Source organism: Cupressus sempervirens, chromosome 6 (assembly GCF_028749045.1).
Source record: "Cupressus sempervirens isolate cs-2001-9-10 chromosome 6, ASM2874904v1, whole genome shotgun sequence".
NCBI lineage: Eukaryota > Viridiplantae > Streptophyta > Pinopsida > Cupressales > Cupressaceae > Cupressus > Cupressus sempervirens.
In genome coordinates, this window is record NC_143123.1 from 352,409,233 (window position 1) to 352,697,590 (window position 288,358).

At 34.5% G+C, this 288,358-nt stretch overlaps 1 protein-coding gene and 1 pseudogene across 1 annotated transcript; one reads left to right on the top strand and one right to left on the bottom strand.

Annotated features, from left to right (window-relative positions):
• Positions 1 to 3,401: 3,401 nt before the first annotated feature.
• On the bottom strand, positions 3,402 to 202,071 carry LOC149552574 (DNA (cytosine-5)-methyltransferase DRM2-like; annotated as a pseudogene).
• A 79,376-nt stretch (positions 202,072 to 281,447) lies between these two features.
• Positions 281,448 to 285,766, top strand: LOC149552575 (uncharacterized). The gene is made up of 3 exons (XM_089788173.1): positions 281,448 to 283,402; positions 283,979 to 284,955; positions 285,119 to 285,766. Exons 1-3 carry the CDS (start codon positions 281,599 to 281,601, stop codon positions 285,131 to 285,133), a joined length of 2,796 nt encoding a protein of 931 aa, XP_089644299.1. The 5' UTR covers positions 281,448 to 281,598; the 3' UTR covers positions 285,134 to 285,766.
• The last annotated feature ends 2,592 nt before the right edge of the window (positions 285,767 to 288,358 follow it).

The window sequence follows — 288,358 nt, forward strand, 5'->3', positions numbered from 1 at the left end:
AGAAGATGATACTGCTAATAGAAAATTTTTAAGAACCTTTCTCCCTATCTATGCTATTAGAGTTTTAGCCATACAAGAATTAAGATGTGTACCAAGAAACATACTAACTTTTGAAGGTATAGTAGGAAGACTCACTACATTTGAGTTGTCCAACTTTGACAAATACAAACCTAAAAATCTTGAATCTACTTTCAAGGCCAAGATATAATTGAAAGTCACAAAATAGGTGAAATCAAAGAAGAAGAAGAAAAAGCTAAAATATGCATCCAGTGATAGCAACACAGATGAAGAAGATGTGGAACAATTAGAAGCATTGTTGGCCAGAAGATTTCATAGAGGGAAAGGTAAATTCAAAGGTAAGCTTCCTATCATTTGTTTTAATTACAATGAAGTAGGAAATATTGCAACAAGATGCACATAGAAGAAGAATTATAGAGAAGGCAACAAGAACAAGAACAGAAGAGAAGATGATAGCAGAGATTACAAAGACAAAGGCAAAAAGTAATATATTGTTGAAGAAGAAAATTCTAATGAAAATTATGATGAGATAGTCTATGTGGCCATGAAGGATGAGTCAGATGAAGATTAGGCAATAGCACTGGTAATCTGTGTGAACAAAATTGATAAATGGATCATAGACATTGGATGCCCACATCACATAACAAGAGACAAAAGTAAGTTTGTTACCTTTACTCAATACAATGGAAATAGTGTTAGATTTGGAAATGATGCTCCATTTCAAATCAAAGAAAAAGGTTCTATTAAACTTATAGAGAAAATTTAATTTGATAATGCATACTATGTTGAAGGATTGAAATACAATCTACTGAGTGTGTCACAATTAGGCAATGTAGGATGCAAAGTAGAATTTGGAAACAAAAGTGCCAAAATCTATGACTGGTGGAAATCTAATAAGAAAAGGAGAACAAACTAGGAGTAATTTGTTTTACCTAGATATGAAAGATGCAACCTGTCTTATTGTTAAACTTGATGATGTAAGGTTATGGCATAAAAGACTATGTCATTTCAACCTTGATAATTTGATTAGCATTAGCAAAACGAAGAAAGCCAAAGGTTTTCCTAAGCTAAAGAAGCCTAAAAATATAATGTGCAAACAATGTCTACTAGGAAAGATGACTAAATCAAGTTTCAAAAGAAAAACCTACACTTCCAAAGAAGTACTAGAGTTAGTGCATACTAATTTATGTGGACCAATAGAAGTGCAAAGCTATTAAGGAGACATATACATAATGTTTTTTGTGGATGGATACTCTAGGATGATGACTACCATGTTCTTAAAACAAAAATTTGATGCATTTCAAATGTTTAAGTTGTATTTGGCCAGGGTTGAGAAATAAATAGGAAAGAGTTTGAAGTGCCTAAGATTAGACAGAGGAGGAGAGTTTACATCGAAAGACTTTGAGACATTTTGCAATGACAAAGGAATTAAAAGACAAACATCAGCACCAAGAACTCCACCTCAGAATGGCATTACAGAGAGGAGGAATAGATCAGTGATAGACTGTGCTAGCTTATTAATGATGGAAAAGAATGTTGCACTAAAATATTGGAGACAAGCTATAAGTATAGCTTTCTACACCTTGAATTGAGTACAAGTCAATAATGGTATGAATGTAACACCTTTTGAATTATGGTATGGTCACTCACCCAATGTAAAACATTTCAAAGTGTTTGGTTGTAAATGCTATATTCTTAAAGATACTAGAAATGGAAAGTTTGATTCAAAGAGTGATGAAGGCATATTCTTTGGATACTCCACTAGAAGTAAAGCATGTGAGTGTATGAATACTAACACTAACAAGATTTTGGAGAGTGCAAATATAAATTTTGATAAGCATTCAAAAGCATAGGTTGATGCAACTAAGAAGCTAGAAGAATAAAAATTCTTTGTATACTTCTATGAAGCAATACATACCAAAGATGAATCTACAAATCAAGTTAGAAATCAACAACAAATTTCAGTATTAGTCGAGTTGCATTTAGAAGCCGAGTTGCAAAATGAAGATAATGCACATTCTAATTTAGGAATTAGCACACATGAAAGAGATGATGAAATATCAGATAGAAATATGCACAGTGACTCTGAAACTGAAAGATCAAACATGGAAAGAAGGATAGAACCAAGACTATCCAAGTATGTGAGAAGACATCACCATACTAAGAAAAGTATTAGAGACAAGGAAGCTAGAACAATGACAAGGAATAGACTAAGAAATGAATCATGTCTACTAAGGAAGACTGAGCCTAAAATAATGAAAGATGCACAACAAGATGATAATTGGTATAAAGCTATGGACCTTAGTTCCAAGACCAGCCAATAAAAATGTGATTGGTACCAAATGGATATTTAGAAACAAGCTAGATAAGGATGGTGAGATTACAAGAAATAAGGCCAAACTAGTCTACAAAGGTTATGCACAAGAAGAAGGACTGGATTGTGGGGAAACATTTACCCTTGTTGCAAGGATGGAAGGAGTGAGAACACTACTTGTATATGCTACCTACAAAGGTTTCAAAGTCTACCAAATGGATGTAAAATCTACCTTTTTGAATGGTATACTAGAAGAGGAAGTCTACATAGAACAACCAGAGGGATTTGTTGATGACAATAACAAGAATATGGTTTACAAATTGCATAAAGTATTCTTTGATTTGAAGCAAGCACCTAGAGCATGGTTTATCAATAGTACAGTTGACCCCATTTTTAGACCAAATTTTTTGACCATTTAATAAAATGGGGTTGAATTGGTCAAAATATGCAAGGCAACATATTTTTTAAAAAAAATACAAGCCCATGTTGGTCAAAATTTTGACCAACATAGGCTTATACACTATGTCAAAATAAAATAAAGCTTTGTTCTCCCCCCTAATTTCATTTTTATGCAACTGCAGGAAGATATCTTGTGCACTTAATCATTTCCTACACTGCATTTTGTGGCTAAGAGTACATGTCAAAAGGGTTTTATAGCTTTAGCGCCAACAGGGTTTAAATGCTTGGGTTCTTCAGTGCTTGATTGTAGCAAAGGAGAGGTCGTGAATGCTTCAAAGTTGACATTAAAAGAAATTTCAAAAGTGAAGGCTCTTGTAGCATCAAAGAGTCATAATGAAGCTGAAAGAAGGTGGTGTAAAAGGATTAATTCACACCTGGCAACGTTGAAGAGCCTCCTTCCCAGTGTTAGAAAGGTGAGTTGAAGTTTTGATTTATAGATTGACATTTGATTAAAAAATCTTATTCTTGCACTGTATTCCACATTCATTGCCATTTATTTAAACATTTTTCTTGGTTTATAAATCTTGTTAATTTTTAGCTATGCATTTTTTTTGGTTTCAAAAGCCAATTTGTTGGGCATGTTAGCTAAACCATAGTAACACAAGCTACGTCATTTAGGGTAAGCTTTGGTAAATTCTTGCACATCTTCCTTCTAAATCAATGTGCCTATTTGTTGTGTTTTCTGCCACCAAGAACTAAGTGTAAGCCTTTTTTTTGGGCATAGTTTGATAGATACAACACATTTTAAGTTTATCCCTAATCGATGGAGAGCAACCTCTGCTCCACCTATACCAGAGAAAAAAGAGAGGACTTTGATTTCACTAAGATAATATGCTTTTAGTGGAGAGAAATGGTATTCTACTATGTCAATTTGGAATGCATTTCCCACACACTGAAGGCATTCTATCATAGATGACACTCCCTGGGTGTGATCTTTTTCAAATCCCAGTATGAGCTCTATCTTGTGAGGCTCTAAAGGGGCCATCTAATTTGGCCCCACCCATATCAAGTTGTTCTTCTTGCACATGTGAAGTATGTATGCTTGCTCATCAAAGATGGTTTATCATGAGATCTTTTAACTATTGACTTGAGTTCTTGGCATTGTACATCACTAGCTTGTGAGCCACATATGCAATTCAATTTTTCCCTATGATCCTAGGAAGACCAATACTTCTTTGTTTGAGGAAATGCTTCATGAATAGTCATAGGAGGCAGAGGCAATAGATGAAATCTACCTTCTATTGGAAGGTTGTGTATATAGCCTCTTGGTCTCTTTGAAGCTGAAAAGTATTTGGAGTCGACAAACTCTACCTCTATACCATCAAAATGCCAAGATATAGTCTTCCAAACATCCTTTGGTGCAATAGCAACATTTTCAAAATAGAAGAATGGAGGCCTTTGCATAAACTCCTTCAATTTCTTGGAATGGCCTTTTGTAGGATAGCCAAGAACCCCAAAGCCCATTAACCTCTTATGGAGTAAAGGGGATTCAGTTTCCAAGCTACTTATGATAATATCTTCCTTCTTTCTTTTACAAAATTTTCTCCTGCATGCCTCTCCATCTTGTTTCTTCTTTCCCTGTGGATGAAAGCATTATTATATGCTTATAATTAAATTAACCACAATGAAAAATAGATGTAATACTATTGAAGAACATGTATGATCTTAGAGGATGGAGGATAAGTGAGGTTACTTGATTGCATTAGGGAACATGGATTCTAGCAAAACTAACAAAATTAATAGCATGGATAATTGTACAAACATTTAAAAGCAGTTGTAAGCATGCATATGTTTACATTGCAATAATAACATTGTAAAATGTCATTTGTTCCACTTGTTGTGTGTATAGAAAAGAATAAAATTTGGTAGCAATTGTATGTAGCAACGTGAGAGAACTAGAGCATTCACAGAATGAAGAAGGGAAGCTTTGGATAACATAAGATGGGGAATCCACTTTTAGCAAAGAAAAGGGCTTCATAGTGATTTTTCAAGTAGTTGTCATTGTTGTTTTTGCTCAAATATTCTATGATTTCAATGGTTGTTTGGTGTGGATGGACATAGTTTTGGCCTTGTAGATGCAATTGTCTTGTAGGACCAAACTTAGTGCTTTGATGGCACTCAAATTTGAATACTTCTACTTATTCCTATTCTTTTCAAAATGTTATGCAATTCCAAAAAAGAGCACTTCATTTAAGTCTATATCTAAAAGTTTGGTTTATGGAAGATGGAGGAAATTACTAAAAGGATAATTTGTAAATATCAAGTGGTACTTTGAAATTGTCAGATCCTGTCAGGGTAGGCTATAATGGCCAAGGCAGTTTTGAAACCATCCAAATGATAATGAAGCTGTAGGTTTTCATGAAGGGGTATTTTGTTGATGACAAATGAAATTTGATGTCAACTGTTAGATGTTTTCTCTTCCAAATGTAGTTATAAATTCTTATGCATTGAGAGAATCTTCCAACATCTATTTAAGGACATGAGCAAGTTGAATTGGATAATGTGAGGAATCAAAGGCATCCCATAGTGAATTGGATCATGAGTAGATTGTATTACAGGATTCAAGATAGCTACATAAGAAATTATGAAGCATAGTATAGAGAAAGTGAGAGAACAACATAAACACCATGCTAGGCAGACTATGATGACTACCTAACTTGTGTGGAAAAAGTATTCAAAACTTGAGAATACTTGAAAGATAGAAAACACATTGTTTAAATTTCTTAGATGTGTAATTGTTTTAAGTAATCTAAAGAAGCTTGAAAAAATGTGTGATTACCTTTTCCAATTAGTTGTCCCAATCTTGAGGTTTATATAGTAAAATTTCTACCTCTTTATAGCCTGATTGTTTCTTTTATCTTCCTATTTTGATTTCTAAATATAAAACTCCACATTCATTTGACTGAAAATTCAAATAGTATGATTTGGATTAAAAATAGTTTGAGAGCTAATTAGCACAAGCATAGCTTGTAGATGATAACAGATATTGATTTGAAAAATGTTTTGCATTTGAGTTGATTATTGAGGATGGCGACCTTATATTTATGGAGGATAACCATAGATGAGTTGACTCAAGTTGTTCATTAAGTAGTGATGGAGTGATTCGGGGAGGAGTGAGCTTGTACAACTAGAGACGAACAAGTTATTGAAGATGATCTTGTTGCTACCTCTTTTATGAATAGGATGGTTGCAGCTACTTTTCTGACATATGTAAAAAATTGCAGGATCCAACATCTTTGAACCAATTTTTGGAGGATTGGTTCTTCTCAATTTTGTACCTTTCTTGTTGATTTTGGGGCAATAGATTTCTAATTCCAATTTTGTATACAAGAAAACAATTTGATGCATAACAAACTTTTCTTTTATATCAACTTTCAATATCTTATTTTAATTTTATCCCTTCTTGTATGCATTTTTGTATGGTGGATGTAATTGATTAAATTTTATGTTTATTTGAAATTGATTTAATATGGAATACATTATGCAAAGTACCTTTTTAGTTTTTTTTGCCCTAAGTTTCTCTATTTTTGAATGAATTAAAATTATGTTTTGTTTTGACTAGGATATTATACAAAGCCTACCCTACGTCAATCACAATTTTGTTCAAGTCTCAAAACTATGGACTTTTTAACAATTTTACAAAAGTTACCCAATTTATTTTAGAAAATGATTGATGATTTTCGTATTTCAGAAAAAGGTTTTTCTAAGATATTCAGATATAATAATGTACCTAAATTTTTTTATACTTGATAAAACACAATAATGATGTCAATTTTTTGGATTATCTACAAATAGAATTAGGGATCAATTTGAAATATAGATCTCCTCATCACCTTGAGACCAATGGTCATATAGATAGAATTTACCAAGCTTTGGCATATTTAGGATGTATTGCATGGATAAATATACAAGAGAGAAGAATACTTTCTCTTAGTAGAATAACTTTCATTATCCTACCCTTGGGATGGTACTTTTTGAGGAATTCTATGTTATAAAATATAATATTTTTTAATTCTATGACATGACAAGAGATAATTGGGTAAATGTGATTAAAGTAATCAAGGGACTCAAATTATTAGGAAGAGTTTAGCAAAGCAAATATACAAGAGAAGAACTTTTAGATGTTTTGCAATTAGTTAACAACATTTCATCATGTATCTTCAAAAGTTCTATCATTTGTACCATTGTAGAACAGATGCCTACAGAAATGTTGTCTAGTTTCTGGGAAAAATGGTCCAAAAAATTACTCAGCAAGTCTACAAAACAAGAAAAAGCATCTTCTTTTGCATGGACCTATGCAGTAGCCAAAATTATTGTAATTAGGATACAATGAATTAAAATTGAGATCTACATATCAAGTGATTTAAAGTTTTGAATGAAAGTTTGGTGCACATGCTTTGACTAAAATATGCATTATAAGCAAGCAACATTGATGTAAACTAGTTTATAGCCTTAAATTGAAAAATCAATTTTTTTGTGGTTAAAAGTTCTATAGCCTAAGAAGTTAGAAAATATTCAATTGTGCACGAAATCAACAAGAGGAAAAATAGTTAGTTGTGTATAAATAATGCTTTGAAGTAAATGGTCTAAATTGGCCTCCTAAAGTAGACATGTACATTCTCTTTTCAATAGATAAGGCAACATGTACACATTCTTTCAATGCATTCTATTATCATCTAAAAATAGCCATCTAAACACTACATGTTTTTCATCAACGATTTGAGGCATCTTTGTCCTGTCGGGAAGAGGAAATAGAAAACATCTCCTGCCTAAACCAGACTACTTATCTAATTCCATTAGTTGAATCTGCTTCTTTCAGTTAGTTCTTCCAAATTTTAATGTTTCATGCATGTTTCATCGACATTTATGTGTTTTTATATATTGAAAAGAAATTTCCACCTGTTGACACAAAATAATGTCAAATCTAGAGGAATTGTGAATGTGTCTAGGCAAGTGTTTGAGTAGTTTACATCATATAGTATGACCAAACTGTCGATATATATAACTCTCACATAGTAAAACAATTGAGGGAAGATTATGTCTAAAAATTCAAAGGTCTTTTCTTAAATACAAGCGATGGGAGTTTCTATATTTTTTTACCCTTGTAATTTATTGATATGCAATAATTTGTATTTCATATTTTTCATATCTCACAAAAATTGGATGAGCATTTTACTTCTTATATAATGTCAACTATGCACAGGAATTTATGATAAACCAGTAATTTGCAGATGAATTCCCACTATTATGGTTGGATCATCTTCCTTCAAAAACTAACATTAATCACACAACAACTACAATGTAATTTCTTAGTAGGAAAGGCCACTGATGTGGGACCAATTATGTGGTGGTGTCTCAGTGACCTACGACTACTTGTTGTCAATGCAAGATACATGCTAGAAGCAACAACTTCTCATTTCCAGAAACTTTCTTTTGATGGTAGATAAATGTAAAATGGAAATAAAATCTAGCAATGCATTTTTGTCAAAGCCATCATTTCACTAACATAGGCTTGATGACAGAAAAAGGAGTGGCTTATTCTATGTGTCATCATATACAAGAGTTTGACAATTGTACAATGGTTGTGTCATTCAATTACATTTTAATATTCTGGATTTTGAAATTATATGTGGTAAACCAAGATCAATGAGGTTGTTACCAATGGATCAAAGGTTGACTTGTGGGTCTAAATATTTGTTTAGAATAAATCCATCTTACTTAACTACCAATCATGGAAAGCCATGCAAATGCATGATAGGTTTGTGAGTTAATATCCATGATTACAAGGCTAGTTCTTCACCTATTCCAGCATAAGCCTTATTGTAAACAAAAGGAGGAAAAAAGCAATAGAGGAAATAAAAGTAATGAAGAGTCTCATGCTCAACATATATCCTCTTATAACTAAAATAGAGCTTTATGAATCATGGATCACTAATCCACAAAAGTAACAATGATAAAACACATACACATTAGACATTCATAGACACAATTAAGAGTTAGACTTTTGAGAAAAATCATCTACAATGCAAGACACATACACTTAGGTTCCTTTTTTGATTAATAAGGAGTCAAAAAGTGTTATATATATGAGACTCAATAGCTCATTTACATGAAATGGATTCTCCACACTACTACATTTAACCTCATTTTTCTACCAAAATTTTTGACCGTTAACTAAATAAGTTTAGGTTGGTCAGAATGTCAAGAAAAAAATTCTTTTTTTATGTATAAGCCCTGTGTTGGTCAAAATTTTGACCAACATGAGGCTTATACATAATTTTAAAAAAACATTCCTTACTTTCACTTTGTGTTTCACGCACATCGGTTTTCAATGTTTTCACAAGGGTTTCACATGCAGGGGTTTTCGATGTGATCAAGAAATGACATTTTTTATAGCAACAATATTCGGCACTCTACTAGAATGACTGATAGTTAGATTGATGTTTGCTATTTACAATCCTATATTTTTTTTGCAGAGGATATACTAGATGGAATAGCCACAACCCCGCCATGTATCCAATAAATGACAGTGGTAAAAATTTATGAGGAAACATCACAAGTATTAGTAAAATGGAAATTAAGTCTTTGAACTACAAGAATATTGATATCTTGGTTCATATTGATAAATTGATATCTTCAATTCAAAATTTCATGGAATGGATTACTGTCAGATGTTCTACCCTCATGGTTTTTGGATTCACCTGACAAGAGCCTCCTTGTACCACCCAATTTAAAAACATGAAGGACTTTAGAAAACAAAGAATGAATGGTTAAAGTGCCTAAAACAAGTTTGTGACTTAATCTTCCAACCTTTGACTTTTTTTGTTATAGGTTTGTGGTTTGGATGTTTGGCATTGGTAGGTTAGTGCTATATTTACATATAGTTAAGTATTTGAATGTCTTTGTTCAAGTTGTTAAAAAAAAAATTCCTAAAGAATAGGTTAGTTCATAATTACTTGTGAAATCATTGAATATGATAGATCAAATATATATTCACTTCAAATATTATAACAATATTTAGGAGATAAGCTTTATTTCTTTAAGTTTTGTAAGGGGAGCAAGAAATCAGTTTTGAATGAATGCAACATGTTGAAGATTTAATGGGGCTAAATTTTTGATGGAAATATTTGTAAGGATGTATTATTGATTCAATTTGACACCCAGTTTCTTTCTTTTAATTATGGTCATACATGTATTATATATTGTTTGTATGGCAAGGGCTATGCAAATTCTATACTATTTTGGACAAAGTTTAAGCTGTACAATTTTCACAAGGGTGCTGCCAGATTTTGTTTCATGTGATCATCAAATCTACTACTTCCTCTGATGTTACCTTTTCTTTCATGGAAGATGTTGATTGTGGGTTGGATCTTAACCCACATGTACTTTTACCACCTTAGCTAATGGGTCATGGAAGAATTGGGATCCACGATCAATAGTTGATTTGGTAATATTATTAAATGTTGTGATTTGTTTTTATAGTATCCTCTACCCTAACTTTAATTTTCTTTGAGCATTTATGCTTTTCTTATGAAAAAGGGATAGCAAATCTAGTTGACCTCACCCCCTTCCTCTACCTGCTGCTAACATATCAAAAGGATTTGAAGCCCAAGCAACATTGATAGCCTTAAAAGATTACTGATGTGTCATGTCTTCAACATTTGATTATATTTCCATGTTATATATTAATAAATTCACCAATAATCTAGGCTAGAAGCTTTTCTTGGTCAATTTCTTTCATGGGTAGAGCTTGCAATCTGCTTCAATATGTTTTAAGAATTGGGTTAAAAAGTAGATTCACTGTGAATACTCCTAAGCCTACATTCATTTTAAATCTACAAGAACCAAGTAAATATATCCATACAATCAAAATTTCCTTGAATGTTTCTAAAGTCTTTTCAATAAATCCATTTTGTTCATAATCTGGAAACACTGTAGTCGACAAGAATGCATCTAGCATTCTATCAAATAGCTCACGTGCCTTTTCTATGCTTCCAAATTTTATATATATGTCTACACGAGTAGTTATAAGTACAATATTTGACAACATCTTTGTATTCTTCATGCTTTGATGGATTTTCGTACCCAATTTCAAATCTTTGAATTTGCTTAGGCATGAAAGATTTTGGCAAAAGTCACCAAGTCTATCTTTACACCTTCTTATTGCATTTCATTGTTTAAAGCTTTCTCATGAAACCTATTCTGTGCATAGCTTAAAATCATAACATTTCATAGAACCACATTTTGGGTAGGCATTCTATTAAATAGTTCAAATGCCTTATCCACTCTTCCCCATATGAGGGCAGTTGCAAGTACAACATCTCACAAGATGTCTTTGCTTTAATGGATATCCATAGCCTATTTTAGAGTTCCAAATTTGTGTATAGGCTATAAGTACACTGACAGATGTAAATCGATCAAGCTAGAGGCCTTCTTTTTACATATGCTAAAACAAAGTGAATTCCTTGTGAGGACACCTCTGCATTCTCTATGCTACTATAATCCAATAAAAACCATTTATTTGGACTTATTTTCAATAATGTGTTGGTTAGATATCAACACCAAGATGTTATGTATGAATTGGAGATAGTTAAAGTTGATTTACATGTAAATAAGCTTATTACTGATATTCTTGTAGAAAATATAAATATTCTATTGATTTAATGTTTGATTTTTTGCACATGCCACTTGAGGAAATATCTCACTGCAATTTATCTATGTTACCGATTTCATTATGTGTGCTTTTTTTAATCACACCTTTTGAGGATATATTGCCCCTTTTTCCTGTTGTAAATAACTTTTGCAATTTTTTTCTTTTAAATGGGAGAATTTTTTTGTCTTTAATTAGGATTTTTGTTTGGAGATTGCATTGTGGAAAAGTGTGCTCGTTACTTGGAGATAATCAAAACATATGAGAACAAGCTAGTTGGCAGTATTCTAGAGCATACTAACAATGACTATCTATTACAAGTATTCTTCATACCTCTGTTGAATAAAAGTTGTGCACTGTTCATGTAGATTCAAAACTTAGAAATATTTATTTCTTTTAGCTAAGAATAAATGACTGAAATAAGAAATAGATTTAGAAGAACCTTTTTAAATGAATATAAGACATCTATGTTAAATTGTTTTGTGTTTCATCTAATTTGTGTTGTATTTTTGAATGATCAATGGAAAAGCTTTCTTATATATGCATCCTTGAGTGAGGAGTGCCATTATATAGGACATGTCTCATGTCCCTTCATTTCCTTTGCTAATCACCCCTTTCTGTTACAAGTCTTCTAACAATAAGATCAGTTAGTATAACATTTTTTAATAATGAAGACTGTATCCCTTCATGATCATTTCTAGATGCACCTTTTCCTTGTTAGATTTGCATCCATTCAATAATCAATCAGCCTTTAGTTATTGATTATAATATTCTCCTTATTGGTCAAAATATGGAAAGCAAAAATATGGTTACCACATACCACATATGGGCTTTGATAAGAGCCAAGATACTACATACTAAGGCAAGGGCTCATAAAACAATGTAAATTGTACAAGGTTAGAATTGATATTGTCTAGTAAGAATTGATAGATAATTTTAGTGATGGTAGACCTTAATGGGCCCCCTTCCACCCACTTACTAAAATACTATGAGGTCATGATGATAAAAATATGGCCTTTAAATAGTGACAGAGATATTTTTCCAATTATATCTAAACCCCATGTCTAGAAGGGCCATGGAGAGTTTTGAGCTTAGTGAGCCTATCTAAGAGCTTAAATCAAATTTCTACATTGTTGGCATTGTGAGTACTCTTGATAAATGAAAAGGAATATTTCTCCATCATTTTCTAATAGTATTGCACATGAATTACCTTTTGAACTAGGGCCTTACCACCTATATGTCCTCTAGTGGGGCTTGAATGAGCCTCTCAAAAAATGAGTGGTATCTCACCCTTAGTTAAGTATCATTGGAGGAGACCATTATAGGATCTCTAATACAAGACATTTGACAAGACAAAATAGAAACCAAAGAGTTCGCTTATCCTAATATAAGCATTTTCATCAACTCTATCAGGGAATTTTTTCTCTTCAAATACCCATAGATGCCAAAAAATCATTCTTTTGAGTCTACATATACACAAATGAGATCACCAAGGCTTGGAAATTCTGATACTACATGAGATCTCCACACTTGTAGCACAAATTGATATGCATTGGTGATGATTTCGGGTCAGACCAAAGAGGCTACACTAGCCTTTACATCTGCATACCAATTTTCTCTCTTTGAAATACTATCTATGGTGTAGTAATATAATTGATTGAAATCAATGGTAATTCTATATATTGAGACAACCTAGATTGATTCCCCTTAAGTTGTTATTGGATTCACTATCAACATACAGTTTCTATGTATATGAAGACTTTTAATCTCTATAGGAATCATGACATGTACCCACATGATTAGGGCTTTGTACTCAATGATATAATTTTTCTAGTGGAATTCTAGGTAAAAAGAACTAGGAATTAATTTTTCTTCAAGGGATATCAAAATATCAAAATAACCAGAGCTTGCACCACTTTGACACTTATATATGTCATGTACTTTCATCCCAAAGATATCACTATAATGATGACATTGTGGTAATTATTGTCCTGCATTTTGGTGTCATATGTTTCAAACACTTGATGGAATTAATAAAGAAGCATTTGTGAGTTCTCTGACATTGCTATCTATTACATTTCCTATGTATTCTCGTATACATTAAACTACACCCTACGGAGCAAACATATGACTAGTCAGAAATGAAGAATATAGATTTGTACAAGACCTAGTCTATGGTGATCTAGGACAATTATGGATAGTCTCTAGAAATAGAATTTAAAGAACAAATACAATGAAAACAACAAAAAAATGCAATGTGGATCAAAATAAGAATCATTTTCCTATGACAAAACATTATTGTGTTGTAATGGTAAAAATCAAGTAGAAGATCTTCTCCTTCATGTTCAAAGTTTATGCTCATCTATATTTTAGTCTTGATTGACCCTTAACTAGTGAATCTTGGATAATCTTTATTCAATTGTAGGAACATGTATTCATTTCCTTATATGTTTCAGCTTAACTTACTTAATGTTCTTATGATTATTTTGTGTTAAATCTTATTGATACACAATCATTTGGATTGGAATGCTTAGGACTCTGGCTACAATTCGAAAGAGGAATTATTGGAGCTTGTTTTCTTGCCTTGAAATTATTCCAACTTTAGCTCTTGACATCTTTAAACTGCAAGACAACACCACTTGTCAAACATTTAGGTTTCATATTTCATCTAAAATCAAAATTCTAAGAAGCAAAATCCAATGAAGACATCCTACTTAGATGATTTCTATGAGTATAATATCTATTCTTTAAATACAATTTGCATTCTGTTGTTTCTAGACAAAATGAGAATTTCAATTAGAACACTTAATCACAAAATTTATCCAATCTATTTTCTCCTTAAATAAGATATCTAACAGCTCCTTTCTCATTTATGGAATCCCACAAAATATTTATCAACACTTACCTTGTTGCTTGTAACAAAATTTTGCATTTCTAAACTCAGATATACAAGCATTTGAACCCTCCAAATATAATATTCCTTTATAAACTCTAAGTTTAACACTAAATCCATTTGAGTTTAGATATCTTGATCTCTAATTTCTTTTCCAAAATCATCCTCCAGGGTGAAACTCACGAATCTACTCTTCTTATATGCTTATGGAATTGTTTTGGATGTTCCAAAGAATTTCAACATCCAACCTTTATAGACATTTGAGTCCTAAATTCATGTCCCTTGATGGTAGGCCCAAATGGTCTAAGGATTAAGTTTTTTAAAATTTTACAACCACCATGAGGCCAAACTTACATAAGCTAATTGATTTGTAATTAGGTGAAATCTGAATTCTTCTTTTGACCCTTAGACCAACCCACTTAGGCTTATTTTTCAAAAAATTTCAATTGCAATTATTTCATGGCTGAAATTATAATGATCTTAGGCTCACAAGTTTTTGAAATTTACCCATCTTTTGAGCTCACATGTTCTTGATTGGAGATTGCATTAATATGTTTCGATCTTTTAGTCATCTTCATTAGTTCATGCATTAATCACATTAGTCATTGCTATTAGGATTAGTCATGGCATGCTGATGTTAGCACCTAAGTAACTTTCACCTTGTGACATCTCTTTGAGGCATTTTGCAAATAACTAAGATACATTATCTATAAATCTACATTTTTCAAACATCTAGGCCTTCTAGAAATTATAGGATCATTTTAGTTACATTTGAAAACATTAATCAACAATTTCCATAGGTGCAGATATAAACATTAACTACAACATGTCCAATTTATTTGCAGGTATATTTTCCTATGAAGAAAGACCATGCCTAACAATATGAACCCAGAACAAAATAATGAGACAATGGCTGCATTGTGGGCTCAATTCTAAAGAAAACTTGATAAATGTTATTATCCTTGCAAAAAGTGCAAGGGCTTAAAGAATCAAAGAATTCTAATCACAATAGCCTAGAGTCATTGTAGGCAACATGGTCATGTTGAAGGGGGCCACAATTTTCATCCATAGGTGAATGTGGATTTCCTACTGGAGGAACATGGAGGTGTGAATATCCAAGCTAAGGATAACACTCCCATGGAAGAAGATGATAATGTGCCAGAGGACGTGATTGAAGAAGATGGTATTGGGGTAGGTGATGAAGAGGCTAACAATGATGGTACTAGAAAATCTGATAATGATGATGAAGATGGTCTTGATATACCTTTACTTGAGAAGGCACATGAGCCCTTATAGGAAGGCTCCCAAACAACTCTACTCTTGGCTATAGTGTTGTTGGTGAACTTAAAGGTTATGAATGGTATATCCAATGTAGCAATGTCACATATGCTAAGGTATGTCATTTTTTTCATCTTCAATGTTAGCATACAATTACTAGTCATTATATTAACAATGCATATTTGTTGTTGTAGGTTGATTAGTGAGTTTTTCTTACCACCATCAAATATTTTTCCTCATTCTTATCGAGAATTATCTAACATTATGGATCATATTGGAATGAAGTATCAGACAATACATGCATGTCCCAATGATCACATTCTATATCATAAACAACATGAATTTGTAACAGAATGCCCTAATTGTCATGTTAGTATATATTGGTCAAATCAAATAACAAAAAAAGTTCCTCACAAGGTTCTTTGGTACATTCTCATTATTCCACATCTTCAATGGTTATTCAGGTGCACTAGCTTGGTACAATTTATGGATTACCATGCATGCAATAGAAGTCAGGATGACATTATGCAAATGCCTACTGATGCTTCTGCATTTAAAGAGATAGAAGAAACATGGTCACACTTTAAAGAAGAACCTCATAATCTGAAGCTTTCATTGGTGACAGACGGTGTCAATCCATATGGAGATATGAGACTTTTTTACTCAGTGTGGCCTATTTTTGTTATTAACAATAACATTCCTCCTTGGATGTCCATAAAAAAGGAGCACGTAATGTTGTCAATGATTGTGCTAGGCATTTTTTCATTTTATAGTTATCTAAATTAATTTATAAGTAGTGCATCAAAATGGTCATAATAATTGTGTAATGTTTATGTCATTCAATTTCTAGGTAAATACCAAGTTAAAGATATGAACGTGTATAGTGAGCCCCTAATTGATGAGTTGTTGAAGTTATGGAACGAAATCACTATGTATGACATCTCTAGGCTGATAAGACATCAACAATTTCAATTCCATGCAATGCTTGTATAGACAATACATGATGCCCCTGGGCTAACTCATTTTTGTGATATGTTATATTGTGAAGATCACATATTTTTGGTCTGTTATAGTGCTTACATATTACTATCAAATGCTTAACTTGCGCATGATAATTTTACATGATCTTTTAGGTCTTCATACAAAGGAAAAATTTGCATGTCCAGTTTGTGGTCCAAAGATGAAATCTCGTTATTCAAGAAGTTTAGGAAAGCAAGTGTTTGATGAGTTTAGACACTTTCTCCACAATAATCATAGGTATCAAATTGTTGAAAAACATATTTTCAATGGAAAAGAAGAGACATCATCAAGGCCACAAAGAATGACACCTTATTTATGGAAGTTGGAATACGATCGACTAAATCATCGAGGTAATGTCCAATTTGTTGTCTGAAATTTAAAAATTATATTTTGATATTGTCTTATATTTACTAATGCTATAATTGATGCTCGTGAAGGCCGTCAAGGCATCAATGATGAACTTCCTAGAGGAATGAAAAGTTATCTTACTCAATTTAGTAGGTTACCATACTACAAGGATCTCTCAATCACACATTTGTTTGATGCTATGTATATTGAAAAGAATGTAATAGAGACACTATAAAAAATGTTAGATGGAAGGGTTGATAGAGAAAAAATTGCCAAAATTTGTACTGACATTTATGAATCCAATCATGCACTAAAAGCTTTTATTGAATCAAATACCAATGGAGACTGCATAAATACAAGTGCCCTTCCTTGGTTATTAATGGAGCAACAAAGTGATACATTAAAAGAATTCATAAAAAGTGAAAAATTTCCAATAGGATTTGCTACAAATATAAGCACTCTTCTATCAAAGAAAGGTGATTTTGGGCCAAGGTTTAGAGCACATGATTGGAATACCTTCATCAAGGTAAGTCATGTTCTCTATTTATAGTATATTTGTAAGATTGAATGTACTACTAATTGCATTATTTAATAATATATTAAAATGATAGCAGTTTGTCCTACCTCTATCCCTTCTACAATTATTTGACAATAGTATTAAACAAGTTATATATGATCTTGGAAAATACATGAGGTTAGAACTATTTTTTCTTAGATTTGTAACTTTTTATTTTAAATCTATTGTATAATTTTATTTGAAATCTCGTTCATCTGTGTTTGCATGTTGAATCTTTTTTAGGTGGTTATCATCTAAAGAAATTGATAAAAAAAGATATAAAATATTGGAAAAGAAAAATTTCACATCTTATGTGTGAAATGCAAAAGTGTTTACCTCCAATATTTTTCAATGCTGAAGAACACTACCTCATACATCAAGTTGAGGACATTGAATTGTGTGGACCTGTACAAGCTAGATCAATGTGAATGGTTAAAAAGCACTTAAAATTTATGAAGGGCTTGGTTCAACAAAGAGCACATCCTAAGGGTTCTATGATAGAGGGATATATGATATACCAGACCATGGTGTACATTAGTGAATATCTTCCAAAGTTTGCAGTAGATATCCATGTAGATCACATTTGGGATCTCAACTCTAATGACAAATTCAAAGGGAAGTACCTAATCAGGAAAGTTAGATTGAGGAGGGTGAGAGGTAATTATAAGTTTTTTTTTTGTAATTTAATAATTCTTATCCATCATCAATATATATATATATATATATATATAGTTTCTAACTAGTGTAATTGTCTTCTTTATAGTTGGTCATGAGTGGGATGCACTATACTTGTATATTGCAAACAATCTTGATTGGATGATAGTATGGATTGAACAGTCTCAAAAAAATGGTCGCTCATTAACATGGGATGGTGTTGCATCATTGGTTAAAGAAGCTCATCATAATGGAGATCCCAACGTTACACCAATGGTACTTGATCTAATATATGGCTTAAGAGTTACAAAGGTATGCATAAGATTACTAATCATGAGACATAAGTTTAATATCAACTCATAGATCAATCAGAAGATTATTGACATGTTGGAATAATTGCAAATCAAACACTACAAAGCTATGTACTACCATGGCTATAAATTTTGCACAAAAAAGTTAGACAAAATGAAGAAAATGTGTGATTTTGGGATTAGTGTTGTCTTCACGGTCACCAATATTTCATGTAGAACTAACATACATCCTCAACAATCTAAAAATAAATACTATGGCATTTTGGATGATATACTTGAGTGCAACTTTAATTCATTCAAAATGGTTTAGGTTATGACTGAATCAAAATGATCTTGATAGGACTATTATTGAACATGATAGTGGATTTACTATGATTAATACAAGGTCATTTGAGCTAGTCGAAGATGAGCCCTATGTTCTTCCAAGCCAAAGCGAGAAAGTGTTTTACTTTGGTGTTCCACACAAACCAGGTTGGTCATTTGTTGTTAGACATGACCCAAGAGGAAGGTTGATAAAGTATACTATGATTGAAGAAAAAGATATTGAAGAAGCATAAGAGAAAGTAAATGATTATTAGGAACGACAGTTACCCAGTGATGAAGAAGAAGAAGATGGTGATGATTTTGCTCATGCTGACGATAATGGTGATAATGATGATGATGATGCTGATGATGATCATGATCATGGTGATGAAGATGGTGATGATCATGGCAATGATGGTCATGATGATGATGGTGATGAAGATGGTGGTGGTGATGACAATGATCAAAATGACAAGTATGATGATGGTGATGATGATTATGACATGGATGAAGATCATGATGATCAATGAAATGTCTAGGTAGGATCAATGTCAACTATGATGGGGTCTTGTATGACAAAAGTTTTCTTTCCAAACCATATGTGCACATATAAACATTAAGTAGAACATGTTAAATAGTTTTTTAGATATAAACATTAGTTACACAAAAATTTTAACTTAAGAAAAATGAATTACATATAAAATCTACTTTATTATTAATCTATTTTTTGGTAAGTCTATTACTTTAATTTTGTTGTTGATTTTTAAGACTTACTAATTTTTTTCACAAGGTGATATGGATGCACCATCTCAGACACCTTCAATAGATGTAAACATCAATTATTGTAAATTTTAATGTTAATATAGAAACAAATTTTGTATTATTATGTTCTTTTCTTTATGTCTTTGGAGTCATTTTGATGAAATTATACTAATATTTGATGTCACAAATGATAGGAAAAAGTTAGAATGATCTTGATCATATGCGATCTGAAATATGGGCATCGTATCTACATGACATCACCCTTAGTACTGAAATTGTGTTCATCGCCCAACAAATTAAGCAAAGATACACTAATGAACTTGTTAGCATTATCATCAAGGGTGAAAAAAGTGAGGAGAAAGAGGCACTAAGAATAGAATTGGACCATACAATCCAATCTTTGAAGGTAAGCAGTAATTTGATTAAAGTAGTAATAGAAGTTCAATAGATATTAATATTTTATAGTATCTTATGGATCATGATCTCAAATTTTATGTGTTCTTGTATAGACATATGTGCTAGTTGCAATATCACATGGTGAACATGGTGAGGGTTGTTGCGCACAACCTTCGTGTAAGTAACACTTTGTTTGTTTTGATCAACATTATAAAACTTACCTTTTTTTTTTGTAGACATTTCTAGCTACTATCCCATTTGATCTTTATCCATTGCAAATTTCTTTGCTAACAATATTCTATTCTTTAGCTCATGATGAAGTGTGGACTCCTCCTTCAGTTGGCAGTCCAGTATTGCCTGGTGCATTTTCGACAACAAGGACCATGTAAACATCCTCATCTATGCCCACTATAACTTGTAAAACCTTGTTTTGCTAGATTTTGTAATGTATTTCTACAAGTTGATGAACAACAAAGTAGCATATCAGTGCTTAAATGATGTCTACAGAAGCTTGTATACACACACCATATATATGTATGTATGTATGTATGTATGTATGTATGTATGTATGTATGTATATATATATATATATGTATATATATATATGTATATATATATATATATGTATATATATACATATATATATATGTATATATATACATATATATATATGTATATATATGTGTATATACATATATATATGTGTATATACATATATATATGTATATATATATGTATATATATATGTATATATATATGTATATATATATATGTATATATATATGTATATATATATATATACATATATATATATACATATGTATATACATATACATATATACATATATATATGTATATACACATATATATACATATATATATGTATATATATACATATATATGTATATATATATGTATATGTATATACATATGTATATATATACACATATATATACATATGTATATATATGTGTATATATATATATGTATATATATATGTATATATATATATGTATATATATACATATATACATATATATATGTATATATATGTGTATATATATATATATATATATATATATATATGCCCACACATAGAGAGACATGGAGATAGGTAGGGAGGTAGACTTTTAGTTTTGTCTTGTATACCTTTTCCTCATGACTTCTCATTTGCACTTCCAACATTTTTGGGCTCATGACCCTTGATTATTTCTCCCTGTACTATTTTTTCCATTGTGTTGTAGATGATTATGTCATTAAAGCTTTCAAGTAAAATACACTCTCAATTCTATAAGATTACAATTGCCAATTTGAACTACTTTACTAATATTCTAGATTTTGTAGCCCATTAGTTATGCTTCTCTTTCATGCTAGGCTAGAAGTTATGGGTAAAAGCACAAACCTTTGTCACCTTTTATAAAGAAACATGATATTAGAATGTGACGGTTCAACATTAATGACAAAAAAAATGGTATTTGTGTTTAAAATATGAAGATGATGTAAATTGATGAAATGTGTAGAATTGGATGAATTTTATGACTATAATTTTTGTTATTTTTGTGAATAAGAATTTATTCATTTTATTTTATTTTGAAGTCCATTTTTTAATTATAAAAAATATAAGGTGTACTTCCCGTCAAACAAGTATATGTAAATCATCTTTTTTTGTTCTGATTTGAAAATATCTTATAGATGACATGTATAGCTAGTGAACAAAAAAAGAAATAATTATTTTTTATGTATATTTTCTTTGTTATAAGTACTCAAGTTTGACCATATCAGACTCCAACAATTTTTTCCTCTTGTCAAAACATCCCTATCGAATCTATACCTTGTTGAAAAAATTTTACATATTCATGGAGAAGATTCTCTCCTCTAGAGATAAATATAGATTTTTAATTTTTTTGATATGATTTACTATTATTTTTCCTTTTTTGAGGGAGCATCTTCTAAAATGTTGAAATATAAACTTATAATATTTTGAGATTATAACATATTATAACTAATCAAAAAACTCAAAAATTTATATAATGGTGATATTGAATCTGAGATCTACAAAAAGGTATTTTTAGTTTTTGAAAAAATTAAGTTTTGATAGAGAAATGAGATTTGACAAAAATAGGTTTTCGTATCATAAACGATGACACAGATCTGCGCTTTTACCCTTATCTCCATTCATGATAATGAATATGCATTTTAGCAACTTTTAGTTCCTTTGTATTGTGAAGCTCTTGAAACTCTGAAAATATTTTTTCTCATTTTAGCTGTTATTACTGTGAATTCAATTTGATTGGTGGTGTCTCTCTATCATTCAATTCATTTGGTGTCTGCTTTAATTGTCATGATGTTTCAGTTGATAGACCAATAGAGAGTAGTACTATTGATGCTGATCCATTTCCTGGAGTAGTTCGTGTGATTAGTACTAGTTCATATGAAGGGACATTGTTGCTGAATAAGAAAACTATGTTTTTGTTAAAAGAACAAAAGCTTCCAGGTGCTTTAAAATTGTTATTATTTAAAGTGTAAATTTAGTTTACTTTTACATTACTCATTTTAGATTGATAAATCCTTTATAACATCTTTTTCATATGACATTGAGACTATTTGGACCCACCATATGTAAAAGGTACGTAGTTTCATATTATTGCTACATAAATTTTCTTTTCTTCCATTTATTGTAATATATTAAAGTTATTGATCTAACAATCTATTTGTTTTTTAAAAGGTGGAATGTACAAGCTGTGGAATTAAAAAATCAGCTAATTGCATCTTTTGAGGAGAAATTTGAAAAAAACATTTTTGACACTAACCTACTTCTCAAAAGAGCAGCAAAGCATATAAAGACTATGAGGGATCAATATAGAAGGGATCTTAAGGATAATCCAAAGTATGACCATCCTCCTATGATTCCATTGATGGAGTGGAATGAAATAATAGAAGATGCAAAGGAGAAAAGGCTATGTGAAGATAGAGATAATGAAGCTGGACAGGGTAAAAAGAGGTATGTCATGATAGTATTAAGTACATTGTAATCATGGACTAATTATTGACATTTGTAAATATATAATCTAAGATGTTTGAAATTGTTCATAGATTGTAGGACACATCCATGGCTACAAAAGTGAGAGTAGAAACACTTGGCCAACACAAACTTGGCTCTGGTGGCTATATGAATCTCCAGTCTCAACTTGTAAGTAGGAACAATGAAATTTCAATTTTTTTTTAATATAATGTTGCAAATAGTTTTTTCTAATGAAACCATACATGGAAAATTGATGATATTAAGCAAAAAATACAAGGCACAGAATTCAAAGTGGAGGTCATAGATGAAGATAGAAAAATTTCCTTGAAGGAAGGCTATAAAGTTGTGGTTGCACGCCTACGTGAAGAATCTGTAAGCTTTGCCCAAGAATCTAGTCCACCAAATGATATCTCACAGGTAAATTGGTTAGATGAAAAGTAAATAAAATTGAATAGTTGGGAAGATTCTTTTTTGGTATTAGTTTTGAACATAAATTGACTGCATAACAATGTCCATAACATTTTACTGCAGCCTTCATATCCTATCATAGAACCTACTTGTGACGAAGGCCATGATGTGCATTATAGTGGTGGAGGTATTAATTTTCTATTGAAAATTAATTATGCATGTATGAATACAATTTAGCATCTTCAATTGCAATTTGACATGTATCCCTTTTTTGAATATTTCAAAGCATGTCGAACATCATGTTGAAGGAGTGAACCATGTTCCAAGTATTCAACATGTTGACATGGTGATGGATCAAAATGTTAATGTACATGTTGTGGCATTTCCAGGTAAGAAAAATGCATGTTATGTTGTACTTGTACTTAATTACAGACTTGTAACAGTTAGAAAAAGAAAAAGGGTATGCCAATTTATCCCATTCACTTGTTCTTGCAATAGAGCCCCCTTTAGTGTAGCAACCTCCTGCTCCTCCAAAGAGAAGGAGCCATCATAATTTGACATTACATGTGCCAAAAGAGGAGGAGAATGATGCAGATATGGATGCTATTATGAGTACTTTTCTTAAGAAAGCTTAGAAAAACAAAAAAAAAGAAATGATGTTTTAAAAATCTTCTTTGATAAACCTTGTTGGATAATGAAAGAAATTTGTTTTCAGTAATTATGTATGAATGATGTATATGAATACATATTTTTATTTTATGTTATTGAATATTGTTATGTGTTAATGAAGTCTTGATTAGTATTGTGTATTAATGAATTTTATATCATATTAATGAATGTTATGTGATTGTATTGATTGAATGTTATAGTTCATAAATGGATGAATGAATGAATGAAGTATGTAATCATATGATAATGGGTATTTTAGATTTTTTATGTTAGGGGGAGGGGGGTGAGGCTAGATGAGCTTCCACCTTCATGTGGTTGGCCTTGTTAAGCAGAGAATATTATAGTATTCTTGAAACCAAGTGAAGCTCAAACTAACATAAAGTGGACACTTTGCATGTGGTAGGTCTAAAATAATCCACGAATATTGCTACCCATAACATAGAATGCAAATGTGATATGGGATTTATGTGTGGCTACCTACAATGTTTGATATTTGATCATTTTGTTTCCTTTATATATTTACATTCTCAAGGTAGATTTGGCAAAGTCATTGTGGTCTAGCAATTTTAACTTTTGAGTCCTACTAAACTTGTTATTGTTGAATATGACTAATAGGTGATAGCTGCCCTGAGAGAATTTGGGCTTGAGTCATCAAACTTGATTCTTGGAATTGACTTTACCAAGAGTAATGAGTGGACTGGTACCAAATTCCTCTCACATAGAAAGTTTTAGATTTGTTTAGTTTAACTAAACTCGGCATAGAAAGTTTCAGATTTGGTATCAAAATCCTCTCACATAGAAAGTTTTAGATTTGTTTGGTTTAATAGAGCTTCTATTGAAAACTTACATGACCATGAGACTCTTTAATTGCTAATTTTTGGATTTTTTGTCCATTCATCTTTTGTTGAGAACTATTGGTTTTGACTTCAATGAAAAACACATCATGTGTTAAACACATTGTGTTTTCAACACCATTGACAACCATCTATTGATCTTATCTTTCCATCATGATGTCACCATATTTCCATTGAAACACACTTTCACATTGTCTCCATAGTGTCATGAACAAATTTGAAATGCACAAACACTGCCCAAGAGATGTCATCCTCATAAGGTGGTATAGCTAGTGAAGGCATTCTGAAAATCTCACAAACAACACTCTAAGATAGCACCTTTTGGCATCAATGAAAAACATGCCTAATCTAACAACATCAACATTATATCCTACATTGTTATTTATTTTGATAAATTGAAACCATTGATGCTGCCAAGTATAGCCATATTGTGCCAAATGCCTTTTTATCAAGGACCCTTCATCTATCATATTTGTTATCTTTTTTTATTGTCCACCAAATGATAAGAAAATATCATTCTAATATAGATACTCTTCAGGGTACACATTAGCATGGCTTTCTATTCTTCACTCTGACCTGTGGTAGGTCATGCCTCATCTTCAAGGCATCTTCTGTTGACAGATTACCAGGGGTTGGAAGCATAGAAGTATGTTGTGAAATTCCATACTCTTCCAATTTCTTGACCTGGCACAATTAAGGTCTCATTCTTTGTTCCTTGCCTCATAGCCAGCTTCTTTACCACCTTTGCAATATTGAGTTTTAAATCTACTGATTTGATCATAGTCATGTCTGATGATCTCCTTATTCACAATTTTCCATAGAATTATTCCTGCTCCTGAATCATGGGTGGCTTTTACTCAATCAATTAATACTCAGTGGAAACTAAGGCATCCTAAAACATTAAGTATAATGATATCATATAGTGATTAAACCCAAATCTAAAAAAATTATTGAATGAAAAATGGGGCTTCATCAAACTATATTCAATAGAAACTAGGATATCCTAAAATATTAGAAATAGGAGAATTCATAAAAGGCGATCAAGGAACATGAGGACTTCTCTAATAACATCTATATCATCTAACTATTTAAAACATAGCATATGCTATACTTAGAATGTTCTATTTAAACTAAACCATTTTATAACTATTCTATTTTTCCCTCCATCTATAATGAAAGGATAAAGAAACTAGTCTTATTATTCCATTGGTAAATGTTGTAACAAAAAAAGGCAACGAATGATGATAATGGAAATTTAAGTGCATCCATCAAGGACATGCTCATTTAACCATCTAGTAATTTTATTTATAGCATTTGTTTTAGATCTAAAAATGTGGAATTTTGTGGTTATATAATCTACATTTAGAGACTTAGGAAATGCAACCAATGCTTGGGAGTTGGTAAGAATGTAAACCCTCTCTTATTGTAAATGCCAATGAATTCATTATTGTTTTCTATGCATAATTTTAGAGTTGAACAAAATGAAAGGTCTTCTTTCCTTTCAATCTATTCACAATAGAATAATTTTAGCTCAAGTACATTGTTATTTTGTATCTTTGAGTACATAAAATCTAGGGCAAGACAAATTTTTTTTTAGCTATGATTGTTGAAAGATTCAATATGTATGAAGAGTTTTTTACTTAAAAACACAAAATTTATTCTATTTCAATGATTTTCTATATATTATAACATGAAATGTTTTTGCATTTGACTGTGAGCTTGTTTCATAAATAGTCAGGGTTAACTCCATTAACTACCATAATGAAATTATAAAAAAGAAGAGAATTTCTCTTAATATCTTTAAAATGGATTATAAAAAATGATTCAACATTAATTCTCCAACATGATGTTATAGAATGATGCACTAGCAAAGCACACGAATGCAAAAAAATCTTCAGTAATGTTTTATGTTTCTATCATTTCCTTTGACACTTGACAAATTATATATCTACAGTGCTTCTAACAATAGCAAGCAACAAATGATGATAATAATAGCAGGCAACTTTTGATGATAATGGAAATTTAAGTGCATCCATCAAGGACATGCTCATTTAACATGCCCATTTAACCATCTTAGTAAAAATTTAAGTGCATCCATGGGTATTAATTTTTTTTGTTAGAACTATTTAAGGAAAAATATCATTTAAGAATACTATGGGGGTTGACACATCCTATGGTTTTATATGATAGGTTGCAATTCATCATATTTTTGACACCAAAAATTTATATCAAAGTACTTGCAACTTGGTAGATGAAAAGGCTCTAGATGTAAAGACACTTAACCAGTGAGTATTGACCATACCTTCTTAATTATATGTTTTAGTGCACTACATTTTTTGGGTATGATTTATTTATTATTGGATCTTGATAGAGTTTCATGGGTTCAAAAGGGAGCAATCATAAATATCAATGGGTGGTACAAGTGAGTGTTGAAATTTTTCAAAGGAATCACAAGGATGAATTACTAGATGTTATGGAGATTGATGTAGATCTTGTATATAAAGACTTATTTTATCTAGTTTTCATGAAAAAGTAAAAGAAGCAAGGACACTCAGAGTTATTTTAGAGTACTACCTAAATATTTAGGAGCTTATAGTGTCTTGAATGTCTACTTTGTTGGACCTTTTTTGAATGTTATGTAGATAGTAGATTGAAGAAAAGTAAGAACTTCTTCTAGGGCATACACCCAAGATAGTAGTAAAGACATCATTGCACAAGGAGAATGTAAGCATACAGTAACAATTTCTTGTAGTCCATAGCATTTAACTAGACCTTGGTGAATCTGTGGGAGCTCAAAAAGCACCACTTAGCCTTCTTTAAAAATGATTATGCCTAATGAAGAATGGAATTCATCAAGAAAAAGAAAGAACTCTTTGAATGCATGGTCACCAACTTTAAGCCAATGCATTCTAGCTTTAACATGAGCACCTCTTGCAACAAAATTGTCCATCACAACTCAAAACTTGGAGCCTAAGTTGCAAATCATATATTTGAAATTGATCTAGAAGACCATGTATCACATGTGATACTAGCTAATATCTATGTTGCAGTAGGGAAATGGGATGAAGTAGCAAAAGTGAGGAAACTGATGAGAGATAATGGGGTCAAAAAGGAAGCAAGATGCAACTGGATTGAAGTGAAAAAGAAGGTTCATTTATTCATGGTTGGTGAACCCTTGAACCCATAGATGGATGAAATATATGCTGAGTTGGAAAAATTGATAGAAGAAATGAAGAAGGCAGGGTAATTGCCTAATACAAACTATGTACTTCATAAAGTTAAGATGGATGAAAAGGAACAATATCTTGCCTACCATAATGAAAACCCAACAATTGCTTTTGGGCTCATAAACACCCTAGCTAGTACACCCCTTAAAATAATGAAAACCTTCACATGTTTGGTGATTACCATACTTCTATCAAGTTTATGTGCAAGATTGTTAAGCGAGAAATTGTATTGAGGGACAGTAACCAATTCATCACTTCAAGGATGGGATCTATTCTTGTGGTGATTATTGGTGATGCTAGTGGAGAAGCAACTATAGGCAGGCTCTTCATGTTTTGGTAGGTAGCGAGCTATTTTAGTACATATTATGTGATCATACCATGAAGACATTAACTATGAACATACATGCTAGCAGCCAATACTATGAACATTGTTAGAGTTCAAGGGCTAAATTGGGGCTGATAACAAATTTTAATTTGATTGTGAGTCTACTGAAGAGTGTGAATTTTTTGAACTGCCAATGACAAATGTATATGAGTTATGACCATTGGAACTAGTTCACATATCAAAGTCCACATATAACTTCTTGTGCTGCCATAGGCTCTACATCTTAGAAATCATCCCCAAGTCCCTCAAATGGATTCACCCAAGCAATCTTTTCCAACAACTATCAAATGCCTACAATGCCTCAATAGGCTCCAGACTTGTCTTCTCTTTAACTAGGTGTTTCCTCCACCTTTGCACACTTCAAAAAACTTCAACTAACATGTTCCCAAGGTTCCCAAACCATCAACTTATCATCTAATACAAAAACTCAATTCTAGTCCTTCACTAGGCCTATTTCCCAATTAGCCCTGTCTATTCAATTTTCCAAGGTTTTCTTCCATTTTTTCCCAAAAAAATCAAAAATCTAAGACCGTATTTGAATACCCTTTCCCTAGTTACACAACATACTTTAAAGTTTCATACTATTCCTTTGGACCAAATGCCCAAACCATTACTGCTACTCCACAATTAGTCCTCTATTAGCCCTCCTATTACAAAGAAACCACTAATAGATCTCATCCCACAAACCTTCTAACCTCAAAAAAATTTGTAATACCATCCTAAACAAATGATTTTCCCATTCATAGGAGATTCCATCAAGTTTTTCTTGCCCAATCATCAAACCCTCCTTCCTAGGTGCCTAAGCCTAGGGTTTTGGGAAACTCACCTCTCCAATCACTTCCAGATCCTCCCAATGGATCTAACACCATCTAATGTCCATATCCTAACCTTCTATACAATAAAATTTATCCCTTATGTGGATGGAATCTCCTGACCTTGACTAGTCCAATCACCATGTAACCTCGAGATAGCACTTTGTCTCAATTAGAGACCTCCTTATTCAATATCTTGCATATCCTACATACAACCTCATTATATAAGTGCATTATACATTATAACACCCTCTCCCATGAGTTACATATCCATCATAGTAGTGGGAGAGGTGAAAATCTTAAATAATTTTAGACAATTAACTTCTCTATCCCATGACAGTGACAGTCACTTATTTGTTGTACAAAATCCTTTAACAAATGACCTATTTCAAATGTAAGGAATATTTAAAATCTTCTAAATCATTTTCAGATTCAAGATAAAGCTTTGAAACAAAATAAACTTTTCTCCAATCCAAAAAATAATGAAAGGAATAGTCATTGTTTTACATCAGTCTGAACATAACAGTGAAATAGAGGTTGCTTTTATTGATTCTTTCAATCCTTTACATGAGATCTTCAAACATAATATCTCTTAAACACAAAATACATTGTATTTATTGACTTCTTTTCCTCTTTTTAACTACCCAAATCTCAAAGAATCAACCAAAAACTCCCTAATTGTCTCATAACAGTCACTTGACAATTTATCACCTTTTATTAACAACATTTTACTAATTTTCTCTTGTTTTAACATTTGATAATATGAAACTTTTTAAAACTTCCCTAAATGACTAACTATTATTAAAAGGACCTAAGGACTTCACTTATCCTCTTGATCCCACTTGGATTGCCATATGTGGCATATTGTTACCATTTTGACAATTTGACATATTTTGCAATTACATTAAATTGACTGCATTTTATATGCACATTATAACTCTTTGACCGTATGTATGCTTTCTAGTACATTCTAGGACTCCCATCCCCTTAACATATTATAAATGACCCCTAGGTACATTCTAACCCTCACAATGCCATTAAGGCTTACATAATTGATCTTAATACAAAATGATCATAAAACATATTTAAAGGATCATTTCATGGTCTTATTACAACCAATGACCCATCATGGTCATGTTGACATCTTGTTCCCTCTAGGGTCTTCTTATGACTTCATCCTTGGCCTTGATGTTGCTACATCACCTTCCTTTGGGAGGATTCAGTTGAACAATTCATCTAAGATTCCACATTTTGCATGCATGTCTAGTAGGGTAGTTGCAACTTAAACAAATATATTATCTCAATATATCTATTTTGTACATATCTAGCAACCATGACTTTTGATGACCACATTACATTCAGGCATCCTGTCAAATAGTTCACATGACTTATCTATGCTTCCATTTTGCAAGCATGTCTCCCAAGGAAAATGCAACTACTTCATCTACACCATCTAAAAAAATCCTTTATGTTTTGATAGATGCCTATAGCTTATCCCAAAGCTCTCATTCAATAGTTATCAGATGATCAATCAAGAGGAAACAATTAAGAGCTTAGAGTGACACATTTTTAGATGATCATATGAAATGAAATGGGCATTTGAGTAGAAAGAAACTAGAAAGACATTATGTATAGATGAAGGCATCATAGGTTTTTATTTGTAGCATCTGGACCTAGAACACAAGTTCTAGCCAGATCATTTGGGCTGACGTAGCCCTCAAAATTGTGTCGGTTGCAATTGAGATGTTCAATTCATTAAATGCATTATTAGAAGATGGAATCCTTCTTTCCATGTTGATGTACTATAATTTTTTAATAGGTGAGACATGTGATTCTACAGTCACATATTCATCGCAAGCATGTAATGAGGAAGTCACACAAGCTCCTAGTGATAGAGGTACAACATCTTCCTCAACATCTTAATATGGCAGCTTGCTTTAGCTCTAACTAGTCTGTTACATAGCTTCCACCTGATCGAAGATAGATATGAAAAAAATTGAGGTAAATTTTCTAATCAGTTTAGATTGGAATAATATAAAATCCTTGACATTTATTTATATGGAACCTATTGGTAGAATAGAAGCTATTCTCCAGATTACATTTTTTCCACATAGAATAGTTAAAATAAAACTTGATGGTGCAAAGAGCAATGGGAAAAATAGTAAAGAGTTTTTCTTGCTAAACAAATGATTTTAGCTAGAAGATGGCCAATTTTAACATTAATCTTATGAAATTTTAATGTGATTGATATCCTTCTATAAGATGATTGTTGCTCTGATCACTAGCTTTGAGTGAATGTGTTGCACCATATAACAAACTTTTGCTCAATGTTGCATATAAACTTCACCAATAGGTAAATGTGTTCAAAATTTTTTAAGACCTTGGCACTTGAGCTACAGCATCCAGTCTAAGTGTTTCAAGTGCTTATACCATAAATTTTTATCCATTCAATTACATGTCATGTGATTCTACAGGGATCCAAACTAGTTTAAGCCTTCATTAGGAGAAAATGTTCATTTCAAAGGATCAAATGCCTACAATATTCATGTTTTAGGTATCAGTTATGATTTATTTCTACTCTCTTTTACATTGATTAATGATATAAATCATTTTTAGGATTGATATCATTTACATTTTTGTTTTCTAATTGATATGGTTTACATTTTTGTTTTAGGAAGACTTTTGTATCAACATTTTAGATGATATTTCATAATCTATCTTCTACATTAACTAAGATCACATGTCAATTGAGCCTCTATAGTTTCTTTTCATCTAGAGACAATTCTAACACTTTGTGAACATTATGTTATGGTAGAAGAAAATAGCAAGGACACTCTTGGCATCATCTGCAGGGAGCCATGGGGATAATTCAAAGCAATATGCTTCTCCAAGTAAAAATAAAGAAGCTGATAAAAGAGATGAAGCTTCCTTCCAAGGGGCCAAAACACCTTCCACTCCACATGAATCACACAACTTCTCAACATCAAGGTCTTCCGCATACCAATCAAATGAAATTGATCTCTCTGACCTTGTTGATACGGACTATGGTAAAGTGTATGATATGTAAGTGTATGATGGAATAGAGCAAATCTAGAGCACCACTATAACTTATAATATAGAGGAATGGTGATAGTAGTTAGTTGGAGGTTAGTTCCAACATTCCATCCATCCCTTTTTGGGTACATAATGATAATTTTATTTGGTGGTTGTTGTTGAGCAACATAATAGTTCTAGTCACATTATACATCAAGTAAATAAATGGCTTGACATTTATTAAACTTTTCATGCTATCCATTTCTTTATATAATCAAAAGCCCTGAAATGTGGCAAAATGTTTACCATTAAATGGGGACAATCCCTATGGAAATTAACTAAACTTAGTTGAATTGTGAAATAATAAGTCATGTTATGTGTACCCCATATGTTCAAAACATGAAAATAAGTCTTTTTATCATATGTTTTATCTTTTGGTGGGCCTTGTCAGCCATGGAATACCTTCATACAACATACATGGTTTGTCTCAATCATATAAATAATTATATATTCTTCATATTAGTTATTGTCAGTGTTTTTCAAGCATTCTATAAAACAGTTCACATGCCTTGCATATGATATGACATTTTGCATGCATCCTACACTCTCTCTCATCCGATTGATGATGGATTATGCAGAGTGATCTAAAACCATGATGTTAAAAAACACAAAATCAAATCCAAAATGAACTTGCACTACAAATGGATTGGGGAAATCCGATATTGGTAATTTTGCATGCATTTCTACTAGGACAATCACAACTTAAACATATATTTGTCCTGGTAGACATGCATTCAAAATTAACAATATCAGATTTCCACAATCCATTTGTAGTGCAAGTTCATTTTGGATTTGATTATGTGTGTTTTTTAGAATCATGGTTTTAGTTCACTCTGTGCAATCCATCATCAACTGGATGAGAGAGTGCAAGATGCATGCAAAATGTCATATCATACGCAAGGCATGTGAACTATTTTCTAGAATGCCTAAAAAAAAATTACACCTAGCTATTGCTCGAAATTTCCACCTTCATTGATCAAAATTTCCACCAATGCCTAGATTTTTTTCCACCTTTGTTGGTCAAAATTTCTACCTTCATTGGTCGAAATTTCCACCAATGGCTAGATTTTGTTTACCTTTGTTGGTGGAAATTTCTACCTTTATTGGTCAAAACTTTTCAACTTCATTAGTCAAAATTTCCACCAATGCCTAAATTTTTTCCCTACCTTTGTTGGTCAAAATTTCTACATTCATTGGTTGAAACTTTCTACCTTCATTGGTCAAAACTTCCACCAACACCTAAATTTTTTCCTACCTTTGTTTGTCAAAATTTCTACCATCATTGGTTGAAACTTTCTACCTTCATTGGTTGAAATTTCCACCAACACTTGAATTTTGTACTACCTTTGTTGGTCAAAATTTCTACCTTCATTGGTCAAAATTTTGACCAATTCTTGATTGAACTTGGACAATGGTTGTGGAAGGTTTTTGACCAATGGATTAGTCAAAATTTTGACCAACCAGTATGTTGGTTGAAATTTCAATGAGAAAAATTTTGACCAATGGGTTGGTCGAATTTGGTCGAAAAATGGGTCAAAATTTTGACCAATAAAGGTCAAAAAATGAACCCAAATGTACTAGTGTATGAGAGACTATGCAAATATCTTATGAAGATTGGATTTGAGAGAAAAAATGACAACAACAAGCCATTTATCAAGGCAGGAAAAGGTAAAGATATTCTGATATCTAAAATTCTTGTTGATGATATAATATTTGGAGGAAAATATGGCTTATTCAAAGACTTTTCTAATCAAATGAAACATGAGTTTGAGATCTCAATTTTTGGAGAAATCAAATTCTTTGTCAGATTGCAAGTACATCAACTGAAGCATGGCATATTAGTGACCCAATCAAAATATATCAAGGAGATATGCAAAACATTTGGCTTAGAAGATTGAAAACCAGTCAATGCACTAATGGTAATAGAACATAAGTTATCCAAGAATGATGAGTCAACTAAAGTAAATTAGACAATGTATAGATTAATGATTGGAAAGTTATAGTATATTGTGCATAGTAGACCAAACATTTCATTAGCTATTGGAATAGTGGAAAGATTTTCTAGAGAAAATCATCTGATGGCATTAAAAAGAATATTGAGGTAGCTAAAAGGAACAGATGATTTTGGATTGTATTAAAAGAGGAGTAAAAATTTTGAGTTGAAAGACTACACTGGTGCAAATTGGGGAGGTAATATTGATGACAGAAAAACACTAGTGGAGGAGCACTTTTCTTAGGTAAAAGATTGGTTACTTGGACCAGAAAAAAGAAAACTTGTACCTTATAGTCCATAGCAAAAGTCAAATATGTTACTGCTACTATCAACTATACCAATATTGTATGGATCAAACATCTGCTACAAGGTATGAAGGAATAAATAACTAAACTTGTGATACTCTATTGTGATAACACAAGTGCTATCAATATATCAACGAATCTTGTGATGCATGCCAAAGAAAAACATATTGCAATTAAGTATCACTATGTAAGAGAATTGGTGGAAGACAAGTAAGTGAGGATGGAATATGTCAGCTCAAAGGAACAAATTGCTAACATCTTCACAAATGCACTACCTAAAGATGAATTTGAGTATCTTAGAGGTAAGTTAGGGGTGATACCCCTATCCAAGGTTGTTTGAGCAATATAAAAATTGCCTTGCATCAAGGGAGTTGAATATTGAAATGTTAGAAATTGATGTAGAGGATACTTTAGATTTTTTCCTAAAGTAACTAAAGTGCTAAAGTTCCAAATCAGTCACAAGCAAGGTGATAGAGGGAGAAATTGGAGTACCTACAAATGCTACACTTACATGTTAAGATGCTAAAATAATATGTCTTTGGAATTATTGTCAAAGAGGGAGAAATTGTAGAAATTGATCAAATCTATAGAATCAAATGGACAAAGGGAGAAGTAGTTGATACTAGAATAGCAAAAAATGATCAATGCATACAGAGGAAGAAATAATGTGTAGAGGGAGAAATGGCATGGCACATTTAAAGAAATAAAATGTAACAGGGAGAAATAGTAGTTAAGAAGAGAAAAGCTGATCAAAGTGGTAAACTACAAAAAAGAGGTAGTCATAAAGGAATTGATTAGACATGTAGAAGAAGAAGAAAGAGTAAAAAGGAAAAAGTAGCTAAGAGGGAGAAGAAGAAGAAAAGAAATCAGGATAGTAGATCAAAGAGGGAGATGTGAAAGCTAATGAAAATAGAAATGGTAAGAAAACTTCATTTTGGCATTTGATTTACTATTTTAACCTAGTTAGCATTTTGATAACTTGGTTGATCAGTTTGGTTTGTCATCAATTCCAAAGAGGGAGATAGTTGGAAATTTGATTGAAAAGATCACTATTGAAGAAGGTAGATTGTATGTAAAGAAGGAGATTGTTGATAAAGAATATTTTCAATCATTGTTTTGTCACTAATCTCAAACCTACTATTTGTTGGAATGACAATTGCTTATAAGATCCAAGTACTATCACTTAGTTTATTAATGAAGAGGATTTAATCAACAAGATATAACAAAAGTACCTAAGGGAAAGGTTGAGTTATCATTTTGTAATGAAGTGCAAGGATCAATTAAGACAATAGTAAAATGATGTATTGATAATACACTTGAAGATATAGAGGTTGGCCACACCTAGAAACCTTGGAAGAATAATTTGTAACAAGGTTGTCTGCAAAGCTTGACTAAGTTCATTAGTGAGTTCCAAGCAAGCTAGTTCATGCTATGCAAATTTTTAGTTAGTGCCAAGAAAAAGAAAAATCTAGTGTGTGCCAAGTGATACAAAAGGAGTTGAGCAAGTTCAGGTGTCAAGCAAGTAATAGGTGTCGAGCATCAAAAAAACTTAGTGGATGTTGAGTGAATCCATAGTAGGTGTCAAGCATCAGTAAAACATAGTTGGTGCCAAGTAATATAGTATGTGTCGAGCATCAAAATTTCAACAGTGGTAAGCTACTACATTATTTGAAAAGTCAAAGATTCACCAAATCTAAGCTAACAAGTTTGTTACCTTGAATTTTATGAACTAAATGGAAGATAAGGATGATGAGTTAGTGGCACAAAATTTTAGGTAAACTATTTTTGAGCAAATTCAAGAGGATTCTTCATGATGTTTGTAGAAGAAATAAGATATGGGGTAGATTCATTGAATCCTACCTAATCCATTCAAGCTAAAATTAAAAGCTAAAGATTCAAGCTGGAAAAGTATTTCCATACTTATATTTAAGGAGTCATAGGCCAAGAAGCAAGAGTGGCTAGGGTGCCAAGTTATGAAGTTGTTGAAGTGTGTCAAGTAGAAGGCATTGTGAAGGAAGAACATAGTATAGAGACTCTGTTTTGATAAGTTTCCATATAGGAGATTCCACTGGTACATTGAGCATGGAGACTTAAGGAGAAAAATCTTGAAAGGAGGACAAGCTATTAGAGCTGAAGAGACTGAAAGCCAGGCAATGTTGTGAGCCAAACAAAGATCTAAAATTTGCAAGTTAAGTTGTGAGTTTTATCAGGTCAAAAGCTCTTTTTGTTACTTTCTAATAATTGTATTAGTTAAGGTAAAATCCTATGGACTTAGGTTGGTTTAACAGTCATTTGTAAATTCTTTAATAGGGTTGCATTCCAAGTGAATGTTCTAAAGTCCTCTAACCAAGCTCACTTCTAATAAGGTGGTTAAATCCTTTCAAGAAGTCATATTTAATAGTGTGTTGTAGCCTTTAACGGGGTAGGCCTTTCATAGGGAATCACTTCAAAAGAGTAAGAATTGAGTAGCATGTTACTGGTGGGTTTTCCCAAATTGGGTTTCCATGTAAATCATTATGTTATGTGTTGATCTTTCATGTCTTATTCTTGCATATTGATTTTACAGTAACTTGCTAAGTAGGCAAGTTTAAGCTTGGATGCATGAATCATTTAATGGGCTCACTTTACTTGGTGAAAATTTTTTTTTAGGACATTTGGACCTTGAATAATTGATTTAGGCTTAGTTATTCTTAAGCATTTCTAACAAAAGGAGTATCAAATTGTTGCATAAGTCTCCATCTACTATAAATGTAACTTTATGGGGACCATCCACTCATAAAGAGGGGACACAACACCAAGAAATGTACCATTTACATGATGTCATTATTATTGTAGTTAAATCTAGAAAAACCACCAAATATAATGGAAAGGTCATAAGCACTTTGACTAATACTCAACTCTTTATAAAACTTTACATAGAGGAGGTGATAAAACTAACATCATGGTTTGATCAGAATGGAAAGGATATTTTATCATTTTCAAAATAAGCTATAGATGTACCCCTATAAATCCAAATGAAAAAAATTGTTGAAATTGAGGAACAAACTATGAATGTCTCTCAACCTTTTCGCTATATTGTAAAGGAAACAATTATGTTCATAAAAACAAATTTAGATTACTATCCATCTTTCCCCCTTTGCTTGAATGGTAAACAATGGAAAAAAAAGGTTGTTCAAAATGTCGATGAAACATGGACTTGTACAAAGTGAAAAGGCACATTTGCAAATTGTATTTATAGGTACATCATTTAGCTAAAGCTAGCAAATCATACAGGCACACTCTTGGTTGTTTCTTTTGATGAACCTTCCACCTACCTTTTGGGTATGTCTACACATGAAGTATATATGATCCAATTCAATCAAGAAGAAAATATTGATTGAGATATGTTAATCAAGCAAGAATGTTTCAAATAGTTCCTCTTCACTATCTCAATTGTATATGATTCAAGTATTGCTCAAGGATACTTGAAATCAACAATCACCAAAGTTGACACACTAAATCTTGATCGAGGAAATGCTTCCTTGCTTGAGAAAATTGATGATATGGAAAACAAGAGTTCTTAAATATACCTTTGTTGCTTCTTCCTTAATAATACAAGTACATAATTGTACTTCCAATGTTGATGCTATTTATAAGTATATTAAGAATACTATATCTTCACTGAATTTAAATGTTTATGCTCGTATTTAGAGAAAATGCTTCATTGCTCAAGTAGATTCATGATATCAAAAACATGAGTGCTTAAACATACCTCTATTGCTTCTTCTTTAATAATACAAGTACATAATTGTACTTCATTTGTCACTACTATGTACACACATATTCAAAAGTATTATATATTTGGTAAATGTAAATGTTTTTGATTGTATTTAGTTAATTCCAATGAGGATCTTTAGTAACAACTTAGTCCTTTGTGATATATCTTTAGCAAAAAATAATAATTGGTGATTTAATCTAACTATTTATGATTGCATTAAGTTATATGCATATTAAAAATACTATATATTTGGTCAATGTAAATGTTATAATTGTATTTAGTTACACTACATTTTTTAATAAGTTATTACTTTTTTGTTTTAACATTGATATTATTCTCATATTATTGCACAAATTATTCTCAATATAAGTTTGTGTTGATCTCATTTTAATTTTGACATATGAGTAAAAATACATTTAAGTCATTACTTAATAGTACTTATTGCATGTCAAGAAAGTAGTGTATGTTGAGCATAAGATGTCAGATAATGCATGTTGAGTGTAATATACAGTATGTGCCAAGCACTAGTATGTGTCTAGCAAATAGTTAGTGTCGGGTCACTGCAGTGACAAGCAAGTTAATACATGTCAAGTTATTCAAATGTTGAGTGAATAGTGGATGCAAAGTCATTCAGAGGACAAGTTAAAATATTGAAGATGTAGTGGGTGTTGAGTATCAAAGGCTTTAAGTGCCAAGTAACCAATTTTGGACATAGTTATTTGTAATGGCACAAACTCCTATGTAAACCATTTTTGGACCAACTTGAGGATTTTTTATGATTCCAAAAGATATATATGAAGGTATATTACAAATACTTATGTAGTATATGCAACCAATTATATTAAGGGATGTTCTAAGTTCAAAAATGGGTGAATCACAATTGTTTATTCCTACCTAACTATAGGTCACTTAAGTCTTCTTAAGGAGAGAAAACCAATAGAGTTTTTTGTGCACAAATGAGAAGAGAAGGGTAAATGCTAAGTTCCTAAAGAGCATTCATAATGACTAAAGATTTCTTGATTATGTTATGAATTTCATAATCAATTAGAGAGAACAAAGGAAAGAAGAGAGAGGACAAAAGTGATACATCTGATCAAGAGGATCAAGTACACATCAGAAAAGAGGAGATATGATATCTAGTAGATATGTGCTTACCAAAGGATCAAGGCTAAAACATTATAACAGGTGAATTAGTAGAAATATCTTAACCGAGTAGTCCTAGCATACCTTTGTAAAGTGTTTAATAGGGTGCTTACTTTATATTAAGTTGAAGTCCTTTAACCAAACACAATTTTAGTAGGGTGTTGAAATAATTTAATAGGGTAAGATTTAACAATCTTTGTAAGCCTTTAACAAGAAAGACCTTCTACAAGGTAGATCATAGTTTATGATCAAACAATTGTAACCTTCATTGGATACACTTTACAACTGCAATATGGAAGATTTGTGTGTAACATCCCCACTCTAGTTTTACCTTCTCATTAGAGGATTTCTAGATAACAAATTTACTATGTTGTGGATGAATATTTTTAGTTTAGTATTTTAGTTTTATGCAAATTATGAGATTTTTGTGTCAGGAATGTTTTTATGATTAAAGTTTAGAAGGAATAATTCACCCCCCCAACCCCATCCCCCCCACCCCCCCTCAGAGTTTACTTTCCCATTGTTAATTCCAACAATTGGTATCAGAGCATTGGTTCTCTGGAAAGAAAAGATTTGCAACTTTGAGGAAAGATCTTGAAGATGGAAGTATACAAGTTGGAAAAGGCTATTGAGAACCAAAAGATTGAAATCCAACTTGCCCTACATTAGCTGAATGAAAAAAGAGATGAGTTGAAGCACTCATTAAAGAGAAGGAAAGTGATAGTTGTTGAGAAAAATGACACACATTATCAAGAGGAAGACATTATGAACTATTTTCAAATAGAAACTAAAGTGAATTTGTTGTAGTAGTTGTAGATTTGATGGAAAAGAATGGTGCCCTAACTAAAGAGGTTAGAAATCTTAAGATAGAACAAGAAGTCCAATCCTTATTGTTATGTAAGGTTACCAAGAAGAAAAAGAAAGTTGAGGAAGACAAGGTCATGATTGAAGATGACAAAAGAACACTAACCAACAAATTGGAAGAGAAGACATTAGAGGTAGAAAGAATTGCTAGCATGCAACTAGATATAATGAATCAGCTAATGATTGTCAATCATGAACTAAATGGTAAGGACATTGAGATCACAACCCTAAAATTACAAAATGAACAGCTAAAATTTGGTAAACTTTCAACATACCAAATGAAGCCATCAAATACTTAAAAAAATTAATGATATCTCTTTGATCTAACAATGATACTACTAGATTGGGATACATCAATACTAAGGAAGAAGAATCATCTAAATATGGTGAACAAACAAAACAAAAAAGGTAAGAACAACAAATCCACTTGTCATAATTGTGGAAAGTTAGGTCATACAACAAATGTTTGCAAGAGCAAAAATGTGAATCAGAACCCTAAGAAGAAATGCATGGGTTACTATCATAAATGCAACAAGCAAGGACATCAAGTACATGAATGTAAGACTAAGACCTTAAGCACACAAATATTTGAAGGATATTGCCACAATTGTCAGAAGTATGGACATAAAGTATATGAATGGAGATCTAATGCCAAGTAGACATCAAACAAGAAGACAAAGATACAACCCAATGGAAAATTCCATAATTTGGATTACAATACAAGGTACAATTGTCACTGTTGTTAAGAGTATGGAAATTTTGTTGAGAATTTTATTAGAAAATTTTTTAGAAGTGATTACAGTAGATGGTTGAGTCAAACTACATGCTTCAGTTGTTTGAAGGCTGGTCACATCTATAGGAATTGTTTAACAAGGTCAAACGCACCAAGCATTAAATTCAATAAAGGAAAAGAGAAGGTTGATGTCAAGAAAATCAAAGTGTAGATGAACAAGACATTGAAGAAAAAGAAGATTGCAACACATAAAGTTTAGATGAGGTCACCTCATCTAATGGATCAAGTGATCACATCACCCCCAACTAGGAAATCAAAAGGTATGTGGGTATAACATCTTAATGATATATTTTGCATCAGTTCCAAGAATCTAAGTTTTGAAAAGATTATGTATGAATGAATTAAGATGCAATGTATTGGTTAGAACCTAGAAGAAATTCATAAGTTTTGCAATTTTTCATGTTGTTGTCAAGCATAAAAAGTTTTGTACTTATTTCCAAGTGAAAATGAAATTTTAGTTGATATTGAGCTATTAAGGGTGATAGTATTGGCCAAAATTATTGTGGTTGCTAAGTGTAGTAGAAATTATGTGTAAGTTGAGTGACTTGAAATTGCTATAATAGTCGAGCTTACAGTTGTGTAAGCACTAAGAATTTATTATCAAATTTTAAGGGTTATATAGTTAATTTTTGACTCATTTGTATTCATTCAAGATGAAATAAAGCATGAAGAACATAAGGTGTACTTAGGAGAAAGATTCATGTTGGAAATTTGATTGAAGAAGCTCATTGTTGAAGATCAAAGAGGGAGATTGTTACAAAGAAGGAAGATTGTTGTCAAAAAATGATTTCAATCATTGTTTTGTCATTAATGCCAAACCTACTATTTGCAAGGATGATATTTTCTTATAAGATCCAAGTACTATCACTTAGTTGATTGATGAAGAGGATTTGATCAACAAGATGTAACAAGAGCACCTAAGGGAAAGGTTGAGTTATGATGTTGTAATGAAGTGCAAGGATCAGTTAAGATAATGGTTAAGTAATGTATTGATGACATACTCAAAGATAAAGAGGTTGGTCATACTTAGAATTATTGGAGGAAGAGGTTGTAACAAGGTTGACTGCAAAGCTTAAACTAAGATCATTAGTGGGTGCAAAGCAAGTTAGTTGAAGCCAAACAAATTCTCAATCAAAGTTGAGTAAAACAAATTTCTAGTGTGTGCCGAGTGATCTTCATGTGCCAAGTGAAGATCAAGTGTCAAGCATCAAAAAAAATTCAGTTGGTGCCGAGTGATCTTCAGGTGCTGAGCATTAGGAAAAATACAGTTGATGTCGAGTAACACAGTATGTGTCGAGCACCAATATTTCAATAGTGTTGAGCTGCTACATTATTTCAAAAGATGAAGATTCACCAAATCTAAGCTGACATAGTGGTTACATTGAATTTTGTGAATGAGTTGGAAGATAACGATGATGAGTTTGTGGCATAGAATCCTATGTAAACCATTTTTGGGTGAATTCTAAAGGATTATTCAAGAAGTTTCTAGAGTAAATAGAATATGGCTTAGATGCAATGGATCCTACCTAGTCCATGCAAATTAAAATTGAAAAATGGAAGAATTGAGCGAGAAAAGGTACTCCAAGACTTCTATTTAAGAATTCATCAACCAAGAAGCAAAGAGCTACTAATATTGTTGATGCTAAAGAGCCAAATCTATGAAGTGGTTAGAAGGATGTCAAGGAGGAAACATCTAGGAGAAGGAAGAGCGCAGAGGCTCTACTTCTACAAGTGGTCATGAAGAGATGATTGCACTAGTACATTGAGTGTGGAGACTCAAGGAGACAAAGCTTGAAAGAAGGGCAAGCTATCAAGAGTTGTAGAGATTGAAGGCCAGGTAAGGGTATGAGCTGAGAAGTGATCTAAGATCTACAAGATAAGTTGTAGGTTGTAGTTAGGTCAAGATTTTCTAATACTCTCTGGCAATTGTATTAGATCTAAAAATCCTATGGACTTAGGTTGGCCTAATAGCCATTTGTAATTTGTTTAACAAGGTGGCATTCCAAGTGAATGTTCTAAAGTCCTCTAACCAAGCCCACTTCTAATAGGGTGGTTAAATCCTCTAACAAGGTCACATTTAATAGTGTATTGTAAACCTTTAACAGTGCAAGTATTTCACAGGGAATCACTTTAGAAGAGTGAGAATTGAGTAGCATGTTACTGGTGGTTTTTTCCAAATTGGGTTTCCACATAAATCACTATGTCATGTGTTGATTTCTTATGTGTCATGCTTACATGTTGATTTACAGTAACTTGTTGATTAGATAAGTTAAAGCTTGGACGGATGAATGGTTGAATGGATCCACTATACCTAGTGAAAAGTTTTAATAGGACATCTAGACCTTGAATAACTAATTCATGCCCCTCCTCCCCTCTCACTTACTCTAAAGCATTGTTAACAATTGGTATCAAAGCCATCTACTAATGATCTAATTAGGATCTAGGACTATTACAAAGGAATGCTTAACATTATTTCATAAGTAAAATTTGAAAGCGTTAATTAGCAAATTAACACAACTTAAATGCTTAAATGAACAAAGCATAAAAAAGGTAATGACTGAAAGAAAGAGAGTAGAGACATAAGACAAAACACAATTGATAATGGAGTTCATCTAAGAAGGACTACACCTCTAGGTCCAGCTCCAATAGGGGGACCGATCCGATTTGCTCCAAAATCAATTACAACTTTTCAAGATCTTCCCTTCAAGCACAATTGCAGCATTACTCTCCAATATGCAGGAATAATCATCAAGTCTCCAAGATCATAATCTCCTTCTCATCACCTAGATGCCTTTCCAAAGCCTACTACCCCCATTTTATACATCAAATTTAGCTAAAAATGGGCTAAAACAATTAACAAACATAATCCCCTATTTTGATTACATATTTTCGAATTTTCCCCTTTTACCATTATTTTGTTACGATCTCCCACCAAAATTAAGGGTTTTTTTTCAACAAATACCCTTAATTAAATAAGCTTGGGCAGATTTGTTATGAATAGATAACACCTCTTCCCTTAATATTACATATGCCATAAATAGCCCATTGGTTGGCCTTACTTTTAGGAGGCCAATGGTTAGGAGTTCAACTCCCATTATCTCAGTCCTTTAATTCGAATTTGAATGTTTTCCCTCTCTTTATGATTTTGTGATGTCATGTTGACATCATCAAAATCCATACTTTTGCTTGAATTTGAAACCATCATAACTTTTATATCTGATCTCCGTTCTTGATGAAACAAACGCCATTGGAAAGCTTTTGACGAGCTCTTTCATTTGAAATCCATTATCAGATACTTTTGTGATGATTTTTTTCACCCTTTTATGGCCTCTAGTCCCTATTTGACCAAACTTTGACCAGTCATACTTTTTGCACTTGAACTCCAATTTTTCTCATTCGAGTTATGTTGGAGTCAAAATTATGAACACTTTGTAATGATGTTGATTCTTGGAGCATTGGGGACATTTTACTTTTCAGTAATTTTTATCCCCTGGATCAAGCCTCCCCATTGAAGAGCTTTCAGACCTCCAAAAGTTTGGATTACTCAGAAAGAAAGTAAGGGTATTTTTCCCTCACTTTACTAATCTCCATCCATTTTTCCTTGCTTGGATGCATTCCCTTCAATCGCACTCGGAGGTATTCAACTGGTCCTCTTCGTGAAGTTCTAACATTCTTGTCTAGGATAACATCTTCTGGCAATTCTGACATATACTCTGGGAAAGATCATCAACTGATGGAACTTGAACACTGATGTCTTCATCCAAGATCATTGGAGGCTCATACAACTTTAGATTCTCAACATTGACAACTGAGTAATTTTGCATGTATGGAGGAAGATTAAGGCAGAAAGCATTGGTACCGATCTTTTCCAAGATCTCAAAAGGACCATACCTGATAGGCTTGAGCTTCCTTCCTTCACCTTGCATTCTTTCCTTGTTGATATGTAACCAAACTCTATCACCAACTTGGAATTGGTGATCAATGCGATGCTTATCATGGCGAGCCTTGTATTTTGCTTGGCTTTGCCCCAACTTTGCTTCTACTACCTGATGGATTGCTTGGACCTTCTGGATGAACTTTAAAGCCTTTTTTGCATCATGGCATCCATCTACAACATCATCCTTCCCAAAAGCAAAATCCATTGGTGTCTTAGGCAAGTAACTGAAGCAAGTCTCAAAAGGAGACCACTTTGTAGAAGAGTGTGCCGCATGGTTGTAAGCATGTTGCACATAATGAAGACTTTCATCCCACAACTTAGGATTTTTGTTACAGTAACCTCTAAGTAGATGCACACCTGTCCTGTTCACTACCTCTGTCTGTCTGTAGGTCTGTGGATGGAAGGTTGTACTCTTCTTCAGCTTGGTGTCCATGAGTCCCCACAAAGATGACCAAAATCCCCCTAAGAATCGAGAATCTCAATCTGATACAATAGAAGTAGGTAACCCAAAATGAACCCATACATTTTGAAAGTTCAAATGAGTTGTTAGTTCAGCAGTGACCTACTTTGTACAAGGCATTAAAATACACATTTTGCTGAATTGATCAACTACTACATACAAATAATCATGACCCTTCCTAGACATAGGTAAACCTCCCACAAAGTCCATAGACACACTTTCCCATGGACAAGATGGTATAGGTAATGGTGTGTACAAACTCAATTTCCTATTACTTGGTTTGATGGTTGCACACATTATACATCCTTTTATATACTTGGTGATAGTTTCCTGCATACGAGGCCAATAACAATATTTCTACAACTGAGCTAATGTCTTACTTGCCCTGAAATGCCCTAGAATCAAAGAAGTGTGTGCTTCACAGATTACATGTGCATATTCATCTTTAGGAATGCATAGTTCTCCCAAGTGGTACAACAAATTTTCCTGTACATAGTAATCTTTCTCTTCCACATGTTTACCCTGGATTAAAGTTGCGTAGATAACCTTAAAGTTCTCATCATTAGCATATTTTTCTTGAAAACTTCCATGAACCATAGAACTATTTTGAAGGATTATCAAAGAATTCTGAACAGGAGGTCTAGATAGCATATCTGCTACTTTGTTATGGGAACCCTTCTTATACTTAATTACCAAATGAAACTATTGTAGAAAACCCATCCACCTAAAGTGCTTACTTTGTTGCAACTTAGATTGTGAGTGCAAATATTGTAGTGGCTGGTGATCAGTGTAGATTATAGTTTCTTTTCCCATTAAGTAATGTTTCAATTTTTTAACACTCTGAACTAAAGCATAAAGTTCTTTATCATACGTAGGATAGTTACTTATTGCTCCTGAAAAAGTTTCAGAGTGGTAGCATACTTGCATGAGTACAGCTCCCATGGAAAACTTGCTTGCATTTGTCTCAATCTCAAATGGTTGATGTAAATCAGGTAGAGATAGAACTGGTGTGGCGCTCAACTTTTCCTTCAAAGTATTGAAAGCCTTCTACTATGGACTTCCCCACTAAAAATTTGTCTTGGTACTAGTTAATGCATGCAATGGTGATGCAATGAAACAGAAGTTTGCAATGAACTTCCTCCAGTACTGAACTGCACCTAAGAAACTCCTGACTTCTATAACTATACTTGGCTTAGGCCATTTTACAATACATTCAACCTTCGTAGGGTCTACTTTCAATTGACCATTCCCTATGACATAGCCTAAGTACACTAAGGATGTCTTTGCAAATTTGCATTTTGACATCTTTACATAGAGTTTTTCTTTTCTCAGTACATCAAGTACTTTCTTTACATGAATTACATGATCATGCCAAGACTTACTAAATACAAGAATATCATCTAAATAGACTATGAAAAAATCATCAATAAAGGGATGGAAGACATCATTCATGACTCTCATAAATGTAGTTGGTGCATTACGAAGCCCAAATGGCATGACCAACCACTCAAAAAGTCCCTGTTTTGTCTTAAAAGCAATTTTCCAAATATCACTTTCTGCAATTCTTATTTGATGATATCCACTACGTAAGTCTAGCTTAGTGAAATAAATTTCATGTTTTAATTGATCAAGTAAATCATCAATTCTAGGAAGAGGGTACCTATTCTTTACCATTATCTTGTTAAGAGCCCTGTAGTCAATGCACATTCTCCAAGTCCCATCTTTCTTTGGATCCAACACAATAGGAGAACCACACAGAGAAGTACTAGGATGGATAACTCCTTTCTTGACTAGCTCTTGAACTTGTTTCTTGATTTCTTCATTCTGCAACACTGATAAGTGGTACATGTCGATATTAGGAAGTGGTGCATCTTGCTGCAATTGAATCTCATGTTGTATCTCTCTCTTAGGAGGCAATCCTTTTGGTTCTTGAAACAAGTCATCATAGGCGGAAACAACTTTGACCATTTCAAATTTATGTTTTGGATCACATCACTTAAATGCCTCAGATGTTTCATCTTCTTTGGCTTTTACAAGCATTAACACAAAATTCTTACTAGAGTTGACTAACCTTTTCATTTGACCAGCATTGACTAATGCCAAATTAGTCTTAACCTTATGTGCTTGTAAAATGTATTCAATCTTGTCTTTAAACAAATGATATTTATTTTCCCCCCTATAGAAGATAGCCTGGTGATCATAAAAATAGGGACTCCCAAGTACAAGACCACAAATATCTAAAGGGACTACATTAGCTTCTACCTCATCCACAAAGTTTGATGTGATAGCAAATCTTAATTTGCATTGTTTAGTTACCTGTAACTGTGCATCATCGCAAACCCATCCAAGAGGATATGGTTTTGGATGAGATGTTGTAGTCAAATTAAGCTTTTTAACAACTTCTTCATATATCAAATTAACTTGAGAACCTGTATCAAATAATGTATCGACCTTATTATGCTTGATAACAACTTGGATGTGAAATAATTCATTCCTTTGCTTATCATTCTTAGGAGTAGATTCTTTACTTGTACTTGCACTTATGCTAGAAGAATTTGTAGTTGATGAGAGAGATATACCTTTTCCTTTACCTTGAATCCCGGTAGCAACAATCCTTGTCTCATCTCCAGAGTCAGATCTAAGATCTTGTTGAGTTATAGTAGTAGTCTTTTGTTTGCCTTTGTTTCCACCAAACTGCTTCGGCCTCTTTTCAAGATGCAGTTTCTAGCACTTAGAATCATCATGCCCTTCTTTCTTGCAATGTGAGCATGTGGGTTTCTCACCCTCTTTCTAAACTGTTGTTGTCTTTTTACCCTTTCCTTTACCTTTGGACTTTTCCTCAGACTTAGATGGATTTTTATCAAATTTATCAATGAAAGTACCCTTACCCCTTGATTCTAAATGTGTTGCTTGGACACATACTTCATCCAAATTACAAGGATTCGGGATGAGAATAGAATGCCTTAGGTAAGAATGAAGACCACCTATATACTTGAGTAAAGTGTCCTGGGTATATAATGGGACATTTAATTAAATAACCTTTTTACGAAATTCATGGGTGTAATCCTGGATAGACTAACCTTTCCCTTGCCTAAAATATTGCTAGTTCATCATTAACTACTGCATATGGCCTAGGGGGTATAATTGCTTCTTTAAAGCAGTAAAAAATTCTGACCAAGACAAATTAAACTTACCATGTTGTGAAGTTTCATCCTGAGACCTACTCTCCCACCAAGTTAAGGCTACACCACCTAATCGAAGAGTGGCTAACTAAATTCTGTCAACATCATCTACAAGGTTTTGAACTCTATAGTAAACTTCTACTTGTTGAATCCAGTCATCTAATTTCTCAGCATTTAACTCCCCACGATATTTTGGCAAGTCAAATTTTACATCCAACTTCATTCGAGGTTTATGTCCACCCTTAACAATATTAGAAGACTCAGAATGGGTAGAAGAAGGAGAAGAGGGGGAAGAAGGAGAAGAGGGAGAAGAAGGAGAAGATGGATGTGTCTTTGGTGGATCACGATCATCGCCTTTCTTTTTCCCTTTGTCCTTTCAAGCTGCATTTCTTTGCATCTTCTCTTCTCTTTCTTGTACCAAAACTTCTACCATTGTTCGCAAATTCTGAAGAGGCTTATGAATACTATTATCTTGAAAAGCTTGTCCACCACCTTCATCTGCCATTTGTGATGATGGTTTATTCCTTTGTTTTCCAATCTCAGGATTGTATTCCTTGAGCTTTCCTTCGCCTTTCTCAATCCTGGATCTTGTTAGCATTCAAATCTGCAATACTAGTCCAACAAAAGCTCTGATACCAAATTTGATCTAATTAAGATCTAGGACTATTACAGAGGAATGCTTAACATTATTTCATAAAGTAAAATTTCAAAGAGTTAATTGGAAAATTAACACAACTTAAATGCTTAAATGAACAAAGCATAAAAAAGGTAATGACTGAAAGAAAGAGAGTAGAGACATAAGACAAAACATAATTGATAATGGAGTTCGTCCGAGAAGGACTACATCTTCGGGTCCAACTCCAATAGGGGGACTGATCCGATTTGCTCCAAAATCAATTACGAGTGTTCAAGATATTCCCTTCAAGGACAATTGCAGCATTACTCTCCAATGTGTAGGAATAATCATCAAGTCTCCAAGATCATAATCTCCTTCTCATCACTTGGATGCCTTTCCAAAGCCTACTACCCCCATTTTGTACATCAAAGTTAGCCAAAAATGGGCTAAAACAATTAACAAATATAATCCCCTATTTTGATTACATATTTTCAAATTTTCCCCTTTTACCATTATTTTGTTATGATCTCCCACCAAAATTAAGGGTTTGTTTTCAAAAAATACCCTTAATTAAATAAGCTTGGGTGGATTTGTTATGAATAGATAACACCTCTTCCCTTAATATTACATATGCCATAAATAGCACATTGGTTGGCCTTAATTTTAGGAGGCCAATGGTTAGGAGTTCAACTCCCATTATCTCATTCCTTTAATTCAAATTAAATAGCTATTTTAATTCAAATTTGAATGTTTTCCCTCTCTTTATGATTTTGTGATGTCATGCTGACATCATCAAAATTCATACTTTTGCTTGAATTTGAAACCATCATAACTTTTATATCCGATCTTCATTCTTGATGAAACGAATGCCATTGGAAAGCTTTTGATGAGCTCTTTCATTTGAAATCTATTGTCAAATACTTTTGAGATGATTATTTTTTTACCCTTTTATGGCCTCTAGTCCCAATTTGACCAAACTTTGACCAGTCATACTTTTTGCACTTGAACTCCAATTTTTCTTGTTCGAGTTATGTTGGAGTCAAAATTGTGAACACTTTGTAATGATGTTGATTCTTGGAGCATTGGGGACATTTTACTTTTTAGTAATTTTTATCGCCTGGATCAACTGATTTAGTTTCAAGGTACTAGAAGTAGAAAGATCAAAATGCCTAAGAGAGAAGTTCCCCAACTCAACAAAGACAACTTTGCTACATGGAAAAGTTTGATGAAATTGCACCTTGGATCAATAGGTGCCTATGCACAAACCGCAATTGGAACAGAACATGTAACTCTAGTAGGACCTCTCATTGCATATGATTTGAACAAAAAGAAGGAACATAACTAAGCAATGTTGGAGATTGCCTCTGCACTTAACTATGTAGAATATGATGACATCAAAGACCATGAAACTACATTAAAAATGTGGAAAACCTTGTCAAATATCTATGGAGGAGATCAGAATGTCTAGAGAGAAAAGAGAGAAGGCTTAAGAGGAAAGTTTGATGACATGAAGATGGAGGAAGGTGAAAATGCTGCTTAGTACACTACAAGAATGAAAGAAGTGGTGAGTACAATAATAAGTCTATGTGGAAAATTGGAAGAAGAAATAGCTATCAGAAAATACTTAAGAACTTTTCTTCCTATCTATGCTATTAGAGTTTCAGCCATCCAAGAGTTGAGTCGTGTACAAGGGAACACACTAACCTTTGAAGGAATAGTTGGAAGACTTACTGCATTTGAGCTATCCAATTTTGACAACTACAAACCTAAGAACCTTAAATATACTTTCAATGCCAAGATGAAAATAAAAGATACTAAGGAGGACACATCAAGCAAGATAAGAGGAAAAGGAAAACATGCATCCAGTGATAGCAGCACAGATGAGGAAGATGTGGAATAGTTAGAAGCACTACTGGCTAGGATATTCTATAGAGGTAAAAAAAAATTCAAAGGTAAGCTCCCTATCATATGTTTCATTTACAATGAAGTGGGTCATATAGCTATAAAATGTCCATAGAAGAAGAACTACAAACAAGGAAACAAGTTTAGGAACAAAAGAGAAGATGATAGTAAAGAGAAAGGCAAGAGATGCTACATTGTTGAAGAAGACTCTGATGGAAATGATGAGGAAGTAGTATATGTAGCCATGAAGGATGAATCAACCAAAGATGAAGATGAAGCAACAACATTGGTGACCTATGTGAACAAGAATGACAAGTGAATCATAAATAGTAGATAGTCACATCACATGATAGGAGACAAAATTAAGTTCACTAACTTGACCTAGTATGATGGTAATAGTTTTAGATTTGGTAATAATGCCCCATATCAAATCAAAGGAAAAGGCTCTATTAAACTTATAGAGAAAATTTCATGTGATAATTCATACTATGTTGAAGGATTAAACTACAACTTGTTGAGTGTATCACAATTAGGCAATGTAGGTTGCAAAGTTGAATTTTTAAATAAAACTACCAAGATCTATGACACTGATGGAAATCTGATAGGAAAAGGTGAACAAACTAGGAGTAATCTATTTTACCTAGATATGGAAGATGCAACATGTCTTGTTGTTAGACTTGATGATGTGTGGTTATGGCATAAAAGGCTACGTCATGCTAACTTTGATAATTTGATTAGCATCAACAAGAAAAAGAAAGTTAGAGGATTGCCCAAGTTGAAGAAACTTGAAAACACAATGTGTGAACCATGTCAACTAGGGAAGATGACTAAGTCTAGTTTCAAAAGAAAAATATACACTTCCAATGAAGTACTAGAGTTAGTGCATATAGACTTATGTGGTCCAATAGAAGTGCAAAGCTATCTAAGAGACAGATACATAATGCTACTTGTAGATGATTATTAGAGGATGAAATAGGAAAGAACCTGAAATGCCTAAGGTCAAACAGAGGAGGTGAGTTCACATCAAGAGAGTTTGATATATTATGCAATGACAAGGGTATCAAAAGGCAAACATCACCCCAAGAACTCCACCACAAAATGGTATTTTTGAAAGGAGGAATAGGTTAGTAATTGACCATGCTAGAACCTCAATGATGGAGAAAAATGTTGCACTAAAGTACTAGAGAGAAGTTGTAAGTATTGTAGTCTACACATTGAATAGAGTTCAAGTCAAGAAAGGTAAAAATGCAACACCTTTTGAATTATGGTATGGTCATTCACCTAATGTTAAACATTTCAAATTATGGTATGGTCCTTTGATACTCCACTAGAAGTAAGGCATATAAGTTTTTGAATACTAACACTAAAAAAGTTGTGAAGAGTGCAAATGTAAATTTTGATGAGCATGTAGAAGTTTAGGTTGATGAGTCAAAGAAAATAGAGGATTATAGATCCTTGGTATACTTCTATGAAGAAATGATAGTTGAAGACAATGTTGCAAATCAAGTTTGAAATCTCAGCCTATGAATGTCGAGCTACATGCAAAAGCTAAGTTGCAAAATGTAGAAAATGCACATTCTAATTCTAAAAATAGTATGCAAGAAAGGAACGATGAAATTCTAGGTAAAGAAGAATGAAATGACTCTAAATTTGAAGGATCAAACATGGAAAGAAGGACTAAACCTAGATAAGCCAAGTATATAAGAAGACATCACCTTGCAGATCAAATCATTTGTGACAAGGATGCAAGACCAATGACAAGGAATAGGCTCAGGAATGAATCATGTCTACTAAGCAAGGTTGAACTTAAAATAGTAAAAGATGTACTACAAGATGATGACTGGTATAAAGCCATGGAAGAAGAGATAGATCAGATTGAGAAGAAAAAAACATGGTCTCTAATTCCTAGACTAGTTGATAAGAATGTGATTGGTACCAAATGGGTGTTTAGAAAAAAACTTGATAAGAATGGTGAGATAACAAGAAAAAAAGTCAGATTAGTTTGCAAAGGCTATGCACAAGAAGAAGAACTAGATTATGGAGAGACATTTGCCCCTATTACAAGAATGGAAGGGGTAAGAACAATACTTGCATATGCTACATATAAAGGTTTCAAAGTCTACCCGATGTATGTGAAGTCTACTTTTTTGAATGATATACTAGAAGAGGAAGTTTACATAGAACAACCAAAGGGATCTATTGATGAGAAGAACAAGGAAATGGTCTGCAAGCTACACAAAGAATGTTATGGATTGAAGCAAGCACATAGAGCATGGTATGAGAGGTTGCACAAATATCTTGTGAAGATAGGATTTGAGAGAATAGATGACAAAAACAACTTATACATCAAAGCTAAAGAAGGTAAAGACATTTTGATATTATAAATATTTGTTGGTGATATAATATTTGGAGGACAAGATGTTTTATGCAAAGATTTTGCTGATCAAATGGAGCATGAATTTGAGATGTCAATGATTGGAGAAATCAAATTCTTTGTTGGATTATAAGTACATCAATTGAAGCATGGAATATTTGTAACCCAATCCAAATACATCAAGGAAGTACTCAAAATATTTGGTTTAGAAGACTCAAAACTAGTCAGCACACCAATGGCAATAGGCCATAAGCTATCTAAGAATGATGAGTCTGTTGAAGTAAATCAGACATTGTATAGGTCAATAATTGGAAAGCGCAATATGTTGTACATAGTAGACCAGACATTGCATTAGTTGTTGGAATAGTAGCAACATTTTCTACAAATCCAAGAGAAATTCACTTAATGGCAGTGAAGAGAATACTAAGATACCTAAAAGGAACTGATGACTTTGGTTTATACTACAAGAGAAATGAGAAGTTTGAATTGAAAGCTTACACTGATGCAAATTGGGGAGGTAACATTGATGATAGAAAAATAACCAGTGGAGGAGCACTTTTCTTAGGAAAAAGGTTAATTACTTGGACCAGCAAAAAGAAAAGCTACACCTCACAGTCTATTGTTGAAGCTGAATATGTGGCAGATACTATAAACTACACTAATATTGTATGGATCAAACATTTGTTGTAAGCTATGAAGGAAGAGGTAATTGAGCCTGTGATACTTTATTGTAATAATACAAGTGCTATCAATATATCAAAGAATCCAATAATGCATGTTAAAACTAAGTATATTGCAATCAAGTATCACTATGTAAGAGAGTTGGTGAAAGAAAAACAAGTGAAGATGGAATATGTTAGCTCAAAGGAACAAATTGCTGATATCTTCACAAAAGCACTACCAAAATATGCTTTTGATTATCTTAGAAGGCTACCTAAAACAAAAGCAAGTATGCCTTGCATTAAATAAGCTAAATGTTGAAGATTTTATACAATGATGCAAAGGATGTTTACTTTGGGATCCATGCCTAAAGTAGTAGAAGTGTTAAAATTTCAAATCAGTCATAAGAAAGGTGACAGAGGGAGACATTGAATAAAGCAATAAAAGCTGCACTTTCATATTAAATATGCTAATATGTCTTTGGCATTGTTGTCAAAGAGGAAGAAGTAGACAACTAATCAACAATAGTTGAAGATAAAGAATTAGAAAAGAGGGAAAAGATGTTTGAAACTGATCAACAGATGAATCAAGAGAAGGGTCAAGAAGGAGAGATAGTAGAAAAATAATCAAATAAAGATAGAGGGAGATTTTAGAGGTTGATCAAAACAATAGAAGATGAGAAATACAGAGGGAGAAAGACAAAGAACAAAGATACAACAACAAAGAGGGAGAAGCTGAAATGAAGCAATCAGAATAGTAGAAGGAGATGTGATGTTACAATTTACTTTTTGGAATTTGACTTACTATTCTAACCTACTAAGCTTGTGGTTGAATAGTTTAGTCTGATGGTTGATCAATTTGGTTTTCCATCAATGCCAAAGAGGGAGATTGTTGGAAATCTGATTGAAAAAGCTCATTGTTGAAGATCAAAGAGGGAGATTGTTGCAAAGAAGGAAGAATTTTGTAAAAGAATGTTTTCAATCATTGTTTTTTCATTAATGTCAAACCTCCTCTTTGTAGGGATGATATTTTCTTATAAGATCCAAGTACTATCACTTAGTTTATTGATGAAGAGGATTTGATCAACAAGATGTAAAAAGAGCACCTAAGGGAAAGGTTGAGTCATGATGTTGTAATGAAGTGCAAGGATCAATTAAGAAAATAGTTAAGTAATGTATTGATGACATACTTAAAGATACAAAGGTTTCTCACACTTAGAATTATTGGAGGAAGAAGTTGTAACAAGGTTGACTACAAAGCTTAAACTAAGATCATTAGTGGGTGTTGAGCAAGTTAGTTGAAGCTGAGAAAATTCTTAGTAGAAGCCAAGTAAAAAAAATTCTTGTGTGTGTCGAGTGATCTTCATCTGCTAAGTGAAGATTAGGTGCCAAGCATCAAAAAAAATTTAGTTGGTGCCAAGTGATCTTTAAGTGCTGAGCATCAAGAAAAGCACAGTTGATGCTGAGTAACATAGTATGTGCTAAGCACTAGTATTTCAATAGTGTTGAGCTACTACATTATTTCAAAAGATGAAGATTCACCAAATCTAAGCTAACATAGTGGTTACATTGAATTTTGTGAATGAGTTGGAAGATAAGGATGACAAGTTGGTGGCATAAAATCCTATGTAAATCATTTTTGGGCAAATTCTAAAGGGTTATTCAAGAAGTTTCTATAGGAAATAGAATATGGGTCAGATGCAATGATCCTACCTAATCTATACAAATTGAAATTGAAAAATGGAAGAATCAAGTGACAAAAGGTACTCCAAGACTTCTATTTAAGAAGTCATAGATGAAGAAGAAAAGAGCTATTGATATTATTGCTACTAAAGAGCCAAATCTATGAAGTGGTTAGAAGGGTTTCAAGGAGGAGACATCTAGGAGAAGGAAGAGCATAGAGGCTCTACTTCTGTGAGTGGTCATGAATATATGATTGTACTAGTACATTGAGTGTGGAGAGTCAAAGAGACAAAGCTTGAAAGAAGGGCAAGCTGTCAAGAGTTGCAGAGATTGAAGGCCACACAAGGGTATGAATTGAGAAGTGATCTGAGATATGTAAGATAAGTTTTATGTTGTAGTTAGGTAAATATTTTCTAATACCCTCTAGCAATTGTATTAGATCCAAAAATCTTATGGACTTAGGTTGGCCTAACAACCATTTGTAAATCCTTTAACAGGGTGGCATTCCAAGTGAATGTTCTAAAATTCTCTAACTAGGCCCACTTCTAACAAGGTGGTTAAATCCTCTAACAAGCTTGCATTTAATAGTGTGTTTTTAAGCTTTTAACAAGGTAGGAATTTCATAAGGCATCACTTTAGAAGAGTGAGAATTGAGTAGCATGTTACTAGTGGTTTTTTCAAAATTGGGTTTCCATGTAAATCACTTTGTCATGTATTGATTTCTTATGTGTCATGCTTGTATGTTGATTTACAGTAACTTGTTGATTAGATAAGTTAAAGCTTGGATGAATGAATGGTTGAATGGATCCACTATAGCTAGTGAAAAGTTTGAATAGGACATCTAGACCTTGAATAATTAATTCACCCCCCCCCCACCCCCCAACCCAAAATTATTCTAAAGCATTTCTAACAATTCAAGCATTTGTGAACTGAATTTAGTTTCTACTCATCACCAATCATTAGAATCGTAAGGTATTTATTGTGTGTCGAGATACGTTGTCTAAATTAGCATAAATCCTAGTTATTTAATATGGCATCAAGCTCTTCTAATATTGTTAATAAGGAAGGAAAAGAGATTTTAAATGTTCAATTAGTAATTAATGATGTTAGATAACCATCCTTCTGGAGCTATTCCTAAGATAGCATACAATGGAAACCTGTCTAGTGCTTTATCAATAATACCACCATAAGTTTTGATGATATAAGATGTTAGATGTTGTTACACTTGTAAGGTTGGTAGTATTGGAGACATGGAAATAAGATATTTCTATGGAAAATTGTGTGTAGATGGAGTATTGAAGGAGGAAATCAAATCATAGAGAGAAAAGGGTTAACCCATGCCCTAGATTTTACAAATGTATTCAAAATAGAATAGATTAAGATAATATTTAGCAGAATACATGATCACTCTATATGGTTGGAAAATGGCCCTACTAGGATCACAAAAATAATCACCTATTGAGTAACAGGGTATCCTACCCTAGACAAACCCAAGACGATGTGTAGTGATGAAAAGGAGATAATTGAGAAGATTAGATGGATAGTATGGAATAAAAGAGGAATGACTATAGAAATAATTGTTGATCCCCTAATTGCATTTTTAGTGAGAATAATTGCTCACAAGTTCTTTCAATCTAGCAAATTAAATAGAGTATCTTGTATGGCAGTGGATTTAGGCTACAAGATAGTGAAGAAGGACCACACTTATGACCTTTCCAAGTTACAATTCTAACAATTATTAGAAAACTTGGGAGCCATAAGGAAAATAAAGAGTGCACAATGAAAATTTGGTTCATTTCTAGTTTGCATATTTTTCTATGTAAAAAACACATTTCCCACATTTGGTGAGGTGGTATGGAAAGAAAATAGGCTAATAATGGTGCAGATTCCAGAGTATGACTAGCTAATTTGAATATTTTAAGAAGTCTATGAAAGAAAGACTAAGGGTTCCAATGTCACTAGTTGAGAAACATCATAATGATGTTTGCTTCATAGTTGATGTTGATCATACATATGTTCAAGTAGTTATTCCAAGGGTCAATAGATCAGGCCATTGCCCTATGAAATCAATGTGGGTGAGGCATCAACAACCATCACAATAATATTGGAAGGGGACATAGACAAAAGTGCAAACTTATTTGGAAATTATGAGGAAGCCAAGCCAAGAATCACAATAGACTTAAAGACAACTTTTTTGGTGAGAAAGAAAAATAAGCTTGTGAAGAAGCTTAATGAAAATTTGGTGAAGGGAAAGAAGAAGAAGATGAGGATGAGGATAATGAAGATGATCAACCAACCCATGCCCCACTTACACTTACACAAGGTCAAGGAGACGATCAAGAAGAAGAACAACAACAAGATAAAGGTGTTGAGGAAGAAGAAGCTAAGGAAGCACTTAAACCTACAAAAAAGAAGAAGAGGAAAGATAAGGAGCTAGTAGTGAGTAAACCAAAGAAGGTTGTGAAGCCTACACAATAGAAGCTAGTAGTACCTATTACTAGGGCTAGAACAAGGGCAACTATAAAGAAGACACAAGTAGCTGACAAAAAAATAATTAAATAAACTATTGCTACTATAGAGTAGGGTCAGAAAGATAAACTAAATAGGAGAAAGTATGTAGCTCTAACCAAGTTAGATGAGGAGAAGACTGAATTAGATGAAAATAGTCAATTCCAAGTGGTAAGACACAGTCCCTCTTCTGATTTAGACAACTTGTGTGACAATATAAAGAATAATGTTGATTTATCAAGGTTCACACATGTTGAGATTGATAAACTTTGAAAGTTAGACATGAATAAGGTGGAAGATTCTATATATAAGATGATGACCACATTTAGGAACACTCCTATTGAGCTTTCCAACTCATTACCCAAAATTCTATATGATAGAGTTAAATAGAGGTGGCAATACAGTTTAACTAAAAAAAATATAAAGGAGACTACTCTAGCCAGAGTAATGCCAAACTTGGATAAGTCAACAATGACTAAGGCCATAAACAAATATAATAGGAGATTTTCTCCAAAACACAGAGTCTTCAATATTTTATAAAATAATATTGAGGAGATTGAAAAATAGAGCACCCAGATATGGAAAGTTATTTATGGGTTGACAATAAAAAAGGCAAGTGAACAAGCACCAAAGGAGGTAGGTGAAGAAAAAAATGATCAATATATAGTAGAGACTACTAAGGATGAATCTATCAAGGATGGATACGAGGGAGGCACAGAGGATTAAGAAGATGAAGAGGCTACAACTGAAAAAGAGTAGCAACAAGATTAGAATGTACCTAAGGTACATATGTCAAGTTATAGTCCCCCTCATGTGGACCATCAAGTCAACAAGGTAAAATTAAGATAAATCATGTTTCTGATAACATAGTTCAGAACATCAATCCTTTGATAGAGGATGACTTGAAGAAGATATTACAAGATTCTACTTTAGCTACAAAATTATGCATTAATCCTATATTAGTAAGCATAGCTGAGATTGACAAAGCATCAGTAGGGGAAAAGAAAAGTGACACATCTAGTGTGTCCCCTATATCTATAGAGACAAAAGGTATAGAAGGACTATAGGGTTTCATCACTAATACACATGTTTCAACTCTCATTGTGGTATATCAAGCAAAGGACATAATGATATCAGATGTTATCTCATTAGTGCCAAATGCTTCAATGCAAGTAGTTTTAATAGTTGAATAGGATGGAACACAAGTACATATAGGTCAGGAAGTTAGTCATGTACCTATCTCATAGGAACAAGGTGAAGTTTTAATAGAAGTAAAGGAAGATAATAGGATTGAAGAGTCAATTTTGTTGGTTTAAAGAATAATTTTGATAGTTGAGTGTCAATACACTTAACCATTTTTCACTATACATGCCAAGCAAAGAGTAAGTGCCAAGTGATATCAAGTGCCGAGTGATATAAAGTACCAAGTGATATCAAGTGTCGAGTGATATTAAGTGTTGAGTTATTCAAGTGTCAATTGGTATCAAGTATCGAGTTATTCAAGTGCCGAGTGATATCAAGTGCTGAGTTATTCAAGTGCTAAGTAATATCAAGTGCCAAATTATTCAAGCGCTAAGTGATATAAAGTGCTGACTGATATCAAGTACTAAGTAACATAAGGTACCGAGTGATACAATTTTGTTTAGGTGCTGAGCTATCCAAGAAACAACATGTGTCGAGCATCAGTAATGCTTCAGGACCTGAGTAACTCAAGATATCCGCATAAGAGTTTGTAATTGCACAAACTATGATGTAAACCATTTTTGTAGCCAACATAAGGTAAATCTTGAATGATCTAGAGATAAGAATGAATCTTTTACATTTCCTATGCAATCTGCATGCCGCCAATTGGAAAATTGGAAAGGCATGCAACCAATCAGCAAAAAGGGAAGTATTGAGCAAGAAATTGAGATTCAATGTGGATTGTAGATCCATATCTAACCCTCAATCCTCAAATGTCTTTATAAGGAAGATGAAATTTCATTGTAAAATATATGAGCAAATATACAAGGGTGTATAAGTAAATCTACTTTCAGAACAAGGGTTATCAGATCACAAAGGATCAAGATCATAGAAAGCAAAACAAGTGCCTGCATTCAGCAATCAAGGATTGCAAACTATTAGGTTTATAACACCTAATACTCTCTTACCATTGTATTAGAAAGGAAATCCTATGTAGATAGGTTGGATTAATAGCTATTTGTAGATCCTTATCAAAAGGTGATTAAATCCTTTAATAGGGTGACACTTCATGTTAAGTGTTTGTAAATCCTTTAACCAGGTCACTATTGACAGAGTGTAAAGCCTTTAACAGGGTAGGTCTTTAACAGGAAAAACCATCAGAAGTGGTTGATCCATATTACTGTAGTAAATTTTTGTGGGTATGATCCCCACCCCAGTTTTACCTTCTTATTTTTGGAGGGTTTCTGGGTTACCAAATTCTAGTGTTATGTGTTGTTGATGCATGTTTTAGTTTCATATTTTCATGATGTATTTACATGCATGTAATTTACTTTCAGATAAAAGTTTTATTGGATAAAGTATAATACTTTTGATTCACCACCCCCCCCCCCCCCCTCTCATCAGTATTCTTTCCATATTTGAATATTCCAACAATTGGTATCAGAGCGGATTAGGTTCTCACAAGAAAAATCCTAACAGCTTGGAGGAAAAGATCTAAAGATGGAAGTTTTAAAACTTGGAAAGATCATTGAAAATCAGGTGATAGATGTGCAACTTGCTCTGCATAGCTTGGAGGAATCTAGAGATAAGTTGAGAAACTCATTGAAAAGAAGGAAGGATTTGGCCATAGCCAAAAATGAGATAAACTACAAGGAGATTGATACTACAAATATATTTTTTAATAGAAATACTAAAGAGTTTGATGCAGCAATTGCAGAACTGATGGAAAAAAACAAAGACCAAATAGATGAGATAAGATCTCTCAAGATGGAACATGAATCATAGGCCATAATGTTATGTGAAATCACTGAACAAAAGAAAAGAGTAGTTGAAGATAAAGCTATGATGGAAAATGACAAAAGGAATCTTGCAAATAGACTTGAAGAAAAATGTACTGAATTAACAAGGATCTCAAACATGCAGATGGATACACTTGCCCAAATGATGAACCTTCATCATGAACTTAATGTGAAAGACATTGAGATCTGTACACTAAAGATGTAGAATGAACAATTGTAGAATGACTTAAAAAGAGAAAAAGAAATTTTAAAAAGCTTCAACAAACCCAACGAAGCCATCAAGTATTTTGAGCAATTACTGAAATCCCCAAGATCAATCCATGATACATCAGGACTTGGATACAACAGCACTGAAGTTTGAGAATCATCAAAGAGTGCTAAACAAAGAAGTGACAAAGGTAAAAATGTCAAACGTACATGTCATTTTTGTCAAAAGAAAGGACATACATCTAATGTATGTAGAAGCAAGAATGCCCATCAACATGATAAGCCTAAGAATGTAAACTATTTTCATAAGTGCAAGAAGCAAGGTCATCAAGCATATGAATGTAGAACCAAGACTATTAAGACATCAAGATTTGAGGGTCACTGTCATAATTGCAAGAAATATGGACATAGAGCCTTTGAATGGAGATCAAAGCCTATGTGGACATCAAATCAATCAGCAAAGGCATCAAACCATGAATTTTGGGATTACAACACCAGATATAGTGGTCACTATTGTCAAGAATATGGACATATACCCCAAAATTGAATAAGAATGCATTTTAGGGGAAACTATAAAAGATGGTTGAGTCAAACCACATGTTTTAGTTGCTTAAAAATTGGTCATATCAGCAGGAATTGCCCAACAAGGTCAAAGGCACCTAGTTCTAAGTTTAACAATGGAAAGGAAAAGATAGATGTTGAACACATCAAAAGTGAGATGAATAAGACATGGAAGAAGAAAGATGAGTATAGCACATCAAGTGCAGAGATCACTTCACCTAACAGGTCAACTAATCACACTCCATCAAATTAAGCAAGAATGGGTGTGTGGGATTGATAAACTAAGTTACATCATACATCAGTCCCAAAACATAGAAGAACTGCAAAGAAGAAATCAGCATAAGCAAAGATGCAAAATTAAGAGTCTTGCAAAATCTACTAAAATTGTCTTCAGGTGCTGAGTTGCTAACAGCGACTGAGTTGATAGATGATGCCAAGCTGTGAAATATCAAAAGGAGCTGAGCGAAGTCAAAATCCTTCAAGTGCCGAGTAGACAATTGTCAACGCACTAAGCATTAATTACTCTATTTTAAAAGAGTACATAGTCTAATTTTTGATCATTTCTTACCATTCAAACACAAAGTAAAGACGAGAAGAGCGTAGAAGATCAAGGCTAGCTTAGAAGCCATTTGTGAAGATTTCCACAGCAATTCAGCATGAGTCTCATTGATTTGAGGTATTTTTACTTAAGTGCCAAGCTACGTAGTGTTTATAAACTTGTTTAAACTGTAAACCCTAGTTTGGCAAACAATGGCATTTGGGTCTGGAACCACTAAGAGCAAAGAGAGTCATGAGATACAGTTGGTTAGTAATGAAGTTAAGCAACCATAATTCAAGCCCATCCTAGAAGTCACATATAAGAAGGATCCCGCAGGTGCATTATCAGTTATTCTTGATAAAGTTGTTATGGTCCAAGATGTTCGTAGATGCTATAACTACAAAATTGGAGCCATAGGAGATTTAGAAATTCACAATGCATATGACAAGTTATGTGAGAACAGCATACTGAAAGATGAGTTCTCAATAGTCAAGAGAAAAGGATTAACCAAAACCCTAGAATTTTTGACTATTTTCAAAGTTGAATTGGTATGTATAGTTTTGAGCAGAATACATGATGGAGCCTTTTGGTTAGAAATAGGGCCAGTGAAATTCACCAAGAGAACTATTCATAGGGTTACTAGTATTCCAACCCTAGATCAGCCAAAGACCCTGCATAGTGATAAAAGAGAAATAATAGAAAGAAACACGGGTGCTAAATAGAATAATAGGGGAATGACTATTGATACAATCATAGAACCCCTATTGGATTTTGCTGTGAGAATCATCTCAAACAAATTCTATCAGTCAAGTAGGTTAAATAGTATGCCTTGTATAGCAGTTGATGTTGCATAAAAATTGATTAAAAAGGATCATACTTATGATCTAGCAGAGCTCATGTTTCAAGAGATTAATGAGAATTTGGGAGCTATAAGGAAGAGTAAGGGAGCTCAGTGCAAATTTGGATCCATTTTGGTGTGCATGTTTTTCTATCTGATGAAAGAATTCCCTTCTATAGGTAAGGTGAGATGGAGTCCAGACAAAACAATTGTTGAACAAATCAATGGATATATTGAACAGATGGGTGATAATTTTGATGCCCAAATGACTAGTTACTTTGAGGACTACAAATAGTCCATGAAACAAAGAATGAAAATTCTAGTTTCATTAATTGACAAATATGAAAAAGACATTTGTTTTCTTGTAGATATTGATTATAACTATATACAAGTAGTCATACCTAGAGTAAGATGGCTTAGGCCACTAGGCTATGAACTTGACATTGATTAAGCCTCTGCAGCAATAATAGCCCTCCTTGCAGAAGAAGTTGATAAGAATGCAAAAGCCTTTGGAACCTATGATGTTGTAAAATCAAGGGTGATAAAAAATTTGAAAACTGCCTCAGCAGTAAAGAAGAAAGAAAAATTGGTAAGGAAAATTAAATGAAAATTTGGTGTTGGAGAAGAAGGAACAACAGAAGAGAAAGAAGAAGACATTGAAGATGAGGGAGATGAACCACAAGGTCTGACTCAAGGGTTAGGAGAAGATGAAGAGGAAAGTTCCAAGGAAGAAGAAGTTGAGGAAGCACAAGTTAAAACCAAGGTCACAAAAAGAAAGGCCACAACTCCTCCTGCTCCTCAACCCAAGGGAAAGAAAGTAGCTGCTCCGGCACCAAAGAGAGCTACTACGAGGGCTGTAGCACAAAAAGCCCAAGAGGAGGCAAGAGAGAAGAAGAAAAATTCAAAGAAGACTACTTCCAAGCCAAAGAAGAAAATAAAATTTGTTGCACAGCCTAAAATAGATGAGGAAAAGACTGAGTTAGAGGACAATAGCCAATTTCAAGTGGTAAGGCACAAACCTTAGACTACTATTGATAAATTATGTTCAAAGATCAAGAATGATGATTTGAAAGGTTTAAAGAACCTAACTTTTTCTAAGCTCACCAAAGAAGAACAAAATAAATTAGAGGAATCAGTGTATGCTATGATGGCTGAGTATAAGCACACACCTCTAGAATTAGATGAATCAATGCCTAAAGATTTGTACAAAATTGTAGAGGATAAATGACATTTTTTTTTACAAATGGAAAGGGAGATAAGGGAATCAACATTAGCTAGATTGTTTCCTGATTTGACTAAGGATCAAGTAAAAAATTTAGTCAAGAGGCATAACAATAGATTCTCTCCCAAACATAGAGCTTTTAGCATTTTACATAACAAAATTGAGGAGGTAGTTACCAAATCCACAAGATTGTGGAAGATAGTTTATAAGAAAATAGAAGATGTGTATAATGAAGAATATAAGGTAGAAGCAAGTGTCAAGATAAAGGAGAAGAAGGCATCAGGAATTAAAGAAAAAGAAAAGGAACAAGTGGAGAAGAAGGTTGAAAAAGAAAAGGAAGATGAAAAGGCACATACAGAAGAAAAAGAGGAAGAGAAAGATACAATAGTGCAACAAGATCAAAGTGTGCAAGACACACAGGTATACCCTCCTAGTCATCCTCATGCCACTATCACACCTGCAGAGATTATCAAAATCAAGGATGTTACAGACACTTCAAGTCCAAACATCAATCCATTAGCTATAGAGGATTTAGAAATCCTTTACCAATCAACACTAGTAGCAAAATTATGTTCAAATGTTATATTGGTCAGTGTTGATGAATTGCAGAATCCAGTAGTCAAAACAAAGGCAGTCAAGGTGAAAACACAAGAACCACCTTCGATCATACAACCTACTAGTATTCTATTCCTTCCTCCACCACCTCCACCAAGTGTAGTCAATGACACACTTCAAATGTCAAGTACAGCAGCAGGGGAAACTAAAGAAACAATTGAACAGCTAGCAAGTTCAACCCCACCTAGTGTTCATCAAAAGGATATACAAGCTGAAGAAAAAGATAAGACAAGCAAGAAAGAGGAGTCTGCAATACAAACATTGGTTGCATTACCCAAATCTGGTATTCCAACACAGACTCTTCAGCAGTCAAGCACTGATAGGTTACAATTACAAATCAAGACACCAAGCTCAAGCTCATCAAAGGTAGCCAGGAAACTTCACTATGGAATTCCTGAGCTTGATGAAGAAATAAAAATTCCATATTATGAAACTAGCACTCTCACTAAAGAGAAGATCAATGAAATTCAGAGTGCATTGGATAGAAGAACGAGACAAGAAGCACTAAGAAGAGAACACAAGCACAAGCTTACCTTGAATGAAATCAAAGACATATTCACCAAAGCTTTCTGCTTACAGTCTCTAGATGAGTCAAAACCAATTGTAGAACAACTATTTGACATAGTTGACCAGGTGACTAGTGAAGACCAGGAAATAAATGCCAAACTACTGGAATGGTCAAAAAGAAAATTCCAAGGCAAGGTAAACAAGAAAATATCCAGTGATATAGAACTATCACAAGTAGAGCTGGCTAATAAAATAGAAACAGTCAAAACTATACTTGGAAACATATTTTCCTTGTACAACAAGTTGTGTGACTTTTCCACATTCACACAGGATACTAGCCAGAAGATACTAAGCCTAGAGAAAAATCTAAAGATTTCTAGCATGCAACTCCCCATAAATGTAGCTTAGAGTGAGAAGCATTTTGATCAATCGCTTCACACAAAAAGAGAGTTAGCTATCTTAGTAGCAGAGGAGGCAACCACAAAAGCTAAATTGATGCAAATTCAATCCTCTATCACTCCTCATTTGGAATTACTTCACAAGGAGTAGATGAATGCAAAGACAGTCCTCAAGAAATACCCCAATCTTTCTACAACTGATGGACTTGTACACCTAGCAGCAAAGATTGCCATCCAACATAAGTCATTGGATGTTGCACTAGCAAATTGGGATGCAGCTTTGAAGGTACTCCTTGAAGTGAATAGTACATTTTTGGCCAAGTATGGCATTTCCTTATAAGACCTTTGACATAAGTGTCAAAAAGGGGGAGAATAAGTATGAAGTGAGTGTTAAGTAGAAATTAAGTATGGGGGAGTTAAGTACAGAATGAAATGGTAAGTATGATGAAAGGGGGAGATAGAGAATTTTTGACAAATCTTGTATAACATATTAGTAAGAATGCAAAAATAGGACAGAAGTCATAGAGTGTACAAGGCATAATCAACTCACAGGGAGTCATAAGGTATATTTTTATTTGTTTCTATTTTTTTTAAAAAAAATTTTTGAAGTGAATAAGAGGATGCATGAAATAATGCCAAGATCACAGGATCTTAGTTAAGTGTTTTTGCCACTCATGTCAAAGGGGGAGATTGTTGGTTTAAAGAATAATTTTGCAGCTGAGTGTCAATGCACTTAACCATTTTTCACTATACATGCCAAGAAAAGAGTAAGTGTCGAGTGATATCAAGTGCCGAGTTATTCAAGTGTTGAGTGATATCAAGTGCCGAGTTATTCAAGTGCTGAGTGATATCAACTACCGAGTTATTCAAGTGCTGAGTAATATCAAGTGTCGAGTTATTTAAGTGCTGAGTGATATCAAGTTCCAAGTGATATCAAGGGTCAAGTAACATAAGGTGTCGAGTGATACAGTTTTGTTTAGGTGCCGAGCTATCCAGGAAACAGCATGTGCCGAGCATCAGTAATGCTTCAGGACCTGAGTAACTCAGGATATCAGCATAAGAGTTTATAATTGCACAAACTATGATGTAAACCTTTTTTGTAGCTGACATAAGGTAAATCTTGAATGATCTAGAGATAAGAATGAATCTTTTACATTTCCTATGCAATCTGAATGCAACCAATTTGAAAATAGAAAAGGCATGCAACCAATCAGCAAAAAAGGAAGTATTGAGCGGGAAATTGAGATTAAATGTGGATCATAGATCCATATCTAACCCTAAATCTTCAAATGTCTTTATAAGGAAGAAAAAATTTCATTGTAAAATATACGAGAGGATAAAAAAGGGTGTAGAAGGAAATCTACTTTCAGAACAAGGGTTATCAGATCACAAAGGATCAAGATTAGAGAAAGCAGAACAAGTGCTTGCATTCAGCAATCAAGGATTGGAAACTATAAAGTTTATAATACCTAATACTCTCTTACCATTGTATTAGAAAGGAAATCCTATGTAGATAGGTTTTCTTAATAGCTATTTATAGATCCTTATCAAAAGGTGATTAAATCCTTTAATAGGGTGACACTTCATGTTAAGTGTCTGTAAATCCTTTAACCAAGTCACTATTGACACAGTGTAAAGCCTTTAACAGGGTAGTCCTTTAACAAGGAATACCATCAGAAGTGGTTGAACCATATTACTGCAGTGAATTTTTGTGGGTATCATCCCCACCCCAGTTTTACCTTCTTATTTCTAGAGGGTTTCTGGGTTACCAAATTCCAGTGTTATGTGTTGTTGATGCATGTTTTAGTTTCATATTTTCATGATGTATTTACATGCATGCAATTTACTTTCAAATAAAAGTTCTATTGGATAAATTATAATTCTTTTGATTCACCACCCCACCCCCTCTCATCAGTATTCTTTCCATATTTGAATATTCCAACAAATTTTGACTATAAAACTAGAGGAATAGATAGTAATTTAGACATTGGTTTCCCTACCAATATCTACATCCCCTATCCTTGTCAACCTCTTCATAAGTCAAGTGTAGATGCTACACCATTGCAATCATCAAGGCCTAGTCTTGATACATCTAAGGTTGGAGAAGGCACATCTTATGGGGATGTCAACTTAGATGAGGTGATTGAACTTCCAAAGTTTGGTCTTACAACAATCACCATAGAAGAAATGAGCATATATCAAGAAGCTCTAGCAAGGAAGAAGCACCAAGAAGTTTCTTAGAAGGGATCATAAGCAAAGAAAATTCTACATGACATCCAAGAAATATTTCTTGAAGCATTTAGCCTCCCAGAACATAATGAGGAAAAACCTATTATTGAGCAACTAGTGAATATAGTTGATAAGATTAGTGATGCAAACCTAGATACAAATACTAAACTTCTATAATGGTCTAAGAAAAAGTTTCAAAAAAAGGTGAAAATATTTCTAGTGTCATTTCACTAAGTATTAGAAATAGGGATCATTAACAAGGCGGGTGAATCAATAATCTACAAACTTTAGTCACCAACTGGATATTAATACTTACTTTAAACCATGCATAACTAAGTAGTAAAGTAATTTTGAACAATAAAAGTAACAATGCAAAAATTTAACTCATGACACCATATTTTGTTAACTAAGGAAACCCTAGCTAAGGGAAAACCCTGGTGGGGATGATACCCACTAGATAATATATAAGTTCCTTGTTAGAGGATGGACCCTATTAGGAGTCAATGATAAAATTTAGTAAGTAGTCCTTGTTAGGATACTTTGAATCCTTATTAGGAGTTTTTCAAACCTTGTTAGGAGTTGTGCAAACCCTGTTAGGAGTTGTAGTATAATGTATGCAAGATGATCCCACTGCCCAAACATGCAATTTCAAATACAAGAAGAGCTCATTTCTCAAAAAAAAAAAATTACTATTATTTTCCTTCCTTTTTATTTATTATCTTTAGCTTGATCATTGATCACTAGAAAAATCATATAAAACTTTGCATATATCACTTCCCTAAAAGTTTGCTCACTTCGCAATCTTACAAGATAGCACTTGTAAACTCACTTACACACTTGTTATCAGAAGAAGTCCTTTTCATAAATACCATGGTTTACATAAATTAATATTGGGTTGGTTAAGACCACAATTCACTTTTCCAAGTTAAAGTAAACATTTAGGATATTGGCAATAATTGGACAAGTAACTATTTTGTAAACAAAACAATTCTTTCCTTCAATTTTGTTGTCCTGCTTCATCAAAACATGATTATCTCTATTCTGTATAGTCTTTACAAACTTATGAGGTTATACACATCATCACCAACATGTATACAATCTCCATGTAACTTTTATTGTCATAATATGATGACTGCAACATGTTATAAACAAAAAAATACACTGTTGTAAACCAAATTCTATACTCAATTTTCTAATTACCAAATGCTAAGTATCTTTATTTTTGAGGTTTCCTATCAACATGTACATCATTTTTTGTCATTAATAACAATAGATACATATCACTATTAGCCAATTGTCAATATTCTCCCCCTTTGTCATTGATGGCAAAAAACTAGGGAAAATTGGCTAAGTGAAAAAAATTTAACTATCAAAATAAACATTACATCTATTACAACTTGTTCAACTTTACATATATGCTCCCCCTTACAATATACTTTACATTTTTACAATTTTCACATGTATTTATCCCCTTTGTATCTCTCCCAATAATGACATGTATACAATTTTCACATGTATCTCTCCCCCTTTGACATCAATGAAAAAGGTCAAAATGTCAAGATCCTATCCAAAAATTGTCAAAACTACTATCCTTCCTTTATGCTGAAATAATCTTCATACAATAATTAAAAATATTCTTCAAACTATTCATACCTTTGGTCCATGTCTCTTTTATAGACTCTACTAATGTGATAATTACACATAAAGCATATGATGCAATCTCAACTGCATCGATATGTGAATATAGAAAGTTTGTATATGTGTCCTTGGCCTTAACACATTCCTCTAGTTGTTTCTCAACAAAAAATAACTTCAGAGGAATGGATTCTCTAAAATCAGATGTTCTCTTCAATATCTACTCTTTCTAAAGTTCTAGTTTCCTAATCTGATTATAAACATTGGCAACTTGACTCTCAAAATCATCAATTATGCTAGATGGATGTTGGATTTGACTAGATAAAGCCTCTAGCTCACTCATCTTAGTCTCTATCTAACTATCCAAATCTTTAGTCAATTTGTATGATAAGGTACACTTAACATACAAATATTTCCCTTCTTGTTGGCATTTCAAAAGTTCTTTTATGGTCTTGATATTCTAATAGATGGTGCTAAACAAGTTAGCATCATGGGATATTTGAGCGCTTGCCTTTGTAAGATTCAAAAAATTAGTAAACTCTTTATCAAAATACTTTAGCACTACTTGTGATTTCTTTTCAGGATTTGACTTAGTATGTTGTACTATCAATGTGTTGTGCAATATGTCACTCACGTCCATTAATGATCTCTATAAACTTTTCACCATTTTATTCTTTTGTAAAAGTTTATATGAGAATGAAATTAGATTAGTTTGATCATCATCATCAGTGGCTAAACTAGCAAGAAATAGTGGAGTAGATGAACTAGATGGTTCAGTCTCATCCTCCCTATGTTTCTTTGCTGCTTCTTGTGCTCTTTTCTCTTTCTCTTCTTTCTTTTCCTTTTCCTCTCTTTCTCTCTTCTCTTCTAATATTTTCCTCTCTTTTTCCTTAGTTTTATTTTTCTTGTCTCCTTCAATATTTCTCTTATCTTCATCTTCCTTTCTTTTTCTTTCTTCCTCAAGCAATTGTTTCTTGGCTTCTTCTATCTTCTTCATTTCTTCCTCAATTTTCCTTAACTTATCTTCAATATCTTCAGTGATAGGTACATTTGGTTTTGAACCACCAAATGGATTAGTATCATCAATGCTAAGAGTAACATTGGTTTGATCAATCATCATGGCATCACCACTTGCTAACACTTCTTAGGTTCTACAAGTTGGAGGAGATGTTGCCTATGATTCTAACAACATCTCACTAATAGCCATTGTAGTCTCCTTTCTCAATTTATCCTTCTCACCAACCATAAATAAGAATGGCCTCAACTTATTCCTCAAGTATGGTGCAAGGTTATTCAACAATCTATTAATTTCATCTTCATCATTAGTCTTGCAAATGGTTCTTAGCATAGACTTTCAAAGTTCAAGGTCTTCTTCTCTTGCTCAAATCTTCTTATCTATAAGTCTCTCGTAGACTTTCTAGTTCACTACTCCTTTGATATCCTTCATACTTAGATCATTTGAAATGATATGTCCCATAGTAGATATATCAATCTAATCTTTCTCAAAATTATTATATAGATCATAAAACTTGTTCATCTGAACAATGAAGAGGAAGTAATGGGACCAGAAGAGGAAGTTGACAGGGAAGTTTTGAATCCTATAGAGGAAAGGCTTTTTAGGGCCATTACTAAGTTTGGGAAAAGACCTACAATTGAAGTGGGTATATTTTCAGGAAATCTGAAACTAGATGAGTTGATCGATTGGATCAATGAACTGGAAGAATACTTTGAGTATGAGGATATAAGGGACCCAGATAGGGTTAAGTTTGCAAAGGCCAAACTGAAAGGCCATGCCAAAATCTGGTGGCAAGAGGTTCAACTGGAAAGACTTAGAAGAGGAAAGGAGAAGATCACAAGATGGGATCGCATGGTGGACAAATTGAAGAAGCAGTTCATTCCTATGGACTACAAGCTTGATTTGTTTAAGAATATGCATGGGTTAAAGCAAGTAGGAAGATTAGTCCATGAATATACAGAGGAGTTTTACCAACTCTTGATTACAGTGGGGCATGCAGAAGCAAATAAGGAGAAGGTTGCTCGTTATATCAGTGGGTTGCGACCTAGCATCCAGGAGGAATTAAGTCTGGTAAGAATGACTAGTGTTGAAGATGCATACCAGTTTGCCCTGCAAGTTGAAAAGAAGTTGAATATAAGGTTTGAAGGAAGAAAAAGAGGGTGCAGTCAAGGAGGAAGGGGAAGCGGTAGATCATCTGGAGGCCGCAATGAAACCCAAAAGAAAAATGAAGATGTGGGTACTAGCAGAAACTAGAGGAATGAGGGTTTCAACTGCTCCCATGATCAAGACTTTGGAAATCAAAGAGGAAGAGGTAGAGGATGTGGACAAGGAAGAGGAGGCTTCTGTGGTACCTATTTCCATTGCAATGAAGAAGGTCACCGTGCCTTTGAATGCCCTCAATGACAAGGAAGGATGGATAGGAGAACTGAGGGCCAAGCTAGGGTTGCTCATGTGGATGAGGATGCACAATCATCACATTCAGAGGATGCAAAAAGAGGAGAGACCTTGGTAAATGAAAGAGTCGTACTAAGCGATGAAAATGAACCAGGATAGTGGAGGAGTTTGTTCCGTACCAGATGCAAGTGTGAGGATAAATGTTGTGATGTGATCATTGATGGTGGTAGCACTGATAACCTGGTATCAGAAGAGATGGTCTCCAAGCTAAAGCTCAAGAGGGAGAAACATCCCCAACCCTATCAGATTTCTTGGGTAAAAGATGATCATAAGGCCTTGGTAAGTGAACAATGTTTAGTAAAATTCAAAATTGGGAATTACCATGATGAAGTTCTCTGTGATGTTATTTCGATGGATGTTTGCCATCTATTGTTGGGTAGACCATGGTAGTTTGATAGACATGCAATACATGATGGACATGTAAACACATACTCTCTGACAAAGGATGGAGTTTGCCACAAATTGAAGCCCATGAAAAAGGAAGGTGAAAAGGTATGTAGCAGTGCTAGGATTTGTCTTTTTGATGGAAGGAAGTTTTTAGATGGAATGAAACATCAGCATATGTGCTATGCTTTGATTCCTAGGAAAGACAAAGAAGGTAGTAGTGAAATACCATTTGAAGTTTCAGATTTACTAGGGAATTTGGAGATATTATCTCTGATAATGTTCCAGATGGATTGCCACCAGTAAGGCAAATCAGTCATCAGATAGATTTGATTCCAGGAGCTAGTTTTCCTAACAAGGCTGCTCACAGGATGACTCCTACTAAAATAGAGGAGCTAAATAGATAGGTTCAGGAGCTATTGAGGAAGGGCTTGATTCGAGAGAGCTTGATTCCATGTCCAGTACCTACATTACTCGCACCAAAGAAGGATGGAGAGTGGAGGATGTGTATAGATTCTCGAGCTATAAATAGGATAACCATCAAGTACCAGTTTCCTTTGCCAAGGGTGGATGATCTTATGGACTGCTTTAGTGGAGCTCAGTACTTTACAAAGATAGATCTAAAGAGTGGCTATCATCAGATATGGATTTGAGAAGGAGATGAGTGGAAAATAGCCTTCAAGACCAAGGAGGGTCTTTATGAGTGGTTAGTCATGCCCTTTGGATTGACGAACGCCCCAAGCACCTTCATGCGGCTCATGAATGAGGTACTCAAGAAGTTCTTGGGAAAATTTGTTATTGTTTATTTGGATGATATTTTAATTTTCAGCAAGACTTTGGAAGAACATTTACTGCATATTCGTAGTGTCCTTGAAAGGCTAAGGGAAGAGAAACTGTTAATTAATCTAAAGAAGTGTGTCTTTGCCAAAAGGGAGTTAGTCTATTTGGGGTTTGTTATATCACCTGAAGGTCTCAAAATGGATCCAGAGAAAGTAAAAGCCATCTTGGAATGGCCTACTCCAAGGATTGCTACTGAGGTAAGATCATTTCATGGTCAGGTTAGTTTTTATAGGAAGTTTATTAAGAATTTTAGTGGCATATGTGCACCCCTAACTGATACAATAAGAGGGGATAGAAAAGAGTTCAAATGGACTATAGCAGCTACGAGAAGTTTTGAATTGCTGAAGAAGAAGGTGACAGAACAGCCCGTGTTGGCACTTCCAGATTTTAGAAAAGTGTTCCAAGTGGATTGTGATGCTAGTGGCAGCGCTATTGGGGCTGTATTAAGCCAAGAAGGTAAGCCTATTGCATATTTTAGTGAGAAATTGAATAATGCAAAGAAGAAGTATTCTATTTATGATCAAGAGTTCTATGCAATAGTTCAGGCCTTAAAGAAATGGAGGCATTATTTATTGCCAAAGGAATTTTTTTTGTATACTAATCATCAAGCATTATAGTACCTAAATAGCCAAGGTAAATTGAATCAGAGGCATATGAAGTGGGTAGAATTCTTGCAGAGTTATACATTTGTGTTGAAGCATAGAAGTGAAAAATCTAACAGGGTTGCAGATGCACTAAGTAGGAGACAGTTGTTGCTTACAACAATGCAGGTTGAAGTAGTTAGGTTTGATGAACTCAAGAATTTGTACCCCGAGGATCCTGATTTTGCTGAAGCATGGAAAGCTTGTAAAGAGCTTGTTGCTGTAGATAGAACAAAGTGGTTAGATTATTTGATTCAGGATGGCATGTTGTTCAAAGGTAGTCAATTGTGCATTCCAAGGAGTTCCATGAGGGAAAATCTGATTAAGGAGAAACACAGTGGAGGGATGGCAGGACATTTTGGTCAGGATAAGACCATTGCCATTCTTAGAGAACATTATTTTTGGCCTCAAATTTCACAAGATGTGAAGAAGTTTGTACATAGTTGCTAGGTTTGTCAGGTTGCTAAGGGGTTTAGTCACAATACTGGTCTATATCGGCCATTTCCTGTTCCATCAAGGCCATGGGAGGACATAAGTATGGATTTTGTTCTTGGATTGCCAAGAACACAAAGGGGTAATGACTCAGTATTCGTGGTGGTTGATAGGTTCTCCAAAATGGCACATTTTATTCCATGCCACAAAACTCATGATGTTGTCCATTTTGCAGACTTGTTTTTGAAAGAGGTGGTAAGACTACATGGTCTTCCAAGGAGTATAGTTTTTGACAGAGATACTAAATTTGTGGGGTATTTCTAGAGGACATTGTGGAAGAAGTTGAGAACAGACCTAAAATTCAGTTCCGTGCATCACCCACAGACTGATGGTCAAACAGAAGTGGTAAATAGAAGTTTTGGCAATTTACTGAGATGTTTAGTTGGGGATAAGCCCAAGGGATGGGATTTGATTCTACCACAGGCAAAATTTTCTTATAATAACTCTATAAATAGGAGTACTGGAAAATCACCATTCCAAATTGTATATGGGAATAGCCCAAGGACTACACCAGAGCTAAGGAAGATAGAACAAGGGGAGAGGACAAGTGCTGAAGCTGAGGAATTTGCTGAACATATCAAGCATCTACATGAGGAGGTTTAGGCACACATAACCAAGATGAATCAAGAGTATAAAGCTAGGGCTGATCAAAGGAGAAGACATAAGGAATTCCAAGTAGGAGATTTAGTCATGGTAAACTTACAAAAAGAAAGATTTCTAGCCGGTACTTACAATAAGCTGAAAATGAAGAAATTTGGCCCCTGCAAAATTTTGAAGAAACATGACTCAGGAAATGCATATGAAGTAGAGCTGCCAGATAGTATTCAGATTTCTCCCATTTTCAACATTGCAGATTTAACAGAGTACCATGATGATGGTGCAGATGAGGAGCTGGTGTTAGAGCCATGTCTGATTCCTGCTTCTAAGAAGGAGGAGATAGAAGATATTCTAGATCATCATGTGGGTAGGAGTACCAGAAACAGGCAGTATGAAGAGTATTTGGTCAAATGGAAAGGATGGCCAATCGAGGACTCAACTTGGATTTCAGTAGCTGAGGTTTCCCATTTGGGATTTCCTCTACCATCCATAAAGTGACAGGGTCACTTTTCAATCTACCCTGGGTGTCTGATGCAGGAGCATCCAGAGGTATAAGGGCAATCCTGTGTCACCCAAAAAATGTACTTAGACTTAGTTTATGTTTCATGTCTTTACATTTTTGGATACCCATTTGGCTCAAATAAAGATTCCAACTCTCATATTTCAACTATCAGTGCATTTAAAAATCCTAAAAAAATAGGAGCATGTATTTGGGCCATCATTTCAATAAACTAGAAGGTGTGAATTGGCCAGATGAATGTAATCATGATTTAGAGAATTCCAAAAAAAGAATCAGGTCAATAGGCCCCATGGTTTGAAATTTATTGCAGTTTTTTGAGTTTTGGAGACCTCCTAAGAATGCTTCAAAGTCAGGTTTGGGGCATTAAATGACCTTGAAAAGGGTTGAAAAATGGGGGACAAGCAAAGCTGGTCCATAGGGCTATAGAGCGCTTCGAGAGCTTTTCAAAAATGTAAACGATTCGTCAATCGAAGCTACAGTTCAAAAGTTATGCCTCCCAGAAGTTTGGTTACCGTTTTTGGATTCTTCTAGATCTGCACCGACTTCTAACACAGCTTTCAGAACCTTCTATTTCATCAGTGGATGCCTACTAGCACTTTCTAGAATGTAATCCTAGTCCTTAACCCTCCGAGGTCTATTTAAGGAGATTTTTGGCATTGTAAAAGGCAGTTCGGAGTGGAGTTTGAGAGGAGGTGCTAAAAGGAGAAATATTCTCTAGATTTATGCTATTGTAAGCCCTTAGGGCATGTTCTGAAGTTTATTTTCTCTGTACTACTTGTACTAGCTTATTTTCTCAGTTAATACAATTTCTCTTTTTTGTTGTGTCCATTCTGTTCTTGGGTTGTGTCCCCATCAATTCACCTTTTTTGTTTATTTAGTTTCCTATTCCTCCTCTTCTTCATTACTTGAATCAATTGTCAACAATGTTTTCTACCTCTTACCAGGTCTAGTAGCCATCTGTTTGACTCTATTTGCCTTTGTAGTCACTACATCAACTAATCTCTCTAACTTTGTCTTCTGTTCACTGGGTTGAACATTAGACATTGTTGCATATGGTATGCTCTATCCTGAAGATGTCTTAGCAACTAAAACTAACAAGGGTTTTATGTTTAATACACGTTGTTTTATTTTTTATCTCACATGCTCAAATTCATTATGTCATTCTAGCCTCAAATAATGCCTTCCTCATGATTGACTCAACCTTCTTGCGAGATGCCTTCTCCAAGGTTTCTTAATGAGCATGTTGTGTAATCTCATCATACATGCCAAATCTGTATTCTACTTTGTCTTTCTCTAAATTCAACAACAACTTAATGTAGCCAACAATAATCATTCAATTCATAGCTCAAAGGATCCAAAAATGTCTCCCAAGGTTCCACTACTTGAATGTATGTATGATCTGTATCAACGAATATAAAAATGTCTTCTTTGAATCTATCCACAATTGCTAGTGAAATCCTAAATCTTTACTTCATATAATTCTAAAAAATCCTCATAATTAGGTTTCTAATGTCTAATACATTGTCTATAGCGTGCCTTCTACATAGATCTGATATCTTCTCCATAGTGCATCTGTCACTACTCATTATATATGTTACTAATAAGTAGGGAAATCTCTTCAGTAAGGATATCAATTTGTTCAAGAGCCTCTTGAGGTTCTTCATCAAATATTCTATATCCATATGGATCTTACTTAATTTTTTAAGCCTCTTCAAAGTAACGGTGCTCTAATACCAATTGTTAAAAATAGGGATTACTAAGAGGGGGGTGAATCAGTAATCTACAAACTTTATTCAATAACTAGATATTATTACTTACTTTAAACCATGCATAACCAAGAAGTAAATAGGATGAGGAGAAGATGGGTGGCCTAGCACCAAATTGGAAGAGTAAACAGGACCTCTCCAATTTTATTAATGATTTGGCTTTTTTGGATTTGGATCTTATGGGGGGTGTCTTTACTTGGTCTAACAAAAGAATTGGTCAGGAGTGTATTTAGGTCAGATTGGATAGAGCCTTAATTTATCCCAATTGGTTGCAAACTTTCTCTTGTAAGTTATCTCTACTTCCTAGACTTAGCTCTGATCACTCTCCTATTTCCCTTTTGGTTGTTCCTATTGAACTGAGAAGGAACTTTCCTTTTAGTTTGAAAAAATGTAGACTTCTCACCTAGATCTTCTAGAAAAAGTGAAATTCTAGTGGGGGATTGATGTGGAAGGAACTGCAATGTTTAAAGTTACTAAGAAACTGAGCAATGTGAAGAGGATGATTAAAGTATGGAACAAAATGGACTTTGTTCATATCTTTCATGATAAGGAGGATCTGTTTGATAAATTCAATTCAATTCAAGACAATATTCAGCAAGAAGGCTATAATGAGATAAATAGGGAGGTTGAGCTGACTATTCTTTTAGACTTGTACAATATTATCAATAAAGAGGAAAAGTTCTAGAGACAAAGATCTAGGATAAATTGGCTCAAGGATAGAGATTAGAACATGAAGTTTTTTCACCTATCCACTCTTAAGAATAGAGCTAATAACATAATCTTTGGAATCAAGAGGGGGCAAGTTTTGCTAACAAAAGATATTGATATCTCTACTAAGATGGTGTCATTCTTCACATCTCTTTAGTCTTGGGACCCCTTGTTATCAAGGGTGGATCAGGATGACATTGTTTCTTGTATCCCTTAGATAATCTGACCTCACCACAACAAAATGCTATGAGCTATTCCTAATGTGTTGGAAGTTAGAGAAGTTCTTTTTTCCTTGCCTACTGATAAATCTCTATATCTAGATGGGTTTCCTACCTTCTTTTTTCAAATGTATTGGTAGGTGGTTATGTAAGATGTGGTGAAGGCTATTCAGGAGTTCTTTGGATCTAGAAGTATTCTCAAGGAGATAAATTCCACATTCTTGGTCCTCATTCCTAAATCTTCGAGGGAAAACTCTTTGGACAAGTTCAGACCTATTAGTTTATGTAACTCTTTTTATAAGATCATCTCGAAGGTGCTTACTTCTAGGATGCTCAAAATTCTCCCTCTGATTATATCACAGCAACAAACTAGCTTTGTCCCTAGAAGACAAATTTTAGATTCAATAATGATGGTTCATGAAATTATTCATTCTTTGGAGGCTAGTAAATGTGAATGTATGTTGCTTAAACTAGATCTCTCTAAAGCCTATGATTGGGTTGAATAGTCTTTTCTCGATTTAGTCCTTCAGGATTTTGGATTTGATCAAAAAGTCTATAAGATTATTGTAATCACCTAAAAATGGTCATCTAGACTATTAGCCCCCTTTTCAACATTTTTGCTAAATTAATTTAATCATTTACCTAGACCAAATTGCTAATAATCAATTTATTTGATTATAACCTATAGTTTGACTATGCTATCCTAAGTTCATTATTTGATTAAAAGAACATGTCCCCTTTTAATTAAATAAAAGACCCCATTCTTCTAACCCACTTGAAGTGCACACATAAAGTCCTTTTTCTATTTTTCAATTAAAAGAAAATGCTTTGTGACTTTTGTCTTATATGACAAGTCAACTTATATTCTATTGGTTGACTTGTGTGTGCACATGGATCACTCCTCTTTTCAAATTTCACCGTTGATCATCCACCATCTTCATCTTGATCTCTACCATTCATATGAATTTAAAAGGGAGAGAATTTTCCCCCTCAAAGGATCAAATCTATCTTTTGAATATTGTTATGCTACAGGTTTTCTAATAGGTTTCTTGGGAGCTTTGTGGAGAACTTCTCTTTCTTGTCTACATTCTCTCATCCATGGCATTCTAGCTTAGCTTAGCTTTTATTTTTACATGTAGCTTAAATCATATAGTCTAATAGTTGGATTTTAACACTCTCATCCATGCTTAGAATAGCTGCATTTTTCATATTCATTCTAGTTTAATCTTTAGTTGCATTGCATTCTTGAGGAGCTCCTTGGGACATTTGCATTCTTGCATCTTGTCTTTGGAACCTTCCATTGCATGGTTTACTAGTAAGAAGAGTATTCTTAACGCTCAGTTGAGAGCCCTTGAACTTGAAATACACTCTCTTGCACTCCATGGATAGGGAGCTCTAAGCCAACATCCAAGTATTCCAAACTCAAGGAATCATTTGGATAGAAGGGTTTAGAGTGGGACACTTTTGAGTGTACATTTTTGGCACCCACCGTGGGGCTTGAATTAATTTTCTAGCTCTATTTGCTTTCATTTCTTATTTCTAATTTTTTTATCGCAGCATATTGGATCTAATCAAGTGCTTTTGTAGAATTATCACTTTGGTTTTAAGGCCAACCCATAAGTAGATTGGTTTGAAGGCCAAAAATCTAGTTGGTTTAAAGATTTGATCATATCTTTTAAACCGCTTGGAGTTTGGTTCTAAATTTATTTTTTCAAGTTTAGTATGTGTTCAAAATGTCTCAATCTAATTTTCAGAGCATTTTGACATAATTTGCGAGAATTATGATTTTTTCTTCTTTTTTCATAAAAAGCCAATTTTGATCACAAATCACCATATTTTTTGAAAAAACTTACATTTTTAGAAAGTTTTTGAATTCTAAGGGGGGTGCTTTCTTTGTGTTTTGAATTTTGAGGTCATATTAAGGACCAAAAACCTGCTTTGATAAATCTAGCCTATTTTAACAAAATGGGTCTCTAGGGCACAAATGAAGAGATTTTTAAAAATTTCTTGCATTTTTGGAAAGCTCTCAGATTTTTAGTATGGGTCTCTTCTTTTCATTTCTATTTTTTTATCCTAAAACATAGCAAAAAAGTCTAATCTTGTTGACTAGATCAAAAGCAAAGAGTAAAAATGAGAGCATTTGTGATTAGTTTGCCCTTTCTTTGCATACACTTGATTGGAAGATAACTTGGATATTTGAGGTAACTAACCACTTTTTATTGTATTTTTTTATGTTATTTCACACCAACTTGTGGTGCTAACAAATTGTGATTGCAGGTTGCCATCCTTGTGAAATAAATTGAAACATTGCATAAAAAGAACGCATGTCAAAGCTTCAAATGCACAAGGGCTACTAATGATTGTTTGCAGGGTTGCCCAATGCATAAAAACTCAATTTTTCTTGTTCTTTACTTTTAAATGTGAGGCATATACTAGTTATTTATTTTTAGGCACATTAAAACTTACAATTGGGATCTTTTGGTGATAGGAGAGTATGCTTTTCACCCTTGTGGTGAATCAGAAATTTTGACTTACCATTTGGTTTCAAGAGTAAGAGGCAACTAAATCTTCTTGGCATGTTTGGGAGAAAATGATTGGAATAGGAGAGTATGCTCTTCACCCTTGTGGTGAATCAAAAATCTTGACTTCCAAAAGTTGATCCACTCTTTGTGTAGTTTAGAATCCTTTAGAGGGCCTGCTCTCGGACAACTTGAGAGGAACGACCCAAGTGGGGACAAGTAGATTACCTAGCTCTTCCAATCCACTATAAACTCAAGGCTATCAAGGACACAAAACCTTGGTAGACATAGTGTTTATCTTTTCCTAGTGTGATCACTTATGGGATTTCGGCCATAAGGAAATCACTAGGCAAGAATGTTTAAGGTACTCTTGTGGTCGCGAGATCGGTTATTCATTGCAAGGTGAGGTGTCTCATAATTGGGAGAAAAAGGAACACTATGAATGAAAGCCCTATCTAAACACCCTAAGTTAGTAACTACCATTTTTATCCGCTCAACTTCTTGGTGCAAGGATCGATCCTAGTGGACTACCAGATCACCCCAAGATTTTACACTCACCATATGTGTTCCCTTAGTTGTGCTTAAGGCACTTCTATGAAAAAGCCAATATCTCTTATGGGAAACCACTTGGTGTGAGGCAAAGTAGCATCAAGTGTGGGCCAAGTTGTTGAGTAATGAACCATGACATTTAGGTAGTTATTGCTTGATGTGTTCTTGAATGTGCTATACCTGTGAAAATTTATTGAACATACACATGACAATAGCTCTAGGGATTTCTTTTAAGACCTCACATATGCTTGTATCATGCAAAGTTTCTTTGTCCCTTGCTTGATTATTTGAAGACTACTCCATGTGTCACTATCTTGCTTGGAAATAAATTACTTTCGAACATCACATTTTCTATGCTATCAATTATTGACAAACTTTGTCAACCAAGTCAAAACATCAAGTGCAAACATTTTCTTGTGTTTCTTGCTAAGAGGAGTCTCATCATTTGACTTTTCTTTTATAAGTCTCTAGTTCTTGAACATGCTTAAAGTGACTCTTTGGTCTTGGTGCTCTTGGTCTTTCTATCTTCATGGTCTATGTCCACTTGCTAGTTATCTTTTTGCTGAAATTGTTCCCTTGATTTCTTGACTACACTCTTGGGTTGGAGATTTGTTCACTTGTCACCCTATTTGATCTATCTATTTGGCTATTTGGGCATCTTGCCTAGCTATTGACTTGAGTCATTCATGTCATAAGTTTCTTGGATATATTTTTTGACAAGTCACTTTAATCTTTCTCTACTATCTTGTCAAGTGAACACTCTATCTCCTATAGTTTCAACATCAAGTTATCTTCTAGGATCTTTTATGCTTGGCTTTGCATCTAAAACTATGGGATCTAAAGCTTGTATTATCAAACCTTGGCCAAATCTAGATGATCATGATATCCTCCATGCCGCTAAAGAGTTTCAAGATCTATATGTCCAATACAAAAAACTAGAAGAGACAAATGATCTTTCTTACCTTCATCTCTCTAAGTGCAAGATAGAAATGAATTCTAAACTTGAGAAAAGGTTAGAGGAGAAGATTGCATCATTAAATGAATCTTCCTTAAGGTCTTTACATGCATGTGAGTCACCTTTTCTGAGGTTATCCTCTTCTTCTAGGTCTACATGCTCTACTTCAAGACATCAAATGTCTTCATCTTCTAGATCTAAAGACCGATTTAGAGAACAAGCAAGTGATACCTCCTTTGAGCCTATGCTAAAATTTCATGATGGACCTATCTTTGACCAAGACAATGATGAAGACATGGATGCATACCATTAGCTTGAGAAACAAAAAAAGGACTCTAGACATAATTTTGATAGAACTTTTGCTCCCTTGGAAGATTCTTATGATGACGCTTTGCAAAAACTTCTTGGCAATAAGATCATCATGTTACCTAAGTCTAGCTCATATGGAAACCCATTCTTGGATATCTATTGTGCTTATCACCAACATAATGAGCATAGTACTTCAGATTGCATTGAGCTAAAACATAAAATCCAAGATCTTATGGATAATGGAATTATTGGAACCTCTAGTGACTCATGTGTTGAGGATACTTCTCTTGAGCAAGATTACGTTGATGAACCTATGTCTAGTAGTGGCTCCATTACATCTTCCACTTCTTCCAAAACTCATGCATCTCCCAACACTTCCAAGCTTTCCAACATGCCTCTATCAAATAAAGAACCTAATACTTTTCACATACACTATTCCTATCCTCAAGGGCTACCTCTAAAAGAAACTCAAGCTAACCTTCACTTGGCTGCAAACTTTTTCCATCCTACTAATCCTAAAAATCCTCAACCTTCATGCACTAATATGCCTAATCCAAGCACTAATCCATTCACTCTTCATTCTCCCTTTTCCTTAGAAGTGGCTCCATGTCAAGAGGACTCTCAAAAAGAAAAAGCTATAAATGTCAAGAAAGATCAAGATCAAGCACCCTTTTATCTCTTTCAAGATTTTTCCCCTCCATATCCTATATCTTTTCCATCCTCCAAGTATGATGAAGATACCACTTCCAATATCTCCCTTGAGCTTACTAAAAATTATGAGAAAAATTATCTTCATATGCTATCTAAAGCTACTTGTCAAGATCAAAGTATCCCCTCATGTTCTACTTCTCCATATCCACTTCAAAATTGTGCTCAAGCTTCAAGTGCTTCTATTAAAAATGTTGTTCCTATGAAAGGTACTCATGAGTCTATTGATGGCTTTGAACATGTTGCTCACTCTAAAGATGTTGATATCCCTTCCCACTATCCATTTGCATCTCCTAAGTCTATCCTTGGTCCTTATCCATCAAATCTAAAGCCTTCAAACCTTCCATCCATATTGGGACATTATATTCCTTCATCTCCTACATTTTCAACTCCTAGCTCATTCCCTAGCTCTTCCATCATACCTCAAGATCAACAAAGACACTCATCCTTGATGAATTTTCACCCATCTATCCATCTAAACTAGTCATATCAGCCTTATTTATCCAAAAATCCCATGTCCTTTGGAAGTGAGAATAAACATAAGAATCTATTGAAAAAGAAAGATCACCATGTCTCATCTAATCGACATGTGGATGCTAAGAAGGAGAATGCACAAAAGAGACTACAAAGGTCCACTATTAAAAAAGCTAAATAAAAGAAAATACGGGTTCCTAAACCCATTATTGAAGAAATGTGTTTTGAAGTATCCAAAGAAAAATCTAAAGCTATATGGATTCCCAAGTCTCTTTTAAAAGACTTGAATATTTAAAATACTTCAAAGTTGACATTCAAGCTTCCAAAGGCTTCCATTCCATCTTCTTCCAAAAATCTTCCTAAAAATATTCCAAAGCCTTCCGCTCCACTTTTGTCCAAATCTCTTCTACCACCTCATACATCTAAATATCAAGCTATTTCATCCATGATTCATCCATTGTTCCAATACCCTTTAAGGTGTGTGTTAATGTTGATCTTGTCCAATATTTTAGCTACCCTCAAGAAATCCTCTAAAGCTTACACTTACTTTCTATACATGAACTCTTATCCTCAATATATTATTCCTACTACCATTTCTCCTACATCACCCTATCAACATCTTTGAGCATACCTTTCTATGGTCTTGTCTTATCATGACTTATCTTTCCTATAGGAGCACTATCTACATCAAAAAGCTTGAGCTCTTTCTAAAAATTCAAAATTCAAAAAATTCAAAAAAAAAAATAGTAAAAAAAAAAAATCAAAAAAGAGAATAGAAAAAATTAAAAAAAAGAAAAAAAATGTGCCTTGGTGAAAACCACTTCTTGTGGCACCTTGGTAGCAAAAGTAAAGAGAAATAAATGTGTCCTATGGTGAAAACTACATCTTGTGATACCTTGGATAAGTACCATGATGAAAACCTGGTAAATAGGCATCATGCATAATTCTTCCATCATCCATCTATCCCTTCTTTTCTCTTTGATCTTGACAATGTTGAGCTATCTTTGCATATTTACTATCTTATCCACAATATTCTCTGTTGTGCTTTCTCATTCACTCATAGCCTCCATCTTGAGTTTTATTCTTATTTCTCTATCCCATCACTATTCTATCTAGTTGACCGCATGAGTCTTGATCACAATAAATAAAACATGCTTCTCATAGGCCTCTTGACATGTCTACTCTCTTGGATTGCGCACTTTCATGCTATCTTACTCATTGGCTTCCATCGCTTATCTTATATGCTATCGCACTTGTTGGCTTCATTGCTTATCCTACATGCTATCTTTCTCATTATTTCCATTGCTTATCCAAAACATGTTTCATATGACTATTTCACCTCTTTCCCTAGCTTGGGTACTCTTGAGGAGTCTGTACTTGAGGATCACTTTTACTTGCTTCATACTCCTTTCTTATCCATCTCTGCTTATCCACTAGCTTGTTTCTCCATCATGTCCTATACCTTGCTAGACATTAGGAGAAAATGATTTGATCTTACTTGAGAACTAGTAATCTCTAAAAACCTTCTAAAAAATCCAAAAAATCAAAAAATGTCTTAAAAAAATTATCATCTTAGTGAAAACCTAGCAATAGATCATCCACTTCGCTACACATTTCCTAGCTTGGAATTGTTTCTTGTCCTCATCTCGAGGGCATAGCTACTTAGCCTATTGAGGTATTCTTGTGAATTAGGGTTTCTTTGACAACTCACAAAATAGTGTTTCTCAACACTTCACCCACCTTGACATCTAGTTTTTTCAACATTTTTTAGATAGTTTACCTACAGTCTCCGATGTTGCGATATTTCTCACTATCATAATCAAGTCTTGAAGAAATGGCCAAGTGACTTACACAAACACACTTTAACACTTAAACGACTGAGCTATGCAGATCTTTATCTACTTTGTGTACTGTCTATGATGATTTCTTTACTATATATTTTATCCCTAATAGTCTTTCAAGGATGTCATTGACTAGAAGACTGGGGGCATGGGGCATGTTTTCTTGATTTTTTCTTGTGGGTATGCTTTGTTTGTCTATAGTGTTGTAAGTATTTATGCTTGACCTATTCAACATTTTGACTTACAAATGTATCATCCTTGACTGTTTTGCAAGACCACACTTGGAGTTTATCCTGGTGCTTATGCCTTGATACAGGTGTAATCTTGCTAAATTAAACTTAGGGAATCTAATCACGTAGTTATCTTGAGTTACATGTCTTTGATTCTTAGATTGGATTTCCACATACCTATCTAATATCGATCATATTCATATCCCCATAGTTATACTAGTGATGGTTGTATGATCTCATGATGTCGCTAATAAATGTTCAATGATGAAATTAAGAGTCTAAATGCTATACACTTCTTGTTGGTAAACCACTTTTCATATTAGCTTGCATTTTAGATTCATTTTCTAGCTTATTCTTGCATTCTTTCATATGGGGAGAGCTCTCTCTTCATCTTTTTGTGGACATATCAGCTAACTCCTTTCATATATTTCTTTACTTTCTTCTTGTTCATGTCTTTTCACCTTCTTAATATTTCACTTCATCTCTTTTCTATCTTATCATCAAATTATATAAAGTTTTGACCTCTTAAATAATTTCAACATCCTAGATTCATTTTCGAGATCAAAATCCAAATTCAAGTTCATCTTGATGGTCAAAATTGTCTTTTAAAATTCTACTTTCTTCTAAGCAGTTAGCTGACCTTTTGAGGTCTAATCTTTGAATCATCACTAGGGTATCTTCATTTCTTCATGTCTTCATCATTTCCATACTTCATATATACTTTAATTAGCTATTTCATGTCTAAAATTACCTTTCTACTTGTTTTGACCTAATTTTTATGCTATATCCTTCAAGGTCAACTCTAGTCAAACTGGGGCATTTTATCAGTTTTTTTATAGTCATTCTTGGGTTCTAATCATCTATCTGTCATCTTGGACATTGCTATATTCTAATTTTCTCATGTCTAGCCAATTTTTGCATCCCCTTACCTCATTTCAATTTTGATCTCGAGGGGGCAGAAATACTCTATCACTGATTACTACAACTATCTATTTCTTAGGAGCATTTGTTTGATCTTCTCACTTGTTCTTGATCTATCTACTTTTCTAAGTGTTAGCATTCTTCTTGAATTATAACATCATCTTTTCCTAGTGTTCATTACTACCACTATTAGGTTGTACATTTAGGACTTGCTATCTTTTTCTACATTTCATTCTTCAAAATCAGATATCTATATCTATCACCGCCTACTTGGCTTTCTATTTTCTTTGACATAATGTGTTCCCAAATCGATCATGCATTATTCAAAGAGGGGAAAATGTAATCACCTAAAAATGGTCATCTAGACTATTAGCCCCCTTTTCAAAATTTTGGCTAAATTAATTTAATTATTTACCTAGACCAAATTGCTAATAATCAATTTATTTCATTATAACCTATAGTTTGACTATACTATCCTAATTTCATTATTTGATTAAAAGAACATTTCCCCTTTTAATTAAATAAAAGACCCCATTCTTCTAACCCACTTAAAGTGCACACATAAAGTCCTTTTTCTATTTTTCAATTAAAAGAAAAGGCTTTGTGACTTTTGTCTTATATGACAAGTCAACTTATATTCTATCGGTTGACTTGTGTGTGCACATGGATCACTCCTCTTTTCAAATTCCACCGTTGATCATCCACCATCTTCATCTTGATCTCTACCATTCGTACAAATTTAAAAGGAAGAGAGCTTTCCCCCTCAAAGGATCAAATCCATCTTTTGAATATTGTTATGCTACAGATTTTCTAATAGGTTTCTTGGGAGCTTTGTGGAGAACTTTTCACTCCTTTTCTACATTCTCTCATTCCATCATATTAGCATAAGATCAAATGGCATTCTTAGCATAGTTGCATGTTAGTTTAGCTTTCATTATTTTAATAATCTCACATAGTTTAAATAATGGTATTATAACACTCTCATTCATATTCTAGCATAGCTGCATCTTGCATTTCCATTCTAGTTTAGTCTTCCATCTTGCATTGCATACTTGAGGGATTCCTTGAAGATATTTTCACTCTTTCTCTTATCTCAAAGAACCTCCCATTGCATGGTTTACTAGCAAGAAGCACATTTCTAAGGCTTGGCTGAGAGCCTTCATGCTTGAATACTAGCTTCTTGCACTCTACAGATAGGGAGCTCTAAGTCGGCATCCAAGCATTCCAACTCATGGAATTGTTTGGATAGAAGGTTTTAGAGTGTGACACAATTCAAGTGTAAAATTATCTCTTAGCTTGTTTCTACCTCTTCTCTCATTGTTTTGGTCAATGGAGCTCCTTTAGACTTCTTTAAACCTTCTAGAGGTCTTAGACAGGGAGATCCCCTCTCGCCTATTCTTTTCATTATTTTGGTTGAATGTATTGGTAGGCTTATTGAGTGCAAAAAGAAAGATGGAAGTCTTAAGGGGATGAAGCCTTCATCAAAATGTGATCCTTTCTCCCACAAGAAATTTGTGGATGATACAATAATGGGGGGGAGGCTTCCATTAAGGAGGCTAAGGTTATGAGGGAGATCCTTGATATTTACACTAGAGGGTTAGGTTAGCTAATTAATTGGAAAAAGAGCTCAATTTTCTTTGTTAATACCCCAAAAGCCAGACAGAGAAAAATTGCTAGGGTCCTTAGCTATGAAGTAGGAAAGCTTCCCTCTACCTATCTAGGGCTCCTTTTGGGCTCTTCTCCCCCAAACTCCTTTTGGAATGAGATATTGGATAGATTCAATAGAAAATTGGTTGGATGGAAAGGTTCTTCACTCAGCCAGGTAGGAAAATGTCAGTTGGTCATATCTACTCTACAGAGCCTGCCAATGTATGCTTTGAGCTTTTTTGGGATTCCAGTGAGATTTGCTGAGAAAATGGAAAAATTTTAGAGAGACATTCTATGGAAAAGCCTTGAAGGGAGAAATAGGTATCCTCTTGTTGCTTGGGAGAATGTTTTTCTTCCAAAGATGTATGGCAGTCTTAGCATAAGAAAGTTAAGCCATCTCAATAAGGCTCTTCTAGCCAAGAAAATATGGCATATATTCAACAACATTGGTGAATGGAGGGATATCCTAGTAAATAAATGTATCAGAAGGCCTTCTCTTCATTTTATTTTAAACAATGAGGACATTCCTAAAGGGTCAATCATTTGGAATGGTATCTTGAAGGCCAGGGACTTAGCAAGGGCCAAAGTTTCTTGGAAGTTGGGTAATGGGGAGGATATTTAGTTCTAGTCTGATAGTTGGCTATTTCAAGGTCCTCTTATTAACAATATTTCTTATGAAGTTTGGGTGAATGAATGTACAATTATAGGATTGGCTAGGGATGGAGAGATCTTTCCCTCATATTTGAGGATCTGAAATTGATTATGATAGTGTTAAACTCTATGGTCCTAAGTAATAAGAGAGATGAAATGATTTGGGGGGATAATCCCAATGGTAGTTATTCTGTTGCTTTAGGTTATAACTCTCTTTGGCATTTGAGGGAGAAACCCCCTTGGGTGAATGCTTGGCTTCCTAGTCTTATTCCCAAGATCAACATATTTTATTGCCTGGCCCTTTAAAATAAAATCCTCACTCAAGATAATCTTATAAAGAGAGGACATGTTATGCCTAATAGATGTTCTCTTTGCAAAAACTAGCTGGAGTCAGGAAACCATCTTTTTATTCATTGCGTTTACTCTAGGGAGGTTTGGGAGTTCCTAACCTAGGATTTTGAGATTTTTTGGTGCATGTTGAAAAATCTTTAGGATTTTTTTAGTGAATGGAAAAGTCTATTTAAATATTCTATTTTGCAAGAATTAAGCACCTGGATTTTGCCTCACTTTTGTTGAAGTATCTGGAAGCAAAGGAACAATAGAATTTTTAGGGATAGAGAGGAGATAGCTCTTGTTCTTGGGAGGAATATTTATAAAAACATAAAGGAAAACTATCAAGTCAAGAAGGGGGGAGAGTTTGAAGTTGGTGGCAAAAAGATGGAAAAGGAAAAAGATAGGAAGCTAAAAAGGCAAGAAGCTAGATGGCTTCTTCCCCCACAGGGATGGCACAAAGCCAACTTTGATGGTGCCTCTAAATGAAATCTAGGTCCCTTGGGAAGTGGTGGAATAATAAGAACTAATTTTGGTGAGGGAGTTGCAGCTTTTTCTCTTCCATTGGGATTCTAAACTAATCATTTTGTAGAAGCCAGAGCTATGTGCCATGTGGTTAAACTAACTTTTGAAGTTGTAATAACTAAACTTTGGTTAGAAAGGTACTCCAATAACATAATTAATCATATAAATGGAAAATATCTTCCTTCTTGGTTGATTGTCAATCTAATTGAAGAGACACATGACACTCTTGCAAAATTTCAGACTGTCCACATCACACATGCATTTAGAGAAGCAAATCCAGTTGTGGATTGTTTTGGCAACAAAGTTGTGGGATCTAACAAGTTGATTACATGGCAATGAGGAAAAGATATTTGCATGGAAGCCAAAACCCTTATCGACCTGCAAAAAATCTAGGGCTGTACGGTGGAGATCTAATGGCAATTATAAATATTAAAGAAATTTGGGATATGAGTATGAGTCATAAAGGTTTTTTTGGTTTGTGAAAGTAGCGGAGGTTATCATTGTCTTTTCAACACATTTTGTGGGTCAAAATCATCATTTACTACTTTTATTTTTGTAAAGTGAATTATTTTGGCACTTATTAGAGAAATAGTGCCAAAATTTTGTCTACAAAGGAGTTGCAGAGCCTAAAGTATATGAGAATTGTAGGAGCTAAAGCTGAAGAGAAGGTGGGAGAATGTTACAAAAAGGAGCTGGTGGGGGATTTGGAGAAATGGAGAAACAAGGGAAAAGTTTGGAAAAGGTTGAAAAAGGGAGGGGTTGCTAGTTACATTGCAAAACTTCATGGTTTTGATCCTGAGGTCATTAATAGCATGGTAAATTCATGGAAAGATGGCACGGTGAAGGTGAATGGTGTCTCATTTTTTATCACTAAGTAGGTTCTTGCTATGGTTATCGAGATTCCAATGGAGGGTTTGAAGTTTTATAGGGATAAAAAACTCTCTACCAATGCAGTGAAGGATTTTGTGAAGAGTACTGAAGATATGAATGAACTGATTAAAAGTGATACATTTTATGTGACGAACTCCATCAAGAAACTCTAGAGGTATGTTTTGTGTGCTATCATTGAATATATTACTTTGGACCCTAGGTTTGATTGAGTAAGAACCCATCATTTCATTCTTCTTAATCATTTTCACCATGATAGTAAAATTTCTTTCCCTTACTATTTACTTAACTCCACGAGTAAGGCTATCACTAGCTTTAAGGAGAAACCTATTGTCAACCCTACTCTACATGAGGGATTTTTGTTGCTTATTCATGAGTACTTCAAAGCTTAGACAGTAAGCAAAAATCCCTCACTAGATGTAGAAGATGAAAATGGTAGCTCCAACTACTCTTCTAACTCTGATGATATTCAAAGCATAAGCTTGGAGGAGGAGCGAAACGTTTCTTACAAAAAGAAAATTAAGGGTCATGTTTTTGAAATTAAAAGTGACCAAAAGCAAGGGGGTTGGCCCAAATACAATCAAAAAGATGGTAACTAGCACATTACTAGCCAAAAACACCAGTATTCAAAAAATTAACTAAGCAAAGATCCAAAAGCCTACAACTAAGCTAAAACCAAAAAGGAGACAAACTAACTACTAGATTTCCACACTATCCAAAAAGGTACCCAAGCCAACCCAAGTCTTAATTACAACTGATAACTAGCAAAACCAATACTGCCAGTAAAGTATTAAAAGTCTTTGGATCCAAAGATCCTAGTAAATGATAAGAACATTAAAAAACTTAGTTTTCCTTTTTCCCCTTCCCCTTTTCATGTAGTAGGATCTAGGCCCATTCATCAGCAAGAAACTTGAAGAGAAACTTATGGTCCTCCATGTCCAAGCCCGCGTCCTCCTTTTCCTATGCTAGCAATTGAAGGGTTGTTGTCATAGCATGAGTAACTTTAATACCAAATTTGGTGAAGGTGAATAACCCCTCCTCCAAAGCTTTTACCCTTCTTTCTAGATGCATGTATCGCTCATCCATCATCTCAGTCCTATCTTTAGGCCCCGTGTCTCCCTCTATAGCAACCTCCATTTTCTGTACCTGTGATTTATCTTGCAAAACCCGTGGGTTAGAGGAAACCTTTGAATTCTCTTTAATAGGGGATGAAATGGTTATGGGGGAATTATCCTTCTTGCTATTCTCTTCACAAAAGGTAATAGGTTTGAGGGAGAAGGTAGCAAACACATGGGTGGTCTTAGTTTTCCCCACTTTTCCATCAAACGCCTAGGTTTGAGTATCATCCACCAAATTGTTCCCAGAGCTAAAAATTTTCTCCCCCTCCTCATTACCATATTCCTTCTTGGAGTTGGGTATATCTTCCTCCTCCCTTCTATCATTCTTGTTGTCAGAGTTATCTTCTTCAACCTCCTCCACTAGGTATCTAAGGGATTTTTTTTTGCATCTAGCCTAGGATTGGGCAAGCTTACCAAAACTCCTTCTAGGTTTACCCCCATTATCCTCCCTTGAATCCTCTCCAACAACCTCCACTAATTTTTCAATTTTAATCTTCTTGTTTCCCTTTTCTTCTAAGTCTATTTCAGATTTTTTCTTTCTCTTAGTTTCCTTACTAGGGGATGGCTTGGGGGTGTGCATTTTTGTCCTTGTACTTGAGCTTGGGGGGGAGTTCTAACCATCACATGGGTTTTCCACAACCACCTCTCTAGTGGGAAACAAGGTGAGGTGAAACTGATAAAGGGAAAAAATTAAGCCTTGATGAATTATGGTAAAATTTAAACCTTTACTCTTTTTTTCCCTAACATCACCAACCGTGTCTTCAAGAGAGTGCAGAAGAAAAAAAGGAATATAAATGAATTCCCTATTTATAAAATGATTCAACAAAGGAAAATGGTAGTAATAGCATACACCAAACCTACCCTCCAGTGTTAGATACCTCATAAGGACTAGGCACACATCATCCCAGGGAGTGGGTAACTTATCCCTTTTAAACCCACCTTTGTAATGAATCAGCTGAGCACCCTCTACGAAAAAGCTATTCATGCTAGCCTCGTCAAAAATTTTGGTAACTTTCCTCCATTTTTTTCCCTTCATGGAGAGGCCAGTCACCATGGCTATTACTTGCTTAGTGACTTGGAAGGTGATATCATTGATGGTAACCTTCCTATCATTCCAGCTATTGACAAACTGCTGCGTAAAATTCTCATCATATCCAACCATCAACATCATGTAGGGTGAAAAACCCCCTTCCTTTAGTAAAAAATAGGTAGCCATTCTATCCTTTAAAGTTCTCAATTTTCGTTGGCTCCAACTGATTCAGGTCCCCCCCCCCCCATTTCAATTTCTCCAATTTCTAACTCCCCTTCTTCAGAAATAAGCATTTGAACTTTTTCGACTTCAATCTTTCTGTGACTACTCTCCTTCTTAACACTTTTGAAAAGATGAAAATAAAAAGTGCAGACCTATGTTTGATGAGCTCCAAAATCCCATACCGAGTTATTATGGGATTCGTGGATGTGAAAAATCATAGTTTTCTGACCCCAATGATTTATGACACCCTGATTAATAATATCTTTCATACTTCCTTTTGGAGAGCAACTTGAAACTTGCAACGGGTTTCCATAATTACAAAAAGACATTTTTCTTAATTTGTAATCACTCCACTTGCTATTTGTATGGCCATGCCTGCCCTTAACTTCCAAAATGCAATAATTTAATTTAGCGACTAAAATTGCCATTTTACCAAATTTGGCCTTAGTTTTAAAGTTTATAGACTTCATCTTGAATTTATCCTACCTTTTTCCTTGGATATCAACACCCTTAAATCTTTATTGAGATTGGCTAAATTCTCCCAACACATGATTGCCATTATATTAAACCCCATGGTAGCTTCCATGTCTACCACCTGATTTCCCTCCCTATAGATGTGCTGTAGGTGGGCCTTTTTCATTTCATTCAAGATTTTCTTAATATCCAAGATGATATTACTAATCTTCCATCCCGATCTAGCCTCCCCCTTAACCAAATCAATCACTAATTTGGAGTCCCCTTCTATTGTGAACTCCATAATTTGTCTTTCCCTAGAGAGTTGAAGATCCCATAATAATGCCATAGCCTTTGCCAAATTATTGCTAGCATTCCCCATCTTACCCACATAAACCAATAGCACATCACCATTCCTGTCCTGCAGCACACCTCCACCCACTCCCAATCCTCCTTTTGTAGCACCATCAAAGTTCAATTTATACTATGTTATGGTGGGAGGTCTCCATTTTGTCTGTTGTCTCCTCCTCCTAGCTAAGTTATCAAAAAGGAAGAAATCCTCTTGACAAACCCAGTTTTCAGCCACCAGGCCTTCAAGTCTACCTAGCTCCTCCTTTGGCATTTTACATTTAGCCACTCTTAAATTTTCCTTTAACAATTTATTCATTATTCCAAAAACCACTTCCCCTATCTTACTTTCCTCCCTAAATATCATGTTATTTCTTTCTTTCCATATGTGCAAGAAAATATATGGTGGAATAATATTCCATAAAAAAACTAATCTTGGGTGGTAAAAGGGGCAATCCTAGCACTCCACAAACTAGCCCAAGTTATCCTTCATAACCCAAGCCACACCAAATCTTTCCCAAACCTTAGTCCAAATCCCTAAATCAAACTGACATTCTATGAAAAGGTGGAAAATACTTTCTTCCTTTTCCTTACATAGATAGCAATGGTTTGTTATATAGAACCCCCTTTTTTTCAAATTGTCAAGTGTTAAAAATTTTCCATGTTATGCCGTCCACCAAAAGAAATTGATTTTAGGAATAAGGTTAGTAATCCATAGCTTATGCCACAAAATTGGGCTAGGGTCCTTATAGAACATGAAAGTATATGCAGATTTTATAGTGAAGTTCCTATTTGGGGTTAAGTCCCAAGCCGTTATATCCTCCTGAGGCAGTAAGGGGAGTCTCTATTCTTTTATCAATTCTTCCAATTCCTTTAAGAGAAGAACATCCTCATGTGAGTAGCCATCCTTATGAAGCTTCTTCCACCTCCTCCCTTGATCAATATAGTCCCCAAATTTTCCCCCTATATCCTCTTTGAGAAGTTCCATTAAACCACTATATTTACTCAAGGCCAACGGTTTCCCATCCATCCACCTATCTTCCCAAAATCTAATATTGAAGCCATTCTCGAAAATCCACCTCAATCCTTCTCTCAAAAAACCTCTATTCCTAACAATAATCTACCAAATCTTTGAGCCTCTAGGGAGGTCATTATTAAATAGGTTCCACCTAAAGGAGCTATTAGACAAATATTTAGCCTTCATGATATTTTCCCATCCCGTGTTTCCTTCTACCAGTCTCCAACCAATTTTTATGAGGAGAGCTTTATTAAGATCCTTTAGCCTTCTAACCCCTAACCCCCCCTTAAATTTTGGTTTACACACCTCCTCCCAGTTGACTAGACTCAATTTTTTTTTCTCTTCTGTCCCTGACCACAGGAAATTCCTTTGAATTCTCTCAATTTTCTCTGCCATGTTTTGGTTGATTTTGAGAATAGATAAGAAGTCATGTTAAGAGTCATGTTAAGAAGTCATCCTCTAATATAACCCTAAGAAGAAAGAGCCCAAGGGACCATGACCAAACCTTTGGTAAAGATGATATGGATTATAATGAGGATGAGAAGGACATGGCTTTTGATAATGAGGGCAAGGAGATGGAAGAGGAGATTAAAGAGGAACATGCTAGGAAAAAATGGAAGAGGGATGATGTGGATGATGAGATGGTTTTGAATCAGGGGCCAAATGTTATGATTCTTCCTCTTTCCCCTATTCATCCTCACCCTCATTCTCATCCTGAGGAGAAGGAAAAGGATAATAATTGTGGCAAAGAGGGAGAAGTGCTTGTCAAAAATAGGAGAAAATCTTGGAGGAATTTCAATGTTAGGACTGCGATGATGAGAATTTTTAGAGAAGTAATGAATCCTCAAATTATGGTGGAAAACTAGGACCAACCCCATCTTGAAGAGCTCATAAACCTTGCTATTTTGGGCATCACTAATAATGCTATGCAGATGGGTTTGAACCTTTTGAAAAATTCTCATAACATCATGATTGATAATTTTAGATCAATCCAGTGGCTATACCATGAGCTGGAAGAGGTTAGAGAGAAGGTTTTTTAGTTGGAGGACAACAAGATGAAGACAAAAAATGAGAATCAAGAGGATCAAGATGATAGATTCATTATGGTTGAGAGGAGAATTAAGAATCTCAAAAACTACAATCATAATTTGGCTAGTCAAATGATCTATCTCCTCAATTTTATCAATGACAATATTCTCTCCTTAACTATTGTGTTCAAAGACAGAGATCTGCTGGTAGGTGAGGATAGAAAGGATAGAGGTAGAGCCAGGTCTGATGATGATATGGCCACTGATATCACCTTTACTAGTTTGGACTAGGAAATGGAGAAAGTCTAGGAGCAGATGGCCGAGGAGCACTAGAAGATTTATGAGGCTACCCAAATCATGCAGGATCTCAAGAAGAAGAATGAAGAGTAGCCCTCTTCTTCTATCTTTTTGTGTTTTTATTGTTTCACTTTTGGATTTTTGTTCTGGCTTTTGCTAAGTTTTGTTAAAGATAGTTTGTTCTAGCCTTTTTGTTGACCTTTTTTGTTGGCTGGGCCTTGTGCTTATTATCAGCTATTAGACTTGTTTTATGCTAACTAGGCTTCTTTTGCTTATTATCATCCATGTTTATGTAGCTACTTTTGGATTTCAGGGTCCCATTAAAACTTTTTTATCTTATCAAAAACTAAGAAGTTAAGTAATGTTGAATAGTAACAATAAAAATAAACAAAGATAACTCATGACACCAAATTTGGTTAACTAGGGAAATCCTAGCCAAGGGAAAAGCCTTGTGGTGATGATACCCACTAGATAGTATATAAGTTCCTTGTTAGAGGATGGACCTTGTTAGGAGTCAATGAGAAAATTTAGTACAAGCAACCTCTATTAGGAGACTTTAAATCCTTGTTAGGAGATTCCAACCCTATTAGGAGTTGTGCCAACCCTGTTAGGAGTTGTAGTATAATGTATACAAGATGAGCCTATTGCCAAAATATGCAATTTCAATTACAAGAAGAGCTCACTACTCAAACAAGTAATTTACTATTATTTCCTTCCTTGTTTGATCTCTAATCTTCAGCTCAATCTTGGATCACCAGAAAATTGATATAAAACTTCACATATATCACTTTCCCAGAAGTTTTCTCACTTCACAATCTTACAAGATAGCACTTGTAAACTCACTTAAACACTTCTTATCACAAGAAGTCCTTTGCATAAATACCATGCTTTACATAAATTACTATTGGTTCAGCAAAGACCAAAATTCACATTTCCAAGTTAGAGTAAACATATAGGATGTCGACCCTGATTACACAGGTAACTATTTTGCAAAAGAAAAAAATTCTTTCCTTCAATTTTGTTATCCTACTTCATCAAAACATGATTATCTATGTTTTGTATAGTCCATAAAAACTTCTGAGATTATACACATCTTCACAACCATGTATAAAATCTCCATGTAACTTTTCTTGTCATAATCTGACATTTGCAACATATTATAAACAAAACAATACACTGCTATAAAACAAATTCTATACTTAGACAATTTTCTAATTACCAAATGCTAAGTATCTTTATTTTCAAGGTTTCCTATCAACATGTACATCATGTGTTGCCATTAATGACAATAGATACATATCACTAATAGCCAATTGTCAATACTAAGATAGGTTGAGTTAGCAACCAAGATGGAAGATGTGAAAAAGGTGTTAGAGAATATATTTTCTCTATACACAAAGCTTTGTCATGTGAATTTAATCACACAAGAAGCACATAGGGCTATTGATTGGCCATAGGAAGATCTAAGGACTATAGGTAATATCTTCCAACTATCTCCAGGTCAAGGCTAGACTCATTTTCAAAGATTGTTATCTACTCAAGGTTAGCTAGCTATATTACATGTACAAGATGTAAATATTTGGGCTACCTTGATAAGTATTCAAGCCATGTTGACCCAATACATGGAGTTGTTGCAAAAGGAACTACCATTCCTGAAACATTGATGAAGAAATATTCTCATCTTTCCACTCATGATGGCCTAGTAGACCTTGCTATTGAGCTAGATGTTCAATTTCAATCTCTAGAGGTAGCATGCAATAATTGGGATGCAACACTCAAGATTATAATGGAGGTCCATTAAACATTTTTGGATAAACACACTATTTTTGTACCACTCATGACATAAGTGTCAAAAAAGGGGGATATTAATATAGAAATAGAGAGAATACCTAAAGGGGCATAAAATGAAAAAATAGAGGAAGCTAGTAGTTCAGCATATTTACTCACCAATAGTATTAGATTCAGCTACAGAAAAGAATAATCAACTTAAGGGGAGTTATGAAGGTTTGATGTATGACTGATAATCAGTTTTTGTAAAATTTTGAAACTTTGAAATTTTGTATGCGAGCTACATAAAGAATATAGATTATCTAAGTTATGTTCATAAGTTAAGGTTATATATGCATGACAAAGTATTTTTGCCACTCATGTCAAAGGGGAGATTGTTGATCTCATTTTGGTTTTGACATATGAATGAAAATACACTTAATTCATTACTTAATAGTACTTGGTACATGCTGAGCAAGTAGTGTATGTCGAGCATAAGATGTTAGATAATTCATGATGAGCATAATATACAATATGTCTCAAGCACCAATATGTGCTGAGAAGATAATTAGTGCCAAGTCACTCTAGTGACAAGCAAGTTAATACATGTCGAGTGATTCAAATATTGAGTGAATGGTGAATATCAAGTCAAAGGACAAGTTACAACATTGAAGATGTAATGGATGTTGAGAATTGGAGGCTTCAGGTGCTAAGTAAATAGTTTTGGACATAGTTGTTTATAATGGCACAAAATCTTCTGTAAACCATTTTTAGGCCAACTTGAGGGTTATTTTATGATTCTAGAAGATATATATGAAGGTATATTATGAATCCCTATGTAGTGCATGCAACCATTCAGATTAAGGGATTTTCTAAGTGGAAAAATGGGTGAATCAAAATCATTGATTCCTACCTAACCTTGAGTCACCTAAGTCTTCATAAGGAGAGAAAACCCTAAAAAGTTTGTATTGCACAAATGAGAAGAGAAGGGTGAATGCTAAGTTCATAGAGAGCATTCATGGTGACTAAGGAGTTTGTGATCATGTTATGAATTGTAGAATCAGTTAGAGAGAACAAAGAAAAGTAGAGAGAGGATAGAAGTCATACATCTAATTAGGAGGATCAAGTACATATCAGGAAAGAGAAGATCTGATACCTAGTAGAGAGGTGCTAACCGAAGGATCAAGACTAAAACATTCTAATAGGTGAATCAATAGAAATCTCTTAACCAAGTAGTCATAGTAGGATTTTGTAAATCCTTTAATAGGGTGCTTACTTTATTGTAAGTTTAAGTCCTTTAACCAAGCACACTTTTAGCAAGGTGCTGAAATCCTTTAATAAGGCAGACCTTTGTAACCTTCATTGGATACACTTTACAACTGCAATAGTGAAGATTTATGGGTGTCATCCCTGCTCTAGTTTTACCTTCCCATTTAGGGGTTTCTATGTTATGTGTTATATGTTTTCATGCTATGGATGAATATATTTAGTTTCCTATTTCAATTTCATGCAAATTATGAGATGGTTGTGTGGCGAATGTTTTTATGGTTAAAGTTTAGAAGGACTAATTTATCCTCGTTCCTCTTCCCCCCCCCCCCCCCCCCCCCCAAGAGTTTACTTTTCCATTGTTAATTCCAATAGGTTGACCATCAAGTGTATGATATTATTTTCAAATAATGAGTTCCTCCCCTCAGAATTGTTAGACATCATTCTCAGTAACTGAAAAATAAAAGAAATCAACATCGTAAAAGACATCATGAGTATTGTTCTCACCACAAAGAACAAATTAATGTTGAAAATCTTGTGAAATGCAACCAAAAAAAGAAAAAAATGTTCCATATATATATAAATGAATATTGAGATACCAACTATTCACTCAAGCCATCTCATACCCCATAGAGATATAGACTTTGCAATAGCTTCTAAGCAATTTTGCACTAGGATAAATGCATTTTCAAACATGAGAACATGCAAGGTATGCAATGAATATTACCCTAGTATCCACATCTCTTCAAAAAATTGTGTTCCAATTTGAACTAGATGTTCTCATGAAAAAGGGATAAATCAATTCACAATGTTCAATAATATGGACCCAGGAAAACAACTAGGTGAATTAAAAAATATAACCCAAGTTGAAGAGATGCTCATAGCACAAGTAAATCTCATAGTACAATTAACTCATGCTCATTGTGGACAATACAAATATTATCGTCACACAATTAGCTTTTCCAAAAGACACTAAATCAATAGAAAATTACCTCCCACACAAAATTATAGATTTGGATGTCTTAATAGTTAGACTCCACACCCATGGAACTTACTATAATTTTTATGTAAGTAGGGGTTGTGTTTGAGCTGCATTACAATATAAGACCAAATATGACCCATACTATAAGGATGTTCTAATTGACTTTGATTTGTACAAAAACTACCATATACAAGTATGGACATTTTGAGAATGCTTCATACAATTGGCATAGACCTTGGACATGACATTGCAATTGAATTTGAATGTACATTTGGTGGAAATGAAAATAAAAATGACATAACATGCTCAACATCATTTATGGCTAACTTACCAAATAGAAAATGTGAAATAGATATCATCAAAGAAATATTACATATTTGGGAGCCACCCAAGGTTCTCCTATTTTGTACTAAATCTAATTATGAGACATCAAATTCAAGGACTCTTTTATTTTTTTCAAGAAAAATCTCGATGATTGCATCCCAACCACTACTAAAAACCTTCACTTGCACATACAACAATTGTCCAACACTCAATTGGCTGAAGAATTGATGCACTTTGACTCTTCCTTAAGGGGAACACATGCATATTGGAGTAAGCATCATAGTGAACTTTCAGATATGATCAAGCAAATAGCTACCCCTACTATTTTCTTCATGTTTAGTGTTGCAGATACTAAATGGCCTAAATTACAATGACTATTTCCAAATGGCCTTCAATTTACCCTTCGAACCAACAAAGAATGCACTAATAAAATTATTAATAATCCACAAACCACTTCCCTATTCTTGGATAAAAGGTTCACCATATTCCGAGAAGAAGTAATAGAAAAACTCTTTTAGGTGATAGATTACATGACATATATATGAACTCATTTGGATTCTTGGTGCTCCTAACAGGGAAAACCTTGACTAGTGGAATCATGAGGAAGTAGGGAAAGTGAGATCATTCTTTGAAAAATATGTGAATGCATGGAATCTCCACACTCCATCTTGTAGAAACAACACCTAACATCAATCTTTGGAAGATCCTTTCTTTTTGGAAACAACTGCTATATTCTTTAGAGATATCCATACTGACTATGAGGAACTAATCAATCATGTCCAAAAAAACACAATGCATTAAAAGAAAATGCTTATGCAAACAAGGTATCATTTTAGAATGTCACTACAAAGCCACTTGGTCTAAAATGCTAGCTCATCCTTGTTTTGTGATGATTCTAGAAAAAAAACATATGTTCCAACCTAGAATGATGACAGGCTAAATATATACAACTTAAATATGATTTCAATATGGAGAGCCAATATGTATTTCCTACCAATTGTATTGAAAATGCTTGTTCTTAAATATATAGGAAAATATGCATCAAAGGTAGAAAGAAAATTAGAGAGTTGTATTAATATGCTAACACACATAGGCAAATAAAAAGCATGTGAAGATTACACACTATTGTAGATCGTGATATTGGTGCACATGAGACATCCATATGCTAAAAAAATTACAACTCATTATTTGTAGTCACTCTTTTATAACACTAAATCTTGGACGTAAATTTTTTCGATAGATTAACAAAAATCTAGGTGATAATACATTACTAGTGAGTTATCTCCACTCCTACATACAATGGCACACTAAGATGGAACTAATGCCATTAATTGCAATTACTAAATCATTTTCATTCTTGCGTAGCCACAAAGGGTGCAAATGGAAATCTAGGAAACTTAGGGCCCGTTTGTTTGCTAGAATTTACCTGGAATAGGGAAACAGGAATAGGAATTTTGGAATAAATCTATTCCAATTTTGGCCCAAAATGAGAATAAATCAAATTCTAGTTTTTTTAAGGAATTAGATTTATTCTTACATTGGACCAAAATTGGAATAGATTTATTCCAATTTTCCTATTCCCGTTTCTCTATTCTAGGTTAATTCCAGCAAACAAATGGGCCCTTATGGAAATTATCAGTGTTTTCCCTCATTTCTGTTATATTCCTAATGAGGAATCTGAACAATTTCAGATGTTTCACAATCTTCTATTATACAAGCATTACCATAGAATCTCTATAGATATTGGTCTCACTAAAGATAACATTGTTGCAAACTAGAAATAATTAAAATTAAATGACTACAATGTTTGGCATGTGGAAAGCTTAATAGATGTACAATTTGACCATGAAGAGGATTTGGATGATACAAGTGAATTGTATGTGAGAAATATAAATAAAATGAGAGAATGGGAGTTACTATTGCAAATGGAGCTTGTTGGTGGTTAGTGTAGATGCTCAAAAATGGTTTGCATCTATGATTTCATCAAAATGACTCTCCTTTTGAAAGAAAAAGTCCTTACCTCATTCTAGTTGATCCTCATCTCACCTCTTAGGTTTTCTTTCATTCATATCTTCATTCACCACCATAATTAAATGTTCCAGTACACCAAATCATCTTTATCTTGCATTCCTACACTCTTGCATCATCCTACACAGTCTGTCAACCTTCTAGGACTTTCCACCCAGTCTAGCCTTAGTCTAACCTTTATTTGACAAAGTTTGATAAAATGTGACCATTTTTTATTGATTTCACTCATATTCTAACCTCCTCCCACCATTTTGGGCACTCACACAAAGTTTCAGGTCATTTCAAGTCTAGTTGAGTGTTTTTTGGCCCCTAAAGCCTTCTAGGGCACATTCTGCACTTTTTGAGCACACTTGGGCTTCCCAAGTGTGCCATGTGCACACTTGGTACTGTCATAGTGCACTTGGTATTACCAAGTGCATACTAGGAACACTTGGGTGTGTTCTAGGTGCACGTGGGGTAGTAAGATGCCCAAGATTGCTCTCGGAGACCCTATGTTGCACTCCGGGGGCCATAACTTTTGCGTTTCAACTACGATTTATAAACTATCAGTTGTGTTGGATTTGTATCTTCATTGTGAAAAAATTGAGCTATAATTTTCTTTATTTGGTCACTATCTTGAGTAGTAACCCTTGAAAATTCTCTTGGGCCCCTAAATCGACATCACTTCTTCATACTAATTCATCCCATTTTCTCATAACACTAACTTTGATATTTTGTCCAACCATATCATATTTGAACAATGTCTATCATCATCATATCCTCTTTCACATCAATTTCATATCATTTTGGAACCATTTCAACATCATCAGAATTCATATCAAATCAACTCAAAACCATTTCATATCAACTCAAAATCACTCCAAATCAACTCAGAATCACCTGAAATTAGTCTAAATCATCATGAATCATAGAAAATATCTCAAATAAATCATTATTTGTCTAATCCTAGGCATTTTTGTGGCTTTTAGTGCCTTGGAAACCTATGAACCTTATCAATCTGACCTTAGTATTGTCATGGCTCTCAATGCTAGGTCAAACTATCATTCATGTCATTTGATCTTTGACATTGTTGAGGCTTTTAATGTTAGATCATGATATCATCAAACCATTTTAATAATATTTATTGCATCCATATATATTATTATGATCAACCCTAATCAACCAATCTTGATCCTATAGAATCTACAATGTCAGTTAAATGTTACATATCTTGAGTTCATGTCATGTGTCCTTGGCATGTTATCAATTTTAATCAATTAATCAATTTGACCATGGTTTTGGTCTACCTATCATCATCCTATTCAATTTGTATCATGGTCACATTTCATCAAAGGATTTTGTTGCATTTATTTAATCAATTTGGCCAATCATCTACTAATTTTCTCTATAGGATTGAATAACCTATAATTTAATCCTATGTCATTTCACTAATTATTCTTCTTAACTAACCTTCTCAATTAATTGATATTTTATTAATTAATTGGTTCATCATCCAAAAACTATATAAATTCTTAATTTCCTAAGTCATATTTTCCTCCATTAATTGTGTTTTCACTAAATTCTAATTGTGTGGAATAATGAATTTTTAATTCAAATATTCTACAAAATTTTCACATCACCATGACACATGGGTGTGACACCTCATGGATTCTCCTTTGACATTTGGCTAAGATATGTCATAATCCAAGATTCTTATTCTCTTACTCATTTCTATATTTGGCCTCATTCGTCATAGATTTTTGGCTTTAAGTGGGCTTGAGGTGTCATATGACGCGTCATAGATTCTCAACCATATTTAGCCATGTTTGACTTCCAAGCATCATAGAATCCTACACTTGGCATCTTTTTTCATATGCATCATAGATTCTCAAACGAATCTTGTGCCAAGTCACATATCTAAGGGTGACAAATCTAATTCTCTCAACTTGTGTGTTGATTATAAAATGAGCATTCTTTCTCTCATTTTCGGTCCCTAATTCTTAAGTCTTTTTAGGTCCCTATTTTTCCCACATTTTCACTCCATCTCTCACACTAAAATCAGAACTTAAATTATTCTCATAGCACCATCATTATCATAGGCTTTTGATTCAATATTGTGTGCACTATAGGCAATTTTGGAGCTACATCACATAGAGAAGAAAGAAGGACATGGGAGCTACAAATGAAAGAGGGAGTTTTATATTTTCTTTCTTGTTTTGATTCATTTGGCTTTCATGGTAGACTAGAGGGTGTTAACATATTTTTATTGGGATTGTGACTTTCTCATAGTATGGTAGACATTAGCCCATTTTCTAGGTCCTACATTTGGTGAACCCGACGTGAACATGCTTATCTAACTTGGGTTTTCTTGTTTTGTGCTTGTAGGTGCAAGGAAGAAGCTCACTTGGAAGGGTATAACCACAATCTACACTTCCCTATCACACCTAGATTAATTAGGGTGTCCAATAATATTGTTATATGCTTTCATTCTATGTATTTTGTTAGCTTTCTACCCTAGGTTGCACTCTACTCTGTTAGGGCACACTTGGGACCCCTAGGAGAAGTTTTAGGGGCCTAGGATACACCATAACCCCTATTTTCTATTCCTAACTAACCAACTATGCCAAGAAACTACCATCTATGCACTTTGGAGCCCCAACTAAACCATGCACATAGTTTGCACTATCTAGGTGCACTTGGTAGTATAGGTGTCAAAATTTGTAGTTTCTAGGTCTTATTTAAGTACCATTTCCCTACAATTTGTCACTAACCTCCAAACTATGCCCAAAAACTACCAACTATGCCCTACTAAGCCCCAAGTACACCATGGGCATAGTTAGCACTATATGAGCACACTTGGGGGCATTCTAGGCCATTTTGGGCTTCTAGGATGCAGTCTGCTCTATTAGAGTGTACTTGGTTCATAGAGAACACACATATCACTTAGAATCTACATTTAGGACTTTTATTTGCTTCTAGGACATAAGTTAGAGGTTTTTGTGTTACCGATGGCTTGTTTGTAGCATGTGGTGATCATTGGATAAAGACCAATCATTGAAAACTACTAATGTTTGTTTATAGGATGTCGTTGAAGACCATTGTGTGTTTGTCAAAACCATGTGTGTGGATTTCCTAGATTAGATAACACTTTTTTTGGTGCTTAAAATAATATTTTTATTTTTTTCTTGTCATGTCTACAGTGTTTAAATCCCTAGGAGTTGCATGGACATATCCTCTCCCCTCACCATTTGTGGATCTTGGGTGTAAGAGAAATGCATGTAACTTCTATAGTGAAGCCTGCCTTGGACCAAGATATTTGATATTGGGTATGCTAGGGGACAACTTTAGAGCAGTAATAGGCCAAAGCTAGGTCAACATTCCAGCCACTATATAGAATTTTATTATGGTGAAAGCCATGTTGGTGGTATTTTTGCATGATAGCTCTCCTCCAGTATCGTTGTGGTGTGTCAAACCCTAGTTCTTGAGGTTGAGAGACCTTCTAAGGAAGTTTATCATTCACTTGATGAATAGAATGCCCTTACTAAAAACCATGTTTTAGTGTCCAAAATCCTTTCTATCCACTCGCTCAAGGGGTCACACATGCCCGTGAAGACATCCTACATTCTCAGAGTCCTTAGTAGAGGCAATAGTCTCATGGGAAGTCATGCCCCTTGGGAAGCATATCTTGGTAGCCCTAAGAAGTGAGTGGGCTATAAGGAAAAACCTATGGTGCCAAGATCCTAGGTTGTCCACTCTAGATAAGCATGGCTGAACTTTGGCTCAAGTAGGAATTTAGTGGATACAATCCTAAAAGCCTAGGTTGTGGTGTGTTTGTTCACTTTTAGCAATAGCTATTCTTGTCTTAATGTGTCTTATGTGTGTGTAAAAAATTAATCAAGATAAAAACCAACTCTCAAATTTACACCTTGAACCTTGTCAAAACATTACACATTGTCAAAATTTTGCAACCTTTGTCAAAACTTTACAAACTTTGGTCCAATACATTCAAGACTTGAAAAACATGGCCATTTGTGATCTTAGATGTGCTTGGCATAGCATAGTTTTAATCCTTTCATAGACTCACTTGAATTCACCATAGTTTAAACCTCATACTTGCATCATACAAGCTTTGTCTTACATCTTTTATCCCTCACTTAGTATCCCTCATCCTTCACATTGCATTCATTAGGATTTAGCCTTTAGTCTTTGCATTTCAACCCCAAAACTTGCATTTTGCATTGTCCATCTTGCATCTTTGCATACCCAAACTTCTCCTTGCACACTTTTACCATCATTATAGGTGTCCTAAGCATAATTTTAAACCTTCATTCTGGTCCTAGCACTATCCCCTATTACCTAGCTCACCATGACATCAATCTGGAAACCCCAACACCTAAAATTGCCTTAGTTTTAGCCCAGCTTCCCAATTGCACTATTAAACTACCAACCATGCTCAAACTAGACCCAAATACACCATAGGAATAGTTGGTACTTTATGGGTGCACTTGGTATCTAAGAACCTAGTTTGGGCTTCTAGATAACATTTTGAGGCTACAATAGTGTCCTTAGGTACCTAAATAGGCCCCCCTATCTCAGTGTTCCCTGATTTGCATCTTGCACTTCCTATCCTTCATTATCTTCACTTAGTACATAATTCATTAGGTCATAAGCTCCATTCTTCATCTCTTAACCCATCCTAACATCAACCCCAACATCCTAGCTTCCTGGCATAGCAATTTGGCAACCACCTCTCTCAGATTCAGTAGACATTCAACCCAGCTTCCTAATTGTGCCATGAAACTACCAACCACTCCCAAACTATCCCCAACTACACTATAGGCACATTTGGTACTATTAGAGTGCACTTGGTCCTTTTAGAGTGTAGTTGGGCACTTGTATGACCATTTTAGGCCCTAAAACTGCATTTAGAAGCCTATGAAGGTCCTCATTCTGCATTTGACCCAAAATCCCATCTTGCACCCAAAACCTCATTTTTCATCTTAGGACATGTCCATATTTCATATCTAATCAGAATCAAAACCATTTTGAGTCACTTAAATGTAATTTTAAACCCCAAAACCTTTAAATTTAGCCAAAAGTCTGAACAAAGTATGAGTCCTAGAGTATCTCCTAGTGTTGATGGATGATGGATCTTGACAAGTCCTTTTGTCATTTCTTATCATTTTCCTTTGTCAAAATATATCTATGTCTTGATAGATTTGATCTTTTCATCTTTTATTAATTTGATCTTTTTTGTCTTTTACCACTTTTTGGTCAAGATCCAAAGTCCATTATCACAAGGTTAAACTAGAAAAAATACTTTCTAAAGATTTCACCTAATTCCATAACCTTACATATACCTTTTTCATTAGCATAATCATATTCCTAGTATCCCTACACATAATTTTGACTTACCCTAGTGGTATATCCCCCTCATCTTGCATTTTTCAAAACCTTAGCATCATTTCCACTATCAAAACCTATCAACTTGTCCATCAACCAAATTGTCTTCTTGGACACTTATCCTCATTTTGCATATCCCAAACATCATTATCAATCATATAATACCATCTCTTTCATGGTCCACCTTTCATATATCAACCCCTAGCATCATTACCAAGTCCAAAATCCAACCCTAACCTTTATTTTTCATACTATAGGGTCATTTTCATCTCCTTTAGTCAATCTCCAAAACGTCACTTTGCATTTGCATTTGCATAGTTTCCCTAGAACATTTTCATCTTGCATGTCAAAACCCCACTTCATTTGGAATTTTCCTAGGTTTCATAACATCCTTAGACATCTAAAAATCCAAAAAATACTCATATCTTGCATACCCACATCCTAAATATCAATTTTTCCCCTATTTTACCAACTGCACACTTCAGATGCATAGTTGGTGGTTTTAGAGTGCACTTGGTAATTAGGTTCTTCATTCTAGGTTCCAAAACCCTAATCTACATTTCCATAGGCTTCATTGCATCCCAAAACCTTAAAAAACACTCTAAATCACTCAACTTATTCATATTTTACATTTTTGGCACCCTAACACCTTTGTTTACCCATTGCATACCTCCTTCTTACCAACTGGTTACCTTTAGGGCCCCAAGTGCACCAAGGGCACACTTGGTACTATCTAAGCATAGTTGATAGTTTAGGTGCACACTTGCGAGGGAGAAATTCCATTTACGCTTTCCTCCACTTCATCAGCATCCTTAGGTATCATGCAAGCACTTACTAGGACACAATCAGCTCAGAGGCCTGAAGAACTTTAGCAACCCTTATTTTTTGAGGTACCAACACAACCAAAACCTCATCCAAGATAAAAATAATAGCAAGAAAACCCAACAAAACTTTGACGAAGACCAAATTCAAGTATCACAACATTTACTTGTAGACCCACACTAAACAATGCACCTACCATGAGGTTTCCTTCAAACAGTTCCCCTACACATGGGATGGTTCAATGGAGTTTTGAATTTGAACCTATATTTTTCCTGACACTACCTAGAGGTGGGTGTGTACCAACCACACCTAAGGATGAACACATGCATACCTTTGAATTTAGCAAACCCAATGCAAGTACCTTCAACTATAACACATCAAACATACAACAAGGTACTGTACACCTAAGGGATGACTCAGACACTAACTATGGCATCACTTATGAAGAAATGGATAGGGCATGTCAAGAGAAAAAAAATTTGCAAGAACTTCAAACTTTTGATAGCGCAAAAATTGTCATATTCAACCTAAATGTGGAAGGACCTAAGTCCAAACATCAAACCAACACAACCATTGAAAACATACAACCCATGATCAATTTGGACTTAGATAAAGGGAAACAACCTTTGGAATTTTCAAACACAATAATGGCACCTATAAGGTCCCATCAAGAATCAACCATCAAAATTATCCAAAGTACATTTGAACACATCAACATTAATCCCTTGTTTGATGAACTATAACCAATGAAGAGAAATAATACTCTCCCTAAATATCCCAAGAGGACATTAAGACTTGACTTTAGTCACATGATGCAACAACAAGATGCACCTAAAGGTACTTGTGCTCTAGGGATGCTAGAAATACCTCCTTTGGAGAAAAATCAACAAAGTACACCTTTACTCCTAACTCTAACAAGTGTTATGACATCATATGTTATGGAGCCTCCCATGAGTATGCTATGTGAAACATCAACTACAACAATCCCTATTGATGCACAAAGGAAAATTCTTATTGACATTACACCTATTCCCAAAAGGAATGCACCTCATGGTCAAATCAACATGATTTTCCAAGGGGAAACCTCTGAAACACAAAGGTACCAGAACAACAATACCAATATGGTGTTCAATTCACAAGGACATAGCCAACTAACCTGACAACATCAACCTACAATAGTCTCAGGACCTAATGTTTCCAACACACATTCAACATATCAACAGAAACATCAACCACAATAGCAACAACCTCAAGTGGTAAAATCATCCAACGTCCCTAACACAATACCCATTGTAAACCCACTTGACTTCTATGCAATATATCATCAATAAATCCAACAACAACAAGCTATGTTTGCTAAACAATAAGAGCAACTCAAGTAATAGCTGGAATACCAAAGACACCTTGAGCAACAAATTGCATACTAACAACAATTGTTACAATAGTAGCACATGCCACAACAATCTCAACTGATACCTTTACAACAATAATCACACACATGATCCTACATACAACCAACAAAGGTATCCCAACAACAACCACAAAAAATGACACAACAACAACACATGGTACATCAATTGCATTCGATACCACAACAAGTGCCACATCAAATACCACAACAAATACCCCAACATGTGTCACAATAGGGACCCTTTTGTCTTGGAGGTACCAACATACCTCCACCACCTAGTGACACATCATTAGACTCATCAGACATAGAAATGTCAGAACTTAGTAGACATAGCTCTCGCCACAAAAAATGGTCAACTCATAGACATAAAAGACTTGAAGGGAAAGATATCATGAAAAACCCTAACAAAAGAACTATTACAACAATTCAAATAACTTTCCAAACAAGTTGAGGCATTTGGAGTCCAAAAGAAACAAGCTCTATATACAAAAAGGGACCTATGTCATTATCCATTTGACAAAAGTCTATATATGCCTCCATTCCCAAAACACTTTGAGGCTCCAAGGTTTGAAAAATACTAAGGTAAAGGAAACCCTATTGATCACATGTGATAATTTTGTGCCTATTGTACTGAACTCAGTGATGAGCCCACTTACCTCATGAGGTTGTTTCCCCATTCTCTAGGTGGGTCTACACTTGAATGGTACTCCAAACTTCCTAGTACTATCAAATCTTGGTCAGAATTCATAGACAAGTTCATCTCCCACTTTGTCTTCAACATTACAAATGAGGTGACACTCTCTAATTTGTGCTCAACAAAAAAAAAGATGGGAGAACCATTTATCACATTCTTACTATGTTGGAGAAGCTTAGTTAGTCAATGCTCACTAGACATTCCTGAAGAACAATAAGTAAACTTGTGCATTGAAAACTTAGTCCCAGACTTAATGTATGAACTCAAAATCAAAAATCCAAGCACCATTTCTAAGCTGATGAAAAAAGGGGCTAGTATTGAAGATGCTCTTATCCGTAAGGGAATCCTCAAGATAAATAAGGAAAACACAAACACCAACTCATCTAATGACAAGGAAAAAAATTTCTCCAAAAACAAGAATGTGACCAATGATGGCATTGTGGATGCCTACATGATTAGCACAACACAACCTCAACTAGCTTTGAAAGGTGCAAACCCTATAAATTCACAAACTCCCAATCAAACACTACCTCCACAATAGAAAACTAAGACTTCCACGTAGGAAAAACCCCAAAGACACCCTAGAACCAAGGGTAGGAAATTCACACCATTAGGGATACCTCTTGAGACTGCACTACAATAGTTACTCAATAATAACTTCCTAGAGTTACCCCTAATCAAAGATGAACTGTTAACTAAAGCAGATTGGTGGGATGACAAAAAATTATGTGATTACCACTGGACCAAAGGACATAAAACCTTATCATGTTTCCAACTAAAGTATGCAATACAAGACCTCATTGATGATGGTGTAATCACAATCAATCCATCACTACTAGCATCCAACTCTGATTGCACTATCTTCCAAGATCTTTTGGGGAATCACAAAAAAGAGAAACCCTCTAGTTCAAACTCAAACTCACAAGGTAATGTGAATTACACATGCATTGAATATGACTACACTATCAACTATTTCAATGAGTTAGATTCTTGCATATCCACCTTCACCTTGAAAGTTGAAGACCCTCATTGTCCTATCACTACATGTCATATCAAGATCACTTTTCTTGTAGCTCCATCTTGACCTACTCCCTCTACTAGACTTGCACCCCCTAGTAGACCTATGGTTCCTACTTCATCTAATTATAGCCTTGTTGGACAGCTTGGCAAGACCCTTGCACAAATATCCATCTTGGACCTACTACATGCATCTCCCCAACATCAAAAGATCTTGGATCAAACCCTTAAGGATTCAATAGTCTGAGATAACATTGATGTTGCCTAGTTCCAAGCCATGGTGGGGAACTTATCTACATCATAACATATCACCTTTTCTCCTTGAGATATTCCTAAAGACAAGGCCAACCAAAATGATCCACTTCACCTTGAAGTCTTTGTCCATAATGTTAAAGCTAGACATGTCCTAATAGATGGAGGAGTAGGGCTAAATATCTATACACTGAAGGCAGTCAAAGGTTTGGGTTATTTTGAAAATAATGTGGATCCATCTCGAAGGATCACAGTCAAAGCCTATGATGATGGTGAACACTTCTCTACGGGGGTCATCATCTTACCTATCAGAGTTAGTATAGCTACTAAGAACACTTTATTCTAGGTCCCAGATATAGAAATGAACTGCAACATGATACTAGGCCACCCATGGATCTATGCTATGAAAGCAGTGCCTTCTACATAACACCAATGCTTGAAATTCTCCTATAATAATGTAGAGGTTACCTTTCCTAGTGATCCATACCCTTTCCAATTCTATGCTAATTTTAGAGGAAGCACTGCATATCAAGTCCTGAAAAACCATGCAGCAAATCCACTTGAGTCCTCCAAGTATGTCAATCCATCCACACTCACACCTGCATTCAAAGGAAAGCTCAAAATCCAAGACCAAGGTTGCAGTGAGTACTCCATGTCACATGCCTTTCACATTGGGAAACTTCCTTTATCCCTAAGTCATGGTAGACCTTAGCTTATATAGAACAAGCCTAAATTCACATTGTAAAAGAAACATTCTATGGCTTTCACTAGTGGAGGAGGACTACATGAAGAACATGTCTATGAAAATACCTCTACATGGATTGAAAAATCTAAAGCAAAACATGAACTTACTCCCATATCCCTTGACAAGTATAGACTTGGATTCACCATCATGCAAAAAAAGGGATATGACAGATGTTGTGGCCTGGGACCTCAAAATCAAGGCATTGTTCAACCTATCACTGAATAAGGACGACCTCAAAGCTTGAGAGTTGTATTCAAACCATTTGTTTTGGGCCTTCCTAATACTAAGTCATCCTCATCTAAGGATGTGAATGCTTCAAACAATGACAAGGCATCTGAGAACACCCAACCTAAACCCACCCAATCTATATCCAACATTGATGATCTTGATACCTCCTTCAGTCTTGATCATATGTTTTCTGACCCAAATAGTGTACCTATGAAAGATAAACATGTAAATCCACCTACCCCTCAAACCAATTCTTCCCCTTGGATCAAAACATTTTGGGATCCAAGCCCTCTTGCTTTTGAACATGATCCTGATGATATCATTGAAGTAGATAGATATCCATATATATATGCCTTTGACCAAAGCTTATTCAACACCAATGATGACATTTCCCTAGTTTTCCCTAAACTTATCGATTGGGACCAATAAGGACCACCAATGTTTGACTAGTTTAAAAATGATGATGCCATCACAAAATTCTTTGAGCTTCATGAAGATGTACCACAAGGTGATCACAAGTCTAGATTTTCCATTGATCTAAACATCATGGCATATTTTGGGGAGTCAACTCCATCTTCCAATTGCAAAATTGAGAAAATAACAAAAAAAGACACAAGTAGGTCTCGTGCTAAAAATTGAAAGGTGTCTTTAGACCATGAAAAAGTAAAAATAAAGGATGTATCCAAGGGTGAAAACCTCTCTGAGGTGCCCGAGGATGGAAGATTGGACAGACCCCCATTGAAGGAAAGATTAGCATTACTTGTGGAAATGATAGAAGAGATTAATCTTGGGACTCCTAACAACCCCAAGGTCATACATTTTGCAGCCTCATTATCACTAGAAGAAAAAAATGAACTTGTTAGATTCTTTCTAGAGAAGTAGATCAACATTGTCTAGTCTTATGTAGACATGCCTAGAATAGATCTTGAACTAGTCCTTCATCACTTGCCACTACAACCAAGTATGAAACCAGTAAAGAAAAAGTTGCAAAAAATGCATCCTCAAGTTGCCCTCCTTGTTAAAGCTGAATTGAAGAAATTATTGGATGCAAGCTTCATAAGACCCACTAATTATGTAGAGTGGATATCCAATCTAGTACTAGTAAGTAAATACTCTGGGGGCATCCAGATATGCACTAACTTCCATGATCTTAACAAGGCATGTCCTAAGATTGATTTCCCTTTACCAAATATAGATATCATTGTGGACATGATAGCTGGGTATGAGATGTTTTCACTAATAGATAGCTTTTTCGGCTATAATTAGATAAGAATATCCCCTGAAGATCAACACAAGATAGCTTTTACATGCCCTTGGGGAACATACTACTAGAATGTTATGCCATTTGGTCTTAAAAATGTTGGGGCAACATATCAAAGATCAATGATCCATGATTTCATGCACATCCTCATGGAAGACTATGTTGATGACTTACTTTGCAAATCCTATAAAAGAAAAGATCATTTGGGCATCCTAGATTAGATATTCAATAGAATGGAAAGTTATAAGCTTCATCTAAATCCAAAAAAGTGTATATTCGAGGTTGTTTCTAGAAAGCTCCTAGGATAAATTATTTCTCAATGAGGCATTGAGGTGGATCTCAAGAAAGTAAAAGAAATACTTGGCATGCCTCCTCCAACAAATCTAAAAACCTTAAGAGAACTACAAGGAAGATCACATTCTATTCATAGATTCATTACACAACTAGCAAATAAGTGTCACTCCTTTCAACACCTCTTACATAAGGGAGTATCCTTTGAATAGAACAAGCAATGCCAAGAATCTTTCCAATAGCTCAAGGATTGTCTTCTACATCCACCAGTTTTAGTGGCTCCTATTCCAATCAAATTATTCATTCTATACATATCTACTATAGATATAGTTTTAGGAGCTCTCTTAACACAAAACGATGAACAAGGACGAGAGCAAGCCATATATTATATCAGCAGAATGCTTTTCGACTATGAACTAAATTATTCGCTCATTGAACGAGCTTGTCTTGCTATTGTCTTTGTAGCCCAAAAGTTGAGACATTACATGCTACATTAGAAACCAATGCTCATCTTTAAGATTGACCTACTGAAATATCTCCTAAGAAGGGCTTCTCTTGTAGGATGCTTAGCCAAATGGGTCATGATCCTTAGTGAATTTGACATAGAATATGTAGACAAAAAGGTAATCAAAGGGCAAGTGATAGTAGATGAGTTAGAAGAAGCACCTACGACAAATGATCATCCTATGTTGATAGAATTTTTAGAGAAAGCCATATTTAGCATGGATGCAACTAATAAATGGAAGCTTTAATTTGATGGATCGCATACATGAAATGGTTCAGGAGCTGGCATTATGTTTATCACTCCCCAAGGAGACATTATCCCCAAGTCATATAGGATAGCATTCCATTGTACAAATAACATAGCAGAATATGAGGTGTTGATCACAAGACTCAAGATAGCTATCCAATGGAACATTCAACATTTACAAGTCTTTGGTGATTCCTAATTGGTCATCCACCAAGTCAATGATGACTATGAAACCAAAGATGATAAGTTAATGCCTTACAAGTAGATGGTAGACTTCCTTAAGTCTAAATTTGTCACTATATCCTTTCATGAACTACCAAGAATACACAACAAGCAAGTTGATGCTATGGCTACCATCACTTCTATGATTGATATGCCTCAAAATGTAGAATGTTGTAAATTCTTTGTTGAGTGACTTTTGATTCCAGCATTTGAGCTCCCTCATCTGAGTTTTTGTGTGAACTTGTTGGTCCCAATTCTCCTTAATATCAAGACATTTAAAATTACCTACATGTTCAAATCCTACCACCCAACTTATCTAAAAATGACCATCGAGCCTTTATCCATCAAGCCACTAGATATGTCATCATCGGTGACACCCTTTACAAGAGATCTTTTGACCAAACCCTTCTTAGATGTCTTGAATTGCAAGAAGCTAAAACTACCTTACACAAGGTTCATGAAGGTATATGTGGAGGTCATTTCAATGGTCTGAGTCTAGCCAAGAAACTTCTTAGAGCTAGATATTATTGGCCAACCATTGAACAAGATGCCCATGATTCTTCCAAAACATGTCATAAATGTCAAATACATAGCAATTTGATCCATGCACTAGCACAAGAATTGTACCCAGTCATATCTCCATAGCCCTTTTCACAATGCGCATTTGATCTTATTGGAGCTATTTCTCCTCCATCCTCTAATGGTCATAAGTTCATATCATAGAAATAGAATATTTTACCAAGTGGGTTGAAGTTGTCCCTCTGACCTTCACTACTGGAAAGTAGATTTCAAGGTTTATCCTAAACTACATCATATTTTAGTATGGAGTACCCTTGGCTATTATTACTAACCATGGCAGTTCATTTCAAAACAAAGATGTAGACAAGCTCTATGAGAAGTACAACATATACCATGGATATTCTAGTATTTACCATCCATTGGGAAATGGCCAAGCAGAAGCATCTAATAAGACCATTGTTAAGATTCTTCAAAAGACTGTTAGTGATTCTAGTGATTCTAGTCAAGACTAGCACCTACAACTAAATCCAACTCTTTGGGCCTACCAAACAAGTGTGCATGCCCCTACTAGCGTAACACCATACTCTCTTGTCTATGGCACTGAGGTCATACTTTCCATTGAAGTTTAAATTCCATCATTAAGAGTGTCCTTCCAAGATGTTGTTGATGATGAAAACTACCAAATATCTAGACTCCATGAGCTTGAAATGCTTGATGAATGGAGACGAGTTTCCTTGACACATTTGCAAGCTTACCAAAACTAACTCAAATGGAGCTATAACAAGAAAGTTTGAGGTCATCATTTTGAGGTCAGTGATCTGGTCCTGAAGATGAACTACAAGACTCAGTAGCATAGAGAAAAACAAGGCAAATTTGAGCTGAATTGCGAAGGACCTTATGTAGTTACTACATCATTTGGGTCCAGAGTATATCAGTTGGCAACTCCAAAGGTTGAACCATTGCCCATGTCCATCAATAGCATGCATCTTCACAAGTATTACACTTGATCTATCTTAAAGTCCTAAAAAAATCAAAAAATGGCAAAAAGTCCTGAAAAAATATCAAAAAAATAGTAAAAAGTCCTAAAAAAGAAAAAAAATTGGAAAAAAGTTATGTAAAAGTGGATGCCTTGATGAACACCTAGCAAACAAGCATCTTGGCACAAAAATTTGAGTCAAGAGAAAAATTTCATCCACAAGTGAAAACCTAGCAAATAGGCGCTTTGGGCAAGTACCATGGTGAAAACCTAGCAAACAGGCACCATGTGTAATCAGTTGTTGCTCCTCCATCTATTAGGATTCCATCTGATTTCTTCCCCTTTTGTTATTCCCTGATCATATCCATCATATTGCAAGACATCCCTAGTCCCTTACCATGGCTCATGAATTAGTTAATATCCATTGTTATCTTACCTAATGCATCACCAGTCTATACATACTCTGTCATTGACCTTTGTACATAGCTCATGTCTTGTCTTGGGGCATATTACCTACAAAGTGCATGAGTTTGAATTTGAACTAGGAGCATAGCCCTAAACACTTTTTATCCATTGGACTTATCACATAACAGATTGGAGCTAACACTTGTAAATGCTTTTATGATCCTAAAAAAATCCTAACAACTCAAATACGATCTTGAAAAAATCCTTAAAATTCAAACATGATCCTAAAAAAATTCTAAAAATCATAAAATGTCCTAAAAAAATCCATAAAAATCATAAAATGTCTTGAAAAAAGCACTAAATCATAAAGTGTCCTAAAATAAACCCTAAAAATTGTAAAATGTCCTAAAGAAACTAGTCGTACAAAAAAATCAAATACCCTCAAAAACCCAAAACAACTACAAAACCTACCAAAAACTCATAATAAACCTTGTAAATATTCACTATGCATAATCACCCCTTTTGCGTAAATAATTGCACTTTGGAGACCAAAACTCAAAGCACTACACTTCAATGATGATCACACCTATCTGAACAATGTGAACCAACAATCAATCCAACATGTCACTATGAACTTATCAACTAAATCAAAAATCACAACCATTGCATGATCAACCTATCAAACACTATCTAAAGACCTCAAACACTAAAAAGCAAGTAATAATGGACAAAAATAGCTGTTGGTTCATGTTATTTAGTGAGTGATTTATTTTTGCTTTGTTTTTTCTTTGATCATGTTCCTATGCTACTCAATGATATAAATTGATCTATGAGAGTGGTTGGGATGGTTCATGGTCATCTTTTATTTTTTGTTAGTTAATATGTACCTTTGAGAGTCTGGGGCAGGTATATATGCCTTAGGAAGGAAAATGTCATTTTCTATTTGCATCATGCTTGTTTACGCAAAAGGTTTGCATTTTGTGTTGTAGCCCTTTATGCTATGATTTGTTGCATTCCATTTGTCATATCAAAATAAAGCTCCATTTAACATATAGTGCAATTTACAAAAGCAAAAGTCTTCCCATCATACTAACAATTCCTCATCTCATCTCCTCCATCTTCTGTGTCTTCTTCATTGCTACCATGCACCTCATTATTGACAAATTGACCTACCATATGCATATCTTAGTCAATTTCTTCAAGGAGCACCCATATATATCATTCCTACTGGGGCATGTTTTTATGGCCTTCTCATCAATATTCTTTAACATAATGCTCTAAATCGCATTGTATCAAAAAGGGGCAAAATGTAGATGCTTAAAAATGATTCACATCCACGATTTCATTAAAACAAAGCTCCTTTTGAAAGAAAAATTCTTCACCTCATTCTACTTGGTCCTTATCTCACCTCTTAGATCTTCTTTCATTCATATCTTCATTCACCACCATGATCATGTGTTCCAATACACCAAAACATCTGCATCTTGCATTCCTACATTCCTGCACCATCCTACATTGTGTACCAACCTTCTAGGACTTCACACCCAGTCTAGCCTTAGTCAGACTTTTGTTTGACCAATTTTGACCAAATTTTACCATGTTTGACTAATTTCACTCATGTTTTGACCTCTTTCCACCATTTTGGGCACTCACACAAAGTTTTAGGTCATTATGAGTCTAGTTGAGCTATTTTTGGCCCCTGGAGCCTTCTAGGGCACATTTCACACTTTTTGAGCATACTTGGGCTTCCCAACTATGCCATGGGTGCACTTCATACTATCATAGTACACTTGTTCTTACCAAGCATCAGACGCATTTGGGTGCATTTTGGGTGCACTTGGGGTAGTAAGATGCCTAGAACTACTCCCGAAGACCCTATGTTGCACTCTGAAAGCCGTAACTTCTGCGTTTCAACTCTGATTTACAAACTGTTAGTTGTGTTGGAATCATATCTTCATTGTGAAAAAATGGAGCTATAATTTTCTTTATTTGGTCACTATCTTGAGTGGTAACACTTGAAACTACTCTCGAGCCCCTGAATTGACATCACTTCTTCATACTAATTCATCCCATTTTCTCATTCCACTAACTCTAATCTTTTGGCCAACCATATCATATTTAAATAGTGTCTATCATCACCATATCCTCTTTCACATCAATTTCACATCATTTCAAAACCATTTCAACATCATCAAAATTTATATCAAATCAACTTGCAACCTTTTCAAATCAACTCAAAACCATTTCATATGAACTCAAAATTGTTAGAATTCTTTAGAATAACTGAGAGGGGGGGGGTGAATCAGTTATCCAAGGTCCAAATGTCCTAATAATAATTTTTCACTACTTTTAATGAATCCATACACTTTTCATCCATCTAAACTTAGATCAACCATATTAGCAAGCTACAGTAAATCAACATGCAGCAATAAAACATGCAAGATTAACACATGACACAATGATTTACGTGGAAACCCAATTTGGGAAAAACCACCAGTAACATGCTACTTGATTATCACTCTTCTAAAGTGATGCTCTATTAAAAGCCTACCCTATTAAAGGCTTACAACACACTGTTAAATATGACCTTGTTAGAGGATTTCACCAAACTGTTAGGAATGGGCCTGATCAAAGGACTTTAGAACATTCTCTTGGAATGTCACCCTGCTAAAGGATTTATTTCATGGCTATTAAACCAACCTAAGTCCATAGGATTTAAACTAATTGTTACAATTTCTAGAGAGTAACAATAATGGAATGTTGATCTGATACAACTTATAACATACTTTGCAAATTTTAGATCACTCTTCAGTTCTATCCTTTTGCTTGGCTTTAATCACTTCAGCTCTGACAGCTTTTCTTCCTCTCAAGTTTCATCTCCTTGAGTCTTCTTACTCATCATGCCAATGCAATCATATCTGGGGTCTTCTTATCAAAACAAAGTAACTGTGCTCTCTTTCTCCTTAGCACCTCCTTTAGCATTTCATGCTTTTATGCTCGACCACCTTCTCCTCTATTTGCTTCATGACCTTATGACTTCTTAAATAGAAATTTGGTTTTCCTTTGTCACTTGATTCTCCCTTTCCAACTTTAGGGTTTCAAATGGAATAGGTACGATACAATGTATCTACCCTATATCTTTCTCTTATCTAGAAACCTCATCTAGACTCCAGTTGTAATCTACAAAAATGTTCTACATGGTGTTTTGTTCCATTAGCTCATCATTCTTATCTTCCATTTAATTCACAGACTTCTAGATTACAACCTTGTCAGCTTGGATGTGGTGAATCTTCAATTTTCAAAATAATGTAGCAACTCGACATTATTGATTTACTAATGCTCGGCATCTCTATGTTACTCGGCACTATTGGTTTTCTGATGCTCAGAATCTATTTTTGCTCGACACTTGTATCTACTCAACACTTGATTTTACTCGACACCTAAAGTTCACTTGGCACTTGAAGTTCACTCAGCATCTAAAGTTCACTCGACATTTGAAGTTTACTCAGCATCTGAAGTTTACTCGGCACTTGAAGTTCACTCGCTCAACTTTAACTAGGAATCTATTTAGCACCTACTAGCTTGCTTGGCTCCCTCTCTCTAATGAAATTTAGTTAGGCTTTACAGATGTCTTAGCTAAAACAAAACATCTTTGATATGTTTCAATGTGCCTATTCTCTGTGTCTATCATCAATAAACTTTTTCATCAATGACTTAGCTGATCCTTCTACTTCATTTCAACATCATAACTTCAACATTTCTCTAGGTTTTCTAGTTATAGCTTATTGATTGCCTCCTCCTTGTCAATCAACCACTTGATAGTATTTGGATCATTAAAGCAATTGTCATTCCTACAAGTAGCAAGTTTGACATCAATGACAAAACAATGATTGAGAACATTCTTTACCAATTTCATATGATCATTTCAACAATTTTCCTCATGATCTTTTCAATCATTTCCAACAATCTCCCTCTTTGGCATTGATGGCAAAACCAAACTGATCAATTGATCAACTTAGTTACAACCAAGATTGTATATGTTGTTTGCTATTGTCTGCTACTTTTTCTAGCTATTGCATCTTTACTACTAATCTCATATATAGCTTTTAGTTTCTTTATTAATCTCCTTCTTTCATATATATCTCCCTCTTGCTTTGTATTGATCAAATTTTTGCATATTTCTCCCTCTTTGACATAAATTCCAAAGATATAGCATCTTTATCATGAAAAATATAAGCTTTGCATCTCATGTTTTCTCCCTCTGTCACCATGCTTGTGACTGATTTGGAATTTCTACTCCTGCTGTCATCTTTTGCATCATTCTTCTAATATTTCAATGATTTTTTTTTGTTGATGTAGGACAGCATCCTTGTTGCTTTGAACTACTTGAGTTAGGGGTATTACCCCCAACTTGCCTCTAAGATATTCATAAGTATCCTTGGGCAATGGTTTAGTGAAGATATCTACAGTTTGTTCCTTTGTGTGAATGTATTCCAACTTCACTTGTTTGTCTTCTACCAATTCTCTAACATAATGATACTTGATTGAAATATACTTGGTTTTTGCATGCATTACTGGATTTTTGGATATGTTTATAGCACGTTTATTATCACAATACAATATCACAAGTTTTGTTACCACTTCTTTCATTCCTTTCAATAGATGTGTGAGCCACACAATGTTTGTGCAATTGACTGCAGCTGCTACATATTCTAATTCTGCAATGGACTAGGATGTGCATGTTTGTTTCTTGCTAGTCCAAGTAACTAGCCTTTTACCTAAAAATAATGCAACTCCACTTGTGCTTTTTGTGTCATCAATGTTGCCTCCCCAATCTACATCTGTATATGCATTGAGTTCAAACTTTCCATTCTTTTTGTAGTATAGACCAAAGTTATCAGTTCCTTTAAGATATCTCATTATTCTTTTTACTGCTATGAGATGATTTTCTTTGGGATTAGCAAAGAATCTAGCCACTATTCCAATTGCTAATGCTATGTCTATTCTGCTATGTACAACATATTGTAGTTTTCCAATTATAGATCTGTACATTGTTTGATTGACTTCAGCTGATTCATCACTTTTGGATAGCTTATTTCCTATCGCCATTGTTGTGCTAACTAGTTTGGACTCCTCCAATCCAAATGTTTTGAGTTTTTCTTTTATATACTTTGATTGTGTCACAAATATACCATATTTTAGTTGATGTACTTGCAATCCAACAAAAAATTTGATCTCTCCAAACATAGACATTTCAAACTCATGTTTCATTTTGTTAGCAAAGCCTTTGCAAAGCACTTCCTTTCCTCCAAACACTATGTCATCCACAAAGATTTTTGATACAATAATATCCTTACCTTCTTCTGCTTTGATGTACATGTTGCTATTATCATTTATTCTTTCAAATCCTATTTGCACTAGATACTTGTGAAGTCTCTCATACCATGCTCTAGGTGCTTGTTTCAGACCATAGAGTGCTTTATGTAATTTACAAACCATATCCTTGTTGTTCTCATCAACAAATCCTTTTGTTTGTTCAATATAGACTTCTTCTTCTAGTATACCATTTAGAAAAGTAGACTTTACATCCATCTGATAAACTTTGAAATCTTTATATGCAATATATGCAAGTAAAGTTCTTACTCCTTCCATTCTAGCAACAAGGGCAAATGTTTCCCCATAGTCTAGTCCTTCTTCTTGATCATAACCCTTGCATACTAGTCTAGCTTTGTTTTTAGTAATCTCACCATTCTCATCTAGCTTGTTCTTGAATACCCACTTGGTGCCAATCACATATTTGTCAACTGGTCTGGGAACTAAACTCCAGGTTTTATTCTTCTTTATTTGATCAATCTCTTCTTCCATAGCTTTATACTAGTCATCATATTGTAATGCACCATATACTATTTTAGGTTCAAATTTTCTAATCAGACATGATTCATGTCTAGTCTGTTCCTTGTCATTGGTCTTGCATCTTTGTCACCAATTATCTATTCAGTAGGGTGATGTCTTTTTACATATTTGGATAATCTTGGTTCTGTCCTTGTTTCCATGTTTGATCTTTCTAATTCAAGGTCACTATGTACTAAGTTGTCAAGTTGTTCTTCATCTATTTCATGTGTTCAAATTATGCATTTCCTTCATTCTGCAACTCAGCTTCTAAATGCAACTCGACATTCACTGGTTGTGACTCGGCTAAAACTAAAATTTTTTGTTGAGTTTCAATTTGATTGATAGCATCCTCATCAACAAGCATTCCTTCATAAAAATACACAAAGGTTATGTATTCATTCATTCTCTTTGGTTCTTTAGCTTGGACTTCTGTATGCTCATCAAAGTTCACATTTGCACTTTCCACAATTTTGTTAGTGTTAGTATTCAAACACTTGTATGCCTTACTTCTAGTGGAGTAACCAAGAAATATGCTTTCATCACTTTTTGCATCAAATTCTCCATTTCTAGCATCTTTAAGGATAAAGCACTTGCAACCAAACACTTTGAAATGTTTTACATTGGGTGAGTGACTATACCATAATTCAAAAGGTGTTGTATTTGTACCTTTCTTGGCTTGTACTCAGTTCAATGTATGAACAACTACACTTATAGCTTCTCTCCAGTATTTTAGAGCAATAGTCTTTTCCATCATTAATGTTCTAGCACAGTCAATCACAAATCTATTTCTTCTTTCAACAATTCCATTTTTTGGGGGAGTTCTTGGAGCTGACATTTGTCTTTTGATTCCTTTATCATTACAAAATATCTCAAATTATTTTAATGTGAATTCACCACCTCTGTTTGATCTCAGGCATTTCAAGCTCTTTCTTGTTTCCTTTTCAACTCTAGCCACATACCACTTAAACATTTGAAAGGCATCAGATTTTTGTCTTAAGAACATAATAGTCATCATTCTAGAATAGTCATCAACAAACAACATTTTGTATTTATCTCCTCTATAGCTTTGTACTTCCATTAGACCACATAAGTCAGTATGAACTAACTCAAGTACTTCTTTAGATGTATAGTTTTTTCTTTTGAAACTTGACTTTGTCATATTTCCTAGATAACATTGCTTGCAAATGGTATTATTAGGCTTCTTCAATTTTGGTAAACCTCTAACTCTCTTCATTTTACTAATATTGACCAGATTGTCAAAGTTGACATGACATAGCCTTTTGTGCCATAACCATTCATCATCAAATTTTGCAACAAAATAAGAGACATCATCCATATCAAGGTAAAACAAATTACTTCTTGTTTGATCTCCTTTTCCTATCAGTTTACCATCAGTATCATAGATTTTTGTAGTTTTGTTTCCAAACTCTACTTTGCATCCTATATTGCCTAACTGTGAGACACTTAGCAAATTGTAGTTTAATCTTTCAACATAGTATGCATTATCACATGAAATTTGTTTTGTAAGCTTAATGGAACCTTTTCCTTTTATTTGACATGGAGCATCATTACCAAATCTAACACTATTTCTATCATACTGAGTAAAGTTAACAAACTTACTTTTGTCTCCTATCATGTGATGTGTGCATCCACTATCTATGATCCATATGTCATTCTTGTTTATACATGTTACCAGTGATGTAGGCTCTTCTTCATCAGATTGCTCCTTCATGGCTACATAAAAAACTTCATCATCATTATCATCAAAATTTTCTTCAACAATATAAAACTTCTTGCCTTTGTCTTTGTAATCTCTCTTATTGTCTTCTCTTCCATATTTGTATTTGTTGCCTTCCTTGTAATCCTTTTCTGTGTACATCTAGCAGCAATATGACCTACTTCATTGCAATTAAAAAAAATGATAGGCATCTTACCTTTGAATTTTCCTTTACCTCTATGAAATCTTCTAGCAAGTAGTGCTTCCAATTGTTCCACATCTTCCTCATCAGTGCTACTGTCACTAGATACATATTTCATCTTTCTTCCCTTTTTTGATTCTACCTGTTCAGCATCTTTCAGTGATATCTTAGCCTTGAAAGAAGATTCAACATTCTCAGGTTTGTAGTTGTCAATGTTAGATAACTCAAATGTAGTGAGTCTACCCACTATACCTTCAAAACTTAGATTATTTCTTGGTACACATTTTAGTTCTTGTATTGCAGATACTCTAATAGCATAGATAGGGAGGAAGGTTCTTAAGAACTTAATATTAATAGTATCTTCATCCAATTGACCATTCAAACATCTTATTACACTTACCACTTCCTTTATTCTTGTGCCATACTGAGCAGCATTCTCATTTTCCTCCATTTTCATATCACCAAACTTTCCTCTGAGACTTTCTCTTTTTGCTCTTTGGAAATTCTGATCTCCTCCATAGATGTTTGATAGGGCTTTCCACATTTTGAATGTAGTGTCACATCCTTTGATATCATCAAATTCAGCATAGTTGAGTGCAGAGCCAATTTCTAGCATTGTTTGATTGTGTTCCTATTTGTTTTTCATATCTTCTGCAGTAAGAGTACCAGTTGGATCAACATGTTCAGTAATAATTGAATTTTGGGCATAATCTCCTATGGATCCAATATGTAGCTTCATCAAACTTTTCCATGCAAAAAATTTGTCTTTGTTGAGCTTGGGGACTTCTCTCTTAGACATTTTGATCTTTCCTGCTTATAATCCCTTTAAACTGAAACAGCAGTTTGGCTCTGATACCAATTGTTAGAATTCTTTAGAATAACTGAGAGTCAGGGGGGTGAATCAGTTATCCAAGGTCCAAATGTCTTAATAATACTTTTTCACTACTTTTAATGAATCCATACACTTTTCATCCATCTAAACTTAGATCAACCATATTAGCAAGTTATAGTAAATCAACATGCAGTAATAAAACATGCAAGATTAACACATGACACAATGATTTACGTGGAAAACCAATTTGGAAAAAACCACCAGTAACATGCTACTTGATTCTCACTCTTCTAAAGTGATGCTCTGTTAGAAGCCTGCCCTATTAAAGGCTTACAACACATTGTTAAATGTGACCTTGTTAGAGGATTTCACCAAACTATTAGGAATGGGCCTGATCAAAGGACTTTAGAACATTCACATGGAATGTCACCCTGTTAAAGGATTTATCTCATGGCTATTAAACCAACCTAAGTCCATAGGATTTAAACTAATTGTTACAATTGCTAGAGAGTAACAATAATGGAATGTTGATCTAATACAACTTACAACATGCTTTGTAGATTTCAGATCACTCTTCAGTTCTATGCTTTTTCTTGGCTTTAATCACTTTAGCTCTGATAGCTTGTCTTCCTCTCAAGCTTCATCTCCTTGAGTCTTCTTACTCATCATGCCAATGCAATCATATCTGGGGTCTTTTTATCAAAACAAATTAATTGTGATCTCTTTCTCCTTAGTACCTCCTTCAGCATTTCATGCTTTTATGCTTGACCACCTTCTTCTTTATTTTTTTCATGACCTTATGACTTCTTAAATAGAAATATAGTTTGCCTTTGCCGCTCGATTCTCCCTTTCCAACTTTAAGGTTTCAAATGGATTAGGTAGGATATAATGTATCTACCCTATATCTTGCTCTTATTTAGAAACTTCGTCTAGACTCTAGTTGTAATCTCCAAAAATGTTCTCCATGGTGTTCTGTGCCACTAGCACATCATTCTTATCTTCTATTTAATTCATAGATTTCTAGATAACAACCTTGTTGGCTTGGATGTGGTGAATCTTCGATTTTCAAAATAATGCAGTAACTCGGCATTATTGATTTATTGATGCTCGACATCTCTATGTTACTCAGCACTATTGGTTTTTTGATGCTCGACATTTGTATCTGCTTGGCACTTGTATCTACTCGACACTTGATTTTACTCGACACCTAAAGTTCAGTCGACACTTGAAGTTCACTCAGCATCTAAAGTTCACTCGGCATCTGAAGTTTACTTAGCATCTAAAGTTTACTCGGCATCTGAAGTTTACTTGGCACTTGAAGTTCACTCGCTCAGCTTTAACTAGGAATCTATTCGGCACCTACTAGCTTGCTTAGCTCCCTCTCTCTAATGAACTTTAGTTAGACTTTACAGATGTCTTAGCTAAAACCTTACATCTTTGATATGTTTCAATGTGCCTATTCTCTGTGTCTATCATTAATACACTTTTTCATCAATGACTTAGCTGATCATTCTACTTCATTTCAACATCATAAATTCAACCTTTCTCTAGGTGTTCTAGTTATAGCTTATTGATTGCCTCCTCCTTGTCAATCAACCACTTGATAGTATTTGGATCACTAAAGCAATTGTCATTCCTGCAAGTAGCAAGTTTGACATCAATGACAAAACAATGATTGAGAATATTCTTTACCAGTTCCATATGATCATTTCAACAATTTTCCTCATGATCTTTTCAATCATTTCCAATAATCTCCCTCTTTGGCATTGATGGCAAAACCAAACTGATTAATTGATCAACTTAGTTACCACCAAGATTGTATACCTTGTTTTCTATTGTTTGCTACTTTTTCTGGCTACTGCATCTTTACTATTGATCTCATATATATCTTTTAGTTTCTTTATTAATCTCCTTCTTTCATATATATCTCCCTCTTGCTTTGTATTGATCAGGTTTCTACATATTTCTCCCTCTTTGACATAAATGCCAAAGATGTAGCATCTTTATCATGTAAAATATAAGCTTTGTGTCTCATGTTTTCTCCCTCTGTCACCATGCTTGTGACTGATTTGGAGTTTCTACTCTTTTTGTCATCTTCTACATCATTCTTCTAATATTTCAATGATTTGTTAGACAATAGCCCATTTTCTAGGTCCTATAGTGAGAACTTGAATATCCTTGAAATTCTTGGTCAATGTGACTTTGATAATATCAACAAATGGGATGAATGTTTGATACCTTCCCATTTGCTAAAAATTTCATAAGTACAAACAAGACATCCCAAGTAGATGATCACTCCATATTATTAGAGTGTGCTCCACTATATCCATTATCTCTCAAACAAGAACTAGCACTTGCCATTGTTAAAAAATATTATAATAATATTTCCTCCAATAAACCCCTCCACATGACCATACAAAGGACACCAAGGATAGGGAAATCATAGTTGATACATTGCATTAGACATGCACTATGGGTGTTAGCATCTAAAAATAATAATCCACTCCTTAATGTTGCTCCTACAAGAATTGCAACATTCAACATACATGCTTCAACCATGCATGCTACCCTTAGGATACCAATAAGATAAATGTACCCACTATGTGGAAAATCTCTATTAGTCTTTTAGGAAGAGATGAGAGATGTGAAATACCTCCTTATTGATAAATTTATCTTTATAGGACCAAAACTTCTTTTGAAAATAGATAGTAGATTGGACGAAGCTTTCTTCCATCAACAAAAAATGTGCTTTGGAGGTACATATATAATTCATGTTGATGACTTAACCCAACTACCTCTTTTCATGGATAAACCAATCTATACATCACACTCAAATGCTAAATACCTTTGGGAGCAATTCACAATGGTTATGACATTAAAAACCATATTTTGGAATCAAGGTGACACTCAAATCCAATTTGACTTTCATTCCATGTTGCAAAACATGTGCAATGCATAATTAACTGAACAAAATTGGGAATTACTAATGCAACATACAAATAAAACACTATGTGTTTCTTAAGAAATTACATTTGACCAATCAATTTACCTTTACTCTACAAAAAATTTAGTTGGACTACAGAATAGAAAAATTCTTAAATTACTCAATCTTCCCATTGCACTTAGTATTGCAATAAAAATACACCTACAACCAAACCTTGATATTGATGTCAATTGACTTCCAAGAGAACTCTTTCTATGTAAAGGTCGATGGACAATGTTAACAATAAACCTTTGGATTCAAATAGGCCTTGTAAATGGATCGCCATGAGAGGTGGTAGATATTGTGTATACATTAGGTTGTAAACCCCCAAAACTACCTATATGTATGGTTATCTAATTTGATAATTATAGTACTCTACCTTGGGACTAAAATGACCCAAAAATTTTACCTATAACACTTATATCCTTGGGTAATCATAAACAAATACCACTATCCATGTCATGGGCCTTTAATATACATAAATCCCAAGGGCTAACACTTGAGAGAACAAAAATTGATATTGGTACAACATAATGACAAGGTTTGACTTTTACATCTATATCAAGAGTTAAATTAATAGAGAACCTTCGTATAGAGCCACCATTTTCCTTTGAATAATATTCAAGAATGAAAAACAATCCATATACCATTATCAAGAAGAAGAAGAAAAAAGTCCTGATTGCAACAACTCTCCCTGTAGAGTAGAGAGGTACAAAGTATCATTCTTTCCCTTAATATATAAATCTCTACATGTGTCTACTTCATCAATTTTTAAATTGGCTACATTTAAGTAATCCAATATCATCTTTCCTTAATGTATAAATTTATTGTGTCATAGGTATGGTGAAAAGATGCCCCTTATGGTAATGCGATGTGGTTTGTTGATTGATCCATAGTTGCATATATATAGCAAAAAATTTCAATGACAAACCTTTGGATTCAAACAAGCCTTATAAATGGATCACCTGGGGAGGTGGTAGATATTGTGTATACATCAAGTTGTAAACCCCCAAAACTACCTCTATATGTGGTTGTTTGATTTGATAATTACAGTGTCCCACCTTGGGACCAAGATGACCTAAATTTTTTACCTATAATACTTATAACCTTGGGTAATCATAAACAAATACCACTATCCATGTCATTGGCACTCACTATACATAAATCCCAAGGGCTGACACTTTAGATAACAAAATTTGATATTAGTACAATAGAATGGGAAGGTTTGACTTTTACAACTATATCAAGAGTTAAATCACTAGACAAGTTTCCTAAAGAGAGACCATTCTACTTTGAACAATATTCAAGAATGAAAAATAATCCATATACCATTATTAGAAAAAGGTAGAGTCTCAATTGCAACAACTCTCATTGTAGAGTAGAGAGGTACAAAGTATTATACTTTCCCTTAATATATAAAGCTCTATGTATGTTTACTTCATCAATTTTTAAATTGGCTACATTTAGGCAATTCAATATCATCTTTCCCTAATGTATAATGTTTTTGTGTAATAGGTATTGTGAAAAGACACCCCTTATGGTAATGAAATGTAGTTTTCTAATTGATGCATATTTGCATATATCCAATTTGTCAGCTATTAATGATGGTTTTTACCATATTTCTATAATTGTATTTTGATTATGTAAAAACAAGTTTTAAAGGACCCTAAACATTTAAAAAAGTATCAAAGAAACAAGAACATAAAATTTTAGATAACAGAAGGCCTTAGAGCCGAATGAACAAATAGAAAAGGCCAAAAAATAAGAGGATAGAGAACCACTATGCACTAAAAAATAGCAAAAGAATAGCAAAAAGATAGCCCTTAGATAGCTATAGAGTCTTCAACAAGTTCACAACTTGATCTACTAGGATGTTCATATTTTCTATAGAGGCTTTCATGCCATCTAGCTTTTTTTTTTTCCATCCTTTAGTCTTCTTGGAAATATCCCTTGTGCTCTTGATCAAGCCCTAGTCCTCATTCACCACAAGGGAGTCTTGGCCTTTACTCTATTCCATCTTATTTAGCAGGGTGTTGAAGTTGTTAGTCACAGTCTTCAAGATAATGCAATTTTGATCTACTAGCTTCTTGACTATTTTGTCCATGTTACTCTGGAATCTAAACCATCCATCTTTTTTTGAAGATCTTTTCCTAACTAATCTATGTTCCTATTCTTGGTTTCAATTGTTCACACATGCTTCATTAAGTTTTTTACCTCTTTCACATTGTCAATAACCTTAGAGAGCCTATCAATGTGTTGACCTAGTGTTCTCTCCCCCCTTCCATCTTACTAAGCTAATCAAAGTCCCTTAATATATCTCACATTTGTTGTTTTATGGTACCAATATCATTTATCATTATCCCTAGGTTACCCATGATACCCCTTAGGAACCCCTGGTCATCCTCTTCCCTGTTATGCTCAAAATAGTCCTCCTACTCCCCCTAATTGTTTCTATCCAAGTCCACCTCCTTGATATCATTGTCATCACAAACATCCTAAGCAAGCTCCTTCTTTCTTTTTCTTTCCAACCTCTTAATTAAGAGTTCATTGTTAGAGAGGGCAGAATCCCTTTCAACATTCTTTCCCTTGTTTCCCAAAACCTTTCCCAAAGGTCCTTTCTTCAAAAAACCCTTTCTTTACTCCTCCTCATAATCACTATCTTGTTCTAAATCACTCTCCTTTTCCTTCCTTTTCTTCTTGGAAGAGCTTCCCAAATCACCTTTCTTTCTCTTCTTATTATCAATCTCATCCACCTCATCCTCAGTTTCCTTATCAAAATCCTCCTCAAAATCACTACCCTCAGTCTCATAATCAAGTGATTTCTTACTCTACCTAGGCCTATCCAACTTTTTTCACTTTAAAAGGTTCATTATTAAAACCATTAACCCCTCATGGTAGGTGTTATCTTCCTCAAGATCATTTTGAAAGTCAAGAATAGAATTGCCTAATGATTGTCTGAGATAAAATGGAAAATTTATCCTAACCCTATGCCTTAAATGGTTAACCAACATGAAATGGTGACCATATATCTTAGTGAAGTAGAAATCTAAGGTAAGATACTCAACAACCACAAATATAAAAAATTCCCATGAGTTTGAAATATAACTAGGGCTGAAGTAGGAATTATCTATTTTCACCAAGCTATTGTGTTCCTTAGTCGACTTTGCAAACTCATTGAACACATGATTAGAGAGCTTCCTATCTTGGTAGAAGTTAATACCCTTCATATCAAGCCCTACAGCTTTAGCTATGATATCTTCAGAAACCTCCTTGCTCTGATTCCCCACAAAACACTCTCATCTTTCCATGTTTTTACAAAATTTAGGGTAATAGCAAGGTTGCTTCCTTTCAATTTTTCCATATAACCAGTAAAATTCCCTTGCTCTAGTATGTCCTAAATGTCCCTCTACTTCCTCCACTCTTTGTAACTTGCTAGTTCAATTCACTTTCCCCATCCTCCCATCTTCTTGTCTCTAAAACAAAGATTCTCTCCTCTAAAAAAAAAACCCTCTACAACATAAAATTGGAGTCGATATCACAACTAAGGAAATTTGTGGGAAAAAAGACCCACAATCTATGTGGTATTGAATGGTAATACATTGTCCTTCTCATTATAACCCACCACTTCCCAATTCTACCCATGTAATAATTACTCCTTACTAGCATATTCATCATTAATGAAACATTTTTTCTTACATCTAGCTTTATCATGCTTGATCAATAAACACCCCTTAATAGGGATGATATCATTGTGATTCCAAATTGACTTCTCATCACTCATGCATGCCATATTAGCCACCCAGTCAACAACTTGGTTCATTTCTCTATAGTTGTGAGTGCCAACAAAAATTTAAAAGAAGTTGATAAGATCTATGGCCTTACCTATAATATTATTAATAGTCTAAGAAGAATTAGTAACTTTATTAAGATAATTAATTAAATTAATGGAGTCCTCCTCAAGACATACCTTATTCAAATTCAAGTTTTTTGCATGGCTAAGACCATAGAGGGCCACACTTGCTTTTGCCACATGGTTAGTTTGAACTTCAATAAGAATGGACATTCCACACACTATATCCCCATTCATATTCCTAATGATGATACCACAACTATCAGTTCCTTGGAAAATTTTATCTTATACCAATCCATCAGAGGACAATCCCATCTAGCTAGGTCCTTAAGGTTAGGAACATTTTGCACCAAATTAAAACCATTCAAATCCCAATTCTAAAATACTTGTTCTTCCCAATAATTCTAAGATTGGTGTCATTTTCCATAGGATCTAATATTCTCAATCACCATATTCTTAATCTTATAGAATAACTAACCTAGATTAGATTCAACACCCCTAAACAACTGATGTAGGAGCATCTAGTGGTGTAAGGGCTATCATGTATCACCCAAAAATATGCTTAGTGTTAGTTTATGTTTAATGTATTTTCATTTTTTGATACCCATTTGGGTCAATAAAGATTCCAACTCCCATAGTTCCGCTATTGGATTTTTGTGTTAGATTTTTTGAGCACCTTGAGATATGTGCTAATGTAGCAAATAGGTTATTTTTTAATTGAGCTATAATTATAATAAGTTAGAGGTTGTAAGTTGGAGGGATGATTATATTTGTAATTTAAAGCACTCTAGAAAAAGAATCAAGTCAAAAGGCTTTATAGTTTGAAAGTTATAGCAATTTTAAGTTGCTTGGAGACCTTGTAAGAGCACTTCAAAGTCAAATTTGAGGCACTAAACAACTTCTTAGAGGCCCAATAAATGGGGAATAAAAAAATCTGGTCCATAGTGCTATAGAGTTCTTGGAGAGATTTCCAAAAATGTAAATAATTTATCAATTGGAGTCTTGAATCAAAAGTTATGCCTCCCAAAAGTTGGACTAGAATTTTTGGATTCTTCTAATTTTACATTAACTTCTGACATGTTTTCTAGAACCTTCTATTTTGATGTTGGATTCCAAATGGAATATTCTAAAATTTATTTCTAACCCTAAACCTGATTTGGTTTACTTAAAGACATTTCTAGCATTATAAAGGTAGTTTTTTGGTGGAGTTTGGGAGAAGGTAATATGAGAAGGGTTTTCTCTAGAATTTGATAACATTGTAAGCCCATAGGGCATGTTGGGGAGTCTATTTTTTTTGTACTAAATATAATATCATATCATTTTTGATAATGATATTCCCCTTTCCTATAGTGTTCATTTTTGTCTTGGATTGTGCCCTCATCAAGTGATATCAAAGTAGGTTTTCCTAAGTGTGTAGATAGAGTGCCAACTATGAGGTAGTTTACACAAGAACTATGTGCTTGTGCATTTTGATATGAGAAGATGCTTCCACAAGGGGAGCATGGTGGAAGAGTTGGATTTGTTACTCCTGAGGTTAGAGCCCTCTAGAGATAAGACCAGTCATTGTAGGAGGAGATCCATAGAGGGATGAATGTTGTTGTAGGTGATGAAAGTGAGGAAGAAAATGAAGAAGAAGGAAATATTGGGTAAGAAGGGGAAGGAGATGGAAAATTTCTAAACTAGGTGGTGGAGAAGCTTTTTAGGGTCATCGCCAAGCTTGGAAAAAGACCTAAAATTAACATCGACATGTTTTCAAGAAATCTAAACCTGGATGAGTTGATCAACTAGATCAATGAGCTAGAGGAATATTTTGAGTATGAGGATATTGGGGACCCTGATAGGGTTAAGTTTGAAAAGGCTAAAAGGAAAGGCCATGCTTAAATTTGGTGGCAAGAAATAGAAGAGGAAAGAAGAAAATCACAAGATGGGATTGCATGGTGGACAAACTAAAGAAGCGGTTCATTCCTATTTATTACAAGCTTGATTTGTTCAAGAAGATGTAAGGGTTAAAGAAAGTGGAAAAATTTTACTAGTAATACATAGAGGAATTTTATCGATTCCTTATTAGGGTCAGGTATGGAGAAGCAAACAAAGAGAAGGTTACCCATTACCTTAGTGGGTTAGGACTTAGCATTCAGGAGGAGTTAAGTCTAGTTAGAATTACTAACATTGAAGAGGCATATTAGTTTACCTTACAAGTTAAAGAGAAGCTAAAAAAAAAGTTTTATGGAAGGAAAAGAGGGCATAGTCAAGGAGGAAGGGGTAGTGGCAAGTCATTTGGAGACCAAAATGAGAACTAGAAGAAAAATGAAGATGTGGGTACTAGCTGAAACTAGAGGAATGAGGGTTTCAACCATTCTCATGATCAAAACTTTGGAGATTAGAGAGGAAGAGGTATAGAATGTGGAAAAGGTTTTGGAAGAGGAGGCTTCTTTGGTACCTATTTTCATTGAAATGAAGAAGGTCATTGTGCCTTTGAATGACCTCAATGCCAAGGAAGGATAGATAAGAGAGCTGATATGCAAGCAAGGGTTGCTCATGTGTATGATGATGCATAGTCATCACATTTAGAGGATGCAAAAAGAGAAGAGGTTCTAGTTAATGAAAGGGTCTTACTGAGCAGTGAGACTAAACCTAAACAAAGGAATAATTTGTTTTGTACTAGGTGCAATTGCAAGGGTAAATTTTGTGATGTGATTTTGATGGTGGAAGCATTCACAACTTGGTGTTAGAGGAGATGGTCTCAAAGCTAAAGCTTAAGAGGGAGAAATACCCCCAGCCTTATTGGATTGCTTGGGTGTAGGATGATCATAAGGTCCTAGTTAGTGATAAATATTTGGTAAAGTTCAAGATTATGAGTTACCATGACAAGGCTCTCTATAACATCATTCCTATGGATGTTTTCCATTTATTGTTGGGAAGGTCATGGCAATTTGATAGGCATGCTATAAATTATGGTCATGCAAATACATACTCTTTGATAAAGGATGGAGTTTGCCAAAAATTAAAGCCCTTGATAAAGGAGGGTGAAAAGGTATGTATTGGTGCTAGGGTATATCTTGTTGATGGAAGAAAATTTGTGGATGGCATGAAACATCAATATATGTGTTATGCTTTAATTCCTACAAAAGATAAGGAAGGTAGTAATGAAATTCCACTTGAAGTTTCAAGTCTATTGAGTGAGTATGGAGATGTCATCTCTAATAATGTTCTAGAAGGGTTGCTGCCAATAAGGAAAATTAGTCATCAAATAGATTTAGTTCCTGGAACTAGTTTTCCTCACAAGGATTCTCATAGGATGACTCCTGATGAGTCTGAGGAGCTAAACAGACAATGTCAATTGCTATTGAGGAAAGGTTTTATTCAAAAGATCTTTAGTCCATGTGTATTACCTATAGTACTAACACCAAAGAAGGATGGAGAGTGGAGAATGTATATAGACTCTTGGGCTATAAATAGAATAACCATCAAGTGTCAATTTCTTTTGCCAAGAATGGATGATCTTATGGACTTTTTGAGTGGAGCTCAATACTTCACAAAGATAGATCTCAAGAGTGGTTATCACCAAATGTGGATACAAGAGGAAGATAATTGAAAGACTACATTCAAGACCAAGGAAGGTCTATATGAGTGGTTAGTCATGCCCTTTGGACTGACCAATGTGCCAAGCACCTTAATGCGGCTTATGAATGAGGTACTAAAGAATTTTTTGGGAAAATTTGTTATTGCCTATCTGGATGATATTTTGATTTTTAGTAAGCCTTTGGATGAACATTTATTACACATTTCTAGTGTCCTTGAAAGGTTGAGGGAAGAGAAATTCTTGATTAATTTGAAGAAGTGTAGCTTTTTCAAAAGGGAATTAGTCTATTTGGGGTTTGTTGTATCAGTTGAGGGTCTCAAAGTGGACCTAGAGAAGGTGAAGGTTAACTTGGAATGGCCTAATCCAAGGTCTGCCACTAAGGTGAGGTTTTTCCATGGCCTACCTAGTTTTTATAGGAAGTTCATTATGAATTTTGGTATTATATATGCACCCCTAACTAAAACAATGAGGGGGGATACAAAAGAGTTCAAATGGACTACAAAAGCTATAAGGATTTTTGAATTATTAAAAAAGAGAGTGATAGAGCAAATTGTGTTGGCACTTCCTAATTTCAACAAAGTAATCTAGGTGGATTGTGATGATAGTGGCAGTCCTATTAGGGTTGTGTTGATCCAAGAAGGTAAACCTATTGCCTATTTTAGTAAAAAATTGAATTATGTAAAGAAGAAATAATTTGTTTATGATTAGGAGTTCCATGCACTAGTTCAGGCCTTAAAGAAATGGAGGTATTATTTGTTGCCAAAAGAATTTGTTTTTTATACTGATCATAAGACATTGCAGTACATTTATAGCCAAGGTAAATTGAATCAGAGACATTTAAAATGGGTAGTATTCATGCAAAGCTATATATTTGCATTAAAACATAGAAGTGGAAGGTCTAAAAGGGTTGCAGATGCATTAAGTAGGAGACAGTTGTTGCTATAGCAATGTAGGTTGAAGTGGTTGGGTTTGATGAACTCAAGAATTTGTAACCTAAGTATCCTAACTTTGCAGAGGCTTAGAAGGTTTGTAAAGAACCTATTACATTAAACAAGACCAAGTGTATAGACTACATGATTCAAGATAGTATGTTGTTCAAGGGAAGTTAATTATGTATTCCAAGGAGTTCCATGAGGGAGAACTTGATCAAGGAGAAGAATAGTGGAGGTATGGTAGGACACTTTGGTTGAGATAAGACCATTTCCATTATTGTAGAACATTATTTTCAGCCCCAATTGTCATAGGATGTGAAGAAATTTTTGTAGAGTTGTCATGTCAAATAGTCAAAGGATTTACTCATAATACTGGGCTCTATCAACCATTACTTGTTCCATCAAAACCATGGAAGGACATAAGTATGGATTTTGTTCTTGGATTTCCAAGGACACAAAGGAGAAATGCCTTAGTATTTGTGGTGGTTGATAGGTTCTCCAAGATGGCACATTTCATTCCATGCCACAAGACTCATGATGTAGTACATATTGAAGAATTTTTTTTTAGAGAGATGATGAGGCTACATGATCTTCCAAAAAGTAATGTTTTTGACAAAGATACTAAATTTGTTGGGTATTTTTGGAGGACTTTGTGGAAGAAGTTGAAGATAGAATTGAAGTTTAGTTTTGCACATCATCCGCAAACTGATGGACAAATAGAAGTAGTGAATAGTGTACACTAAGAAAAGTGCACTTTCCTAAACCCTTCTATTGGTGTTTAAAATTATTGAACAACAAAATGCTCAATATCAAAGTGATAATACTCACACAACCTAAGAATTAGCTACTTTCTATTAAAAATTATATGTACAAACCACTTGGACCCAACATTAACAAAACCAAAAATGGTTTTCTACTCTTTAGGCTCTGCAAAACCAAGAAGGGTATACCTAGGGATGATTCAAATGCAAACTATTCTATGAAAATTATCTTAGTTTCATTTTGATTCTCATCTTGTATCTTCAAACACATAGACAATTCATCTAATTCTTTAACATTTTGAAACTTATATTCATCACTCATAAGTAGATTTGGTTATAATTCTCCTAAGGTTTACAAATTTTTCTGGAAATAGCAGCTACCCAAGACTCAAAAACTAGATATAAATGAGTGGTGACCAGCATTTTCTAACTTTGAACAAAATAGGATCAAAATGAATTTGATTTAATAATTGATTTGATATGTAATGGTAGAGTTTACTCTCTCTCACTCCTAACTTATGTGACCAGTGCCTTATCCATTGGGCAATAGATTGACTATTGGTGGGAGATCTAATTCAAATAACTTGTAAATGAATCTATCAATTGTAATCACCCATTTCCATTCTTATGCACTATCCATTTCATAAACTTATAAACTCCACTAGTCTACTGAAGCATTTCCTTAATTCCTTGAATTAAAAGAAAAAATAGAACTAGTATACAACCCATCCAAACTGCATCCAATCACTTAAACCTTGTTCAAATGACTTCAAAGTAAACAAACTCATAGAATGGAGATAGAAATTGGTGACACATATTCAATTCAAATACCCCTTTGTATTCTCCTTTTAGATGATTAATATAATGACCAATAGAAGCTCAATGAGTAGTCCAAAAAATCTTGTTGATTCTGTCATTTCTATCTATTATTAGAAAGTACACCATTGAAAGTAAACTTAAAATAACTACATACTATTGGATCGATTGTACCTTTCTTACACAAAAAAAAATTACACAGCTTTCAAACCCTTCTCTAGCCCTAGAATCTCACTTATATAGTGTGAGATGCAACAAGCTTTAGGCATAGAGAAATTGACAAGTGTCCTTTCACAAAGATATTTACATTTTACTTACTAGGAAAAAAAAATTTATGTAAAAAAAGGTAATACATCAATGCTATTATTTTGGTAAGCCCCTCTTCTATTACATCTTCAAATGTTACAAATCCCATGAGTGGCCTTTATTCATTCTGAGTCCTCAACATGTGTTGCTATCAAACTAGCTAGTGAGGTGTTGGGCTCTAATTCCTGCAACTTAACCTCTACTCTGGCATTTCCACTCATTTTTTCATGTACCACCAAGGTGACAATTATATCTAGTTTCATTTCGTCCACATCATCCAACTAATTTGTTTTATCTATCATGAGAGGGTTGTCCTTCCTTGTCTTCTTCTTGTTTAGGTACTGGTGGGAGTGAGTCGATGATCTGTATATCATCTTCATGAATTTCATCATCATCACTTTCAACTTCTTCCAACCGTTCATCAGAAGCAATATTTGTCATCTATGTGTCAAAGAGTGTATCATCTGGCCAATTGAATTGCAAAACATCATCTTGCTTCCTAAGCATATATTCAGCTTCCTTATCAATACTAACAAAATCTTGTTTTAAAGAATAAAAGAATAATTGGACTTTCACACATTCTTTTGTTGTGGTGGCCCACCAAGCATGCCTCCTTTCATTAATAACCTTATTCATTCTCAAACAAAATAGTTCATCCAACTACTTGGCCTATTCATCCTTATTCTTTAATTTGTTCTTTCTATGTAAAGCACGAGGGAACAAATTAAATCTCTCATTCCTATACTTGCTTAGATAAGAAACAACTTTTAGTTGTAATGCAACCCTTTTGTTATCAAAATCTAACAAATCATCAGCAATATCATATGTTTTCTCAATATAATCATGGGAAGTCTTTATAATAGAATAACATAAAAAGGTAATTTCTTTCCTTCTTTTTCCCAACTTATTGACAATAGGTTTCAAATTATCTTCATGGGCCTTCAATTCTTCCCATATGCCTATTACCTTTGCTAATTGATCATACAATAGTGGCCATTCAATTTTATCTACTAGATACATTAGAGCCTTTCTCATTTTATCCTCATATTTTATATTTAGTTCCACACGTAATGCCCACAACTTGCTCTTTTCTTGTTTAAAATCTTCAGTAGTGTAGTATTGTGGCCTTTGTGGTGTATCTGGTAGTTCTATAAGTGGAGTGGATTTTAAAGCTTCACTAGAGGGAAAGGGTATGTTATCCTTGGTCTAGAAGACCTTCACATCACCTTATTCTCAAGCTCAATCCTCTTTTGGACCTCTTTATTATAAGCTTCCAAAATTGTCTCATACTTACTTTGTAATTCAAACATAGCTCTTTCTCACTTTTCAGCAATGGACAAAACATACTGAGATGTTCCTACACCCATATGAGCTACCTGTACATGGGTGGTATCTACTACCCTTCTTACAACTATATTTCCCATCAAACTAGAATCATCTAGCTGTGATGAGGTACCTCATGACCCTTTTCTCAATGACCAAATGACTAAAGTAGCCTGATCTTAACTTAATGCAGTACCTATGAATTCTTTCTTATTTTGGTCTTGCAAATCCAGTTTGTTAGAAATAGAATTAAAATCCAAAGCATTAGTTATATCCCAATTGGGTAGCAGTAAGATGTTTGATGCTTTTACCATCTACCTTCCTTCTTTAGGGCTTATATTTCAAAATTATTTCATCATTTCCTCCTTCACCTAATTTTGTAAGGTAGTTTCATCCATTTCTGGATGCTCTATTCTTAGTTTAATACATCTTTCTTCAAATTTTCCCATATTGGCCCATAATGGAAATTGGTGGAAAGCTCTAGATTTAACAAAGCTATCATCTAATAAAAATTGATGACTGCTTGCTTTATGACAAAGTCCAATTCCCTACCTTTGTAATTGGCTACTGTTAAATCAAGGCTAGTCACAAGAGGTTCTTGAGGATCTCCCTCATCCAATTCTTCTTGAGTAATAAAAACATCTCCTCATGACCCCATTTGTTCAATCTGCTCCCCAGTCAAATTCTCCTCTCCAATCTACAAAGTGGATTGTGTAGGTGAATATTCTTCAATATGAGGACCCTATTCCTTCATTATTCTTTGCCTCTTAGGAGAAGGCTCATCATGTCTCTCTTCCATGACAACACTAGTGGACTCCATTATTGTTTGCCCTTATCTATAGTGGCCTTTGTATTTTGAATTATAGTATAAACTAGCCTTTTTTAGTCAATCAAATGTCTAGCTCCTACATTAGGAGTGAATGCTAACCTCCTCATGACCTCCCTGGCCTTATCTAGGTAAGAATTAATAAAAAATTGTTTCTTCTCATTCATAGTCTCTATTATTTTAGGAAATTTATTCGTGAACTTTTTAATCTTATCTGCCTCTATTACAACATTATCTAGAGGACTATAATCTTTATCAAAATAATGTATAAATTCCAAAACCCTTGAGTAAACTCTCCACTTTTATTTTTTAGTTTCCTATTCTTTCAAGGAAAAGGCATTTCTTATGATGTCCTCAAGGTAATAAAATTCATGCTCAATTTTGCTAAACTTGATCTTGTGTCTAAAAGTCAAGTTATAAAATCCCTCAGTATCACAAAAATGGGGATGAGAAACAGACATTTTGTTCTGATCCAAAATTTTATGTAGAAAGAGCCAACCCCCTTTAGTGATCACAAATTGATGGGCTACAATACAAGTGGGGAATATTTACCCTCTTGATTTGTCTATCAAAATACCTTCTTCTAGTCCCCCTAGCTACCACAAAATTTCAGTGAGCCCTACCTTTAGAGGTACCTAGTAAGGTAGTACATGAGGAGTGCCTTTAAAACCATAAACCCTAATGATAGTAGAAACAAAGTATGGGATAATATCTACCCAATTATGTGAAACTTTCAAACCAATAGGATTATCCATAGGCCTAATGAGACTCATCAATGCCCTAGGCACTCTGGGATTGTCACTTAATGTGAGGCACCTCAACTTTGATGCAGAGTATCTATCAAACCTGCCAAAGCTAGCCTTCACTGCATCTCAAGTCATGTCTACACTCCATAACTCGATTGGCAGTACTTCTCCATCTTGCTCTCTGTTCAATTCCATTTCTTTACCAAAATATGTCACTCCCTTAAACAAAAACATATGCATCAACAAAGAATAATGGCAAAAAGTCTTCTTCACTTTCCCCTTTGCAATTCCTACCAGGCCAATATAAATTTCTTCTGCTAAATAAGAGGCAAAGTCAAATATAACAGCCACACCAAAAGAAGCAATCTAAACTATTATGTACATAAGATTGATGGGCATGACATTCTATTCATCCTCACCAAAAACTTGACCCAGAATCCTGTATATTTCTATAACCTTGGAAGTGAAAAACTCTTTCTTGAAAGGTTCCCTAGAGGTAGCTATAATTACTAGAAAATTTATAGTTGTGCTAATATGGGCCCTTAGTGCACCTCCCCTAATCACATCCTTCTTTGACGTGTACTCTTTTTCTAATTCTTGTAAATTAATAGGCACATGATAATCTATCAAAGCCTCTAGACGAAATACCTCTCTAATCTCCTCAAGATTGATTGTAACTGGAGGCACACCATCAATTCTTCTTATTAATCTAACTGCTTGGTCATAATTTTTTGCAATGGCTTCAAGCAAGTCATAGTCCATAAAAAAACTGGGAACCATTAACTTTCCCAAATTAAAATTCCAGATATTGGCATGTGGGGCAAACAAATTCATCTCTAAAAACCATTTCTTGAACAAAGCAAGACCAAAAGAATTTTTGGCATCCCTAACCCAATTCCCCTTATCATATAGGCCATCTACAATTTTTAGTCTAGGGTTTAATGAAGTTAACTTCTTAACTTGTATAGTCTCAATGGTGGATTCAGGGAGTAATTTGAGTAAGTTGTCATGGATATTCCTATCCAAATAATTTTCATGCCCAGAAAACACTTTCTTTGGAGGAATCTTGACTATAATTCATAGAAATGGAAATGGTATAGAGATTATAGTAAATGAGGACTTACTTGATCTTCTTGTCATTCTTCTTTGTAATTTTGCAACCTCTCATGAACAACGAAGAAACTACTTCACGTTCCAATCAAGCTTAACACAATGTTCTCAGTAATTTTGCCTACTTAGAAAGCTTGAAATTTTGTTTGCATAATATGAAAATGGTGCAATCTTTTGCAATATACTCTATTTTTTCTCGCACACGAAGCCTTCATACCTCATAATGAACTGTAAGGGAAAACAGAGTGGCACCACTTTCCTTTTTTCAATTTGCACTGTTGATCTCAAAAATTCCTATGATCCAGGAGTGAAAACAAGGATGACTCATCTTCTCCTTCACATATTGGCAGGAAAACCAATGCAAAGTCTCCACATGTACCTTTCTTTCATAGTTGGCACTTCAAACTAGACCCACTAGTCTTCGAGGACATGTGTCACTGTGTTGCTTTCTCACTATGCATAAAGAGTGAGCATATCACCTATGCGAGATACTGACAACTATTGATCTTATTTTGATCAAATGAAGGATATTTAATTCATTATTTAATACAAATATGGTGGGTCCCTTTTCTGCTTTCTTTAATCATTGTGTCACTATCCTTAAACTTCAAGCACTTCTCCATAGTGACTATGCCATAACCATAGATGTCACTTGATCTAAAGGTGAGGAAATTTTACTTTAGTCACATAAACTATGTTGAGTCCCCCAGTCACCAAGTCACATTGAGTAAATAAAGCACAATTTCTTATAACAACTTGGTGACAATCATTGATCTACCCTTGATCCAACAATTATCATTGTTCATCTGAGATCTGACTTGTTCATGGGTCCACATTCTTGATGACATAGAACTATCCTAACATGATAGCATGTATATTAGTATTTTAATCCATATGGTGACATCATGTCTTCTGGACCCCACCACATTTCACACTTTCAGGCTAGTCGCTACATCACTACCGGTAAGGTGGAAATCTTTTCTAGTCATGACATAGTGACCTCCGGTGGATTCATAGCTTTTGGCACATACATCTTGAGTAGGATGCCACTGTGTCATGGGAGTGCATGACTCATTTTTGACAAAGCATTCATTAGGACCCTCCTTTTGGAACTGTCTCCGCATTATTATTTTTGAATGAGTTGCTATGTCGTTATTGATGAAAATAATTACTTTTTTTATCACAACATAATAACCTCTGGTGATCAATTAAAATTTGGTGATGGGAGAAAAGTTACATTGTCAACCATGATTACATTAATCAATACCTATGTTAGAGCAATCAATATGCACAGTTATGATATTGCATGGGAACTTTTGTTGTAAACATTAATTTCAAAAAGTTGTCACTTTCCTCATTTTCTGGCAAGGCACCATATTGCTACTAGTAGGGCGTATAGATTTTTTAGTCATGACATAGTGACTCATCAGGAAATGTGGATTCTAGTGATGCCAGTTGCAACTTGCTCTACATGCATCCTTTCTAACACTAACAACTCTGGGACAGAGCACATGACTAAAACTTTTCCAAATCAATGCACATTTCTAGCGCCAATTTTCACTTTACAATATCATGACTCAATTTTTGTTAGTCATTATGGTAAAATACCTTACACTTTGTTATAAAAATGGCATGACAACTATGGATCTAACCACGATCAAATGGTGGAAAAGACTTTGAAAAAGTTACTTAGTATGACAAAAAAATTAAGCGAGAAAGGGATATTCACATTTTTTAAAAGATTTCGCACCAAGATAAAATCAAAAGGAACAAGACCTAGGGTTTAAAAAATATTTCCAAAGGATATCAAAATTGCAAAACCAAAAACCAAAAATGATAGCCTCTAACAATGGACTCAAATTTTATTTTTTATACCTAGATTGGGAAAATTTATCATGCAAAAAATGAAACTAGTAGTGGCTTTGTCTAGGGATGATAGACTACCTTAGTCTATGCAAGAATTTAGAATCTATGGTAGAGCAGACCACATAATTGATGAAAAATGATAACTTCGTTAGAGAGCACAGAAACAAAATAACAAAAATAGGGAAACAAACTGAACAGAGATATTTACAAGTTACAAAACATATAAAATGTACAAGAACACAAGGAACCCTAAAACTATTGTTCATGGAAAATAGATACTTTTGGAAAAGTACCTCTTTAAGAATTGTCCATAAATTGGCAATTCAAGAATATCTCCAGTTAAATCCCTCAAAAAATATGAATCTTCTCCATTTGTATCACAAATGTTAGATGGGACAAGCCAGATTGGGTCAAATTTACCATGCTTTCCTTTATCTTCCATTCTAGGATTCCACATCAATACCATATCACCTATTTCAAATTTCCTATCAATGGCCCTTTTGTCATATAAGTGTTTCATTTGTGATTGTAACTTGGCATTCTGAATAGAAGACTCTCTCCTTGTTTCTTCTAATTGCAAGATATCATCCATTCTAAGTTGCATATCATTAGTGATATCATCTTCATAAAGTTGAACAAATTTATACATCTCCTTTAGGTTATTTTGTGGAATTCTAGCTTGTATGCCATATACCAAATCAAATGGGGCACATCCAATGGCCTTTTTCATAGTGACCCTATCATCCCACAAAGCTAATGGAAATTTTGAATCCCATGCCTTCTTGCTTTCTCCTAAGATCCTTTTGATAATTTTTAGTATACCTTTTTTGCTTGATTATGCCTAACCATTCCCTTGAGGATGATAAGGTGAGGATATGTATTCTGCAATGCCATATTTTTTACAAAAATTCTTATATTCCTCAGATCTAAAACACATAGCATTATCAGTTAAAATCTTCTGTGGGCATCCAAACCTAGTCACAATATTATTTAGAATGAAATTAATAACTACTTTACTTGTTGTAATCTTAGTAGGGATTGTTTCAACCCACTTAGTGAAGTAATTAGTAGCTACCAGGATCCAAGAATGTCCACCACTAGATTTATTAGAGATCTCACCTATGAAATCAATTCCCCATTGTTGAAATGGTGTCTACTCTTTAATAGGCCTTAATGGTAAATTCCCAAAAAAATTTAACTTGCCACTAAACCTTTGACAAGTATCACATATTTTCACAAACTCATGAGCATCTCTGAAAAGTGTTGGCCACTAAAAATTGGCCCTTAGAACTTTATGAGCAGTAGTTTTGGCCATATAATGACCACCACATACACCTTCATGCATATCTCTTAAGATCCTTTTAGACTCAATTTCATCTACACACTTCAAAAGGACTGCTTCCATATTTCTCCACCACAATTGCACTATGACATACCATATGGCCTACAACTTTAGAGACCTTTGGTGGTTGTCTATTAATCCTAATGGAGATTTCATGTTTTGCAAGTAATACATCGCATCTCTATACCAATCAGAGTTATCCATATCACAAAGATTATCCCTATAACTATCATCAAGTTGATTGATTTGGTTTGCCTCTAAATTCGCTTCTGTCATCAATTTGGCCAAACCTTGACCCCTAACCAGTTTAGTGATTTGAATATCAATGTTAAATTCTTGTATTCTATTAATCCATCTACATCTTCTACAAGATACCTCTTGTTGTGAAAAAATATCTTTTACAATAGCTGTAGGAACAAATGCAATAATAGTGGCTCCCATCAAATAACATCTAAAAGCCTGTACTCCTTTCACTAGTGCATATGCCTATTTCTTAGTTATATCATATTTGAGTTCTATTGCCTGCAATGATTTGCTAAAAAATGTAATGGGCTGCTCATAACCTTCTTCATTTTTCTATAACAGTACTGCACCAACAGTGTGAAATGAGGAAAAAGAAAATATATCCTTTGACTTGTCATATTTTGGTGCTCTAAGAATAGGAGCATCCTTAATAGCTTGTTTAATCTTCTAGGATGCAATGCTAGGCTCCCCATCCCATTTTATCTTAGATCCTTTCTTTAACATTCTTGATATAGGTCTACTAATTTCTGCAAAATTAGTCACAAATCTCCTAAGAAAGTTGATTTGTCCAAAAAATGATTGAATTCCCTTAACATTCTTAGGCTTTTGAATTTTGTCTATTGCTTCTACCTTTTCAGGGTCAATCCTCACTCCATGCTTACCAACTAAATTCCCTAATAACTTTCCTTCAATAACACCAAAATTATATTTCCTTGGATTTAAAGAGATACCATACTTAAGGGCTCTAATAAATACCTTTTCTAAATGTATGCAATGATCATTCTCATCCTTGGAATAAGTAGTGAGGTCATCCTGATATACAACAAGAAATTTATCAATAATATCAGCAAAAGCCACATCCATAGCCCTTTGAAAAGTGGCCCCAGCATTAGTAAGCCAAAAATGCATCCTAATATAAGCATAAGTACCCCATGGAGTAGTAAAAGTAGTCTTGAACTATTCTAGTTCTATAACAACTACTCGATTATAACCTAAAAATCCATCCATCATAGACATAAGTTCAGAACTAGTGACCTTTTTGCAACATAGCTTCCATATTTGGAAATCCATAATTATCCTTTAATGAAGATACATTAAGATTCCTAAAATCAACACATAACCTTATGTTTGTATTTTTCTTCCTAACAGGGACTAAATTAGACACCCAAGAGGAATTTCTAATAGGTTTTATGATTCTAGCATCTCTTAACTTGATTAGTTCCTCTTGCATTTTGGGAGCCAAACTTGGATTTATTAGTCTTTGTTTCTACCTAAAAGGTTTAGCATCTGGTTTCAAAGGGATTTCATGCTAAAAAATATCTTCTCTATAAGGTGTTAGGTCATCATATGACCATGCAAACACATATGTATACTTCCTTAGAAAATTTATCAAGTCTTGCCTAATCTTAGGAGGTAATTTCTTACCAATATATACCTTTTTAGGTGTTTCCTTAGTTCCCAAATTTACCTCCTCCAGATCTTTAGCATCATATTTATTAGCATCAACTTGCGACTTGTCTTGGTTGTTACAAATAGTTTCTAAAACAACTAAACCCCTTGGGATTTTTATTTTCTTTAATTACACAACTTCCTACCCAAAAATAGTATCCTTTCTATTTATATTTTCTACATAAGCTACACAATCAATTTCTTGTCCTAACAACATATTCTCATAATTCAAAAATCTTAGAATATCCATATCATCTTCAAACACTTGCTAGTTCTGGATATGATTAGGAATAGAGGGTCTAGTTTGAGTCTCAATTTTAAATATACTAGCAAATGTAATATCATCAGGTTTTATTTCTATATTTTCTAGTAAGTCTACCATTTTGTTGTGAGTCCTATCTTTCCAAACTATTCCAAATGCATCAAAATATTCAATGATATCCCACACAGCATTTATGTATTGTTTTAATCTTTTTATTTTTGACACATAAACATTCCTTACTTGGGATACAACCAATTTAGAATATCCTATAACATTTAACATTTTATTCCATGCTTATGAGCCAATCTAAGTCCTAACAACAAAGCCTCATATTCTGCTATGTTGTTAGTACAAAGGAAACTCAATGTAAAAGAAAATTTGCATGTTACCCCAGCAGGAGAAATCAATAAAATTCCTACACCTATTCCATCTTTGTAGCAAGCACCATCAAAGAACATGGTCCATAAATCTCCTTTATCTATTTTTGTGTTATCTTCTGTTTCCATCTAAGATTTATGCTTACCTTTCTTCAAAGTCAGAACCTCAGCTCGAAATGCATTGACATCTACATCCACAAAGTTTTTCATATCATCCTCCATGTCTTCTTCTATCATATATATACTTTTATGCTCCCTATTTACTTTTATTAAATTCCCTGCAATGTTGAAAGTAGAAAATTATAAATCTCACTATAGACTCACTCCCATGGTAGCACTCCACTTTTTAGATAACAACATGTCATACTAATGTGGAATATCAACAACCAATACACTCATAGTAAGTTCTTTGTCAGGACAAGCTGGTAGTCTATATGGTAAAGAATCAATAGTACTAATGACTACCACTTCTCTTTTATCCATAGCACAACATCTTCCTTGAGTAGTATCTACCTTCAGGCTAACTCCTTCATTATTTCAAAAGGCATCACTGTATTGGAAGTACCAGAGTCAATCATGCAATTTTTTAATATTTTACCATTTATCAAGATACTTAAGAAAAATGGCTCAACATTTCCCAAACATTGATTTATAGAATTATCCAAAAACATCTGAGGAATTTGAGACACAACTACTTCAGCTTCTTTATCATTCACCTTTTCTTTATTGCTTTCATTTGGATTGTGATTTTCATTACACTCATGTCTCACCTTTATATTAGTATCTCCCAACCATGCTAAAGCTTTATTTCTATCTTCAAGGATTCTTAATAATTTAGACAAAGGGACTTTGATAGTGATTTGTGATAACAAAGTAGTCATATCTATAGAAGAATTAGATGGACCATAAATAACCATATTCCTTTTGTCATGATGTTTATCCAAAATGTTTACAACACCTTGTGATCCTTGTCACTTATAAAAATTCCTTTTGGTATCTTCTCATTTAATTTCTTAGGAGCATTATATGGGAACTCACAAACCTTGGGACTATCCACCTTTCTTGGCTCCCATTTCTTGTTTATATTTTTAACCTTCAAAGTGGGGATATCCTTAGGCTTTACAACTTCCTTCTTCTTAGGGTCAGCTTTCTTGATAAATGTACTAACCAACTTACCACCATCAACATTTTGAGCCATATGTCTAGTATGTACTTGAGCTACCATGCTTGCAGTGATCTGATTAACCTCTTCTCTAGAAGGCTTCGTTAGTATCACCTCCTCTCTAGTAGATGCCATATTACATATATTATCCTCGACATCACTCTCCTCATTAGAAAGTACTTGCTGCTGAATATGATTTTGAAACTGTCTTTGCTCCTCTACATCCCTGTCAAGATCATCACTATCATAATGGTCATAATGTGACTCAAACATATTGCATCCTACATCATCATTGTTCTCCTTATGTTCCTAGTTTTCTTCTACCTCAGTTTGATTTCTAGAAAATGATGAAGCTACTACACAATACTCAGGAGCATGAGGTAATTGGAAAACAAAACACCATGTGGGCTAAGCAGTGGACTCAGGGTCATCTACCACATTTATAGAATTTTTTGATAAGGGATTAGGGGTGACCTTGTTACTAGTGTTCTTAGGAGGAGGAACACTGGGCTGACCATCCTCCCTAGTGTTATAAGGGAAATTTTGCAATCTATTCTATCTGCTAAAGTTGGACTGATGAGGGGCCTTATTTTTAGTGGGATTCTTATCATTCTTTCCCTGAGGAAGATTTAAACCTTTTATAGCATTTAGAACTTGACTCATCTCACTAGGCTCATGATTTTTCCTCCTATAGATTTGTGTTCTTCTTTTCTATTTCCCTTGCTCTCAAATAACCTAGGATCATCTCTTTTTCTCTCTAATCTCCTTGAAATCCTCAAATTATTTTCTATATTGATAGCAATTATGAAAGCATCTCTTAAGGTCCTAGGTTCCTTATCTCTCAAATGGTATGCCATTTTACCATTAAAAGCTTTCAAATAAGTGATCATGCATACCTTTTCATCAACTTGCATGGCTTACATTAGCTTATAAATCCTCTTTTGGAACGTAGTGTTGAATTTAGTAACAGATTCATTATGCAACATCTTAATATTATTGAACTCACTTAAATATAACTTAAGTTTTATTTATCACCATTTGTTTCTTAAAACAATATTCAATGTCTTTTCAATCTACAACGGATGACTCAGGGAGCCTCTTGAACCATTCTCTAGCATCTTTAGTTAATGACTAAACAAATAGCTTCATGATAACATCTTCAACCTCAACCTCATAATCACTCATCATGTCAAGAAAATTCCTCAAGTGATCCTCACAAGTGATAGCATTATTTCCAGCAAACTTAGGTAATCTTTTCCTCATTTATTTTGGGACAAGGTTAGGGAAATCAAGAATACCCTAAAAGCGTATCTACCTATAACCTTCCAACTAAATAGGTCTCCTTTGAAGATCAATCTTAGAGGTATTGACAACATTTATTTCATTATTATTAAAAGCATTACTAGTACTAGTGTCTGTAGTAGATTTATTAAGATCCACCTTTTATGATAAAGAAGACAAGAAAGAAGTAGACGAGTTAGTAGCATTCTAATTTGCAATATTTGATCTATCATTATCTTTAGGAGTAAATATAGATTTCTTCTTAGAATTCTCTAGAAACTTAATCTTGTTATTCATCTCAGCTATGGCTGCCTCATTCTCTGCAATTTCCAATTTCTTAGCCAAAGCATCCTTCTCCTTCCTCCTTTTCTCCAACTCAATATTAGAAGGTGACAAAGAATCATAGATCTGGATGAGCTTTTTTGGTTCATTGATCCTAATACCAACTTCATTTTGTTTTCTCTTATCTTGAACACCAATAGCATGTTCTATATCCCTTTTAACTTCTAGGGTCTTATAATTCTTGATCTATTGAACCTCTTGGTTTTTATCTTGGTCTTTTAGCAGCTTTTGTTCTTATAATTTAAGTTTTTCAACTTGACCCACAATTTTAGGTTTCTAAGCATTGGCTGCTATCTCATTCTTCTTTTTCAAGGTAGAAATTTGCCTAAGTAATTATTGCTTTTCTTCATAAGCTTTCATGATCTTTTCTTCCCTCTCCTTCTAAAATTTCCTATCAATAGCCTCTTACTCAGCAAGCTGCATTCTTAATAGTTCATTCTCATTAAGTTCAAGAATGGTAAACTCAGAACTAGAGGTCTCCTCATCATTGAAACTCTTAGGTTCTAAATGTTTAGGTCTTACCCTTTCAGGAGAATAATCTGACATGAAAGGGTTTGTACTATGCTGAAAAGGATTATTACTATTCCTATCCTCCAGACTAAGTGCATGTGGTTGCACAACTTTCTCTTGACATATCATTTTAAGAGTATTTTAGAAATCATTATTAGATGAACCAAGATGAGATCTAGGACCCTTGCAAAAGGGTTCCTTTTCAACTGCAGAAAGGTAAGTATTCTTTTTCCTTGCCATTTACTCCTGGGAATAATTTCCTTTCTACATCTAAGCTCCTTTCACAACCCATTTTTTATTTCCTTTAGGAGGAATATCAATTTCTAACTTAATAGTTGGGTTTTTCTTCACATTTTCCTGCATATTTTTTACACTTCCCATGATCTAAAATGTCCCTAAAATTGACACTAGTTAAAACCTTTCTGAGTCACCACCCACATAGGGGGAAAAAGAAATGCAATAATCTTGTTGACCTAATAAAAATATCACGAGATTATCAAGAAGGAAACTAATAAATAAAATGCAACCAATCAAAAAAAAAATTGAGACTGCAACTCTTTCTTGATGGATAAGACACCTTTACAAGGACTATACATGTCAGTGTACACCTATGGTGTGGGTGTTTGTTCTCTTTCTTTTTAAATTCTTAAGGTTTGTCACTAGAAAAGCCCACTAAAACCATGGGTAACTCCCAAAGGATCTGACAATTGTGATACTGACATGGCCAAGGAAAACATAGCAATTCCATATCTAAGCATATGTTGTACACATGTCCCATATATAGTCACCATTTTGTTGGTGTTTAAAACTATTGAACAACAAAGTGCTCAATATCAAATTGGTAATACTCACACAACCTAAGGATTAGCTACTTCCTATTAACAATTACATGTGCAAACCACTTGGACCCAACATTAACAAAATGAAAAATGGTTTTCTACTCTTTAGGCTCTACAAAACCAAGGTGGGTATACCTAGGGCTGATTCAAATGCAAATTGTTCTATGAAAATTATCTTAGTTTCATTATGATTCTCATCTTTTATCTTCAAACACATAGACAATTCATCCAATTCTTTAATATTTTCAGACTTATATGCATCCCTCATAAGCAGATCTGATCATAATTCTGTTATGATTTACTAATATTTTTGGAAATAGCAGCTACCTAAGACTCAGAAACTAGATATAAAGGAGTGGTGACCAGCATTTTGTAACTTTGAATAAAATAGGATAAAAATGAATTTGATTTTATAATTTATTTGATATGTAATGGTAGAGTTTACTCTCTCTCACTCCTGACCTATGTGACCAGTGCCTTATCCATTGGGCAACAGATTGACTATTGATGAGAGATCTAATTCAAATAACTTGTAAATGAATCTATCAATTGTAATCGCCCATTTCCATTCTTATGCACTATCCATTTCATAAACTTATAAACTCCACTAGTCTACTGAAGCATTTTCTTAATTCCTTGAATTAAAAGCAACAACAGAACTAGAATACAACCCATCCAGACTACATTCAATCACTTAAACCTTGTTCAAATGACTTCAAAATAAAAAAACTCATAAAATGGAGATAGAAATTAGTGACACGGATCTAATGCAAATACCCCTTTGTATTATCCTTTTAGATGACTAATACAATTACTAATAGAAACTCAATGAGAAGTCCAAAATATCTTGTCGATTCTATCATTTCTATCTACTATTAGAAAGTACACCATTGAAAGTATACTAACAAAAAACTAAATACTATTGGACTGATTGTACCTTTCTTGCACAAAACAAAATTATACAACTTTTGGACCCTTGTCTAGCCCTAGAATCTCACTTATATAGTGTGAGATGCAGCAAGCTTTAGGCGTAGAGAAATTGATAGGTGTCTTTTCACAAAGATATTTACATTTTACTCAGTAGGAAAAGACAAAAATTTATGTAAGAAAAGGTAATACATCAATGATATTCTTTTGGTAGGCCCCTCTTCTATTACATATTCAAATGTTACAAATCCCATGAGTGGTCTCTATTCATTTTAAGTCCTCAGCATATGTTGCTATCAAACTAGCCACTAAGGTGTTGAGCTCTAATTCCTACAACTTAACCTCTACTTTGGCATTTCCACTCAGTTTTCATGTACCACCAAGGTGACAATGATATTTGGTTTCATTTATACCACATCATCCAACTGATCTATTGTATCTATCACATGAGACAGTTTCGTTTCCTTGTATTCTTCTTGTTCAAGTACTAGTGGGAGTGAGTCAATGATCTGTATATCCTCTTCATGCATTTCATCATCATCACTTTCAACTTCTTCCAACCATTCATCGGAAGCAATATCTACCATCCATGTGTCAAAGAGTGTATCATCTGGCCAATTGAATTGCAAAACATCATGTTGCCTCCTAAGCAAATATTCAGCTTCCTTATCAATACTAACAAAATCTTGCTTTAAAGAATCAAAAAACAATTGGACTTTCACCAATTGTTCTATTGTGGTGGCCCACCAAGAATTCCCCCTTTCATTAATAACCTTATTCATTCTTGAAAAAAAAAGGTCATCCAACTCCTTGTCCCATTCATCCTTATTCTTTAATTTGTTCTTTCTATTTAAAGAATGAGGGAACAAATCAAATTTCTCATTCTTGTACTTGCTTAGATAAGAAACAACTTTTAGTTGTAATGCAACCCTTCTATTATTAAAATCTGACAAATCATTAGCAATATCATATGTTTTCTCAATATAATCATGGGAAGACTTTATAACAAAATAACATAAAAAGGTAATTTCTTTCCTTCTTTTTTCCAACTTATTCACAATGGGTTTCAAAATATCTTCATGAGCTTTCAACTCTTCCCATATGGTTATTACCTTTGCTAATTGATGATAGAACAATGGCCATTCAATTCTCTCTACTATATATATTAGAGCCTTTCTCAGTTTATCCTCATATTGTATATTTATTTCCACATGTAATGCCCACAACTTGCTCTTTTCTTCTTCAAAATTTTCAGTAGTGTAGTATTGTGGCCTTTGTGGTGTATCTAATAGTTCTATAGGTGGAGTGGATTTAAAAGGCTCCATTGGAGGGTGAGGGTATGTTATCCTTGGTCTAGAAGACCTTCCCATCACCTTATTCTCAAGCTCAATCCTCTTTTGGACCTCTTTATTGTAAGCTTCCAAAATTGTCTCATACTTACATTACAATTCAAACATGGCCTTTTCTTCCTTTAAAGCAGTGGAAAAAACAAACTAAGATGTTCCTACACCCATATGAGCTGCATATTTAGGGGTGGTATCTGCTACCCTTCTTACAACTATATTTCCTATCAAACTAGAATCGTCTAGCTATGATGAGGTAGCTTGTGACCCTTTTCTCAATGACCAAATAACTAAAGCAGCCTAGTCTTCACTGAATACAGTACTTATGAATTCTTTCTTATTTTGGTCTTGCAAATCTAGTTTGTTAGAAATGGAATTAAAACCCAAAGCATCAGCTATATCCCAATTGGGTAGCAATAAGATGTTTAATGCTTTTACCATCTGCCTTCGTTCTTTAGGGCTTATATTTTGAAATTATTTTGTCATTTCCTCCTTCAACTTGATTCTGTAAGGTAGTCTCATCCATTTCTGGATGCTATGTTCTTAGTTTAATACATCTTCAAATTTTCCCATATTGGCCCTCCATGGAAATTGGTGGAAAGTTGTAGATTTAACAAAGCTATCATCTGATAAAAATTAATGACTAGCTTGCTCTATGATAGGGTCCAATTCCCTACCTTTGTAATCAACTACTATTAAATCAAGGCTAGGCATAGGAGGTTCCTCAGGGTCTCCCTCATCCAATTCTACTTGAGTAATAAAAACATCTCCCCGTGACCCTATTTGTTCAATTTGCTCTCCAGTGAGTTTCTCCTCTCCAATCCACAAAGGGGATTATGTAGGTGAATATTCTTCAATATGACAATATTGCTAGATTCCATTATTTGTTTGCCCTTATCTACAGTGGCCCTTTTTATTTTGAATTATAGTATAACCTAGCCTCTTTTGGATAGTCAAATGTCTAGCTCCTACATTAAGAGTGAATGCCAATCTCCTCATGACCTCCCTAGCCTTATCTAGGTAAGAATCAATAAAAAATTGTTTCTTCTCATTCATAGTCTCCATTATTTTAGGAAACGTATTCATGAACTTTTTAATCTTATGTGCCTCTATTACAACATTATCCAGAGGACTATAATCTTTATCAAAATAATGTATAAATTCTAGAACCCTTGAGTAAACTCTCCACTTTTCTTTTTTAGTTTCCTAATCTAGCAAGGAAAACTCATTTCTTATGATGTCCTCAGTGTAATAAAATTCATGGTCAATTTTTCCAAACTTGATCCTATGTCTAAAAGTCAAGTTATAAAATCCCTAAGTATCACAAAAATGGGGATGAGAAACAGCCATTTTTTACTGATCCAAAATTTTATGCATAAAAATCCAAACCCCTTTAGTGATCACAAATTGATGGGTTATAGTACAAGTGGGGAATGTTGACCCTCTTGATCTTTTTATCAAAAAAATTTCTTCTAGTCCCCCTAGCTGCCACAAAAATCCAGCCATCCCTACCATTAGAGGTACCTGGTAAGGTAGTACATGAGGAGTGCCTTCAAAACCATAAACCCTAATGATAGTAGACATAGAGTATGGGATAATATCTCCCCAATTATGTGAAACTTTCAAACCAATAGGATTATTCATACGCCTAATGAGACTCATCAATGCCCTAGGCACTCTAGGATTGTCACTTAATATGAGGTACCTCAACTTTGACACAAAGTATCTATCAAACCTGCCAAAGCTAGCCTTCTTTGCATCCCAGGTCATGTCTTCACTCCATAACTATACTACCAATACTTCTCCATCCTACTCTTTGTTCAATTCCATTTCTTTACCAAAATATGTCACTCCCTTAAACAAAAATGTATGCATCAACAAAGAATAATGGCCAAAAGTCTTCTCCACTTTCCCCTTTGCAATTCCTACCAGTCTAGTATGAATTTCTTCTGCTAAATAGGAGGCAAAGTCAAATTTAACATCCACACCAAAAGAATCAATATGAACCATCATGTACATAAGATTGATGGGCATGGCATTCTATTCATCCTCACCAAAAACTCGGCATAGAGTTCTGTATATTTCTAGGCCTTAGAAGTGAAAAACTCTTTCTTGAAGGGTTCCATAGAGGCAACTATAATTACTAGAAAATTTCCAATCGTGCCAATATGAGCCCTTAGTGCATCTCCCCTAATCACATCCTTCTTTGATATGTACTCTTTTTCTAATTCTTGTAAATTAATAGGCACATAATAATCTGTCAAAGTCTCTAGATGAAATACCTCTCTAATCTCCTCAAGATTGATTGTAATCAGAGGCACACTATCAATTCTTCTTACTACTCTAACTGCTTGGTCATAATTTTTTGCAATGTCTTCAAGCAAGTCATAGTGAATAAAAATACTAGGAACCACTAACTTTCCCAAATCAAAATTCTAGATATTGGGATGTGGGCCAAACATATTCCTCTTTGAAAACCATTTCTTGAACATAGCAAGACCAGTTTGAAAAGTTTTGGCATCCCTAACCCAATTATCCTTATCATATAGGCCGTCTAAAATTTTTAGTTTAGGGTTTAATGAAGTTAACTTCTTAACTTGTACAGTCTCAGTGGTGGATTTAGGGAGTAATTCAAGTAAGTCATCATGGATATTCCTACCCAAATAATTCTCTTGCCCAAAAAACACTTTCTTTGGAGGTATCTTGACTATAATTTGCAAAAATTGAAATGGTACAAAGATTATAGTATATGGGGACTTACTTGATCTTCTGCTCATACTTCTTTGTAATTCTACAACCTCTCACGAACAATGAAGAAACTGCTTCACATTCCAATCAAGATTAACAAAATGTTCTCAATAATTTTGCCTACTCAGAAAGGTTGAAATTTTTTTCACATAAGATGAAAATGGTGCAAGCTTTTGCAATATACTCTATTTTTGTTTGCATGCAAAGCCTTCATACCTCATAAATGAACTATAAGGAAAAGCAGAGAGGCATCACCTTCCTTTTTTAAATTTGCACCATTGATCTTAGAAAATCCTATGATCTAGGAGTGAAAATAGGGATGACTCATCTTCTCCTTGACATGTTGGTAGTCAAACTAATGCAAAGTCTCCACATGTACCTTTCTTTCACAGTTGGTGCTTCAAACTAGACCCACTAGTCTTAAAGACATGTGTCATTGTGTCACTATCTCGCTATGCATAAAGAGTGAGCATATCACCTATGTAAGATAGTGACAACCTTGATCTTATTTTGATCAAGTAGAGGATATTTGATTCATTATTTAATACAAATGTGGTGGGTCCCTTTTCCACTTGCTTTAATCGCTATATCATTATCCTTAAACTTTGAGCACTTCTCCATAGCAACTATGTGATAATCATAGATCTTACTTGATCTAAAGGTGAGGAAATGTTACTTCAGTCACATAAATTGTGGTGGGTCCCCCAGTCACCAAGTCACATTGAGTAAATAGAGTGCAATTTATTTCAACAACTTGGCAACGATCATTGGTCTTCCCTTCATCCAATGATTATCATTATTCATCTAAGATCTGACTTGGGCATGGGTCCACATTCCTAATGATGTGGAACTATCCTGACACACTAGCATGTATATTAATTTGTATGGTGACATCATGTCTTTTGGACCCTACCGCATTTCACACTTTCAAGCTAGTTGCTACATGGCTACTAGCAAGGCAGAAAGCTTTTCCAGTCATGACATAGAAACCTTTGATGGATTCATAGTTTATGGTGCATACATCTTGAGCAAGATGCCACCATTTTAGGTGAGTCCATGACTCATTTCTAATGAAGCATTCATTGGGACCCACCTTTTGGAACTGTCGATGCATTATTGTTTTCCAATGAATCGCTATGTCTTTACCAATAAAAACCATTACTTTTCTAGTCATGACATAGCGACCTCCGATGATCAATTAAACTCTAGTGATGGAAGAAAAGCTATATTGTCAACCATGACTACATTAATCAATATCTATGTTAGAGCAATCAATATGCATAGTTATGATACTACATGGGAACTTTTTTTGTCACCGTTAATTTCAAAAACTTGCCACTTTCATCATTTTTTGGCAAGGCACCATATTGCTACCAACAAGACATATAGATTGTTTGGTCATGACATAGTGACTTGCTAAGAAACTTGGATTTTAGTGACACCATTTGCAAATTGCTCCACATGCTTCATTTCTGACACTGACAACTCTAGGATGGAGCACACGACTAAAACTTTTCCAAATCAATGCACATTTTCAGCACCGATTTTCACTTTATGATACCATGACTCGATTTCCATCAGTCACTATGTTGTTATGGAAAAAACTCTTGCACTTTGTTATAACAATGATGTGACAACCATGGATCTAACCAAGATCAGATGGTGGAAAAGACTTTGAAAAAGGTACTTAGTATGACAAAAATTTTAAGTGGGAAAGGGATATTCACACTTTTTAAAAGATTTCATGCCAAGATAAAACCAAAAGGAACAAGACCTAGGGTTTAACAAATATTTCCAAAGGATATCAAAACTATAAAAAAAAAAAACCAAAAACCCTAGCCTCTAATAATGGACTCAAATCTTATTTTTTATACCTAGATTGTGAAAATTTATCATGCAAAAAATTAGACCAACACCTTCTATCCAAGGTTTTCCAATAGATAGCAAAGCTTGAAATGGTAGCTTAGGGCTCCTTAATCATGGAGTGCAAGAGGCATACAAATGAACATAAAGGAAGCTCTCAGCTAAGCCTTAGGAATGTAGCCCTTGCTAGTAAACCATGAAATGGGAGATTCTTTGAGCAAGAGCAAGAATGCTAGTGTCAAAGAACTCTTTAATATGCAATACAAGGATGAGAGTAAACTAAGATGAAATGTGCAATGCAACTAAGCTAAGTAAATGAAAGTGTTACATCCATACTAATTATACTATGTGGTCTAAACTACTTGCAAAAGAATTACACTACATGCAACTAAACTAGGATGCCATATGACAAAATGCTATGGATGAAAGAAATGTAGATAAGAAATGGTATTCTCCACAAAATCTCTCAAGAATTCTAATAGAAAACCTATAGCATAGCAATGCTCAAGAGTGTGGATCCTTTGAGGGGGAAATCTCTCTCCCTTTTAAAGTCATATGGATGATAGAGATCAAGATTGAGATGGTGGATGATCAATGGTTGAATTCAAAAATGGGAGGGATCGATGTGCACACACAAGTCAACCTATAGAAAATAAGTTGACTTGTCATATAAGACAAAAGTCTCACAAGCCTTTTCTTTTAATTGCAAAATAGGAAAAGGACTTTATGTGTGCACTTTAAGTGGGTTAGAAGAATGGGGTCTTTTATTTAATTAGAAGGGTACATGTTCTTTTAATCAAATAATGAACTTAGGATAGCATAGTCAAACTATAGGTTATAATAAAATTAATTGATTATTAGCAATTTGGTCTAGGTAAATGATTAATTAAATTAGCCAAAATGCTAAGGAGGAGGGCTAATAGTCTAGAGGACCATTTTAGGTGATTACATTTCCCCCTCTTTGAATAATGTGTGATCAATCTGGGAACACATTATGTCAAAGAAAACAAAAGCCAAGTATCCAACAATAGATATAGATATCTAATTTTGAAGAATGAAATGTAGAAATAGATAGAAAATCCTGAATGTACAACTTGATAGCGGTAGTGTTAAACACTACGAAAAAAAGATGATGTCAGAATTCAAGAAGAATGCTAACACCTAGCAAAGTAGATAGATCTAGAACAAGTGAAAAGATCGAGCAAATGCTCCTAAGAAATAGATAACTATAGCAAGTGATGATAGATTATTTTTGCCCCCTTAGGATTGAAATTTAAATGAGGTAAGGAAAATGTAGAAGTGGATTAGATATGAGAAAATTGAGGTATAGAAATGTCCAAGATGATAGATAGGTGATGAGAACCAAAGAATGACTATTAATAAGTGATAGAATGCCCAAGTTTGACCAGAGTTGGCCATGAAGGATATATCATGAAAATTAGGTCAAATCAAGTAGAAAGATAATTTTAGACATGAAAAGGTGAATTTGAATAGATATGAAGCATAGAAATGATTAAGATATGAAGAAATAAAGATGCCCCAACAATGATTTGGAGATTAGACATCAGAAGGTCATCTATTTGCTCAAAAGAAGGTGAAATTTTAAAATGAAATTTTGACCATCAAGATGAACTTTAATTTTGATTCCAATCTCGAAAATGGATCCACAATGTTGAAATTAGCTAGGGGTGTAATTTTTGCACAATTTCAAGGGGTTTGAAAATTAGGTCAAAAATAAGGTTGGGGGCTATAAAAGGGGCCCAAGTGTCATTTTCAAAATCATTTTGTCTTTTGTGATTTTTTGAGAGCTTATAAGTGGTTGAGAGGCTACCATAGCTTTGGAAAACATTCCACTTCACCGACACCATTTCGAGTGCAGTCGGTTGCACAACTGGCCAAAGCAGTACAAGGTGCCAATAAGTGACCTCTTTTTGTCATTTTTTTGAGCTCTTTTTAGTGTTTTTCAAATGTTTGTATGTTTTTCTTAAAAATATCACATGATACTTAAAAATTATCACACAGGTACTTTGGAAACTATCACACAATAGATTTTTTCCCAAAATGTATCGCATGAATCTTATATAGTCTATTGTATGGGACATACCCATATGTCACATGAACTAGTGTGAAATGTCACATGAGAGAATTGTGTCACATGGCTTTAGAAAAAGTATTACACAGTAACATTCCAGCATATTGTATCACTTACAATAGGAAAAAGTATCGTACAGATGTTTTTAAGCATGTTTTTGTGGAATTTTTGCATTATGATCACATTTGTGATGCATTACTGATGTGTACATGTTGTGTGTTGATAGGAGGTATTTTTGGTGCTACTTATCAGAGCCCCCAAAGTGGTGGGGTTGCATGTTGTACAGTATTTGATTGATGATGATCATGCTACCATATCCGCTATGGGTTTGCAATGGGTCATATGGATGCCCCATATATAGAAAAACCATGGATTGTTGACTGCACTGGCTAAGCATTGGCATAGTGAGCATAACACCTTTCATATACCAACTAGAGAGGCCTAAATTATATTGGAGGATGTGTATCGCATTCTTCAAGTGCCATGACATGGTGAGCTAGTAAGTTGTTTATTTGATTGTTCTTGTCATGTTTTGCAAATATTGATGTTAGGGATACTCATGTCAACCTTGGTTATGTCACAAGTGTACTATGATCAAACCTCGACAAAGGGGCAAATCATGACGTAGCAGTTGTTTCATGATGTCACCATTTTAGACTGTCATCTAGGTTAGGAGTGATTGATTATCAAGTATGGAGAAAATTACCCTCTTTCTAGCTTACTATGTTCATTGGTAGCTTAGGCTTTGGTGATAGATAGGGGCCAGAAGGGCTTCCCACTAGGATGGGGTTGATTGGTGTTCGATCTGATTGCATGGACATGTAGGATGGCATGGGGGCCAACAATACTGGCAAAGATGTATCATGAGTTGCATGAGATAGTTTATCACGAGGGCCACTCATGGGCATGTGGCACAGTGATGGCACAAATCTGGGCTTGGGAGCATATTGTTATGATCCGACCATGGCTGCACCCATGAGAGTGGAGCTAACCATATATTTTTGGTTATAGAGGATTTTTTCCACAAATGCATAGTGGGGATGTGACCTATCATCAATGTATCTTTGATGAGCTAACAGTGTTCACATGGCAGCCTTATTGAGATTGCCACGGATGGTCTGTTGTGTGGGATTTAGTCTATATGAGATATAGAAGGTCACTGGTGGGTAGGAGTGCAGATTTTTGAAGCAGTTTGTGATTAACAGAGTATGGTGGCAATTTTCAAAGTGACAAGTGATATTGGTGGAGACTACCACCTACACTTAGAAGTATTTTTATGAGGCAATGGGATGGTTGCCGATGTTGGATTATCAGATAGTAGTATGGGATATAGTGGCTCTAGTGCCAATTCTCTGGGATTATCGCCTAGATGTGGTAAATGTAGGGGTAGATCCTACATACTTATATGAGAGATAGAGGCACCCACTCCCATGATTTATAGAGCTTGATGTGCTACCTATGAGAGGTTGACACAGAGGTGATCAAGGGATGGAGGTTGGAGGTGGAATATGTGGGCATAGGCCACAAGGGAGATGGAGGAGGAGGAGGAGAAGGAGGAGGTTCCATTGAGGCAACAGCTAGCAGGAAGGGTGGAGGCACAAGAAAAGTAGCCAGTTAGGGGTGATGAGTGAGATGTGAGGATCTGTTCCTTGGAGGTGGAGCTTTTGATAGCTTGGGTGGCAATTGTAGTTCAAGACCAGCAATTGATAGATGAGCAAGCATGAGTGGATGAGCTTTGGAGGGAGCAGGATAAGGTGAGGTGAGAGGCAACACATCATGGTGCACGTGTTGCATACTATTATGCTTCCTACAGGGGTGTGGTTCTGTCATGGCAAGGACTTCACAACTTCTTTAAGTGGGTTGGTAGATCAGAGGGTGTGGTACAACCACTAGATAGGAGACAAGCTCTTCCATTGGGGCCACCACTAGCCACATTGGGTGGTAGCCATTCATAGGCTGATTATGATAGTTTTGACATTTTGATTGTACAACATGTATTCTTGGGATAGATATCTAGATTTTGGATCTCATTTTTGTATATGTATTGTGACACATTGATATATATATATATATATATATATATATATATATATATATATATATATATATAAGATACTAGATTCGATTGGCAGTTTTGTGTACTTGTCTCAAATGGATGTTTTAGCATTTTAATTTTCATTTGATGTTTAAGTTTCTATTGCTTTCTCATGTATTTATTTGTTGGATACTTATGCTCATGTATCTCTCTTATGTATGATGTTTTTAGCTCTCATGTGTATGATATAGACTTTGTGTTTCTAAAAATATATGACACTTGGATAGATTGAATGTGATTTTTAGATTAACCCCTTGTGATGACAGGATAGCAAGATAGATATGAAATGAAACATCAAGAAGGTGAAAGACATGATAAAGAAAGCAAAGAAGGATGTGAAACTAGTTAGTTGATATTTCCACAAAAAAGATGAAGAGGGAACTCTCCTCATATGCAGAAATGTAAGACTAGACTAGAAAAATGAACCTAAAATGCAAGCTAATATGCAAAGTGGTTTATCGGCAAGGGACATATAACATTTAGACTCTTATTTCATCATTGAGTTCTTATTAGGGACATCATGAGATCATACAACCATCACTAGTATAACAAGTAGAAATCAAGAAAATGTACCCCATGTCCCTAGTCTTTCTAGTCAATGACATTCTCAAGAGACTATTAGGGAGGGAACACATGGTAAAGAAATCATCATGGATAGCACACAAAGTAAATAAATATCAGCATAGCTCAATTGTTCAAGTGTTCAAGTGTATGTGTAAGTTACTTAGCCATTCCTTCAAGACTTGATTGTGATAGTGAGAAATATCGCGACATCGGAGACTATACGTAAAAAAAAAAGTGTTCAAAAACACTTAATATCAAGTTGTGGGTAGTGTTGAGAAACATTTTTTTGTGAGTTGGCAAAGAAACCCTAATGCACAAGAATACCTCAATAGGCTAAGCTGCAGTGTCCCCAAGATGGAGACAAGAAACAATCCCAAGCTAGGAAATGTGTAGCAAAATGGGTCGTTGAGACAGATAGACATAGGTGCAAGGGTCTCAAGAAGTGCCTATTTCCAAGTTTTCACCACTTGACAAATTTCTTTTTTTTCTTTGGGACTTTATATAAATATATATTTGGTGATGCATCAAAGTACCTATTGCTAGGTTTTCACTAAGATGATCATTTTTCAAGACACTTTTTTATTTTTTTAGGATCACAAATATGTACAAGGTACCTGAGTAGTAAGCCTTTAAGCATAGAAAATTTTTAAGTGTAGGACATTAATAGGCTTTGCAAGTTCTTCACCTTCAAGAGTAGAAAATTGATAAGCACCAAACCCAAATGTTGTTGTGATAATGTATGGGCCTAACCAATTGGGTTCAAACTTTCCCTTCTGCTCTCTATGTTGTTGATTTTTTGGATTTTCTTTAAGCATGAGGTCACCAACTTGAAACTCATGTGGATGAACCTTTTTTTTATACTAAGTAGACATGCACTTTTGATAAGCCCTCATGTGATCAAAAGTTTCCTTAAAACACTCATCAAGAGTCTCTAATTCTTGTATTTGCATAGCTCTATGGTCTTCATCAGTTATCAACCCATGTAAAGAGACTTGCAAGGAGGGGATCTCTACTTCTAATGGGAGAACAGCCTCAGAACCATAGACTAAAGAAAATGGTGTGGCCCCTATAGGAGTACAGATGGTAGTTCTATAAGCCCAAAGTATTGGATTTATCTATAGGTACTAATCCCTCCTAGACTTATGAACTGTGCGATGCAAGATTTTCAGAAATGTTTTTTTGGAGGCCTCTTCTTGGTCATTTCCTTGAGGGTAATAAATAGAAGAATAGTGTTGTTTAATCTAAAACTTCTTGCATAGCTATCTTACATCCTTATTTTTGAATTATCCCCCATTATTAGTGACAATAGAGGAAGGAATACCATATCGACAAATGATGTGATTTAGTATAAATAGGGAAACCTATTTGCATGTAGCAGTAGATAATGGCATAGCTTCAACCCATTTAGTGAAATACTCAATTGTTATAATGATGAACTTGTGACCACTAGATGAACTTGGGTGAATTTTGCTAACCAGGTCAAAGGCCCATTGTTGAAATGGCTAGTATTTCATGGAAGGAATCAACTCATGTCTAGGAGTATGAATTAAGTTACCATGAAGTTGACATTTTTGACAAGACTTGGCATAACGAACAGCATCAACTTGCATAGTCAACTAGTAATAACCTACTCTAAGTAGCTTTCGAGCAAGTGCAAGGCCATTAGACTATGCCCCACAAATATCATCATGGACTTTGGCAAATGCCTTTTCATACTCTTCTAGCTATAAACACCTAAGCAATGTTCTATCTATGCCCTTTCTATACAAGTCACTAGAGACCAAAATGTAATGTGAGGTGTTGCAAAGGAATTAGCATTTTTAGTTGTGTGTGAGGTTCTCAAGAATAATTTGATCATGTAGGTAAGAGAATATGGTGGCATAGTGGGAGGAATCATGACCAACAACAGTGCAGATCACTTGATTATCAGAGGAATAATAGGTGGGATGATGTAGTTCTTCCACCAAGAACTCAAATCAAGATTCATGTTCTTATAGTTGGAAAATAGATGCTAGAGTGGTCATAGCATCAGCAAATTTGTTTTTTTCTCTAGGAGTTTGTTGAAATGTCACAAAAGTGAAGTAGTTCCTTAGAGAATCTATCAACTTTTTGTAAGCTATCAACTTGTCATCTTTCATTTGATAGTCATTATTTAGTTGGTTAATAACAAGTTGGGAATCTTTTTAGATATGCAATTCAGTTATTCTCCATTCAAGAGCCATCTTGATCCCATTCATTAAAGCCTCATATTTTTCCATGTTACTTGTACAAGGGAACAAGAGTTTGTAAGATTTGCAAATCATATACCCATGAGGAGAAACAAACAATATACCTACTCCAGCTCCATTTTGTGTATGAGAACCATCAAAGAACATTTTCCAAGTTCTCTTAGTGATGTACATAATTAAGGCATCTAGAAATTTAGCTTGTATGGGTGTTGTCTCCTCTAGAGGAAAATCAACTAGTTGATTAGCTATGGCTTGTCCTTTGATGGCTTTATGTTTGACATACTGAATGTCAAATTCTAAAATAATCATCATCCATTTAGCTAGACAACCAGTAAGTGCAGCTTTCCTCAACAGATATTTCAAAGGATCAATTTTAGCAACTAGGTGGATTATATGTATCAACATGTAATGTCAAAGCTTTTGAGAAGCAAATACCATTGCAAGACAAGCTTTCTAGATGTTGATATAGTTCATCTCATAAGAAACCAAAGTTTCACTAATATAATATATAGCCCATTTTTTACCAGTCTCATCACTTTGGGCTAATAGAACTCCTAGAGAAGAAGTTGTAGTTGAGATATACAAGATCAAAGGTTTTCCTAGAATAGGTGGCATCAAAACTAGAGGTCTTTCCAAGTACCCTTTGATTTGATCTAGACTTTGTTGACACTTATCATTCTAGATATGAGTAGAACCTTTGTAAAAATTCTTGTTGAAAGGTTGAGCTTTATCAACCAATTGAGAAATAAACCTTCTTATGGATTATACATGTCCTTGTAGACTACTAAGTTGACTGATATTTTTTGGAGGAGGCATATCTATGATATCCTGGACCTTTTTAGGATAAACCTCAATACCTTTTGCTCAGATAATGTAGCCTAGAAATTTTCTAGAAGTGACACCAAAGGCACACTTTTTTGGATTTAGCCTAAGTTTGAACTGTTCCATATAGTCCAATATCAAACTAAGGTCTTCAAGATGTGTATCTCTTGTTCAAGATTTTGCCAATGTGTCATCAACATAGTCTTCCATATTTTTATGCATCACATCATGGAATATGGTGTCCATTGCTCTTTGGTAGGTATAATCCACATTCTTGAGCCCAAAAGGCATGACATTCCAATAGAAAGTACCTCATGCACATGTAAAGGTTGTCTTCTCTTGATTAGCTAGAGCTATTTAATTTGATTATACCCAGAAAACCCATCCATAAGGGAGAACATTTCATACCCCACAATTGTGTCTACTATCATATCAATGTTTGGTAGTGGGAAATCATCTTTGGGGCATGCTTTGTTAAGATCTCTAAAATCAGTACAAACTAAAATGGCTTTATCATGTTTGGATATAGGTGCAATGTTGGAGATCCATTCTGCATAGTCAATTGCTCTAATAAAATTTGCACTCAAAAGTTTTTGTCAATTCTACTTTCACCAACAAAGCTACATGTGGATGCATCTTTCTCAATTTTTGATTAATAGGCTTGATATCAAGATAAATAGACAAATTATGCATGATAAGCTCTATGTCAAGCCTAGGAATGTCTAATTATGTCCATGCAAAGTTGATCTTTTCATCTTGAAAAAATTGGGCAAATTGCTCATTTTCTTCAGCTAACAATGATCAAGCTACATGAATAATTTTAGGAGATTCCTTTATCCCCAAGTTGATTGGTTGTGTAGGCTCAATGAGAATTGATGATCTATCTTGAAAATAGCTTGGCAAACTACTAAGTACCTCATTTTTAGGTGCCTCAAGGAGGTTTTCACCATTAGATACGTCTTTATTTTTACTATTTTTAAGTTCGAATATTGCTACAATGTGGTTTTTGCCATTTGACCATTTGTTTTTTCTTTTGATTTTATGATTAAGGTACTTGATATCTAATTTTTTCATGTAAATCATAGACCCACTAGTGGAAGAAGTGATGGGTTCAATGACATTTAGGTAATAGGCAATCTCATAGTCATTTCAAAAAGATTGTATTTATGGTGTTTGATGTTGAATGGACCAATCTATGAGATTGGAATGAATCAATGAGAGGGAGGTAGAAGCTTCAAGGTTATTGATGTGAAAAGAGTCATCTCTAGTGACATGCAAAGTTGGGCCTATAGTGAATGGTGCAAAGGTATCTAGATCATGAATAGTCCTAGAGGAACTAGCATGACCCACTAAAACATTTTGTGAGTCAAACTCATCAGACCTGATACTAGACTCATATACCGCATTTGATTGAATTGCATAAGTGTGAATGACATCAACCTTGAGTTCACAAGAGGTGTCTGATAAACTTTCTCATTCATACTCTTAAGAGTCTATACTCTGATCTCTAGCAATTAGATGGGCAATATTATGTCTAATCTATCCTCTATTTAAATCTTCAGGGTCAAATTCATCCTATTCTAGCTATTTAGAGCTAGAAGCCTCATCATTATTATCAGTAGTAAATGTTTCTTCTCCCCAAAGAAGAGAGGTTATAGGTATAAACCCTTCATCTTGTGAAGTGGTAGCAATAAAGGGAGAATCATCATGCTCTGATTCACTAGATATGGGTGCATTTTGAGTAGATACTAGCATATTATCCTCTAGCCCAAATCCTAAGCCAACTGTGTCTCAAGCACCATGACCTTGAGTATGACTTAAAGGTTTAGCTAGAGCTTTTTTGTGTCTAGTTAAGGACCCATGACCTTGATTCCCCATGTTTGCAAGCATCTTGTATCCTTTTCCATATCATTTGGGAGAATGGGAGTGGTGACTATAATATCCTCTTCATCTTCCTCTCCCCTATATATCCAATCTTTAATAGCTTTTTCTTCTTTACTTCTAGGGGAACTAAGGACTATAAAAAAGTGCCAAAAATAGTCATGGTAGATGCGGAAGGTTCCTTTTTGGTAGACAACTTCCCATAAGATCGAGGGGAAATAGGTAGAGCAACAATAGAGTCTAAAGTGTATTCGCCCATACCGAGACTCATCATTTTCATTTTTTGTTCACACTCTGTAAGAGACGGTGTTGGCTCATGAGAAGAGCGATTATGTGGAACCAATTTTTCAATAGTAGACAATGTGTTGATGGCCATTGAGTTGTCACCAAGGATAACTACTTTAGTACCATTAAAAGGAAACTTGATGCACTGTTGGTACATAGAAGGCACCGCTTGCATGTCATGAATCCATGGTCATCCCAAAAAAAAATTATATGCAAGGGGTATATCTAGGACTTGGAAAACAACATCCTTCTCCACTGGACCAACTCTAATTGGTAGCACAATTAGACCCTTGGAAGCTCTTTCAAACTCATCATAAACTTTTATGGTGATCTTGCGCCTAGGGTCAATAGCAAATTCTAACATTCCTAACTATTGGATCACATTAAAGGAAATAATGTTTAACCCTACACCATTGTCTATCAAGACTCTACAAACATGAGTACGGAAGATTTGGACTTTGACATGGAGATAAATGTTGTGGGGATGACTAAGAGCTTGATCATATTCTTTAGAAAAGGTGAGGTGATGAGGTGAAGAGATATGATTCACCATAGCTTGGAACCATGTTGCATTGATATTTATGGGAACATTGGCAAAGCATAAAGCTTTTTCAAGGATATCCCTATGCAAAAGAGATAACTCCAATAACTTGAGAATGGAAATTTGAGCTAAGGTACACTATAATTGACTGACAAGGTCATATTTAGAGATCCTAGAAGTGGTTGGTTGTTTAGAAGATGAAGTATTCTTGAAATCCTTGGCAACTTTTAGAACAACCTTAGATTCCCCCCTAGTAATAGAATTAAGTGATTCACTTTGTGGTGCAAAAGAATTGGTCACCTAAAGCACCACTTTAAGTCTAGAGTCATTATGGTATTGAGGAACATCACATGTTTCTAAGACAACTTTAGTTCATTCATCTACATATCAGTTGTCATCATTATAACTTGCCATGTATAAATACTCAATAGGCTCAAGCATACTTATAACATTATATGTGTCAACATAAGCATAGATAATATTGACATCATGATTTCTTTTAGCAGCTTTAGAGGTTTCACCTTCTCATATTCTAGTAAGGGTTTCTTAAAAGCTTTTTGATCAAAATTTTTGGTGAGACCATCTATGACAACTTTGCCTTCCTTAATAAGATCTTGAATTATATCTTTGAACTTAAAATAGATTTCAATGTTGTGACCCTTACTTCAATAGTAACTGCAAATATGGTCCTCTCTCCACCATGGGGGTTTAATGGGTGCATCATAGGGCTAGGAATTATCTAGAAAAGTAATCAACTTGTTTGCAATTAGAGTTTTTAAGACCACTTCATAGGGCTCAACCATTGGTGTGTAAACACATCATTTCTTGGTAAACTTAGAGCTTTTGTCAAGTGTTTCCGGTTTTGTATTTCTTGTTTCTTTGTGGCATAGATGGTAGTGGAAAGATTAAATGTTGGTTCCTTGGTCTTAGGAGTGTCCACTACTCCATCATTGATAACATACTTATTTTTATTCCAAGGTTTACCTTTATCTTTACCGTTTCCATTGTTGTTCTTGTCTTTGTTTATGACAATATCACCCCTTTTCATAGCAACATCTTCAATACAATATGCACTCTCAACAATGGCATTGAAAGATGTGAATAGTTGTTTCCTTAGATCAAAGTATAATTCTAGTACAAGCATATTGACAAAAATATCAATATTTTCAGCCTCGGGAACTTGCCAAGGATATCAAGAGTATAATGACCTCCATCATTGAAGATATGTTGTGAAAGGTTCTCCCAATTTTTGTTTGATGTTGCATAAGTCTTGCACTATTACAAGATGTTGAATATTATAGGAGTATTGCTAGATAAAACGTTGTGCAAGCTCATCAAATTTTTTAATAGGAGGACTCAATTTGGTGAACCATTCCATAGCTTGTCCTCTTAGACTCCTAGGGAATAACCTCATAAGAAAGGTGTCTTCATGCATTAAATTCATGGTAAGGGCATAAAAATGCCTCACATGATCGTGAGGATCACCATTTCCATCATATTTGTCATACTTAGGAACCTCTATATCCTTAGGATATGGTAGCATGTAGAGACTCCTATCAAATGCAATTGCACTTATTGATTCAACAAATGAAGTTTTAGGTGGTTCTTTTGAAGCTTGTAGTTGTACAAATTGTTTCCTCAGTTCTTGTATTTCCCCCCTTAATATTTCAGCTTTAGTGGGTTCTCATTTTGGAATTATGCACTCTATATCAAAATCTTGGGGAAGTTTCCATCCTCTTGCTGCCATGCATCAGAAGTATTAGTCTATGTTTTCCTTTAAAGCTCTAAGCATTAGTTTTTGAGAAAATCCATCTTGTTGGAATTTTATAACATCTTCGCTAGTTACTTCTTCATCACTTTCATGATGAGAAGGGCATGCACCTGTGGTGACTTTAGGAGTTCTTGGAGGTGTGTTGCTGCCATCATTTCCATCAAAGGGATTTCAAGAGCAAGTCCCCTTGTTCCCTTCATGGTGAGTATAGTTATTGTCTTCAACTTGTGTATGTTCTTTCTCCCTAGCATACATGGCTTCTAAGATCCTTTGATTTTCACATGCTTTTTCCTCTAAATGATGTTGGACTTCATTAGGGTACACCATTGTGACCAAACTATTCTCACCCTTAGGTGTCTCACAAGGTGTGCCAAATTAGTTTTCAAAATTGTAAAGTGAATTATGCCTAATGTTAGTTGTTTTCATTTCAATAGGCTCAAGGTCTTCCATACAAGGCTATCCATGATGACATCTAGGTGGGGTTTCTATTTTTTTTTAAACAAAAGGGGTATGGCTACTACTCCCAACTTGAAATCTAGTTATAACTGGCATGTAAGGACTTGTCTTTGTTTAATAGGATGACAAAAGTAAGTAAAATTTGAATCTCTTACAATCAAGATTAGTTGCTTATCAAAGTATGAGAGATGGCTTGTCAAATAATGCTTAAGAACTTATAGCACTAGTGACTTGAGCTGAGCGAGCGAGCAAGAAGCTTAATAGCAAGTAGCTAAAAAGAATGGTAACTGAATTTTGACAAGTGATTTATTAATGATTTTTTAAGACTTACATCTGGTAGATTGAACCCATCTTTTCAACCTAGAATAGCTTCCTAACATACAGATGTGCAACCAGGACCCAGAAGATGGAAGTGACATACCCTAGACCAGAAAAACCAAAATCTAGATTTTTTTTGGCAAGAAATAGTTCCAAGCAATACTTTCTCAGTTACCAGGTGACAATAGGATAGCATAAAACTTTGTGTAATACACTTTAAAATAGGAGGGCAATACTTTTCTTACAGATGACAGTTCACACAAAGTGGTGCAGTAGATCTCAGTATACAAGTGCGATATAACTCATAACATGCGAGTGAGACAATTTTGGAAAATTATAGTCACATGATATTTCTTCAAAGACTAGGCGATAAAGTGCTAGTTTGTGTGTATAAAAGACTAGTTTTGACTCCAAAATTTGTGTTTCAGTCTTGACAATCAAGTGAATTTTCAAATCAGATAGTGTATGTTTCTAGTTTGTGTCAGTTATCAGCAAGGTTTGTAAATAGTAAGTGTTTTAACATGTCTCAAATAATTGAACAAGGGTAAAAACAACCTTGCCAACATGCACTTGTGATATCATAATAGTCATTCTACTAATATTACCACAATTATTTGATGTCCAAGAATGTTAACACTGGTCAACACATTTGAAAATAGTAACCAAGAAATCTACCTTAAGGTCATAGTTCATTACTCAATAACTTGGCCCATGCTTGATGCTCCTTCACCTCACACCAAGTGGTTACCCACAAGAGATATTGGCTTTTTCACAAAAGTTCCATAAGCACAACCAAGGAAACACATATGGTGAGTGTAAATTTTGGGGTGATCAGGGTAGTCCACTAGCTGGATCAATCCTTGCACCAAGAAATTGAGTGAAAAAATAGGGTGGATACTAACCTAGGGTGTCTAGATAGGGCTTTTGTTCATAGTATTCCTCTTGCACCCAATTAAGGGACACCCCAGCTTGTGGTGGGTAATAGACCTCATGGTCATAAGAGCACCTTAAGTGTTCTTGCCTATTGATCTCCCTATGGTCAAAATCCCATAAGAGATCACACTAAGTGAAGACAAACACTACATCTACCAAAGTTTTGTGTCCTTGATAGCCTTGAGTTTATAGTGGGTTGGAATAGATGGGTAATTTACTTATCCCCACTTGGGTTGTTCCTCTCAAGTTGTCCAAGAGCAGGCCCTCTAAAGGATCCTAACTACCACAAAATGGATCCACTCTCAAGGTTCAAGATTTTTGATTCACCTCAAGGGTGAAGAGTATACTCTCCTACCTCAATTGCTTCCCCCAAATATGCCAAGAAGATTGAATTACCCTCTTTCTTTTGAAATCCAAAGGTGGGTCAAGATTTTTAATTCACTGTAAGGGTGAAGAGCACACTCTCCTATCACCAAAGAACCTCAATCACAAGTTTCATGTGCCTTAAAAAGAACAATTGGTAGATGCCACACATGAAAAAAAAAATTAAAAAGAAAATGTTTGGTTTTTATGCGTCGGGTAGCCCTTCAAACAACCATTAGTAACCCTTTTGCATTTGGAGCTTTGACATGCATTCTTTTAAGCAATGTTTAAGGCTATCAAGATGACAACCTGCAAACACAACCATTAGCACCATGGGTTAGCTTTAGAAATTAAAAAAAATTGTAAATAGACTTTTGGAAAATAGTAACAGACCCACAAAACCAGAAATCAACAAACAAAAGCTAAAAAATGACCCAAAACACCTCAAATAGCAAGCAAATCCCTATCATGCAATAGTTTTTGCTAGTAGACTATTGGGTGATACTTTATAGTATAGTCACACAACAGAACTTCTCTATGCAATATTTCTTCTTCAGCTAGATGATAGAAATTTGTATATAGAGGTGATAGAATCCAATATGGCTATAAGACACTATTTCCAAAAAAGTATCACACAACAGTAATGTGAACCATCATATGAAACTAGAAAAATGTCACCTAGAATTGCAATTATTTAAAAAGAAAAATGTGGGATAGTAAATGAAAACAGTGACAAAAATAGAAAAAAAGAGGACAAAACCCATTGTTCTGCCCCATGGTGGGTGCCAAAAATGTACATTAAGAAAAGTGCACTTCCCTAAACCCTTCTATCCAAGGTTTTCCAATAGATAGGAAAGCTTGAAATGGCAAGTTAGGGCTCCCTAATCATGGAGTGCAAGATTCATACAAATAAACATAAAAGAAGCTCTCAGCTGAGCCTTAGGAATGAAGCTCTTGCTATTAAACCATGAAATGGGAGATTCTTTGAGCAAGACCAAGAATGCTAGTGTCAAAGAACTCTTGAATATGCATTGCAAGGATGAGAGTAAACTAAGATGAAATTCACAATGCAACTAAGCTAAGCAAATGAAAGTGTTACGTCCATACTAATTAGACTATGTAATCTAAACTACTTGCAAAAGAATTACACTACATGTAACTAAACTAGGATGCCATATGACAAAATTCTATGGATGAAAGAAATGTAGACAAGAAATGGTATTCTCCACAAAATCTATTAAGCATTCAAATAGAAAACTTGCAACATAACAATACTCAAGATTGTGGGTCCTTTGAGGGGGAAGCTCTCTCCCTTTTAAAGTCATATAGATGGTAGAGATCAAGATTGAGATGGTGGATGATCAACGGTTGAATTCAAAAATGGGAGGGATCCATGTGTGCACACAAGTCAACCAATAGAAAATAAGTTGACTTGTCATATAAGACAAAAGTCTCACAAGCCTTTTCTTTTAATTGCAAAATAGAAAAAGGGCTTTATGTGTGCACTTTAAGTGGGTTAGAAGAATTGGGTCTTTTATTTAATTAAAAGGAGACATGTTCTTTTAATCAAATAATGAACTTAGGATGTCATTGTCAAACTATAGTTTATAATCACATTAATTGATTATTATCAATTTGGTCTAGGTAAATGATTAATTAAATTAGCAAAAATGTTGAGAAGGGGGGATAATAGTCTAGATGACCATTTTTAGGTGATTACAAATAGAAGTCTAGGCAATTTCCTAAGGTGTTTGGTAGGAGATAAACCCCAAGGGATGGGATTTGATTCTACCACAACTAGAATTTGATTACAATAATTTTGTGAATAGGAGTACTAGTACCATTCTAAATTTTGTATGGGAGTAGTTCAAGGACTACACAAAATCTAAGGAATATGGAGCAAGGGGAGAGGACAAGTGTTGAGGTAGAAGGCTTTGCTAAACATGTCAAGAACCTACATGAGGAGGTGAAAGCACATATTACCAAGATGAACCTATAGTATAAGGCTAGGGCAAATCAAAAGAGGAGACATAAGGAGTTCCAATTTGGAGATCAAGTTATTGTATGTTTGAGAAAGGAATGATTTCCTGTGGGCACCTACAATAAGCTGAAGATGAAGAAATTTGGCCCCTACAACAATTTGAAGAAACATGATTTAGGGAATGCATATGAGGTGGAGTTGCTAGATGGGATTCACATTTCCCTTATTTTCAATATTTTAGACTTAACAAAATATCAATATGATGGTGGAGATGAGGAGTTGATGCGAGAGCCATGTCCAATGCATACTTTTGCAAAGGAAGAGATTGAAGAAATTTTGGATAGCCATGTACTAGAAATAGGAAAAATGAAGAATACCTGGTGAAGTGGAAAGGATGACCAATAAAAGACTCAACTTGGATGTCCACAACAGAGGTTGTGCACTTGGTTTTTCCTCTACCAACTATAAATTGATAGGGTCACTTTTTAATCTACCTTGGGTGTCTAATGCAGGAGCATCTAGTGGTGTAAGGGTAATCCTATACCACCCAAAAATATGCTTAGCATTAGTTTATATTTAATGTGTTTTCATTTTTAGATACCCATTTGGGTCAAATAAAGAATCCAACTCTCATAGTGCCGCTGTTGGTTTTCTAGGTTAGAGTTTTTGAGCACCTTGGGATACATGCCAATGTAGCAAATAGATTATTTTGTAATTGAGCCATAATTATAATGAGTTAGAGGGTTTAAGTTGGAGGGATAATTTTACTTTTAATTTAAAACACTTCAAAAAAAGAATAAGGTCAAAAGGCTTTACAGTTTGAAAGTTACTGCAATTTTAATTTGCCTAGAGACCTCCCATGAGCACTTCAAAGTTAGATTTGAGGCACTAAATAGCATCGTACAGGCCTAAAAAATGGGGGACAAGAAAGACTAGTGCATAGGGCTATAGAGCACTTGGAAAGATTTTTGAAAATGTAAATAGTTTGTCAATAGGAGTCTCAGATCAAAATTTATTCCACCCAGAAGTTGGACTACCACTTCTAGATTCTTCTAAATTTACATTGACTTCTAACATGTTTTCTAGAACCTTCTGTTTTGGTGGTGGATGCCAAATAGAATATTCTAAAATTTATTCCTAACCCTAAACATAATTTGGTTTACTTGAGGACATTTTTGGCTTTGTAAAGGCAATTTTTTGGTGGAGTTTGGCAGAAGGTACTGTGAGAAGAGTTTTCTCCATAATCTAATAACATTGTAAGCCCATAGGGCATGTCGGGGAGTCTATTTTTGTTGTACTCAATATAATAGCATATAATTTCTTATAATAGCATTCCCCTTTTTCCTGTTGTGTTTATTTTTGTCTTAGATTGTGCCCTCATCAACATCCTATCATTACGTTCCTTCCAAACTCCCTAGCAAAGGAATGAGAGAGTAAAACCCCACAATCTGATAACCAAGGTGTTAGTAGAGGGTGACTTCTAACCATTGAAAAAATATTTAATAGTAGTTGGAAAAACCTAGCTAATATTCAACAAGCCACAAACCTTTTCCCATAATCTTCTTGTACATAGTATATTCACGTATTCATGAAACCTTAATGCAAAATACAAATAAAATAACAACGAACTAGACTAAACCCAAGAAATCATTGTCAAAATGAAAACTCTATGCATGTCCCATGTTTCTCTAACTACAACTACTAAGAATGTTGTCAGACTAGCATCTTAGTGATAGTTCTAGATTGAGAGTATCTTTAAAATGTAGATCTGCTAGTATGTATGCAAGATCAAAGATGAAAATGTAAATTACATCTGAGTAACAACTCTTAGAATACTATCAAAATGAACATGCAATGAGCTAAAAAATTGTTAAGAGGATACTAAATAACATGAAAAATAAGCTAAAATTCAATCAAAATGACATAAACTTGCTAGAATAACAATGCTAATATAGTCAATATGACAACTCTAAATATGCCTATAATGCAGATGCCTAAAACTTGGGTCCCTTTGCTCTTGAATTCTCCTTCTATTTATAAGATTTTAGAAGGGGTTGGGGTAAGAATCTTGGTTTTACCTTTAACTAGTGGATAGAGATGAAATTGAAAATTTCTTGTAAGAGACAACAGAAGGAACCCACAAGTCTTGATTTTGAGGATAATTGTGCATTTCTTTTCAACTAAAATGTCTCATAAGAGACAAAAGGAGGAGTTTAAAAGTCTTGATTTGAGGATAAATTTGGATTTTTTTTCAACTAAAATGTCTCATAAGAGACAAGAGAAGGAGTTCAAAAGTATTGATTTTGAGGATAAATGTGGATTTTATTTCAACTAAAATGTCTCATAAGAGACAAGAGGAGAAGCCCAAAAGTCTTAATTTTTAGGACAAATGTGGATTTTTCTCAATTCTTTATATAAAAGGAGGATTTTCATTTTGTAAGGATAAATAGATTTATTGATTTAATAAAAGTTCCATTTATTTTCAAATTTTTGTCTTTTCTCTCTCCCTTTTGAATTTCATTTTATGATTTTGAATTGTTTTTCTCCTCTTTTGAAGTTGATTTAGGTTTTATTAATTTGATAGATGATTTAATCGATTAATGACCTAATGTAATCCTTAATTTGAAAGTTTATTATTTTCCTCTAATTTCCTCCTTAATTTGCATTGATTGATTGAAATTGCATAATTCAGGTCTTTGCCAATTTTTGGGTGTCTACAAATGCCCCTCTTTGAGCTAATATGTGAAGCATATTATTTCAAAGATTGTCTTGATTTTCTAATTTTAGGTTAAATTCTTATGATTGTATGTATGTTTGATGATATTTTGACATTTTGCAGTTGTCATGGTGTTTATTTGTTGATGGCTTGATGTCTAATCATTGATGATTTGTTTTTTTAATTGTCATTGATTTTGTTGATTGATGGTGTGATGTTTTTACTTAGATACCCTTGTTTTGGTTGACTTGATGTTTGAAATTTTTGGCTAGGATAGAATGTTTTTTATTTTTTAGAAAATATTTAATTCCCCAATTTGGATGCCCCAGTTTGATACAGATATACTACCCCCCTTAAATGAATTTGGAAAAAAATCAAAGTACAAAAATTAAGGAGGTTCCAATTTGATTTCTAAAATGTTGGATAATTAACAAATAAAGATGATTGAGTTGATTTAATACAATACTCAATTCATAAAAGTGAGTAAAAAGGTTACAAGGTTGGGTAAATAGAGTGAAAAAGTGATATAAATGCCCCTAAGGAAGGTTAAATAGGTCAAAAGTTTATTCACCCTTGTCATTTTCATACTCTCATTAGACATTTTACATGTTGGAACTCTGAGCTAATGAGGATGGTGGTCCCTTTACGAGAGCATAGATTTGAGAGGGGTCATAGGTACAAGCATCCAATGGACTATGATGCCTTGGTATGTCATTGAGATCTTCCATTGTTTAGATTTTTCATGCATACCTAAGTTTTTTGGAATTTCACATGAATTTTGGTGAAAAATGTGATAGTTTAGGTATTGTAGTGCATTTAGGGTTTCTTTTAGCACATATGCATTGTTTGAGCACATTTGAACATTGTTTGAGCACATATATGTGGTGAAATAGTGCATGTAAAACCCTAGGGTAGGAGCAAAATAATACATTCATTGGGGAAATAGTGCATTTGTAGTGTTAAATAGTGCATTTGAGTGTTTAGGTGCATTTGAATGATCTTGTAGTGCATATGCACTATGTTTTAGTGCATTTGGTTATAATAGCACTTATGCACTATTAAAGAGCACATATGAGCATTTTGATAGCGCTTACATATGTGATAGTGCATTCAATCCAAGAAATAGTTCATGCAAATGTTAAATTGGTGCATATGGATTTCCTAGTGCATTTGATGAATCTTATAGTGCATATGTCCTAGGAAATAGTGCAAATGAACTATTAAGGGTGGAAACAAATTGTAAAGTCGTAATTGAGTGGAAGATAATGCAAAATCAACCAAGGATGGATCATAGCAAGTAAAAAATAACCATTAGGTAGTCAGGAAGTGATGTCTTCAGATCAATCTAATGATAGAGAGAATGATGCCCCAACTCAAGATACAGAGTAGGGGAAAAATAGGTCTAGCTTAGGATAGAGAAGGACAAGTAATAGGTCCAAGATAGAACTAGTAGCAGATTAGCTAGATATAGATAGTAGACTGATGTATGATGATCACTTGGGATGAAAATTGATGTTGGTGTGTGTTTATTTGATGCAAACAGGTAAGTTGGTGCAAGCTCATGGTACAAGGATTATATCCATAGCCTCTAGATGCAGTAGGTAGATTGTCAGCTGTAGAGCACCAAGTATAGATGCAGGTTCACATATTTACTACAAATGCCTTAGTTCCAAGTGAACAGGGGGCTATTGATAGCTATAGCCAAGCGATGGCACTCAGACCACAATACCTTTCAATTATCGATGGGTGAGATGGTGATGACTCCAAAAGATGTATATCGGATATTGTGGATCCCAATAGTAAGGGATTTAGTGTACTATGATCAGACTATAGATGGCACTACTTTCAAAATTATGTTCAGACATGACAGCATTGGGGATGACAGTGTATCATGGTTCTAGATGTTGCAGTATGATCCATTGTTGGCAGTTTTGGCTGGATTGATAGGAGGGTTTTTTTTGCTAGATTGATGAGGGTGAGGATGTCTAGTTGGATGGGGTCAGCTAATACAATATATGATAGATCAGCCATAGAAATTTGCATGGGGTAGTTGTATATTGTCCCACTTATATCATGATTTACATCAGATTATATATTCAGGAGCCTCGTCACTATTAATAGGGGTAACTTTGTTACAGCTATGGACATGGGAGCATCTACCCATTACTTAGCCTATATGTGTGTGACACTATCTATAGGGTATGTTGTATATATATACTTATTTGGGTGTGATCATGTAACTCCATTTGGGCAAGATGAAGTATTGGCGATGAATTTTGCATGACATTGATGAGGTTGTATGGAGACCCTATAGATTTATTGAGCTTTGGGCCAAGGATGATGATGAGATGGTATATTTCTTTGGTCTAAGATATTTACTTGGTTGGGTGCCCACATTGATAGAGAGGTTTTTTTTTAGGCAGGTTGTAAGATAGTTTGGTTAGTGATAGGGCATGTCATAGGGGTTAGCACATTATGCTTAGGTTTAGTTAGAGTGGGTAGTGTGGGGGCCGACCTTGGAGTATGAGGCTTGTCTTGAGGCCTTTTTGCAGATGATAAATACACCACAGCCATGGGCATTGCAAGATGGAGAGGTAAATGTAGGGATGGAGGGGGACTATGCACAATGGTTTCAAGAGCATCCCTTTCTGAGATACACAGATCTAGCAGAGCCTATTTCAGGCATTCATGAGCTATTGAGTGGAGGAGAGGATGGAGATGAGGAGGGTGGTCTGGGGTGAGGTGAGGTGAGGTGGTGAAATAAAATAAAAAATAAAATGAAGGTGTAAATGAAATAAAAATGTAAATGAACAGAAGTGTGAAGAAATGAGATGCAGGAATGAAATAAAATGCAAGGAATGAAATATGGTAAATATATGAATGTAATGAAATATGTGGATGTAATGAAATACATGTAAATGAAATGTAATGTGGTGAAATGAAATTTGATGTAATAATATAAAATATAATGAAATGAAAATTAATGTAATGAATTGCGACAAAATGAGTTATAATGTGATTAAATAAAACAAAAGTTGGTATGTAAACAAATGAGATTGGGCGTAATGATATGTGATGTAATGAATTGTGATAAATGAAAAAAGAGGTGAGGAAATGAAATGTGATGAAATGAACTTATTTGAGATTCAAAAGCCACATAATGTGGTAGATGATGTGGTGTAATGAGGAATAAAATTTGATAAAAGGAAATAGTGACTAGAATTGTTTGAGATTCAAAAGCCACATAATGCAATAGGTGGAATAGATGATTGGTGAGAATGAATTGTGATGCAAGGTGGTAGTTTTGGGATGAGATGGAGTCTACAATAGTAGAGTGTTAATAATTACACTAGTATGTTGGGTGGTGACTTGTTTTTGAATAACCTTACTCGTAGTTTGTAGCCTTGTTGTTAAGCACTATTGATGAGATCCATGTGTGTGTTATCCTGATTTATGTGCTAGTTGTGTGATCTCAAGAGACTCAAGATGAAAATGCAAACTAAATGAATGCAACTAATTGTCACTTTTATTGTAAAGAGATGCAAATTAACTGTCATCATAGAGCATTTAATAAAAAGTGACCAAGTACAACCACCACTAGCTCAGCTATGGTGATATGAATACTATGTCAAGTTCAAAAGTACCACCAATCATAGATAATATACATGAAAAGTATGAAAATTTATTGAAAAACAAATGTTATAGCCATAGTAAATAAAAATAGCCATGCAAAGAATCAAATTTTGGATAAATTCCTTACCTAAGATATCATACAAAATTGGTCAAGGTACACATGGCTTTCCAAACAAGAGGAGGCATTTACAAGTGGACACTAATAATGCAAGAAATCAGAGGATCACTAGAATTGAACAATGAAAAATCAAAGGTAAATAAAGTATCATGACTTCATCCTGGTACCTCTAGTCAAGTACATCATCAAGGTACTAGAAGTGAATAACAATAGAAAAACTAGTAAATGCAGATGAGTAGTGCCCATAGTTGTGTGCAGTAGTGTAAAAGTTATTCAAACTATGGATAAAGTGGTTGTAATGGTTGGGCAACAAATCATTAAGATGTGTTAGTGGAAATTAGTAGCAGAATGCTTGGAGTGTGTGTTGGCAGAGAAGGTTGGCAGAGATTTTTTTTGGTGGTAATTGTGGTGTAGGAATGGTGGAAATGTACCTGGTATGGGTGTGGTGAGAATCAAACATGTGGTAAGGTCATTAAAGAGTGAGTCCAAGTGAGTAATGGTCATAAATAGATGGATAGTGTGGGAATGGAATGAAGTAAGGTGAAGAGTAAAATGTGGTCATTAGATTGATTGAGAAGTCTAAGGCAATGTGTAAGTGAAAGCATGTCAAGCTCACCAGATCAATCAAAATAGGAGGGTGATGCTAGCTAGGGAAGGTGGATTAGGCAAGGAAAAAAGCAAAGCACATTTGGTGAACCTTTGAGGAGCTAGTGTAGCAGCCTGAACTAGAAGGTAAATTAATTCAAGTGGGATGGGGGTTGGCACAGCTTGAAGATGTAAGGATTGGGGCAAATGAAACACCCTAGTCAATGTTAATGATTTTGTTAGGGACTATAGTGCAATAGGATTGCAAGTGGCATTATATGATGATGAGTTGATGATGTAGGTAGAGAGTAGCCTACTTGAGATGATGAAGAGTATGTCCAAAGTAGAGGAGGAGGTGAGGGAGATAAGATCTCCTAAAAATTCCATGCAAAAAAGCATAAAGGAGTGTGGGAGATATTAGTGTGGGTAATGGGATGAGCAGAGTAGGTCGGTTGATTAGCCTCTAAATTATGGGACAAGGATCAATGGAAGGGGAAGTGAGCAGTGTAAATATGGACTCACAACTAGAGGTAGGGGGTGGAGATTAATCATCAAGTGACATGGAAGAATTACAGAGAATGTTGGCTACAGAGAGAGTCTGAGCAAAAAATGTTGAACAAGAAGTCAAGTTTCTATTAAGATTGATGGAGAAGGTGCAAGAAGATGGAGCACAAACAAAGGCAAGATGGCTCCAAATGGTGGTGAATATAGAGTGGGTGTGGGTACAATCACTAGAAGTAAAATTTTGGGTGGAGCAATTACATTTGGAAGGAAATGACATAGGGATGCAAGAGGAGTGGTTTTGAACTTAGAGATTATAGGAATCCCTAAAGATGGTACAAATGGGGTTGGAAAGTGTGCAAAATGAGTGAATCAAAGGTGAGACAATTGCAGCAGTGGTTGGGCAAGAAAAAAGTGGACATGGAGTATTGGCAAATGGCAACTGATCAAATGTAGCAAGAGCGAGATGTGGCCCAACAAGCAATCATTATACCAAGAATAAAAAAATTGGTGGAGAATGTGTTTGTGGATATGCAATAGATAGTGAAGGTACATTGAGAAGTTGCCTATTATATTGGACTTTATCATCAAGAATTCCTAAGTGAGAACTAGTGGGAGACGCAGTTTGTTGATAGGGAATTTGTACAACTATTAAATGCATAGTTACATGGTGGTAGGTTTTTGATTCCCATGGATGTGGCATGGATACATAGAGGATTGATGCCAGGGGCTTCTTTATTAGGAGTTGGATCTGAAGAAATATCATTGATTAGGCACCCTGTCTTGCCACCTCCCCTAGGGGGGCCAGAATAAATGATCCGCCAGAGGATATTTGAATGTAAAGTTGTCCTTGTTGTAATGGAATAAAATTTGTATTTGTTTTTGTGGCAAGCAAATGGACGACTGGTGATAATGTTAATGAACACTATTTGTGTTTGTTTTTGATATTTTTGGAGTGTATTTCGATGGTTTTAGCATTTTTAGGAATTTGTGGATGTTTTTGGAATTTTTAGGAATATTCAAATGCTTTTGGAATTTTTGGAAATATTCAAATGTTTTTGGAATTTTTAGGAATATTCAAATGTTTTTGGAAATTTTTATAATATTCAAATATTTTTGGAATTTTTGAAAAATGTTGGAAAGGTTTTAATCTCTACAAAAGTGGGAACAATACAATCCATAGAGTAAGGAAAAAATTTACTTGTATGTGAGGAACTAAATGTCCATGTGGGCTCGTAATGAAAGACGAGTACAGATTTTCATAACATTTGGAGAGCTATGATGAGTAAGGCATAATTCTATGTATATTAATATCCTTTATAGATGATTACAAGGCCAATGTTGGGATGTTTCTCTAGGTATACACTAAGATGGACACTCTCAAGGCCTATGAAAAGGTGTTTGGCGGCTCGAAAGGACACCTAAGCCTCAAGAAAGATGAAATAGCGTCTTGAAAAAGGTGCTTTGACCCAAAAAGGTGTTTTAGGGGCCCAAAAAAGACACATAGTCCTTGAAAAAGGTGAAACAGGGCCTTGAAAGTGCTTTGGGGGCCTAGAAAGGATACCTGGGCCTTAAAAAAGGTGAAATAGGGTCTTGAAAAAGGCACTTGAGGGGCCTAAAAAAGGCATCTTGGGCCTAAAAAGGCATCTTAGGGGCTTGAAAAGGCCAAAACAAGGCCTTGAAAAAGGCATTTGGACCTAAAAAGGCACTTTGGGGGCTTGAAAAAGGTGTTTAGGCCTAAAAAGGTGTCTTGAGGGCCTAAAAAAAGGCGTCTAGACCTAAAAAGGTTTTTAGGCCTAAAAAGACACTTTGGGGGCCTTAAAAGGGTGTTTAGCCCTAAAAAGGCATCTCGTGGGCCAAAAAAAGGCATTTAAGCCTTAAAAGGCGCAAGGAAACTTCTACAATCTCTCAAACTTATGCTTACTTATTCTATGCCCCCTGTTAGGGGATGATGAAAGAATCTAACGGATATCTGGGCCTTTTAGGATTGCATTGATATATTTGTTGGAGGGGTCTAGATCAATTGTGGCTACTGCAACATAAATAAGACTAATAATCTATGAGGAATTGTTGTTCTTCACTAGAGGAAAGATAAGGGACTCTACTGGATCCTCTTTCGCTATTCACGTTGTGCCAAATTTTCCAAAGCCTAGTGAGATGTTTCAAGACATAATTAAGTTGCTTCTTAATGTCATTGAGGTACTTTTTTTTTGTTTTTGGTTTTTCCCAAGGTAATGGAGCCATAAATTATGCCATAAAATATTTAAATGTTTTTCAATATAGTGGGCTTCACCATTGATTTCATATAAAACTAGTTGAGGTACACAAACCTGTCCCGAAGGAGCAGCAATTATAGATGGACACCAGTTTGACATGAAATCAATGGATCATTAGTTTGAAAAATATATCAATAATTTATGTATATTTGAATACCTTGTTTGAGTTGAAACAAAGCATGTTTGACTAAAATTTTGGGGTGTTGTTAATTTTTTGGATTTTTTCGCTATTTTTGGCAATTATTACCTCCTTTAGAATGTTTTTGGCAATTTTTGATGACTTTTGAATGTTTTTGATAAGTTTTGACAATTTTTGAATTCTTTTTTATAATTTTTGACAATTTTTAAATTTTTTAATAATTTCAAACTATTTCTGAATTTGTTTTTTATAATTTTTTATGATTTTTGAATTTTTTTTGATAATTTTTAATGATTTTCTAATTTTTTTAATAATTTTTAACAATTTTTGAATTTTTATGATGATTTTTGACAATTTTTGAATTTTTTGATCACTTTCGATAATTTTTTTATAATTTTTGATGATTTTTGAATTTTTTTTAATAATTTTTGATGATTTTTTAATTTTTTTGATAATTTTGGTGATGATATGTTTTCTCAAAGTTTTAGACATAGAACCTTTTGAGATGGATGTTGTTGATGGGTTCAGCTAGGTCTGCACCATCACAATCTGCACATCTATAAGTACCAGTCCTAAAAGACTCTATGATAATTTAAGGAACAATCCAATTGCCCTCCCATTTTCCTTTCTTTTCCCTAGTAGCTTGGTTTTTAGGGTTTTCTCAAAGAATTAGGTCACCAACCTGAAAGACGTAGGGTTTGATCTTTTTGTTGTGATGTCTTGATAATCTATTATGATACACTTTGAGGTGTTCATGTGATGTATGGTGATGTTCTTCTAATAAATCCAACTGCTCTAGATAGGCCACTCTATAGTCTTCATCTGGTAGGATATCTCAAAGAGTAACTCTTAAGGATGGAATCTCAACTCTAAGGGAAGAATGGCTTCACAGCCATAAACCAAAGAGAAGGGTGTTGCACATGTAGGTGTCCTAACTCTCATTCTGTACACCTAGAGGGTAGGATTTAGCTATAAATGCCAATGTCTACCAATATCATTCACACTTCTCTTGAGAATGTTGATAATGGTCTTATTGGTGGCCTCTACTTGGCCATTGCCTTGGAGGTAATAAATTGACAAGGAGTGGTGTATAATGTGAAATTTCTCACACAATTCATCAATTATTTGATTCTTAAAGTGCAAGGCATTGTTAGTGAGAATGGAATGAGGTATTCCAAACCAACAAATGATATGGTTTAGGATGAAGGAAGATATTTGTTTTTCCATAGAGTTAGCAAGTGGTGCCGCTTCAACCCACCTAGTGAAGTATTCTGTAGTAGTAATAATCCATTTATGTCCACCAGAGGAAGATGGATTGATGGCTCCAATTAAATCAAAAACCCACTAATAAAAGGCCATGATGTGGCCAAAGGGTTGAGTTCTTGGGCTGGCACATGAACAAGGTTACCATGGATTTGACATTTTTTGCAAGTCTTAACACAGTTGATAGAATCCTTTTCCATGGTTGGCCAAAAATAACCCATCCTGAGAATCTTTTTTGCTAATATAAAACTACTAGAGTGTGACCCATAGGTCCCTACATGGATTCTTGCAAAGAAACTCTTGACTCATCCTTCTCAAGAAATCTAAACAAAGTACCATAAAGATGCTTCCTATATAGTGTATCAGCCACCAAAGTGTAACGTGAGGCCTATCGAATGAAATTACATTTTGGTTGCATGAAATTTTAGAGGGGATGGTGTTATCATAGAGGTAAGTGATGATGGGGTTATACCAGAGGAAATCAAGAGTGTCTAAATGATAAATGATAAGGGAATTAAGTTGAGTAAACACGGGTTGAACCAACTCTTCTACTAAGAACTCATACTGTTTGTGCTACTCTAGTAACTAAAGCAAGGAGGCCAAGGTGGCCATGGCATCTACTACTTTATTCTTGTCTCTAGGAATTTGTTCAAAAGTAATATGAACAAAACATCCCTTATGTGTGTCAACCATATGTTTGTAAGGAAATAACTTTTCATCCTTGGTCTGATATGTGTCGATGACTTGATTGATGATCAACTAGGAATCTCTATAAACCTGATCAACTAGGAATCTCTATAAACCTCTTCTACTAAGAACTCATACTGTTGGTTTTGCTTCGGTAAGTAAAGGAAGGAGGCCAAGGTGGCCATGGCATCTGCTACTTTATTCTTGTCTCTAAGAATTTGTTCAAAAGTAATATGAACAAAACATGCCTTATGTGTGTCAACCATATGTTTTTAAGGCAATGACTTTTCATCCTTGGTCTGATATGTGTTGATGACTTGATTGATGGTCAACTAGGAATCTCTAGCACTGTTAATTTCCATTCTAAAGCTAGCTTGAGGCCTAAGACCAAGGCTTCATGTTTTTCCATGTTGTTGGTGCAAGGGACAAGTAGTTTGCAAAATTTGGGGATGGTAACACCTAGTGACATGATGAACAAAATACTGGTGCTTGAACCATGGTGTGTGTAAGAACCATCAAAATAGAACTTCCAAGTTATTGGCTCTATTTGAAGAATGTGTATATATAGAAAATTAGCTAAGGTAGCATTTGAGCTCTCTATAGGTGCATTTTCCAATTGGTTGGTGATGGCCTATCCTTTTATTGCTTTCCTATCAACATACTCGATATAAAATATTCTTAGGATCATCACCCACTTGGCCAATCTACCTATTAATGTTTATTTTGCTGAGAAGATATTTGAGGCCATCAATCTTGGAAGTGAGTTTGACCTTATGTGTCCAAAGATAATGGCATAGCTTTTGGGAAGCAAAAACTATGATTAAACATGCCTTTTCAATAAAGGAGTAATTTAGCTCATAGTTGACCAGGGTGTGACTGATGTAATAAATGGCTCTTTCCTTTCCTTGGTCATTTTCTTGTACTAAGAGGGCTCCAATGGATTTTTTAGTTAGGGAAATATGCAATAGTAATGGTTTGTGTGACACTGGAGGCACCAACACTAGAAAATTCATCAAGTAGGTTTTGAATAAATCAAAAACTTTGTGACATTGATCATCCCATTTGAAAATTATGTCTTTGTGTAATAAGTGGGTGAAAGGCACACACTTCTCTGCTAATTGGTAAATGAAATGATAGATTAATTGAAGCCTTCCTTGGAGAGAACATAGCTAACTAAGGTTCTTTAGCAGTTGCATGGTAACTATGGCCTATACCTTTTCAAGATCAACTTCTATCCCTTTGGCCGAGATAATGTATCTTAGAAGATTGCCAGATTTGACACCAAAAGCACATTTCTTTGGATTTAGCCTAACTTTGAATGCTTTTAAGTAGGTAAATATCTTGTCCAAAATGGGGAGATGTTCTTCTCGAGTATGGGATTTGGCAAGGATATCATCTACATAGTCTTCCAAAAAGATGTGCATCATGTCATGAAAGATAGTGGTCATGCCCCATTGATAAGTGGTCCATGCATTCTTCAACCCAAAGGGCATCACATTCCAAAAAATTGTGCCCCATGCACAAGTAAAGAATGTTTTCTTTTGGTCTTCTAGAGCTATATTGATCTGATTATACCATGAAAATCCATCCATAAGTGAAAACATGGAATGGCCCACTATCATATCTACAATCGTGTCAATTTTGGGAAGAGGGAAATCATCTTTAGGACATGCTTTTTTGACATCCTAAAAATCAATGCAGATGCATATACTTCCATCCTTCTTTGATATAGGCATAATTTTTGATATCCATGATGCATATGCCATGGGTCAGATGAAGTTGGTACTAATCAATTTCTCCAATTCTACTTTGACTAGTAGAGCTACGTGGGGATAAATTTTCCATGGTTTGTGTTTGACCAACTTGACCTCTACAGAAATGTTGAGGTGATGGAGGATTAAAGTTGGGTCTAATCCTAGCATGTCTACATAAGACCATGCAAATTTTATTTGCCTCTCTTTAAAGAAGTGAATGAATGTTGTTCTTTCCTCTATGTTTAAAGACTACGCCAAATAGATGATCCTTGGTTCTAGCTCTGTATCGATGTTAACTTTTTTAGTTGGTTCAATTAAAATGGACAATCTTTCCTCAGAGTGCATAGGTAAGGTATCAATCATCTCATATGTGGGTGTCATAGTTGGGTTTTCACCATTGGATGCATCACTTCTATTTATTTCCATTTTCTTCTCAAGATTGACTACAACTTGGTAGTGATCCTTAAGGTTATGAACTGCTTGGCCTATACTAGTATGACTAAGATGATTGATATCAAACCTAGCTATGTGTGTTTCTTTGGTTCTTCATGGACAAAATGGTTCAACTGTGTTAAGGTGGATGAAGACATCAAGGTCAGTGCCAAAATGGGGAATATTGTAAGGCTCAGTTGTATCCTAGCTAATGAGTTTGGGATGGACTAGGGAGAGTGATTCATAATATGGAAAGGGGTTCATAGGGTCCAAAGACATGATCTTGTTAGATGGCTCATATGATGTATCAGTTAGGTCTATGATATGTGCTTCTTCTAAAGTATTAAGAAAAGTAGAGCTTACGAGTGGCTCATAATAGTCATCTTCGACTTTTTTTGGAAAGAAGTTAGGAAATAGGGTTTGAAACTGAAACTCTCCAATATGTTCATTATCCTCATATGATGTGGTGTGACGTGTCTATTCTGTAGTAGCCCCTAAGATTTTCTATTGTACTCTAACTCTTGGTGAAGTAAGATTTAGATGAGAGGCTAATCCTTGTGTAGTGAAATCATTGGATATGGGAGTGTGAACAACATCAGATTCTTTGTCATCGATGAACTCTTTAGATAATGATTCAAACTCCCACTTAGTGGAGTCATCATCTTCTTCATTATTGGAGGTGCCCATGAGCAGTTATCTTGTGTGGTGTGAACCAGGAGAGATAGATTTACATTTATTATATCAATTGCCTTCTTGTTATTATCACCTCTTTCTTTTGATACCCATGCTAGAGTGGAACAGGCAAAATCATTATGCTTGGGATGAGACTTGGGGGTGCTTTGTGCCTTGCCTTGTTTGTTTTACCCTACCCTTATTTTGGATTTGTTGGACCAGAACTGTGCTATAAGAGGTTCAAAAATGCCTTTCCCTTTCCCTAAGGGACCGTCTCCTATATATCCCATATTTTTCACTAGATCAAAACCTTTTTCATGTAGATGGGGGGAGATGTCAATATTTTGTTTACCGATTTTATCTATTGTGCTTAGGGAATCCACTTGCCCTAACAAAATGTGTGTGATACGGTCTAGTGGTGGATGATGGTTTTCCATGATATCTTGGAGACATTGGGGGATCAAATAAGGAGACTAAGTACTCACCTACCCCTCTGCATTGTAGTTTACACTTCCTATCAAACTCCTTCATCAACCTATCTATTTCTTCATAATGTGTTTGTTTAGAGTTCTTTGATGATGATGGTGAAAGAAGGGAAGAACTTGAGTAATCAACTTTCTCTTTACCCTTAGTCAATATAGATGAGTGGTTGTTATTTTGGTTGGTAGAACATGAAGTGTCTGTCGATGTGGACCAGTTGATGTCATTTGTCGAGGTGCCAATGTCTTCCCTATTATGAGGAACAAGGGAGTTACAATATTGTGCAAAGTTTTGGTCCCTAGGTATGGTCACCTCTTGACCCATGTATAGAAATTTTAGACATTGATGGTAAGGGGATGGAACAACTTGCATGTCATGAATCCATGTTCTTCCTAGCAGGATGTTATAAGTTAATTATCAGTCTAAGACTTGACAAATAGTTTCTTTCACAACTGGTCTGACCCTAATCAATAGAATAACCATACCTTTGGAGAATCTCTCATCATCATCATAAGCTTTGATGGTGATTTTCTTCCTTGGATCAACAACATATTTTTTATATCCTAGGGCTTTCACTAAATTTAGTGTGCAAATATTGAGACCTGCCCCACCATCAACCAATGCTCTCTTAACTCTATTTTTATCGATAAAGACTTTAATATGTAGAGGAAAATTTTGTTCCTGGATGGTAGACATGTCATCTTTGGATGAAAAGGAGATGCAATGAGGAGCCATAAGATTTTTGACCATGTTTTGAAACCTACTCACATCTAGATCATTTGGCACTAAGGCTTTGGTGAGGATTTCTTTATGCTCTGGCAAGATTTGCAACAACTCAAAAATGGAGATATGAGTGAAAGTCTTAAGTAACTGGTTGACCAGTTCATATTTAGGCAAGGAAGAACTCATAGTTGCATGATCAAAATTTATCACAAGTAAAATGACTTTAGAGGCCTAACCTTGGGTAATAATATTTGATGATTGTTTCTTGTTTTTATCTTTAATTATGATGACATTTATAGTGTAATCAAATTTGGAGATCATGCCAATGGTGTCATCATATTGATGTGCATAATTAACCTTATCGTGAGGAGGTTCCTTCTTATTAGCTCTAGAGGATTCACCATTTTCATGACTCATAAAAGGGTTCTTGAAGGTCGTATGGTCTTCATTGTTGCTAAGGTTATTTACTTCAATATTTCTATCATTGATTAATTTTTGTATGGCCCCCTTAAGGGTAAAACAATTGTTTGTTAAGTGCCCCCCATTTTAGTGATAGGCACAAATGTGCTTGTCATTCCACCACTTTGGTTTGACTTGGAGTTCATAGGGTTTGGCCTTAGGTAGCACAATGAGTTAATTAGCCAAAAGGGTTTGTAAAGCACTCTCATATGACACCGCGATAGGTGTATACTCATTGGGTATATTGGAAGACTAATATCTTCATGGGGGAGCAGCTTGATTATAAGTGACTTGTTGATTAGAAATAGAGGGATTTTTCGTGTTACATTAGTAAAATGGGCAGGCATTATCTTGTCGAGGTGTGTTTGGATCGGTGTTGTTGACAATAGGAACTAGTTGATTTAGAGGAGGTTGCGTTTGAGGTTTGACATGGTTGGCTTCAACCACCCCATTATTGGCAGTGCTTTTGTTATTGTTTCTCCACCACAATTTTTTTTTTTAGTGGATCGATCAAAGGAATTGTGATTCTATGTGGAATTATTGGAGAAACCCTTACCATCTTTAGATAATTTAATAATGTCATTATTTATCAAAGTTTCTTCTACCTTAGTGGAATTTTCTAAGGTAGTCTTAAAATATTTAGGCCCTTAGAGTTGCAGCTAGTAATTCATGGGTTTTGAGAGGCTATTGATGAAGATGTTTTTCTTTTCTTTGTCTAATATGTCTCTATGATACTTAGCAAATGTGTTTCTTCACCATTGTAGGAAGACCTTGAATAATTTTCTAGGAAGTTGTTTGTGTTACAAAAATCAATCATTGTAACTTCCCTTTCGATGTTATACAAATATTGGGTGATAAAAATGGAAGCCAATTGGTCAAAGGTTTTAATGTTGGAGGGCAAGTTGGAGAACCACTCCATGGCTTGCCCACTGAGGCTCTTGGGGAAAAAATACATTAGGTAAGTTGTGCCATGGAAAAACTCCATACTTAGCACATATAATTGTCTAAGGTGATCTTATGGATCTGATGTACCAAAATATTTATCATATTTTGGTATTTACACATTTTGAGGGAAAGGTGTAAAGGTAATGTTTTTATCGAAAGGTAGAGGACACACCTTTTCAAGGTCAAACTCCATGGGTTGTATTTTCCCTTGCTTCATCCTTTAATTTCCAATTGTAAGTCTTGTAATTTTTGTGTGACAATATCTAAGGGTGACTCTTCTTCATCTCATTTTAGATTGGTCATATCAAAGTCAAATGATAATTTCACACCTTGTTGTGCTAATGCTAGTATGTAGTGTTCTTTATGTTTCTCCAGTATCTTGTCCATGATATTGACAAGTTCAAGATTTTGTTGAAAGTCTTCAATTTTAGTTTCAATACTCTTTCAATCCCATATGTTAGATGAACCCATTTTGGTAAAGGGTTCTAAACTTTGGTTGAATAGGGGTGACTCATGGGTAACTACATTTGGTGAATAATCTATTAGGGTGATAGGTTTGATGAGCTCTAGAGGTTTCATATGTTTGATGGTTCTACTAGCTATTCTAACACTCACCTATATAGGTGATCATTTTGGCTTCATCATTACACTAGTTTTGTGTAGTGGCATGAGAAGTGAATAGGACTCCTCTAACTCATATGAATTTTCACAATATGAGGATTTCCATTGACCATGATCCATTAGGAGTAACAAGCTAGGATAGACAAGGTGTTTGAAAATATTGGTAGGATAAGATCACTCTTGCAAAGTCGGGTAGGTAATGGATGTGTTTCTCTAGACATTTTTGACTTGATATGAAAAATGAAGCAATGAGGGTTGTTGGATTAATAATATCATTTGTAGCTTTTCTTGTTTGAAAAATGGTTTTGGTCGACTTCAAGATCTCTTAGTCTAGAGAATATCAATGGGAAAAAAGGGTATCCAAATCTGTTGTTCATTTGAAAATGTCAAGTATGTAGATAGCCTTTGTTTTAGGTTCTTTCTCAAATGCATCATAGGATTGATTAAATGCACTATTTTATTGATCATATGCACTATTTTACTGATCATATGCACTATTTAAATGTTCAAATATGTTATTTTATTTATCATATGCATTGTTTTGCAGGGAAAATGTGCTATTTAAGGATTTAGATACCTTGTTCTATAGTTATATGCATTACAGTTCAAAAGCATCACATGATTATCCAGATGCATTGTTTGGAGTGGTAGATGCACTATTTCAAAGTCTTTCCTTAATGTCCTAGTTTTGAACTTGGTTTCTCGTTATTAGTTTATAGTCACGTCTTTTGGAAGGACTGTGATTTGAACTAAAGTTTGTTATTAAATTTTTAAAACATGTCCAATCATAATAGTAGAGGCCACAATAAAATATAAAACCTCACGTACCTAGAAAATGGAAGAAAAAGTGCTTCCTAACAAGGTTGTCTAGAGTTGGTGACTAGTGGGTTATAGTTTTTAACCATCAATTTTTAGATTTACCTCCCCTTTAACAAAGAGATTACCACCAATGCTAAGGAGGTTTGGCACAATTCCTTATGGGACTACTAGAGGAAGGCTATGTTTTGAACATAGGTGGCTTGCATTTAATTGGAAATGCAAGATTCGGAGGCATTCCCTCTCACTAGCCTTGCTAAGGCAACTCAAGAGGTAGCCTTTCTATGGTTTAGTAATCCTACCTAGTAGAAATTAAGAAAATGGAAATCATAAATAGGTCTAGGAATTTGATCACTCTAGGAGAGTGAGAGCATATCCCTACTATTCTGACCTCCCAAACACAATAGACAAGTTTTGTTCAATTCCAAGCCCTTAACTATAGTAGACAAAGGGGCTCCTAGTTAAACTGTGTGTTTGTTCTTTCCTTGTTTGATTATTACCAACCCTCACAGAAGGTTTGGCATTCTGATCAACTCTGATGAGTTGAGAACATAAGCCTTCTTCTGATTAGATCAGTGAGGTCAAATGTATTACTTAGAGAAGGTTATGGACTTAAAAGAAAATGTTACAATCTAATTCATGAGGGTTTTGATCTACTTATCTATTTTAGAGCTGGCAAAGGGTAGGCACATTTTTTAGGGTCTTCATTCTTGTCATGCATTTCTAGCAACCTAAGAGTTCTTCTTAGCTTAGATGACATTTGTAAACAATCAAAAAATAGATCTAAACATTAGACATGAAGGTTAACAACATGGATCAAATGTATGATAGAAAATAGCATATGCATCACAGAAAGAGGTAAATGTGCTAAAAGGACCTTCATATGTGTTATAAAAATGGCAAATGCACTATAACAATAAGCAAATATGCTATAAAAATGATTAAATATGTTGTAAGAATGATAAAATACATTATAAGAATGATCAAATGCACTATAAGACTGCGTGGAAGCATTAAAATGATGTGTAAAAGTGCTACTACATTAGGAGAGTGGCAGATCTGAACTTTGTGAGCTTGGAAATGTCTTTGAAAGTTTTCTAATTTCATTATGAAGCTTCTCATGCACTATAAAACCTGTAGAAGATTAGATTTGCACCAAAACCATGGAAAAAAAGAAAATCTAAAAGAAAAATAATAGATTAGCAAGAAAACTTGAAGAACTAAGAGGTTTTAATATGAGACCCCACAGTGGGCACCATTTTATACATGAAATATTTGCGTATTCATGAAACCTTAATGCAGAGTGTAGATAAAATGACAACAAACTAGACTAAACCAAAGAAATCGTTGTCAAAATGCAAACTCTATGAACGTCTCATGTTTCTCTAACTACAACCACTAATAATGCTCTCAAATGAGCATCTTAGTGATAGTTCTAGAATGGGAGTATGCTTAAAATGCAAATCTACCAATATGTATGCAAGATCTAAGATGAAAATGCAAATTACACGTGAGTAACAACTCTTAGAATACTATCAAAATGAACATGCAATGAGCTAAACATGTGCTAAGAGGATACTAAATAACATGAAAAAAAGCTAAAATGCTTTCAAAATGACATAAACTTGCTAGAATAACAATGCTAATATGCTCAATATGACAACTTTGAATTTGCCTATAATGCAGATGCCTAAAACTTGGGTCCCTTTGCTCTTGAATTCTCCTTCTATTTATAGAATTTTAGAAGGGGTTGGGGTAAGAATCCAAGTTTTACCTTTAACTAGTGGATAGAGGTGAAATTGAAAATGTCTCATAAGAGACAAGAGGAGGATCCCAAAAATTTTGATTTTGAGGATAAATGTGCATTTTTTGCCAACTAAAATGTCTCATAAGACACAAAAGGAGTTCAAAAGTCTTGAGTTGAGGATAAATGTGGATTTTTTTTAACTAAAATGTCTCATACGAGATAAGAGAAGGAGTTCAAAAGTCTTGATTTTGATAATAAATGTGGGTTTTATTTTAACTAAAATATCTCATAAGAGATAAGAGGAGAAGCCTAAAAGTCTTGATTTTCAAGACAAATGTGGGTTTTTCTCAATTCTTTATATAAAAGGAGAATTTTCATTTTGTAAGGATAAATGGATTTATTGATTTAATAAAAGCTCCATTTATTTTCAAAAGTTTGTCTTTTCTCTCTCCCTTTTGAATTTCATTTTATGATTTTGAATTGGTTTTCTCCTCTTTTGAAGTTGATTTAGGTTTTATTAATTTGATAGATGATTTAATAAATTAATGACTTCATATAATCCTTAATTTGAAATTTTTCTATTTTTCTCTAATTTCTTCCTTAATTTGTGTTGATTGATTGAAATTGTGTAATTCAGGTCTTTGCCAATTTTTGGGTGTCTACACTTCTAGTATAAGAAAAGTGAATAGTCAAATGATTAATTGATTCATTAGCATCTTACAGAGATAACATCTATTAACTATGTTGAACCCTCTCTTCAATAAGTTATCCATTGTTAAAATTTTATCTTGCAAAAGAATCCAACAAATATGTTAACTTTAGGAGTCATACCTCTAAACCAAGCTTTAGCCTAGCAAGGCTCATAATGCTCTTCAAAAGTATTAGCATACACCAAGGACATGGAAAATAATCCTTTAGGATTATATTTTCATATTAGAGCATCCTCCTCATGGCTTAAAAAGACAATATTTAGAATCTTGTTTAGATCATTAAGGTTTTTATCCACTCTATTGAGGTTCAACCAAGTATTCTCCTCTCAATAGTCTTCTACAAAAATCTTGTGAGATTCTTACACTACTCCATAAAACCATTCCACCTTTGATCAGCACTGAGAGGGTGATCAAGAATCCAAATATCATCCTAGAAAAGAACAGTCCTCCCATTTCCCACCTTCCATCGAACCCTTTTCTTAATAATTTGTTTTTTTTTTAGCATATTTCTAAATCACTGAACCCCCTTGAAAAGTCTCATTGTTAAGGAAGTTTTTAAGATCATGATTCTCCCTATTATACTTATCATTCCAAATATTTCTCCAATCACCTTCCTCTTAGAGCCATCTAAATAAAAACTTGGCAAGAAAAGACTCATTCATAGTGGCAACTCTTCTAAGGCCAAGGCCACATTTATTGAAGGGCATGCAAACTTTCTCCCATGCAATCAAGGACAATCTTTTCTTTTTTTTGATACTCCTGCATAAAATAAGCTTCTAAATTTTTTCAATTGCCAAAGAAAACTTCCTAGGGATCTTAAAAACACCCAAGACATACATCAAATCATTCTATAATATGGATTTGAGGATAATAACCTTATCAGCCTAGCTACGGAGGGATCCTTTCCACCCTGCTAACTTTGAATGAATTTTATCAATCAGAAAACTCCAAAAAATATTAGATGGGTCCATACAGAGGGGTAATCCCAAATAAGAACACAGTAAAGTGCCAATCTCACAACCAATAACTCTTTTAATTTTATTCTACCTATTATCATTAACATTGATGAAATATATCACACTTTTATTCCAATTAATATTTTAACCAGAAGCTTGCCCATAATCCTCCAAAGCATTTTTTATATTTCTAGCATTTCTAACTGAAGCTTCTCCCTTCAATATAGAATCATCCACAAATTGCTGATGAGAACAAATTAGCTCTTTAGACAAGGGTTTCAAACCAACAAAATCCCCAATAGCCACCATTTTTTTCACAAATCTTCACAAGCACTCAACCATAAGAATGAAGAAGATAGGCGAAAGTGGATCCCCTTGCCTCAAAACATGACAAGCCAAAAAAAAAGGAGTTGGAGATCCATTCACCAACACTAAGAAAGTGGTAGAAGAAACCAACATAAGGACTAGCTCCCTAAATCTCTTGTTAAAACCAAAAGCTTCTAGCCCTCTTTGTAAAAAAGCCCAGTCCACCTTGTCATAAGCTTTAAATAGATTAGTTATGAGGAGGAACCCCTCTTTCTTGGATAAGGTAAGGGAGTGAATATTATCGTGAACTAAGATGATAGAATCCAAGATCTTCCTACCAGGAACAAAACCATTCTGCTACCTAGAAATCAAATTAGGTAGAAAAGACAAAATTATGAGAGTTAGCACTTTAAAATAACTTTATAAAAAGGATTACAAAGAATTATTGGTTGAAACTAGCCCATGCTATCAGTGTAGACACCAAAATTTGTCCAAAACCCATTTCCTAGTCAATTAAATAGATATTTATTATCTATTTAACTACCCTATGTTTAATTAAATAAATTTACATTTATTTAATTATATTTCCCTTTCCTTGATTTAAATAAACTAAGGTTTATTTAAATCTTAACCTATTCCCCTTGCATCCTAACCCATTCCTTTTAATTAAGTACTTCATTTACTTAATTAATCCTTGCCTAAATCCCACTAGGAATATTACATTTAATCCTATTGGAGCACATGGCTCCTACATTTAACCCTCACCTAACCTCACTAGCCTACCTAACCCATCTTGCTAAACCAACCCACTTCCTAATCATGCTTGCTTTGCATAATCATCCTAGCTAATCACCTCTTAATCCTAAGTGTGTTCTCACACATGTGTGAGGAATCCTCACACATGTGTGAGAGATGTTCACACTTTCGTCATCCCTCATGTCTTTCATGTCTCTTGCACACTTTTCCTCTTGCATGAGAGTCAAGGTGTCTCTCACATGTGTGAGAAGCCATGCCTTCTCACACCCCTTGCACACTTGTTCTCTTGCATGAGAGTCAAGTTGTCTCACACATGTGTGAGAATCCATGCTTCTCACACCTCATTGATCATGTCACCATCAAAGGTTTCTCACACATGTGTGAGCATATTGCCCCCTTTGAATGGCCAAAGCCCTAATCCATGTGGAGTCTACTTGTCCTCTACCTCATTGACACCTCATTGATCTTGAGAGATCCTAGCCCTCCATCTTGCATTCAATCTCAACCGTCTGTTGCATCTATTTTCCTATAAAAGGAGAGCCCTCTCCTCATTTTCAAAAAAGCACTATCTACCTTATTGTTATGTTGCTGGACTTGTGAGCAACCACATCCCACAACAATGTGAAATCATCAATCACTTGATGGTTTCATGAGGTTTGCATAGTGATATTTTTGAATGCTTTCATGCTGTTGTTTGTTTCATGTTGCTTATTTACATGTCTTCTTTCATATTTTGAGGTTTTGCATGATAATGTAGAAATGTGCATTAGTTTCTTAGTGCTATTTCCTTAGTTACATTTTTATGCAACACACATTTTGGCACGCCCGGTGGGACCCACTTCACAGGTTCAAACTAACGATCTAATGTGTTTTTGAGTATTTTGTGAGTGTTCAAGCTTGTAGGTTGAAGACTTGCATTTGGAGGTCAAGTTTCATGAGAAGCGTCTAATCAAGCCATAAAGCCCATCATTGCATTTGGAGGACCTAAGAGAAGTTTTTTTGACATAAAACACTTTATATTTTGCTTATGGCTTTATTTTCAAGTTCTAGGGTACATAGGTATTAAATATTCATTATTAGGAAAAAAATTTAAAGAAAAAAAAAATTACTCCCTCTTTGTTGATAAATAAGTAGATTAAAAGCAAAAAAAAAAAAAAAAGGGGTGGGGGTGCTTGTTTAGTTTCATTTATATCTTCTTTAATACATTTTAAATATATATTTAAATTGTTTCAAAAAAAAAAAAAACTTAAGGGGGGATAAATATATGAAAAGTGATTTTTATCATTTATATTTATACGTTAGGTTTTAAAAAATAAAATTCAAAAAAAAAAAATTAAAATTAAATAAATTTTTGTAACTGGCGGTTATTTTATCCATCCCACAGGTTGGCCACAGCCACAGTGCCACCCGTGGCGGCACTCGCGAGTGGCCGCAGCCCATGCTCCCAGCTCTATCTTCCCAGCACCATTGCTCATCCCCACGGCCACCCTTCTACAATCGCTTCGCTACCCGCGCGCTCTGTCCTTCCCGCCACCTGCAGTGTCGCTCCTGCCACCACTGTTCACTTCTATCGAACACCACACCTCCCACGGTCGCGGTGGCTGCTCACCCTCCTCTGCCCCCGCCTCTGTCATCTCTATCACCAACTGGCCATGGCTTCCCCCGCCTCAACCACCTCCCTTCCTCTCTCCCGCAGCCTCGCTACCCTCACCTCTCCATAGCTAGTGCCATCATTGCCGCGGTCTCAGCTCCGCCACTCCCCACTCTCGCAGTCTATTTGTGGCACTCCCACCTACCACTACTCTGCTCCTCACTCAACCGCCTCCCACTACCAAAATAACCACTTGCGGCCCGTATCCTGCCACCACCCGCACTCGGCCAACCTCTCCAGCCACTTCGCCAAACACCACCGCCTTTCCTACACTAAAACCCCCATCTCCCCCATTCAACCAACACAGCTCATTCTGCCTCCACTTCGCTACCAGCTTTGCCACAATTGCTCCCCATCGCCACCCTTCTTAAAACCCTTCCTCTGCCACAACTCAAATTCCGTTGTTCTGCCCCCTGCAATCTTTGCCTCCCTCTCTTCACTCCACTCTCCCTCCCCCATTAAAAAAAAAAAAAAAAACTAATTTTGATTTTTAGATTAAAACTATTGCTTCTTCTTTTTTCATTTTTTATTTTTATTTTTCAAAAATAAAATTTATCCTTTTTTTAATATATAATGTAAATTTTCATGTATCGTTTTAGCCAAAAAAAAATTTTAAAAAACAAAAAAAAAAAAATTCTTGACGTGCTTCTAACCATCAAATTTTTGCTCGCAGGTCACTGACATCATCACTGCATCAGCAGTCCCATGCCCTTTTAGACCATAAGGAGTAACCTTCCCTTTTTTGCTCATAACTTAAGCATACGGGGTCCGTTTTTGAAAAATGAAATATCACCAAAAAGCTGATTTCGAGCCTGTCACGTTGATGTTGGTTTCATCAGATTTTGATGTTGTTTGTCTCTATTTTTTTGTCAAATTTTGAACTTTGTGTTACCACTTTCCTTGCAAGGTTTTTGATTCACTAACTTGTGGTTTTGCAGGGATATTTTCTCACTAACAATATTGCTTGTGGATTTTTTCTTTAATTGTGTTTTGGGAATGAATTTGCATGATTAAACACTTGTCATTGAATGCATGGTTAAACACTCAAACAATCAAATTCAATCTTGAATGCCCTAAGGGAATGGACATGTATGCTTAGGTTAGCAAACCTTTTGAATTGGTGCTTAAAACGAACTCACACAATCTTGCATGCCTTAAGGGAAATTGATTTCATTTTTAACATTTTGCTTATGCACGCTCTTGATTTACTTTCTTGTTGACAAATTTGCATTTCATTCACGTTGACGATGATTTCAAGTTGGAAAGAACATTGTATGTTATAAACACATGTGTCTTCAAGTAGATTACATAACCTAAAATTTCATTGGGAATGAACGCGTTTCTTTTTGAACCTCAAGGCCACTTACGTATTCTCTCCCCTCGTGCCTTCGGGTGATCTTGGGTGCACAAGAAATAAGTGTTCTTGTTTTTCTTTTTAGGAGGCCTACTTGGGGATTTCATCACCCCTTGGGATGACCTCAACTTTAGCGTTCTGGCGGAGTATAAAAATTGGGAGGTGAATCGAAAGACACCTCTCTTGGAAGTAAAATATTGTCACTCTTGGCTAAGCCCCAAAGAACTCTATACCTTTGGAAAGTGAAGGAGGAGATTTGGGTTACTGTCTCCCCCCGACTGTGTGGAAGTATTTTCTTTCATCTATAGATTTGGGCCTCATATACCTTGCGTATATCGAGGACACCCTTTAGTTGATCCTTGTACATCCTAGTCAAAACCTTATAGGATTGTTGGTGTGTTTGACGTTCTTAAGTGTTTGAAACACACTTGCCTTGTACATATTTCATTGTATATATTTTGCATCTTAAACCTAAAAACCCAAAAAACATCATAAAACATAAAAATCCAAAAAAACATAAAACATAAAAATCCAAAAAAATTGTAAAAGTTCAAAAATCAAAAAAAATCAAAAAAAAATTTCAAAAACAACAAAAAAAAGTATTGGTTTAAGACCTCTTAGTCAAGTTGTCCACATCATTCCATGTCACATCTTCTTTCTATCATAGTCATCGCCCTCATACATCTTGTCATCATCATTCAAACCATTTTCTTAACATCTTCATCATCTCTATATTCGTCCAAATCATTTCATCATCATTCAATCTCATTCCTAATCTTCATCCTAGTCATGCTTCGTCATCATCTAGATCCAATTTCCTTTGCCAATCTCATAATGCATTCATAATTCAATCCTTCATGTCATCATCATTCTAATCCAATCCCTTGTCAAATTCATTCTTTTCTAATCAATCTCTAATTCAATCCATTTACATATTCCTCCATAATCCATCTTCCTAATTTCATTCAAATATTCTTCTAATTCAACTCTACATTACATATTTCTACTTTGGACATAGGAGCATTATCATTAACATTGGACTTTCATTCAAATCTCATATTCACTTGGTTAGGGTTTTTTATCAAATCAAATCAAACCCTTATCCATATCATATCCAATCAAATCAAAATCAAATCCAATCAAATTCAATCAAATCAATATCAAATTCACATCAAATCAAGTCAAAAGTCCAACGTTTTCTCCTAGTCCTAAGTTTATAGCCCATCCTTCATCAAATCTTTCATCACTCTTCTTCTAACATCCATGGATTTGAATTTTCTTAATCAAATGGTTGACAATCTTCAAAGACAATATGGAGTTTGACCTCCTATTCAACTTGCCTATCAAATCCATCCTCAACACTTCATATCCAACTCTCATCCATCTAATGTTCATTATTCTTCTACCTTTGACAAGGGAAATCCACCTCATTATCCTTACACTCCATACACTTCCATTCCTAGCCCATAAAATTCCTCAAATGAAAATGCCCTTGCCATGAATATGGAGCAAATAAAGAATTATCTTTTAGCAAGTCAACAAAAAGAGGCCACCTTCCATGCCATGTGTCCTCTTCCCCCATGTTTCGAAGATCCTAGTCCTCATGTCCCATCCAACCCCAACCCACCATGCAATCCCTTAACCATAGTTCCACCTTCACACAATTCTAGTCCTCCAAAATCCACATCCTCCCCACCTTGTAAGGGGTTTTTCACATCACTCTTGGCTAAGTGTAAAGAACAAGATAAATTGATCCAATCACTCAAAGTGATACCCCCAATTCCATCTCATGACCTTCATCCAAAGCATGACATTATAGATGCCTCTTCTCCCCTAGATCCGAGAATTTCTCCATCCCATCCTTCCCCTATCCCTCAAGATCCATTTATCCCCCCTAGTCCATCTCATGATTCCATTCCTAACCAAGATCAAGACATTCCATGTACCATGCACATCATTTCTTCCACTCCACCTCACAAGTTAGCCTCTATAGATCCTCCACTTCATACAAAAGTTCCTTCCACTCCATCCACTAATAATCCCCCATGTCAAGATCAAATCCCACCATCTCATGATCCTATTCCATCTCATGTTCCACACATTCCACTTCATGATCCTCTTCTAAGTCAAGATCAAAGCACCCCTTCATTTTCCTTTCATGATCCCACTCCATCCCAAGATCCTATTATCCCTCATAATCCTCCACATGATCCTATCATACCTATCCAATCCACTCATGAACCCCATACACCTAGACTCGCATCTTGTCTTGAAAATGATAAGTATCCCATTGCAGAAATATGGTCTCAAGATGTTGGTATGCCTTCCACAATTCCTCCATCCAAACCCAAATGTGCCCATATTCCATATTCCAAGTCCATTATAGGTCCTTATCTTCCATCCATTCTAGGTCCTTATGTTCCATCATCAAACCCTTCATCCCTTCCTTCCATTTTGGGTCCTTATATACACCCATCCACCATTTCCATGTTTTCCACATCATCCCCTCACACTCCTCCTAAAGATCAACAAAGGCACACATCCTTGACAACCTTCCAATGTTTACAATCCATACGCTCTCCATCCCACTTACCTTCATGCACCCATACCATAGCCAATGGAAGCAAATTGGATGCTAAAGAAAAAACAAATAATGCCTAAAATCCACAAAAATCCAAGGATCAACATGTCCCCTCTAAACGACATGTTCAAGAAAAGAAAAATCTTATCCAAAGAAAAATAAAAAAGCCACAAAGGCTGAAAATCAAAAATGCAAAAAAAAATTCGATACCAAAGCTACTTAATGTAGCAATGAATCTCAAAGAAAGATTCAAAATGGCATCTAATTCTGCTAATCCAAAGGCTTCAACATCCATTTTGGGTCCTTATATACCCAAATCCACCATCCCAAACCCATCATCTCCTTCATCTAGTTTGGGTCCCTATATCCCAAAATTCAAACTTTCTCCCACCTATCCCCCACAATTTCCTCCTTTCCATCACCCTTCAAGGTGTGTGCCAATGACGATCTTTCCACTTCCTTCATCCACTCATTCACACATCTTCCAACCTAGCATCCATCAACCATTTCTTCCTCCCACCCACTCCATCCCCTTAATCCAACTTTTTTCATAAGCCATTTTCCTCCGTTCACTACCCTATCAACATCTATGAGAACATAATACAAATTCCTTGAAAATAAAAAAGAAAAGAAAATAAAAATCAAGGGATACCATCCATGAAAAATAGATGCTTAATTCCTCCATTCATTTTCCTATCATGTATCCATTTCCTTTCACTTCCACTTATCCTTCCATCTATTCACTTTTCCTCTTCCATTTTCACTCTACACTAGGGGCAAGCTCCATCCATACCGCTCTTCCTTACATATCTTGCATACTTCCATTTACCATTCCTTTTCCTTTTCCATCTTTGATCTTGACTTTCATTCTCCTTCCATCGATCCATGCTCACTTTCCATATCCCTGGTGCATTATCCATACATTTTCCTACATACATCTCATAATCCTTCCATATCTTTGATCTTGACATGTTATCCATATGTTCCCTTCCATAGTTCTTGTCATGTTCATTTCATCCATTTTTCCATCCATACTCATACGGACTTCCATCCCCCTTTCATATGTCCTTGGTCTTGGTTATCCCATCCATTCCCTTCCACTTCATATCCCACATTTCAGTCATACCCTCCATATCATCATCCCCTTTTTCATACCCTACCTCCCATATCCCATATTCATTCCACTTTCATTCTCATGTTTGTGATAAATACTAGAGGCACAATATCAAAATGTTCATACATGCTTTGGAAGAACACATGCCTTCTCTTCCTCCATATGCTAAGCCTTCACACCATTTTCCCATTTTCATGCCTACTTTCCCACCATATCTCCTTCCATTTTCATGCATCCTTTCCCACCATATTCCTATCCTTGGCATGGGGCATTTGGACTCCTTTGAAACATGGCCCTTGGCTCCGCATTTTTTCGATACCATGTCATTTGGCCACTCATATCCTTTCACCATTCCTATCATCCACCAACTCACATTTACTCTCCTCCATTTACCCTACCTTGGCTCTCCCTTGTCATTGGTCCCAATCCATTCTATCCCATCATTCACTCAATCAATTCATGTCTATCCATTCTATTCGTTCTATATCACATTCAATCTAGTTCTTCCAATCACTTCAATCAACTTCATTTCTCAATCCTTTTCAATTCTTCTAATCCTTTCACATCAATATCAATCCTACTCTCATCATTCTTCATCCTATCGCTATCATTCTTCCAATCTCATCCACGTTCATTCTTCTATCTGCCATAAAATCAAAAAATTAAAAAAAAATGTCGATCACTATGCAATCAATACTAATTCAATCAATCTAATCTTGCAATCTTGTACATCAATCTTTAATCAATTCATCAATTCGACCCAATCAGCTGATCATCCATTAACCATATTCAAACATCATTATCATGGGATGAATCCTTCCCAATCCTTGGATGTGCATTATGCTTATCATTAGCTTTTCTATCCTTAATCAATCATCATCAATCAGTCCATTCATGGGTTTTTAGCTTGACTAGGGGCAAAATGGTGGTTTTCTTTTGGTCTTTTGTGCATGGTTGCTTGATTACTTGTATGCATTAGCATTTTTTGCATGTATCATGGTCTTTGCATCCTATTGTCCCAGGAATCATGATCTTCCATATCATGGTTTCATAAGGCATATGGTTGTATTAGACCCTTTTTATCACGTACTGGACACATTGTCATCTTGGTTCCTCATACCTTGGTGCATAGTGTTAAGTACAATATCAAACTTAGGTCGTTCACACCATTGCAACATAACTCCCTTCCATCTTCCTATCCATTTCAAGAGAACATCTATGTTCTCCTAACCCGCATGTCCTCTCAAGGGGGCATACCCTTCCACCCTCGTTATCCTTCCTCATCCTTCCATGACTGGGGCATCATGCTACTAGTCTTATCTTCCTAGCCACTATATTTTATTCTTCTTTGATATAACATTACTAATGCTATATCAAAGAGGGGCAAAATGTAGACACCAAAATTTGTCCAAAACCCATTTCCTAGTCAATTAAATAGATATTTATTATCTATTTAATTACCCTATGTTTAATTAAATAAATTTACATTTATTTAATTATATTCCCCTTTCCTTGATTTAAATAAACTAAGGTTTATTTAAATCTTAACCAATAACCCTTGCATCCTAACCCATTCCTTTTAATTAAGTACTTCGTTTACTTAATTAATCCTTACCTAAATCCTACTAGGAATTAAATATTACATTTAATCCTATTTGAGCACATGGCTCCTACATTTAACCCTCACCTAACCTCACTAGCCTACCTAACCCATCTTTCTAAACCAACCCACTTCTTAATTATGCTTGCTTTGCATAATCATCCTAGATAATCACCTCTTAATCCTAAGTGTGTTCTCACACATGTGTGAGGAATCTTCACATATGTGTGAGAGATGTTCACACTTTTCTCATCCCTCATGTCTTGCATGTCTCTTGCACACTTGTCCTCTTGCATGAGAGTCAAGGTGTCTATCACATGTGTGAGAAGCCATGCCTTCTCACACCCCTTGCACACTTGTCCTCTTGCATGAGAGTCAAGTTGTCTCACACATGTGTGAGAAGCCATGATTCTCACACCTCATTGATCATGTCACCGTCAAAGGTTGCTCACACATGTGTGAGCATACTTCCCCCTTTGAATGGTCAAAGCCCTAATCCATGTGGAGTCTACTTATCCTCCACCTCATTGACACCTCATCGATCCTGAGAGATCCTAGCCCTCCATCTTGCATTCAATCTCAACTATTCATTGCATCTATTTTCCTATAAAAGGAGAGCCCTCTTCTCATTTCCAAAAAAGCACTATCTATCTTATTGTTATGGTGCTGGACTTGTGAGCAACCACATCCCACAACATTATGAAATCATCAATCACTTGATGGTTTCATGAGGTTTGCATAGTGATATTTTTGAATGCTTTCATGCTCTTGTTTGTTTCATGTTGCTTATTTACATGTCTTCTTTCATATTTTGAGATTTTGCATGATAATGTAGGAATGTGCATTAGTTGCTTAGTGTTATTTTTTTAGTTACATTTTTATGCAACACACAATCAGCACCCAATTTTTTGGAATCAAAGCAAAGAAGGTACCATTCAGCTCTTTGAGTATTTTCCTAGAACCAAAGAACTCCTTAACTCCATTACAAATATCTTCATGGATGATATACCAATACTTATGGATAAATAGGAAAGGAAACCTATCTAGCCCTAGTGCTTTGTCCCCATCAAAGGAGAAAACAACATTGGTAATTTCTTCATTAGATGTGAGGAATTTATTCTAATCCTCTAATATACACTTTGGGATATAGTCTAGAAACATATTTTTCTTCTCCTTGTCCAAATTGGGATTGCCTTGCAATAAATTACTAAAAAAATCCATGGCTTCCCTTTTTATAATCTCCTCACTCTTTGTAGTATCCCCATTAGCATTGAGTCTAGATATTCTATTAGTCATTCTATGCTTCAAAGTAGTCATGTGGAAGTACTTAGTATTTTGATCCCCTTCAAAAAAAAAATTCTAGATCATTGCCTCCAAAACATCTCCTCCTTAGTAATAATATCATGCACCTCAATAAATTTCACACTCTCCTCTTCCTTCAAAATAGTCCCATATCCATCAACCTAAATATTGTCCTAGATCACTTTAAGCTCCTCTAGAGCCTTCTTTTTACTATCAAAAACATTCCCACAAGTATCCTTATTCCATATTTTGATATTCCTTTTAACATTTTTCAACTTACTTGGAATTTTGAACATGGTAGTACCCTCCACTTGAATGGTCCACCATTCCTTAACAATATTTTCCAGTCCTAGATGGAGAGCCCACCTTTTTTCAAACCTAAAGGGATAATTCTTCTTAAAGGTTAACAAATCAGCCACAAGAAAAATGGGGTAGTGATTTGAGCCAACCTAAACCTGAGAAAAAAGAGAGCATTTATATTTTAAAAACCAGTCACTACTAATAAGAGCTCTATCCAACCTAACTTGAATGAGGTCCTTCCCTGCTCTTCTATTGGTCCAAGTATAATCAATCTCATACAAATCCATATCATGCAAGAGATGATAGTCAATAAAATCCATTAAATCCAATCTATTATCCAAGTTAGTCTTAAAATCCCCCATAATGATCCAATTCTTATCGACAAAAAAAAAAATCTTTGATTGGTGATATCTTCCCATAGTGCCTTTCTACACCATTTAGAATTGGGAGCATAAACATTAGTATGCACCCATACAGAGCCATCCTTATAATTGGTATTCTAAGAGATAAGTTCCCCTTCAATACATTTGTCATTCTAGTATACCACCATACCATTTGAGGTCCTATCAGAATCATTCCCAATAATCTTACCTCCCCAAAAAACTAAGAGACCTTCCACTGTATCCTTTAACATTTTGGTTTCCTAAATTAGTACAATATGTGGTTTTGTATCCCTAATCATGTTCTTTAGTAAATCTCGCTTGTGAGGATTATTTAATCCTCTAATATTCAATGATATGAACTTCATTTATTATGAAAATATTTTGAGTCTAAGATAGTCCTCTACCTACCATGTGCTATACTTCTATTAGTCTCAACAATTCTTCTCTCCACATTGGATGGTCTACCTACTAAGGAAGGAGATAGACCAACATCTCCAACCTTGATACCTTTACCCAAAGGTGTTGTAGGTAGACAATAGTCGTTGGCCTTGTTGCTCTTAAAATAACAATTTTTCATGCCTTTTCCCAAAGGTGTGCTAGGGATATCACCTTTCTTGTTACTCCTAGTTTTTGACAAAGCATTCTCTTTATTATTTTTAGAAGATGCAACCTCATTTTTCTTTTTAGATTTAGTGATACTTTTACCCCCAAATTTTGTCCAATCAGCACCAGCATCCTCCTCTGCCCCCTATAAAGCTTTAGAGATTTCCTCTACATCCACCTGTTGGATACAATTGTTCAATTGTGTGTTGTCTTTGATGTTACAAAAATGTCATATTAGTCAGCAAATAGAGTCTATCAAGCTTAGTTAGTTAGCAAAGAAAATTCCATAGCCTATCGAGCATTCCTAGAAGTTACTCTATGGAAACAACTTTTATCGAGCTCACTCAATCATTGAAGGATTTTGTGAAAGAAGTTAGTGGTAACCGAGCTCACAAGGTTATTGAAGGAAACTCAATGTTTACCAAGTTCACTTGGTCTCCAAAGCATTTTTAGTGTTCACAAAGCTTCAGTTGGTTAACACTAGAAATCATTTCTGGAGCAATGTTTACCGAGTAGGGTCGGCCAATGAAGGATTTCATCATTTTGAGAAATAAAGTTTAATTGTTTCATGTAATGATTGTAGCCGGCTGATGTAATGATTATTGATAATTGTAACTTGTAAATGAGCCAACTTGAAAATTTGTAAGGTATAAATAAAAGGTCAAGTTGTGAATTCTAAATTGTAATGAGTGAGCATGCAAGTGTGTTGATTATGTGAAGAGGAAGGTGTGAGAAAATTTTGAAAAAGGATCAGATATCATTGAAGAGTAGCAAATTTGTATTCGATCAGAGAGGATCGAGTGAAGTAGAATAGAGATTTGTATCAGCAATTCAGTTGCATCTCATTTAGGTCAATTCATTATTACTTTCTCACCATTGTAGCAATGATTTCTAAATCTCTTAATAGAGTTGGTCTAATAGCCATTTTGTAAATCCTCTATCATGGTGACAGTTCTATTGAATTATTGTAAAGTCTTCTAGCAAGGCCACTCCTAGTAGGGTGATTAAATCCTTTAACAAGGTCACAACTTACAATGTGTTTTGTAACCTTTAACAAGGTTGGCTCCTAATAGAGCTCACTTCAAAAGAGTGAAAATTGGTAGCTAGTTACTTGGTGGTTTTTCCTATATTAGGTTTCCACGTTAAATCTGGTGTCTCATGTTCTTATGTTATTTCTTTTATGCATGCATGTTATTCACTGTGAATGTTTAAGATCTGTTAAAATAGCATACACTACATCTACTGAGTTACAACATTTTTTTGTGTGGCTACCAAGTGACAGCAATAACTAATTTTATAAGACATCTAAAGGATCTATGGATTTGTTTTTGTGGTAACTAATTCACTTACCCCCCCCCTCCCCCCTCTTAGTTACTCCATCTATATTTCCAACAATTGGTATCAGAGCATTTGGTGCTTGCAGGAATGATTTCAAGGATCTAAGCTAAAGATCAGGATGTCTTATAAGAGGGAAATTCGAAGGCTTAACAGGGATAATTTTTCAGCATGGCAATGTCTCATGAGACTCCATCTAGCTTCCATTGGAGATACAAGATTGAAATACCTTGATGAAGAATATGTAACTCCTTCTGGTACATTATCTATCAATGACATTGCTCAGAAGAAGACTCATAACATCATGATGATAGACATTGCATCAGCCCTAAGCTATGAAGAATTTGATGATATCAAGGACTACAAAACTACCTTTTCTATGTGGAACAAGTTGAAATATATCTATGGAGGTGATGACAATGTGAGAAGAGCCAAAGCAAAAAGTCTAAGAGGAAAATTTGATTAGATGAAAATGAGAGAGGATGAGAACATTGCTAAATATGTTGAAAGAGTCAAAGCAAGTGTAAGCGCAATCAAAGCTTCTAGAGGAGATATCAAAGAGGAAATAGTTGTAAGTAAAGTTCATAGAACATTGCTTCCCATTTATACAATTAGAGTTTCTACAATTCAAGAAAGAAGATGTGAAGAAAATCATAAGATAAATTTAGAGGCCATAGTAGGAAGATTGACTGCATTTGAGCTAGATAACTATGACAACTGTGTTCCAGCTTCCAAGAACACTGAATCAGCATTTGAAGCCAAGCTTTCACTCAAAGAAAAGGGTAAAAAGATAAAGGATTCTTAGTCAGAAAGTGAAGAAGAATTAGAATAGAGTTTTGACAGTGATCTTGAGGAGGTTGAAGCTCTACTAGCAAGGAAATATTCTAGAGGCAAAAGAAAATACAAAGGTAAGGTTCCTCTAATCTATTTTTCATGTGAGGAAATTGGTCATATTGCTACTAGGTGCCCAAACAAGCAAAACAAGAATGAGAAGAAAGGTCACAAGTGTAATGGCAAGAAAGACTTCAAATCATTCAAGGACAAAGTTAAGAAAACATGTTTCATGGCTAAGGATTCTGATAATAGCGAAGATGAAATTGTTTACATTGCTTTGAAAGATGAATCTGACAATGATGAGGAAGATAAGATGACACTTATCTCTCATGTGAGAAAAAATGATACATGGATCATAGACAGTGGTTGTTCTCATCATATGACTAGAGACAAAACAAAGTTTGAACAATTTGAAGACTATGATGGTGGTAGTGTGAGGTTTGGTAATAATGAATGTTATTGCATAAAAGGAAGAAGATGAATCTCACTAACTAAAGAGCTTGTATGTGATAATGCCTATTAGGTTGAAGGACTAAAACATAATCTATTGAGTGTGGCATAGCTAATCAATATTGGATTCAAGGTGGAATTCATGCATGGAAAAGCAAGACTATTGGATGACAAAGGAAAGTTGATTGGATCAGGCATACAAGCTAAAGATAACTTGTTTTATCTTGAACTTGGTGAATTTTCATGTTTTATTGCTCAAGTTGAAGAAAGTTAGTTATGGCATAGAAGGTTATGTCATGTGAATTTTGATAACCTAGTGAAAATAAGAAAATTCAAAAAAGTAAGAGGCATTCCTAGTATAAAGAAACCTGATGTTGGTCTATGTAAGAATTGTCAGATTGGTAAGATGGGAAAGACTAGCTTTAAAAGTAAAAATTATCAGTCTGAAGATATTTTGGAAACTGTGCATACTAATTTGTGTGGACCTATTGAAATTGAGAGCTATACTGGAGAAAAGTTTTTCATTCTTTTTGTTGATGACTACTCTAGAATGATTATTGTCATGTATCTAAGAGAGAAATTAGAAGCATTTGAGAAGTTCAAATGGTATTTGGCCAGAGTACAAAAGGAAATAGGAAAAAGACTAAAATGTTTGAGATCAGACAAAGGTGGTGAATTCATCTCCCATGAATTCAATAACTTTTTCATTGAAAGGGGAATCAAAAGACAGGTATTAGCTCCTAGAACTCCTAAGTAGAATTGAATAGCTAAAAAGAGGAATAGATCTATCATGGATCGTGCAAGAACTCTAATGATTGAAAAGAACATTGCTATCAAATATTGGAAGGAAGCTATCAGCACTGCAGTTCATACCTTGAACTAAGTACAGTTGAAGAAGGACTCATTCAAGACCCCCTATGAGTAATGGTATGGCTATAAACCCAATGTAAGTTACCTAAAATTATTTGGAAGCAAATTTTTTATTTTGAAAGAATATAGAAAAGGAAAATTTGATGTGAAGGGTGACAAAGGCATATTTTCAAAATATTCTTGCAAGAGTAAGGCATATAGATGTTCGAATTTGTCTACTCACAAAGTCATAGAAAGTGCACATGTGAAAGTTGATGAGTTTGCAAAAAGGACTGAAGAAGAAAATAAAAAGGAACTAGAAGATTTAGAGGAGATTTTTTTTCATTGAACTTTATATAGTGCTAGATACATCTATCAATCAGGAAACTTCTACTTCTGAGTCTTCAGTCACCGAGTTGCAAGAAGTTCAAACCGGGTTGCAAGAACCTAAGTCACGATCAGATGCTACCGAGCCAATGCCTACCAAGTCTGAAGAACCTGAGTAGCAGACAGATCAACTAGAGCCATAAATTGAAACTCAAAATGAAGATAGTGGAACTCAATCAAAAGGAAAGGAACCTATATTGACCAAGTATGTCAAGAGACATCATGCACCACATCAGATTATTGGAGACAAATCTGAAGGTACTATGACAAGAAGTAAGCTAAAAGGTACTTGTTTACTTGCTAATTTTGAACCTAGAAATGTCAAAGATGCATTAGAAAATGAAAGTTGGATTGAGGCTATGAATGAAGAGATAGAGAAAATAGAGAAGAACAAAACATGAACTCTTATACCTAGGCCTAAAGATAAAAATGTGATTGGAACTAAGTGGGTATTCAGAAATAAGTTGAATGAAGATGGTAAGGTATCAAGAAACAAAGTTAGATTGGTATGTAAAGGCTACTCTCAAGAAGAAGGAATAGACTATGGATAGACCTTTGCTCCTACTGCAAGACTAGAAGGTGTCAAGACCTTACTTGCATATGTTGCACACAAAGGATTTAAGGTATATCAAATTGATGTCAAATCAACATTTCTCACTTGTATTCTAGATGAAGAAGTCTACATTGAGCAACTTGAAGGTTTTGTTGATCTAGACAAGAAGGACATGGTTTGCAAATTACACAAAGCATTGTATGGTCTGAAACAAGTCCCTAAAGCATGCTATGAAAGATTGCACAACTATCTTATTCAAATTGTTTTTCAAAGAACAAATGATAATAGTAGCTTGTATATCAAAGAAGGACCAGATAACAAGATTTTTTAGGCATAAATATTTGTGGATGATACTTTGTTTATAGGGAATGATGATCTATGCAAAGATTTTTTAGAACAAATGAACAAGGAATTTGAGATGTCAATGTTTGGTGAGATTAAATTCTTTATTGGTCTTCAAATTCAACAAAACAAGAATGGTATCTACATCACTCAATCTAAATACATCAAGGATATACTCAAGAAATTTGGTATGGAAGATTGTAAACCAGTTGGAACTCCCATGTGTACTGGACTAAAGCTTACCAAGGATGATGAGTCAAAAGATGTAAATCAGACCTTATATAGATCAATGATTGGAAAGTTGCAGTATGTAGTTCATATAGGGCCAAATATTGCTCTTCCAGTTGGTATTGTAGCAAGATTTTCAGTAAAACCAAGAGAAAATCACATGATGGAAATCAAAATGATCTTGAGATAGTTGAAAGGAACTGAAGATTATGGATTGTGGTACAAATTTGGAAGTAATCTAGACTTGAAAGTGTTTATTCATGTTGATTAGGCAGGAAACATTGATGATAGAAAGAGTACAAGTGGTGGAGCATTCTTTCTTGGAAAGAGGTTGGTTTCTTGGATAAGTAAAAAGAAAAATTGTACATCCCAATCTATAGCAGAAGCAAAGTATATTGTAGCAGCAATAAACTATTCTAATATTGTTTGGTTTAAAAAATTGTTGGAAGGCATGAAGGTTGAGATCAGAGAACCAGTTGTTATGTTTTTTGATAATACAAGTGCAATTAACATATCAAAGAATCTAGTGATGCATTCCAAAACCAAGCATATTGCAATAAAGTATCACTTTGTTAGAGAATTGGTGTAGGATAAGGAGATCAGATTGGAATATGTCCATACAAAGGAACAGATTGCTGACATATTCACCAAGCCATTACCTAAGGATGCATTCTTGTATCTAAGAGGTAAGCTAGGGGTCATTCCCCTATTTGAAGATCACTAAAATAAAGTTTTAGTGATGCATCAACAAGAACCAAGTTGAAAATCTATCAGTTGATGCAGCATAGTCATGGAAACATTACATATGAATTAGTATTCAAGGTACATTGTTACTCATTTAGTATGTGTTGTCTTTGGCATGTGTTGCCAAAGAAGGAGAGTGTATTATCATATCTTTCTAAAATATGAATTTTTTTGTGGAGAGTTTGTTGTTTAGAAAAGAAGCTATGTAATTCCTTTACAGAGGGAGATTACTGCATAGAGAAGTTTGTGGCATAAAATTTAAGAGGGGGAAATGTTTTGTCAAAAAAAGACTTGTTTTCAAATTTCATCTACTATGGCATGTTCTGTTGCCATCAATGCCAAAGAGAGAGATTGTTGGATACAATTGTTGAATTATGTGTTGTCTTTAATGTTACACAAATGTCATATCAGTTAGTAGATAGAGTCTACCAAGCTCAGTTGGTCAGCAAAAAAAATTTTAGAGCCTATCGAGTGTTCTTGGAAGTTACTCTATGGAAATAGCTTTTACTAAGCTCACTCAGGCATTGAAAGAATTTGTGGAAGAAATCAATGGTAACTGAGCTCACAAGGTTATCAAAGGAAACTCAATGTTTACCGAGTTCACTCGGTCTCCAAAGGATTTTGTAGAGTTCATAGTGTTCACTAAGCTTCAGTTGGTTAACACTGGAAATCATTTCTGGAGTAGTGTTTACCGAGTAGGGTTGGCCAATGAAGGATTTCATTATTTTGAGAAATAAAGTTTAATTGTTTCATGTAATGATTGTATCCAACTGATGTAATGATTATTGATAATTGTAACTTGTAAATGAGCCAACTTGATAATTTGTAAGGTATAAATAAAAGGTCAAGTTGTGAATTCTAAATTGGAATGAGCGAGCATGAAAGTGTGTTGATTATGTGAAGAGGAAGGTGTTAAATTTTTTTGAAAAGGGATCGGATATCCTTGAGGAGTAGCAAAGTTGTATTCGATTAGAGAGGATCTAGTGAAATAGAATAGAGATCTGTATCAACAATTCAGTTGCATCTCATTCAAGTCAATTCATTGTTACTTTCTCACCATTGTAGCAGTGATTTCTAAATCTCTTAATAAAGTTGGTCTAATAGCCATTTTGTAAATCCTCTAACAAGGTGATAGTTCTATTGAATTGTTCTAAAGTCCTCTAGCAAGGCCACTCCTAGAAGGGTGATTAAATCCTTTAACAAGGTCACACCTAATAGTATGTTTTGTAACTTTTAACAGGGTTGGCTCCTAACAAGGCTCACTTCAAAAGAGTGAAAATCAGTAGCTAGTTACTTGGTAGTTTTTTCCATATTGAATTTCCACGTTAAATCTAGTGTCTCATGTGCTCATGTTATTTCTTTTATGCATGCATGTTATTCATTATGAATGTTTAAGATCTATTAAAATAACATACACTACATCTACCGAGTTACAACATTTTTTTTTGTGGCTACTGAGTGACAACAGTGACTAGTTTTAGAAGACATCTAAGGGACATATGGATTTATTTTTTTGGTAACTGATTCACCCCCACCCCTCTCAATTACTCTATTTATATTTCCAACACACCCTATTTTGTATTACTCTCTATAGCTATAACATCTGCAAGAGGTTTAATGAGATATTGAGTTTCCTTACTTGTAATGGTGCATCAGGTTCCTCAAATGATTCAAGATCATCTTCATTAGTATTATCAATCTAAGTATCCCCACTTTCTTCTTTATCCCCTTTATTGGGACTAGTCACACCACCTTCCTAAGCCAATATATTGATTTTAGCCTCACTACTATGATCTAGAAGAACGCAAACCTAATTCTCCCCTTCAACAATCACCTTTGACTGAGAAACTTCTACTTGTTCAAATTCATTAACCACCAAGGTTCCCTTCACCAAACCACTTACCTCTTGGTTATTCCCTTCCTTGCAACTACTTTTCTCAACTTCATTCTGATTATTCAACCCTTTGCAAACCCATATTTTTTGACCTTTGTGGGAGCTCCACTCAAAGATGGGCATTTTTTAGCCTAATGACTAGATTTTCTACAATGAAAACAAGCAAAGGGAATTGACTCATACTCTATTTTTAGTTTCCAGATGCCAAGTTTAGATTTGAGAGAAATAGCCTCTGGCATATCGATACCTTGAAGAACTCCCACACCAATTCTAGCATAGGTCATTCTTCTTCTTGACATTGTGACTAGATCCATAGGGAGGAGTTCACCAAAGGTATTAGCAATACCTTGAAACACATCCTCCACCCAAAACTCTAATGGTATCCCTATCAATCTAATCCATATTGGAGCTTGAATCCCAAATTCATCAAGAGAGTACAACTTTGGTGCCCATTTCTATAGAATCAAAGTATATTTACCCACAACCCAGGGATCAGTGCAAAGAATCTCTCTTTTACCTTCTTCACAAGAAAAACCAAATGAAAGGCAACCTTTCATTATAGCAGCAATGTCCACCTAGCTTTTTAAAGCCCATTTCCTTCGAACAAAGGCCCGATTGACCTCAATGTTGGCCTTGGCACACAAGAACCTTCCTACCAAAGTTGAGTTCATCCTATTAATATTTCTATCAGTGATTTGATCTAGGATTTCTAGTGTAAACATACCTTGATCATTCGAAGAAATATTCTTTACCAGTGGGAAGGAGGACTTGCCTACCAATTTGATGTTTAATAGACTAGACCACTTTTTTGTCAAAACAACAACTAGCCTAGGACCCCCCCCCCCCCCCCCCCAAATCCTCCATTATCCCACTATCATTGAGATCCTTCCCCTTTTCAGAGTTGTCCCTAGTTGTCCCTGATTGAATTCCCGATCCAGACAATTCCGTCTCATTCCCCCCTAAAATTTTGAATCCATTCTTCCCGCTCACCACAACTACTCTGCTCCTACTTCCACTAGCCATCTCTTACTCCTATAATTGTGTTTATATTAAATGAAACTAATTAAATATGTTTTTTGTGGAGAAACTATTTCTAGCATGCTTTGTCTACATAGCTAATTATAATTATATTAATTAAAAACTCCCTACAGAACCTAGTTGATGATTGGTTATGCCAAGTTAACAATGTTTAATTTGTTTTTCATTGTTTATATTCCTTTCATGTCATATAAAATATTTGGAAGAAACATATGTAGAGGCTATTAGCGTACCCCTTGCTCCTTTGGGTGCAAGTGCTAGTTGTATTTTTATTGTTTTGAATTGACCTTTAATGTAATAATTAATATGTAAAGTAATATTTAAAATTAAAAAATAATTAATGTATCAATGTTTAATTTGAACATAAATTCTTTCAATTGAATTTTTAAAATAAAATTAAAATATAAGATTTTTTTTAATCAGTAAGAGGTCGAAGCCAAGATTCATTATTATTTATTCAGCTTGTGTAGAGTCGAACCCAAGACCTCTCTAATAAGAAGCTCACAATTTTCCATTTGTTGTAGGCTCTTGCCTAAATATAAGATTTTATTCATTTGAATATTATTATTTTTAAAAATATGTATGTTTACTATTGTTAATTTCATACAAGAACATCAATAAATATATATAAGCCTTATATTTTTAATTCTATATAATTTAACATTTATATGAACATAATTGTTTAAATACAATCACTTTTTATTTATATATTTAATTCAGTAATATAGCTTAATATATCCTTTACATATAGTCTTATAAATGTCAATAAAAACTAAAACAAATTTTCGATAGAACTTCTTTACTTTTAATTCAATAATATAACTTAATCTATCCTTTACATAGTCTTATAAATGTAAATAAAAACTACAACACATTTTTAGATAGTTCTCCAATTTAATTTTCTATCACATATAGTACATACTCATATTAATTTAATATAATAAATGTCAAAATATTAAAATATTTTATGTTCTTAATTATTACTCAACGTTGCTATTTATTAATGGCATCTTGCATTCTACAATAGTAGAGAGGGTTGAGTGGGATGGTGCAAGTGTGTTAATGTTAACTTTTATCTTTCTAGGTTAAATTTGACAACCATCTACATGTCAAATTTTTAAATTTAATTATACATAAAATATTTATTTTTAAATAATTCAATAAAAACCACATTAAATATTTGTTAAAATTATAATGTTTGGAACTTAATAGATATAAATCATCAACATAGTTTTTTAAATACAATCAGTTTATTTTTTTTTTTAGGTAATGGGCTGAGGCCTCAATTATTTATTATTCATTTTATTATTAGTATTAAATTAACTATTATTACGTGTTAAACTCAAGTAGATTCAAACTCAAGACCTCTTTGATGAGAGGCTCACAATTTACTGATGTGTTGTAGGCTCTTGCCTAAATAAAATCACTTTGTTATTTATATATTTTGTATATTTAATTCAATAATATAGCTTAATCTATCCTTTACATGTAGTCATATAAATGTCAATGAAAGCTCAAACAAATTTTAGATAGTTCTTCACTTTTAATTCAATAATATAACTTAATCTATCCTTTACATAGTCTTATAAATGTCAATAAAAACTAAAACAAATATTTAGATAGTTCTCCACTTTGATTTTTCATCATATACAGTACATATTCATATTAATTTGATATAATAAATGTCAAAATATTAAAAATATTTAATATTCTTAATTATTACTCAACATTGCTATTACAAAAATAGATAATAAAAATTTGTTCTAGATTTTTAATTAAAATAAAACTTAGATATAAATTTTTTAATTATATATGTATAAATAGAGAATTTACTAAACTCAAGTATTCATATATAACCAAAAAAAAAAAAGAATAAAATGATTGATAATAATATCTATACAATATAACTTTGTTAGATGTCTAATGAAAAACTATTATTTAATTATTGTACATTTTTAATATAAGTAAATAATGTAATAAATACAATATTGAGAATTAATATCTATATAAAAATGAAATTTGTTTTAAGCTGAAGATTTATGATAGTTTTAGTCATTTTATTTTATGTCATGACAGTTTTTGTACCTTGTGATGACCCGAGGGTCGAATGTTATACTTTGATTCAGTACCATAGATGCTTTACTACTATATTGTTCAGTTTATCATTTTTGCATGTTGATGCTATTTTGAGATGATAGTAGATCTATGATGATATCTAGTTATATGGTTTATTTGGACATATTATTGGTTATGTTATGTGATGGATTTTATGCTATGGTGATTTACTTCATTCTGGTATCTTTACACTTTCTGTGAACATGAGTGATGTAAATGGATTAAATAGGTATTTTAATACATGTTGCTTTGGCTATGATATTATATGCAATTGCACTTGATCATGTATTTTAGTGTGCAAGAATTATATCCCTGGTAGTGGTACATGGAGTTAGTGATTCAGTTGTTCATATTTTGCCAATATCATCCCTATATGGTCGGTGTATCCTTATTTAGTTGTTTTAAATTAGAACATTTCGATGATTAGTAAATTTGAACTCATCTGCATTATGTGACTAGACCAGTGAGCATGTCTGTGCATTTGAAGTTTGCATTTATCGCGAAAGTGTTAAGTTCTTTTTTGTGATTTTGGTTTTTCGGGTTTTAAATCTTTTTGGATTTAATTTATGGCAGCTTTTCCTTAGGTGAATTTTTTGTTATGGATAATAACTTATTTTTGTTTGGGTTGATTCAGAGTTTAGCTACTCCAGCTGACTATTTTCCATAATTGATTATTCACTCAAAAATGAATAAGTATTAGAAAAGTGGATTCATTATTCACTTCTCACTTTTTAGAATTGGAAAATTTGAGAGCTATTTTAGAAATCCTCTTCTGAAGGTTTATTGTTTTGTTCATTTTGGGAGCTATGAGCATGGGATCTACTCGAGGTTAGTCTCATTGGATTTGGCTTGGGGAGTTTATGCTTTGTCATCATTTTCAGCAGATTTGGCAAGTGTTTTATTTTATTATGTGAGTTACAATTTTTGCCCCTTTTCCTATCAGGTAGGGCTTTCTTGTTTTATTGTTTCGCTCTATTTCAGCTTCTAATTCTTGTAGCAATTTGTTAGGGGGTTGAAAACTAGTGTTCCCCTCCATTTCTATATGTTGATTCTGCCCAGTTGGTTAGGTATGAATATTTTCCCTATTTTTAAAATGGGGGTTTGGGTTTTTGAGCTATTATGCTAGTTGTTTTTGCATACGGTGTCCAATTTTAATTTTTTTTGGATTTTTGGGGTTTTTGCACCCAAAGGCCAAATGGGTTTTAATTTCAAAAAAAATTCAAAATTTGGGGTTTTTGCCTCATTTTGCATGCCACCCTATTTTCTTGAGTTTTCTTGGCACAATGTGGGTCATGGAATTGGAAGATCTGTTTGGATATCTGTCAGACCACTTTTGCACTTTATGTTGCATTGGGATGCATGTAGCATCTGTCATCTTGATTATGCTTTCGGTTGATTGACTTATGTTTTTGTTCTCATCCTTTCCTTGTGTATGATCTTCGTGATGGTGGTGCGCCACACACCTGTACATCTATCGGGTGACCTAGAGGGCTTGATCCTCCATTGTACTTTCAAAAGTTATGATCTTTAGGGTTGGGTTGGGAATTTGCATGCCTCCGAGCACTCATCATTGGAAGAGCATGGGTAGGGTAGGGTAGCATATGGAGGAGGCTTCTATCATGCATTCTGGTGTCCATTTCCCATTTGACTAAAGAAGTTCTTAATTAAGTGATAACTAAAGAAAATATTGGGTGGTAATAAAACTAAAGATAAAAAAATGCTTGTACCAAGCCATTCTGTTGAGGGATGTTGAAACCGCACGATCCAAGCTTGGGTCTTTCGATGCCAAGCAACTCTCCATGATGTTAGCCCCTAATTAGTAGCCTTTGACATGTCTAACCAGGACCTATAATTTATGCATTGCATATTTTTTGGTTTCAGTCATCATACTGCTTGGCGTGTGTGTTAGCCATGGTTGTTTGTTTTGTGTGTGTTTGTGGTTAGATCATTATCTCCATCAGCACGGCAGGTGTGGACCTACAAGTGCCACGCGGTTGAGAGGCATAGCTACCTTCACCACTACTAGGGACTACTGTACAAAGACAGCCTTGTACCCTAGTGTGACTATTGCTGGATGTGTTCACTTGGTACTTTGGTTTATGGAGTATGCTTCTTTTGATTTATGCTTTCATTGGGATGTTGTGTATCATGTTTAGATGATCTTAGTTTTGACACATTCCTTATTATGATGATTAGCATGCGATAGGTGATGTTATCTACTTGCAAATTTATCTTCTGTTGTACTACTAGCATGTTAGATTTCCTTATGCTTTTGGTTATTAGTATGTTTAGTAGTGACGTCCCTATCATGATAGTATCGACTATTTGATCAATGGCTTGGGACATTATGCATGGGGGGATGGCTAGGGCCCATGATGGCCTTATGATGCCATTAACGATTGGGAGGAATCGTGTACTTAGTTTGGTTGTTTTGTACATTACAATGTTGTTTTAGTTCACTACGATGTTCCTTCTGTACTTTTACTCTTATCTATTAGATGGTTAGATGTTATTCTTTCCATATTTCCTTATTCGGCTTGAGTGTTTTTGCCTTGATATGTGGATTCAGAACTCCCCAGTGTGGAGGTTTTGAACTCAATTTTCTCTATTTTTCCCCTTTTTTGTTTTCCTTAAGTGTTCTTGTGTTTCTATGGGTGACCTTTTATCAGCATGGTGTGACACAAAAATTTATAGCACACCCATTGAAACTGTATAGTGCGTCCTCTAATTCTATCGCATGCCTCTTAGAGAAATATCATGCGATACTGGAAAGTATTGCACCTCCTTGTGAGAAATTTCATATGATACCCTTAAATTATCACATGCCTTTGGGAGAAGTATCGCCCAGTCCCTGGAAATGCCGCCCTCCTTCTTTAGAAATGTCATGTGATACTTTTATGTACTATACTAAAGTATCGCCTGGTTTTTGTAAAAACCTATGCGAGTGGGAAACAGGCACTTTTTGGTCTAGTCTGAGCTTTTTGAGAGTTGATTTGGATACCCTCTTTGATGTTCTTCAACCCTATGGTGTCGCATTTTGATTTTAGTTGTGTGTGTTTCCGTAGTCAGTCTCTTGGGGTTTAAAATATATCGTTTAAGTATAAGTTGATGTATATGTAAATAATTCCTTATACTTAAGATATATTTTAATATATGTGACAATCTATTTGAGATAGGTTCCAGACCTCTACAAGCTAAGATAAAGATTCTAGGAAATTTCACGACTTCAGAAATCTAGACTTAGCCAAATTTTAGGGCTTCAAGATTTCAAACTTAGCCAATTTTTAGGAGTCAGCATTTGTCAGTCAACTTGGTTGATCTCATATGTTTTCTTATTTATGTTTTAGTTAGTAGTGGCATTTGGAGATTTGTTGGTGTTTGGTTGATTGTCAGTCTTCCGTTGGGATCTTTTTGATCTATGTAGGTTGTTGTCATGTGCACTTACATTTGTTTTAAAAAAAATTATCTTGCTTGTTTTTCATCCTTGTTTCCAAGGATCTCTAGGTGGGGCATTACACTTTTACTGTTGATGTAGAAAATGAAGATGAAAGTTAGATGAAGAGAGAAAAGTTGGAAGTGACAGAAATGACGACACTAGCTATGATTGGGTGCAAATATTTGGTCATTCAACCAGCGTTGTAAACACAAATATCATAGAATTTCTATCAATTCCAATATAATATTAACTTGAACTGCTAGATCTTTGATTTAATTCTCCACAAACATTACTTTGAATTTTTCAAACTAAAGTAAATATATGCCTCAATGTTCAAAACATGATTGGTGTTTGCATTGATTGCCTCCATTATGTTCCATGATGGATACAGAATAAGTTCTAAGACTAACAATAAAAAAGCTAAAGAATACAGGCAAATACAAATGAAGTAATTCTAGATTTTTGGCTGAAATTTGAGGTGGTCATTCCCTTAGCATTTCTAATTAATATTTTGAGTGATATCATAGATTGAAGTTTGACTTGTTGATCTTGTAAAAGGATTTAATGATGAATGGTTATGCACATTGGTTTTACAACCTTTCCCATGCAATAAGATTTATGTATGTCCTTAATGGTGAATGAAGTCTAAATCATCGCTTGGATATATGCAAAGAGTTTGACAGAAATACCATGGGAAAAAAGTAGCATACATTGAATGGTATATTCACTCAAGTGTTTGATTAAATGCATGTTTAGTAGAATTTTCTTTTGTGACAAAAATTTGGAGGGAAATTAATCTGGATGTTGAAAGGTCTGAGCTGATTTGAACCATAAATAATACACCATGAAATATCATTGTGTTTAGATGATTAGTAGAGGTATGTTGTAAATGGGTGATTAAATTATTGAAAAATAATTATTATGCCCTCTCATTTGGCTCAAAAGGAAAACATTTATTGTCAGTTTTTGAAAAAGAATTGAACTTGCATCCAAACAGCGTCGTTCTCTCTGAAGATTGTTGGGTTTGATTAGGAGGATTGGTGAGACCCAACATTGTTTGGTCAAAAGATTGTTCCAAATCATGAAGATAGATAAAGAAGGAACATATACTTTAAGAGTCTGGATATTTAAGAAATTGAAGACTATGTTTGTCATAGGTTAATTTTTATATGTTGGCATTCTTGAGAACAACATTGTGTTTCTTGTATATTGTGGACTTAATATTGAAGAAATGCCACTCTTATGGTCTCGATATCTAAAGTTTCTATATACACAAGTCTCTAGTTTATGTTTGTTTGAAAAAATCATCATTAATATGGGTACTAGCAATGTATTTCTATCTACAAACAAACAAACATTAGGCATCACCCACTGGTTGCATTGAAGGAAATGGAAGTGGAAAACTAGTTATACATGGCTGAGTTAGAATTAGACTCCATGACTTCATTTAATGTCATTCTTTGGAAGTTGGAGGTGATAGAAATATATTTGACTAGAGTTGAGCAAATAGATTATAGGCCCCTAAATTGGACCTTACAACCTTTAATGTTTACCTTAGCCTAGCCCAAGTTTATGGAACATCCACATAAAGATGTGAGACTTGTAGTTTCTTTATGTCTCAATGAGATTATATGAATAACAACCCCTATATTAGTCTATAATGATGATGCATTGAGGAAAGTACTACAATTGATTGTGGAAAATTTAGAGGGATTACATGATGACAATGATCCTTATTTTGCCAAGAAAGTTAATATTTTAGATATTATTGTAGAGAAGAGAATCATTTACATTATGATTGACCTTGAATGCAACAATTTAAATTATAAGCTATTATGTTGTTGAGGGGGGTGATGGATCAAGTGTTTCTTCTACACATGACATGAATTTAGAAAATCAATCAAAGATCACACGACAAGAAGATGATGATTTGTTTCAATATGACAATAATGAGATGCATGCCTTAAAGAATCAGTTGAAGGTTAGTGAAGATATTGTTGTGGAAGCACTGGTACATAATGACAACACTTACAAGACCATTTAGGATCTCTATTGGAAGGATCAAAAGGTAAATTTAGAAAATCAATCAAAGATCACACTACAAGAGGATGATGATTTGTTTCAATATGACAATAATGAGATGCATGCCTTAAAGAATCAATTGAAGGTTAGTGAAGATATGGTTATGGATGCACTAGTACATAATGATAACACTTACAAGACCATTGAGGGTCTTTATTAGATGGATCAAAAGGGGATGGAAGGTATTTTACTTATTGCTGATTTGTAGGAAGTCAAAACATCACTTGAATTTATGAAATCAGACTATCTATGTTTGTTGTCCGACAGGGATTATATTCTTAAGGTTGTTGGAATTTATGTTGATCAATTGAGTAAAGGAAAGTATGAGATTCATAAGCTCAATAGGGAACTTAAGGATGCTCAGGAGGCATTGGATGATATATGGGTTGCTAGTCATGATGTAGAAAACTAGATTGAGGCCACAAAATCAGTTTACAGAACATGACAATAGAGAAAAGCATGAGTTTTTCTAGGAAGTAATTAATAACATGATAGAATTCAATAGACTTATGACTTTTATAGCTTCCTCAAGAGACCAAGTACCAAAATTTTACATCACATACAACTAATAGACAATCCAATGTTTGAGGTAAATGCGGATTAGATTTCTGATAATCCATTCTTTGAGATGGATGAGAGAGCTCTTCTTGATTTTCATGAAGAGGATGATCTTGACTTTAGATTTATGTATCCAATTGTAGTTCCTAGTGGTGAATTTCGGTCACTGAATTGGTGTGATGAATTGACTAGAGTTGTTCATCTTTCAATCGGCCCATAGATAGTTTTAGATTCCAACTTATATATGAGTTGGATGGATTTCATACTTCAGTAGCTGAATAGATCTTGGTGGAGGATTGATGAGAGTTATGTTTTGATTATAAGGAATGTTTTTTTAGCTTCATTCTTACTCATGGAACCTATGTATTTAGGGATCCTCTAGAGTGATGATGGCAGTATTATACTTCATGTGTCCTTGGTGTTGGTTTTAGCTATTAAGAAATTTGTTCCCTACATCAACAATTTAGGTTGAGTCATCACAATTTATTGTGATATACATAGATCCTTGATACATTTCTATCATATCATATCTGATAGTCATGACAACATGATTTGGGATCTTGGTATTAGCATGCTTCAGGTATTGCTCTTATGGGGAGCCAGTGGATGGTTGTGTAGTTCTAAGTCCTTTGTTCATATAAGAGTGGTGTAGGGGATTGTCGAAGTAGTTTTCATGAGGTTGATATGGGACCAAGCCTCATGATCACATGTGTGTGGTTGTTTGAGGGAAAATAATCTCAAGGAGGGGGGGTTGTAATGTCCCTTTTTTCTTAGAGATTTGAAAAATAACTTCCCAACCCTATTTATTAATACTAACTATTGAGAGCTTAATACACAGTTATTAAAGTCAATTCAATATTAAAAGGGGGATTCAATAAAAGATGAACTGGCACAAGGATAAGGACAAGACTAAAAAATGAAGAGTCAAGGATAGAGACATGAAAGGTCCCCAGGTTGTATTTAAAAGGGGGAGGAAGAGCTCATTTCAAGATGCTTGGATATGCATTGGTTATTTTCTCGAGTATTGGTATCTCTTGGAGAGTCAATCAGAAGCTTCAGCTTTTAGCCTTCTTGGAGGATGAAAACCCACAAGATGAAAGATAGTGGATAAAAATCCATCGTAATGGAGGCATCATTTTAGGTGTCTCACTTTCACTTCATTGCATCTCTTGTTTGAGCATCTCCAATCTAATTGTAATTCTATTTTTAAGATTGTATTTTTGGTGATAATAATAGTTATTGTATTATTGATGTATAATGCAATAACAAAACCCAAGATTATTGGAATCTATTATATTGGATGAATTGTTGGTTATTTTTTGAATATTTGATCAAATTATTTGCAAGTATTTGTTGTTCATTATTATGTGATTTTCATTTGAGAATTTGAAGACGATAGCTAGTCAGGGTATTACACCAAGGTCCCCCTCAAATAAAATACCCTTAAACCAAGAAAGAAAAACCAATTAGCCCAAAAATAAGGGATTGCCAATAATTTGATTCTAACTAATTTATTAGAACAAGAAAATGTCGTTAAAAGAATGGAATCTAATATGAAAAGTCTAAGCGATCTCCTGGGGGACATAATGTTATGCATAATAATATCTATCAAGAATTACCTTCTTAGCATTCACTAAGAGAATTATTAGACTCTATTAGAAATTCCAAAGTAGAAATTGAGGATTTCATTCATCTTAAAGCCCATGACAATGAAATTCCTCTAGAATTAGAGATTGTATATAAAATGTTAGGAATGGATAATGATTTTACTAACTTTATTATTGATGATGAGATCCCTCATTCTCAAAGAAACCTATAGTTACTCAATGAATTGTAACAAGAGATTGAGGATGACAATCTATAATTTAATAACCTAGAGGATGATAAACTTGAATTGTGTAATATGGAAGAAAAAAACATTAGAAATATGTAAAAATGACAAAAATGGAATAGCACAAAATAAAATAGGCCTAGATACACTAAATTGTGTAAAACTTCACAAAAAGAGGGACATAAAATCTACATCAGAACTAAGGAAAAATGATAGTGATGTAGAAAATGAAACTAAGATCTCAAAATAGAATTATTAAATTTAAAATATCAATCAAAAGCCAACATTGGATGGGTGGCTGGGTTAAAAGCATAAATAGTACAATATCATTTTTTCTTATAAATGTTTATAGCCCAATCACTACCTTTGGAAAGGTGGTACTTTAGGAAGAAATCAATAATTATATCTTAGTTAATAACAATCCTAGTTGTTTCATTGGTGGGGATTTTAATGCTATTGGAAACCTAAGTGAGAAAAAAATAGGAATCCATTATGTAACTTAATCAATAAGAATTTTTAACCAATTGATTTTAAATAATAATCTAATAAACATTAAGTTATCCAATAATAATATAACATGGAACAATAAAAGAGATGGTCCAAATTATATAGCAAAAAAGTTAGATAGATTCTTTTACAAGAAACCTTCTAGGCTTTGATTAGGAAATAGCAACCACTACTCTCCCTACACCAGGATCCGATCACTTTCCTGTACATTTGAAAATCATTAAGGAATCCAAACCATCCAAAATTTATTTTAAATTTGAAACTATGTGGTATTTAGATAAAACCTTCATGGAACTATTAGTGACATGTTGGTCTAAGAAATAATTTGATGGTTCAAAGATGTACATTTTATATCAAAATAAAATTTCTTTAAAAAAAATATTAGAATGGAACAAAACTAATTTTAAAAACATTTTCAAGTAGAAAGAGAGTATCTAAAATAAAATTAGTGAATTAAATGAAAAAGTCCAAAAAGTAGGAATGAATAATGAAAGATACTTCAAAGAAAAAAGAGCTTATATCTAAATAAGAAACCCTTTTACTTAAAGAAGAAATATATTGGAAATAAAATTCAAGAGAAGATTGACTACCAGGAGATAAAAACACCAATTATTCTCTTTATATCACTAAAATGAAAAGAAATATTACCAAGATAAGAAAAATAAATGACATACTAGGGAATATAATTGAAAACCCCAAAGAAGTAGAAAATGAAGTAGTCTCCTTTTTCCACAATACTTTGAACAACTAGGGATATTTAGATTTAGAGTCACAAAATCAATTCCTAAATTGCATACCTAAAATTATTTTATAAGAAGACAATTTGATATTAAATCAAGCCTTTATAATTGAAGAAATTAAAGTAACAATTTTTAATTGAAACCTGATAAAGCACCGGGCTCTGATGGTTTCCCACCTAATTGCTTCCAAAAATATTGGTATTTTTTAGCTAATGACCTTTGGGAAGCTATAGAAAATGCTAGGTGTGGTAATATTCTTAAAGAGATTAATAATGCTTTCATAATATTAATACCAAAAAAATGAAAATTGAAACTTTTAGTGATTTCAAACCCACACCACTATATAATGCACTATCTAAAATAATGTCCAAATCCTTGGCCAATAGATTAAAAATAATTATTCCAAATATGATTTCAAAAGAAAATATAGGATTCATCCTAGAAGATCAAATTGTGATGGAATCATAATTATACAAGAATTGATTTATTTTTTCCTTAAAAAATAAAGATCTTACTATGCTAATAAAACTTGACATTAAAAAGGCGTATAATAAAGTACATTAGAAATTCCTTTACAAATTCATGGAATTTTCTAGCTTTTCAAAAATATGGATAAAATCAATTTTCAACTTCATCTCCACACCCAAAATATCTATTCTAATTAACAACTCTCTAGACGATTTCTTTGATGTATCTAGGGGATTAAGACAAGGGGAGCCTATTTCACCCTTTCTGTTTATTATTATGACAAAAGAATTTGGAAGAATGATAAAAAATTACCACTCATCCAATAAAATCTTCATAGTTAAAGTCACAAATGGGGTTCAAAATGTTACTTATCAATAATTTGTAGATGATACTATCTTTTTATCCAAAGCCTCAAAAGAGGAATCACTCGATCATAAAGAAATTCTAACCTTATATATGAAAGTTTTGAGGAAATGGATAAACATTAAAAAATATGAAATCTTTTTCATTAACACTAAACCCCCTGAAGAGTGAGAAATTTGTAATATTTTGGGATTCGGAGAAGGGTAATTTCCATGTAAATATTTAGGCATACCTAACAATAAAAACAATAGGCCAACTAAGTATTGAGACCCCATTGAGAGAAAATTTGACCAGAAAATGGAAAATTAGAAAGGTAAATGGTTGTTTAATATTGGCCTTCTTACCATGATTACATCAATGCTTTCAACTCTACCCTCCTACCAAATGTCTTGACTTACTTTTTCTTCTAAGGTTAAATCTTCCACAGAGAAAAGATGACGAACTTTTTTTGGTAAGCAGTCTCCAATAACAAGAAAATGGTATTAAAAAGTTGGAATAAGATCTCCAAACCAATGGACAAAGGGGTTTTAGATATTAAAAATTTAAGCAAGCAAAAAATTCCATGGGTGCTTAACAAATATGGAAAATGTATCAAAATCCTAATAGTAAATGGGGAAAGATATCATACCATAAATATTTGGATCCTTATGGTAGAAAAAAAATATAAAGAACTACTAATCCCATAGAATGGTTGAGAGTCTAGATTTTCATGCTTGATCACAGAGATAGCATTAGAGAAAAACTCTCTTGGGACATAGGTACTAGCAACAAAGCCTTATTATTGGATGATTCTTGGGGATGTTACTCTCTGATTTTGAATTCTATCTCCTCTAATATTAGGGATACAATGTCAAATGTTTTGAGGGAAAACCTTGAAAAATGCATTGAATTTTTTGAGAAACATATTTTAACTTCGCAATATAAATCCTTTGAAGGTACCCCCTTCTCTACTATTGAGATGTAAGAAATTATATCTATTCTCTCTTCTAGGATCATCAATCCCAAAAAATTTAAAGATTCCCTTGTATGGTTAGGGTCTAAGACCATTTCATACAAAGTTAAAGAGGGTTATCAAGCCTTGGTCAAAAAACAAAATTGGTAAACTACTAACCTTTCACTACACTTTTATTGGGATAAACTATGCCTACCCAAAGCTAGTATATTTTTATGGGTTGCCATCCAAAAATGTATTCTTAAAACTAACTAGTTTTATAAAATTGACTTTGAAATGCCCTCCCAATGTGTTTTTTGTGAAGTCCATTAGGAAACTATGGACCATATCCTTTTAAATTTGCACAAAAATGTTGCCAATAATCCAAAATATTCAATTCAAGTTCCTCCTTCCCAATAATTTTTTTTAATTTGTTCAAAAGCTAACTGAGCCCCCATAAGAGTAATACATTTTATCCTATCAGTAAAATTTCTCACATAATCTTGATTTGGAAAATTTGGAAGGAATGAAAATTGACAAATCTTCCAAGAAAAAAAGATGGAACTCATTAATCTCTTCAACAAGATTTAAGCCAACATTGTGGAGGTCATAAATAACAAGCTTGAACAGATCAAATCTTTTGGAATCATTTTCTCCCAATGAGACTATGAGATTAGCAAAAACTGGTTTAATCTCATTATTTGCCCTCAATATGGTCAAGGTGGTAATAAATCATCATTTGATAGACAAAACTACCATTTTTCACCTCCCAATCCAACTATTTATAAGTTAAAATTTGATGGGGTATCCTAAGGTAATCTAGAAAAAAACCAATATTGGATGTATTATTCATAATTTGAAAAATGAGATTATAGGTAGAATAGCCAAACTAATTGAAAATACCACTAACAATATTGCATAGCTCGAAGCTTTGTCCAAAGATCTAAAAATGTACTTTAAAACATAGAAATCAAAGGAGATTGTCAAATACTTTTAGTATGCCTAGAGAATAGAATCTACACCTAATTGGGTTTTTAATTCAAAGCTTGAAGGATTAAGGAAATGTCAAAATTCTTTAATATCACCAATATCAATCTTATATAGAGAGAAGGAAATACAAAGCAAATCAACCAGCTAATTTAAGGGTTGAAGTTGAAGAATTGTTCTTTTATTAAAATTATTGAGAAACATGAAAATTAAGATCCTTCAATGTGTACCATCTTAAAAGACCCCACATTCAATAAAAATATATTCATTTTAGATTATTTCAATCTTGCATATATGATCAGAATAATTAGTATGTTATAGTACAAAACATATTTATTACCAATATTTACTGATTTCAAAATAAGTTCATAAGTTAGCTTTAATTTTTGCATTATTGACCAGGTAACATTATTATATAATTCATTTTATAACAACAAGCTAACAATTTGATCTAGGTGTAAAGTGAGAAAAGTTCTGCAAATTCATATCCTCAGTTAAAAATTACACGAAGGCACATTATTATAGCTATGCATCTTGGAAGTAGAAATATTTATATCCATGTTGTTAACAAGATTGCAAAAGGGGTATGCCCATTCTAATATATTTATAGGTAAAAAGGGAAATGGCTGAATAATCAAATGTAAAATGAGGTATATCTTATTATAGCTTTTGTAATCTATAATAGGATGAAATTCATAAGCAATGTAAGAGGTTTTTCTTGCCTCCATTCTTTTCCTTTGACACTTACACTAAATGGAGGAAAATATATAATTATTTTCAAAAAGTAATAAAAAAGACTTTTCCTTTGATTTAGCTAAAAAAATAAATCTAACTCAATCTTAACTTGATGTATGTGTTTGCTAATGTTAATTATTAATAAGATAGTGATTTTATCTAGCTCATCTAATTTACATTGTATTTGAATAGACATAAATAAAACTATCACTAAAATACCTCTTTTTTACCACACAACTATTAAACTATCATAACCATAGCGAACCTTAAATAAGCATGAATCTTTTTATAAAGGAATACAAGTTTAAAGTAAAATTATAAATGAATTTTTTATTTAAAAAAATTATTAGAAAACTTTGAAGAAGGCATTGTATAAGACTAGATCAACGAACCAACAATGATGTCAAAGAAGAACTTCTTGTGTGTGAAATAATATTTTCACCAAACTAGATACTTATTGAACCAAGAAGGACAATTTTTTTTTATTAGTTGTCTTACTATATATTATGTTTCTATTGGCTATTTAGCTAATATCATCTATTATCTCAAGACCACAAACCATTAAGTTGTGGATGAATCTTTCACCAAATGCAACTAAGAAGCTATTGTTATTAATGAGTGTACATACCTCTAGTTGGTTTTTGATGGAGTGTATATTTGTTGGTCAGTGCTAAATTGTGTGAATTGAATCTGACAATAGGAGGGAGGTGATTTCCTTAACTGCATGAAATATTCTCCTATCAATTCTCAAGGCCAACAGCATATTTCCTACTCTACCTTCAGCTTGAGCATAGTATAAGCAAGCAAATTAGTAGATTATATGGAAAAATAATTGGTAGAAAGCACTCTAATATTGGGTGGAGGGAGAGAAAAAAAATCCTCTTTGCATTGTTCATGTGAATGCTACCATGATTTCAAGAGACTTCAAAATCTAGAAAAACTTATATTATAAATATAAACAAATGAAGAAATTTTTTAAAATGGAAACTTAGAAGGCAAAACATGAGAATGCATGGTTTATCGTGGTTCAACAAAAATTTCCCTACATCTACACTCTAGCAAGGAATTATTATATTAATCAAATAACCAATTTGATAAAAGTATATGTCTATTTATATATTTACATATAGCCTTCAAATGAATAACCATGGAAGGTGAATAGTTAGTGAGACTGTTAGACTTCATATCCCAACAATCTCCCCTATGAAGTCCAACTAGCACAACCATGCATAGTAGCATCCCCCACTTCTCATTTCAAATCCCAAAAAAGAACAAGGCCTAGAGAAGACCTCAACATTGCTAAACCTTATTCTAGTACACTATGAATGAGTCTTCTTCAAGTCCCATCAGAATTATAAATGTCTTCTCCTCTCACAATTCCCATGTCCTTAAATGAGATATCAATTTTTATCATATTATGGTGGTGTCCACACCACAAAATATATGGAAGAGATAGCTCCTTCAATCTACTTAGATCATTTATCTTCTTTTCTTTATGTTTCTCCTCAGCAAGCTCCACCATGCTATGATCACCAACTAGACCTGATGCACTTACTCCCCCTATGATTTTATGAGCAATACATACAATCATCTTGTAGATAATTGCAAATTCAATAGTAGGAGTGGATAATTATCTTCTATACCCTAGCAAGACATAGAGAAAGTGCCAGAGTTATCAAATTTGGATAGCATTTCACAAAGCTTAGTAATGCTTTGCACATCCTTTTGACATTTCACTATGATGCCTAAATCATCCACGAACCCAGCCATGATTCTCACCTCACATGGAAAACATTGGTCATAGTTAATACCATATTTCAATACATATTTGTTTTCCTTGTGAAATCTCTTCATTGAGTTTGAGTGGCTCATTATTGTGCCTACACCTAACCTAGACTGGGGAAAAGTTTCAATTTTATAATAGGTGGTTTCACCATAGCAAAATCAAGTGAGTCTTTCTTCGCATTCCCAAAAGAGTCCCACACCCCCATTTTCCCATGCACCTCCAAAGAGGGTGCCACTAGTGCATCAAGTACATTAATGCGACTGCCACTATCATCCATCTTTGCATCATACCAAGCTTCTCCCTTAATTTTGGGTTCCTCTCCCTTTTTCCTAAACATATAATTCCTACAATTCTTGGGCATCAAATCCTCATCCTCTAGCATCACAATATAGTTGTCTTGACCAGCCCTATTCTCCAAACTATTGGGCACATTAAATCTCATATTATAGGAAATGGTGTGAAAGAGTCTGTCATTACAAACTGACTTAAATCATGGTCGATATTTTTATATGCATCTTTGCCACTGGATGACTCTCCATCATCCCTTATTTTACCTCCAAAACCAATAATAGTATCTCTGCAAATTAAAAAAGTTCAAAGAATGGTTTTGTTGTGCATGGAGCCCTATGTTATCAACTATGATTCTTGTTGTGGATTCTTTCTAGCCTGTCTAATGCCAAGTGTGGAGAGGAAAAACTCTATCACCCCCTAATATGTGATTTTTTAAGAAGATTATCCACATTCATGGGTACCAAATCTTGCCAAGGTTGGCCTTTTCAACTGCTCTCATATCTTCTTCTACAACAAATTTCTTGTATGATCCAAACCTTTGTTCTCTTGGGACATATGTAGATTTTTCCAACTGTAACATCTTATGCACTTTGAATGCAAATTGTTTTGGATTATGTAATCTGAAGATAGAAATAAGAGAAGCCATGCTATAAAAGGTCAACACTAAGTATTTTATAGACTCACCAATCTTTTCCTCCTTTTCTCTCTTCCACAATTCTTTTATGACATTTTTCTTATATTATGCATCACCATCACTGGTGTGCTCAAGAATTGCATTAAGCTCATATTTAAGAGCTTTAAAATATTCTTCATCTTCATCTTTTGGTGTATCTTCCTAGCCATCCCACCAAAGTGCATGGTGGATTCTTTTTCTCTTTCCATACACAACCTCACTTTCTACCGAGTTTAAATTCCCAAGAAATTTGTTAATAAAATAATCAATTTCACCATCTTCCATTTCTACTCTAGCCTCACCTTGGCTCTTATACCAATTGTAAATATAAAAAAATACAAAAATTAATCAAAATAGAAACTTAAAAGGCAAAACACAAGAACACATTATTTATCGTGGTTTAAAAAAACTTTGCCTGTATCCACACTCCAGCAAGGAATTCTTTTATTAATCAAATAACCAATCTGAAGTAGTACATTATAGTATGTCTACTTATATATTTACATTTAGTCTTCAAATGAACAACCACATAAAGTGAATAGTTAGTGAGATCGTTGAGCTTCATATCCCAACACATATTAGTGTATTTTAGATGTGAATTGTGATAAGTCTCAAAATTGTAAAAGAAATTTTAAAAAATCTAAAAGCCAAATATAAGAGTTGATGACCAAATACTCACATCAAATGCAAATGACTACTCCAGCCAACCTCCAATTCACTCTAGCAACACCATCAAAGTTGGATATTAAAAAATACTTTTAGAAGGAGGGTTCGAAATCCAGCTTGTCTATTGTGAGTTTGTCAATTACTTTTGTAATAAGGCACACTAGGATATACCTTTTTTCATATTATGTTTACCCTTGGTTTCTTCAAATAGCCACTTCATGAAATTACATACATTTGGTGCTAGTTCCACCAACTTTCATGAATTTCCATAAGTTTGACTTCTAATTCTAGGTTTTCCCATGGCTGACACAAGGTGACCAAGAGTTTGTGTGATGTGAATGTTCTGAATCCTAGTGGTGTCTCTCTCTTAGGGACTTTCATTTTATTACATTCTAACCATTGGATCTATCACCTTGTAATAATTAACTTTCATTTCCTCTACATTCAAACTTATAGTTTAAACTTAAATGTACCACATGAAGATCTTTAACAAAACATTGAAATATGCCCTATAATGTGATAAATGTATACAATGGATGTACTGCATATCTCCATCTCTTCTTCATCTCCTTGAAACCCTTGGGAAGATGAGGATGATGGAATAGACACTGATGAAAGACAACATCATAAGAAATGAAAAATATCCCAAACTTTGAAACTGATTTGGCTAAGGATTGAAATTGAGCCAAAGTTTGCAAAGTAGACTAAGAAAATAGATATATGGAACAAAATTGTAGGGGCTTTGAAGACTGGACAATTATGGCTAGATGCCCAAATGTACCTACACAAGTGCAAGAAGCTTGTGGATATGGGTCATAACCCTCATTTTCTCCTTCCTTGGCTTGATATGCCCTCCTTAGGCACCCATGACAACTGTAAATGGGCTCCAATGAAGCCAGTGGCTATGAGGGCAACTTATATGTACCCATAGCCAATGCTAAATAGTGGAAGTCTTTTATAATTTCATTGAGTAAAGGTGCATATAAGTTGCACTATAGATGACACCCTCCATGAAGACCCCCTCCTAAAACTATTGTAGAACATGCAAACTAGGATTGTATTTTTCAACCCATAAGGAAATGAGTCTCCAATATGCAATTAGAATTGAGAATATTTACTTTTTTTTCTAGGATTGACCTCTTAAATCTATTATTGAAAAGGTGACTACAATTTGATACAATGAGTGAAAATGATATTTACTCTATAATATTTGGGCTTGACAAAAAATCCCAATGGAGAAGGATTTGTTTATTTCTATTGTAATGTCATACATTCAAAGAACACATGGTTAATAATGCATTGATGCATTTAGGTTTCTAAGAATAACCTTTTTAGAGCTAAATTTGTAGCACTACTCTTTATGTTCTTAAACAATAGGAATAGTAATACAGTAGTGAAAGTATGCTTTAAAACTGCCATTTATTAGAGTGTTGATGGATGCTTGATTTAGGAATATTGTTAGTGTTATAGTTAAATTTAAAGCTTTCATGGTTATGATTGAGAAATTGGTTTAGTTTTATGTTATGATTGGGGTTAGGTTTGTGTTTAGAGTTTGAGATATGATCTTATTTAGAATTAAAAACAAGGTTAATAAGAACAATTATGGTTAGGTTTAAAATTTATATCATGGTTGTAATTATGGTTAAGGGTACGGTTTTGATTAGGTTTAATATTTAGGGTTTAGGTTAGGATAAAGTTTAGGTTTACACATTGGTTATTGTTAGGATTAGGTTTATAGTTTATGTTATGATTTTTTTAGGTTTATTATTTTATGTTTGGATTAGGATTAGTGTTATGAATACATTAGGGTTACGATTGTATATATAGGGTTATAATTATAGTTAAGATAAAGGATTTTATCTTTAGTTGAAATCATGGTACTGTATTATTCTATCTATCTATGATAGTGGTTTGTATTAGGATTAGGCTTAGGATTAGGGTTTAGAGTCTACGATTATAATTATTATTAGAATTAGATATTACATGTGATGGTTTGTATCATATTTTATCTTCCGTTATGATGGTTAAAGTTTAAATTAGGGTTGAACTTAAGTAGACGTATAGTCATCAATAAAAACAAAATCAACCCAATTATTTCCTTAATTGATTCTTTAAATATCTCTTCAGTGTACCTATTGCACACTAAGGTGTGATTGCTAGTAATTATAACATTGCACATAAGTGAACATTTTGAATTCTATGGTAGGAGGAAAAAATAAAAAATAAATGAAAGAGGCCAATGCATATGAGGAGATAACTGGTTGCCTCTAATATTAGAGAGATATTTTTGGCATGAACCATTAATGAAAGCATGGGAGATTCTAGTGAAATGAAGATAATTGTGGCCTCCAAATGAGAATTGAAATAAACAAAGAGGTGGACAAGCTTGGTTGAAGCTAGAACTATAGAGTTGGGACTGATAGAGGCATTAGAGTTGAAGAGTTCAACATTGACCAACTCAAAGGTTTTGGATTAATCCATCTTTTATTTTTTTGAAACAACACTTTTGAAGATATAAACTATAGAGATAGATTTTTGGCTTGATTAATTTTTCAAAAGGAATTATTGAATGAGTTACTAAGAAATGTTAATGGAGATGATAAATAGGTTCAAGATTTGTTGTGTTAATTATAAAAAATGGTGTAAATTTAAACACAATATGTTTTGATGTATTTTTGTGTAGCTTTACTAAATCTTAATGTGGTTGATGGTGATATGAGTTTCAATAGGTTTTACTTTAAAAGATAAAAAGATATTCAGTAAATATTATTGAGACTCAAATCTACATGAATACTAAATGATAAAACTTTGAACTTTTGTGAACAAACAAGGTGATCAAATGGATTACAAACTACTCAATCCAGGTAATTTTTAGTGGCTAATATTCTCTAATTGGCTAATAATTTAAGATTTAATGCAACCTAAAATGCCACATTTTAATAAAATTTAGTTCTAAAATATTTTAAAATACTCAATAATTTATTTTATTAAAAAAATTAAACTCAAAGATTCACCAGAATGTTTAATACGTTATTAGATTTGATTCACTTGAATATTTTGTATTTTTTGAGAAATTATAAATAATTCACCAATAATTATCATAATTATTAGCTACTTTAGGGATATATCACCAATATTTAGTTTTCACTATTGATTTAAAATATAATGTAATGATCCTTATAATATTCCATGAGGTTAAAAATGTACAAGTTTGATTTGTAATATTACATGTTGATTAATGAACTTCCTCTTATTATTGAGATTCACCAATATTTTCTACACAAAAATTATGATTCCAAAATAATTGCCAATATAAACAATATTTAAAATTAAAAAATTGAGAGATTCACCAATAGAAATAATTTTATTTTTCAAAATAATGAAAGATTCACCAATATTTTATATCTTTTTTGGAGGGGTTTGCCCTACTCTCAATATGGGAGTGTGTATTCTTATTTTGACATGGGAATTCTCTATTTCATAAGCATACCTAAGGTGCTATTTATAGGTCATCTTTGAAGCCATACCAATGGGGATAAAAAGAGTTATCAAGAATATTATTGGGGGTGTTATGTTGATAACACTTGTGCCAAGGATACTATACCATATGTAAATAGTATCAGTTCTACTTTCTAATGTGTACATTGTACTACTTGAGTATGATGTAATGTTTAATATTATTCAAAGGTACATAAAACTAACATTTACAAATGCATCAATTTTGGATGAGCTGACCAACAAATATAATTTACATAGATTGAAAGCATGAGTGTGGGGGATAGTCCCTATAGCAGTATTGGAGAGGAAAATGTTCGTATTAAAACTAATGGATGTCATCAAAATAGGTCTATCATGGAGAGTATTTATGTCAAAAAATTACTCATATAGTTGGATTTCTCCCTCCATATATTATGGTATAATCATATTCCTTATTTGATGCAATTCTCCTACTTGTAAACTATTATTTAAATGGTCGGGGTCCCTATCAAAATAGGCCCTCTTCAATAGAGGATAACATAAGAGTGGTGGTAGAATATATAGGCATTACAACATAGGTGAGGCTTAGGAGAAATATGGGTAAGGGGTTAGATGAATAAATTGCATGTCATAAGTTGAAATAGGGGTTAATGAAATAGATGGTGAAACATGAATGTTGTAAGATATAAGGGTTTAAGATTTAGAGACAAAGTAGATGACACTTCTTATTTGATGTCTGATTATTTATTTATGTTTTATAGATAAACAACCTAAGCCTTGATACATCATAAAGTACATAGATACATTTGGATAATTAGCTTTTAGTCCCAGATTACATTTTTCCACTTCCTTCTTGGTTATTCCTCATCCTTCCCTTTTTCAAATCCCTCTAATCAGGATTTGTATATAATCTAAGCATTACATCTTGCACTTATGGTAAGGATAAAGCTCTAAAAAGTCATAAAACATGAATATATAAATGACAGAGAAATGTACCATAATGTGATAAAGGCATTTTCTTAAAAAAAAAAAATATATACATATAAATCATCAAAAAATACATCTAATAGAGTGAAGTGGTCATTCCTCAACTGAGAAAACATATCTTAAGAAGTACAATTATCTCTTTGTTACACTAAAGGTGTTATCTTGACTTAGTTATATAAAAATAAAACAACAAGAAATATGTGTTATTCTATTGGCATAAAATGGGAGTAAAGAGGCTCTTTGTCATTTTAAATGTCCACCTAGTCCAAACTAGATGATTCCAAAACCTATAAATTCACCTCAAACTCATTTTCTAAGGCTCCAACACCATCTTCCACAATTAATCTATTTATCCAATCATATTGTCTTAGGATGCATGATGTGGGTAGTGGGTAATTGATAAAGAAAAACCCTTGAATCTTCTCTACGATAATGAGATGAAAACTATGGTTGAAATTATGAAAAATCTAAACCATCCCTAATTGAGATGGAGTCCCTATATTGAAATTTTGACTTCTTATGTCCAACCTTCTTCTATACTTATATTAGCTAATTCATCTACTCTTTGATTTCCCTCCTGATATATATGATTGATTGTGATATTTCAAAGGTCTAACATAGTAAGAGGGGTCTACATAAAATTGAGTCTAGTCTATAATTAATGATGGATACTTTCCTTGTAGAATTTATTATAATTAAAAAAATCTCCTTTTATCTCTACTTTCTTGCAATTAGGAATTTTACAAATTTTTAATCTTTGAACTTAAGCTATTAATTCCACCAATTATTAGTTTTTATTCCTATATATATTGCTAACTTTTCTATCTCCATGCCTTCTAAATTGTGGATACTACAACAATTGCCTAATCTTCTTGGATTCCCATTTGAAGCTTCATAAAAATTGAGTTTAAGCCATCCTAGTAGAGAGTGTAGCGAAGGTACATGTCAAAATTTTTGAGACAATAAAAAATGCTTATAATTATAACAATGCACATGAGTAAACAATTTTAATTCTATGATAGGAGGACACAATTAAATTAAATAAATGAAAGAGGCCAATACATATGAGGAGGCAATTGGTTGCCTCTAGTATTGGAGAGAGATATTTGGCATGAACCATCAATGGAAGTGCATGAGATTCTAGTGAAATGAAGGTAACTAAGGCCTCTATATAGTGTCTCTCATGTTTGCAATCTTTACCTTGTTTATCTTGATACGAGAGATACTTGATACTCTTGTTATGTTTCATTTTGAGATGACCTAAGGGTTGGATGTTATACTTTGATTTCAATATCATAGATGCTATACTGTTGTGTTATTCAATTTATCATATTTTCATGTTGAGCCATTTTGGGATGATAGTAGGTCTATGATGATATCTGGTTATCTAGTATTTGGACATATTTCTGATTCTATTATGTGAAGGATTTTATGCTTTGGATGTTTACTTCATTCTTGTTTCAGTAAGCTTTATGCAAACATGAGTGATGTAAATGGATTATTTCAGTAAAAATGAATAAGTGGTTAATTTAAGTATTTAATGCATTTATTGCTTCATCTATGATATTATATGCAATTGTATATACTTGATTATGTATCTTAGTGTGCAGAAATTATATCCTTGGTAATCGCACATAGAGTTAGTGATTCAGCTATTCATATTTACCAATGTCATCCCTACATGGTCAACGCAGCTTATTAAATGTTTAAATTAAACCCTCTAGTTATTTATTAAATCTACACTCATTTGCATTATGTGATTAGACTAGTAAGCATGTCTATGCATTTAGATTTTTGCATTGTCGCAAAGTTGCTAAGGCCTTTTGCGATTTTGGTTTCCAGGTTTTTAGGATTTATTTAATTGATTTTTAATTTATGGAAACTTTTTCATAGATGAATTCCTATCACTAAGAATAACTTGTTTTCTTTTGGTTCAATTTAGAGTCTAGCTAGTCTAACTGGCTATTTATCCTAGCTGATTATTCACTCAAAAAGTGAATAAGTATTGAAAGAAGAATTTAATTCTTCACTTCTCACTTTTGCAATTTGAAAAATTTAGAGCTTTTTCTAAAATCTCTTTCTGAAGGAATGCATTTATGTTCATTGTGAGAGCTACAAGCATGAGATCTTTGTGAGGATGGTCTCATTAGATCCAACTTGGGGAGACCTTGCTTTGTCATCATTTTTGGTCATATCTACAGATTATTTATTTTACCTGGTTGTTTTCTATTTTAGTCCTTTTGGCTGTCATGTAGGGCTTTCTCATTTTCTTGTTTCAGCTTCATTTTTGTTTTGTTTTTGGTTTTTTTTTGTTTGGAGGCTAAAAACTAGTGTTCCCCTTCATTTTTGTTTGCTAGTTCTGCCTAGTTGGTCAGGTATGAATGTTTTCCCAGTTTTTGGGATGAGGGTTTGGAGTTTTACACCATTATACTGGTCATTTTTGTATATGATGTCTAAAACCTAATTTTATTGGATTTTCAAGGCTTTTGTACCCTAAGACCAAATGGGTTTTTTTATTTCAATATTTTCCAGTTTTGGGCTCTTTCCCTCTTTTTGTGTGTCATCCTATTTTCTTAGGTTTTTTTGGCATGTTGTTGATCATGGACTTGGATCATTTGTAGCATATTAGTTAGATCATTATTGCATTGGGATTTGTGTCACATATGTTCTCTCTAGTCTATTTTTGGTTGAGTGTTTTCTTTGCATTGTGTTCTCATCTAGTCCTTGTGTTATGATCTCTATGATGGTGGTGTGCCACACACAAGCATGTATGCATGCATTTTTCAAGTGACTTGTGAGGTCCAATCTTCCATGGTACTTTTTTACGATCATTGGGGTTGGGTTGGGAATATGCATGCCTATAGGAACTCATCATTAGATGAGCATGGGTAGGGTATGGTAGCATATGGAAGGGGCTTCTATCTCGTAGACTGGTGATCATTGTGCCTAGAGGGTTGGCAAAGGAATTTTTAATTAAGTGATAACTAAATAAAGCATTGGGTGATAATAAAACTTAAGATAATGAAAAAAAATTTTGTGGTAGAGCCTTCCATTAAGGAGTTGAATCTGCATGATCCAAGCTTTAGCTTTTTGATGCCAAGTGACTCTTCGTGATGTTAGCCCCTACATAGTAGCTATTTGAGTGTCTAACCAAGACTTGTAGTTTTTGAATCATCTCTGATCTTGGTTTTAGTCATCATTACTATCTGGCATGAGTTTTAGCCATGGATGTTTACTTTGAGTGTGTTTATGGTTGGATCATTATCTCCATTAGCATGGTGGGAGTGGACCTATTGGAAGGCGTAGCTACCTATACCACTATTGGGCACCGATGTAGAGAGATGATCTATTATCCCAGTGCAACCATTGTTGGATTTTTCCACTTGGTACTTTGGGTTTTGAATTATGCTCTCATTGGAATGTTTGTATATCATGTTTAGATGATGTTAGTTTCTTGATGCATTTCATTGTTATGATGTTTAGCATATGATTAGATGGTGTTATCTATTTAGTTGGAGTATCTATTATTTTTGTTTTAGCATGTTAGATTTCATGTTCTTGTGATGTTATTACACTTTAGTAGTGTTGTACTTATAAGATAGCTCTAACTATCTAGTTGGCAATTTGGGATGTTATGCATGAGGGATGGCAAGGACCTTCAAGGTTTCATGATGCTATTACATTTGGGAGGAACCACATACTTAGCTTATTATTTTAGTTCATTGTGATGTTTATTGTAGTTCTTTCCCTTTACTACCATGTTAGATGGTTAGATGTAGTTTTCATCTCATAGTTATTGATCGAGTGTCTATGCCTTGACTGTGGATCTGGTACTCCCTAGTGTGGAGGTTTTTACTTCTTGTTTTATTCCTTTGTTTGTCCTTGGAGTGTTTCTTTCTTTCCCTAGGTGATCATGTGTTAGCATTGGGCAATACTTTAAAGTATTGCATGTCCAAAGATGAAGAATCATGCGATACTGGAAAGTATTGCACGCCCATAGGAAAACTATTGTGTGATACTTTAGAGTATCACATGCCCATTGAAGAAAGCTCATATGATACTTATGAAGCATCACAAAAATTCAAGAGAAGTGTTTCCCAAACCCTAAAAGTGTCATACACCTTCTTTAGAAAGGTCATGCAATAATGGAAAGTATCACACAGTGTTGAATTAAAATATCATCAAGGTCTTAGGAAAACCTGTTTGGGCTAATAACAGGCACTTTTCTATTTGTCTAAAAGTTTTTGGGAGTTTTTTTAGCTACCCTCTATTGTGTTCTTGAATATCTTGGAATTGCATTTTGATTTCAAAATGTTTTAGATTCAAAATTGTTTGCATCCTTCTGTGGTTTGTCATTTTGGTTAGTAGTGGTGTTTGGAGATCTGTTGGTGTTTGGATTTTTTTTAGTCTTCTATTGTGATCTTTGTGATCCTTGTATGTCATATGTTGTGTGCATCCACACTTGTTTAAAAAAAAATTATCTTAGCTTATATTTATCCTTGTTCTAAGGATCCCTGGGTGGGGCATCACATCTGGTATCAAAGCCCATGTTGCAACATTAGGATCTCTATGTTATGTTTCCACTATGTTTGTGTTTTCTAATTGTGTGTTTCTATCTTATGTTTTCTTATCTTGATATCTCATTGCAGTTCATTCTTGTGACTCTATGCTTGTGACATTTATTTTGACCCTTATCTTGTGACTCCATAGTGATGCCTCTTGCACGTAGACCTAGTGGTTAGGGTGGTAACCAAAGAAATAATCATGAAGATGAACACCAAGAAGAAGAATGCTAGGGTGGAAAATAGGGTAATAATGATTAGAATGCCATCAGGGCATTGATATTGGTGCTAGAGGAGATTCTTTCTTGGTTGGGACCTCATGTACAGAAACACCAACAAGATCATGATCAGGAAGAGGGATCTCATCATGGAGATTCTCACATTTCAGATCATAGGGAAGAAGAAGAGTGTAGTCATGAATGTGAACATTCTTGTACACCACCTAGTGGTAGAGGCCACTAATGGAGAGGTTGTGGTCATAATGAAAATGATGACTTAACTCAAGTGGAGATGATGTAGGAACTTTAGAGGTCCAAACCACCACTATTTGATGCCCATGGGAAAAGGCTAAATGTTGAGACTTGGTTATTAGATATGGGGCATTTCTTCTCCTTACTACCTTATGGAAGCAATATGAAGGCCTATTGTGCTATCACATAGTTGAGGGAACATGATTCTATTTGGTGGGATATGGAGTGTGAGAAACTGCATATTGACATGATGGATCTCACTTGGAAGATCTTTAAGGAGAGGTTTAGGGAAAAATTCCTTTCTCCACAACACCATGAAGCTTGTATTGATGAATTCTACAAGCTTAAGAAAGGCTTTATGATAGTGGATCAATATCAGAAGAAGTTCCTCGGTTGGAGGTAGTATTTGAGCTATAGGCATGATGAGGCACTCCTCACTCAACATTTTGTTAGAGGCCTTAGGGACTCTATCATTTCATGTTCATCAACCTAAGACACTTGCACATGCCATGAAGACAAGGATTCTAGAGAGAAATGTGACCAAAGTGTTTAGTAGTAAATCAGGTTCTTAGAACCAAAGTGCACGAAACTCAGGGAAAGATGCATAATTTACTCGATCCTCAAAGAAGGTTTAGGCCCATTCAACACCCTCTTAGGGTGGTTATCACTGTAAGAATAAGAAGAGATTTTGGAGCAAGAGTGGACAAGCTTCTGGTACCTCCAGAAAGAAAGGAGATGACCAAACCTGAGGATAGAAATCCTAGTAGGATCACCCTCCTCAGAGTGGTTAGCAAAACTCTAATAGGGGTAGTGCACCATATCCTAATGCTACGTAGGGTGGTCATGGAATAGGTTCTAGTTTTGTAGGAAACTATTATTCTTGTGGCCATCCCTATCATAAATCTTTTGGATGTCCTATTAAACCATTTTTAGGACCTGGTAAGAGTGCAGCTAGATCGAAGTCTACTGTGGGAGATGCGAGAAGGAATAATTGAGTCTTTGTGATGGTTGATAACCATCAAATTCAGCACTAAGGTATAGTAGTCAAGGCTACAGGTACGTTGCATGGTCTTTCATCTTCAATGTTATTTGAGTTAGGTGCTTTAGATTCTTTTATCTCACCATCTCTTATTCAGTGATGTGGGCTAGTGGTAGTAAGTCAGGTCGATAGGTGGTAGGTTGAGTTAGCCATGGGTTTCAAAGTGGTTGTAGATTCATTAGTTAGTGGTCATAGTTTGAATTTGGGAACCTTTACCACCACATTGGATCTTTGTGTCCTACCTCTAGAATCATATGATATTGTGTTGGGCATAGATTGGTTAGCTTCTCAATGGGAAAATATGGATTGTCACCACAAGTTAGTATAATGTGTTGATGACATGGGTTAGTAGGTGGAACTTGTAGGGGTTCAAAGATTAGTCTCACTTTGGATGATCTTAGCTAATCAACTGAATTAGAGTGCGCAAAAGGGATGTCAGATGTTTCTTATTTTTGTTAATGATCTTCAGGAAGTCATGAGCCACATGGTGACACTTGATGATCACCCACTCCTTTATGAGTATGTAGATGTGTTTCCTGATGAGATACTAGATATGCACTACAATGTGACATTGATTTTTGGATTGATCTCATACCAAGAGCAGAGCCAATTTCATAAGCTCCATACTACATGACTACTCAAGAGTAGAGTGAGCTTAGATTATAGTTGGAGGAATTGTTGGCCAAGGTCCATATTCATCCTAGTGTATCCCTGTGGGGTGCACTAGTCATCTTCATGAAGAAGAAAGATGGTTCATTGTGTTTATTCATTGACTATCGACAGTTAAATAAGGTGATGGTAAAGAACTAGTATCCTTCGCCAAGGATAGATGACTTGTTTGATCAGATGTAGGGAGAGTGAGTGTTATCAAAGATTGATCTAAAGTTGGGATACAATCAACTTTGTATCCAGGAGGCTAACATTCATTGAATAACTTTTCATACACCTTATGGGTATTATGAGTTCACAGTTGTACCCTTTGGGTTATCCAACGTGCCATCATTGTTTATGAGTTTAATGAATGGAGTATTTCACACTCACCTTGATTAGTGTGTCATTATATTCTTGGATGATTTGAAGACTATTGAAGATCATAAGATCCATTTATGTTAGGTATTGTGGTGCTTGAGAGACCATCAGTTGTATGACAACTTGAGTAAATGTGGATTCTTCTAGTCAGAGGTAAATTATTTGAGGCATATCATCATTAGTGATGGAATTGCAGTGGATCTAGAGAAAATTCATGCTATCATGGATTGGCTAGTACCCACTAATATATCTCAGGTTCATGGTGTCATGGGATTGATGGGCTACTACCGTCACTTAGTGAAGGATTTCTCATGAGTAGCTCATCCCATCACTTCCCTTTAGTAGAAAGGGAAGAAGTATGTTTGGTCAGACTAGTGTGAGGCAACATTTAATTCTCTTAAAGAGTGTTTAACTAGTGCACTAGTCCTTGCAGTGCCTAATCCTATAGGTGATTTCATGGTTTACACAAATGCTTTGTTGGAAGGTTTGGGTGTAGTGTTGATGCAGGATGGTCATGTGATTGTGTATTAGTCTAGGAAACTCAAGGACCATGAGCTTAACTACCCCACTTATGATTAGGAACATGCGGTTGTAGTGCATGCTCTAGTTTGTTAGAGACATTTTCTTTTGGGACATAGGTTTGAGTTACATAGTGATCATAGGAGCTTGCATTATATCTTTACTCAACCAAACCTAAATGCACAATAGTGTTGCTAGATGGAATTCTTGTGTGAATACAAATTTTATGTTCATTACATTAAAAGGAAAGAGAATTTCATCATGAATGCCTTGAGCAGGAGGCAAAATGAGATATTAGTGTTGTCATTGGGAGTGGATTTGTGAGGCCATATCTTGGAGGCTCTGCCTAGTGACACTTGGTATCAAGAGGTGAGAGCAGAGATCGAGTCTAGACATAACCTTGAGGGGAGGTTTTCAGGTTATGTGCTTGAGTCTAGTGGACTATTGTGACACTTGGGGCATCTGTGTGCCAGTGTCAGGTGATCTTCGTAACTTGGTTTTGTTGAAAGCACATTGTGCACCATAACATCTTGGCATTAAGAAGATGCATGTTGATCTTAAATAGTTATACTTTTGGGTAAGGATGAGGTGCAATGTTGCTCATTTTGTTGCTTGATGTCTAGAGTGCTAGAGAGTAAAGGTAGAGCATCAACATCTAGTGGATCTTTTGTGCATGCCATTCCAAAGTGGAAATGGGATACAATATCTATTAATTTTATCATAGGGTTTTCTATGTCATCATGATGATATGATTGTATTATGGTGACAATGGACAAGTTGTCCAAGGTAGCACATTTTTCACCCATGAGAACATCTTACACAACTTATTTTGTAGCGCATGATTTCTTGGAGGATATTGTTTGTTTGCATGGGATCCCTCGTTAGATTATTTTGATAGAGATCAAATGTTTACTTTAGCACTTTGGACATCTCTCCAACATGCTTTGGGCATGTAGCTTAATTTTAGTTTGGCTTATCACCCAGAGACTGATGGTTAGACTGAGAAAGTGAACTAGGTTCTAGAGGATATTCTTCACATGTATGTGATGGATAGGTAGGTGAAGTGAGAGGATTATATGTACCTTGTTGATCTTTCATATAGTAATGGGTATCATAGTTCACTTAGCATGTCATTTTTTAGGCCTTGTATGGTAGACTATGTTGTACTCCTTTTAGTTGGGATCGTTTAGAGGACCGAGTTCTTTTGGGTCTAGAGATGCTTTAGAATATTGAGTAGCATGTTGTTCATAGTAGGGAGCATTTGTTTACTGCCCAAGATAGGCAAATGAAGTATGCAAATTCCCATAGGTTGGATTGTCACTTTTATATTGGTGACAGGGTGTTTTTGAGAGTGTAGGAGGAGCCCCATCTGTTATGGGAAAGGCTCTAAGTTGGCACCAAGTTTTGTCAGACCATTTGAGATCCTCGAGAGGATCAATCCTATTGCTTATTGACTAGTGTTGCCACCTAGCCTATCGTGTATCCATGATGTTTTCCATGTTTCCATTTTGAGATAGTATAATCCTAACATGACCCATGTTCTTGATTAGGATGCTTTGCAAGTAGCGGATGTGTAACTTTCTTTGGAGCCCATTCATATCCTTCAACATCGAATATTGATTTTGAGAGGTTAGGACATAGAGCAGGTAAGGGTCCAGTGGGACTCAAGTGATGAGACCTCTACAACTTGGGAAGATGGTCCACATTTGAGAGGATTATACCACTATCTATTTGTTGGCATCCAGGAGTAAGCCTATGCTAGTGGGGGAGGATGCAGTGCCTCTCGTGTTTGCAGTATGTACCTTGTTTATTTTGATCTAAGAGATAATTGATACTCTTGTTATGTTTCATTTTGAGATGACCCAAGGGTCAGATGTTATACTTTGATTTCAGTATCATAGATGTTATATTGATATGTTATTCAATTTATCATATTTGCATATTGATTCCATTTTGAGATGACAATAGGTCTGTGGTGATATTTGGTTATCTAGTATTTGGACATATTTTTTTATTTTGTTATGTAAAGGATTTTATGCTTTGGATTTTTACTTCATTCTCGTTTTAGTAAGATTTATGCAAACATAAGTGATGTAAATGGATTATTTCAGTATAAATGAATAAATGGTTAATTTAGGTATTTAATGCATTCATTTCTTTGACTATAATATTATATGCAATTGTACTTGATCATGTGTTTTGGTGTGTAGGAATTATATCCCTGGTAGTGGCACATGGAATTAGTGATTCAACTATTCATATTTACCAATGGCATCCTTGTATGGTCGACATATCTTATTAAATGTTTAAATTAAACTCTCTAGTGATTTATTGAATCTGGAATCATTTGCATTATGTGATTAGACCAGTGAGCGTGTATGTGCATTTCGAGCTTCGCATTGTCGTGAAGTTGTTAAGGCCTTATGTGATCTTCATTTTAGGGTTTTTGGGCTTTATTTAATTGATTATTAATTTTTAGCAGCTTTTCCATAGATGAATTCCTATTACTAGGAATAGTTTTTTTATGTTTGGGTCGATTCAGATTTTAGCTAGTCTAACTGGCTATTTATTCTAATCGATTATTCATTCAAAAAGTGAATAAGTATTGAAAGAGGAATTTAATTCCTCACTTCTCACCTTTGCAATTTGGAAAATTGAGAGCTTTTTCTTAAATCCTTTTATGGAGGACTACATTTCTATTTTTTGTGAGAGCTATGAGTGTGGGATCTTTGCGAGGATGGTATCATTGGATCTAGCTTGGGGAGACCTTGCTTTGTCATCATTTTTAGTTGTATCTACAAATTATTTATTTTACTTGGGTGTTTTCCATTTTATCCCTTTTAGTTGTCAGGTAGGCTTTCATGTTTTCTTGTTTCAACTCTATTTCTAGTTTTGGTTCTAGTAGTTTAGTAGTGTTTTTGTTTAGAGGCTAAGAACTAGTGTTCGCCTTCATTTTTGTTTTCTAGTTTAGCCCAGTTGGTCAAGTATGAACTTTTTCCTAGTTTTTGGGATGAGGGTTTGGGTTTTTGTGCCATTATGCTAGTCATTTTTACATACAATGTTCAAACCCAAATTTTATTAAAAATTTTAGGCTAGTGTGCCCTAAGACCAAATAGGTTTTTTATTTCAAAGTTTTCCAATTTTGGGGTTTTTGCCTCATTTTTCATGTCACCTTATTTTCTTGGCATGTTATTGATCGTGGACTTGGATCATCCATAGGATGTCATTCATATCATTGTTACACTTTTATGTTGCATTGGGATGCATGCTAATCTATTCTACCAATTTTTTTTGTGGTTGAGTGTTTTCTTTGCATTATCTCCTCATATCGTCCTTATGTTGTGATCTTTGTGATAGTGGTGCGCCACACACAAGTACGTATGATACATTTGTCGAGTGACTTGATAGGCCCAATCTTTCGTGGTACTCTCAGGAGTTATGATCATTGGGGTTGGTTTGGGAATATGCATACCTATGGGCACTCATTGTTGGATGAGCATGGATAGGGGAGGGTAGCATATGGAGGGGGCTTCTATCTTGTAGCTTGGTGATCATTGTGCCCAAAGGGTTGGCAAAGGAAGTTTTAATCAAGTGATAACTAAATAAAATAGATTTAATCAAGTTTTAATCATTTCTCAGCAATAGATGGATTTGTCCCTTGTAGATAGATTTTGGACTCTATCATGATGGTTCATGAATTTATTCACTCCCTTGAAGTAGGAAAAAGAGAAGGTTTGCTTCTTAAACTGGATCTTTTTAAGGCCTATGACCAGGTGGATTGGACTTTCCTTGGTTCTATTCTCTAGCCTTTTGGGTTTGATCAAGATGTACACAAGCTTATTTCTCAACTTATTTCTACTTCATCGCTTTCTATTATGGTCAACGGGGCTCCCTTTGATTTCTTCAAACCTTCAAGAGGTTTAAGGTGGGGTGACCCTCTCTCTCTTATTCTACTTATTATTATGGCTGAGTGTATTGGTAGGTTGATTGAGAAGAAAAGACAAGAAGGGAGACTAAGATGGATCAAGCCCTCTTTTGAGAATGTTTCTTTTGCTCATCAACAGTTTGTGGATGATACTATTATGGGAGAGGAAACTTCAGTTAAGGAGGCTAAATTGATGAAGGATCTTCTAGATGTGTATATCAGAGGATCAGGCTAGCTAATTAACTAGGAGAAGAGTTTAGTTTTCTTTATCAATACTCCTATTTATAGATAAATGAAGATTGCTAGGATTCTTGGGTTTTAGATTGGTAAGCTACCTTCTAGCTATCTTGGTCTCCCAATGGGAACTAAGCCTCCCGATTCTTTTTGGAATGGGATTCTTGATAGGTTCAATAAGAAGTTGGTTTGGTGGAAAGGAGCCACACTAAGCCAGACAAGTAAACATCTTTTGGTTAAGTCCACTCTTCATAATCTCTTGATGTATTCCCTGAGCCTCTTTGGGATATTGGCCGAATTTGTTGATAAAGTGGAAAATATCTAGAGAGATTTTTTACGGTCTGGTCTTGACAAACATAAAAGATATCCTCTAGTGGCTTGGGATAATGTTTGCCTCCCTAAGAGCTATAGTGGTCTTGGTATAAGGAAATTAAAACTTCTCAATAAGGCTCTCCTAGCCAAACAGATTTGGTGCATTTTCAATAGCAAGAGGGAATGGAGAGATATTTTAGAGGAGAAGTATATTATAAGGCCTTCTCTAAAGTTCTTGCTCAATAATATATTTTAGTGGAGCAGTATATTATAAGGCCTTCTCTGAAGTTCTTTCTCAATAATGTTGACATACTGAAAGGTTCAGTCATTTGGAATGGTATCCTTAAGGAAAGAGACCTGACCAAAGCTAAGACTAAGGGGGAAGTGGGTAATGGTGATGACATTCTCTTTTGGCATGATAACTGGTTGATTCAGGGTCCTCTAATTAATAATCTTATTTATGTTAATTGGGCAAATATTTGTATTATAAGTTAGAGACTATAGAATTGACCAGGGATGGAGAGACCTATCTTTTATCTTGAATGACCTCAAGCCGATAATGTTGATGTTGAACTCAATGGTTCTTAATAATAAGAGGGATGAACTAATATGGGAAGATAATCCTAATGGTTGTTAATCAGTTTCTTTAGGATATAATTCTCTTTAGACCTTGAAGGAGAAACTTCCTTGGGCCAAGGCCTGGGTGCCTGGCCTTACCCCTAAGATTAATATGTTTTTTTGGTTGGTTTTACAAGATAAAATTCTTACGCTAGAAAACTTGATGAAGAGAGGCCACTATATCCCAAATAGATGTATTCTATGTAAGAATCAAGAGGAGTCAGTTAATCATATGTTTATCCATTGCCCTTATTCCAGGGAAGTTTGAGACCTTATTACAAAGAATTTTGGCATCAGTTGGTGCAAGCCAGGTAATGTGTTGGATTTCTTTTATCAATGGAATAGCATGTATAAAGGCACAAATGTGTAGGATTTAAGCACCTGGTCTTTGCCTCACTTTTGCTGAGGAGTTTGGAAGGAAAGAAATAATAGAATATTTAGAGATAGGGAGGAACCTACTTATGTTTTGGCAGATAAAATCAATAGTCATATGAAGGAAAATTACCAAATTAGAAAGGGGGTAGACATTGAAGATGGTGATAAGAAAAAGGAAAAGGAAAAGGACATGAGATCTAAAAGACAGGAGGTCAAATGGAAGCTTCCACCTGAGGGATGGCATAAAGAAAAATTTGATGGTGCAGCAAAAGGGAATCCTAGTCCTTTGGGATGTGGAGGTATTAAAAGAAATTGCTATGGTGAAGGGATTGCTGCTCTCTCTTACCCATTGGGACATTAGACAAACCATTATACCGAAGCTAGTGCAACTCTCCACATTGGTGAAATTAGCTCTGGATAAGGGATTTAAAAAATTATGGTTGGAAGGGGACTCAAATAACATCATCAGATGTATTAGAAGGACTCTCCAACCATCATGGACAATAGCTAACATCATTGACAAAATACGTATAACACTTGGCAAATTTGACAACATCCACGTCGGTCATAAATACAGGGAGGCAAACTCGGTGGCTGATTGGTTTGTCAATGATGCAGTAAAGAAAGACATGGAGATGATTTGGAATACTAGTAGGAATATTCTGGTAGATGCAAAAAGCCTAATTGAGCTGGAAAAAATCCAGGGAGGTACGGATGAAATCCAAAGATAATTATGGATATAAATGAGAGTATGGGTGTAAGTAAATGCAATAATGGTAAATACAAATGGAATATGAAGATGATGTTATTAGTGTCAAATCAACAGATTTTATGGGTCAGTTATCATATGTACCATTCTAGTGGTATTGAAAGACAAATTGGTGAAAATCAAAGCGGTTTCCATTAGAGTATAGAAAGGGTCAAGAAAAGGTTTCAAAGGATGGAGTTTATGAGAATAGAAAGTGCTAAGATTATAGAGATGGTGGGGGAAAGAAGTAGGAAAGAACCAGTAGGTGAGGTGGAAAAATGGAAGCAAAGAACTAAAGCATGGGAGAAGTTAGAAAAGGAAGGAATTACCAAATACATAGCCAAGCTACATGGTTATGACCCTACGATTACTAATCTTATGGTAAATTCATGGAAGGATGGAAGGGTTAAAGTTGATGGGGTCTCGTATCAGGTGACTATGGACATCACTGCTCATACGATTAAAGTTTTACATAGACAAGAACATGTCTGTGAATACTATGAAAGATTTTGAAAAAAATATGAAAGAAAAGAAGGAACTGGTCAAAAGAGAAACATATTACGAGACAAACTTGATAAAGCAATTGTGAAGGTATTTTTTAAGGGCTATCATTGAGTATATATCTTTGGATACGATATTTGATAGGGTTAGAACACATCATTTTATTTTTCTTAATCATTTTTTTTATGGGATTAAGTTTTCTTTCCCGTTTTATTTATATACTTCCATGCATAACAATATTTCTATGCACAAGAAAAATCCTACTTCTAATCTAGCCCTGCATGAGAACTTACTACTTTTGATTTATGAGCATTTCAAGGCTCAATCTAGAAGCAAAACCCTCACCTAGGCAATAGTTGCATCCAAGGAGGTGGGGAGTTCAAACTTCTCGTCTAACATGGATGATGTTCAGAGTACAAGTTCAAAGGATGAAGATGTTAATCCTTTGTCTGGAAAGAAGGCTAAGGTTTTGACAAGAAATTGCCTTTGTCAACTAAAGTCCCATGCGAGAAAAGCCCTAGAGGGCTTGGGTTTAAAATTGCTGGTCAAGGAGATGAAGAGTATGATGAGGAAGGCGATGATATGGATACTAATGAAGAGAATAAGGAGAAGGAGGATGTTAAGAGGGAGGAGCCGGTAGCTTAAAAATAGAGGAGATCTAAGGAGGAGGACATGCCCCCTGAGGGGAAAATAGATTCTGGGCTAGACATTACCATCATTCCTCTTTCCCTAATTCCCCCTTAGGAACATGATAAGGAGAAAACAAAAGATGAGAGTGGAGAGGTGATTATAAAAGATAGGCGCGTGGCCTAGAAAATTTTTAATGTTAGAACCTTAAAAATGGGAATTCTGAGAGAAGCTATGAACCCCCAAATCCTTGAAGGTAAAGAGGGAAAGCTCCAGATGGAGGAATTCATTGATCTAGTGTTGGTGGCTATTACTAATAATGCAAGGGAAATTGGCATGAATTTGATTAATAAAGCTACAAATAGTATGATTGACAATTTCAAGTCAATTAAATGGCTCTACCATGAACTGGAAGAGGTCAAGGAAAAAATGGGTCAGCTAGAAAACCAAGGGAAGAAGTTAGAACATGGAAATTTGACAGATTAGTGGGATGGCCTCAGGTTGGTTGAAAAAATAATTTAGAATCTAGAAAACTACAATCATAATATGGAAAAGCAGATGATTTTAATTCTAACTTCTCTAAATGATTACATCACTTCTCTTGTCGAAAAGCTGAAAGCCAAGAGTTTCCTGGAGGATAATGAGGAAAAGGATAGAGCTGGAGATAGGATGGATGAGGACATGACTACAAACATTACCTTGAGTAACTTGGATTGGATGGGTCAAAAGAAGTAGGAGCATATGGCTCAAGAGATCCGGAAAGCCTATGAACTAGCAAAAATGATGTAGGAGTTTGAAAGAAAGATGGAGGAGTAACAAAGGTTTTTCATTACCTATGTTTTGGATTGTTTGGTTTCTATAGTTTTTGGTTTTTGGCTTTTTACCTATCTATCGTCCTAACCTTTTGGTTGGCCATAGAACTATGGCTGGGCTTTTGTCACTTATTTTCAGCCTTTTGATATGTATTAACTTTTGGGTTTCAGGATCCCTATAAACCCTATTTTTCTTATCAAAAACACTAGGTGGAAATAAAATTTAAGATAATGAAAAATGTTATGTGCTAGAGCCTTCTGTTGAGGAGTTGAATCTACACGATCCGAGCTTGGGTTTTGTAATGCCAAGCAACTCTCTATGATGTCAACCCCTACATAGTAGCCCTTTGAGTCCCTAACCAAACTTGTAGTTTCTGCATTGACTCTTATCTTGGTTTTGGTCATCATTATTATCTAGCATGAGTGTTAGCCATGGATATTTGATTTTAGTGTGTTTATGGTTGGATCATTATCTCCATGAGCATGGGGGGAGTAGACCTAAAGGTTTTACATGGTTGGGAGGTGTAGCTACATATACCACTACTAGGGACCAATGTACAGAGACAGTCTATTATCTGAGTGCAACCATTGCTGGATGTTTTCACTTGGTACTTCAGGTTCTGGAGTATGCTTTATGGTGATTTATGCTTTCATTGGAATGCTTCTATATTATGTCTAGATAATGTTAGTTTCTTGATGCATTTCCTTATTATGATGTTTAGCATATGATTAGATGATGGTATCTATTTAGTTGGAGTATCTTTTGATTTTGGTTTAGCATGTTAGATTTCAAGTTCTTGTGATGTTATCACTTTAGTAGGGACATCCTTATAAGATAGCTCTGACTATCTAGTTGGTAGTTTGGGATGTTACGTGCGGGGGATGGCTAGGGTCTTCAAGGTTTCATGATACTATTATGGTTGGGAGGAACCACATTTTTAGCTTATTATTTCAGTTCATTACGATGTTGCTTTTAGTTCTTTCCCTTTACTGCTATGTTAGATGGTTAGATGCAATTTCCATCTCGTAGTTATTGTTCAAGTGTCTATGCCTTGACTATGAATCTGGTACTCCCTAGTGTGGAGGTTCTGACTTCTTGTTTTATCCCTTTATTTGTCCTTGGAGCATTTCTTGTTTTTCCTAGGTGACCATGTATTAGCATTGGGTGATAATTTAAAGTATCGCATGCCCAAAGAAGAAGAATCATGCAATACTAAAAAGTATCACATGCCCATAGGGAAACTATCGTGCGATACTTTAGAGTATTGCACACCCATTGAAGAAAGCTCATTCGATACTTATGAAGTATCACATGAATTTAAAAGAAGGGTCATCCAAGCCCTAAAAGTGTCACATGCCTTTTTTAGAAAGGTCGTACAATATTGGAAAATATCGCACAATGTTGAATCAAAGTATCACTCAGGTCTTAGGAAAACCTGTCCCGATGGATAACAACACTCTTCGGGTTGTTCAAAAGTTTTTGAGAGGTGTCTTGGCTACCCTCTATGGTGTCCTTGAACACCTTGGAATTACATTTTGATTTCATAATGTTTCAATTTTGATATCATTTGTGTCCTTCTATGGTTTGTTGTTTTGGTCAATAGTGGCATTTGGAGATCCATTGGTATTTGGATGTTTGTTTAGTTTTTTGCTGTGATCTTTGTGATCCTCGTATGTCATATGTCATGTGAATCCATACTTATTTAAAAATAATAATCTTGGCTTATATTTATCCTTATTCCAAGGATCTCCAAGTGGGGCATTACACTCTAAATGAACATTGAAAGAAATAAAGAGGTGGACAAGCCTAGTCGAAGCTATAGCTATAGAGTTGGAAATGATAGAGGCATTGGAGTTCAAGAGTTCAATATAGACCAACTCAAAGGTTTTGGATTAATTTATCTTTTTTTTTAAACAACACTTATGAAGATATAAATTACAGAGGTAGATTTTTGGTTTGATTAATTTTTTAAAAGGAATTATTGAATGAGTTATTAATAAGTGCTAATTTAGACATTAAATAGGTTTGAGATTTGTTGCTTTGATTATAAACAATAGTGTCAATTTAAATATAATATGTTTTGATGTGTTTTTTAGTAGCTTTATTAAATCTTAATGTGGTTGATGGTGATGTGAGTTTCAATAGATTTTACTATAAAAGATCAAATATATTTGGTAAATATTATTGAGATTGAAATCTATATGAATACTAAATGTTAATTTTTTGAACTTTTGTGAACAAACAGGGTGATGAAATGGATTACACCTCTCAATCAAGGTATTTTTTTGTCATGCCCTAAATTTAACAAGGCAAAAACACAAATAAGATTTTTTTTTTTGAAGGGTGAACTAAAGATAGTACATAAAGACCTACATTTAGTTATGGATATTTTGTTGTACTACGGGGTGCCTAGAATAAACAACGCACATCCTTGAGTAGATTAGAAAGTTACTTTGATCAATCATTGAATTGGGGAGAATTTATTTTAATTGTTGTGGAAGAAATTGTTTTCTTTTCAAGATTAGCACTCCAAGGTTCCATGGGAGGACAATCTATTTTTTGACACACATTAAAAGTCTAAGTTATATTGCGTGGACTAGATGATCTGATTCCATTTTGAACCCCCATCCATACCGGGAAGTAAGACTTTACGTATATGGATGGGAAGCACCCATTGTATATCAATGTAGTAGCAAAAATTCCATTGTTTGCAAGTGTGACTATGTTTGAAATTGTCCAAGATGTTCTGAATTTAAGTCATGTAATCTTACCCTTTACATTATATGTTCAATACTATTAGGGTATAGGTATTTCTATTTTAATGTAATACTTACATTTTATCCTTTCTTAGTTTTTGATTAAATTTATGTTTGCCACCTGAGTATTCTAAATCATTCCTTAATTATTTATCCTCCACATTTCTATATAGTGATACCTTCTAACAACTCATTAATCCATAATTAATATTTCTATTTTTTTATAAAAAATTTAATCATTTTATTTTATTATTTTTAATTTTCACTAAGACCTCATTATTGATTGTCAACATTTTAGTGTTGATTAACACCTAATTTGGATTATACGAATGTCGACATGTTAAGTTTATATGTCAACTAAGGATCATACCATTATAAATTAAAGGGTTAAATAATTTAAGAAAATATGAAGGCTACAAACAAACATTACACATCTCTTTTCTTTAGTCTTACTTTACTATTCTACTATGATAAAGTGATGGTTAATTAAAAATAAATAAATACCACAAAATAGCTTAAACCCTACATTTAATTATATTCCTCTTTACCACCCACTAATTCTTTAATACATGATTTAATAACTTAAATATGATTCAATGACTCAAATATGATTTAATAACTTAAACATGATTTAATAGTCTTAAACATGATTTAATAATCTTAAATGTGATTTGATTCTAATTCTTTAATACATGATTTACTAACTTTAACTAAATTCTTCTTAACAATATCCTTTCATCTATTCTACTCCCTACCTACTCTTATCCCATCCTACCTACCTTATTCCACATCCCTTTACCCCTAAGTCTACCCCTCCTTTTCCAAGGTGAATACTCCCTAGATGGTCAGCCTTTATCTCATTTCCTAAGGTGGTCTGACAATTCCAAATTTCTCCTACCTTAGGTGCCTAATGCTCTTTCCAAGGCATGATGGTTATGGGTAAAAGGGAAATTATATGGTATGTTTTAAAAGCTTACTATCTCCCCAAAATGATGGGTGCCAAAAGCAGGGGTTTTCTAACTTATGTCAGAACTTTGGTGAGCCCAAAACTTTAATATCATGCATCCAAGAGGTGGAGAAAGGAGTGTGGGGACCACCATAAGTTGCAACATGACTTTTCATTTCCTTCCAAGGTGTGGGCACCTAGAGGAAAGGATGCCGATAGGAATTAAGAACCAGTCATGTGTAGGGGTCCCTAGGGAGGCATCCAAAAGGTGATTGGAAAGAGTGTTACACCTAATGGGGCCACTGCTTCATGATCTCCCTTCCCATAAGCAAGTGGAATCCTAGTTTTAAATTAGTTTATTGATATTTGAGTTTTCTTTTATTTTTTTAATTTTTTTTTTGGTGGTTTGTAATCTTGGGGAGGAATTATTTTCTTCCCCCATACATTTTCCAGAGGGCATAATATCCACCTACAGGATTGTCTCCTTATGCTTTTGGACTATGTATTCATTTTCAAGCTATTTTTCTCTTAATCCTACCATAGAATTTTAGTGAATATGTTGATGATGTGATCGTGTTATTTGGTCTAGGGGTTTATTAGAACTTGAGACCCAAATGAACTAATATACATACGTGTACAATGAACCATCAAAATACAATAACTTTCTTACATTATATTGAATGCATAACATATAATTTTACAATGCAATTATCAATATTAAATCAACTATATCAAAAGAAATCTTTCACACAACAACTATGGAATATTTCTACCCAATGATTTACAATTAACATAACAAGAAAGATCTCATTACATACTTCTTCATAATATGTCAAATCACATATTGCGAAGCTCATAATGAATATTTCCATGCAAATGCTACTTTGTTCAATTTTCTCAACTTCACAACTTCAACAATATGCAGTAACATAAAATTTTCATTAATTTTTTTACATCACATTGAAACAAAATGGAGACTTAACATCACAGCACATTTTTTGATAACATGGGAAGATTTCTCTCTCTACACACTTGATTTTTCAACATTTTCAAGGGTGAAACCCTAATATCTTCAAGGAATCCATCTTCACAAAACCTGCAAACACACACAAACTAGGAACCATGGAGGCTCACCTCCCATCCTAGGCTTCCATGAAGCCACCCACTGAGTAGGGGAAACAAATTTTAAATAGGATACACACACACATCACTTTTCAATGCTTGAAACACATCACATAACACAAAACAATCTCTCCTGTGGCTTGCACATTGATTCACCATTAAAATCATAAAACATTGGGTGAAGGTGGGCTCTTCAAAGAGGAGATTTTCCATGTCAATACAACTCACACCCATTGAATTCACCATACCTCTATGAGGCTTGCATCATACATGCTTTTGTTCACAATTTTCCACTTATCATCCCCAATTCATATTTCCACTTATCACCCCCAATCATAATATCAAGACAATGGCTTCAGTGGAGCCCATACTCCATGAAAATTTGCCCCTTCTCTCCAAGAGAAGAGGCTCTCTACTACATTGTTGAGCTCAGCTAATCCCTTCACCCAAGGCTTCTCTTCCCTCCCAAGGGTGAGTGAAGCCTTCACATCCATGATTAGATTCAACATTCAAATCAAACAAGAAAATCAAGAAAAAAAGCCAAGAAATTTACATGAACACAATACACATTCACACTGTCACAACATAGTACCAAAATCTACAATACAAAGATTCACAATACAATGCATAATCCCATGACAAATGCTCCATGCTTGTAGATTAATTATGCGATACTAAAAGAAAGGAAATGAACATGGTTTTTGAAACACCAACCTTGGTCCAAGCTAAAGGCAATAATAGTTGTTGTAGAGCTCCCTTAGTCTCCCTCCAAAACATAACTATCTTTAAACTTGGAGAGTGGGTGAACAATCCACTAATTTGTCCAAGACTCTCTAATAAGGCCTCCCCACTAACTATTTTAGCAAAAACACCAAGCCACTTCTTCTTACAAGCTTGTCCCCCTCTAAGTTTTCTATATTTGACTTAGTGAAAACATGGAAGAGAACACATGTAACAAGTCCATTTTCGAATTGATGTAAGACTGCATGGGTAAAGGGCCCCCCTAGGCTGCCTAGGCACTATCATGGTCAAAATTAGGTCCCTAACATGTTTTATTATCATATGGGAAACTCATTTTCACATAAAAGACACTTTGGGACCACCTAGTGACCCCTCAAAACCCTAGCCAAGTCCAATTTCGAATTTCCTTTGATTGTGACCCATCATACCCCATGTCAAGTGGGTTTACTTAATGATTAACAAGGTAATCAGTTTTAGGGTAAAGTACCACCATGACCAAAACCCTAGATGACATGTCATTGCACACAAAATTGATAGGTGTCAAATGACACATAAGAGCACATTCCACATCACCATGACATGTCCTTAATGCATCTTTATGATTAAACATTTCCACATATAAGAAAACTTACATTTATGAAGAAAAATACTTTCACAATGAGGCTTTTGAATCTTCCAAAGATTCACCTTGGTTAAACTATGTTCACAAAGGTTTGGAACTTGTTTCCCCCCAACATTTTTGATGGTTCCACTTCCTACACATTAAACTCAAGCATCAATAGTCCAAGGAGGTCATATAAAATATATATCATACATGCATATAATTCAAATGTTACGTAATCCATATTAATATAATTCAATTAAATTTCCTTTCCTAATCCTTTCAAATAAATCATTCAAAATGTTAAAATATCAAAATCTACATATCATAAATCATCATAATCAAGTTAACATTTATCTGCATATCACATTAAATTATAAATCATCATTATCAAATTAACATTTATCTGCATATCACATTAAATCATAAATCATCGTAATCAAATTTACATTTCGCATCATATCATAATCTAATTCTATCATGTCATAAAGTTGCATCCATATGTATTCGATCATTCCATTCACAATATCAGGTTCTTAGTACAAATCATAGATGCAAAACGCTATTGTAATGTCAAAATCAATAGATAAAACAACCCATTGTCCATCTAAGTCTCAAATAAGTGTCAAAATATCAAAATGCAAGTAAGAATGTATATGCTATGACTGGTCGGGGGGAGGCCTCACATTTTTAGTGGCTAATATTCTCCAATTGACTAATTTAAGAAATTTTTGCCTAATAATTTGGCTAATAATTCAAGAATTATGCAACTATCTCTTTATGTAATAAACCATACACAAGATAACACTATTTGGTGATTAGTTTGTGTTGTTTCCTATTTAATCAGGTCTCTTTCTCTAAACACAAGGTTGTATCGGAGTGCTGGTGGACTATTTACACTAAAAGCTACTGATGTATAAATGTATGCAAAATGTTATTAGAATTATTTGATCAATTTTCTTACTTGGGTATGTCCCTTTTATTTCTTGTATAATAAAGCACTTCGGTCTTAGGCTAGACTAAAGGTTTTCTTACTTTGTTCTTTCCTACCTGTGCTTGTCAAAACGGAGAATCTTGTAATTATTTATTATATTCTTAATATAATATAAGGCTTTGAACATTTACCAATCAAAAAAAAAAACATACATAAGGGAATTTATAATGTCTCACACATTAGAAATATACTTAATACAAGTTAAATGTTCACCTAGGACATCACATATACAAGGTAATTCACATGGGTATAACACAAAATCATCTTAATATCATTTTAGAACACATGGTCCATCATGATTTATTAACACAAGGTATTATTCAAGGACATATACATTGGTGGCACACATAGATATCACATAGTGGCTTCTAAAAAGGTAATGAACACTACAAAAAAGGATACTAAATCTTCAATAATATACTTTATGGTACATTACACGGAGTAACCACCACACAATACTATAGCCCTTAATGCATGATAAAAAAAATATGGATGAAAAAAAAGTATTCACAAATATCACAAGAAAAATAAATCACTCAGATACTCATACATAAACAATATGAAATAAAAAATTAGGGACATAGGTTCTTAACCCAATTGTTCTATCTTGATTACCTATACAAGTTTATTTTTCCTTCATTCATCATTCATATACCATAAAACTCTAATGCAACATAAAAATGTTAGTTTTCATCAATATATACTAATTTTCTTTATATCATAGGAAATGCAACACTCACATACTTAGTGATAGAGTATGATCAATCAAACACATCACCTCAAAATTGACAAAGTAGTAGGGCCACTCAATAGCCATCAGACCCCCAAGAAAATAGTATCATTTAAAAGAAAATTCCTTGCCTCAAGAGGGCCAAATCCTCCTTTAACAACCTACTCTTAAAATGTCATGCTATATCAAGCAAGGCAACACAATTGTTGTTACCAAAGCATTCACACAAGAAATGAATAAGGCCTCACTTATATGGAGCAACACACTATCAACCATTCATTAGTCCAACCCAGGGATATCACATAGGGTATCCATTTATCCCTAAGGGGTTGCAACAACCTTAGAGACACTCTTCCTTCACCACCTACTACTCGGGTCTATTCAACATAAAATATCAAATGACCATAGAGAATACACAAGAACATATATTTCAAAATATTACATATCTATGTACCAATACAACAACTTTACTAATGACAACTACAACTAGAGATCTCAATGTCATAACGTGAGCTCTAATAATGTATTATTATCCATCCTAGATCTTATATTAAAATATCGCACATGATAATAACCTAATGGGAGTATGATGACTTACTCTACCCTTACCTCAACCTCTACCCTTGGGGAATATCCTTCTTAAGCATGACATATAAGAAAAGTTTTCTAAGGAAACTTATAAAAATTTAAAAATATAAAGGGATACATTTTAGAATTATTAGCATAAACATCATAACGCAAACATAAGTTAAGAACCAAGAAGGAGATAAACATCAATGGACATGATTCAATAATACTTCTCAAATTGAATAATGGACACACAAATTCAAAGCTCCAAGTGTAGAAATTTGGAATTTGATATAATATGCAATGCCCCACTAGGGTACCCATAAGGATGACATTTAAGTTAACCAAATGTCATGGAAATAATGTATTTTATAAATTACATGTGTATTGTAAGCCTATAATTATGATTTCATAAAAACTATGGATGTTATAGTAATTAGATATTTTCTAATTAAATCTATTTTGTTTAAGCTTAATTTTAGGCATATAATAATTAATTATTATCATACAACCTAGGATATTTCTCTTTAAGGTGTCTACCTTTTAGGATTTACCTTTCTCCTTTTATGAGGATAGTAATTGTAAATATATTCATTCATTCAATACAATTTGTAATTTTTTTTGCATATCAAGAATGTTTCATCTTCTATGGATCTTCGAATTTGAGCCTCCATAGCTTTGCTCCTTTCTTTCTGTGACAGGTGTTTGCATACATTGATTCTTGGGAGCTATGGAGTTGATCTTTCATCAACTTCAACAGGGTATCGGAGCTCCAAAATTTCATGTCCCTATTCTCTTCATAAGAGGTTTGACTTTAGTTTTCAGATCTGTATTCTTTATAGGTTTTTTATATTGGATCTAATGGTCACTTCTTATTGGTGCACTTTGAGCCCAAATAGACACCACTGCGCTCAAAAACCCCTAATTCCATATAAAATTTGTCTAATTTGGATGTTGTTGATTGGTGGGGCAAATTTTTTTGTCCCCAGTTGTACGTCATGGGCACAAATCTTAAGATGATGAATTTTGTTTTTTCCAAAATAAATAAATAAATAAATAGCAAAGACTTTTTAATTTTAAAATGCCTTTATGAAAAGACATCCACTTTTCTTCAAAGTAAATAAGCTTTATTTTTATAAAAAGGACAACTTTTATTTATTTAAGAAGGCTTAAAAAGTATGCCTCCTTTAAACCAAGGAAGGTATGTAGGATAACAAGGTATGTAGGTCAAAGTACCTATTTATGACATGCATGTCATAGGAACATGCAGGTATGCCACATCATCATGGTACATTTAAGTATGCCATGTCATTGCCTTATCATCACCAAGTCAACACCCAATTAGTGACACATTAACATGATTTTTTTTGCATATAATGATTGTACGAATGGAAAATTTAGGCCATTGACATGATGACATCATCATTGCATCATGTTGCTATGCCCTTTTGGCTCCGTTTTGACATACTTTTTTTTTCCTTAACTTGCTCATACAAACTCCATTTTTTGCAAAAAAGTTATTGTCAGAAAGTTGGTTCTAGGCTTGTGGTATTGGTGTAGGTTATTTTTTAGTTTTGGTGTTTTTATGATAGTTGTTTATGTAGTTAGAGCTAGGGGTTCTATTTTGCACTTTAGGAGACATATCTTGAGCATCTAATCTCCAATTTGGGAATTCTTTATATCATTAGAAACATATTTGAGAGCTCTTTCTAGTGATGCTAGTTATTTTTCCAGATTCTACTCCAAGCACATTCTATTTATTTTTTTGCACTTTTTCATGTTGGTGGATATCTTGGTTGTTTCAGGTCTAGGGATCAATTTCGTTCCTTTGGATGATTTTTAATGGGTTGTACTATCCGTTGTGTCAACCTTATGTCTCTTCTGGTATTTTTAGTTATCATTTTTATGCATTTTTGCAAACACACTGAGATAAAGTGTCATATTGCATATGTATTTTCATTTTAGTTATTTTGTCTTGTTTTTCCTTCTAATTCAAGTAGTGTCATTTGAGGAAACTCGTACAGATTATTGTATTCTTGGGATTCATTATATCTTGTGTCTTGTTGTACATGCACTACTATGATTGAAGTGCCATGGGGGTTTGTAATGCCCCACCCGGAGATCCTTGGAACAAGGATAGATAAAAGCCAAACAACTTTTTTTTTTTTAACAAGTATGAAAGAACAAGACAACCATCATATGTGGATCATAAAGATCACAATAGAAGACTAACTAAGAACCAAACACCAAAGATCTCCAAGCATCACCACTGACCAATACTTAAACAAGAAAACAACAGAGACCAACCATGGTCTCACACACATTAAGGATGCAAAAGAAGCACAACTCAACTATTGAACACCGTGCTAAAAGATAAATGCTGACTCTTGAAAATTGGCTAAGTCTAAAATCCTAAAGCCCTAAAATTTCCTAGAATATTTATCTTAGCTTGTAGAAAAAGACTCATTGAATATATTAAACTATATCTTAAGTATAAGGAATAAAATATATGTCAAATTATATTTCAACAATATATTTTAAATCCCATAGGAAATATTTTTGAACTAGGAAGGTGTAAAACATAACAAGGTGTCCAAAACCAACTTTTGAATTTTCCCTAGCCAAGCCTAGATACCCCCTATTTTTTGTGTGAGGAAGTACAACACGCCATGTGAGAAACTACCATTTGTGTGAGGAAGTACACCAAATGACATGAGAATGTGCTTGGTTCAACAACCAAGACACCTAAAACTAGTGTTAGGTTTCACGTGAGAAAGTGTCAGAAGCTACCTGAGAAAACCTAACACACCACATGAGAACTTGCATTCTCATGTGAGAAACTGCAGTTTTGTGTGAGAATCCAAAACAACTTGGCTACAAAACATTAAGGGAGGAAAGCTAGAAAACAAATTCCTCCACACCAAGGAGTACTAGATCCACATATCGAGGAAAAGGCACTTGAATGAATAACTAAAAGACTGAAGCTAAATCTAACCATCTAACAAATAGTGAAGGGAAAATAAGTAGAAGCAACATCACAATGTACATAATTAACATCGCAATAAACTGAACAACCAAACTAAGTACGTAGTTCCTCCCAACTATAATAGCATCATAAGACCACCATGGGTCCTAGCCATCCCCCACACATAACATCCCAAACTTTTGACCAGATCATCAGAGCTATCTTATGAGGATGTCACTACTAAAATGTGCTACAACATAAGAAGGAAATCTAACATGCTAGAAGTAAAGCATACAATAATTCTACAAATCAAACTCATCATCTAACATATGCTAAATATCATAACAAGGAAATCCATCAAAACATACATCATCTACACATGGTATATAAGCATTCCAATGAAAGCATAAATCACAAGGAAGCATACTCTGGAACCTAAAGTACCGAGTGAAAACATCCAAAAATAGTCATACTAGAATAAAGAACTATCTCTATACACTGGTCCTTGAAAGTGGTGAAGGTAGCTACACCTCCCAACCATGTGGAACCCATAGGTCCACTCCCGTCGTGTTGATGGAGATACTGATCCAACCACAAACACACATTAAGAAACCATCTATCACTAACACTTACGCCATACAGTATGATGATTGAAACTAAGAACATAGACAATGCATAAACTATAGGTCCTAGTCAGACACTCAATGGGATACTATGCAGGGGCTGACATCATGAAGAGTTGATTGACATCCAAAACCCAAGCCAGTATTGGAGGCTTCTCTTCCCAAAAGAAAGCACACAATCTAGTTTTAATTATCTTAAGTTTATTACCACCCACTATTTTTATTTAGTTATCACTTACTTAAGACCTACCACACAATGCTCTGAACATAGACACAAGGCTAAAAAATAGAAGCCCCCTCCATATGCTACCCTACCCTACCCATGCTCATCTAATGAGGAGTACCCATAGGCATGCATATTCCCAACCCAACCCCAATGATTATAACTTCTAGAAATACCACAGAAGATCAAGACTCACAAGTCACTCAACAAATGCATGCACATGTACTCGTGTGTGGCACACCACCATCATGAAGATCATAACAGAAGGACTAGATGAGAACACAATGTAATAATACACTCAACTGAAAATAGACTTGGGAGAAAAGATGTGGCATGCATCCCAATGCAACATAAAAGTGCAATAATGGTCTGATTGACATCCAAATAAATGATGTAGGTCTAGGACTAACATCATGCCAAGTAAACTTGAGACACAAAATGACGTAAAAACCCCCAAAATTGGAAAACTTTGAAATTAAAACCCAATTGGTCTCTGGGTACCAAAGTCTTGAAAATCAAATAAAATTTGAGTTTAGACACCATATACAAAAACAACCAGCATAACAACATGAAACCCTACCCCCATCCCAAAAACATGGAAAATATTCATACCCGACCAACTAGGCAAAACCAACAAAAAAAAATGGAGGGGAACACTAGTTCTCAAACTCCTAACAAAGTGCTACTAGAAAAAAAAGCTAACACAAAGTAGAAATGAGAAAATGGGAGAGCCCTACCTAACAACAAAAGGAGCAGAAACTGAAATCAACCTGATAAAATAAATAATCTACTAATACTATCGAAAGTGACAACAAAGCAAGGTCTTCCCGAGCTGGATTCAACAAGACTGGCCTCACAAAGATCCCATGCTCACAGCTTGTTGCCCCACTTTTTACCCTTGAACCATTTTGTAAAAGTGGAGAATTTTGTCTCAATCAAGTCTAGGTATGTCTAAGTCTAGTTTTAAGTTCCCTTAGGTGGAAGGAGTCTTCATTGGAATTTTCATCTTTCCCTTCCCCCACATCTCATAGCCAAGTGGTTTTCCTTTATGTTGTGAGTCTTGCGAGTAGCTTACTACCGCAATGATTATTCAAAAAGCTAAGCTTGCTCGTAGTTTATCATATTTTTAATGAAAAGAAGAATCTTGCAAAAAATTGAGCATCGCCTTCTCCTCAGTGGGTTTTCAACCCATGAAGGTGATTTTCTGTGAAGAGCAACAAATGATGCTTATGGATCCAGGTAAGAGGATAATGAGATATCTTATGAAAAATTTCTATTTTCACTATGATACACTACCTTGGGAACATTTAGGATTCACCACAATGCTCAGAGTCATATTAAGCAAAAAACTCAAAACTAACTTCTCCTTGGTAGGTTTTCAACCCATGAAGTCCATTTTCTACCAAAGACAGTTGTAGAGGAAAAGAAATGAGGAATTGGGTCCCTTTCGGCTTTCACAATCCTTTTAAACTTCTCCAAAATCAAAGGAAATATTAACTCAAAAGATAAAGCTTAAAAGAAAGCCTAGGCGAAGAAATGAAGATCATCTTCTCCTCAGTGGGTTTTCAAACCATGAGGACGATTTTTTACATCCAAAAGAAAATCAACTTTGTAAGCGGATTGGACCCACAAATTGTACACAAAACATCTTAAGATGATAATGGAAACAATTTAACTATTAGGGGAAAGGTTTACTGAGTAGAATTTGACTAGGCAAATATTTCCTTATGGAGTACTATGTTCATAATTTTCTAAAACTTAAAGGGAAATCAGAAAGTAAGTATGAAAGAATGGAAAGTTACCATTGGGCCAACGAAAATAGTGAAAAGACACCGAAATATTCATTAGAGATCCCACATTTACTATTTCAATGGATTTATCTTTTAATTCATTCATGTGGAATGAATCTTGAAGATCAATGGGTGAATTGAGACTCCTATATAGATGGAAACATAACAATTATTCAAACTACCACTTTTTCTTGAACTACTATTCTGTTAAATTGCACAACTTTTTCAAACAACTTATAATTGTGAATTCAATATTCGATCCTTCTTCTAGATTCAAAATTTCAATTCATTTCATTACCAAATAGAATGGCAACTAGGTTTGTGAGTTTTGATGGACTGAATGGAATCAAGTCCTCGTTGCAGAATTTCATGGATACTTTACTCTATTTTTATGATATGTAAGACTTCCAAAAGAGGCTAAAATTGGATCCAATTCATCCCATAACTAAGAAGCTCCAAGGATGTGGACTAGTGGAAGCAACAAGTTTCAGTCCAAGCTCCAGAATTGATTTATGGATGCATAATTCATTATAATTTGGATACCAGAAAGATTGTGTTACTAGATGATACAACAATGATCTCCATTAATAGGCAAATTGTCGTGAATTACCTTCGAGTTCTAGAACAGGAAGAATTTTTGGATTTGATAGTGGGAGGAGCAATCTCTGAGTTCTCCACAAAGAAGATGGTCTAGAGGAAGGAGATTATGTAGTCCTACTTTCAAAAGCCATGGAGTGCCAAGAGTAAGGTCCCCAAAACTCTATTTGGTACTAATCTCAAACCTGAGATTGTAGACATTCTAGTTCTCCTACAAAAACTAAAAGGTGAGGTAGAAGCTCTAAATTTTTTTGAACAATATTTCTTTTTGGTACAAGTTATTTATTTAGATACACAGTATATAGATTGGGCTCATGAGGTAAGTGAAAATATTTCCAATGCTCTCAATGTCGTGAAGTCCTACAACACCTTCTATATGTCTTCCTTTCTGATTTACATGCTAGCATCTCTACAATTATGGTCGGGCCTCCCAAGGATAGAAAATTTTCCTGATGATGTGAAGTGTTATGAGTTCTATCCATGTTTGCAATTGCAAAATAGTTATGTAGAGTGTGTCAAAGTTAATGATGCATTCACTATGGGAATTTGCAGGGAGCTCTAGGGATGCCTAGAGAGGAGATTTAACCTGGAAGCAACGGTGGCTATTAGTCAGTTCGAAAGTTATTTTATCCAGTTCTCATCTTTCTCATATTTGTGCCTTGCAGCTTTTGATGGATTCCCCTTGAAGCTACCCAAATATCCGAGCGACATGATTGTGCTAATAGAGATTGTGAGGTAGGCAATCTAAGTGAATGTGCTGAGTGGGAGCTTGAAGAAGAAGGGATATGAATTCTCTATGAAAGTAGGAGCTTTTAGTTGTGAGTCCCAATCTGATGTAAAGAATATGCTTAAAGTGTTCGATATGTGGTACAAATTGGAGATGTATGAGGTCTTGAGACCTATGTTTGACCAAACAGATATGCTAGGGAGGTGTTGCAGATTGGGAGTGTGATCAAACACATTACCATTGTTGAGGATTTTTGGGCAGATTATAGAGATGAATTTGAAAGTTGAGATTGTGCTTTCGCCAGAATCACAGTGGAGCAAATAAAAACATATAATATCAATTTTGATGTTGAAGTACTGGAGGATGATGGGCAACATAAGTATAGTAATACATATCTAACTAAGTTAAGAAACACTCCTATCAGTTTAGAGCCTTACGAGGATGCTAAGGAGGACTTAGATCTCATGATGGCCTGAATCATCAAAAGAACTAGAAAGTGGGTCAAATGGGCTACTGCAAGGAGGAGTAGAAGTAAAAGCATGTTAGCTCAAGCTTCTCTAGCAGCTGTAACTCCTTCCTCCTCTCAAGGTGGCACAATAGGTGTAACCTTGGCTATTACTCAAGGACCAGCTCAACCATCAGGTCGAGGTGACCAACCTCCAGACAAGAACATCCCCATGGCTAAGACTTGTCATGATGGCTCCCTCTCAGTTATTGGAAGCCAAATTGAGGCTGAGAAGAAGAAGATAGAGGAGCCAAAAGATAGTGTCGTCACCCCAGTTCCCTCTCCTCATACCACCCTAGTTTCCTTTCCTCATGTCACTCCAGTTCTCCTCATCATAGTCCAGTTTTGCAAGTAAGCACTACACTTCTGCAACCAATAGTTGCCCATTGTAGATAGTGGATTTGGGAGATAGAAAGAGCAATAGTAGTGAATCTATTGAATCTGATGAGGCAACTAAGAAAACCTTAGAGGTGGAGAAAGGCCAGAGCTCTTCCAAGCTCATTTCTCAAGCCCCAAAGAACCCCTTCTCTTCGACTACGATGACAATTACTCCAGTCAAGAAGAAGATGTTTAGCATAGAATCACTTGGGACAACCTCCAAAGTGATAGGCACAGATTCCTAGTTGGAGGACACTTTGGAAAAGAAGAGGAAAAGGAAAGATGAAGGTGCTCCAAACAAGGATGCCTTATCTCTTGCAGTTTCCTCTAGGTCTGCTTTGAGTCAAGTCAAGAAGCAAAAGGACTTGTCTATCCTTAGAGAAGATCTTGAAACTGGGCACCTAACAATGGAGATTGCAAAGCCCACTAAGGATGGATGAATGGAAGATATACCGTAGATGATTTCACTTTGCACTTGGTAGATCTTGGAGAGGCTAGACACAACACTAAGGTTGGCTTGTGGAAGTCAACCAATGAAGTAATTAAAGGACAATTGGAAAGCCTCAAGTATAGAGGAATTGAATAGATTTATTAGACAATTGGTCACTCCACTAGCAAGTATCTCTGGAATGTTAATAACAAGTAATCCTACTGCTACTGAGGTTCAAGCCCTTATCTCTTAGCTTCAGGAAGATAGACACTTTGGTCAAATTGGTAAGGACTGGATTGGGAAGCTCAAATTGGAGGGAGTCTCTATTATAAAGCAAATTGGCAATGTTATCTTGAGATTAGAAATAGAGAAGGATAACATCTCAACAAATAGAAATACTTTGGCTAGAGAGAGAGTGAAGAGTGATGATTGTATCTCTCTTCTGAAGATGATTATTCAAATGAAGGCAAAGGAAGTTGTCGAAGCAAAGATCTTGCCAAAGGGAGAAGAGCCTTTGTTCAAATGGCTTTAGAGCATGTAGTTCAAATGAGAAATGATTCTGTTAGCAAAAAAAGGACTTAGGAAACAAAGGAGAAAGTAAAGAAGGACCAAGACAAAAGTTTTGAGCTCATGAGGGGACTGCATACATATTCACAAACTAGCAACCAAGGGAAAGGACTCATTGGAATAACCGTCATGCAAGAGCATTTCTCCAAATTCATAGATAGTCTAACAGATATATCCTCCAGTAATAAAAATAGAGTTGTGGAACTCCAGAAACTTAGCGGATGCATACAGGTGGTCATAGAGGAACTACAAGATTGATTAAATGTTGTGAAGGAGTTGTTTAGGGAGCATTCTAAGTGGCTCTTGAGATACACCAACATACACGTGCCTAGGCATGAAGAGCTAATCCCAATCATTATTTCTGCTAAGGCATATAGGGCAATATGACAAACTGGTTTCTTGCCATTTGTCATTCTTTTGAGGAGATGAACCGATTAGACTTCTATTGTAACAGTCATCTCAAAATCCTATATGTATGAAATTGAAAGATTAATAAAAGGTCGGCTAATTTTTGGTGTGAAGTACTTGATGTTGCAGAGTCAATTGAATGGTATTTTGTATCAATTATTTTCTATTCCATTTCTATTAGTTTTTAATTACATGTTTTCTGTTTAATCTGAGTTGAAGTAAGGAACAAACAAAGTTTCATTCCCTTGTTTTGAAGTAGTGAACGAATGTGATTAGTGTCATGGCATGTTCAAAGAGAAACCTCTTAGATGTATTTCCCTCTAGTTAATCTTTCTTTACTTGTAGCTTAGATTCTAGTTGAATCAGATAGTATTAGATGTTACGCCATTTTCAATCATTAAGCTTTGTGAGTTCATAAGATGTGTGGGTTCACAAACTTAACCAATTTTTTAGAAATTACTTCTTGCTTGAGTTAGATCCTGTTTAGGCCTAGCTTAGTTTTACCTTTTCTATTCTCGAGTCAACTACACACCCCATATAATTTTTAGGAACAAAACATAATTCATTGAAAATCCATAATAGGGAGTTGTACCTATTAATTCAGAGAAAAGTTAGCCTTTTCAAAAGCAACTTTTCAACTATTAGTAATCAAATATTGTTCATAGTTTGGGTATTTAAGAGTCAAAATCAGAAAGAACAAATATGTTTACCAACACAGCTCTCACAAAAAATAGAAACACGATCCTCCAGAAGAGGATTCTCAAAAAAAGCTCTCAAATTTGTATTTTGCAAAAGTGAGAAGTGAGAAAACAAATCCCTTTTTCAATACTTATTCACTTTTCGAGTGAATAATCAATTAGGACAAATAGCCAGTTAGACTAGCTAAACTCTGAATCAACCCAAATGAAAATAGGTTATCCCTTGCAATAGGAATTTACCTAAAGCAAAGCTACCAAAAATTAAATTCAATAAATTTAAAACTCAAAAACCCAAAATCACAACAATCTCCTTAACAACTTTAGTGACAATGCGAACCTCTAAATACACAAACACACTCACTAGTCTAATCACATAATGCAAATGAGTTTAGATTTAATAATCATTGAAAGGTTTAATTTAAACAATTAAATAAGGAAACGTCAACCATACAGGGACGACAACTCCATGTGTCATTACCAGGAATATAAATCCTACACACTAAAACACACGATCAAGTGCAATTGCATATAATATCATAGCCATAGCAATAAACACATTAAATGACTAATTTAACCATTCATTCAATTTATACCTAAATAATCCATTTACATCACTCATGTTTGCACAAAACATAATGAAACAAGAATGAAGTAAATCACCATAGCATAAAATCTAGCATATAACAGAATTAGAGATATATTCAAAATACCAGATAACCATATATCATCATAGACCTACTATCATCTCAAAATGGCATCAACATGCAAATATGATAAACTGAACAACATAGTAGTATAACATCTATGATACTGGAATCAAATTATAACATCCGACCCTCAAGTCATCTCAAAATGAAACATAACAAGAGTACAAGTATCTCTTGAATCAAAATACAACAAGGTACAAACTACAAACACAGGAGACACTACAGGGTTGATGTTTTGCCTTTCTTTTCCATCTTCCTTTGTCAATGAGTATTCCATCCATGATATTAGCCTCACAATGTGTTTAAGATTGATCACCTCAGTACATCTTGATCATGGTTCCTTGACATGTAGTTATTTTGGCCTACTTTTCTAGTTGCCTGTCACCTCATCCTTTTCTGCATTAGGGGGGTTCTTCTATTATTTCTTATACTTCCTTGGTTTGATGGAGTGAGCTATGTATTCAATATTTGTTCCTATGCACTAGGTGGATGCAATGGTTGGGTAGCTATGCATTTCAATGAGATGGATCATTTACCATATAGATACTCTTCTTTTCATTCCTAATTTCATTGCAGCTTTCCATGTTTGATTGATCAACTCTTCAAGCTTTGATGTTTCATGCCACTTGTATCTTTGAGTTCATTTGTTTGCCTTTGTGTGCCTCCTGATTCGAGTAGTGTCTTTTGAGAGCACTCATGTAGATTATAGTCTTCTCTACCTAGTGAGGTTCTATTTCAGTGGAGTTTCTTCAGATCAACAATTATTTTTTTCAGAGCTTTGCAACTTCTGCATGCTTCAATGGTGTTATACATGATCATGTTTTGTTCCTATCTTTTGGGACATGCTCTAGTTTGGAGGCTTATGTAGTCCTTCACTAGTTCTTTCAACATTATTTCCATCTCTTTTTGGAGTAGGGTTTTTCCCATGTGCTTTTCTCTAGTTCTCCTCTTTATAGAGACTTGGTTATGCTTGGGTACTTGATCATGCCTTTGTTGTTGGGACCTATTTGTTTTAACTTTCAGCAGTAGTTTCTAGGTTTGTAGATCTGCTCTCTAAGTTTATCTTAAGGGGGGTATTAGAGTAATTATATATTTTCTAATTATCCCTATTTTTCTTAAGCTAGACTTTAGGCATATAATAATTAAATCTTTTATTAATTATTATCATGCAACCTATGATATTTCCCTTTAGGGTTTCTACCTTTTAGGTTTTACCATTATCTTTTATAAGGATGGTAATTGTAAATCTATTCATTCATTCAATACATTTTGTAATTCTTTTTTGCTTATCAAGAATGTCTCATCTTTTGTGGATCTCTAAATTCGAGCCTCCATAGCTTTGCTCCTCTCTTTTTGTGATAGGTGTTTGCATGCAATGATTCTTGAGAGTTGTAGGGTTGATCTTTCATCAACTTCAACAAATGCAAAATTAGTTAGAGATACACTAAAAACATCACTGCAACATGCAATAGCAAGAGGGAGATTACTAGGATAGTATGACAAATTGTAGTTGCAATGTATAAAGTAGACTCTTCAACTTTCTCTCAATGGATAGCTTGGGTAACCATGAGGAGTATTATCTTATTATTTTTCTCTACATTATGCACGATCCCATTGCAATGAAATTGATAATGGAGATCACAAATAATAGTGAGAGATAGAGGGTTGCCAAAGACCCTTCTCATTTAACACATAGTAATAATTAACTATCACATTCATGAAACACATGCAAATGAGTACATGGATTTAATATGATCTTATAACAAAAGCTCTGATGCATTAGTGATGATAAGAGGATCACCTTTCTATTTTACAGATTACTCACTCATATTGTGTCATCAATTTTTCTACTATGATATCATTTTATTATGGTTTTCTAAGCATCTTTAAGTCTATCTATTGATGACTTGGTATGGTTTTATCGATGTATTCCGGTGTTGTTGGAAGGCTAACAATGTTAACTTACTTGTTTAAATGACTTTATCAATAAAAACTTGATTTCTTTTTCATGATGTAGGTCTTTCTAAAAGAGTTTTTTCCATAGAGGGAAAATGATCTAATACCTACAACTATTGGTTTAATGTCCAATATTTTTGACAACATTACACCAATGGTTGTAACTTTAAAGTTGTTATTGCTATGATGACTACCCATTATTGAATGAGATGTGTCTTTGCCACATCAAGTGCACACTTATGGGTCCATTTTTTGCACAACCATTGGCCTCACCTTTTCTTAGGGTGTTTTGGACACCTCGATTAAAAGTGCATTGATGTATGTTGTTGTGCTATCATATTTGATGACGTGGCCTTGAAACCTTAGTTATAAGCAACAAACTTGCTAAGTAAGTTGGTGTAAAAAATTAGGAGTGATTTGAAATTCTCACATCAGATATTGAGAAGTGTGAAGTTAGGGTGCTCAACTGCTGAGTCTTCTTTTCTACGTGTTTGCCAATTTTACTAGTATTATATAAATTTATCTGCACTCTATTTATATTTAATAGTTAATCATGTCTATTAAATATGAGTTTATACTCTTTTTTCTTGGTTTACGTAGGGGGTATCCCCACAACCTCGCCCAATGCCTAATAACTCGTATCTTTGGTACTTAAGACAGGTTGGGGCGAGACTAATTTCCCTAGGGATGCATTAACACACAACACAAGGGCATTACTTTAATCTAGATATTAGATTTGAACCTAAGACCTTGGGAGCATACCCAAGACTTAAGCCTCCTCCGCTTACCATTTGAGCTCAAGCCAGAACTCAAGTTTATACTTATATTGCTATTTTCACCAATTTTCTCAAGAACATTTTCTATCATATCATCTTTACATGACACATATATTTTCATAAATCGGTATGACTAATTAATTACATAATAAACAATGATAATCCAAAATTACTCATCAAACTAAAACAAACAATTGTACAATACAAATTATCCCAAAACAAAATAAATATTATTTATCCATAAACATTTATTTTAGCTCTCTTCCCCATCCTATGATCTCCACAAAATTATTTGCTTGTCTTTAATTGCCATCATGTTTAATGTTCACAATAAAAGTGCGTCACTTTAAGCCGAACTTCAACTTCCAACCCAAGACCTTGGAGCATACCCAAGACTTAAGCATCCTCTACTTTCCATGTAGACTAAAGCCATACCAATACTCAGTATTTACAATACCATTTTCATCAATTTTTTCAAGATCATATATTTTTTTACATATTACATATCATTGTCATTCATCAATAGACCAATAGAAACTTGCTTATATATATATATATATATATATATATATATATATATATATATATATATATATATAAAATAAGTCGAGAGATATCCTTCTCGAGGTGCCTATTTTCATAATTCCATAATTTTCATCATCGCATATTTATTTGAGTCTAAGAGGCGTGAGGAAATGATTCGAGAGTCTTGATCTTCCTCATTTTTACTTCCATTTCCTCTCTGTAATTTTCACGATTTTAATTATATTTAGTCTATTTCTATTTCGTTTTTCTGACATGTAAATGAACGTCAAATTTTTTAAAATTATATTTAGTTTATTTCTATTTTATTTTTCTGATATGTAAATGAACGTCAATTTTTTTGAAAATGAAAAATGTTTACATGTAAAAAGACTTAATTACATAATACACAACATTGATTCATAATTGATACATGAAACAAAACCATACAATTGTCAAATACCAATTATTCCAAAACAATATTAACATTATTTATCCATAAACATTTATGTCAGCTATATTCTCTATCCTATGATCTCCACAAAATTATTTGGGCCTCTTTAATCTGCCCCATACTAAAAGCATTCATTTTCTGTCCTTGGAACTCCCAAGTAATATAAACAATCCTCTGCAGAAACAAAAGCACATCTCTAAAGTGGGCGTGGTGAGAAAAATCTAAGGGACTCGATCGATAACATCAGTGAATATATTCTCATTTTAACCTGAATAGTATTAACTTCTCTTGGCTTTGCATTCTTCCGCTCCTCATTTCTCTGCAGCAACCCATGATCGGGAAACACACAAAGAAGAAAAACACAGGAAACATTTGTTGGTGATCCAGAGATCGGGGCCTGCGGATCGGTGTTACACGGTTGGGCGATCTGAATGGCACGAATTAATAACAAGTTTGCCACGCAGAATCTGAATGACATCTTTGGGAAAAGAGAGCGCAAACCCCAAGCGGCTTCAGATAGCTCCACTGCTGCTGGGGGCCGAAGCAAAGGCGGCTCTGCCCATGGCGGCGGCATGCTGGTGCTCCGTCCGCCCGTTAAACAGCCGCCGACGCTGCTCAAAGACCTCAAAAGCACCGCCACTCCTGGATTGAGAAGGGACGCCCCGCCGCCGCCATTGCCGCAGGCTGAAACCCCTCCGGTAAGTTCGACGGACCATCCTAGTAGCTTAAACAGTAATGAGAATAGCAATACAATCGAGACGCCCGCGCCATCGCCCTTAGTTGAAATTTCGAGCTCAGCCGCAACGAATTTAACGGTTGCCGCAGTCGAAATTTCGAAAGGGGAACCGTCGGATTCCATTTCTCTGAGACCCAACCAGAATCACCGGCCTGAAATTTACATACCTCCAGCGGCCCGAAATTTGGCTGCCCTAGAGAAAACCAATGAAATTTTGCCTCCGAAGCGAAGTTTAACCCCTCCTTCAACAGAACCCGTTGTGAACAAGCCCGAGCCCGGCCTAGAAAAACCTCTCGAAACGGTTAAAGATGAACCTCCTGGAGCTGTCGTTACTCCTGCTCCTGAGATTGTGAAACCCTCGCGGCCGGAGCCCTTTCGGCCGCCTCAACTTAGGGGCGATGCGGCCAGGAGAGTGGAGCCCTCGACCGCCCCTTTGCCGCCCCTGGATGATTCCAATTCTAATTCCAACCCTGGCCGTGGTGGCTGGGATAGGGATAATCACCGTCCTAACAATTTTCAGCAGAGGAGTAGAAGAGACGAGGAAGGGAGATTTTCTAGGGATGTGCTACAGCAACGGCAGAGGTTTGAACGGGACCGGCGAGGCGCTGGAAATGGTGGTGGATACTATAACAGAGATGGGAATTCTCATCCATCGTCTTACGCGTACTCACGCTCTGCTCCGGAAGCAAGAAATTATGATATTGAGGTCATTAGGCCTGATTCTGGAGGCAGCGATCGATTCAATAGTGGGAACAATAGAGATTTTGCATATGGAGGCAGGCAGGTTTTGGATAGGCAAGTACCGAGCCCTCCATCGTATTCATACTGGGGAGAGGGACAAGGACAGGGACAAGGGCATGCTAATTATGAATTGTATGAACACAGGCAAGACTTTAACAGGCGCAATTATAACAATAGCCAGTTCAAGTCAGGCGGGATGAATCATCGAGATTTTCAGAACAGAGATGGCGGCTACATGCCTGGTAGAGATGGTGGGGTGCAGCAAAGAAGGGATCAATCATATGGGAGATCTGGTCAGGGTCAATTCCGAGATAATTTTGCAGAGAAAGCACATGCTAATGGAAGATTTTCTGCTCCACCAAGAGAGCAGCAAGAGGGAGGAAATTTTAGGCATTTTCCAAGGATGCAGAGAGATAACTATGGTGGTGGTGGATATCGATACAATGATCCTGCCCGATTTGGGGGTGATGGCTACCAGAGGCCCAGATCAGGGGGATATGAAGGTGTCTCACCAAGGCCTAGATCTAGTGGCTATGGCAGTAATGCTGGTGCTGGAAGATTTGTTGGCCCTTCAGACTCAGCAGTGAGCAGAGGAAGCTTCTATAATGGCCGGAGATCTCCCATCTTTCAGGATAAAGTTGGGCATAAAGAATTTGGACCTCAAGGGAGATACCAATATGATGTTTCCATGTCTAAGGTGAATGAGATGCAGAGTGCAGATGTTGGGTATCAAAGGCCTAGATCTGGTGGCTATGGAGGTAACCTAATGTCTAGTAATTAATATTTCACTTCCAAGCAATAAGTGTTTGTTGTAAATTTTTGATGTTGTTGTTACTTTATGTTAAATCTGACATATGTTGGAATATTTGTCAATCTCTACCAGCTTAAACCCAGTCTTATTTGGTTAAAACTTAAAAGTTAGTTTTTGAAGATTGTCAAATAGCAATTTATATTCTGTTTTTGCTAGGATGCATTCTTTGGACAAATATACTAGTTTAAGATACTACTGATTATCGTGACTTGTGGAAGTTTGATTTGCCTCTTTAGAGCATTTCAGCAACCTGTTCTGATCAACTGTGGACATTGTTATGGTTCATTTTCCTTTTTTTGTGTTTGGCTTCTTAGTAACTTATAGGAGACAATTTGTTTATCGGTTCTGCAGAGGCATATGGTGCATTAGTTCGGATAGGAATCAATCTCATTTCTTGTTGACCTCTGTCAGTACTAGTTTTGCTTGTGCTGAAGTTTTATGTATGTCTAGCATGGCCAAAGCCAGATTCACCATGCAAAACAATTATCTTATTGTTTTAATATGATGAACTTGATTCTGACAGGTCCTGCTGCTGGGAGGTCCATGGCACCCTCAGACCCGAGCAGATTTAATAATTTTAATGGTCCAAGGCTACCAATCTCTCGAGAGATGCCGGATGAGGATTTCTCAAAGAGATTACCAGATCAGTACCATGTTGACGGTACATTTCCGACAGAATGTGATGTCCAGGATTTAGACTTCGGTTCTAACAGGGAATTAGAAAATTCCATGGATTCATATAATGAGTTTGATTCATACAGGACAAGACGAGAGAATGAGAAGGCAGAACCAAGTATCAATGAAGAGCATCAAAATATGGCTTGGAATAGTTCTCTGGAGTACAATATGCTTAATTTGGAATCCATTGAGAAGGGTGAGGGAAATGAAGATAGTGTAGCAAAATCTGATTACAGGCTGGATGAAGAACAAAAATTTCACGTGGAAGATAAAAGGCACTACTATACAGAGGAAGATAAAAAGGTAGAGATTGCAAGGAAAGAAACTGTAATACAGGACCAGTATGCCAAAGGAATCCCTCTTCAACTGAGACAGGAGGGAAGCCTTGAACAAGAAATGAGAAAAGAGGTTACTGAATTAGCAATAAACAGAGAACCAGTTTTGGAATCCATTGATTCACATCCCATTATTTACGAGGCAAGTGAACAGTTAAAAGAAGAGCATAACCCACCCAATATAGATCTTAATTTACAAGAACAAGATAGGTTGGCTGATAGGTTTGCATCCAGTAGAATTACAGTTGGTCGTAATCCCAGGCTGGCTCAACATGATTCTACTTCCAACACAAGGCCTCGAAACTATCATGGTGGCCGAGATGCAGGTCCACAATCAAATTCATATACCTCAAGATCCTCTGCTATGTCATGGAGGAGGGAGCCCAATGAGATTAAAAATGGGCCACCGCAGAGGTCTTCTGGTCAGTATGGAGATTATAACTATGGGCCGCAATCGAGGGAGTTGTCAAGCTCGGAAAGATACCAGGTAGGTAAATTTGTTTGATCTTTGCCATAGAGACTGGTTTTTCTTTCATACTTTTAGTTACCTTTTTTCGTAGGAATTTGCTATACGTTTGTGTAGAGCTCATAGTTTATTTAATTGAAAGGTTTACCAGTCCACTTGCTAAGAACCTTGTGTTGTGTAACAGTTTCGACAGGGCTAGGTTATGATCTTTCATCTTATCCAATTTCACCCTCCAAAATGAAGGGATGTATTTGAGGAACCTAAGAATTTCATTGTGTCCAAAGAACACATGATAAACCTGCATATCAGGAAACCTGTGAGGCAGGGGTGAAAGGAAATATTTGGATGTGGACCATTGTTTAGTTTCAACTGCTGAGAGGAATTCTTCAGGTTGGGCATCATGGAGGGATTCTAAATTAAGTAAGAGGAATCTAGGAAAGTGTTTTCAATAATAGTATGATTTCACATGGCTTGGGTATGTTTCATTGGCATGTTAGCGTGCTTTAATGTGGTCTTTTATTTGTTCTCTGTAGCATGCTTCATGCTCTAGCAATCTGCTGAGCAGGATGGTTTGTAACTTGACCCCAGTAGGAAGTGTTAGCTTTGGTAATGCTGGATGTAATGGATTTCTGATTAAACTCTTAAAAACACCAGATGCATGGTGTGAAGTAATATTTGATCTTATAAGAAGGGTCCTCAGAAATTTTTATCCTTCTGTCTCTTGAACTTGAACAAGACTTGGAGTTTCCAGAACTATGGAGACATCATATTTCTTTGCGGTGTAATCTCTTATGGAAATATGAGTGCGCTGTTTCTATTTATTTGTAGATAATTTTTGCATTATTATACACATTAACTGGGCTATTCTTTAAATTGCACAAGTTGATACATATTTGGCAATATATTGATTTGAGACACTAAACTTCTTATCTTAGAATACACGATGAATTTATGTCATGCACCCTATGAGAAATAATGCAACATACTGACCTCAAACAATGACACTCTCTTGGAAAGTTGAAGAAACATTTGGAATGTGTTGTATTTATTTGCACTGTGAACATTGTTTTGTTTACTGGAGCCAAGACCCTTCCTGCCTCAATTAAATGCCAAATATCAGAGGAGAGAAACATTTAACTGAAACAAAAGTTGTGCATGATAATTGTACTCTGATTATACAGATGAAAAAATATAGGGCCTTCATTTAGAATTCTTCAACACACCCACAAAAGAGAAGTTATTGTACATTGTTGTCTTGTAGTATTTATTCACAGTAGACATGCAAAATGAAAAGCATAGAAATGTAAAACTTTTAGGGTCACTTTTGAAAATTTCCCACCGGTGTGTGCATCATGATTATTTTAAAAGATTGTTTTGTGCATTGCTGCCTTGGACTTGTATCTACGCCATTTGTTCAGGAAAGTTGATTACTGCTCTTTGACCAAATGTCAGCCTTTGCTCTTTAAACAAGTACAATTTCAATTTAACAATTTTCTTTTATGCAATACCGTAGGGGTTTTTCAATGGACAATGAAATCTTGCGTGCTGAGAATGATAGACATTTCACAACCTTTCTACAACTGGTATTACTTTCACACTTTGTGTGGCAGATTATTGCTTGCATGGTTCTCAACTAGGTGATGTTTGCTGCATCTTACTGTATAAATATAGTTTTAAGTTTTAACCACAATATTTCCAAGCATAGCAAGTTGGTAATGCTATGCCTGACCTTTACATTTATGATATCAATATAACTATGCATTTTAAACAGTTGTGGAAAACATGCTTGTGCTTACAGATTCTGTAATTCACAGTTTTTATCAAGATGGATGGTAAACACCACTTTGAATTGAAGATTACAAGTTCATTTTCCTATGCCTATTGAAATTATGTAAATGGTACAGAGTCGACTGAATGCTAGATGCATCTTGTATAAAAAACACACATCGGAGGGAAATGCTCTGTTTTGAAAAATCTGTGTGTACAACCAAGGAGGAAAATTCTCTAGGGAAATGTACATTTTATAAAATCGAAAGGATGTTTGCAATGTTAGGGAATGAATTCCAGCGTTAGGGAATGAATGGGCAATTGAAATAGCATGTTCTTTAATGAACTGGGTAGTGCATGGATTAACTATGTAGGCAGTTGCTAGAAGCTTCAGGGACGGATTCTGGTCAATAGCACAAGTATATGCAAGAAGTTTAAGGAATCCCTTTCCAGCGCAATAGAAGATTTGAACCACCAACGTAGGTGTTGGTAACAAGTGACGTACACGAACTGAAGCGAAGATATAATAATATTAGAGAATCGTCTATAGTGAACGAGTGTATAGATACCTTGTCTTGTCAGATTCGAATATGCTCGCCTTTTGTATCGAGACCTATTTTACTGATTTGGGAATGTCGGTTATTGTAATCTGTGTAAATATGACCAACTTTTGTATTTTCCTAATTATAAACAGATTGTTCATAACGCTTGAACTGCGTAAACAACACGTCCTTGACATCAATTAGGATACTGGGTAAAAAATGTAGTAGTCGGTGCTTTCTAAGGTTTTGCAACTTCTGTGGAAGTACTTAAGAGTTTTCTTTTAATTGAACATTGAACATGTTTTGTGAACTGATTATTCCTTGTGTGAAAATATAGGAAAAGGAAAGGAAAGGTGGTTTTATAGTCCACGACACTATGCCATAGTTTTTGGGTTTACATATGGTGACAGTGATATGGGACTACCTCGTACTTTTTTTCGAGAGGCGCTTGGCGCTACAAATGAGGCCACTTTGAAATAAATTTAGAAATGACCACTTTGTTTTAAATGTTTAATCTTGTTTACGTGCTGACAATCATTATTAACATTGTGATAGTAAAAATTGTATATTCATATGTTTTGGGCCGACTTCAGTAAGAATATTTTTTCGTAATAACAATACATTTAGAGTGAATATTTTTGCATGAAATAATCTTCTTTTAATTTATTATGATGTCACTTTAATGCTTGCCTCATATCTTACATTTGCCACCACGCTAATCATGGCTCTAGATTTGGCCAAGGTCATTTTCATATTATTGTAAGTCATTTATTATTAGTGAAGGGTTATCTTGTAAATATCTTAAGCTTTAGTTTGCTTTCGTTTTTTGCTTTCTCTAGAATATAATGTTTCTATTCTTTATGTTCATTCTTTTGTATAAATTGACCTCTTGGTCTCTGTTAATAATAAGCAAGTATTTACTAATTACTTCGTAATATGGTATCAAATCAAATTTCTTAATTTTTTTGAAAATTATAATTTCTTTTTCGAAATTATTATAGCCAAAATTTGAAATTATTCTGTGATCCTTGCTTTCTAAAAACCCTTAGGTTTTTGACTAGGGTTTTTGTCTGAGTTTTTTAAAAATTGCAACTCGCATATTGGAAGAATTGATG

Coding starts and splice junctions, on each gene's coding strand:
- LOC149552575 (XM_089788173.1), top strand. CDS start 281,599: ATGGCACGAATTAATAACAAGTTTGCCACGCAGAATCTGAATGACATC. Junction 283,403..283,978: donor TAGATCTGGTGGCTATGGAG/GTAACCTAATGT, acceptor TGATTCTGACAG/GTCCTGCTGCTGGGAGGTCC.